We start from the raw sequence: 209,646 nt of genomic DNA on the forward strand, positions 1-209,646 counted from the left end.
ATGTCTTTGTCTTTGCCCCAGGCTAAGCCAAGCCAAGGACCGGGTCACAGGGAAAGGCCCTGAACTAGCTCTCCGTCTTGAGATGAAAGCTTCACGTAAGTGTCCTGCTGATCTGAGACCAGACGGATGCTGCAAATTAGAGAAGCAGAGTTCAACATGGATAGGTTAATAGTGCACCAAGGATGTTGACAGCTAGGTTTAAATAGGTGTTTGATGGGCCAGTGGTCAAAAAAAGCTGGCATTACTTGATATTGTAAATTTCAAGAAGCTTCTTGGACTTTCTTCAGCCTCATTAATCAGAAACAGGTTCTTTCTCTGTTCACTAAATCCTACTCAACAGGTTTATGTGTCTTTGGTCAGGTTCTGGACAGTATCATAAGTCAGACTGCTGGGTGGCAGCCTCTCTCTGACTTGACCCTTTCCTTGACCTTTCCCTAATGTGATAAACATTTCCAATCAACGGAGGAAACAGGGAGGAAGGGGCCAGGGAAGTGAACGTGACCTCCTGGACGGCTTCAAACGGCCACTGATTCTCTGTTTACACCTAATCCTCACCTCGTTCTTCTGATCGGTCAAGCTCAGGCAGAAGTAGAGGGAGGTCAATTAGTTCAGTTGTGACAGAGTTACAAATGTATCCATCTTAACAATGTTTTTTCGCAAACTGCAAAAATCATATAAACTGGCTTGACCCACTTTATTTACTAATATAACTCAACTTATTTTTGAGATACATTTTTCTACTCACTGCAGTGGAGCTTTCACTTCTGTATATGTAAACATGACAAGCCGTAAATACCTGTAAAGCATCTAAAACTCTTAGATTATTAAGCTACTTTAAAGGTTACAAGTCACAATTCCATTTTCTACTTTAGAACTGAAACTAAGAATTATTTTTTAGAACTGAAACTAAGAATTATTTTCAACCAGTTCATTATCAACTTTCAGCTATTATTGTTTCAGTTAATTAGATTCTAATTTTGTAAATTAAAAATAATTAACACACATGCACATGCCATTATATTTTCAAGGACATTTTTGCAACTGAATTTCTTTTTAAATCAATTATAGCTGTTTTATGTTACCCTCCATCTAATAACTAAGAAAAAATGTATATGCATCTAAAGTCTTGTTCTGCAACAATGTGTTTGCATTTAATATTACGTGTTATCTATCATTTAAGAATGATAAACTAACTCGATGACTCAAACACATGGGGGATGATCTGTTGATGTCAGTTTGTTCATCTTGTTTCTCAGTCATGAGAGTATTTGAATATCAAGCCACTGAAGACATGGCATGGAGAGCTGGTTTGAGTAAATAAAGCATGTGTGTTACATAATAACGGTTCCCAGACCTGAAGACTCTGCACTGGCTTAATTTCAGAACTTTAGCTCTGCACAAACATGTCAGGGCACACAGACACACAAATACACATACACACTCAGGACACTATTTATTTGGTCACATCTGCAGATAAATCTTTACAGCTTTGTGCATAAATGCAAACAGTACATATCCACCACGTCACATTCTCTCCACAAAGTGCAGAGGGTTGGAAAGGGATCTCGTGTTTCAAATGAATGACTTAGTGTAACAAGAGGCATAAGAGAAGGAAAGAGTACATGATCTGAAGCCATGGTCCTTGAAACATGTTCTCCTTTTTGCCTTTTTTCTAATAGAGGAAGTGCAAAAAAAATCTAACATCACAACCAACAATAAAGCACTGCCGGTCTACTTCCTTTTTTCACCAGTCTCTATTCTCTCACTGAGCTAGTTGGCTTTGCAAAACAATATCTTTGAAAGACCATTTGTGAGTTTAGCAGTCCCACATGTAACTCTATCTGTGACAGTTCATGCTGCATTACTTTACCTCTAGAGTACCTCCACCCACCAGACTCAATTCACCTTCTCTCAGTATCACCATGCGCTCCCCAACTGACGAACACATATACAGTAACTCTGCATGCACCCTGTAGGAATTCACGGCTGGATGTAACAAAATATATGTCAGAGCTCTCATTTTACTGAGGCCTTTCACTGCTTCTTCTTACAGTTTAGGACTTGATCAAACAAGACGGGACAAGAAAAGGGGGCTGGCATTTAAGTGTATGTGAGGTAGGGGAAGTCAAAGTGTGTCTCTGGGGATAAGAAGGGATGGGGGAATGTATCTATATCTCTGATCCCCCTCTTGCCCCTTGGGGAGCAGGCAGGGCTGCAGCTCAGACCAAGTGGGGCTCAGGTTTTTGTCAAATGGCATCAATCTCTCTTGTCTGTCAGCCCTATAATTCCCGAACCCTGACCCTGCCCCAACCTCTCGTGGCCTGGATTGCAAGCCTTCATGGATGGCAATTGGTTGTCAGTGAGCTCCAAATGACAGACTGTGGAGACAGTAATCTGGCCTGTGATGCTGCTGTGTCTCAGCAGGATGAAGCTCCTATGGCTTTGAAACTATTGAATGCAAACTTATATTGGGTCCTTTTTACTCTCCCTTTTGTCTTCTATGATTTTATCCATTACCTCTGTTCTTTTACACCTTTGCTGATAACAACATATTCTCTTTAACTGTCTAATATCACTTGGTCCTATCAGTCCATTTCCCCTCCCACTCTCTTCAAAGTACAAAGTGTCTCCATCCATCTCTCTTCTAACTGTCCGTCAGTGTGTTACCTCTGGAGTGAAGGATGGTGGTGTCATTGAACAAAGAGGCTCACTTGTTGTCTACACATGCACAGTGTCTGGTGTAAGAGCTTAGAGCCTGCATCCTGGAGTCTGGACTACGTGTGTGTGTCTGTGTGTGGGTGCGTGTGTGTGTGTGTGTGTGTGTGTGTGTGTGTGTGTGACTGTGTGAGTGTGTGTGTTTGAGAGGGAGGTGAATAAAGATATGGTGGGAGCACTGAGAGAAACTGTAGCAAGAACATGACAAACCACTTGTGGCATGGTTGTCTCATTGCATCTCCCTGAACTATTAATCCTTGCACGGCCCTGCTTGACTGCTACCTGTTCTCAAAAACTCCACGAACAGCTGAGGTCAACAATTCAGGAGCATCCTTCTTTCCCTGCACTGCTTGATTCATCTGTTTCTTCCAGGCATTAGATATTGGGTGTTAGCATGGAGACAGTGACATTTTTTTCTGAGCAGGGGGTATGAGGGCAACCAGAAGGCAGGGAGGGGTTACTGGGATGAAGGATGGGAGATGTTGAGGTATTCCAGCTTTAGTGCTCTGCAAGCTACTTTACTTTATCTTTGTCACTGTGCCTAACCTTCTCGCCATCTCCCTCCATCACTCACTGTCCATTGTCCATCAGCGTCCTGCAGGTTCCTGATTAAAGACAATACCTCTTTAATGTCCCCTTCCACTATCAACCCCCCTCTTACGCTCTCTTCCCCTTTTACTCCATCTTCTTCTGTCTGCTCTTTTATATCTTCTCCCCTCTCGTGTGAGGCGGCCTGGCTCACTTCCATCAGCTTGTCTTTGGAATCCGCTGAGCTGAGCCTCGGTATGCACCCGGCATGCTCAAACGAAATGCTTTTCCATTCGTCTTCATTTCTTTTCTCTCTTTATCCCCCCTTGGATTTGAGAAATTTTGTCTTGAACATTAGTTTCCCATGAAACAGGTGGAAAGTTATGATGGTCATGTAACCACCACTGACTGAACGAAAAAAGGAGAAGAAACTAGCTTTATTGTCTTTTTGCTTTTTATCCACAGCTCTTCTGTTGTTCAGTAAATTTTCAACTAGAATCCTAAGTCAGCTCTTTGCGTGTGTTTGCCATTAAACTCAGGACAATCCACCTGGTTAACCCAGCTTTTTGTCCCTGTCGGCCAATGATCTGTGAGATGCAGCTGACATCGGCGCCACTATAGCACTTAGCGAAAGACTCAAATCAAAGGCAGAGGGAACCTGTATGATGGAAGTTTTTGCACACAAACAACTTTCTGAAGCAGGAGGCCTTACCCTTATGCAGGGACCCTCAACCATCATCAAATCATCAGTGGCAGCTTTGATGCTTCATTCACTTGATAGCCCATTGTTGTAGCTCCCCATTCAACAGCACCTGGGCAGGCCGGTGCAGTTCAATCTTTCTGCTGTGTTATCTAAATAAATGCGTGACCCTATTCAGAAGATTGGAGTTTGAGGGTGAGTTGAGAGACTGAGTTAAAGAGAGCAATGAAGTGAACTGAGATGTACTCACTCTAAAAGAGATGGGGGTAGTGCAGAGTGAGAGAGAGACTTGAGACAAAGACAAAAACTAAAGCTATTATTAGGTTGCAATAGGAAGGCCAGTTTGGCAGTACTGTTAAATGCACAATCATGGTTGCAACATTTTAATGGAACTTTTTAATAAATGTCATTGAAACCACACAGTGCCCAGTTTTTGTTGCCGTTTTAGACCATTTTAGTAGTGCAATGCAACAAAGATGGACACAGATTTGCAGAGACCTACATACTGTCAGTTTCTAACATGAACAGATAGAAATGGGAAATGCTGACTTGACTGTATTGTAGTACTTATGGAGCACTTCACAGCTGAACAGGGCAGCCGTGGGCAGCAGCGGGCAAGACACACTGGCACCATCATCATGAGAGCAGCCAAGCCCGGTCTTGTCAGCTGTGTGAATGTAGCCTCAGACACCAGCCAGTGTGTCCCCTGGGTGCCTCCTCACCTCTGTGGCCATGGCTAGGGTAGGGGATGTGGGGGGACAGAGTTCTCGTTCATCACCTCAATGTGGGGATGGGATCAGTGCCCAGAGTGGCCGTGCCCAGCCAAGTCAATCCCTAGCCGAGCCACAGCACTGGGCAGAGCAACTAGGTTGCTCTGGACCCACTGGCTACTGTAAAACTGACAGAAAATGACTCTTCATGAGCTAAACCCTCATAAATAAACACATGGTGGTCTATGAAAAGTTTTGTATTTCTTCACAAAACACACATGTGCCTGTGCATGTCCATGGGTACACATTACATGGCAGCATCCTTAAATTTGTTTTGGTCTGGAAAATTGCTGTTTGGAAATGATAACAACAATGATGGAGGCTTTGCTATTTGCCCTCATGTTGGTTTTTCTGAAAATAAATTATGAGTGTAAGACGTGGAGAGCAGGACAGACAAGGATGGTGGTTCAACCTGGGGTCTTTGATACACCGTTGTTCCGCTCACCACCCTCTCTTCTCTGTGTAGCCCTGCGGTTTGGCTTTGGCTCCACGACCCTCTTCATAGCCCTGTCGTCCAGGTCTACTACCGCAAGTGCACTGCTTTAGCACATGTCAATATTAGTGTAGGATTATTTCTAGAAGTCCGTAAGGTTAAAATCTCTTAAGAGATTACAGAGCTGACACAAAATAATGAGGAAGAATCTGAGGAACTGTGGAAGAACCATTAATGAATATTTATTATTTGCATAACAAACACAGGTGATTTAACTCAGCCATACTGTGGGCAGCTAAATTTGGGTAAAGCCACATGGTGTCCTGGGTAACCTCAGCCCAGAATAGCCTGCAATGAAGACAGAAGTCACAGTAGAGTCTTTGGCCCCATTGCTAACAGATGAGGATGGGAGGGATAAAAACATGGTGAATAGAAGTTAAGTCCTTCCACCCAGGGATGAGCCTCAATAAAAGGCCTCACGTCTGGGTCAGCAGTAGGAGACAGATGGAATTTGGCCCTTCTTTTCTGGACAGAATGAACTGGAAAGCCTGTGCGCTGACTGGGTGGTCAGGTCCCTCACATGTGCATCTAAGCAAAACGATTTTACTCATTCTCTTCTTGCCAGTTAATGGAGAGCGACGGACATGAATAGGGATATAAAAATATGGTGTGTTTAAAAGGACGAAACCGGGATCACTGAATGATTCCCAGGTGGGATGCCCTCCTGGCAGCCCACATCCTTGAGCAAGAGTTTCTGATTGTTTTGAAGCAATCAGCCATTAGTCACACACGTCTTAAATATGGTTGCATTGCAGCCGTGTTGTCTTTGGGGATATGAGCTCTTTTGTTTTTACTTGACTAGATGAAGCTACTCACCCCTTCGAGAGCTGAGCTGAATTGCAATAGATTAGACTGGGGTCTACCAAAGTAATAAAGGTTGAAATAAGTCCCTTTGGCCAAAGAATTACTTCAGCCCAAAGATATGTGATCCCCTTACAGTGTTCATGTAGTTCTTAAAGAATTTTTTTTTTCTTTCTTTACCTGCAGTGAATGGGGATTTCCCTTTCAGCTTGAGAGGATGTGTGTGTGTGTGTGTGTGTGTGTGTGTGTGTGTGTGTGTGTGTGTGTGTGTGTGTGTGTGTGTGTGTGTGTGTGTGTGTGTGTGTGTGTGTGTGTGTCAGCGGTGAACATAAATTAGGGCTCTACAGTGCTCTAGATTTAAGTGTACTGTATGGTTTAACTCAATTTTCCTGTTCAAATCTGCTGGATTCAAGCACACATTGCTTTTAGCTACTGTTACTTTAAGCTCCCTCATCAACTTCAACCATTTGACCATTTTTTTCAACAATTTATGTTTCTTTTTTCTTACATATTTATTGCTCTTCCATAGTTAATGATTTCAACTAGTTTATCTATTAGCTATATGTTTACATAACCATTAGCTAGTTAACTAATTCAATCATCTCTAACACAACAGCACAGGTGTTACAGATGACTGAATCTGTGGACACACATCACATTCACATTTCTGCAAGTTTTTTTTAGCTATACAAGTAGCCTAGTTTGTGGATGATTAAGCACAGATAAGAGTAGTTTTTCACAGGTTTGGGATTTGTTGATGTCTAAATATCCCTGTTATGGTTACCTGTTTGTACTCTTTGTACCTTCAAGTTTGTCTTGGAAATATATAACGCACAGATTATACAGTCTGATCCTTTGAAGTCTTGGCTGGGGATATCAAAGGGTTGAAATCGCTGTTGAGGCGCTTTGTTTGTCAAGCTAATAAATGAATGAAGCAATTCAAGAAAGCTTTTCCAGGTAAGGCCTCGCAGGTAAAGAATCTATCACTGCAGGGCTCTGAAAGTTTAAAAGTTCAAGTGACACATGACACCTGAACTAAGTGACCTGCAAAGCCACTGTTTTATGTGGTGGTATAATGGCAGATCTAGTCTTATTACCATACACAGATCTGTTGTCAAATCCAATGAAGTTACAGCATGTGTCCATTACAAACGAATGGCATGCACTTTTTTCTGTAGCAAAGGGTGTGTAACATGCCAACATGCTGCTCATAGCTCATTTAGCTCATTTATATGAGTAGACTAATAATTTAAGTCATCATTATGTCTGTGTCTGCCAACAGGTGAAGATGAGTCACCTGGAAAACTAGACTGAGTCATTTTTATGTGTTTCAGTTTTTGTGAAAGCATGGATGTGTGTAGTGTCATTAAAAGACTCTGGTTGCCATACTCTCCCTTTCCTCTACTTGTCTGCTGCTCAAGGGAAGAGTGGAAAGTCCATAAGCTAGAGTTGGAAACTACAACCACAACCAGCCAATGTACAGGACACTTATTCATAGACTTTTACATGCACACACACACACACACACACACACACACACACACACACACACACACACACACACACACACACACATACACATACTTGGGGTGGGGAACAAGAGCAGTGGCAGTAGCAGTAAATTGGTACAGGCATCTGTCAGAAGCCCCATGAGTCACCCACTGGAAAACGTACAGCTCTCCAAAGCCAGAGTAGATATCCATCAAAAGTGATTGCGGCCGGTGCGTGCTCCTGCAAAAACACAGTTAGATATATACACACAATTATGTCCATGTACACACAAGCACGTGCTTACTCGCACACATACTAAATACAAGCACACACACACACACATATACACACAGTGGAGATTTTTGTGGTGTTGATGGTAGGGCAGTGGCGGGATAACGAGTGGTATGTTGTCCGGAGAAGAGACAGCGAGGCTGAGGGAGCCATGTGAAACCACTGTAGAAGCTTTTAAATGCAGCCAACTTTACTTGTGAGGTCACCTGATAACATAAACACCAACTCAAGAATCAGCCTCAAATCAATCTTCTATTCTTTGAAGCTTTGTGTGAGTCGGAGCCACTAATTGAGAGGCCAGGCAACGCCACCTGTTGAAACTGTGGGTGTGGAGGATGGTGTAGACTAACGCAAATAGATACAATTGATCAAAAAGATTGCTGCTCATGTAATCCACAACAAAAAAGAGCCAGAGATCTCTGTAATATGTTCCTGCCAAAAAGCAAACGAACACTATGAGAGCTGGTAGAACTGGGTTTAACATGATCATCAAACCTGCTTCCTGAGAGAATCTTTCATTTCCTTTCTACTCAGCAGTCCTCATTCCTCTAAACTGCATATCAGATCTCGCACATTGTTCCTATGTATTGCACACATGCTACAAACATTACACTTGCGCCCGAATTATGTGGGTCATGAGGGAACATGAGGAGAGGCCCATGTAAAGTTGTTCTTCGAAGGATCTAAATAGCTCAGTATGATAGTGTCAGTGATTTTTTTCAACATGCAATAAATCAGACTCCTGTTGTTCTTACCACACATCCCACTGTGTGTAAGCATGGTTTTGATATGCAGTATATAATAGAATTATAATCAAAAAAATACAAATATAACAAAGGTCCAAAAAAGCTCTTTTTGTTTTCAAGATTTAGGTATTAAAGGTACTAAACCTTGTATCAATGGCTTTCAACTTGTCCCTTTGGGGGTTGCCACAGCGGAATGTATTCTACATGTTGATTTTGCCTTCTGAGTTGTTACACGGGATGCCCTCCCTGCCCTCCTTTTTCCAGGCTTGGGACTGGCATCAGGTGGCTGGGCCACACCTGGTGGGGTGGGATTTGAACCTGTGGCCTTCTGCATTGCAACCCAATGCTCTACCACTGACCCACCAGGTCCCCACCAGGGTTTAGTCATTGTACTACAGTAACAAATTTGCAGAATAATATTTCAAAAGCAAATCATAATATTAAGATTTTGTAATTGCAATGCTTGAGTGCAATGCTTGCTATTAGAATTCATTATAGGCTGATGTTAGTCAGTTCTCTAACCCATTTCTCTGACTTGCCCCTTTAAAGTTCTGCTCACCTTAAAGAGGGTGCAACTGCTGTGAATAGCTCTGTGTAGTGTTGTGTGGTCAACCAGAGTGGCACTGCTCAGATTCCTGAAACATCAGACATTCTGGTAATGGTGAGGCCAGCGGCTGCAGTCTGCACCTCACACATGCTCCTCCAGGTCATCAGGTCAGATTCTGTGATAATCTGGTCCACATAGTTGCATGGCATGCATACATTTGTCAAGCCAGAGAGTTTGAAGTTGTGTGCATATCTGTGCACTTGTGTTTTTATTTTTTTACACCAGTTGCAGTAGGCCATCAGAAAACATCACTGTCATCTATCTGGGAAAAGAGAGAGAGAAGAGATGAAACAGAGAACAGAGGGTTTCTCACAAAATATTTGTTTCAAGCTTTTACACACTGGGAAAGAAGGGAATAATACACAGCACACACAGCAGCACAGTCAGCTCTTTCAGCAACAGGGGAAAGAAAAAAAAATCAAAGAGCTCAGAGGTGAGGAGAAGGAGGGATGGGATGAAAGATACAGACAGCAGAGGAGATAAGGTTCTGTACGTTATACAAAAAGGCTTTACTTTTCACTCCTCCTCTACTACTTTCCACCAGTGTGATGCAAAACATGCATCAACATGAATTAAGCTAGAAGCTGCTTTTTTCTTTCTCTCTCTTACATTTGCCAGCTATGTTCCTCCCAGAAAAAAACACAAAAGCTGATATGGAAGAAATATCAAACAGGAAATATGGTCCACTGTTGCACGACCTCACAAACACACACACAAATATATAAAGAGCCCCTTCTCCAGTTGTTGGGAAGGAATGCTTCTCCTATGGCAGTTGGGATGATTGATAAGGTGAAAACGGGACTAGCGTCATTATAGAGTTTACAGTCTGTGTCAGCATACTGTAGATACACTGGTGCATTCGAATGCAATATGTGAGTTACATGCAGTACATATGTGTGTGTGTCCCACTAGACTTTGTGTATGTGCCTGTCTGGTTGCACGTGTAAATTCCTTGTGCACATACATGTGTGTTAATATTGCTTTACAGCGATGGAGACACCAGGACACTTGGCACCACTCTGACGTGACCCCAACACTAGACCCCGCAGTGACAGTCTGACATCAAAGATGAGGCACAGAAGAGAACATCGACAGGGAGCAAGAAAACTGAATCTGAAAAATGAAACACGTCAGCATGCACATGTACAGCATACTTGTACATAAAGTCATTTTTACAGTCCATTAGATTATAGACATTTGCTCTTCACAAAGCTGACCTCTTTGAACCTTGACAGCTTTCACAGACAGGAGGGAACAGCTAGAGACAACTTCAGGCACTTGTGTAACAAACTACAAGAAGAAACATGATATCTATGTGCATTTCCCCTTTGGGAACTGTCCAATGTTGAGGCATTTCGATGCTTTTGCTCTCGCTGGCTGCTATACGCATCTATGTAGTGCTTCTCCAAAGTAGAGTCTTTCTTTCGTTTTTTTTTTTTCTCAAAGAGGTGTTTGTTGGCAGAGTTGAATTAGGGCTTGCATACACTTCAATAGGTTTGGGATTTTGGCACGGAGCCACAGGGCTCATCTAGCAATGGCATTTAACGCCCTCTACATGAGAGTAAGACTTCTATTCAGATGTTATCTGTCCAACCAGGCCCATGAAAATGTTTGAGTTGCTGTAAATATAAAGAAAGTACTGGCTCACATTATCAGTTTTTAATGTTTAATATATGGAAAATTCTGCATTATCATTGGCATCCTACTACATGAACAGGCCCATAAGGCTATGTGATGTGGACGTGGGGCAGTAGAGTTGGGTATTTGATGCATGCCCTGCTGTGTTGCCCTCCCTCTTTCTTTTACATCTACAATTGCTCTATTCAGCCCTGTTATTTTTGATCCCATGGGTGGCACATTAAAGCCAACTACCACCAGTTGAATAGATGGTAGTTAGAGAGCAAAGAATTATGACTCAGGTACATCCCAGCAACAAAAACACCTGATGAGAGCCTGTTGTTTTGTCTGACCTTGACGAGAGAGCTATTAACAAAAGGGGTTTTAAAACTGGGATATCCCCAATTCAGCTCCAGCTGTTGAATTTGATTTCATGACATCTTTTGTTGTCCCATGTTTCCTGGCTGCATCTTATAGATATTTGGAAATTGCTACCTTGGTGATTACGAGAAACAGCTAACCTTGATCTTGCACCGTACAAAATAGTTCCGCAACCTGGCCAATATATATATATATTATACAATGTTAAACGGTTAAAATCCTGTGTAATTCTGTAATTCCTGTGTTTCCTATCACAGTCACATAGAAACCTTCAAAGTGGAAGAATTTGATAGAAGAATGGAGAATTTCTTGGCGTGTCTTCCTGCCAAAATGTTTGACATGGTGTAGCTCAGTGGTATGCTCACTTCTCTCCTCATGCCTCACATGTTGGCCAGCATCCATTAAGCTTTAAAGATAAAGACTCTTATGCTATAACTTCCTCTGATCCTGTCATGTTTAGTTTTCCAGTCAGCTCCCAACTTCCTCAGACACCCTCCATCAAAGGGAAGCATGGAAACTGAATCAATCAGCTGCTCTTCCTCGAGGTTTCCTTCTGTTTGTGGAGGAACTTGGAGGAGGATCCCAGTGAAGCCAGTCAAGCCTCCACAAACACTCCTGCTGTATAGTCAACTAGTCAGAGAGGAGCTCCCACAATCAGATATAGCTTTTATATGTTTACACATGGGTAGATAAAAATTGTTTGGCAGACTTAGTGGGCTGTATGTATAGAGAAATATGTGTGCAGTCGACCATAAGAAAAAAAGTGTTATTATATTAATTAGTAATTATATTCAGGTGTAGCCAAAATAATTTAGTTAGTGGTGTCAACTGTGACACCAAAATATTCCACTTGTTATTAGGCTAATGCAGTTTCCCAAAGCAAAAGGTTTTGTTCAAAGGGTTTGTCCAACCAACGATTTAAAATCTCAGCTTTTGGTTTAATATTAGGGAAGACTAAGCAAATGGTGGTTGATAAACTAATCATTCAATGGACTAATGTTTTCAGCTTTTCTTTTTTGGGTAATGACCTACTAAAAAAGTGGTTATTATTGTTCTACCACACAGTAGTGATGTGTCTTTCAGATCAATAAGTGTAGGCGTGTGAAAGTGCTATTATATTATTATATGGCTGGAGAAACAGGGTCACTGTTTTTCTCTCTGTGAGTCAACTTCCTTCACAGACGCTGTAATGGGAGCAACGTACTTTCTGACATATACAAAATCACACGACCTTCTTTCAGTTACACCTTGACACATGGATCAAAGCACACATTATGTTATGACTGGTTATCTACCGCCATCTGTAGGTCATAGAGGATTAGTTATCCGCCGTTTTTTTTTATCTTGCACACACACACACAAGACCAACCAGACTTTGCACAATTATATTACTCCTCTTTTGCTTCTGCACCGGTGTAAATAGCACAGAAGACACTGTCTGTGAATGGCTACAAAGTGTGTCTTTTCCTTTTTTTGTCTGTCAATTTTTTGCACGAAGAAGAGAGACACAGCATTCATGCTCAGTCTTCTTGGCCACCACTCCCAGCCTGAATAGTTACCAGCTTCACAGCAAGATTTAACTTTTCCTAAAACATTTACTACGCAGATTGGAAAGTTTTAAATAAACCAAACATGAATACAAACTCAGCCTTTCCTATAAAACAAGGATTTCTCTGAGAACGTAAAAGCCAACACTTTCTCTTTTGTGTGTTTCGTCAGTTTCATATGCCTACACTTATGTTTTCCCACTGAATAATTTTGGATTTGTTTTTGGTGCTAACAACAGGAGGGAGGGAATGACAAGAGAGAGAGAGGAGAAAAGGTCAGGGCATGAATGGGCCTCTAAAAACTTTGTTCCTCTGCACTGGTATTATTAAATCTTTTTTGTGCTGTCATAAAGTATATTTTCATTTTGGTGGACTTACTTCATTTATTAACCTTTCATAAATACCGTGTTACATTCAGGCTGTTCATGAAGAAAACTGGGATCTCTTACTCGCTTACGCTCTCATTTTCTCTCCTATATCTCCTTCCATCTTGCCATTTTTTCTTCCTTCTATGTGTCAAAAAGAAGCTTAATAAAACCATCCCTCAATAGGGCTCATTGCCAGCAGCTTGACAGACTGAAGGATTTTTCATTGTTTGGAAGTGGGCATGGTGTGAACCAAAGTAAAGGCCAAAGAGTTATTGTGTTATTAATATTTGAACTTAATATTTAAGCCTAAACAAAATATTTTTCCTGTAACACTTTAAAAATCTGAATATTCATTTATACATGACTTGCCAACCTATTGTGTCTAGGAATTGCAGTGTCAGTTTGACATAATTCTTAGCAACTGTTGGTTGACATTTAGCTTTGTGCTGGCATTTATTATACCAATGAAACTAAATGACTTTGCTCTAGTGCCATAATGGTTTTGAGATTTGTATTTTCCTATTAAATATGTCAATATCTATTTAACTGGACTTGGACTGCTGTGAAGTTGGGTACATTTTTGCCCCAATTTAATGATGATGACTTAAAGGATGAAGCTGGGGATATTCTAGTTTTTTGTTATTGTCAACAAATTCCACAAAAGATTACGAACAATGAATTGTGTGCACTCATTTTAACATTTGTGAATAGTGAACCTGAGTTTAGCTTATTTTACTGTGCTATTGACCTCCACTATTGTTTAAAAGCACATCAGCAAGCCACACTGTTCCTCATGAAATATGTGACCATAGTATTAAAAAAAGGTCCAATAGCTAAGAATAGCCATCACGTTTAGAAGAATTTAAAATATATTGGATCCACATAAAAAGGTTTGAAAGCAAAAATAATAGGTTGGTTTATATATGTTTCCAAATATAACATTTCATTTGAAGATAAGCAAAATAAGACAGACAAAGTCACAGCCTTTAAAATATTCTTAGTTTTTTCAGTAGTTAAAAGTTGTTGCATGGTTTATCCTCGCAGATCCAGAGCTTGTGAAGGATGATACAAGAAGCACAGTGCCAGAAACAACAGGTTCTATACATAGAAAACTGCCAGAACACTACCAAAGATGCAAAAAGGATATTTAGATGCCCGAAGGACTGATTTATTTCTAGTGTAGTAAGTGACACAGTAAAACATTGTGAATAAAATTCAACGTATTGCTCAGAGCAGCACAAACCCGGTCAGTCAAGAGAAGTATGTATGAGCAAACAGAAGAGGAGAAGCACGTGCTAAGTGTGTGCTACATGAACTCATCAATCACGGTAAATTTACTGAAAATATCTTATTGGCAAATTCTCACCAGATCACTTTAGGACAATTGTTTCCGACATCTAAACAGCCTCTTTGATGTTTTGTTAGTGTGTGTGTGGGGAGTTTTTCTTAATTGCTAACATATGTTTAATCAAACTTTGATTATCTTGATCACCCTCATCAACACAAGTTCCCAGCTGATAGAAGTTACTTGCAAAATAAAGAATCCCTAATATACATTCACTAGCCCTGATATTTGGTACATCTTTCCAATCTCTCCAATCCAATACAGCAGCTCTGCCATTAATTCTACTAATAATGTTATTTCTTCCCAGTTTTTAAGTTGAAATTGTCAGAAAGGTGATAATTCTACTCTCTGTTTATTAGTGAGGTCAGGAGTTGTACTTGAGTGCATTATAAGGTGGTTCTAAAGTTTTGCCAACTCATTAAATTTTAATAGGTTAGGCAAAACATGGTGGAATTTCTTTTCTTCTTTTCTTCTAAGAAGTAAATTACATGCTTTATGAATGTATGCTAAATTTGACCCTAGTGTCAAATAAAGTAAACACATCGCAGTCAATCATCCCTGTTTCCATAGCTGGGATGAGGGAGGTCTTCTCAGCTGTACCTGTATTTCCCTCACTGCTCTTTGTCACACTCTCTTGAGGCCAGCTACAAATTAAAATTCCTCCTCTACAGATTTAGTGAAATCAGTGGGTCAAAAAAAAAAAGTTCTGGCTGGATAAGGCCCGGATAGGGTGGTTGTAGATCATCACATCAGATGATAGTAAGGTGGGTGCTGAGCCACCAAAAGACAGGAAGACAAGGATCTAATTTTATGCTCTCTCTAACTCTGTAAAGCTCTTCTGTGAGCTTCAATTGGCAGTAAATCAGGCTGTAAAAGTAAGTATGAAATAGTAAATAGTCTGGAATGTGAGCTGATTTCCTGCCAAACATACAATTTGTAGTGTCTGAACCTTGTTAGCGAAATAATCTAGTGCTAATCCACTCCATTTATTTTCTCAGCAGTACAGGGATTTTGTTGGGTGGTGTGGTGGCTGTAAGCCACAAATGCAGTGATGCTGGTGGAGTGAGAGTGAACATACCAGGTATCAGAGAAGGATGTGGATGTTGTTCACAATACCTGGTGGCAAATGAGGCACAGCATCCCCAGTCTGACTTTGACTTAAGTGCAGAGGTATGACTGCATCTCTGGTGTAACATGGAATGAGCAAATGTTAAACCAGCAGCTTCTCACACCATAAAATCTCACAGCCAAGAACGAAACACAGGCACAGGAGTGTTGATGTAGCGATTTTGATTGTATTATACTTGTTAACTACCTATCATAAATAAATAAATATTACAAAGAGTATTTGGAAAAGAAAGGAAACGTTTGTTTGTTGCATGATGTTGAGGCAAGTACTGGTGGCAGGATGTAGTGTTGAAGAGGAAAAGAAAGACTGATGCGGGGAGGAGGGAGGAGATGGAAGAAGACCTGGAAGGAAGAAGAAGTTTCCTACAATTTCACAAAGTTGTGAGACAGTCTCTGCTCCATCAACATTTGTAAGTGTGTGTGCAAACGTATGTAAGACCTTGTCAGTGTGTCATATGCTGACTTTTCCATTGAGCGAACCACAGGCTGTCAGCAGAGCAACTCTCAGCTCATACAGTCATGCCCTGTCAGATTTATTGGCAGGAAGAGGTGTTGATTTCATGTAGAAAGGTAAAGGGTGGCTAAGGATCAATCTACAGTATATGATTTATGGTTTATTTTTTTCAATATATCACACCTAACATAAATGTTTTGCAAACTGTAAAAGGCAGACAGGTTGTTGACAGACAAAAAAAATCAGTACAGAAAAATTTGCTATCTACATTACTTTTTTATTGACATGAAATGTGACTTAAATAATTTTATAATGCTGATGCTGACCTTTGTGTTTCTACACTACACTTAATAACTGTCAGATTAGACTTGCATGCCTGCTGTTATGAGAGGAAACAATACACATGGACCTTCAATGGGTTTTATATGCCCCATGATGAATAATTTTAGATAGACTGTTAGGGAGAAAGGCCTCATTCTGCTTTTTCGACTGGTTGCTAAGGAGTAGTTTGTTGAACACTATAAAAATAAGCAGTGTTTTGCAGTCTGGATCCAGGGACAAGGCAGAGGAGTGGGGAGGTGGACTGGCAGGCAGGATGTGGGTTTTTCTCAGTAGGAGAGGGATTTCCCCCCCGTGCTGTCGTCTTTGAATGGAGCTGAATGGAGAAACTGCAGGAACACTGTGGTGCCACTTTGTTCGGTAAGAGGCTCCACTACCATCCATCACACAACATCTGCACCTTTTATGGTCTGAAACGGAGGATTGGTGAGGACAAGGGAGAGAAAGAAAGAAAGAAAGAAGACCAGTGAAGACTCACCTTTCCTCTGTTTTTCATCTTTCTCAAATGTATCCTGTGTATACAACTGGTAGTGTTTGGTTACCAGGTAACAACCACTGTTACTCTAACAGGAAGAAATGGTACCTTCCCCATAATCAAGATCTCAGCTGGAGTCTCCTAAATCACACCGATCCCATCACTTTCTGGAAGCATCATTCCATACATGCCTCACTCTTACACTGGCATCCTCTGCTGTGTTTATTTAGAACGGATCCAAGGTCTCTGAGATGCTGCCAGACCACTTGGCTCATTTGGATTTATACAAGCTAAGTTAATCCAGATGCTTTACACTGGGCTGAGGCCTGTCTTTCCTCCAGTTACCTTGCCCAACATCACTACCACCACAGCTTTTCTTGGCCAGAGGCTGAGTTTAACCACTGCTAGAACACTGACAAGCGCCATACATTGCTACATGCACTGTGAAGACAACAAAGACATATTATTGACAACAAAAATGGAAGAGAGAAGTCACAGAAAGTGAAAGGTCATGACAACTAAGCTTAAGAACATAAAACAAGAAGAAGTTTGTCCTAAACATTCACTTATGATAGTTACATTCTGCACATGCATGTTCAGTATCTCGTGTTAAGAATGGAATTTTAGCAGCAAAATTTTGTGGTGCTAAGCGAAATCCTGCAGTTCACATAATACAGTAAACGGGTTTATGGGTTTATGTGTGCATCCATATCTCTTTATGTAGAGTGTTTGTGTGACCTTACATAAGTAGTATGGTGTGGTTTTTCATAGTCAACTCCACAAAAAGAGAAATAACAAGTGGTTTAACTAGATAAGAATCAGCATTAAAGCCAGGTTTCATTTCTTACTGCTTACAGTAGCTCTTATTGAATCTTATTTCTATTGCGTTTATGGGCAGAGGAAGTGGATGTACATCCCACAAAGACAAACATGTACGGATAGGTTAATTTATTGTCTATTCATTCTCACTTTAGTTAAGGTGACCACTAATCTGTTTGGCTGTTTTTTCTGATGTTTGAGAAACAACCTGTCAACAGGAAAATCTCCCTGACCGCTCAGCATGACTACTGATATGTACACACCTGGGAAAGGAGGTAAAATGTGGTAAGCAAGTGGTGAATAGAAGATTTGTTGTACCGAGGTGAGCAGGGCACACCTGGGTGGTTGGTGTAGAGTCAGGTCCTGTTTAAGGTCTGACTGGCTGTCTGTATTAAGGGACCTTGAGTTGAAGGAACACTTGTTTGGATGGTTCGGGGATGGTTTGTTGTTCCATAGAAACTGGGTGTCACCCCTGGGTCATGGAAAGGTCCGGTTAGCTGGGGTTAGAGTTGAAGGCAGGTGAAAATGGACACTCATTTGCAGCCAAAATTGAAGTGAGTTGCCAGTATACTGGGTTAACCGCATCTATGGCATAATACAATAACATACAAACAAGTACAACCATTTATATTGCTTATTATTGGAATAGTGTCAAACACTCGTTCAAACCTCGTTTGAGGTATTTATACCATGCAGTTTTATTTTGCAGCATTGTTGATCTGTTGGCTTATTGAAAGGTACTTGTAATATTTTGCCTGCCTTTGTTTACTTTAAGTGGTATTGTACAAAATTCTATAAAGAGCTTAAGGCTCACGTGTAGTATTTCTTAACTCTGCAATGCAGATTTTTTGAGCCACACAGTGGACAAATGCTGCAGATTTTATTTCTGGTAACCACAACCTGAGCTTCAATGTATGCCCTAGCTAGTCTGGTGTTGGTCCCTGTCAGGTAGCATTTAATAAATTATCATGGCCTTTTTCCTTAAACTGGTTTCTGCGGGAGATTCAGGGTGTTCACAGATATGTGACAGGTGAAATGTTACAGACACAAACACATGTTATTTGTTGCGTGTTTAGTGTGTTTAAAGAACATGTTTTATGTTTATAATGTGATTATCATTGGTTGTAATCATGACATGTTTTTATATGCAATGTAATGAATGATGTTACGCTGATTTATGACTAATACATGTTGAGCACTTCAATAGACTGTCTGTGTGGGTTGGATACTAAATACTGTCAACAAAATTGACTATTTTCCTAAAGTCATGTCTGTTCATATCCTTAATCATTGAAACTTCCATATTCAAATGTTAACGTGCCTACTGTGGATAAAAGAAAAATGTCTGTTCAGCAGACATGGACTTCTACCACACCCTAGTGTTCACAGTGAGAAAGGCACAAAAAAATAACGACTGCGTTTGTCATGTGAGCATTTTGATTCGATACAATGGTATATAAAGTATATAGGAAGTTATTGTTTATAAAATACTGTACATATACTGATTAGCCACAACATAAACCACCTGGTGGTTTTAATGGGAGGCTGTGGTACATGGCTGCAGAACATAATGCAGTGTCTCCAGGATTGGACTGACCTTTTTGTAATTGTTGCAACCTACAATACTTGATTTTTTTTAAAAGGTTGTGATGTCTGTGTCTATGTTTTATGATGTTTTAAATTGGAAGATTGTATAGAATTTATAGGGGATTGGTTGAATTAATTGTTACGATTGCAATGTTGCGAATTCGTACCGATTTTGGGTTTATTATGTAAGATATCCATGGACCATCATCTTAAGTATATATTTGGCCTAATTTTGAATATATCACATAGATAATCACTGCTACAAATGTCATAATAAGCAATAAATGAAAATACGTGCTGTGTGAAAATGTCAATAAAATAACATTACAATACTCTCGTTTTGAGGGCAAAAAAATAAATATTAAATGTTGGAACTGAAAAATGTGATTGTTTTTTTTAAACAATTATGCTCATTTGAAATTTGACACTAGCAACTAGTTTTATAAAAGTTGGGACACGGACAAAAAAAGGACTAGATTTTTTTTAAATTCTTAAAAAACTACACTTGGGGAGCATTACAAAAATAACTGCAGTATGTTAGTCACATTGAACTACACTGGCAGTGGTGCAGAGATATCCGCTTCTGAAAGCAGATTCAGTAAAACTGTAATGAGAAATATTTGTATCATGCAATTAGTCTCTATGCAGATTTGACATCTGAAAGTTACAGTAAAATCAGGGGTATAGCTTGTAATCACTACACATGTGACCTACATGTAAACATAAAGTATGTACTTTTCGTTATTCTGGTCTTTTAAAAACAGCACTACTGTATATGACAGAAACCTTAAAGGGGCATAACAAACTAGGTTTCTGTTAAAATGTTCATATACATTCATTTTTATTTTGACACTCTTGTACTTGCTTGCTCTCACCGTCTCCATGATTCCAGGGAGGGGCATGATTCCACTGACCATGCCCCTCCTCACGTGCAACTTATTTCCTGTTTCTCCGTATAGTTTTATGGGGCTTCTGTGTAACTTTCTCATCAGCAATGGTTTCATTCAGAGTGAATAGATTGATTTGTGTAATCAAATATAAATTGTAATACATTTTGAGTAGGTTGAACTTAATTATCAGTAGTGTTTAAGCTACTGGTGCCACAATCCTGTTTCCTGTTTAGTTTGTCCCTGTTTCCCCACCTTCACTTCCTGTTTCCAGCTATTATTTTGTAACCCATCAGCCCTACTTACTGTCTTTGAACCTCATCAGTCACTTTGTCACTCATCATCAGCCCTGTCAGTTCCCTCCCAGTTTGTTGGTACATGCTCCTGGTCAGCAAGCCTCTGTATCATGTTCCAGTATTTGACTTCTGTTCCTCTGTTCTGCCAGCCTCCGTCAGCCTCCGTTTTATGTTCAGTTAGCCTGTTTTTCCCTGGTCGTTTACCTTTGCACTAGTGTCTCGGTTTTTTTCCCCTCTCCTCCGTTCCTCTGTTTTGTCCGATCCCTGTGTGTGCACACTCTTTAGTTTTTGTCCAGATTCTTCTTGTTTGTTTTGTTTGAACACCCATTCTGGTTTAATGTATCTTGTTTCCCTGTTTTCCTGGCACAGTTGCAGTTTATCTTCTTTACAGTTCGGGTTTAGTCTTTTGCCTTTTCTGTGTCTAATTTCCTGTCCTTCTTGTGGAGCAAATTTCAGCTGTTTTCACCCTACTAATCCCTACAATAAAACCCTCTTAACATTAAAACCTCCTTTAGCTGTGTCTTCACTTGAATGATAAGAACTTAAATGATAATACCCAACCTGTGACAACTGGGTGTGGTAAACTTTATCTTTATTTAAATTTTATGATGTTGAGTGTAAATTTTAAAGTAGTTTGGCTATTAGTAGAAATTATCCACTTACTTTACATATCTTCAAAGACTTACTTTTATACACTTACTTTATTACACTGTCGAATTTACACTGCTGTACATTATTTTATGTTAATTCTTGTATGTTACTGTCGTTATGCCCCTGGTCTAGGGGAAACGAGACATAACGTGATGTGCTCCACCACTTTTTCCATTCCCAAGCAAAAACCAGACTAAGTGACTAACCAGACTAACCAGTAACAATTTTATTTGCTTTGGATGTGAGCAGTGCCCGAAACAACAAACAAAAACTCTAGCACCATCACTGTCTTACCTAAGCAAACCAAACAAATACAAACACAAATGAAAGGTTGTCTAACCTGAACTCCTTACCCAAAACAGGAAAATTAGTAAAATAAAAGGGCTTCTCACTCCTATTGTGGCTACCTGGTGCTCAATATGTACATTGAGTTATATTTATAATTATTTATAGAAAAAACAAAGTCGAGTCCAAACAGAATGCTGGGTTAGTTGGGAGTGGCAACGGTGGACCGGCTGGGGCTGCTGACATCCTGGTGTATATGGAGGAATACGCTCCATCCTGTCCAATCAGGTGGCGACAATCAGTTCAAAAGGCCCAATGCGTGACGACCACCTGTGGCTTAACCCCCCTCACACACACCCACACAAAACACACTCACACAAAACACAGAGGAGGGGGAGAAAAACGCAACATAACAATAATAACACACATAATAACTCAGGTCATAACAATGTATTACAACACAAATGCGTAACTCATCAAATTAGTTTTTTTTTTTTTTTTTGTCCTCACAGCTTATACCGTGATTTCAAGGTCACCACACATTTGTCTTTGTTTCTGTAATGTTTTCCACATTTGGATCTTGCTGAACTTGTTTTTTGTGCAGAGAGGAAGTAACTTTGTTGAGGGGTGGGACAGCATAAAAGAAAAAACTCAAAGTACACTGCGCAACAGAGGAGTGGTTTGTTAGTTGAAGAGGAAGAGAGAAAAGGTAAGTACATTTACTAACAGTTATATTCTGCTGATACGCTAAATTAATTAGATCTAAATGCTTGCTAACGTGTGTTGAGTTTCTTAAGTTTTTGTTTGATATATGTTACTTGGATTCATTCCGTCTTGGATGTGAAGCCAGCGAGGTATGCGTCTTAGGTTTGCATCCTGCTTATCCAGTTTCATAAAATGATTTCATAAAAAATCTCTGTCCTGCCAAATCCTTGTTTCCCTCAATATTTCTGGCTGTTGTGTAAGAGTTTTATTGATTCAATAAAGATGTGGATGAAACTGTTGGTATGATCATATGATTTTTTTTTTTTTTACCCAAAATAACAAAATTACATAGTTTTCTTTTGAACATCACTGTTTTTAAACTGGAGAATGGTAGGCATATTGCTGTTTTGTTTGACCTTTGTTGTATTATTTAAAATATTTGGTTCAATTAAAAACCAAATACAAAGATTTTTATTTCTTAAAATGTTTTTCCATTTCTTACTTTTGTCAATTTCAAGTGCTTTCATTAGATACTGATTTAGAGAGAATAATTACATTTGCATATAAATAATTATTTTTTGTTCTCCATATAGTTGCTGTATTTGGACATGGATGATTTTGTTTGTAACAAATTAACTGAATGGGACCTCAGCGATTGGATAGAAAGATTTAAATGTAAAGTATTTTCATGTTTCTTTGGATGGGCACAGATGTTATAATATTGATGTGATCTACCAACATTGAGACATGTAAAACCTCTACTAAACATAAAAACCTATGCTTTATACTATAATAATAGAATAATATTTAATTTTTGTGATGAATAAATCTCAGCATAAGTTATAACACTAGTCATAACACTATGATCAAGATTAAAAAGTAAAATGCATATATTTTTGTATGAGTTATTAACTTATTATTGTTTTGTTTGCAGATCAAGGCATTGACAAGGAAAGTTTTGAATGTCTTAAAGATCAAGATATCGATCAGTTGATCGCAAAAGTGGGACCAAGGGCCAAATTTAGGAAGAGACTGAAGGCTTTAGAGGTAATGTCCCAACAATAAAGACACTGTGCACAAGTAATGTATAGTATTTGGTGTCACAGACAGTCCCTCCAGGAATTTGAGATGTTGCCATTGCAACAATTTATTAATCTCCTTTTCAAACATTCTGTGCAACCTTCCAATTTCAAACGTATAAACATTGCAACATGCAGCCCAATTTATTTTTAGAAAAGCTGTTCAGGTCCCACAAATCACAAAAAGTAACTTTGACAATAATTTTGAACACTTTTAAAGTTGTGAAAAAGTTAGAATCCCCTTACATTCATATGTCAAAAAAAGTAACACAAACTATTTATTTCAAGAACAATCAGCTGGAAATGTTCTTTTATTGTCAGAACTAACAAAAATGGTGAAGCTGTGTATAAAAGTAAAGTTATGGTAAAATTAGGAAAATTAGATCAGTGCAAAAGTGCATCTTAAAAAGACTGTCAACACTTAATGCTTGATACTGTAAGGGGCACCAGTTGCGTTAAATTAGTCCAGAAATAGGAGGGAGATTGACAAACTCTTTAAAGAAGTGGAAAACTAGGAAAGGTGTGCTTGGAACCTTAGTTGAAAGGTATGTAGGAATCCAAAACACACAGTGCAAGACCTATCAAAGTCCTGTTTGGCAAATAAATGTCTACACCCCCACAGTCAAGTCTAGTTTGCACATGTCTGGATTGTTTTAAAGAAAGGAACCTCTGTTTATGCACAATATGTTAGGTAATAAAATATATTTAGACAAATTCATCCTTGACTGAAGAATAAACCCCTTTATGGTCTCAACCCGCCCAATGATTTTTTTTTCATAAAAATATAAAAGGTATATTGTTATGAATTGTAAAAACTGTGTATTTAAGGACAAAGCCAAGGAAAATATAATGTAATCAAATTCTGTCTTCAGACTCACATGTGCATGTTCATTCCTCAGGTTTTGCCATCCACCATTTACATAGGGGATAAAGGTGAGATACCCAGTGTTGTATCAATTACATGTATGTTTTGTAAAAAAGTATGTGAAATATCAAAGGCACGTGGAACTTATTTCAAAGAATACTATATTTTTTAATAAATCTAATAAGGAAAGAGAAAGTTGGACTCTCAGGAGGAGTGTACAAACATCCAGTCACCAACAAAGAAATGGTGTGGCTCTACACCTGGATCAAACACAGGTACAGCAGCAAAATATACAGAATGCTGGATAATTATTACACTGGTCCATGGTTCTACTGAATAATCCTCTTTATTCACTTTGACTAAAGAATCCATACTGTCTTATGTGAAAAACATCATGAGAAACACCTATGAGAAACTACACCATGGAGACGAGACAATGTTCAACGCTTTCCTCAAGTAAGTGTTAAAGCTCACATTATATTCCTTTTAACAATTTTAATGGTCTCCTAAATCTAATTTTCCAGCTGAAATAGAAATCATGTTTTCTGGGAGGTCTGAAAGTCAGTATTTATATGCAAATATGCTGAGGCCTCTACGCCCCTATTTTCGCAGCCTCTGTAAAGTCTGAATCATGATACAGGAACTTAGATTACAGAATAACGGGGCAGGGGGCAGCAATGGCTCAGTTGGTAGAGTGGCCGCCTACCGACCATACGGTCAGCATCCTAGCCATGGAATTGGCACTATGAACAGGAGCTGCTGTAACAAACAAATGGGAGTAAAATGGGAGAGGAAGGGTTGTACTGATCTGTAACAAATATGTCCAAAATACTCAATATTTAAACTCTTTTTACCACAGGAGTAAAATCAGTGACTTAGAGACAAACAAGAGAGAGTTTGTTGGTGTCTTTGGTAAAACTGGGGCTGGAAAGAGCTCTTTGATAAATGCCATCATTGGAGAGAAGGATCTTCTTCCATCTGGAAGTATCAGTGCCTGTACCACAGTGATGATTAAAGTGGAGGCAAATATGCTCAACCTAAAGTATGAGGCAGAGATTGAGTTCATTACAAAAGAGGTAAAATGAAATGAATATGTTTATGATTACTTGAAACAAGTTTAAAAGTTATGGTGCAGTTCCTGTTGCTTGTTTATATTAAAACAGTGTTGGTTTCATTTTTAGGAGTGGAAAGATGAGTTGTGGTACTTTTTTCATATTCTTGGGGATAAAGCAGATGAGGAAAGATATGAGGATTGTTATGACACTGTTGAAAGGCTATCAGCAGTGTATGGAGAGGAGTGGAAAAACAAATCCCCTGAAAACCTCATGGACAACAAATATTTCAGAAAAATTCCAGAATTTCTCTGCTACAGGAGGAAGATTTTGACATGTGAATCAGTAAGTAAGACTAAACACATGTATCATCAACAGCAAACATTCTCACAGATGATATGAATTTGGAATTACTCAGGTTTAAATGCATTGCAGCCATTGCAATTTCATTTAACACAACAGTAATATAGGTAAAATTAAAGGTGATGTAAAATGTTGCTTTTGAGCACTGTAACAGCTTTGACAGATTACATTGTATTGGAACAGGTCTTAGAAACGTCCTAAACATGGACATACACACAGACGCAGACAAAGTTTCTGGTCTTGTATTAAAGGTCAAAGCTTATTAGTTCAAATATAATATAAGTATTTTTTTTTTTTTATCTCAGTTGCCAGCATTAGCTTACACTATAGGCTAGTTAGACCTTTGCTGTCCACCAAGGATTAACACTTATTTTGAAAAACATTTGAATGTACATGTAAATCACAGTGCCTTGTATTGTCCTTATTTTTCTTGTTTATTGCAGGCCAAGGAACTATCTGCTAAACTTGCCAAATACACAGGAAGTGACTCAAAAGAGGCAGAAGGAAGGAGGTGGTATTGGCCACTAGTCAAGTGTGTGACTGTCAGAGTGCCTTGTAATAGTCTTCTCCAGCATGTCACACTTGTGGACCTTCCTGGAAATGGGGACCGTAACAAGAGCAGAGATACAATGTGGAAAGGGGTAATTTATTAACATGCACTGCTGTTTATTGTGTATTTTTACTGTATTTTTACCTGAAAAACTTTAAAACTGTGTTATCGCACATTATTGATTAGAAATAATCTTTAATAAACTTACTGTTATGCCCATTCAGATTGTTGAAAGTTGCTCTACTGTGTGGGTTGTGACTGAAATGAATCGAGCAGCATCAGACAAAGAATCCTGGAAGATCCTGGAAAGTGCCAGTAGCCTCATGGGAAACGGTGGCGAGTGTCAACACATCCACTTTATCTGCACCAAGTCTGATCTTGTTGCAGATTCAGATGATGAGTAAGTGTTTTCAGATGCAAAAATCACATAGAAAAACATTTAAAATAGACACAGATGTGTGTGATGGCTGAGGGCTCATGTTACCTTAATATTAGCCCAAGTTGCACTTTTTTCTGTTATTTCAAGTATGACACTGTGTATCCTCCTGCAAACACATTTCCACAACTGCAAAACCCCCTTCCTCATATGTCTTACACACTTTCTTAATAAGACACCTGGGGAAAGTGAACAGTTTTGGCTATATTTCAAATAACAAAAGGTGGAGATGTGAGACACATGTACTGTGTGGGGTGTAAAAGCAAGTGCATGCATTTGTGTAGAAGCAGAGGACCTAAATGCTAATCTGTATACACTTTTTGTACAGTTTTTAAGGAGTTTGGCAGGTAGGTTGTTTCAAACACTTTGGTGAACTTACATTACTTTTACTTCTATCTGTTCTGATTTTGCACTTGTTGCTGAAGATGGTTCTATGACTATAATATTTGGTATTAATGAAACACCTACACTCCCCTACAAAAGTATTAGAACAGTGAGGTCAGTTCCTTCATTTTTGCTGTGGACAGTGAAGGTAATGTCATGTTTTAGGCTTGCATGGATTTTTCTGGGATGGGATCATTAATCTTTATTGAAGATGTAACACATGATGGCAGCAGCAAAAAGAATTCAAAAGTCTACAGAAACATTTTGTCCGCCAGTTTAAAGAAAGAAGTAACCAAACTGATTGCAAGTGAAGGGTTATTCACTTTAATCTATTTTAAGACTCTGTTCCAATTCCTTTGCTAACAGAAAAATGAATGGGTTCAAACAAAACCTGGTATCTAAGTTACGTATCAGATCCAGATGTAAATAAATGGAAATAAAAGCTGAAATAATTTATTGTCTCATATTTGTCTTTTGATTTCAAACACAAAGGTTTTCAGTATAGAGCAAAAATAAATAAAGTGATTAAAATCATTCTTATGTTAAGTAGCTAATGAAAACTAGGTTTTTAAGGAAATTCCTCAATGACTGCTTTTAATTTTAAAACACAACTAAGTACAGTAAAATAAGTTTGTGCTTTCTCTATGTTCTGTCTTGTAGTCCAGCAGCTGCTCGTACGCTCATCTTTAAAACAAACATGAAAGCCAAGGAGGAAGTGAACAAACAGTTCAACAATCGCAACAGAACTACGGTGAGTTGTACAGTATAGACCCACAGAAATTTGAATGTCAAAATGGTTTACAACTGTAGGTTTACCTAAAAATTTAACCACGTTTTTAGAAACATTTCAGCGATGACTGTTTCAGAGTCTTCACAGTGAGCTCCAAAGAGTTTCTAAAACCAAAACGTCTAAATCCAGATGACACAGGTAAGTGGAGTCTCCATACAAGAGAAAACATTTCAAATACACACTTTGATTTCTTTACCTTTACAAATTTAATCACACTTTGAGTGATGACTAATTGGATCATCATATTCAAGTATATCTGAATATCCTACAATACATATATGTATTGTAATAAACTAAAATACTAACTGCTAATGTGTATTTACAGAAATACCCAAACTTCAGGAATTTTTGCAAAATCTCAATGACAGTTACTCAAAGACATTAAACTATGTGTCTGGAGCTTATGAGATTCTCTCTGTGATCCAATGGGCCAGGATTACAGAAGTGGTAATATTTGTTTTTGTTTGTCTAGATTGATATTTGTAAAAGTAATATTCATAACTAATTTCGTTAAGAAAGAACATTTATGTTTAGTGAGAATATAACAATAATAATAATAATAATAAAAAATTCTAAGGGCATTTATCTGATGGTGTCTGCTCATGGACATGAGCACAACAGCACCGCTGCTTAAAAATATCCTAAGGGAAACACTGGGGTAAATAAGTGCAGTAATTAAATGTGATCATATTTAGGAATATAAAATTTAAGTATGAAAGAGAACCCACTCAAAAAGTGTTAAAAACCCACTCAAGAAGTGAAACAGACAAACAGACAAAAGTGGTGATTCAAATGAAAAATGACGAGCACATTGTCATCATTAGCATCAGTAAAGTTTGTAGACAGTGCAAAACAATATTATTCATAATATTTCAGTTCTGATTAGCACTAGTGCACTAATTTTGAAGTTTATTAACCATTGAATTAACAAATTAGTTATTTGGTGGCAGCAGCAGTTTATCAAGGCAGTCAGGCTGCAGAAGGACAGAGATATAAAGATCTTTCCTTCGTAGGCTACAGTGCAGGTGGTAAACTGGAAATGTCAAGAAACCAGCTAAAGTCAACTTGAAATAAATGTAAATATATTACTACTATTACTATTATCTGTAATTACTACAGTTACTGTACTGTACTGATTGTACTGGTAAACACAGGATTGAGACAAACTTACGTCCTGGTAGGTTTGTCTCAAAACAAGCTAATTTATTGTATTGAAGGATTTTATTCACAGAGCCAATGAATTGTTAAACACACACAAAAAAGTAAACATGTAAAATTGTACCTACTTTATAATAATTCTAAGGTCTTTTGTCTGGTGGTGCCTGCTCATGTACATGAGCACAAATCCAGTCAATTAGTGTTTGTATTTTTACTGCTTTAAATGCTAAATGTTTTGTTTTTGATTTCAGCCCAGCAACAAAAGAGAGGTGTGCACAGACCTTGAAGAAAAAATAGTGCTGAGACTTGAGAAAGTGAGAAAATCCATGGAAGAGTCTTACTCTGCTTTTGAAAAATGTCTTAATGAGGGGGTTGAAAAATCTAAAACTTCATGTGAAGCAAATATAAACAACATCTTACATGTATGTATTTTAATAACATTAAACTTAAAACTAAATTTGCACTATAATTATATCTTAAATGTAATAAAGATATTTTTTGTCTTTTTTGTCTCAGACAAAATCAGGTCGTGGTTTTCACAGAACACTGACATGTGTGGTCGAGAATGGAGGTGTCTACAAACCGAAAAAAGGGAAACAAATAAACTTCAATCTGACGTTATCTTCATGCCTGACCGAAAGCATTGATGAGGAATTCAGGAAGACCTTCCCGTAAGAAATTACTTATTCAGGACACACAGCCCTATGTTGGTCCATTTAATAGAGTATTGAGAACATAAACATTACTGTATAACTGCCTGAATGTACTGTTATGGAAAATGATATTTACAAGTTATTTCACTGTCAGTGCTGCCTATAAAACATTAAACATCTCAACTTGTTAACATTTCAGAAATGAAGGAAAATGTGGACCATTCAATGGAGTCATCAGTATGTTTTCACTTAACACAGAGAAGCTAATTGAAAAGTACAAACATCTTGAACTGCAGCTGACATTTCTGCAGACAGAGGTAGATGAGAGGAGTACAAACATGTTCATTATGACACAACTGTTGATATCGTAAACTGAAAAATCACGTCAGCCAGTGTTGACAGAGAAAATATGATCCTTAATTCATGTAAAAGTTATGTTTATGTTGATCTACTCTTTGTTTTCTCTCTCTAAGCAAGAAACAATGAAAACAAATCTTAACAAAATCATCCGGGAGCGCAAGAAAGAAATCTACATGAGTCTGATCGAGACAATTGAGGAAACCATGCAAGAGTGCTATCAAAGTACTAAAAAAAACCCTGACATATACAAGCCGTCACTATAACATGTCATGTTCCTATAAATATTGTTAAGTAATTTTTTAAAAATCTTTTTAAATATTTTTTTAATATTTTACTTTATTATTATAGAAGCAGCAAAATTTACAGGAACAGAGATGCTGAAAAACATGAGGGACACTATTGAGGTGTATGTACGTGAGGTGAAGAACGTCATGTTTGAGAAGGCTAAAGAAGTTATGTTGCACCACCTGATGGAGTTGATGGTTTGTGAAAGTTCATAGTATGAATTACAATTACAGTGTAATAAAATATGCTGCATGTCATTTACATGAAAGCATATGTAGCCATTGGGCTTTTTATCAGCCAAATATGAGATGATGATGAATGATTTTGATGATGAAATAGGAGGAAATCCTGAAGAAACTGGCGGACACCCTGAATGAAGCAATCAAGCTGTCTCTCAAGACAGAGGGTTACTCAGTCCCAGGTATAAAAAAGATAGAATAACAAAATAATTTTTATTGATCACTGAGCAATTTGCTGATATATTTCAATTTCAAACCAGCAAATGTCAAAAATTAGGAATGAACTGAATAAGCTTTATGTTGTTTGCTTTTTTCTTTTAGATTTTTCAAAAGAGTTTGAGCTGATAAAGCAGTACTACCATGCACTGAAGGGATATGCATCTGACCTCGGACGAAGATCAGTTAGTCCTCCACCTGACTTTTAACTGAGGCTGATTGCTACCTCTAACCACTCGACCTTATTTCCTGATGCTATTCTTTTTTTTTTTTCTCAAGGTCCAATTTCTTCCTACAGTAGATAAAAATTACCTGGATATCTACCTGGATAATGTGTATCTACATAATGTTTTAATTAATTATGCAAATTGTGAAACAAGCCTTGAAATCATACCTGTGCATGACCTGTACACAGTTACAGGGTAGTTGTGATGATCCAATCCTAGAATTTAAATTGATTTTATGAATATGCATTTGTTTGTTTGTTTGTTTTTAGAACTGATTTGCCCTCAGTTTTATTGCTTAATTTTATTGTCGTCTTTTTACTTATTTTGTAGTAAATAATTGTTCACTTGACTGTAAAGTTTGCAATCAAGTCTTGGTCAATTTCTATGTTGGGCTCCAACAATCTAGACAGGGGTTTAACAGTAATGTATGCCATAACACATCATTTGCGTACCCAAGTAAAATTTAATATTAATTTGCAGTTTTTTAGGTAATTCGAGAACTTAGGATCCAGATGGTCTGGGAGTAAAAACTCCTTAAGTCTTTCAGTTTTGGGCGTGGCTACAGAGGCACCTGGCTGACCACAGCACTCAGTCCAATGTCGGGGTGAGTCTAGACATCTGGCTGTTTTCAAAGAGCTCCTCCCTTCGCCAAGAATTATTTTTCAACCTGTTTTTTGTTCTTTCTATGTTTTTTTTTTTTTTTACATTTTCAACCCACAGTGACTGCATTTACAACACAAACAGGTTACTTAGAGAAACCAGCTTTCTTGGGTCATCGGTAAAAGGTGTTTACATGCACATCTGATCTTACCTCCACCGCAGACTTATTTTTGTCGCAGTTGCCGTTTTTTGGCTCTAGTTTTTTTTAGAATTACTTCCTGCTCCTGGCTTTTATTTTGTTAATCCCTCTTCACCACTTCCCATTTAGTTTCTTAGCTTCTTGTTGACCCTGATTGTTTCCACCTGTGGCCCCTTGTATTTATACCCAGCTCTCCCCACCATTCGCTGCCAGATCATCTCGCCTTCCTCCTCTGAGAACATTCCTGTTGTATTCTATGCTTTTGGACATTCCCCTTCCATCCCTTACCTGATCCTTGTGTTTGGACTCACATTTTGGTCTGAGGTTTGCTTTGTTTAGTTCAGTGTTTAGGTTTTGGCGTTTGTTATCCAGCTTGTTTGGCCCTGGATTTATGTTTAAGTATTCTTTTTTTCCCTTCAGTCTGCCAGTGCTTTATACTCAGTTTGTTCGTGTCTGCTTCCCCTTAGTTTCTGAGTTAGTTCCCGTGCTTCCCCGACCGACACAGTTACTTAGTTTATCTTTTCCCTCCAGAGTGTTTTGGTTCATGTTCTGTTTTACTTTATTTTGTTATCACTTCATGTATTATTCCTGCCCTCCTTAAGGAGGGATTTGTATTTTTGGTAATAAATCCACTTTTCTCATACTTCAAACTTCCCTTTGCCATCTCCTCCTTATGGGTCCTACTACAATTTAATATACCATTATTTTATATGCAATATGCAATAATTTATATTATATAATTTTTATTATAATTTCTATTATATACTTGTATGCAATATGCAATAATTTACAAATCTCATAAACTTATATTTTATTCAGAATAAAACATAGATGACATATCAAAATGTTTAAACTGAGAAAATGTATCTTTTTAAGGGAAAAATAAGTTAATTTAAATTTTCATGGCATCAACACATCTCAAAAAAGTTGGGACAAGGCCATGTTTACCACTGTGTGGCATCCCCTCTTCTTTTTATAACAGTGCTAACGTCTGGGGACTAAGGAGACAAGTTGCTCAAGTTTAGAAATAGGAATGTTGTCCCATTCTTGTCTAATACAGGCTTCTAATTGCTCGACTGTCTTAGGTCTCCTTTGTTGCATCTTCCTCTTTATGATGCGCCAAATGTTTTCTGTGGGTGAAAGATCTGGACTGCAGGCTGGCCATTTCAATACCCGGATCCTTCTTCTACGCAGCCATGATGTTGTAATTGATGCAGTATGTGGTCTGGCATTGTCATATTGGAAAATGCAAGGTCTTCCATGAAATTGACGGCATTTGGATGGGAGCATATGTTGTTCTAGAACTTAGATATACCTTTCAGCATTAATGGTGCCTTTCCAGATGTCTAAACTGCCCATGCCACATGCACTCATGAAACCCCATGCCACCAGAGATGCAGGCTTCTGAACTGAGCGCTGATAACAACTTGGGTTAACAACTTGACATGGCGTCCCAGTTTTCCAAAAAGAACTTCAAATTCTTATTCGTCTGACCACAGAACAGTTTGCCACTTTTCCACAGTCCATTTTAAATGAGCCTTGGCCCAGAGAAAACACCTTGCTTCTGGATAACGTTTGGATATGGCTTCTTTTTTGACCTATAGAGTTTTAGCCGGCAACGGCAAATGGCACGGTGGATTGTGTTCACCGACAATGTTTTCTGGAAGTATTCCTGAGCCCATGTTGTGATTTCCATTACAGTAGCATTCGTGCTTGTGATGCATTGCCGTCTAAGGGCCCGAAGATCACGGGCGTCCAATATGGTTTTCCTGACTTCACCCTTACGCACAGAGATTGTTCCAGATTCTTGGAATCTTTGGATGATATTATGCACTGTTGATGATGATAACTTCAAACTCTTTGCAATTTTTCTCTGAGAAACTCGTTTCTGATATTGCTCCACTATTTTTCGCCACAGCATTGCCCATCTTGACTTCTAAGAGACACTGCCACTCTGAGGGGCTCTTTTTATTCCCAGTCATGTTGCCAATTGACCTAATAAGGTGCAAATTGGTCCTCCAGCAGTTCCTTATATGCATATTTAACTTTTTCGGCCTCTTATTGCTACCTGTCCCACCTTTTTTGGAATGTGTAGCTCTCATAAAATCCAAAATGAGCCACTATTTGGCAAGGCATTTCAAAATGTCTCACTTTCAACATTAGATATGTTATCTATATTCTATTTTGAATAAAATAAAAGTTTATGAGATTTGTAAATTATTGCATTCCTTTTTTATTCACAATTTGTACAGAGCCAACTTTTTTGGAATCGAGTTTGTATATGCTATATCTATATTTTTGTTATCCTTCATTTTCACCAGCTGGGTTTCCTTGTTTCATTTGACCTGTTGGTTTACACTGACTCATGTGCTACTTGCAAGGGAGTGACCGTCAGGCCCTCTTAGAGATGTGTCCAACTGGTAGTGTCATTGCAAACTTTGCACAAGGTCAGTTCTGTACATAGTTTAACTTTTGTCAGCCCTTAAACGCCCCCTACGGGGCTGGCCCCCGAACAGCTGCCTAGCCTGCCTATTGGCAGAAGTGCCTCTGTATATACAATATATGACATTTTGACAGACTCATGCTTCCTTCCTCTCAACATGATGTCCTCTGTCTTTTTTCAGATTCTCCACTTTTTCTGACCACACTCCTCCTCATCTGTTACTTGTTTACTGCTTCCCCCATAATATTCATATGCATTCAATATGCATTCACTCATTGCCAGATTGTTTCTGCATTTTTCATGGTCATAACCATCTTTATGTTACCGTATCATTACTAAATTTCTACTGCCTATATTAGTAACAGTGTACAAATGAATCTCAAATTCTAAACTTGCTTTTTGTGCAGAGAGGAGGTAACTTTGTTGAGGGGTGGGACAGCATAAAAGAAGGATCTCAAAGTGCATTGCGCACAACAGAGCATTGGTTTGTTAGTTGAAGAGGAACAAAGAGAATGTAAGTTCTTTCCTTTTAAATTGATATATTTTCAATCCACTCTGTATAGTGTTACCTTTCATTTTTCTTTTGTGACTAAAAGATTTTAGTGTAGAACAAAGTATTGGTGGTATAACTTTAGTTACTGATGCTTTCACGTTTGAAAGACTTAACAGTTACATAATATTCCAAAAAATAATCCTCTTCATTTATGCTTAATTCCTAACTCCCTTTGTAGTCCAGTCAGCAATTTGAAGCCTTACTGGTGGTGATAACTTTACTTAATTTTCCCTATCCTTTTCATCAAACCAACTTGAGAGCTATACAAATTAAACACAGACAAAACAATAAATTAAAACCATATTGGACCGTTAAATACGACGTAGATTTACGATAAGCTAACATAAAGACAAATTAGCAACTTAATCAACACAGAAATGTAAATGTCTTACAAAATTATATAAAACCAACCTTGTTACCACTTTTAACTGGAGCTAAACACAAAATTATAATATCTGTTACCGTCTCTTTAATGTCTTTAGTCTTGTTTTATTTCCGTTTGTTACCTTTTACCGTCTTCTACCGTTGTTAAGTTTCGTTATTGTTATGTGTTGGCTGTCCTTTCAAAATAAAACACATCCGTCTTACAGGAAGGTATAAAAATAAAAACCACAAAGCAAATTACAAATGCTTAAATTAAGCACATTTGCAGGAGAAAAACAACATTCTAAGGAGGTTTTACACTTTTATTAAGACTGGGTCTACAGCAGACAACAGGGACATAAATGTGAAAAAAGAAAGCAATCACTTTGACATTATAAAGACTGCATTTGTGTATTCTTTCCCAAAGGACTGCATGCTGAATACGTATGTGATTCATTCAAATACAGATGTGGATGAAACTGTTAGTATCCTTATTTAGGGAAAAAAATGAAATTTCTCTGAAATTACTTGAAACTGACAAAACATGATGAGAAAAAAAGATCTAAGAATTTAAATCTGAATTTGCTTTAAAATGTTTACTCTACTGATTATTTTAAATAATAGAGCAAATGATATATATATTTTTTATTTATTTTTTTGTCCTTTTGGCTTATCTCGTGAGTTCAGGGTCGCCACAGAGGAACATTGTCCGCATGTAGATTTGGCAGTTTTTACGCCAGATGCCCTTCCTGACGCAACCCTCCCCAATTTCTACTGGGCTTGGACCGGCACTGCACAGCTGGGGAGGGGAATGGTCTGTTAGGGGTTCATAGTCTTGCCCAGAGACACTTCGACATATAGCCAAATTAAATTGACCCATATTTATTAGATTACAACTTATTGTATTATAGCTATAGTTCATATTGCTTTATATATTTGGCATTGACTGTCTGTGGCATCGACCACTGTGTACCATCGTACACAGTACGAGTGGTACACAGTACACAGTAGAAACGAGATAATGTTCCTCCAGAACCATGGTGCTACAGAACAACACAAGCTATGTAAAGTGCATCAAGTGCAACCTAGTGCAAACAGTGCAGATAAAAACAGTACAGACAGACAACAGAAGATAACACAGGACAGGACACAATTTCAAGTTTCACAATTTCAAGTTATTTTAGGAAATATATATATATATAATAATATAGGTTCTTTTTTGTGAAAAGCTGCTAATGATTTTGTCCACGTCTGTATGTGATATAACCACACAATGCCTGCAATAGATACTGATTTAAAGAGAATACCATGTAGTAAAAATGCTTGGATGGGGCATTATTAAGTTATTTGATTACTTGTTGAACATTACTGTAAATTTGTTTTGGTATATTTCTAGTGAAGTGAAATGTCAAATAAAAATCATTGAGTAGATATTGATTAAAATGTTTTTTTTTTTCATCACTCAGTTGCTGTTTTCGGACATGGATGATTTTGTTTGCAACAAATTAACTGAATGGGGTCTCACTGACTGGATAGTAAAATTTAAAGGTAAAGTATTGTTATGCTTCTTTGGCAGCCACTGATGTTAGACAAGTGAGATGTGATCTACTGAAAAATCTAAAACATCTACTAAACATAACAATATTTGACTTTATTCTTAAGTAAAATAACAAACAATTACTACTCAGATCAAGATAAACAAATAAAATACAAAAATCTGTATAAATTCTGCACATAAAGTACTAATAGCACTGTATTAAAATGATCAGCTCTGCATATCTGTTTATATTCTTATAAAGATCCATTTCAAATTATAACTTACTTTAGTAAGATTTTTTTAACTCAATATTGTTTTGATTTCAGATCAAGGCATTGACAAAGAAAGCTTTGAATGTCTTGAGGGTCAAGAAATCAATGATTTGATCCCAATAGTGGGGCCGAGGGCAAAATTTAAGAAGAGACTGAAGGCTTTAAAGGTAATGTTCTGCACCAGATGTGCACAAGTTCTGTATTTTAATGTTTATACAGTACATGGTATTATATGTACAAGGGCATGACATACATGACAGAATATCATGTCTTATTATTGACAATGCCATTTACTGGAATTTTGATACCTTCAACACTTTTATGTTTTCAATGATTGCTCAAAAGTTTACAGTTTTACACAGATTAATTTATTCTGCAGCGTCAACAGCGGCATGAAGAAACAGCTGATTCTGCTCAGGTAACGATGATAATGAATTTCACAGGCTTGTAACAATAGCACTATTTATTTGTGTGCATATATTTAAGGATAAACGCTTTTATGGTCTCCACCTCCCCTTTTTATATAAAAACATGAAAAGTAGAAGGCTGTATAGGAAATGTAAAGCTGTGAGTTAAATGACAAAACCAAGGTAAATATAATGTGATCGCACTTTGTCTTAATACTCAAATATGCATGTTCATCCCCAGGTTTTGCCATCCACCAGTGACATAGGTGATAAAGGTGAGATACAATATTATATTAATTGCATGTATTTAGTGTTAGTGATTATGTAAGATATGGAAGGCACATGCAATTTCTATCACAGAAGGTGCTTTTTTATTTTAAAAAAATAAGGAAAAAGAAAGTTGGACCATCTGGGTGAGTGCAGCAACATCCAGTCACCACCAAGGAAACAACAACGAGCCTCTATATCAAGACCACACAAAGGTATAACAGATACAAATACAGTTTCTAGATTAAAATTTAAACCCAATTTATTTAATTTAGTGGTTATGGTCCCTGCTGAGTAGTTCTTTATTTTTACTCTGACAGAGCAAATCATACTGTCTGATGTGAAAACCATCATGAAATGCACATATGAGAGACTCCATCTTGAAGATGAAACAAAGCTCAATGCTTTCCTCAAGTAAGTGTTATGTTTTCTATCATCCATACATAGGTTTGGATCCACTCCTGACCAGGGAATGGTTTCAAATCTTACACTTATCAGTGAGCTAAATTAGTCTAATACAAACAATACAAAATACTGTACTGAGTTATTTTAAGTCTACACAGTTCACAGTTTGCCCCAGTCTACACTGTCATTGACCTTACTCTTCAGTACAACTCAACTTTGTACTTGATATTGTCTTGCCCACTTTCTCTACCTTCAATGCTTCCTACTAAAGTCTTTACTACAACCCAATCACATGGTTTCAGGTCATGTATTTTCCCTTCTGCTGGTTTGGCCAGATCTGCTTTAACCAACTTGTAAAGTTGGTTAGTGCTATGTCAGGGGAAATTTGTTGGGCTTTCTATTTAAATTTGAAGAGTCTTACTTGTAGTCTTTATTTTATTATGTAAACTGCCTTGAAAGGATTTAGTTGTGAATGAACCCTATATAAATACAGTTACTTTTATTAAATACATTTGACGTCTAGAAACCTGTTACTATATGCACAATAAAAGTTTGTGTAAAACAAGTACTTTATTAAAACACCAGTTGAACAAGCATAAACTTGTAGTAAACAAGTAATGTCACCTTTATCCACAGCCTCCCATCCACTATATAAGTTAACTAAATAATAACTACTATGAATACAATACCACAAAGGTGACTGAATGTACTCTTAACCATTCAGCCTAATTTGCCACATAGTATCTTATAACTGAGCAGGTTCTGCACTGTCTGCCTGAGACAGCAGCTGTGAACCAGCCCTCTCCCTCTATCAGCTGTACCTGCCCAGCAGTGAAAGTGTGTACACTTTCATATTTGCTTGTTTAATGCAAGTCGCCATTGCAATATTGAACAATGTTAGTGCACATCACTGATTTTCCTCACAATGTGCAGAACTGCAGTCTCCAGTGGGTGCAAAAACTGAGGTATGTGTTGCATAAACAGTGCAAAATGTATTAACTAATAGTTGCAGCTGCTGGAGGACAGAAGGAAATCTGATTCCGTTTGTAAAGATAGATTGTTTTGTAAATACTCACAAATATATTTAGGGTAGACTCAATATTTAAATTCTTTTTGCCACAGGAGTACAATAAGTGATTTGGACACAGACAAGAGAGAGCTCGTTGGCGTCTTTGGTAAAACTGGGGCTGGAAAGAGCTTTTTGATAAATGCCATCATTGAAGAGAAGGACCTTCTGCCATCTGGAAGTATCAGTGCCTGTACCACAGTCATGATTAAAGTGGAGGCAAATATGCTCAACCTAAAGTATGAGGCAGAGATTGAGTTCATTACAAAAGAGGTAAAATAACCTGAATATGTTTATATTTACTTTAGACTAGATGAAAAGTTATGCTATAGTTGATCAACTTATGCTGATTTACTTTACATTCACACTTTAAATGCAAAAAAGTTGAAGATAAATTTTCTTTTCATTTTTAGGAGTGGAAAGATGAGTTGTGGTACTTGTATCATATTCTTGGGGATAAAGCAGATGAGGAAAGAGATGAGGATTATTGTGACACTGTTGAAAAGCTATCAGCAGTGTATGGAGAGGAGTGGAAAAACAAATCCCCTGAAAACCTCATGGACATCAAATATTTCAGAGAAATTCCAGAGTTTCTCTGTTACAGGAGGAAGATTTTGACATGTGAATCAGTAAGTTAGACTAAACACATGTATCATCAACAGCAAACATTCTGACATGTGTAATTATTCATTTTGATGTAGCTGTTGCAGTTTGGTTTAGTTTATCGGTAACTTCAGAAATGTAAAACTAAAGTTCAGATATAAAATGACAACTTGTCGCAGTTGTGCACGGTTTGACAGATTACATTCTATCGAACATTCATAGTAATTTCTTCAAGGCAACGGGCTTTGACACAGACAAAAGGTCAATTTTATCAAACAAAATTATTGCTAAGTAACTAAAATATTAAATTAAATATAAACAGTAATAATTTTATCTCAGTTTCCAGCATTTCTTCCTTGCAGGCCAGCAAGACATGTACTGTTCACCAAGGATCAACACTATAAAATTACAGTGTCTTGTGTTGTACTTGCATTTAATTTGCAGGCCAAGGAATTATCGGCAAAATTTGTGAAATACACAAGAAGTGACTCAAAAGAGGCAGAAGTAAGGAGGTGGTATTGGCCACTAGTCAAGTGTGTGACTGTCAGAGTGCCTTGTAATAGTCTTCTCCAGCATGTCACACTTGTGGACCTTCCTGGAAATGGGGACCGTAACAAGAGCAGAGATACAATGTGGAAAGGGGTAATTTATTAACATGCACTGCTGTTCATCGTGTATTGTTACTGTATATTTACCTGAAAACTGTAAAACTGTGTTATCACACGTCATTAATTATAACTAATTTTTAATAAACTTACTGTTATGCCCATTCAGATTGTTGGAAATTGCTCCACTGTGTGGATTGTTACTGAAATTAATCGAGCAGCAGCAGAGAGAGAACCCTGGGAGATCTTGGAAAGTGCCAGTAGCCTCATGGGAAACGGTGGCGAGTGTCAACACATCCACTTTATATGCACCAAGTCTGATCTTATTGAAGATTCAGATGATGAGTAAGTGTTTTGAGATGCAAAAATTACATAGAAAAACATTACAATTAGACCCAGATGTGTGTGATGGCTTAGGGCTCATGTTACCTTAATATTAGCCCAAGTTGCACTTTTTTCTGTTATTTCAAGTATGACACTGTGCATCCTCCTGCAAACACAGTTTCCACAACTGCAAAACCCCCTTCATTATATGTCCTGCACACTTTGTTAATAGGACACCTGGGGAAAGTGAACAGGTTCAGCTAAATTTCAAATAACAATAGGCAGAGATGTGAGACACATGTACTGTGTTGGTTGTAAACAATAGATGCATGCAAATTGTAAGTTCTAATAGGAACAATTGGAAGTCATTTATTCTAGTTTGGCCCTTTATCAATGCTATCATCAGTTTCAGCAGAACTGATGTACAGCTCCTTGGAGTCGATCTCTAACATTAGACTGAGGATTCTTTCAAAATAATACCTTTTGATGTCCTTGTTAATTACTTTATTGAATTGCAGCACTTAAATCAAATCTATATTTGGTGTGACCACCCTTTGCCATAAGTGCGCAGATTGACATGTACACTTCCACACTGTCTTCTGTCTGTCTGTAGGATGGGGGCATAGATTATTTTCCTATTGCTATTGCTAGTTCTATGACTGGTGGTGCATTTAGGGTAATGTCTTTGGCATTAATGAGACATGCTGGTGTGTTTTTAAAGAATTACTGTAAAAGTGCCTAAAACCTTTGCAGAAACCATTGTGCTTTCTCTATGTTCTGTCTTGTAGTCCAGCAACTGCTCGTGCTCTCTTATTTAAAAGAAACATGAAAGCCAAGGAAGAAGTGAGCAAACAGTTCAACAATCTAAACAGGATTAAGGTGAGTTGTACAGTATAGACCAACAGAAAATTGTTAAATTGATTTACAACTGGAGGTTTTAGTTCAAATCTAACCTCCTTTTTCAGAAACATTTCAGTGATGACTGTTTCAGAGTCTTCACAGTGAGCTCCAAAGAGTTTCTAAAACCAAAACGTCTCAATCCAGATGACACAGGTAAGTGGAGTCTCCATACAAGAGAAAACCTTTCAAATACACACTGTGATTTGTTTACCTTTACAACTTTAACAACACTTTGACGGGGATGACTATCAGATCATGATATTTAAGTATGTATTGTAGGTAGACTAAAGTACAAACTGCATTTATTTTTACAGAAATACCCAAACTTCAGGAGTTTCTGCAAAATCTCAATGACTGTCACTCAGAGACATTAAACTATGTTTCTAGAGCTCATGGGATTCTCTCTCTGATTCAGGGGGCCAGGAGTACAGAAGTGGTAAGATCAAGTAATATTTGTTTTTCTTTCTCTTGATTGTCATTGATATTTGTAAAAGTAGCATTCATAGCAAACAATGTAAACACTAAAACATAGAAATCTCATATAACTGACTAAATTTGTGTTAAGTATATATAAGTAAGTATATTGGTTTCTTCATAATTGCTGCAGTGTTTCACCTATATTCATAAACAAAGCTGCCCTAAAACATCATGATCTAATAATATTGATGACAAAATGCATCATAAACATCACAACTTTATACACTGTATCTCTAATCAAACTCTGAAATAGCATTGACGCACTAAAACTGGGCCCTGCTGTCAGTGTGTTGTATAAATACTAGGAATGCTTGCTTGTAGAACATTACATCTTCACTTTAGGAGCTCTGGATCTCATTAACACTGTGTAAATTTGGATTCGTCACCCACTCTTTGTGCCACGCAGGACAATGAAACACAAACAGCAGGCCTGCTGCTCTCACAGAGGACAGATCAGTGGACAGATACATCAAAACAGAACATTGTGTCATTTCAAATGAAAAAGCACAACCCCAATGTAGTAGTCATGTTACTATATTCATTTAAAGACTCATCGGCATCAGTAAAGTTTATGGACAGTGCAAAACATCTGTCATATTAATATTATATCAGTTTTAAACAGCTGATTAAATGTAATTAAATATGGACTAAATTTTGATAGACATATAAAGGTGTTCCCTTAAATAGAAGTAGCCTACAGTGCGAGTGATAATCTGAAATGGCAAGAAACCTGCTATAGTTAAGTTATTCTACCTGAAATATTCCACATAATACTACATTTGTAATTACTACAGCTACTGTACTGTGCTGACTACACTAGCAAGCACAGTATTGAGACAAACCTACCAGGACCAAAGTGGTGTTCATTTGCTGGCTGTGTTAGGTTGGACCCTGAGTCAAACTCATTTATTGCATTAAAGGATTTGATTCACATAGTCACTGAATTGAACACACAACAAAGCAAACTTGTAAAATCGTACCTACTTTATAATAATTCTAAGGGCATTTGTCAGGCTGGAGTGCAAAGCGGGATCAAATCCCAGCCCATACACCAGGTGTGTCCCTGAGTGAGACACTCAGCACTAGCTCCTTGGATGTTCATACTCAGGAATAAAGTAATTTCATAGTATGTATGTAAGTATGAAAGAAAACCCCTCAAGTTGTGTTTTTACTTTTAATGCTGAAAGTTTTGTTATTGATTTCAGCCTGGCAACAAAAAAGATGCATCAACAGACCTTGAAGAAAAAATAAGACAAGAACTTAAGAAAGTGAGAGAATCAATGGAAGAAACTTACTCTGCTTTTGAAAAATGCCTTAATGAGGGGGTTGACAAATCTAAAACTTCATGTGACGCAAATATGAAACCCATCTTACATCCTGTATGTATTTAAATAACAATAACATTAAAACTAAAATTCCACCTAATATAAATATATCTTAAATGTTATAAAGATGTTGTTTAAAATGTTGTTTTTGTCTCAGATAAGAAAATCAGGTCGCGGTTATCACAAAATACTGACATGTGTGGTTGAGAATGGAGGTGTCTACAAACGTAAAAAAGGGAAACCACTAAACCTCAACCTGACATTATCTTCATGCCTGACTGAAAGCATTGATGAGGAATTCAGGAAGACCTTCCCGTAAGAAATTACTTATTCAGGACAAACAGCCCTATGTTGGTCCATTTTATAGAGTATTGAGAACATAAACATTACTGTATAACTGCCTGAATGTACTGTTATGGAAAATGATATTTACAAGTTATTTCACTGTCAGTGCTGCCTATAAAACATGAAACATCTCAACTTGTTAACATTTCAGAAATGAAGGAAAATGTGGACCATTCAATGGAGTCATCAGTATGTTTTCACTTAACACAGAAAAGCTGATTGAAAAGTACAAACATCTTGAACTGCAGCTGACATTTCTGCAGACAGAGGTAGATGAGAGGAGTACAAACATGTTCATTGTCACACAACTGTTGATATTGTCATAAACTGAAAAATCAGGTCAGCAAGTGTTGACAGAGAAAATATGAACCTTAATTCATGTAAAATATGTTGATCTACACTGTTTTCTCTCTAGGAAGAAAAGATTAAGACAAAACTCAACAAAATCATCCGGGACCGTAAGAAAAAAATCTACACGAGTCTGATTGAGACAATTGAGGAAACCATGCAAGAGTGCTATAAAAGTACTAAAGAAAACCCTGACATATACAAGCTGTCACTATAACATGTCACACTTTCAGTACAATCATCATAATTGTTAAGTAAATGTAGTTGTGATAACATTATACAGTTTTTATTTATTATTATAGAAGCAGTAGAATTTAGAGGACCAGACAAGCTGAAGAACATGAGGGACACTATTGAGCTGCACGTACATGATTTGAAGAACGTAATGTTTGAGAAGGCTAAAGATGTTATGTTGAACCACCTGATGAAGTTGATGGTTTGTGAAATTTCATAATATGAGATACAATTAAAGTGTAGGGAAATGCTGCAGGTCGTTCACATGACAGCACATGTAGTCATTAAGTTTATTTTGATGCTGAAACAGGAGAAAATCCTGGAGACACTGGAGAAGACCCTGAACCAAGCATTGGAGATTTCACTCAAGACAGATGGTTACCCAGTCCCAGGTGTAGAAAACATACAATATCACAATGAAAGCATTTATATACATAAATCACTGAAAATATTGTAAATTATATTCTCAAAATAAATAAATCAATAAACTTCAGTAACTGGTAATGAATGTATTTTAAAAAATAAGCTTCATTTTTTTCTTTAGTTTTTTCTAAAAAGCTTGAACTGGTGAAGCAGTACTACAAAGAACTGAAGCCAGACGAATAAATGTCAATGATGGGGTAAAACACATGTTGAATATGGTCAAGATCTTTTCAAAACACCTCAGTTATGAGACAGTGTTTCTAATTGTACTGATCCCGAGCACGTACACAGAAATATTTAGTTAATGTCATGTTTTAAATTAAGAATTGAAAATGTTGGATTCTGATTTTGACTGGTCACAATGTCTTGTTGACATTACAGGTTTGTTCAGCGCAGAGAACCAGCAGAATCCTGATTTGCCACAGACCATCTCTGCAGAGCACAAGACCTGTGGATTTAGTCTCAGTCACTTTTTGGTTTTATATGTTTTGCATGTAGAAGATTTTATATGTTTAGAGTTTTGATCTGAAACGCTTCAGCAGTTCTAACTATTGTGGCAGGCATATTTAGTTTTGTGCAGTCATCATAACAAATTGAAATTGAATTTATAAATTTGGAAAGACTACCAATATCTTCTTAATCTGAATGGAGACTTTCTCACATGAAAAAATATATAAACACTTAATAAAACAACAACTCCAAGAGCCACCATAATGTTCCTCCTGTCCAAAAGTGTCTAATAAGGCTTTTTGAATAAAAGGTAAAACATCTTGTCTGAACAGCAACTTTTGGGATAACGATGATGTGGATGACTACGAATCTTCACATTTAGAGATATAACAGTTTTTTCTCCTTGATGAATATATTTACAGTACAATGATTCTATTTTCTGAGTTTAGCAAAGGTTTATTAGGAAAGAAGCACCACAGTATTTGTTGTTTTATGGCAGTGCATTTATGAATTTTTTATGATATTTCTAAAATTATTTTAAAAACCATGTATCCTTACCTTACTCACCCAGCCTGTTCACTGCAGTTACTAACTTCAGTTAAACACCCAAATGTGGGAATGAGCATAAATGCATTTTAGATTTTACATCATTTATCTGTTTTGTCATTTCTATCTAGTTTTTAGTTAGCTTTGAAGGAAGACATATGCTTTCATTTTGATTTTAATCTTTATACTGAATTTAGTCTTAATGATTTTTGTGAACATTTTAGTTAGCTTTAATAACCTTGTTCTCAATAAAGTTTACTAACTGTATGAGTGAAGGTGTTTAATTTCTATATTACTTAAGTTATTAAACCTAACCCACATGTTAGCTGCCCTATAAGTTCTCCCTGCATAAGTTTTTATTGTCAAATTCAAATAAAACTTTTTCCAACCTGTGTTTTTTTTTTTTTTTTTCAATTCTTCTGATGATTTTAAGACAAAATATGTCTTAAAAGGTGCTGGAAATGCTCACAATCAGCTGTCTTTTTGCATATTTCTGCTGATTTTGTTTGTTACATTTGTCTGTGTGTGCAGTGAGTTGGCATCTAGTTTTGTTTCCCTCACCTCAGGCTCCCAGGCTCACCCTTTAACGCCGTGTATGGTTTAGCTCAGAGCGTTCCTTACAGCCCACGCTGCAGTGAGGTAGACTGAAGCTCAGTAAAACCCCCAGCGCTTAATAGAAGGGTGCAGAGCCACATCTACAGTCACTGAGGTGAGTTCCACCTTTATCTGTATTTTAGTGGGCCGTGGTGTTTTGTGCTTGACTTTCTCTGCTCAGCCAAACAACACTAGTAGTAAGTATTTCTGTTCCTGACATCAGAGCTACAGCAGATAATGTTAGCCGACCTGATAATATTGTCATAAACTGAAAAATCAGGTCCGCAAGTGTTCACAGAGAAAATATCTATATTTTCTCTTTAGGAAGAAAAGATTAAGAAAAAACTCAACAAAATCATCAGGGACCATAAATGATGGAGACAATTGACAATTGCATCACCTGATGAAGTTGATGTTTTGTGAAATTTCATAATATGAAAAACAATTATAGTGTAGTAAAATGTTCTGCATGTCCTTTACAGTACATTATATGTAGTCATTACGCTTATTATCAGACAAAAATAAGCAGCTGTCTGAACACACAGTTATACTGTTTTAGTAAATGTTAAGCTCAATATTTGACTGTGTGACTGATAAGTGATAATGCATGATTTTGATGTTGAAACAGGAGAAAATCCTGACGACACTGGACAACACCCTGAATGAAGCAATCAAACTGTAACTCAGGATAGATGATTCCTCTCTCCCAGGTATAGAGAAAATAGAATGTCAAAAGAATTTATTTTGATCTGAGAGTTGCAGATATATTTACATTTTAAACCGGCAAGTTTCAATGATTACAAATGAACTTATTTTTACTAAGAAACTTTTGGTTGTTTGCTTTTTGCTTTTAGGTTTTTCAAAAGAGCTTAAGCTGATAAAGCAGTACTACTGTAAACTGATAGGAGAGGTATCTGCCACCACATCGACCCAACTTTTAACCTGGGCTAGACATTGTTAACTTTTTCTGAGAATTAGACTTTAACAGTGTTTCTTGGTCTATTTGGTCCCCTAACCACTTGACCACCACTTGACCTTTTTTCCTAACCCTATTCTTCTTTTTCTTAAGGTCAGTGGCCTGTACTTTACTTCTTCAAATTTCTAAAGTCTCGTTCCCAACATTCAGGCTGGTAGCTGTCACAGCAGCACATGGTTCTTTGTCCTCTGCCTCCAAACCTTTGAATTACTGTTTTGTATATTGGTTGTTGGACCTAGAGTCATTTCTTTTGTATTAATTGTATATTTTGTAAAAAGCTTAGTTATTGCCTTTTTGTATTGTAAATTGGTAATGTAAATAACATTAAAGTTGTAGGGGTGAACTGCCATTATTTTTAATAGTGTTTTCTTTAGATTTTTTTATAGAGAGTTATGTTTATTAAACATGTTTTTGTTTATTTGTTTTGCCTTATGGATTAGTTAGCGTTCTTTGGGAAATACATTTGTGTGTTTGTTGCTTTGGCCTAGGTTTACCCTGAGTTATATTTCTTCATTTTTCTGTCACCTTTTCACTTATTTTTGTGAGGGCAGTGACTTAAAACAGGCCAGGGCCCCAACAAATATTGTTTATTTGACCCCATTGTAACTTAAGTTCTTATTCTACACTGTTCTTTTGGCTTACTTGATTTTCTAGTTTACCTTATTTTGAAAAATCTGCACTTCAGTCTTCTGTAAGTGTTGTTACCGATGTTCGCCACAAGAGGGAGACACCCTTTAGCGAGCGTTTCTGTCGGGAGTGTACTAGTGATGGGAAGTTCGGCTCTTTTCAGAGAGCCGGCTCTTTTGGCTCAGCTCCCAAAGAAGAGCCAGCTCTTTCGACTCCTGAACGGTTCTTAATTTAGGATTTTTTATAGGCCTTTATTTTACCATAACTTTGCAAAAACTCATGGTTTGTTTGTTGTTGAAAACCCTTTCATGTGCAGTGTTTTTATGAGAATCCTTATAATTGCCTAATTTTGTGCATTTATTCTGTTACAAAACCATTCTTTTGTTTAATATTTTAATCAAACATTTTATTGCACAAATTAACAACAAAACAGCAAATAAATCCACAGAGCACAGTTGCTCACACAGCACACCACTTTGTCCTCTACTTGACATTCTTACTAGCTCCTCTGCCAGGTTTTTCTGCAGTCTCTGTCTGTGAACTCAAAGCAGTCCAGAAGGCAAGATGTCATCTTGTAATTTTCAGTGAAATGGCAAGTGACAGCCATGAAAGAGCATGTGGTTCTGGAGGTCCAGCAGTCAGTTGTCAGGCAAACTGTTGGAGCTTTTTTCACCCTTTCTTGCCATAATGCGCGTTCTGTGTCATATAGTTTAGGTATTGTTTGGGACAATGTTCTTCTACTGGGTAGATTGTATGTGGGATTTAAAGTTTGACAAAACTTTTAAAACCTCTGTTTTCCACAATGGAAAAGGGTTGGAAATCAGTAGCTATCATTTTAGCCAATTTCCAGCTCCCAGTTTTTTTTCCTTTCGCTGCTTACCTCAGTGCTCAGCCTGAGCTCTGCTTAAGGCAGAACTTTGTTTTGATTGGTCAGCAATGGCATCGCAGCCAATCAGATGTGAGGATATGGGATCATACCACTATGTAAAAACAGAGTCGGGTGCCGAGAAGTGGAGCGATGCTCCACTGCAAGTTAACTGTATGTCAGATAGCGGTGAGGTGAGTGTGTACTGTTGGCGTAATTGAAACTATGAGTGACACCCAAAAGAGAAGCAGCATCTGGCTCCAGTTTAAAGATAATGGAAACAGCAAAGCAGAGTGTGTTCACTGCAAGATGAAAATTACTTTAAGACCAGGTTCCACCACAAACCTGCATACAGGCAACTCCAACACACAACCATGTAGCGCTGAGACAGACACGAGACAGAATTGTGCTAACAACAGTGTACTGCTTTGTTTGTAATTTTGGAGGTAAGCTCACGTGGTATGAAATACAGGATGCATGTGTCATAAAGTTGAGGGTTATGAGTGAAGTGGGAAAGTTGGCTGTTTGCTCCCATTCAGTCTGTGTTGGCACGAGTTAGTTGTTAGCCATGACAATGCAGCAGTTAAGCTAACTTGGCCATTAGTATTAGGACTCTGTGGCGGTACATTTGATTGAGACATGTCTAAATTGCCTTGCATGTAACTGTAAAGATTTCAGGTGTAAGGACTGATGTTGCAGCAGTGCTGTTTCATTATTGGTGCCTGTGATGGCCACAGCCTCGGACACACCCTAAGTTTGTTTGGTAATGTTTTCACTTACCTTTTTCCTTAAGTTTAGTTTCTTGTTATTAAGTTTAAGTTGTATTAATTTAATTTCTCTTTTTCTTGAGTTATCATTTTGCTGGTCCGGGCTCGTTGGCCATCCAGATAAAAGATTGGATTGAGGCCTTTGTCAACTTTAAATACTTCCTACTGGGCCTGGATTGTACCAAGTACCCCGTTTGATGCAGGGAGGGGAAAATATGGGGAACATGTTTCTTTAGACGTTATAGGTTATTAAATGCTCTTTGGTTCATTATTTTGTTATTGCTTTTTCATATTTGAGTAATGGGATGATGTTGGTAAACTGTTTGTCTGGAGTTTGTTTATAATTTGTCCAGTTATAGTTATGTCTACCCTTTGTGTGTCATATTGGTTTGGCCAGCCAGTATATATGTTGCCCCTTGTGTGTCACTCAGGTTAGGTCTGTTTTGTCTCTCTTGTGATTAGAACTTATGTTGTAATTTCAGTTTGATAGTTTAAGTTCAGCTATCTTTTGTTGACCTCTTTTAGGGCCCACATTTTGTTAATTGAAATTTCTTTGTATATGTTACATTTGGGTAAATAAAACACATTTTCTTTTGTAACGTTACTCCTGTGTCCTGTGTCTACCTGCTCGATCCCTGACATTTGGTGGCAGTGGTGGGATCATTCAGTAGAGGACACAGGAGTTTTTTTCTTTGCCCTTCAATTTTTTCCCCTTTTGTTAATTATTTGGAATGAAGCCTCGAAAAGGAGGACAGACAGATGGAAGAGGTGCCCAAAATCAGCAGGCTGGTTTAGAGGGACCAATTAATGACATGGAGGAGGAAGCTTCTGGAGGGGCTAAGACTGAGGGTGAAGGTAAAGAGCCTAACATTTCGGCTCTGTATGCAATCCTTCAGACCCTCATGGGGCAGCAAGAAGCACGTGAGGCTCAAAATAAAGTGGAAGCTGCAAGGCAGGAACAACGCTATAAAGCATTACAACATCAGTTCCAATTGTTGCAGCTTTAGGTGCAGGTCCGCACAACACCTGTCCCTGACTCTCCTCCAGCAGAGCCTGGTCATCAGATTCTGATTAATCCAATCTAAACAATAAGTTGCGTTCTAAAATAACTCCCTCTTTGGAAGTGAATACTCTGCCACAGTTTCCACCAGGTCAGTCCCAGTTGCAATATGTACCCAGATTACAAAAGCTTTCAGATGATTATGATATTGAATATTTTCTTGTTACATTTGAGCGTATTGCTGCAGCATGTCGTTGGCCTAAAGCTGACTGGGTTTTCCATCTGATACCCCTGCTGACTGGTAAGGCTAGAGGTGCTTATGTAAACATGGATCTGGAGGATGCACAGGATTATGACCATGTAAAATCAGCTATTCTAACAAAGTAGGATATAAATATTGAAACCTATAGACAAAGATTTCGCTCAATGGAGGTGAATCTGGATGAAAGCCCAAGAGAGCTATATGTAAGGCTTAAGGAATTGTATGTGAAGTGGATCCAGCCAAAAGGTAAAACCACACAAGAAATAGGTGAATTAATCATTCTTGAACAATACTTGAGAATGGTGTCTCCTGAGTTACAGGTGTGGCTTAAAGAGCATAGCCCAGAAACAGCGGCTGAGGCAGCTGCATTAGCTGATGTGTTTGTGGCTGCTCGTAAGAAAAATCAGCCCTGGAGTTACACCGCCTGGAAAACAACAAAGGACAGTCGGAAGCCGACAGCCCCCCAGCACCATCACAGACAAGTCACCAGTGTGGGTAAGTCTCCCACAAGGGAGACTGAGCCAGTAAAGTTATTTTCAAAACCTTATGGCAAATTGCCAGTCTGTTATCTCTGTGGGCAAGAGGGCCATACTAAACCAGTCTGTCCAAAAAACCCTGTTAAGCTAACTCAGATGTGCTTGGTACCTCGATATACTGTTGAATCTAGAACTGATGGTAGCCAAAAAATGAGACTGACAACAGTTGAAGTTAATGGACAAGCTGTTGAGGCTTTAATTGATACTGGCAGTGATCAGAGTTTGGTGCATAGTAAAATGCTACCACCTAACACATTTGCTGTGTGCATGGCGACGAAAATCCTTATCCTACAGCAGATGTGTATTTAAAGATGCATGGAGAGGTCTACCTTCTGAATGTCGGACTTGTACAGAATTTACCATTTTCTGTGGTATTAGGTCGTGATCTGCCAGTACTCTTGGATTTGTTATACTTAAACCAAAAATGCTGTGTGGCTATGACTAGAGCTCAATCTAAAAAGTCAGATCAGCTGCTAGAAACACTTAGTGCCTTGCCCTTCTTTGATGCTGACCTGGAGGCGGCATCCGGGAAGTCTCGGAAGTCACACAGAGAGAGGAGGCAGGAAAAGTTCCAACGTACAGTTGTTAAACCAGCAGTTGATCCTGTGCCTGAGGTACAGATAGACTTTAAGATTCCTACCAACATTACTAGCTTGCAACAAAATGATCCAGCTTTGAGCCCACTATTGCAGAAGGCAAAAGAGAGGAAGAAAGGTACTGTGGCTGACTGCAATCTAGAGGAGGAATTCTATTTACATGATGGTGTGCTTTATCGTCAGCAGGGAGCAGCCAGCTAGTTGTCCCCCAGGCGGTTCGGGAGGGTGTTCTTACTCTGGGTCATTCTGTTCCCTGGGCTGGCCACTTGGGAAAGCACAAAACCACAGCACGTATTAAACGACAATTTTATTGGCCTGGTATGCGTACTGATGTTGCTCAATTTTGTAAGAGTTGCCCTCAGTGCCAGATGACTTCATCCAACACCCCCTCCAGAGCTCCTCTTCAGCCTCTTCCAATCATCTCTACCCCTTTTGAACGCTTGGGCATGGACATTGTTGGTCCAGTGGAGAGAAGTAAAGCTGGAAATCGCTACATGCTTGTGATCACTGACTATGCTACCAAATATCCAGAAGTCTTCCCCTTAAAGTCAGTCAAAGCAAAGGCTGTTGCTTTCTGTCTGGTGCAGTTTTTTTCTAGAGTAGGATTTCCCTGTGATTGTCAGTTAATTAACTGACCAAGGCACTAACTTTATGTCTACTCTGCTCAAACAGGTTTATCAGCTGCTTGGTATTAGGAGCTTGCGAACAATCCCTTACCATCCTCAAACAGATGGTTTGACGGAATGGTTTAATCAGACCCTTAAACAGATGCTGTGCAAATTTGTCAATGATACTGGATCTGACTGGGATCAGTGGCTGCCGTATCTACTCTTTGCATACCGGGAAGTTCCCCAAACCTCCACTGGCTTTTCCCCCTTTGAACTTATGTATGGTCACGAAGTTAGGTCACCTGGTGAACCTAGAAAAGAGAGAGTGAAAGTCAACAAAATGAAGGAGAGAACAGGAAAAGAGCCCTGATGATGAGGATGACTGGAAAGCCATCATCAGACCACAACGAAGGAGTGATGAAGAGGTCAAAGGTTATTTGAGGGCAGAAGCACCTGAGTTCTATCCACACACCACAGTAGCAGAAACGGAGGATTTGACTCCCGAGGACAATAGGGAACAACCACCAGAGGAGGAGGAAAACAGAACACCAGAAGAGAACATTGAAACGCTGAACATGGAGTGTGAATACAAGTCCTCTGGATCTGCACCCAGTAGCCAAGAAGATACTGACCTATCACCGGTCAGACAGAAAATGTATCCTTTGAGAAAGAGAAAAGCCAGTTTTAGCACCAGGTATTTTGGTGACAGGAACTTTCCCATCAGTCTCTGTCACCTAATTTCCACCTGGTCCATCCTTATCTTTATCTTTAACCAGCTAACCATCCTTTTCCTCTGCCACACTGTCAAGTTCCTCTGTCTAGTCATCACACCAGCCTCAGCCTCATTCTGGCTGCCTGTCTTCGCTCCTGTTACCTGGACCTGCCTGTCTGCAAGCTTTTTAATTAGGCTTTTTAATTCACAGGATCCGACCCGCTTACAAATTTACCAGATCCTCCCCCCAAACATTACAGATAGATCCTCACGTACAACAGTGCTAGAGTCATCAATAAGGCCCCAATCACTCTTAGACAGCTTTTTAACCATAGATCTCGCTGAGCTAACCTCAATTATTACCTCATCTAAACTAACAAATGGTTATTTGTCAATGTCAGTTGTAACAACAAAGTGCCTACAGTGATCTTAAGCAGTCCTCTAAACATGACAAACCCTGTGACTCTTTGTCTTCTTTGTGAGGTCTTTAATAAGCCCTTCTTGTTTGCCTGTTTGCTAATTATCTGCCATATGACTAAATTTACTCTTCCCCCACAATAGTCAGCTTTTCAGGGAACTGGCAGATGCTTTGTTTTTAGTGGGCATATAATTTTATATGTAAATGAGCTGAGGCCTCCCCCCGCCTATTTTCGCCGCCTCTTTAAAGTCTGAATCATTATACAGAAACTTAGATAACAGAATAACAGGGGGCAGTGGGCAGCAGTGGCTCACTTGACAGAGTTGCTGCCTACCGACCATAAGGTCGGACGCTCGTGAATGTTAGCACAGCACTATGTAGAGCCCGGCAGGCATTGTAGCAGTTCATCCTGATTTTAACCAGTCCTTTTGTATTTGAATCATTTTAGAAAAAGGCCAATCTTCCGCCTGACCAGTCAGAGTTTGATAAACAGGTCTGCTGTCTGCAAGATGAGCAGCTCCACGGTCCCAGTCATTAATACTATTGAATAGTAATGCCCATCAAAGCTCAGCGACAAGTAAATTTGCTCTCGAAGTGTTAATTTAACACGATTTTGCTTTAGGCCAATGGTTTCCCCAGCATCCTAGCCATGCAATTTGCACTGTGAATAGACTCTGCTCAAAGTGGGGGAGGGACGTTTCTACTGATATGTCACAAATATGTATAAAGAGCTCTTTGATAAATGCCGTCATTGGAGAGAAGGATCTTCTGCCCCATGGAAGCATCAGTGCCTGTACCACAGTCATGATTAAAGTGGAGGCAAATACGCACAACCTAATGTTTGAGGCAGAGATTGAGTTTGTTACAAAAGAGGTTAAATGAAATGAATATGTTTATGATTACTTGAAACAAGTTGAAAAGTTATGGTGCAGTTGCTGTTGCTGGTTTACATTCTTGTATTATATTCTTGGGCATAGAGCAGCAGGGGAAAAAGATGATGATTAACTTGACACTGTTGAAAAGCTGTCAGCAGTGTTTGAAGAGGACTGGAAGGACAAATCCCCTGAAAACCTCATGGACAACAAATATTTCAGAGAAATCCCAGAATTTCTCTGTTACAGAAGGAAGATTTTGACATGTGAATCAGTAAGTAAGATTAAACAGTTCTCACATGCATCATCAACAGCAAACATTCTGACAGATGATATGAATTTGGAATTACTCAGGTTTAAATGCATTGCAGCCATTGCAGTTTGGTTTAACAGAATAGTAATTTAACAAAATTAAAATAAAAAGTGATAAATGTTGCTTTTGAGCACTGTAACAGCTTTGACAGATTACACAGTATTGAAACAGGTCTTAGAAACGTCCTAAACATGGACATACACACATGTTGTATTAAAAGTCAACGCTTATTAGTTCAAATTTAAAATAAGTATTTTTTTTTTATCTTCCACTAGGCCAGTTAGACCTTTGCTGTCCACCAAGGATCAAAACTTATTTTGAAAAACACTTGAATGTACATGTAAATCAAAGTGCCTTGTAATATACTTTGATTTTATTGTTTATTGCAGACTAAACAACTAAAAAAATTCTCAAATACACAAGAAGTGACTTGGCCACTAGTCAAGTGTGTGACTGTCAGAGTGCCTTGTAATAGTCTTCTCCAGCATGTCATACTTGTGGACCTTCCTGGAAATGGGGACGGTAACAAGAGCAAAGATACAATGTAACTCTTTTTGTTGTTCTTCATTTTCACCAGCTGGGTTTCTTTGTTTCATTTAACCTGTTGGTTTACACCGAATCATGTCCTACTTGCAAGGGAGTGACCGTCAGGCCCTCTTAGAGATGTGTCCGACTGGTAGTGTCAGTGCTGTACATAGTTTAACTTTTGTCAGCCCTTAAACGCCCCCTACGGGGCTGGGACCCCAAACAGCTGCCTAGCCTGCCTATTGGCAGAAGTGCCTCTGTATATACAATATGACATTTTGACAGACTCATGCTTCCTTCCTCTCAACATGATGTTTTTCAGATGCCGCAGTTTTTCTGACCATACTCCTCCTCATCTGTTAATTGTTTACTGCTTCCCCCATAATATTTATACCCCCCTCCTGCATTCACTCATTGCCAGATTGTTTCTGCATTTTTCATGGTCATAACCATCTTTATGTTACCGTATCATTACTAAATTTCTACTGCCTATATTAGTAACAGTTTACAAATGAATCTCATGAAATTAGTAACAGTGCTATATCTGTGATTCTGCACTGCATTTCTGTTTTTGCATTGATCTTGCTGAACTTGCTTTTTGTGCAGAGAGGAGGTAACTTTGTTGAGGGGTGGGACAGCATAAAAGAAGGATGTCAAAGTGCATTGCACAACAGAGCAGTGGTTTGTTAGTTGAAGAGGAACAAAGAAAATGTAAGTTCTTTCCTTTTAAATTGATATATTTTCAATCCACTCTGTATAGTGTTACCTTTCATTTTTCTTTTGTGACTAAAAGATTTTAGTGTAGAACAAAGTAGTGGTGGTACAACTTTAGTTACTGATGCTTTCACGTTTGAAAGACTTAACAGTTACATAATATTCCAAAAAATAATCCTCTTCATTTATGCTTAATTCCTAACTCGCTTTGTAGCGTCCTTTGGAGCTAAATACAAAATGATACTATCTGTTACCGTCTCCTTAATGTCTTTAGTCTTGTTTTATTTCCATTTGTTACCTTTTACCGTCTTCTACCGTTGTTAAGTTTCGTTATTATTATGTGTTGGCTGTCCTTTCAAAATAAAACACATCCTTCTTACAGAAGGTTATAAAAATAAAAACCATAAAGCAAATTACAAATGCTTGAACTAGGCACATTTGCAGGAAAAAAAAAACATTCTAAGGAGGTTTTATATTTTTACCAAGACTGGGGCATTATTAAGTCATTTATTCAGGTTGTTGTACATTACTGTGAATTTGTTTTGATATATTTCCAGTGAAGTGAACTGTCAAATAAAAGTCATTGAGTAGATATTTATTTAAATGTTTTTTTTTTCATCACTCAGTTGCTGTTTTCGGACATGGATGATTTTGTTTGCAACAAATTGACTGAATGGGGTCTCAGTGATTGGATTGTAAAATTTAAAGGTAAAGTATTGTCATGCTTCTTTGGCAGCCACTGATGTTAGACAAGTGGGATGTAATCTTCTGAAAAATTTAAAACCTCTAATAAACATAAAAATATTTTACTTTATTCTTAAGTAAAATAACACGCAATTAATACTGAGATCAAGATGAACTAATAAAATACAAAATTCTGTATAAATTCTGCACATAAATGGCTAATAGCACTGCTCTTAAAATGATCAGCTTTGCATATCTGTTTCTATTCTTATAAAGATCCATTTAAAATGATAAGATTTTTTTAACTCAATATTGTTTTGATTGCAGATCAAGATATTGACAAAGAAAGCTTTGAATGTCTTGAGGATCAAGAAATCAGTGATTTGATCCCAATAGTGGGGCCGAGGGCAAAATTTAAGAAGAGACTGAAGGCTTTAAAGGTAATGTTCTGCACCAGATGTGCACAAGTTCTGTATTTTAATGTTGATACAGTACAACTGTACCATCTGTATAATGGCACCCAAACATGACAGAATATAATGTCTTATTATTTACAATGGTGTTTACTAGAATTTTGATACCTTAAACACTTTTATGTTTTCAATGATTGCTCAAAAGTTTACAGTCATAAAGATACTTTAATTTATTCTGCAGCATGAAGAAACAGCTGATTCTGCTCAGGTAAATATGATAATGAATTTCACAGGCCTGTAACAATAGCACTATTTATTTGTGTGCATGTATTTACGGATAAACGCTTTTATGGTCTCCACCTCCCTTTTTTATATATAAACATGAAAAGTAGAAGCCTGTATAGGAAATGTAAAGCTGTGAGTTTAATGACAACACCAAGGTGAATATAATGTGATCGCACTTTGTCTTAACAAATATGCATGTTCATCCCCAGGTTTTGCCATCCACCAGTGACATAGGTGATAAAGCGGATATACAAGGTATTGTATTAATTGCACGTATTTAGTGTTAGTGATTATGTAAGATATGGAAGGCACATGCAACTTCTATCACAGAAGGTGTTTTTTAATTTAAAAAAATAAGGAAAGTCGGACCATCTGGGTGAGTGCAGCAACATCCAGTCACCACCAAGGAAACAACAACGAGCCTCTATATCAAGACCACACAAAGGTATAACAGAAACAAATACAGTTTCTAGATTAAAATTTAAACCCAATTTATTTAATTTAGTGGTTATGGTCCCTGCTGAGTAGTTCTTTATTTTTACTCTGACAGAGCAAATCATACTGTCTGATGTGAAAACCATCATGAAATGCACATATGAGAGACTCCATCTTGAAGATGAAACAAAGCTCAATGCTTTCCTCAAGTAAGTGTGATGTTTTTTTATAATCCGTCCATAGGTTTGGATCCGCTCCTGACCAAGGGATGGTTTCACCAAGACATCTTAGACTTGCCAGTCAGTGTGTAACACAAGTGTCACATAAACAGTACAAAATTTATTAACTAATAGTTTCTGAAACAGTCGCTGGAGGACAGAAAGAAAATCGGATTCAGTTTGTAAAGATGGTTTTTGTAAATACTCACAAATATATTTAGGGTAGACTCAATATTTAAATTCTTTTTGCCACAGGAGTACAATAAGTGATTTGGAAACAGACAAGAGAGAGCTGGTCGGCGTCTTTGGTAAAACTGGGGCTGGAAAAAGCTCTTTGATAAACGCCATCATTGAAGAGAAGGACCTTCTTCCATCTGCAAGTATCAGTGCGTGTTCCACGGTCATGATTAAGGTGGAGGCAAATATGCTCAACCTAAAGTATGAGGCTGAGATTGAGTTCATTACAAAAGAGGTAAAATAACCTGAAAGTGTGTATGTTTACTTAAACCTACAAAAAGTTATGTTGTAGTTGATCAACTAATGCTGATTTACTTTACATTCACACTTTAAATGTAAAAAAGTTGAAGATAAATTTTCTTTTCATTTTTAGGAGTGGAAAGATGAGTTGTGGTACTTGTTTCATATTCTTGGGGTTAAAGCAGATGAGGAAAGAGATGGGGATTATTGTGACACTGTTGAAAAGCTGTCAGCATTGTATGGAGAGGAGTGGAAGAACAAAGCCCCTGAAAACCTCATGGACATCAAATATTTCAGAGAAATCCCAGAGTTTCTCTGTTACAGGAGGAAGATTTTGACATGTGAAACAGTAAGTAAGACTAAACACATGTATCATCAACAGCAAACATTCTGACAGGTTATAAGATTACATTGTATTGAACATTCATAGTAATGTCTTTGAGGTAATGGGCATAGACACAGACAAAAGGTCCATTCTCATGTTAAAAATTATTGCTAACTAAAAGATTAAAATAAATATAAATAGTAATTATTTTATCTCAGTTAACAGCATTTCTTCCTGGCAGGCCAGCAAGACCTGTACTGTTCACCATGGATCAACACTTGCTTTAAATATAATTTCTAATGTACATATAAATATAATTAAAGTGCCTTGTGCTGTACTTTCATTTAATTGTTTGTTGCAGGCCAAGGAATTATCGGCAAAATTTGTGAAATACGCAAGAAGTGACTCAAAAGAGGCAGAAGGAAGGAGGTGGTATTGGCCACTAGTCAAGTGTGTGACTGTCAGAGTGCCTTGTAATAGTCTTCTCCAGCATGTCACACTTGTGGACCTTCCTGGAAATGGGGACCGTAACAAGAGCAGAGATACAATGTGGAAAGGGGTAATTTATTAACATACACTGCTGTTCATCGTGTATTGTTACTGCATTTTAACTGAAAACTGTAAAACAATGTCATCACAAAGCATTAATATTTAATTATTCATATTTAATTTACTGTTATGCCCATTCAGATTGTTGGACGATGCTCTACTGTCTGGATTGTGACTGAAATTAATCGAGCTGCAGCAGAGAAAGAATCCTGGGAGATCCTGGAAAGTGCCAGTAGCCTCATGGGAAATGGTGGCGAGTGTCAACACATCCACTTTATCTGCACTAAGTCTGATCTTGTTGCAGATTTAGATGATGAGTAAGATTTTTCAAATGCAAAAATCACATATAAAAACATTTAAAATAGACACAGATGTGTGTTGTGGCTGAGGGCTCATGTTACCATACTATTAGCACAGGTTGTACTTGTAAAATTGTACTGTTATTTTAAGTATGACACTGTACTTCCTGTCTGGGGTGTAAAAGACAGGTCACTGCAAACTGTGTGTTCTAATAGGAAAAATTGGAAGCATTCACTAACAGTAGACAGAATTCTTTCAAAGTAATACCTTTATTGTCTTTGTTTATGACTTTATTTGAAGTGCAGTAAAAGAAAAAACCCTAAATGAAATCTTTTTTTAGTGTGATCACCCTTTGTCTTAAGCGTACAGATACGACACTTCCATGCAGTTTTTAAGAAATTTGACAGGTTGTTCCAAACACCTTGCTGAACTTACCACTGTACCCTAAAAGTCTTCTGTCTGTCTGTAGGATGGGGGCATACCATCCATTGCAAGATTATTTTCCTATTGCTAGTTCTATGACTGGTGGTGCATTTAGGGTTAATGTCTTTGGCATTAATGAGACAATTGGGTGTGTTTTTAAAGAATTACTTTAAAAGTGCCTAAAACCTTTGCACAGTCCTTTATATAAAAACTCCCAGTAATCGTAATAGAAAGGCTTACATGTAAATTCCTCAAAATAACTTTAATAAAATAACTTTGTGCTTTCTCCATGTAGTTCAGCAGCTGCTTGTGCTCTCTTATTTAAAAGCAACATGAAAGCCAAGGACGAAGTGAGCAAACAGTTCAACAATCTAAACAGGATTAAGGTGAGTTTTACAGTATAGACCCACAGAGAACTGTTAAATTGGTTTACAACTGGAGGTTTTACTTCAAATCTAACCTCCTTTTTCAGAAACATTTCAGTGATGACTGTTTCAGAGTCTTCACAGTGAGCTCCAAAGAGTTTCTAAAACCAAAACATCTAAATCCAGATGACACAGGTAAGTGGAGTCTCCATATGAGAGACTCTCCTTTTGGCTTATCTCGTGAGTTCGGGGTCGCCACAGCGGATCATTGTCCGCATGTTGATTTGGCACAGTTTTTACGCCGGATGCCCTTCCTGACACAACCCTCCCCAATTTCTACCGGGCTTGGACCGGCACTGCATCGCTGGGGAGGGGGGCGATGGGCTGTTAGGGGTTCAGTGTCTTGCCCAGAGACACTTCGACATATAGCCAGGGCCGGGGATCGAACCACTCACCCTGTGGTCCGTAAGCAACTGCCTTTACCTGAGCTATAGCCGCCCACTGAGCTATAGCCGCCCACTGAGCTATAGCCGCCCACCTAGCTATAGCCGCCCACTGAGCTATAGCCGCCCGGAGTCTCCATATGAGAGAAAACCTTTCAAATACACGCTTTGATTTGTTTACCTTTACAACTTTAACAACACTTTGACGTGGATGACTATCAGATCATGCTATTTAATATATATTTATTTTTATTTTTTTTACAGAAATACCCAAACTTCAGGAGTTTCTGCAAAATCTCAATGACTGTCACTCAGAGACATTAAACTATGTTTCTAGAGCTCATGGGATTCTCTCTCTGATTCAGGGAGCCAGGAGTACAGAAGTGGTAAGATCAAGTAATATTTGTTTTTTGTTTCTCTTGATTGTCATTGATATTCATAAAACTAATATTCATAACATATAACGTATGAAATACCACTGAACACTAAAACATAGAAATGTCATATGACTGACTTTTAAAATTTGTGTGAATTATATATAAGTAAGAATATTGTTTTTTTTTAATAAATGCTGCAGTGTTTCACCTATATTCATATACAGAGCTGTGGTAAAAATACATTTAAAAAAATTTTTTTTTCTCTTTCGGCTTATCCCGCGAGTTCAGGTTTTAATAATATTGATGACAAAATGTATCAAACATCACAACTTAATACACTGTATCTCTAATCAAACTCTGAAATAGCATTGATGCACTAAAACTGGGCCCTGCTGTCAGTGTGCTGTATAAATACTAGGAATGCTTGCTTGTAGAACATTACATCTTCACTTTAAGAGCTCTGGATCTCATTAACACTGTCCAGATTTTGATTCGTCGCCCACTCTTTGTGCCATGCAGGACTATGAAACACAAACAGCAGGCCTGCTGCTCTCACAGAGGACAGATACATCAAAACAGAACAGTGTGACATTTCAAATGAAAAAGCACAACCCCAATGTAGTAGTTATGTTACTATATTCATTTAAGGAGTCATCTGCATCAGTAAAGTTTATGGACAGTGCAAAACATCTGTCAAATTAATATTATATCAGTTTTAAACAGCTGATTAAATGTAATTCAATATGGACTAAATTTTGATAGACATATAAAGGTGTTCCCTTGAATAGAAGTAGCCTACAGTGCATTTGAATAATCTGAAATGGCAAGAAACCTGCTATAGTTAAGTTATTCTACCTGAAATATTCCACATAATACTACATTTGTAATTACTACAGCTACTGTACTGTGCTGACTGCACTAGCAAGCACAGTATTTAGACAAACCTACCAGGACCAAAGTGGTGTTCATTTGCTGGCTGTGTTAGGTTGGACCCTGAGTCAAACTCATTTATTGCATTAAAGGATTTGATTCACATAGTCACTGAACTAAACTTGTAAAATCGTACGTAATTCTGAGGGCATTTGTCTGGCTGGTCTGCAGAGGGCAGTGGGATCAAATCCCAGGCCATACACCAGGTGTGTCCCTGAGTGAGACACTCAGCACTAGCTCCCCAGGTGCCCCCCTGTGGCTGCCCACTTCTCCCCCCGAGAGGATGTGTGAAAGCAAAGAAAGAATTTCATTGTAACATGTATGTGCAGTATGAATATGACAATACAGTATGATTCTATTCTTCTATTAAAGTGTTCATACTCAGGAATAAAGGAATTTCATAGTATGTATATAAGTATGAAAGAAAACCCCTCAAGTTTTGTTTTTACTTTTAATGCTGAAAGTTTCGTTTTTGATTTCAGCCTGGGAACAAAAAAGATGCATCAACAGACCTTGAAGAAAAAATAAGGCAAGAACTTGAGAAAGTGAGAGAATCAATGGAAGCAACTTACTCTGCTTTTGAAAAATGCCTTAATGAGGGGGTTGAAAAAGCTAAAACTTCATGTGAAGCAAATATGAAGAAGATCTTACATGTATGTATTTTAACAACATTAAACTTAAAACTAAATTTGCACTATAATTATATCTTAAATGTAATAAAGATATTTTTTGTCTGTTTTGTCTCAGACAAAATCAGGTTGTGGTCATCACAAAACACTGACATGTGTGGTTGAGAATGGAGGTGTCTACAAACCGAAAAAAGGGAAACAAATAAACCTCAATCTGACCTTATCTTCATGCCTGACCGAAAGCATTGATGAGGAATTCAGGAAGACCTTCCCGTAAGAAATCACTTATTCAGGACACACAGCCCTATGTTGGTCCATTTTATGGAGTATTGAGAACATAAACATTACTGTATAACTGCCTGAATGTACTGTTATGGAAAATGATATTTACAAGTTATTTCACTGTCAGTGCTGCCTATTAAACATGAAACATGTCAACTTGTTAACTTGTTTTCAGAAATGAAGGAAAATGTGGACCAGTCAATGGAGTCATCAGTATGTTTTCACTTAACACAGAAAAGCTGATTGAAAAGTACAAACATCTTGAACTGCAGCTGACATTTCTGCAGACAGAGGTAGATGAGAGGAGTACAAACATGTTCATTATGACAATATCAACAGTTGTGTGATAAACTGAAAAATCAGGTCAGCAAGTGTTGACCGAGAAAATATGACCCTTAATTCATGTAAAAGTTATATTTATGTTGATCTACTCTTTGTTTTCTCTATAAGGAAGAAACAATGAAAACAAATCTCAACAAAATCATCCGGGAGCGTAAGAAAAAAATCTACACGAGTCTGATTGAGACAATTGAGGAAACCATGCAAGAGTGCTATCAAAGTACTAAAGAAAACCCTGACATATACAAGCTGTCACTATAACATGTCACACTTGCAGTACAATCATCTTAATTTTTAAGTAAATGTATTTTTGATTAAAAAAAGTTTTTTATTATTATAGAAGCAGCAGCATTTAGAGGACCAGACAAGCTGAAGAACATGAGGGACACTATTGAGCTGAACATACGTGATTTGAAGAACATCATGTTTGAGAAGGCTAAAGATGTTATGTTGCACCACCTGATGAAGTTGATGGTTTGTGAAATTTCATAATATGAGATACAATTATAGTGTAGTGAAATATGCTGCAGGTCGTTCACATGACAGCACATGTAGTCATTAAGTTTATTTTGATGCTGAAACAGGAGACAATCCTGGAGACAATGGAGAAGACCCTGAACCAAGCATTGGAGATTTCACTCAAGACAGATGGTTACCCAGTCCCAGGTATAGAAAACATACAATATCACAATAAAAGCATTTATATACATAAATCACTGACAATTCTGTAAATATATTCTCTAAATAAATAAATCAATAAACTTCAGTAACTGGTATTTAATGTATTCTAAACAATAAGCTTTATTTCTTTCTTTAGTGTTTTCAAAGGAGCTTGATCTGGTGAAGCAGTACTACAAAGAACTGAAGCCAGACGAATAAATGTCACTGATGGGGTAAAACACATGTTGAATATGGTGAAGATCTTTTCAAAACACCTCAATTATGAGACAGTGTTTCTAATTGTAGTGATCCATAGCATGTACACAGAAATATTTAGTTAATGTCATGTTTTAAATTAACAATTGAAAATATTGGATTCTGAATTTGACTGGTCACAATGTCTTGTTGACATTACAGGTTTGTTCAGCGCAGAGAACCAGCAGAATCCAGAATTTGCCACAAACCATCTCTGCAGAGCACAAGACCTGTGGATTTAGTCTCAGTCACTTTGTGGTTTTACATTTTTTGCATGTAGAAGATTTTATATGTTTAAAGTTTTTTGTTATTGTTTTTAAAGATACAAAATTCCAAAGATGCTGTTGAGTTGCAGCTCGACTGTCTTTAAGCCGTTTTCATCTGAAACACTTTCTAACTATTGTGGCAGCCATATTTACTTTTGTGCAGTCATCATAACAAATTGAAATTGAATTTATAAATTGGGAAAGACTTCCAATATCTTCTTAATCTGAATGGAGACTTTCTCACATGAAAAAAAAAAAAAAAAACTTAATAAAACAACAACTCTAAGAACCACCATAATGTTCCTCCTGTCCAAAAGTGTCTAATAAGGCTTTTTGAATAAAAGGTAAAACATCTTGTCTGAACAGCAACTTTTGGAATAACGATGATGTGGATGACTACGAATCTTCACATAGGAATGTTTGTATGTGGCATACTGAGGGCTAATTATGTCTGTAAAAGAGCGAAGCAGCCATGGCAAGAAACCAAAACCCAAACAAAGTCTAAGACTTGAATTGTGACAGGTTTTTATAAAATTTTAAATCAGTTTTAACACCAGGTATTTTGGTGACAGGAACTTTCCCATCAGTCTCTGTCACCTAATTTCCACCTGGTCCATCTTTATCTTTATCTTTACCATCACCACTTTGTATAAAGTTGTAAATAGTATTGAATCTGTAGGGTTGAACTGCCATTTTCTTTCGACTGTTTTCTCTTGTTTTCTCATTAGGGAGTTAATGTAATTTATCTTTGTATGTTGCACCCCTACCCACTAGACAGGGGCGTAACAGACATTTTTCCACTTCCTTAGTCAACTGTTAATAGATCTTGGAAGAACTGAAAACAGAACTCATTGTGATGAATCATCTCAGTTTAATACATGCCGGCATGAAGAAAAACACATGGATGTTGGTGTCTTCTCACTTGTATCTCTCAAACCCCTTCTATTTATACTCAAACCTAAGAAAGGAACCACCCTCACAGAACATGAATGAAGAGACCAGGTGCACACAGTTGACAGTCATTGTTTGACAGTCTTGTTTGCCTGTTTGCTAATGATCTAACCATATGACTAAATTTACGCTTATCTGGCTTATAAAATTTCAGCATCGGTAACTAGATTTATTTCACTCAACTAGTTTTTTGTAAATACCACTGAATTATTCTGCCTATAAAAGGGGGAAAAGAAACAACCAAAAATTAACAAATTGTTATTGACTGTCTGCAAAATGATTATTTTAAGCATTGGTATTAATCCAGAATTATTTATACGTAACTAATAATTAAGGATTAGTTCAGAAAATTAGTTTAAAAATAGAATCTATGCTTCTGTTTAATATTCTGTGCTTAACTGAAAAAAAAAACAGTCTGGAGACAGAATGAGCTGGAACTGAGTGGTGGACACATACAGAACTGCGGGGACACATACAGACAAAAGACAGAAACAAATTTCATATTAGTTATTTCATTATTAGGCGTAAATGTCTTATTAAGTAGTAGCTGTTTCTTGCCTTTATAGCCATGATTTTGCTGTTATTTGTCTTATTTTTTATTTTTTTATTTAAAAAGTCAAAGTTCCTGGTTACTGTCATGTGTGTTACTTCCAGACTGTCAGTGACTAGAAATTTGTAATAGATGGTGGGAACAGTCCTGAGATATCAACTGTCCACTCTGACAGTCTTCAAGTGTGTCCTCAGATATATAGATGTGTCTTTAATTGAATGCATTTCTCATAAATAACTTATTCATCTACAGGTAATATTTTGTGTTGTTGAATAGGTATGTAATCATTAAGACTAATAAATAGGTTTCTGAACATATAACAACATAAAATCTTTAAAAAAATAAATAAATAAAAATTCTGAAAGAGTCTGAAAGGGAGGTGAAATACTGTAATGGCCCATACATGTTCAGAGAATATGAGATCAAGGTGGTCTGAGTCATTCAGAAGTTTCACGACAAAGAGGGGGTGTGGTTTGAGCTGAAAGGTTCTTTTGTAAGGCAGTGTAGGAAAAGAACAGACGGCTTGTTGCTATGCTGGTCTCTATAAACTGTAGTTTCCACAACAGACTCACATGAATTCAACATGTTGACTTTGTTGAATATATGTTTGACTTTGCTTGGAAGATTTTGAAATGGGAAGAAAAATATTTTTTTTGGAGAAATAGCGTGGGGGTATAATTTTATAATAATACATTCTTGCCCCTTTGGACCGTACCAACAGAACATAAAACGTGTCCACAAAGTGACAATGTGCATGTTTCTAAGAGTTAAACATTAGTATTAACACATTTTGAAAAGCTATATCATGTATGATTATGTATAGGAGTTGATTGGTACAGTAGAACAAAACCAAATGTTTGCTTTCTCCTGCAAGATTTCATTTGGTTAATATAGACTAATTCTTCCGGCTTCAGGAGCAGCTAACCATCCCCCACAGTTACAGTCTGTTGTGCTGCATGCACAGCAAGGTGTATCACCGGTTGGTCATGTGACATGACGTCATGACATCTGTAAACCCAAGACTTAGGAACTAACGTACCTTTGGTTAACTCTGCTGGATGTGGTGAACAAATTGTCACTTTCATTTTCAATAATGTGTTTAACATTTTAGAGGCTGTGTTAGACTACTTGTTAGTAGTCATTGTAAACTTAATTACTGTTAATATTTAGATTTATAGATTTGCTTTAGTCGAATTACATTGGGTTTAATTTTTAAACACTAATTTGCATCCATATTTCCTACTCCAATACATCTTCATTATTGTTATTTATGCAATTGTATCTTGAATGTTTACACTGATTGTAAAACTGTTCAAAAGCAAAAATCATCAAATCACTAATAAGAATTTATCATTTGAGTTTCTTCGGTATATTTCCAGATTTGAATTGATCTTGCTGACCCTGCTCTTCAGGCAGGGAGGAGGTTCCACTGTTAAGAGGTGGAGACATTATAAAAGGAGTTCAGAATAAAATCCGCACCTGAGGGCTCACATATTTGAGCTCAAAAGGAACGGAGAAAATGTAAGTATATTAACTTCAAGGCATTATATTCACAACTAAGCGGAATAGAGAGACATTCTACTAAAATAACACAATAACAAGTTAAGCTGCTGCAATTCTGTTACTATTATGTATTATTAATTAAATTAGCTTTATAGATTAAACTATGATGATACTTTGAAACCAACATTGAAGTGTGTGTATGTGTGTGGAGGGGGGAAGAAATATTTATTCATTCTCTATAATTTTATAATCATAATACATTCTTGCCCCTGTGGACCGTACCAGCAGCGCAGCAAACTAACTGCTCTGCTGTCAGTGATGTAATTATTGCTAATGCTCGTGCTAATTATTGTGTACAGATCAAAGTTTATGAACAACATCACCTCCACAGTTTGCTTTGTCTCTCCCATCTCATCACATACAGTAAATTCATACCATTTTTTTCAACACAGTAACAAATGGATTGTGAAACAATTTAGTCTATTAATTAAGATTATTAGGCCTAAATGTCTTATTAAGTAGTTCCTGTTCCTTGTCTTTATAGCCACGGTTTTGCTATTTTGTATCTTTTTGTCTTTGTAATTTAAAAAGTCCAAGTTCCTGGTTGCCCTCTTATTTGTTTTGGCAAAAGAACATGCAAGGTGTGTCTATCCCCAGAACATCCAGTCCTTCTCAACCAGTAATTATTTGTTTTGTCTACAGTTTACTTCCAGACTGTAGGAACAGGAGGAACAACTAACAAAACGCTCACTACAGAAGGTAAGAGGAAATAAAAAACAATTTGGACAAGAAAAATAACTAACAAAAACACAGAGACTAACTCACTCTAATTAATAGCTAATTAACAAGTACATTAATTAATTAACTAATTAACAAGACTGAGAAGGTTCTAAAGTGGTGGAAACCGAAGGAGAATAGGGAAACAGGGCACATAGGGAGACACACTAGCAACAAACAATGGGAATGAAAGTCCTTATAAAACATGAAGGATGATGTGAATCAGGTGTGTTGACCAGTGCCAGCTGAGATCAAATCAATTGCAGGTTGTTCATTGTGTGACACTACTTTGTACATTTACATGTTCTGCAAATTAATTTTAAAAAGTCACAGAATGAAAGAATGTAAAAGAGGACAATTAATTTGTTCTACCATAAAAAGAGTGAAGACATTTCCTTAACTGTCCCAACTGAACTAGGCTCTTTCAGCAATTAATGAAATGAAATCCAGCAATTAAGTTTCTGCTGTTAGTAGGCATAACTCACTCCCAGAGGCAACAACATAAATCAGAGAAAACAGAGTAACAAGCATAGAATGATAGATTTAATGCTTGACTGATTCACTTTTAATGATTCATTGTTATTAATGTGTGGAGTCTTACCCACCTACCTGCAGTCAATATAACACACTGTAAATACACTGTGATGGTATTTTGTTTCAGCAGTTGGTTATATACATGTATGTAAATTCTACTGGTTTTCATTTTCACTAAAGCATTTTATTAAATTATTTATTGTAAATATCAAGCTGTAATGGTCTATTGAAACATGACTGTTTACCTTTCAGCTCCTGTTTTTGTGTATCTCCTGTCGTACTTTGGTGCTTGACCTGTATTTGTCCTGTATTTGAGTCACTAGAATCTCCTGTGACAAAGTCATCTTTGAACAATTTGCTATTTTCTGATCTCCACATCTGTGTTTTTATTGAATAAGTATGAAAAATATAGCAGTGTGTTAAAGCCTGTAGAGCTCTGATAAAAAATTACTGTCTTAAGATCGAAATATCGTTGTTCATCCTTAGGATCAGCCCTCAACCAGTGACACAAGTGATAAAGGTGAGATATACAGTATCATTTTCATTACATCTAGTGTTAATTGATGTATTCCATGTAACATTTGAATTTCATAGGTTTTAATATGGAAGAGGTGAAAGGCACATAATGCTTCTTGATTTTTTAAAAAACATCCAATAAGGAAAGAGAAAGTCGGACCTTCAAGACGAATGCAGCAAATGGCAAACACCAGCAAGGAAGCGACAATGTACCTTAGTACCAGGATCATATGCAGGTATTTATATGAATTAATAACATGGCAATTATACAACATGGCTATTATAGGATTAAAAATTGTATTCAATAAATTTCTGTTGTATAGTCTCTATATACACAGAACGTACTTTTATTGTGGCTGCTCAGTGTCTTAAAATATTATCACCTCCAACAGTCAACAGCATATATATGTTATTTACATACATTTTAAGTTTAGATTCAATAGTTTATGATTCCTGGTGAATATTCTTTATGTTTACTCACAGAAGAAATCAAACTGTTTGGTATGAGAGACATCATAAAAGATGTCTATAAAAGACTCGATTTTGAAGATAACACAAAGCTCAATGCTTTTCTAAAGTTAGTTTTACATTTTTCATATTCCATGTTCTTTTCTCCATGTTTCATGGGCCTGGTTCCATTACTGTCCAGGACCAAAGTTGAAGAAATTCTTATATCCTGTAAGTATTTGAACAATTACATTTAGACAGATTTTGCATGTAATGTAATTAGGCCCTAAAAATGATATATATGTATTTCTTTGCCTTAGAATAAGTCAAAATGCTACGGATTTTACGGAACACTAAAGAGTACAGTTGAAAAACGTGGCACCCACAAACCAAAAACGGGGAAACAAATAAACCTCAACATGAAGTTATCTTCAGTCCTAACTGACAGCATTAATGAGGAATTCAGGAAGACCTTCCCGTAAGAAATTACTCAATGAGCATGCAAAGTTCTTTGTTAGACTATTTATTAACTGTGCAGTGGAAATCACATATGCTGCATTTTACAGTAAAATTACTTTATTACAACACAATCTTTTCAGTGCTGCCTGTGAAAAATTTCAAATTGGTAATGTTTCAGCAATGGAGGGAAACATGGACCATTCAATGGAGTCATCAGCATGTTTTCACTTGACACAGAGAAGCTGATTCAGCAGTACAATGATGTCGAACTGCAGCTGCCATTTCTCAACACAGAGGTGAGGATGAAAATCGTCCCGTACATATTAATTATCATAGTATAAAGTTAAGTAATTGTTTGAATTATTTGTATTATCTTTAGCACCTAAAACATTGCAAAGTATAATACTGTAAACTCAATTCTAATCAATGCCAGACAAAAAAAATACTGTTGAATTTATGTTTGTTCTCTCTCTAAGGAAAAAAAATTAAGGCAAAACTCAACAAAATCATCCAGGAGCGTAAGAAAGATATGTACAACAGTCTGATGGAAACAATTGAGAAAACCATGCAAGAGGGCTATAAAAGTACAAAAGAATAACCTCATATATACAAGCTGTCACAACAATATTTCACATTTACATTAAGTGTGACAACAATTTTCTGTTTTTTGTAGAAGCAGCAAAATTTAAAGGACAAAAAATGCTGCACAACATGAGGGACACTCTTCAGAAGCACTTATTTGTTTCAAAGAATGTCATGTTTGAGTGCACTAAACATCTTATGTTGCAGCGCCTGAATGGATTAAAGGTTTGTCCCATTTTATAACATGATATATAATCATGTAAGAAAACATACAGTATTGTGCTACATATTCATTTACATGATGGCTTTGCATGTTTTTAAATTGAATTTGCATTATGAATGTTACTTTGCTGCCAAAATCCATTCAGTCTCTGTCACAAATGCCACTATTGTTATTAAGTGTCTAAGATATATACAAAACTAATACACACATATGTAGTCATTTACCCTTTTGTCAGCCCATTCTGAGGCTCTCTCTCTGTTAATATAAAATTTAGTTCATTTTGATAATATTTATGTTGAGTAGGGATGATGATTATGATGATGATGATGGTGATGATGACTATAATTTTGTTGCTGAACAGGAGGAAATCCTGAAGACACTGGACAACACCCTGAAGGAAGCAGTCGATCTGTCACTCAAGACAGATGATTACTCAATCCCAGGTAATCATATAGTATCATACACATAGATTACAGAGAAGTCTGAAGATATATTATTAAAATTATTAATCCAGCAAATGGTTTATGTATATGTGTAAGTATATTTTAAACTATAAGCTTTACTTCATTTTGTTTTCTTTTTTATATTTTTCAAAAGAGCTTGAACTGGTGAAGCAGTGCTACAAAGAACAGAAGGGCAGCCCAGATGAATAAATGACCCTAATTGGATGAAACATGCATCTTTAAAGATATCTATTCAATGTTTTTAAATGTCTTAGTTATGAATATTTATTATATATATTATATAAAATAAAATATTTTATTTAATGTAATGATCCAACTCAAGCACTTAAATTGATACTGCAGAGGTTTGCTTTGTTTTCTTGACAATACTCAAACAAAGCTAAGGAATTGTTGATGTAGCAGCCCGGGTTTCTGTCACCATTCATGATTCAACAACCCAAAATCGCTGTATAACTCTTTGGTTGACATATAAAATCAGCCCTGTTGTTTTATAATAGAATAGAATATTTTTACCATTTGTTTTTACTGTTTTTTTCCTTGCTCAATATGTTTTTATGTGTTTTTGTCAGATTTTTTATTTTTTTTTAGTTGTAGGCCACAAACATCAAGTGTTTTTCTATAGAAGAAAAATTAAACTGCTAAAAAAAAAGTCTGTGGATTATGCTGTTTTGTCTTTCAAACCTTTCAGTGCTTCAAGTTTACCATATAGATATCACAAAAGCCCAACACACAAAACTGCAATTCCGTATGTGCATCCAGGCGTGTCAGTCAGCATTCTCTTTACAGTGGATGTTTTGTAAGAGGGTTGCGGTAGTTTCATGGGAAAACAAAACCACCTTAAGAAAGATTAAAGGAAACAGCCACAACAAGCCTGTAAATATTTTTACATCAGATAAAAAGGCAATTTGTCCACTTACTGGTTAATTTACTTTTAGTTTTTTATTTTAGGGACAATATTTCACATATTTGTAAATGTGTCAGCATGAACCCAAAAGCTAATTTTCAACTGTTGTCCCATGGTCAGATGTTACACAGCCAAAAAAATAAAAACACAACGTGAAAAATATAGAAAGCAGACAGCTAACACAAAACAATATACAACAACTGATCAACTGATGAACTATGGTTAAAAACAACATAAAGTCACATTATGCAACCTTAGTAAAAACAACTTAAAACTTTTTAATTAGGCTTTTTAATTCACCAGATCTGACCCGCTTACAAATTTACCAGATCCTCCCCCCAAACATTACAGATAGATCCTCACGTACAACAGTGCTAGAGTCATCAATAAGGCCCCAATCACTCTTAGACAGTCTTTTAACCATAGATCTCGCTGAGCTAACCTCAATTATTACCTCATCCAAACTAACAAATGGTTATCTGTCAATGTCAGTTGTAACAACAAAGTGCCTACAGTGATCTTAAGCAGTCCTCTAAACATGACAAACCCTGTGACTCTTTGTCTTCTTTGTGAGGTCTTTAATAAGCCCTTCTTGTTTGCCTGTTTGCTAATTATCTAAATTTACTCTTCCCCCACAATAGTCAGCTTTTCAGGGAACTGGCAGATGCTTTGTTTTTAGTGGGCATGTAATTGTATATGTAAATGAGCTGAGGCCTCCCCCCACCTATTTTCGCCGCCTCTTTAAAGTCTGAATCATTATACAGAAACTTAGATAACAGAATAACAGGGGGCAGTGGGCAGCAGTGGCTCACTTGACAGAGTTGCTGCCTACCGACCATAAGGTCGGACGCTCGTGAATGTTAGCACAGCACTATGTAGAGCCCGGCAGGCATTGTAGCAGTTCATCCTGATTTTAACCAGTCCTTTTGTATTTGAATCATTTTAGAAAAAGGCCAATCTTCCGCCTGACCAGTCAGAGTTTGATAAACAGGTCTGCTGTCTGCAAGATGAGCAGCTCCACGGTCCCAGTCATTAATACTATTGAATAGTAATGCCCATCAAAGCTCAGCGACAAGTAAATTTGCTCTCGAAGTGTTAATTTAACACGATTTTGCTTTAGGCCAATGGTTTCCCCAGCATCCTAGCCATGCAATTTGCACTGTGAATAGACTCTGCTCAAAGTGGGGGAGGGACGTTTCTACTGATATGTCACAAATATGTATAAAGAGCTCTTTGATAAATGCCGTCATTGGAGAGAAGGATCTTCTGCCCCATGGAAGCATCAGTGCCTGTACCACAGTCATGATTAAAGTGGAGGCAAATACGCACAACCTAATGTTTGAGGCAGAGATTGAGTTTGTTACAAAAGAGGTTAAATGAAATGAATATGTTTATGATTACTTGAAACAAGTTGAAAAGTTATGGTGCAGTTGCTGTTGCTGGTTTACATTCTTGTATTATATTCTTGGGCATAGAGCAGCAGGGGAAAAAGATGATGATTAACTTGACACTGTTGAAAAGCTGTCAGCAGTGTTTGAAGAGGACTGGAAGGACAAATCCCCTGAAAACCTCATGGACAACAAATATTTCAGAGAAATCCCAGAATTTCTCTGTTACAGAAGGAAGATTTTGACATGTGAATCAGTAAGTAAGATTAAACAGTTCTCACATGCATCATCAACAGCAAACATTCTGACAGATGATATGAATTTGGAATTACTCAGGTTTAAATGCATTGCAGCCATTGCAGTTTGGTTTAACACAATAGTAATTTAACAAAATTAAAATAAAAAGTGATAAATGTTGCTTTTGAGCACTGTAACAGCTTTGACAGATTACACAGTATTGAAACAGGTCTTAGAAACGTCCTAAACATGGACATACACACATGTTGTATTAAAAGTCAACGCTTATTAGTTCAAATTTAAAATAAGTATTTTTTTTTTATCTTCCACTAGGCCAGTTAGACCTTTGCTGTCCACCAAGGATCAAAACTTATTTTGAAAAACACTTGAATGTACATGTAAATCAAAGTGCCTTGTAATATACTTTGATTTTATTGTTTATTGCAGACTAAACAACTAAAAAAATTCTCAAATACACAAAAATTGACTTGGCCACTAGTCAAGTGTGTGACTGTCAGAGTGCCTTGTAATAGTCTTCTCCAGCATGTCATACTTGTGGAGCTTCCTGGAAATGGGGACGGTAACAAGAGCAAAGATACAATGTAACTCTTTTTGTTGTTCTTCATTTTCACCAGCTGGGTTTCTTTGTTTCATTTAACCTGTTGGTTTACACCGAATCATGTCCTACTTGCAAGGGAGTGACCGTCAGGCCCTCTTAGAGATGTGTCCGACTGGTAGTGTCAGTGCTGTACATAGTTTAACTTTTGTCAGCCCTTAAACGCCCCCTACGGGGCTGGGACCCCAAACAGCTGCCTAGCCTGCATATTGGCAGAAGTGCCTCTGTATATACAATATGACATTTTGACAGACTCATGCTTCCTTCCTCCCAACATGATGTCCTCTGTCTTTTTTCAGATTCTGCACTTGTCCTGACCACATCCCTCCTCATCTGTTACTGGTTTACTGCTTCCCCCATAGTATTTATACCCCCCTCCTGCATTCACTCATTGCCAGATTGTTTCTGCATTTTTCATGGTCATAACCATCTTTATGTTACCGTATCATTACTAAATTTCTACTGCCTATATTAGTAACAGTTTACAAATGAATCTCATGAAATTAGTAACAGTGCTATATCTGTGATTCTGCACTGCATTTCTGTTTTTGCATTGATCTTGCTGAACTTGCTTTTTGTGCAGAGAGGAGGTAACTTTGTTGAGGGGTGGGACAGCATAAAAGAAGGATGTCAAAGTGCATTGCACAACAGAGCAGTGGTTTGTTAGTTGAAGAGGAACAAAGAAAATGTAAGTTCTTTCCTTTTAAATTGATATATTTTCAATCCACTCTGTATAGTGTTACCTTTCATTTTTCTTTTGTGACTAAAAGATTTTAGTGTAGAACAAAGTAGTGGTGGTACAACTTTAGTTACTGATGCTTTCACGTTTGAAAGACTTAACAGTTACATAATATTCCAAAAAATAATCCTCTTCATTTATGCTTAATTCCTAACTCGCTTTGTAGCGTCCTTTGGAGCTAAATACAAAATGATACTATCTGTTACCGTCTCCTTAATGTCTTTAGTCTTGTTTTATTTCCATTTGTTACCTTTTACCGTCTTCTACCGTTGTTAAGTTTCGTTATTATTATGTGTTGGCTGTCCTTTCAAAATAAAACACATCCTTCTTACAGAAGGTTATAAAAATAAAAACCATAAAGCAAATTACAAATGCTTGAACTAGGCACATTTGCAGGAAAAAAAAAACATTCTAAGGAGGTTTTATATTTTTACCAAGACTGGGGCATTATTAAGTCATTTATTCAGGTTGTTGTACATTACTGTGAATTTGTTTTGATATATTTCCAGTGAAGTGAACTGTCAAATAAAAGTCATTGAGTAGATATTTATTTAAATGTTTTTTTTTTCATCACTCAGTTGCTGTTTTCGGACATGGATGATTTTGTTTGCAACAAATTGACTGAATGGGGTCTCAGTGATTGGATTGTAAAATTTAAAGGTAAAGTATTGTCGTGCTTCTTTGGCAGCCACTGATGTTAGACAAGTGGGATGTAATCTTCTGAAAATTTTAAAACCTCTAATAAACATAAAAATATTTTACTTTATTCTTAAGTAAAATAACACGCAATTAATACTGAGATCAAGATGAACTAATAAAATACAAAATTCTGTATAAATTCTGCACATAAATGGCTAATAGCACTGTCTTAAAATGATCAGCTTTGCATATCTGTTTCTATTCTTATAAAGATCCATTTAAAATGATAAGATTTTTTAAACTCAATATTGTTTTGATTGCAGATCAAGCTATTGACAAAGAAAGCTTTGAATGTCTTGAGGATCAAGAAATCAGTGATTTGATCCCAATAGTGGGGCCGAGGGCAAAATTTAAGAAGAGACTGAAGGCTTTAAAGGTAATGTTCTGCACCAGATGTGCACAAATTCTGTATTTTAATGTTGATACAGTACAACTGTACCATCTGTATAATGGCACCCAAACATGACAGAATATAATGTCTTATTATTTACAATGGTGTTTACTAGAATTTTGATACCTTAAACACTTTTATGTTTTCAATGATTGCTCAAAAGTTTACAGTCTTAAAGATACTTTAATTTATTCTGCAGCATGAAGAAACAGCTGATTCTGCTCAGGTAAATATGATAATGAATTTCACAGGCCTGTAACAATAGCACTATTTATTTGTGTGCATGTATTTACGGATAAACGCTTTTATGGTCTCCACCTCCCTTTTTTATATATAAACATGAAAAGTAGAAGCCTGTATAGGAAATGTAAAGCTGTGAGTTTAATGACAACACCAAGGTGAATATAATGTGATCGCACTTTGTCTTAACAAATATGAATGTTCATCCCCAGGTTTTGCCATCCACCAGTGACATAGGTGATAAAGCGGATATACAAGGTATTGTATTAATTGCACGTCTTTACTGTTAGTAATTTTGTAAGATATGGAAGGCACATGCAACTTCTTTCACACAAGGTGCTTTTTTAACAAAAAAAAAATAAGGAAAGAGAAAGTTGGACCATCTGGGTGAGTGCAGCAACATCCAGTCACCACCAAGGAAACAACAACAAGCCTCTATAACAAGACGACACAAAGGTATAACAGCAAAAAATACAGTATTCTAGATTAAAATTTAAATACAATTTATTTAATTTAGTGGCTATAGTTCCTGCTAAGTAGTTCTTTACCTTTACTCTAACAGAGCAAATCATACTGTCTGATGTGAAAACCATCATGAGATACACCTATGAGAGACTCCATCTTGAAGATGACACGAAGCTCAATGCTTTCCTCAAGTAAGTGTGATGTTTTTTTATAATCCATCCATAGGTTTGGATCCGCTCCTGACCAGGGGATGGTTTCACCAAGACATCTTAGACTTGCCAGTCAGTGTGTACACAAGTGTCACATAAACAGTACAAAATGTATTAACTAATAGTTTCTGAAACAGTCGCTGGAGGACATAAAGAAAATCGGATTCAGTTTGTAAAGATAGTTTTTGTAAATACTCACAAATATATTTAGGGTAGACTCAATATTTAAATTCTTTTTGCCACAGGAGTACAATAAGTGATTTGGAAACAGACAAGAGAGAGCTGGTCGGCATCTTTGGTAAAACTGGGGCTGGAAAAAGCTCTTTGATAAACGCCATCATTGAAGAGAAGGACCTTCTTCCATCTGGAAGTATCAGTGCGTGTTCCACGGTCATGATTAAGGTGGAGGCAAATATGCTCAACCTAAAGTATGAGGCTGAGATTGAGTTCATTACAAAAGAGGTAAAATAACCTGAAAGTGTGTATGTTTACTTAAACCTACAAAAAGTTATGTTGTAGTTGATCAACTAATGCTGATTTACTTTACATTCACACTTTAAATGTAAAAAAGTTGAATATAAATTTTCTTTTCATTTTTAGGAGTGGAAAGATGAGTTGTGGTACTTGTTTTATATTCTTGGGGCTAAAGCAGATGAGGAAAGAGATGGGGATTATTGTGACACTGTTGAAAAGCTGTCAGCATTGTATGGAGAGGAGTGGAAGAACAAAGCCCCTGAAAACCTCATGGACATCAAATATTTCAGAGAAATTCCAGAGTTTCTCTGTTACAGGAGGAAGATTTTGACATGTGAAACAGTAAGTAAGACTAAACACATGTATCATCAACAGCAAACATTCTGACAGGTTATAAGATTACATTGTATTGAACATTCATAGTAATGTCTTTGAGGTAATGGGCATAGACACAGACAAAAGGTCCATTCTCATGTTAAAAATTATTGCTAACTAAAAGATTAAAATAAATATAAATAGTAATTATTTTATCTCAGTTAACAGCATTTCTTCCTGGCAGGCCAGCAAGACCTGTACTGTTCACCATGGATCAACACTTGCTTTAAATATCATTTCTAATGTACATATAAATATAATTAAAGTGCCTTGTGCTGTACTTTCATTTAATTGTTTATTGCAGGCCAAGGAATTATCGGCAAAATTTGTGAAATACACAAGAAGTGACTCAAAAGAGGCAGAAGGAAGGAGGTGGTATTGGCCACTAGTCAAGTGTGTGACTGTCAGAGTGCCTTGTAATAGTCTTCTCCAGCATGTCACACTTGTGGACTTTCCTGGAAATGGGGACCGTAACAAGAGCAGAGATACAATGTGGAAAGGGGTAATTTATTAACATGCACTGCTGTTTATTGTGTATTCTAACTGCATTTTAACTGAAAACTGTAAAACAATGTCATCACAAAGCATTAATATTTAATTATTCATATTTAATTTACTGTTATGCCCATTCAGATTGTTGGACGATGCTCTACTGTCTGGATTGTGACTGAAATTAATCGAGCTGCAGCAGAGAAAGAATCCTGGGAGATCCTGGAAAGTGCCAGTAGCCTCATGGGAAATGGTGGCGAGTGTCAACACATCCACTTTATCTGCACTAAGTCTGATCTTGTTGCAGATTTAGATGATGAGTAAGATTTTTCAAATGCAAAAATCACATAGAAAAGCATTTAAAATAGACACAGATGTGTGTTGTGGCTGAGGGCTCATGTTACCATACTATTAGCACAGGTTGTACTTGTAAAATTGTACTGTTATTTTAAGTATGACACTGTACTTCCTGTCTGGGGTGTAAAAGACAGGTCACTGCAAACTGTGTGTTCTAATAGGAAAAATTGGAAGCATTCACTAACAGTAGACAGAATTCTTTCAAAGTAATACCTTTATTGTCTTTGTTTATGACTTTATTTGAAGTGCAGTAAAAGAAAAAACCCTAAATGAAATCTTTTTTTAGTGTGATCACCCTTTGTCTTAAGCGTACAGATACGACACTTCCATGCAGTTTTTAAGAAATTTGACAGGTTGTTCCAAACACCTTGCTGAACTTACCACTGTACCCTAAAAGTCTTCTGTCTGTCTGTAGGATGGGGGCATACCATCCATTGCAAGATTATTTTCCTATTGCTAGTTCTATGACTGGTGGTGCATTTAGGGTTAATGTCTTTGGCATTAATGAGACAATTGGGTGTGTTTTTAAAGAATTACTTTAAAAGTGCCTAAAACCTTTGCACAGTCCTTTATCTAAAAACTCCCAGTAATCGTAATAGAAAGGCTTACATGTAAATTCCTCAAAATAACTTTAATAAAATAACTTTTTGCTTTCTCTATGTAGTTCAGCAGCTGCTTGTGCTCTCTTATTTAAAAGCAACATGAAAGCCAAGGACGAAGTGAGCAAACAGTTCAACAATCTAAACAGGATTAAGGTGAGTTTTACGGCAAAGACTCACAGAGAACTGTTAAATTGGTTTACAACTAGAGGTTTTACTTCAAATCTAACCTCCTTTTTCAGAAACATTTCAGTGATGACTGTTTCAGAGTCTTCACAGTGAGCTCCAAAGAGTTTCTAAAACCAAAACGTCTAAATCCAGATGACACAGGTAAGTGGAGTCTCCATATAAGAGAAAACCTTTCAAATACACGCTTTGATTTGTTTACCTTTACAACTTTAACAACACTTTGACGTGGATGACTATCAGATCATGCTATTTAATATATATTTATTTTTATTTTTTTTACAGAAATACCCAAACTTCAGGAGTTTCTGCAAAATCTCAATGACTGTCACTCAGAGACATTAAACTATGTTTCTAGAGCTCATGGGATTCTCTCTCTGATTCAGGGAGCCAGGAGTACAGAAGTGGTAAGATCAAGTAATATTTGTTTTTTGTTTCTCTTGATTGTCATTGATATTCATAAAACTAATATTCATAACATATAACGTATGAAATACCACTGAACACTAAAACATAGAAATGTCATATGACTGACTTTTAAAATTTGTGTGAATTATATATAAGTAAGAATATTGTTTTTTTTTAATAAATGCTGCAGTGTTTCACCTATATTCATATACAGAGCTGTGGTAAAAATACATTTAAAAAATTTTTTTTTTCTCTTTCGGCTTATCCCGCGAGTTCAGGTTTTAATAATATTGATGACAAAATGTATCAAACATCACAACTTAATACACTGTATCTCTAATCAAACTCTGAAATAGCATTGATGCACTAAAACTGGGCCCTGCTGTCAGTGTGCTGTATAAATACTAGGAATGCTTGCTTGTAGAACATTACATCTTCACTTTAAGAGCTCTGGATCTCATTAACACTGTCCAGATTTTGATTCGTCGCCCACTCTTTGTGCCATGCAGGACTATGAGACACAAACAGCAGGCCTGCTGCTCTCACAGAGGACAGATACATCAAAACAGAACAGTGTGACATTTCAAATGAAAAAGCACAACCCCAATGTAGTAGTTATGTTACTATATTCATTTAAGGAGTCATCTGCATCAGTAAAGTTTATGGACAGTGCAAAACATCTGTCAAATTAATATTATATCAGTTTTAAACAGCTGATTAAATGTAATTCAATATGGACTAAATTTTGATAGACATATAAAGGTGTTCCCTTGAATAGAAGTAGCCTACAGTGCATTTGAATAATCTGAAATGGCAAGAAACCTGCTATAGTTAAGTTATTCTACCTGAAATATTCCACATAATACTACATTTGTAATTACTACAGCTACTGTACTGTGCTGACTGCACTAGCAAGCACAGTATTTAGACAAACCTACCAGGACCAAAGTGGTGTTCATTTGCTGGCTGTGTTAGGTTGGACCCTGAGTCAAACTCATTTATTGCATTAAAGGATTTGATTCACATAGTCACTGAACTAAACTTGTAAAATCGTACGTAATTCTGAGGGCATTTGTCTGGCTGGTCTGCAGAGGGCAGTGGGATCAAATCCCAGGCCATACACCAGGTGTGTCCCTGAGTGAGACACTCAGCACTAGCTCCCCAGGTGCCCCCCTGTGGCTGCCCACTTCTCCCCCCGAGAGGATGTGTGAAAGCAAAGAAAGAATTTCATTGTAACATGTATGTGCAGTATGAATATGACAATACAGTATGATTCTATTCTTCTATTAAAGTGTTCATACTCAGGAATAAAGGAATTTCATAGTATGTATATAAGTATGAAAGAAAACCCCTCAAGTTTTGTTTTTACTTTTAATGCTGAAAGTTTCGTTTTTGATTTCAGCCTGGGAACAAAAAAGATGCATCAACAGACCTTGAAGAAAAAATAAGGCAAGAACTTGAGAAAGTGAGAGAATCAATGGAAGCAACTTACTCTGCTTTTGAAAAATGCCTTAATGAGGGGGTTGAAAAAGCTAAAACTTCATGTGAAGCAAATATGAAGAAGATCTTACATGTATGTATTTTAACAACATTAAACTTAAAACTAAATTTGCACTATAATTATATCTTAAATGTAATAAAGATATTTTTTGTCTGTTTTGTCTCAGACAAAATCAGGTTGTGGTCATCACAAAACACTGACATGTGTGGTTGAGAATGGAGGTGTCTACAAACCGAAAAAAGGGAAACAAATAAACCTCAATCTGACCTTATCTTCATGCCTGACCGAAAGCATTGATGAGGAATTCAGGAAGACCTTCCCGTAAGAAATCACTTATTCAGGACACACAGCCCTATGTTGGTCCATTTTATGGAGTATTGAGAACATAAACATTACTGTATAACTGCCTGAATGTACTGTTATGGAAAATGATATTTACAAGTTATTTCACTGTCAGTGCTGCCTATTAAACATGAAACATGTCAACTTGTTAACTTGTTTTCAGAAATGAAGGAAAATGTGGACCAGTCAATGGAGTCATCAGTATGTTTTCACTTAACACAGAAAAGCTGATTGAAAAGTACAAACATCTTGAACTGCAGCTGACATTTCTGCACACAGAGGTGGATGAGAGTACAAACATGTTCATTATGACAATATCAACAGTTGTGTGATAAACTGAAAAATCAGGTCAGCAAGTGTTGACCGAGAAAATATGACCCTTAATTCATGTAAAAGTTATATTTATGTTGATCTACTCTTTGTTTTCTCTATAAGGAAGAAACAATGAAAACAAATCTCAACAAAATCATCCGGGAGCGTAAGAAAAAAATCTACACGAGTCTGATTGAGACAATTGAGGAAACCATGCAAGAATGCTATCAAAGTACTAAAGAAAACCCTGACATATACAAGCTGTCACTATAACATGTCACACTTTCAGTACAATCATCTTAATTTTTAAGTAAATGTATTTTTGATTAAAAAAAGTTTTTTATTATTATAGAAGCAGCAGCATTTAGAGGACCAGACAAGCTGAAGAACATGAGGGACACTATTGAGCTGAACATACGTGATTTGAAGAACATCATGTTTGAGAAGGCTAAAGATGTTATGTTGCACCACCTGATGAAGTTGATGGTTTGTGAAATTTCATAATATGAGATACAATTATAGTGTAGTGAAATATGCTGCAGGTCGTTCACATGACAGCACATGTAGTCATTAAGTTTATTTTGATGCTGAAACAGGAGACAATCCTGGAGACAATGGAGAAGACCCTGAACCAAGCATTGGAGATTTCACTCAAGACAGATGGTTACCCAGTCCCAGGTATAGAAAACATACAAGATCACAATAAAAGCATTTATATACATAAATCACTGACAATTCTGTAAATATATTCTCAAAATAAATAAATCAATAAACTTCAGTAACTGGTAATGAATTTATTCTAAACAATAAGCTTTATTTTTTTCTTTAGTGTTTTCAAAGGAGCTTGAACTGGTGAAGCAGTACTACAAAGAACTGAAGCCAGACGAATAAATGTCACTGATGGGGTAAAACACATGTTGAATATGGTGAAGATCTTTTCAAAACACCTCAATTATGAGACAGTGTTTCTAATTGTAGTGATCCATAGCATGTACACAGAAATATTTAGTTAATGTGATGTTTTAAATTAACAATTGAAAATTTTGGATTTTGAATTTGACTTGTCACAATGTCTTGTTGACATTACAGGTTTGTTCAGCGCAGAGAACCAGCAGAATCCAGAATTTGCCACAAACCATCTCTGCAGAGCACAAGACCTGTGGATTTAGTCTCAGTCACTTTGTGGTTTTACATTCTTTGCATGTAGAAGATTTTATATGTTTAAAGTTTTTTGTTATTGTTTTTAAAGATACAAAATTCCAAAGATGCTGTTGAGTTGCAGCTCGACTGTCTTTAAGCCGTTTTCATCTGAAACACTTTCTAACTATTGTGGCAGCCATATTTACTTTTGTGCAGTCATCATAACAAATTGAAATTGAATTTATAAATTGGGAAAGACTTCCAATATCTTCTTAATCTGAATGGAGACTTTCTCACATGAAAAAAATATATAAAACTTAATAAAACAACAAATCTAAGAACCACCATAATGACAATGACAAAAGTGTCTAATAAGGCTTTTTGAATGAAAGGTAAAACATCTTGTCTGAACAGCAACTTTTGGAATAACGATGATGTGGATGACTACAAATCTTCACATAGGAATGTTTGTATGTGGCATACTGAGGGCTAATTATGTCTGTAAAAGAGCGAAGCAGCCATGGCAAGAAACCAAAACCCAAACAAAGTCTAAGACTTGAATTGTGACAAGTTTTTATAAAATTTAAGATCAGTTTTAACACCAGGTATTTTGGTGACAGGAACTTTCCCATCAGTCTCTGTCACCTAATTTCCACCTGGTCCATCTTTATCTTTATCTTTACCATCACCACTTTGTATAAAGTTGTAAATAGTATTGAATCTGCAGGGTTGAACTGCCATTTTCTTTCGACTGTTTTCTCTTGTTTTCACATTAGGGAGTTAATGTAATTTATCTTTGTATGTTGCACCCCTACCCACTAGACAGGGGCGTAACAGACATTTTTCCACTTCCTTAGTCAACTATTACTAGATCTTGGAAGAACTGAAAACAGAACTCATTGTGATGAACCATCTCAGTTTAATACATGCCGGCATGAAGAAAAACACATGGATGTTGGTGTCTTCTCACTTGTATCTCTCAAACCCCTTCTATTTATACTCAAACCTAAGAAAGGAACCACCCTCACAGAACATGAATGAAGAGACCAGGTGCACACAGTTGACAGTCATTGTTTGACAGTCTTGTTTACCTGTTTGCTAATGATCTAACCATATGACTAAATTTACTCTGTGCTTATCTGGCTTATAAAATTTCAGCATCGGTAACTAGATTTAATTCACTCAACTAGTTTTTTGTAAATACCACTGAATTATTCTGCCTATAAAAGGGGGAAAAGAAACAACCAAAAATTAACAAATTGTTATTGACTGTCTGCAAAATGATTATTTTAAGCATTGGTATTAATCCAGAATTATTTATACGTAACTAATAATTAAGGATTAGTTCAGAAAATTAGTTTAAAAATAGAATCTATGCTTCTGTTTAATATTCTGTGCTTAACTGAAAAAAAACAGTCTGGAGACAGAATGAGCTGGAACTGAGTGGTGGGAAGCCTCAGCTGGCGGGGAGAACTGCGGGGACACATACAGACAAAAGACAGAAACAAATTTCATATTAGTTATTTCATTATTAGGCGTAAATGTCTTATTAAGTAGTAGCTGTTTCTTGCCTTTATAGCCATGATTTTGCTGTTATTTGTCTTATTTTTTATTTTTTTATTTAAAAAGTCAAAGTTCCTGGTTACTGTCATGTGTGTTACTTCCAGACTGTCAGTGACTAGAAATTTGTAATAGATGGTGGGAACACTCCTGAGATATCAACTGTCCACTCTGACAGTCTTCAAGTGTGTCCTCAGATTTATAGATGTGTCTTTGATTGAATGCATTTCTCATAAATAACTTATTCATCTACAGGTAATATTTTGTGTTGTTGAATAGGTATGTAATCATTAAGACTAATAAATAGGTTTCTGAACATATAACAACATAAAATCTTTAAAAAAATAAATAAATAAAAATTCTGAAAGAGTCTGAAAGGGAGGTGAAATACTGTAATGGCCCATACATGTTCAGAGAATATGAGATCAAGGTGGTCTGAGTCATTCAGAAGTTTCACGACAAAGAGGGGGTGTGGTTTGAGCTGAAAGGTTCTTTTGTAAGGCAGTGTAGGAAAAGAACAGACGGCTTGTTGCTATGCTGGTCTCTATAAACTGTAGTTTCCACAACAGACTCACATGAATTCAACATGTTGACTTTGTTGAATATATGTTTGACTTTGCTTGGAAGATTTTGAAATGGGAAGAAAAATATTTTTTTTGGAGAAATAGCGTGGGGGTATAATTTTATAATAATACATTCTTGCCCCTGTGGACCGTACCAACAGAACATAAAACGTGTCCACAAAGTGGCAATGTGCATGTTTCTAAGAGTTAAACATTAGTATTAACACATTTTGAAAAGCTATATCATGTATGATTATGTATAGGAGTTGATTGGTACAGTAGAACAAAACCAAATGTTTGCTTTCTCCTGCAAGATTTCATTTGGTTAATATAGACTAATTCTTCCGGCTTCAGGAGCAGCTAACCATCCCCCACAGTTACAGTCTGTTGTGCTGCATGCACAGCAAGGTGTATCACCGGTTGGTCATGTGACATGACGTCATGACATCTGTAAACCCAAGACTTAGGAACTAACGTACCTTTGGTTAACTCTGCTGGATGTGGTGAACAAATTGTCACTTTCATTTTCAATAATGTGTTTAACATTTTAGAGGCTGTGTTAGACTACTTGTTAGTAGTCATTGTAAACTTAATTACTGTTAATATTTAGATTTATAGATTTGCTTTAGTCGAATTACATTGGGTTTAATTTTTAAACACTAATTTGCATCCATATTTCCTACTCCAATACATCTTCATTATTGTTATTTATGCAATTGTATCTTGAATGTTTACACTGATTGTAAAACTGTTCAAAAGCAAAAATCATCAAATCACTAATAAGAATTTATCATTTGAGTTTCTTCGGTATATTTCCAGATTTGAATTGATCTTGCTGACCCTGCTCTTCAGGCAGGGAGGAGGTTCCACTGTTAAGAGGTGGAGACATTATAAAAGGAGTTCAGAATAAAATCCGCACCTGAGGGCTCACATATTTGAGCTCAAAAGGAACGGAGAAAATGTAAGTATATTAACTTCAAGGCATTATATTCACAACTAAGCGGAATAGAGAGACATTCTACTAAAATAACACAATAACAAGTTAAGCTGCTGCAATTCTGTTACTATTATGTATTATTAATTAAATTAGCTTTATAGATTAAACTATGATGATACTTTGAAACCAACATTGAAGTGTGTGTATGTGTGTGGAGGGGGGAAGAAATATTTATTCATTCTCTATAATTTTATAATCATAATACATTCTTGCCCCTGTGGACCGTACCAGCAGCGCAGCAAACTAACTGCTCTGCTGTCAGTGATGTAATTATTGCTAATGCTCGTGCTAATTATTGTGTACAGATCAAAGTTTATGAACAACATCACCTCCACAGTTTGCTTTGTCTCTCCCATCTCATCACATACAGTAAATTCATACCATTTTTTTCAACACAGTAAGAAATGGATTGTGAAACAATTTAGTCTATTAATTAAGATTATTAGGCCTAAATGTCTTATTAAGTAGTTCCCGTTCCTTGTCTTTATAGCCATGGTTTTTCTATTTTGTATCTTTTTGTTTTTGTAAAAAGTCCAAGTTCCTGGTTGCCCTCTTATTTGTTTTGGCAAAAGAACATGCAAGGTGTGTCTATCCCCAGAACATCCAGTCCTTCTCAACCAGTAATTATTTGTTTTGTCTACAGTTTACTTCCAGACTGTAGGAACAGGAGGAACAACTAACAAAACGCTAACTACAGAAGGTAAGAGGAAATAAAAAACAATTTGGACAAGAAAAATAACTAACAAAAACACAGAGACTAACTCACTCTAATTAATAGCTAATTAACAAGTACATTAATTAATTAACTAATTAACAAGACTGAGAAGGTTCTAAAGTGGTGGAAACCGAAGGAGAATAGGGAAACAGGGCACATAGGGAGACACACTAGCAACAAACAATGGGAATGAAAGTCCTTATAAAACATGAAGGATGATGTGAATCAGGTGTGTTGACCAGTGCCAGCTGAGATCAAATCAATTGCAGGTTGTTCATTGTGTGACACTACTTTGTACATTTACATGTTCTGCAAATTAATTTTAAAAAGTCACAGAATGAAAGAATGTAAAAGAGGACAATTAATTTGTTCTACCATAAAAAGAGTGAAGACATTTCCTTAACTGTCCCAACTGAACTAGGCTCTTTCAGCAATTAATGAAATGAAATCCAGCAATTAAGTTTCTGCTGTTAGTAGGCATAACTCACTCCCAGAGGCAACAACATAAATCAGAGAAAACAGAGTAACAAGCATAGAATGATAGATTTAATGCTTGACTGATTCACTTTTAATGATTCATTGTTATTAATGTGTGGAGTCTTACCCACCTACCTGCAGTCAATATAACACACTGTAAATACACTGTGATGGTATTTTGTTTCAGCAGTTGGTTATATACATGTATGTAAATTCTACTGGTTTTCATTTTCACTAAAGCATTTTATTAAATTATTTATTGTAAATATCAAGCTGTAATGGTCTATTGAAACATGACTGTTTACCTTTCAGCTCCTGTTTTTGGACATGGATGATTTTGTTCGTAAAAAATTAACTGATTGGAACTTCTGCAACTGGATAGAAAGATTTGAGGGTAAAGTAAATTCTCTCGCTCTTTGTTGTGCACAGGTGATATACAATACCGACGTGACCTGCCAACAGCAAAACATTTAAACATCTACTAATACAGACATATAAATGCTGGAAAAGTGAATTAACTTACTTTGGCATGACTAAGATACCACTGAATATTTTTCATTACAGAAGAAGGCATTGACAGGGAAAGTCTCGAATGCCTTGGAGATAAAGAAATCGATGACTTGTTCCCTAAATTAGGACCAAGGGCAAAATTCAAGAAGAGGCTAAAGTTGTTAAAGGTAATGTTCTGCACTGCAAAGATACTGCAAACAAATATTTGGGGTGATAAAGTGTATATATTAGGCTTTAGCACAACCTAAAGATGTACAAGAACATGAGCATTTGGTAAAAGCTTTAATGTCAAACATGAAAGATTATAATGGCCGATTTTCAATAATGCCAATAAATTATTTTGTCTCTAGGGAGAACAGAGCACAACATATCAGGAAACAGAGGATTTTTCTTCTCATGTAAGTTATGAATGATAACAATTTTCAAATTACCAGCTTTGAACCTGATGCGGGACGGGTGTAATGCTCTAGCAAGCAGGAGTCAAGACATGTCGAGACTGGAACAATAATTATACTTTTATTAACAAGAATTCTTGGTATACAATAGTTTCTCAGCAACGAATGCCGGGAAGAACAGAAGAACAAAAGGAACTTATAATAAGAACTATTAATACTAAGAAAAGTACACTATAAACAAAATCACTCTCAAGGAGGGAGCTAATCTGTAACACCTAACTTACAACAACAGGAAACCAGTGCAAAGATCTGAAGGGTGGTGTGACATTAGTCCTTTTTGGCTGACTAAAAATGAGGTGTGCTGCTGCATTTTGGATCATCTCCAGGGGTTTGATTGTGAATACCCATGACCCCATCAACAGGGCATTGCAGCAATTGAAAATAAATATGATCAGCGCCTTCTGCACCATTTCCTGCATATTCAGAGGAGATCTGAATAGATCTGGGATCTGCTGAAATCACATTAAAATCTTTGAGAAGTAGAAGGGGGGTTAGGTGAAGTACAAGAAGTTAGAAATAAAGTGTCTTAAAGTGTCCTGCTCGGTGAACTTGCACAGGTAGACTCGCTGGTCTTCACACAATGAGAGCTGACGCTCCAGCCAAATAGGTGTCTTAATACAGTCTTTGGTCTTAATTGGCTACAGCTAAGATTTGCCCGCTTGTTGAAACCAAACTATTTTGCTTGCCTTTGTTAGACCTAAAGTGTGTCAAATGTTGACGGTGATTACAAAGCTGAAGCTACCAACCACAATAGACCAAATATCCACTTCACCAGAAAAGCAAAATGTTCTACCTACATCTCTTAACACTATTAAAAACAGACTAATTCAGCAGACTCCAGAGAAATGACAGAAACCCAGCTACCTCTGAAATCAACAAACATTTCAAACAGCACTTGTTCAGTGTATCTCCTGTCGTACTTTGGTGCTTGACCTGTATTTGTCCTGTATTCGAGGCACTAAAATCTGTGAATAAGTATGAAAAATATAGCAGTGTGTTAAAGCCTGTAGAGCTCTGATAAAAAATTACTGTCTTAAGATCGAAATATCGTTGTTCATCCTTAGGATCAGCCCTCAACCAGTGACACAAGTGATAAAGGTGAGATATACAGTATCATTTTCATTACATCTAGTGTTAATTGATGTATTCCATTAGTAACATTTGACTTTCATAAGTTTTAATATGTAAGAGGTGAAAGGCACATATTGCTTCTTGATTTTTAAAAAACATCCAATAAGGAAAGAGAAAGTCGGACCTTCAAGACGAATGCAGCAAATGGCAAACATCAGCAAGGAAGCGACAATGTACCTTAGTACCAGGATCATATGCAGGTATTTATATGAATTAATAACATGGCAATTATACAACATGGCTATTATAGGATTAAAAATTGTATTCAATAAATTTCTGTTGTATAGTCTCTATATACACAGAACGTACTTTTATTGTGGCTGCTCAGTGTCTTAAAATATTATCACCTCCAACAGTCAACAGCATATATATGTTATTTACATACATTTTAAGTTTAGATTCAATAGATTATAATTCCTGGTGACTATTCTTTCTGTTTACTCACAGAAGACATCAAACTGTCTGGTATGAGAGACATCATGAAATGTGTCTATAAAAGACTCGATTTTCAAGATAACACAAAGCTCCAAGCTTTTCTAAAGTAAGTTTTAAATTTTTTATATTCCATGTTCTTTGTTTAATGGGCCTGGTTCCATTACTGTCCAGGACCACTATCATCCAGAGGTTTACCCTGGTCTGTAGTGTTGAGTCAGTCCTAATTTAGCCTTTAAATTAGTGGTTATTTATTTAGATTTTACAAAATGTAGCTGTAGGGACAGTTCTGTTGTCTACCAGATTGCTCTGGGTCAGCTCTCTCTGTTTGGCTGTTGAGTTCAAACAGAATCAAGAACTACACCTTTAATTTGCAGCATTAGATTGGTAGATTTCAATTTTTGACACCTAAGCAATATGTGTCCACTGTCTACTTTCCTTTTAGCTCTGTTTTGGTCTCTGCCAACTCTCAAAAATGAACTTTAGCTCTTTAGCTGCTATATTTCCCAATTCTCCAGCTACACTAGTTACTCTGCTTGTATGGCATTTTGTCCTGCTCTCAAACAGCAAATTTATTAGAGCTCATGCTATGAAATTAGCTGCATACTGTGACTGCATTAGAGGGGAGACAGAAAAGTGTAAACAATGAGATGATAAATGGTATAAACGTCTTATGTGTGGCTTTATTACTATGAGTAGCATGTATGCATCTTTAAGGGCACTGTTAATGCAAACATTTTCATTGTTCCTAAGTTGTGCTTCAGCAAGCTCTTTATTAATAGGTGGCTTCTTGATTTTGACACATTTATTTCAGCATTTGTATATTTTCCAAATAAATTGTTAAACTCTTTGCACAACAGAAATAAAATAAGTGATTTGGAGACAGAGGAGAGAGAGATGGTTGGTGTTTTTGGTAGAAGTGGGGCTGGAAAGAGCTCTTTGATCAATGCCGTCATTGGAGAGAAGGATCTTCTGCCCAATGGAAACATCAGCGCCTGTACCACCGTTATGATTAAAGTGGAGGCTACACCCAACTTGAAGTATGAGGCAGAGATTGAGTTCATTACCAAAGAGGTAAAATAACCTGAATATGTGTTTGTTTACTTGAAATTAGTTGAGAAGTCATTATATTGTGGTTAACTTTACATGCAAGCTTCATTTAAATAAATTCCACTTTTTTGTCTCTTAGGAGTGGAAAGATGAGATGTGGCCATTGTATAATATTGTTAGGGACAATGAAGATCAGGAAGAGGAAGATGGCAAAAATGATCATGAAATTAATGAAAAGCGCTCAGCCTTGTATGGAGAAGAATGCAAAAACATATCTTTTGAAAATCTCCTGGACAACAAATGTTTCAGAGAAATTCCAGAATTTCTCAGAGGCAAGCCGAAGTTTCTCAAAAGTGAAACTGTAAGATTAAAAGAAATTATATGTCTCACTTTGTAAAAAGCTTTCTGGCATTTACTGTTTAATTTCAATGGTGCTTTTGACAGTTTGTCACATTTTACTGTTGACTAAAAACTTGAATTAAACAATCTGTTCCAAATATATATGAAGGACTTATATAAATATTGTATCTCAGTTAGCAACATATCACTGCAAGATTAGCATGACCCATGATAAACCGCAAATATCAAACCAGTTTTGATAAAAACTTTGAATGTTTACATAATTAAAATCTTGTATTGCTTTGCTTCATTGTTATTATGTATTGCAGGCTAAAGAACTATCTGCACAGATTGTCAAATATACAAGAAGGGACCCTGAAGATGGACAGTATGAAGGAGTAAAGCAGTGGTATTGGCCACTAGTGAAGTGTGTGACAGTCAAGGTGCCTAGAAATCCTTTTCTGCAGCATGTCACACTTGTGGACCTTCCTGGGAATGGGGACTTTGACAAGAGCAGAGACGAAATGTGGAAAGGGGTAATTTATTTACATGCAATGTTGTTTATTATTATAATTATATTTTAACTGTAACTATACTTTTTATAATTGCTGTTACATCTCTTCAGCTTGTCAGACGCTGCTCTACCGTGTGGATTGTGACTGAAATTAATCGAGCAGCAACAGAGAAAGAATCCTGGGAGATCTTGGAAAGTGCCAGTAGCTTCATGGGAAATGGGGGCGAGTGTCAGCAGATTCACTTCATCTGCACAAAGTCTGATCATTTTGAAGAGTCAGACAATCAGTAAGTGATTTCACTGCATTTCACTGAATTAAAGCTAGTAAGAAATGCATATTGTTGATAACTGAGTAATATTTAAAAAATAATGTGGGTTAGGACAGCTTACACAATAATTATTACACTTTTTAATATAGGGTTCATATGACATATTTTTCATTTATTCTGAGACAAGGCTGTGTTTAAAACATGTTGGATTGTTGGGTTTTATTGCTGAAAATACTGTACTTTTCTTATACAGTAGTTCAGCAGCTGCCATCAATGCTCTCATTCTTAAAAGAAACATGCAAGCCAAGAAGCAAGTGAGGAACAACTTCAACAAAAATACAAAAATAAAGGTGAGTTATATAGACTGATAGAAAATCAAAGACATCAGTTTAGAGCCGGATTTTAAGAAAGCTACTTTTTTCCAGAAACATTTCAATGAGGAGTGTTTCAAAGTGTTCACAGTAAGTTCCACAGAGTTTTGGAAAGAAAAACATCTAGAGCCACATGACACAGGTGGGTGAAGTCTCCATACTTACAGCATTTTCACTAATAGTATAAATTTAAAAAGTTTTACTAATTTTATCATGAGATTTAAGTTTATAATGTAATTTTGAAATTTTTACAAACATTTTTTCTTCTTTTTGAAGAAATACCTGAACTGCGGGAATTTCTGCAAAATCTCAATGACTGTCACTCTGAGACTTTAAACTATGTATCTAGAGCTCACGGGATTCTCTCTTTGATTCAAGGAGCTAGGAGTACGGACGTGGTGAGTACAACTACTAATACCACATTGCATCACATGTGCTTGAATGTCGAGGAGGCAGCATAATTGCAGTATAAAAAGTGGTCAGACTCAAGAATATTAGATATTGGCCAAGATTTTTAGTTTAATTGCTTAAATACTTAATGTTATGTTTTTAATTTCAGGCTGAAAACAAAAGAGCTTTAAACTCATACATTCAACAAAAAATAAGCTGTGAACTTGAAAAGGTTAAAGAATCCATGGAAGAGACCTACTCTGCTTTTGAAAAATGCCTTACTGAAGGGGTAGAAAAATCTAAAACTTTATGTGAAGCAAAGTTGAAGAAATTCTTATATCCTGTAAGTATTTGAACAATTACATTTAGACAGATTTTGCATGTAATATAATTAGGCCCTAAAAATGATATATATGTATTTCTTTGCCTTAGAATAAGTCAAAACGCTACGGATTTTACGGAACACTGAAGAGTACAGTTGAAAAACTGGGCACCCACAAACAAAAAACGGGGAAACAAATAAACCTCAACATGAAGTTATCTTCATTCCTAACTGACAGCATTAATGAGGAATTCAGGAAGACCTTCCCGTAAGAAATTACTCAATGAGCATGCAAAGCTCTTTGTTAGACTATTTATTAACTGTGCAGTGCAAATCACGTATGCTGCAGTTTACAGTAAAATAACTTTATTACAACACAATCTTTTCAGTGCTGCCTGTGAAAAATTTCAAATTGGTAATGTTTCAGCAATGGAGGGAAACATGGACCATTCAATGGAGTCATCAGCATATTTTCACTTGACACAGAGAAGCTGATTCAGCAGTACAATGATGTCGAACTGCAGCTGACATTTCTCAACACAGAGGTGAGGATGAAAATTGTCCCATACATATTAATTATCATAGTATAAAGTTAAGTAATTGTTTGAATTATTTGTATTATCTTTAGCACCTAAAACATTGCAAAGTATAATACTGTAAATTCAATTATAATCAATGCCAGACAAAAAAAATACTGTTGAATTTATGTTTGTTCTCTCTCTAAGGAAGAAAAAATTAAGGCAAAACTCAACAAAATCATCCGGGAGCGTAAGAAAGATATGTACAACAGTCTGATGGAAACAATTGAGAAAACCATGCAAGAGGGCTATAAAAGTACAAAAGAATAACCTGATATATACAAGCTGTCGCTACAATATTTCACATTAAGTGTGACAAAAATTTTCTGTCTTTTGTAGAAGCAGCAAAATTTAAAGGAGAAAAAATGCTGCAAAACATGAGGGACACTCTTCAGAAGCACTTATTTGTTTCAAAGAATGTCATGTTTGAGGACGCTAAAAAGCTTATGTTGCAGCGCCTGAATGGATTAAAGGTTTGTCCCATTTTATAACATGATATATAATCATGTAAGAAAACATACAGTATTGTGCTACATATTAATTTACATGATGGCTTTGCATGTTTTTGAATTTCCATTATGAATATTACCTTTGCTGCCAAAATCCATTCAGTCACAAATGCCACTATTGTTATTAAGTGGCTAAGATATATACAAAACTAATACACACATATGTAGTCATTTACCCTTTTGTCAGCCCATTCTGAGGCTCTCTCTCTCTATTAATATACAATTTAGTTAATTTTGATAATATTTGTGTTGAGTAGGGATGATGATTATGATGATGATGATGGTGATGATGACAATAATTTTGGTGCTGAACAGGAGGAAATCCTGAACACACTGGACAACACCCTGAAGGAAGCAGTCGATCTGTCACTCAAGACAGATGATTACTCAATCCCAGGTAAACATATAGTATCATACACATAGATTACAGAGAATTCTGAAGATATATTATTAAAATTATTAATCCAGCAAATGGTTTATGTATATGTGTAAGTATATTTTAAACTATAAGCTTTACTTCATTTTGTTTTCTTTTTTAGATTTTTCAAAAGAGCTTGAACTGGTGAAGCAGTACTACAAGGAACTGAAGGGCAGCCAAGATGAATAAAGGACCCTTATTGGATGAAACATGCATATTTAAAGATATCTATTCAATGTTTTTAAATTTCTTGGTTATGAATATGTATTATATATATATTATATAAAATAAAATGATTTACTTAATGTAATGATCCAACTCAAACACTTAAATTGATACTGCAGAGGTTTGCTTTGTTTTCTTGACAATACTCAAACAAAGCTAAGGAATTGTTGATGTAGCAGCCCGGGTTTCTGTCACCATTCATGATTCAACAACCCAAAATCGCTGTATAACTCTTTGGTTTAAAATCAGCCCTGTTGTTTTATAATAGAATAGAATATTTTTACCATTTGTTTTTACTGTTTTTTCCTTGCTCAATATGTTTTCATGTGTTTTTGTCAGATTTTTTTTTTTTTTAGTTGTAGGCCACAAACATCAAGTGTTTTTCTATAGAAGAAAAATAAACTGCTAAAAACGAAAGTCTGTGGATTATGCTGTTTTGTCTTTCAAACCTTTCAGTGCTTCAAGTTTACCATATAGATGTCACAAAAGCCCAACACACAAAACTGCAATTCCGTATGTGCATCCAGGCGTGTCAGTCAGCATTCTCTTTACAGTGGATGTTTTGTAAGAGGGTTGCAGTAGTTTCATGGGAAAACAAAACCAACTTAAGAAAGATTAAAGGAAACAGCCACAACCAGCCTGTAAATATTTTTACATCAGATAAAAAGGCAATTTGTCCACTTACTGGTTAATTTACTTTTAGTTTTTTATTTTAGGGACAATATTTCTCATATTTGTAAATGTGTCAGCATGAACCCAAAAGCTAATTTTCAACTGTTGTCCCATGGTCAGATGTTACACAGCCAAAAAAATAAAAACACAAGGTTAGAAATATAGAAAGCAGACAGCTAACACAAAACAATATATAACAACTGATCAACTGATGAACTATAGTTAAAAACAACATAAAGTCACATTATGCAACCTTAGTAAAAATAGGGAAGACAAATATCAAAATAGAGTCTTACAGCCAGGACAGGGACATGTCTTTTACATGGACATTAGCTTGTCAGCTGTCAGATCTGACAGTTAGAGCGGTCACATCAACTTTTAAAATTAATAAAAACTCCCTTGATGCAAACAGAGTTAGCTTGGCCCTGTGCAGTGTACTGTAGGTTGTGCCATGTGCAGGACAAACAATCACACATTTTGCAGTCAATGCCTCACACAACTAAAGTGGTGTTAAACTAATAAAAACATAAATAGGAATTCTCTATTTAGTTTTTGCGAATAGACCCCTCTATATCTTACACACTGCACCTAAGAGTAACTTGCCAAAGGCTGCTCCCAATATTCAAAAACTGCTCATGAAAGTGAAACTTTCAGTTTGTCATATGTAAAGCATCTACCAAATGAAGAAATGCAAATGTACAGGTAAATGTAAATGCAAATACTTTATTCAAAAACATTATACATCATACATCACCTGAATGTCACATTTTTAATATGAAATACGACGATGATGTTGTAAACATACACTATTGCACAAAAATCAGAGCAAAAAGCTGTAAGCGTATTCTCAAAAACCTGTTGTTTCATGGGGTTGTTTCATGGGTTTGGTGGTAATCATAAGGGAGTCTTAATGAGTCCATATGAGTGAGATTTAGTGAGTCCATGGAAGCAATGGGCAGACTTGTGAGGGGAGCTTTATAATATTGAATGGACATGTTCTGGTTTGCTGAGCACTAAGGGTCACTTATGGCCTGTTGTAGAAACCAAGAGCTTTTATAGTCTAATTACTCTGATCTCTGTGTTGTGTTTCCTTAATTGTTATTAGCAGTTAGTATTAGTGAAAAAGAATTGTTTCAGCATGGTAATGACAGTTGTTTTAATTCTTTTCCGTCCCTCGACGCAAGCCCATACAATTAAAAAAAGAGTAGCTCCTTGCATACAAAACAGAAAAATGTTTTTTCAACCTTCTGCTACACCCACATGTACATAAACCAAAGATGAACAACGTTCAGGTCACTGTTATCCCTCAGGCAATAAAGACAGATGATCACATAAATATGAGATGGGACTGGCCTTTCATCTATAATGCCCAGAGATAGTCTGCATTCACCTTGGATCTGTCAGAGGCCATTGTGCAAGATGATGCGGCTTCATCAGGTGTGTGCACTCTGGGTGTGGGATACTGGGGGTCCACATGCTCTGGTCCAGCCAACCCCAACTGACTGCAGCTACAATGAGAGTGCGGTTCCATCTTTCTACCAGAGATCAGATAAGTCTTCATGCCTGAGGAGACAGACATACAGAGAAAAACAGTGTAAATGTCAGTGAAAAATCTTGTTCTTTTTTGCACTTGCATCTCATGAAACTGAAACATTTCTTCCAATAGCACTTAGATTTTTGCTTTCCTATTTATTAACTGTGCAGTGCAAATCACGTATGCTGCATTTTACAGTAAAATTACTTTATTACAACACAATCTTTTCAGTGCTGCCTTTGAAAAATTTCAAATTGGTAATGTTTCAGCAATGGAGGGAAACATGGACCATTCAATGGAGTCATCAGCATGTTTTCACTTGACACAGAGAAGCTGATTCAGCAGTACAATGATGTCGAACTGCAGCTGACATTTCTCAACACAGAGGTGGGGATGAAAATTGTCCCATACATATTAATTATCATAGTATAAAGTTAAGTAATTGTTTGAATTATTTGTATTATCTTTAGCACCTAAAACATTGCAAAGTATAATACTGTAAACTCAATTCTAATCAATGCCAGACAAAAAAAATACTGTTGAATTTATGTTTGTTCTCTCTCTAAGGAAGAAAAAATTAAGGCAAAACTCAACAAAATCATCCGGGAGCGTAAGAAAGATATGTACAAACGTCTGATGGAAACAATTGAGAAAACCATGCAAGAGGGCTATAAAAGTACAAAAGAATAACCTGATATATACAAGCTGTCACTACAATATTTCACATTTACATTAAGTGTGACAACAATTTTCTGTTTTTTGTAGAAGCAGCAAAATTTAAAGGACAAAAAATGCTGCAAAACATGAGGGACACTCTTCAGAAGCACTTATTTGTTTCAAAGAATGTCATGTTTGAGTGCACTAAAAATCTTATGTTGCAGCGCCTGAATGGATTAAAGGTTTTTCCCATTTTATAACATGATATATAATCATGTAAGAAAACATACAGTATTGTGCTACATATTCATTTACATGAGGGCTTTGCATGTTTTTGAATTGAATTTCCATTATGAATATTACCTTTGCTGCCAAAATCCATTCAGTCAAAAATGCCACCATTGTTATTAAGTGGCTAAGATATATACAAAACTAATACACACATATGTAGTCATTTACCCTTTTGTCAGCCCATTCTGAGGCTCTCTCTCTCTGTTAATATACAATTTAACACCCTGAAGGAAGCAATTGAGCTGTCACTCAAGACAGATGATTACTCAATCCCAGGTAAACATATAGTATCATACACATAGATTACAGAGAATTCTGAAGATATATTATTAAAATTATTAATCCAGCAAATGGTTTATGTATATGTGTAAGTATATTTTAAACTATAAGCTTTACTTCATTTTGTTTTCTTTTTTAGATTTTTCAAAAGAGCTTGAACTGGTGAAGCAGTGCTACAAAGAACTGAAGGGCAGCCAAGATGAATAAATGACCCTAATTGGATGAAACATGCATCTTTAAAGATATTTATTCAATGTTTTTAAATGTCTTAGTTATGAATATTTATTATATATATTATATAAAATAAAATATTTTACTTAATGTAATGATCCAACTCAAGCACTTAAATTGATACTGCAGAGGTTTGCTTTGTTTTCTTGACAATACTCAAACAAAGCTAAGGAATTGTTGATGTAGCAGCCCGGGTTTCTGTCACCATTCATGATTCAACAACCCAAAATCGCTGTATAACTCTTTGGTTGACATATAAAATCAGCCCTGTTGTTTTATAATAGAATAGAATATTTTTACCATTTGTTTTTACTGTTTTTTCCTTGCTCAATATGTTTTCATGTGTTTTTGTCAGATTTTTTTTTTTTTTTTTAGTTGTAGGCCACAAACATCAAGTGTTTTTCTATAGAAGAAAAATTAAACTGCAAAAAAAAGTCTGTGGATTATGCTGTTTTGTCTTTCAAACCTTTCAGTGCTTCAAGTTTACCATATAGATATCACAAAAGCCCAACACACAAAACTGCAATTCCGTATGTGCATCCAGGCGTGTCAGTCAGCATTCTCTTTACAGTGGATGTTTTGTAAGAGGGTTGCGGTAGTTTCATGGGAAAACAAAACCAACTTAAGAAAGATTAAAGGAAACAGCCACAACCAGCCTGTAAATATTTTTACATCAGATAAAAAGGCAATTTGTCCACTTACTGGTTAATTTACTTTTAGTATTTTATTTTAGGGACAATATTTCACATATTTGTAAATGTGTCAGCATGAACCCAAAAGCTAATTTTCAACTGTTGTCCCATGGTCAGATGTTACACAGCCAAAAAAATACAACGTGAGAAATATAGAAAGCAGACAGCTAACACAAAACAATATACAACAACTGATCAACTGATGAACTATAGTTAAAAACAACATAAAGTCACATTATGCAACCTTAGTAAAAACAGGGAAGACACAATATCAAATAGACATAGAGGCAAGAAAGAACAAGGCAGCACTGACTAGGTGTGACTGCAGGTCTGGTTTTGTCATGTTTGTATAAATGTTGGACCTAAGTGCAAAACAGTGAGTGAGGAAATGACAGAAGTGAGAGACATGCATCATCTGCACCACGCTCTGCCTTGTAGGCAAACTGAAGTGTCTCCAATTTGTCTAGCAGCATATTTGTCAGCTGCTGACACACCACTCTTTCCATAGACTTGCAGAGCACCAACTTCAAAGCAACTGGTCCATAGTCCTGGACGTCCTTAGCAGGTGTCTTCTTAGGGATTGGAATTATTCTGGATTCCTTACACTGTTTTCCTACACAGTTGAAATCCAGAAGATGCTGAAAGAGCCTGGTAAGAACCCTCACCCAGCTGGGTGGGGAACAGGGCAGACTATGAGCACAAACTAAACCACAGTCCAAAATGGCCAATTTACAACAAGAACATGAACAAGTCCATACAAACAAGGGGAACTGGACCCTGGCAGAGATGTAAATCTAGGTCTTGAGGAGTTTCACTATTGACAAGGATCTGTCAAGAAATGAATGTAACCAGCAGGCTAATTGACATGGGAATGCAGAACAGGTGAGTGTGGGGAGAGACCCACACTCAAGTCTCTCCTCTCTCTACCCAAGAGAGAGGATGGGTATGTTTGTATGTGACAGACTGAGGGCTGAGTATGTCTGTAAAATAGCGAGGGCGGAGAAGGCAAGAAACTAAAACAAAGTCCAAGACTTGAATTGTGACAGGTTTTTATGAAATATCAGTCTTTGTCACCTAATTTCCACCTGGTCCATCTTTATGATTAACCAGCTAACCACCCTTTTCCTCTGCCACACCGTCAAGTTTATCTGTCTAGTCATCTCACCAGCCTCAGCCTTATTCTGGTTACCTGTCTTTGGTCCTGTTACGTGGACCTGCCTGTCTGAAAGCTTTTTATTGAGGTTTAATATTATTGTCAAAAATATGAATGATAGTGTAAAGTGCTTTGGGTACCAGTAAGGTAGAAAACTACTATATACTGAAAGTGCAGCCCAGTCTGAAGCTTTCTGAACACACTGCTTTTAATTATATTTGTGGTAATCTATGACATTTACCCAGAAATAAGTTTTTTAATGTGATGATCCAAATCAAGCACTTAAAGTGATAGGATTTTGTTTAGTTGTCATGACTCAGACAAAGCTCAGTAATAGTTGATGTTGCAGCCTGGGTGTTTTTCAGAAAGCTAATTTAGCCAGAAAGATAATTTTCAACTGTTGTCCCATGGTCAGATGTTACACAGCCAAAAAAATAAAAACACAACAGGTGAGAAATATACAAAGCAGACAGCTAAGAAACAACAATATACAACAAATAATCAACAGATATATGTATATAACTATAGTTAAAAACAACATAAAGTCATGGAGGCCACCTGAAGAGTAGCTGAAGCTCAGAGGAATGTGATAATGACAGCTTTTAATGAGTAAGTCAGAATATCAGAACAAAGGTTCACAAATTAGCAAAAAGTCTTACTAGAAGGGAGGACAATACCAACTTAAACCAAGAACAATGAACATAATAGGAGGAACTTGGGAGACAAAACACGACCAAAACAGAGAACTAAACATGAGCAGAGATAAAAGTCAGAAAAAATAAAAACTTAAAAACACACAACATGTAAGAAACATACAGACAGCTAATGCACAACAAACATTAATGGGATTGTACTACAAAAAGTGGATGTGACCGCTCTAACTGTCAGATCTGACAGCTGACGAGCTACTATCAATGTAAAAGACATGTCCCTGTACTCTGTGGTTGGTCATGTGACATGACGTCATGACATCTGTTAACCCAAGACTTAGGAACTAACGTACCTTTGGTTAACTCTGCTGGTTGTGGTGAACAAATTGTCACTTTCATTTTCAATAATGTGTTTAACATTTTAGAGGCTGTGTTAAACTACTTGTTAGTAGACATTTTCTGATCTCCACATCTGTGTTTTTATTGAATAAGTATGAAAAATATAGCAGTGTGTTAAAGCCTGTAGAGCTCTGATAAAAAATTACTGTCTTAAGATCCAAATATCGTTGTTCATCCTTAGGATCAGCCCTCAACCAGTGACACAAGTGATAAAGGTGAGATATACAGTATCATTTTCATTCCATCTAGTGTTAATTGATGTATTCCATTAGTAACATTTGAATTTCATAAGTTTTAATATGTAAGAGGTGAAAGGCACATATTGCACACATCTTGATTTTTAAAAAACATCCAATAAGGAAAGAGAAAGTTGGACCTTCAAGACGAATGCAGCAAATGGCAAACACCAGCAAGGAAGCGACAATGTACCTTAGTACCAGGATCATATGCTGGTATTTATATGAATTAATAACATGGCAATTATACAACATGGCTATTATTGGATAAAAAAATTGTATTCAATAAATTTCTGTTGTATAGTCTCTATATACACAGAACGTACTTTTATTGTGGCTGCTCAGTTTCTTAAAATATTATCACCTCCAACAGTCAACAGCATATATATGTTATTTACATACATTTTAAGTTTAGATTCAATAGTTTATGATTCCTGGTGAATATTCTTTATGTTTACTCACAGATGAAATCAAACTGTCTGGTATGAGAGACATCATGAAATGTGTCTATAAAAGACTCGATTTTCAAGATAACACAAAGCTCAATGCTTTTCTAAAGTAAGTTTTACATTTTTCATATTCCATGTTCTTTGTTTCATGGGCCTGGTTCCATTACTGTCCAGGACCACTATCATCCAGAGGTTTACCCTGGTCTGTAGTGTTGAGTCAGTCCTAATTTAGCCTTTAAATTAGTGGTTATTTATTTAGATTTTACAAAATGTAGCTGTAGGGACAGTTCTGTTGTCTACCAGATTGCTCTGGGTCAGCTCTCTCTGTTTGGCTGTTGAGTTCAAACAGAATCAAGAACTACACCTTTAATTTGCAGCATTAGATTGGTAGATTTCAATTTTTGACACCTAAGCAATATGTGTCCACTGTCTACTTTCCTTTTAGCTCTGTTTTGGTCTCTGTATAAACGTCTTATGTGTGGCTTTATTACTATGAGTAGCATGTATGAATCTTTAAGGGCACTGTTAATGCAAACATTTTCATTGTTCCTAAGTTGTGCTTCAGCAAGCTCTTTATTAATAGGTGGCTTCTTGATTTTGACACATTTATTTCAGCATTTGTATATTTTCCAAATAAATTGTTAAAGTCTTTGCACAACAGAAATAAAATAAGTGATTTGGAGACAGAGGAGAGAGAGATGGTTGGTGTCTTCGGTAGAAGTGGGGCTGGAAAGAGCTCTTTGATCAATGCCGTCATTAGAGAGAAGGATCTTCTGCCCAATGGAAACATCAGCGCCTGTACCACCGTGATGATTAAAGTGGAGGCTACACCCAACTTGAAGTATGAGGCAGAGATTGAGTTCATTACCAAAGAGGTAAAATAACCTGAATATGTGTTTGTTTACTTGAAATTAGTTGAGAAGTCATTATATTGTGGTTAACTTTACATGCAAGCTTCATTTAAATAAATTCCACTTTTTTTGTCTCTTAGGAGTGGAAAGATGAGATGTGGCCATTGTATAATATTGTTAGGGACAATGAATGAATTACAGACCAATATCTAATCTCCCCTTTATTTCTAAAATAATTGAAAAAGTAGTCGCAAAACAATTATGTGATCACCTTCATAGGAATAATTTGTATGAAGACTTTCAGTCAGGATTTAGAGTTCATCATAGTACAGAAACAGCACTGGTAAAAGTCACCAACGATCTTCTCATGGCCTCAGATACTGGACTCATCTCTATACTTGTTCTGTTAGATCTTAGTGCTGCATTTGATACCATTGATCATAACATTTTATTACAGAGACTGGAACATGAAAATGGAATTACAGGAACTGCACTAGGTTGGTTTAAATCTTATCTATCTGATAGATTTCAATTTGTTCATGTTAATGATGAATCCTCCATGCACACAAAGGTTAGCTATGGAGTTCCACAAGGCTCTGTGTTAGGACCAATACTTTTTACTTTATATATGTCTCCTTTAGGCAACATTATTAGAAAACACTCCATAAATTTCCAATGTTATGCTGATGATACCCAGCTATATTTATCTATGGAACCAGATGAAAATAATCAGTTAATAAAGCTTCAAGCATGCCTACAAGACATCAAGGTCTGGATGTCCCACAATTTTTTACTTTTAAACTCAGACAAAACTGAAGTCATAGTATTTGGGCCCAAAAATCTCAGAGATATGATGTCCAACCATATTGTCACACTAGATGGCATAAGTCTGGCCTCCAGTACTACTGCAAGGAACCTTGGAGTTATTTTTGATCAGGATCTATCCTTTAACTCACATATAAAACAAATCTCTAGAACAGCCTTCTTCCACCTACGGAACATTGCCAAAATTAGGAGCATCCTGTCTCAAAGTGATGCCGAAAAACTGGTCCATGCATTTGTTACCTCTAGGTTGGACTACTGTAATTCCCTACTTTCAGGATGCCCCAGTAACTCCCTAAAGAGCCTGCAATTAATCCAAAATGCTGCAGCAAGAGTGCTGACTGGAACTAGCAAGAGAGATCATATTTCACCTTCACTAGCTTCTCTCCATTGGCTTCCCATTAAATGTAGAATAGAATTTAAAACCCTGCTTCTTACATATAAAGCTCTGAATGGTCAGGCTCTATCATATTTAGAAGACCTCATAGCACCATATCATCCCAGTAGACCACTTCGCTCTCAGAATGCAGGCCTACTTGTGGTTCCCAGAATTTCCAAAAGTAGAATGGGAGGTAGAGCCTTTAGCTATCAAGCTCCTCTCCTGTGGAACCAGCTCCCAGTTCAGATTCGGGAAGCAGACACCCTCTCTACTTTTAAGTCTAGGCTTAAAACCTTCCTTTTTAATAAAGCATATAGTTAGTTATAGTTATGCTGCCATAGGCTTAGACTGCTGGGGGACCCACCCCCCAATGCACTGAGCTCCTTTCCTCCTCTTGACCATCTCTCCTCTCCTCTCATCCAGCAATTGTCACCACTGTATGTCATTAACTCTGTGTGTTCTCTCCCGTAGTTGTCTTTGTCCTCCTCTGTCCCCCTCTCTCTGTCCCTTTCTGCAGGTGTCCCCCGGCTTTGAAGCTGTGTGTCTTCCAGCGTGAAGCTACTGATCCTACCAATCTGCCAGATGTTTTGTTGTTGCTTTTGTTGCTCTGTTCTTTTCTCTCTCCCCTTTCCACTCACCCCAACCGGTCGAGGCAGATGGCCATCCACCCTGAGCCTGGTTCTGCTGGAGGTTTCTTCCGTTAAAGGGAGTTTTTCCTCTCCACTGTTGCCTATGGCTTCCTCCAGGGGGAATTGTTGGGTTCTCTTTATATATCTTTATAATCTTGACTTTATTCTGTAAAGTGCCCTGAGATGACTTTGTTGTGAATTGGCGCTATATAAATAAAGTTGAATTGAATTGAAATTGAATGAAGATCAGGAAGAGGAAGATGGCAAAAATGATCATGAAATTAATGAAAAGCGCTCAGCCTTGTATGGAGAAGAATGCAAAAACATATCTTTTGAAAATCTCCTGGACAACAAATGTTTCAGAGAAATTCCAGAATTTCTCAGAGGCAAGCCGAAGTTTCTCAAAAGTGAAACTGTAAGATTAAAAGAAATTATATGTCTCACTTTGTAAAAAGCTTTCTGGCATTTACTGTTTAATTTCAATGGTGCTTTTGACAGTTTGTCACATTTTACTGTTTTACAGACTAAAAACTTGAATTAAACAATCTGTTCCAAATATATATGAAGGACTTATATATATATATATATATACTTATATATAAATATTGTATCTCAGTTAGCAACATATCACTGCAAGATTAGCATGACCCATGATAAACCGCAAATATCAAACCAGTTTTGATAAAAACTTTGAATGTTTACATAATTAAAATCTTGTATTGCTTTGCTTCATTGTTATTATGTGTTGCAGGCTAAAGAACTATCTGCACAGATTGTCAAATATACAAGAAGGGACCCTGAAGATGGACAGTATGAAGGAGTAAAGCAGTGGTATTGGCCACTAGTGAAGTGTGTGACAGTCAAGGTGCCTAGAAATCCTTTTCTGCAGCATGTCACACTTGTGGACCTTCCTGGGAATGGGGACTTTGACAAGAGCAGAGACGAAATGTGGAAAGGGGTAATTTATTTACATGCAATGTTGTTTATTATTATAATTATATTTTAACTGTAACTATACTTTTTATAATTGCTGTTACATCTCTTCAGCTTGTCAGACGCTGCTCTACCGTGTGGATTGTGACTGAAATTAATCGAGCAGCAACAGAGAAAGAATCCTGGGAGATCTTGGAAAGTGCCAGTAGCTTCATGGGAAATGGGGGCGAGTGTCAGCAGATTCACTTCATCTGCACAAAGTCTGATCATTTTGAAGAGTCAGACAATCAGTAAGTGATTTCACTGCATTTCACTGAATTAAAGCTAGTAAGAAATGCATATTGTTGATAACTGAGTAATATTTAAAAAATAATGTGGGTTAGGACAGCTTATACAATAATTATTACACTTTTTAATATAGGGTTCATATGACATATTTTTCATTGATTCTGAGACAAGGCTGTGTTTAAAACATGTTGGATTGTTGGGTTTTATTGCTGAAAATACTGTACTTTTCTTATACAGTAGTTCAGCAGCTGCCATCAATGCTCTCATTCTTAAAAGAAACATGCAAGCCAAGAAGCAAGTGAGGAACAACTTCAACAAAAATACAAAAATAAAGGTGAGTTATATAGACTGATAGAAAATCAAAGACATCAGTTTAGAGCCGGATTTTAAGAAAGCTACTTTTTTCCAGAAACATTTCAATGAGGAGTGTTTCAAAGTGTTCACAGTAAGTTCCACAGAGTTTTGGAAAGAAAAACATCTAGAGCCACATGACACAGGTGGGTGAAGTCTCCATACTTACAGCATTTTCACTAATAGTATAAATTTAAAAAGTTTTACTAATTTTATCATGAGATTTAAGTTTATAATGTAATTTTGAAATATGTACAAACTTTTTTCTTCTTTTTGAAGAAATACCTGAACTGCGGGAATTTCTGCAAAATCTCAATGACTGTCACTCTGAGACTTTAAACTATGTACCTAGAGCTCACGGGATTCTCTCTTTGATTCAAGGAGCTAGGAGTACGGACGTGGTGAGTACAACTACTAATACCACATTCTTATATTGAATTATTTTAATTACAATTATTATTCACAGATATCAATGTTCACATGTGCTTGAATGTCGAGGAGGCAGCATAATTGCAGTATAAAAAGTAGTCAGACTCACGAATATTAGAATGTCACACTGTTTTAAAAGAGAACCCACTTGCCCAAGATTTTAAGTTTAATTGCTTTAAATACTTAATGTTATGTTTTTAATTTCAGGCTGAAAACAAAAGAGCTGTAAGCTCAGACCTAGAACAATAAATAAGCTGTGAACTTGAAAAGGTTAAAGAATCCATGGAAGAGACCTACTCTGCTTTTGAAAAATGCCTTAGTGAAGGGGTAGAAAAATCTAAAACTTTATGTGAAGCAAAGTTGAAGAAATTCTTATATCCTGTAAGTATTTGAACAATTACATTTAGACAGATTTTGCATGTAATATAATTAGGCCCTAAAAATGATATATATGTATTTCTTTGCCTTAGAATAAGTCAAAACGCTACGGATTTTACGGAACACTGAAAAGTACAGTTGAAAAACGTGGCACCTACAAACAAAAAACGGGGAAACAAATAAACCTCAACATGAAGTTATCTTCATTCCTAACTGACAGCATTAATGAGGAATTCAGGAAGACCTTCCCGTAAGAAATTACTCAATGAGGATGCAAAGCTCTTTGTTAGACTATTTATTAACTGTGCAGTGCAAATCACGTATGCTGCATTTTACAGTAAAATAACTTTATTACAACACAATCTTTTCAGTGCTGCCTGTGAAAAATTTCAAATTGGTAATGTTTCAGCAATGGAGGGAAACATGGACCATTCAATGGAGTCATCAGCATGTTTTCACTTGACACAGAGACAGTGATTCAGCAGTACAATGATGTCGAACTGCAGCTGACATTTCTCAACACAGAGTTGAGGATGAAAATTGTCCCGTACATATTAATTATAATAGTATAAAGTTAAGTAATTGTTTGAATTATTTGTATTATCTTTAGCACCTAAAACATTGCAAAGTATAATACTGTAAACTCAATTCTAATCAATGCCAGACAAAAAAAATACTGTTGAATTTATGTTTTTTCTCTCTCTAAGGAAGAAAAAATTAAGGCAAAGCTCAACAAAATCATCCGGGAGCGTAAGAAAGATATGTACAACAGTCTGATGGAAACAATTGAGAAAACCATGCAAGAGGGCTATAAAAGTACAAAAGAATAACCTGATATATACAAGCTGTCGCTACAATATTTCACATTAAGTGTGACAAAAATTTTCTGTCTTTTGTAGAAGCAGCAAAATTTAAAGGAGAAAAAATGCTGCAAAACATGAGGGACACTCTTCAGAAGCACTTATTTGTTTCAAAGAATGTCATGTTTGAGGACGCTAAAAAGCTTATGTTGCAGCGCCTGAATGGATTAAAGGTTTGTCCCATTTTATAACATGATATATAATCATGTAAGAAAACATACAGTATTGTGCTACATATTAATTTACATGATGGCTTTGCATGTTTTTGAATTTCCATTATGAATATTACCTTTGCTGCCAAAATCCATTCAGTCACAAATGCCACTATTGTTATTAAGTGGCTAAGATATATACAAAACTAATACACACATATGTAGTCATTTACCCTTTTGTCAGCCCATTCTGAGGCTCTCTCTCTATTAATATACAATTTAGTTCATTTTGATAATATTTGTGTTGAGTAGGGAAGATGATTATGATGATGGTAATGATGACAATAATTTTGGTGCTGAACAGGAGGAAATCCTGAACACACTGGACAACACCCTGAAGGAAGCAGTCGATCTGTCACTCAAGACAGATGATTACTCAATCCCAGGTAATCATATAGTATCATACACATAGATTACAGAGAAGTCTGAAGATATATTATTAAAATTATTAATCCAGCAAATGGTTTATGTATATGTGTAAGTATATTTTAAACTATAAGCTATACTTTTGTTTTCTTTTTTATATTTTTCAAAAGAGCTTGAACTGGTGAACCAGTACTACAAAGAACTGAAGGGCAGCCCAGATGAATAAATGACCCTAATTGGATGAAACATGCATATTTAAAGATATCTATTCAATGTTTTTAAATGTCTTAGTTATGAATATTTATTATTTATATATTATATAAAATACAATATTTTACTTAATGTAATGATCCAACTCAAACACTTAAATTGATACTGCAGAGGTTTGCTTTGTTTTCTTGACAATACTCAAACAAAGCTAAGGAATTGTTGATGTAGCAGCCCGGGTTTCTGTCACCATTCATGATTCAACAACCCATAATCGCTGTATAAGTCTTTGGTTGACATATAAAATCAGCCCTGTTGTTTTATAATAGAATAGAATATATTTACCATTTGTTTTTACTGTTTTTTCCTTGCTCAATATGTTTTTATGTGTTTTTGTCAGATTTTTTTGTTTTTGTTTTTAGTTGTAGGCCACAAACATCAAGTGTTTTTCTATAGAAGAAAAATTAAACTGCTAAAAAACAAGTCTGTGGATTATGCTGTTTTGTCTTTCAAACCTTTCAATTCAATTCAATTCAATTCAATTCAATTCAATTCAACTTTATTTATATAGCGCCAATTTACAACAAAGTCATCTCAAGGCACTTTACAGAATAAAGTCCAGACTACACAAGTATGTAGAAGCAACCCAACAAATCCCCCTTGAGCAAGCCATAGGCAACAGTGGAGAGGAAAAACTCCCTTTAATGGGAGAAACCTCCAGCAGAACCAGGCTCAGGGTGGGCGGCCATCTGCCTTGACCTGCCTTTCAGTGCTTCAAGTTTACCATATAGATATCACAAAAGCCCAACACACAAAACTGCAATTCCGTATGTGCATCCAGGCGTGTCAGTCAGCATTCTCTTTACAGTGGATGTTTTGTAAGAGGGTTGCGGTAGTTTCATGGGAAAACAAAACCACCTTAAGAAAGATTAAAGGAAACAGCCACAACCAGCCTGTAAATATTTTTACATCAGATAAAAAGTCCACTTACTGGTTAATTTACTTTTAGTTTTTTATTTTAGGGACAATATTTCACATATTTGTAAATGTGTCAGCATGAACCCAAAAGCTAATTTTCAACTGTTGTCCCATGGTCAGATGTTACACAGCCAAAAAAATAAAAACACAACGTGAGAAATATAGAAAGCAGACAGCTAACACAAAACAATATACAACAACTGATCAACTGATGAACTATAGTTAAAAACAACATAAAGTCACATTATGCAACCTTAGTAAAAACAGGGAAGACAAATATCAAAATAGAGTCTTACAGCCAGGACAGGGACATGTCTTTTACATGGACAATAGCTTGTCAGCTGTCAGATCTGACAGTTAGAGCGGTCACATCAACTTTTAAAATTAATAAAAACTCCCTTGATGCAAACAGAGTTAGCTTGGCCCTGTGCAGTGTACTGTAGGTTGTGCCATGTGCAGGACAAACAGTCACACATTTTGCAGTCAATGCCTCACTCAACTAAAGTGGTGTTAAACTAATAAAAACATAAATAGGAATTCTCTATTTAGTTTTTGCGAATAGACCCCTCTATATCTTACACACTGCACTTAAGAGTAACTTGCCAAAGGCTGCTCCCAATATTCAAAAACTGCTCATGAAAGTGAAACTTTCAGTTTGTCATATGTAAAGCATCTACCAAATGAAGAAATGCAAATGTACAGGTAAATGTAAATGCAAATACTTTATTCAAAAACATTATACATCATACATCACCTGAATGTCACATTTTTAATATGAAATACGACGATGATGTTGTAAACATACACTATTGCACAAAAATCAGAGCAAAAAGCTGTAAGCGTATTCTCAAAAACCTGTTGTTTCATAGGGTTGTTTCATGGGTTTGGTGGTAATCATAAGGGAGTCTTAATGAGTCCATATGAGTGAGATTTAGTGAGTCCATGGAAGCAATGGGCAGACTTGTGAGGGGAGCTTTATAATATTGAATGGACATGTTCTGGTTTGCTGAGCACTAAGGGTCACTTATGGCCTGTTGTAGAAACCAAGAGCTTTTATAGTCTAATTACTCTGATCTCTGTGTTGTGTTTCCTTAATTGTTATTAGCAGTTAGTATTAGTGAAAAAGAATTGTTTCAGCATGGTAATGACAGTTGTTTTAATTCTTTTCCGTCCCTCGACGCAAGCCCATACAATTAAAAAAAGAGTAGCTCCTTGCATACAAAACAGAAAAATGTTTTTTCAACCTTCTGCTACACCCACATGTACATAAGCCAAAGATGAACAACGTTCAGGTCACTGTTATCCCTCAGGCAATAAAGACAGATGATCACATAAATATGGGATGGGACTGGCCTTTCATCTATAATGCCCAGAGATAGTCTGCATTCACCTTGGATCTGTCAGAGGCCATTGTGCAAGATGATGCGGCTTCATCAGGTGTGTGGACTCTGGGTGTGGGATACTGGGGGTCCACATGCTCTGGTCCAGCCAACCCCAACTGACTGCAGCTACAATGAGAGTGCGGTTCCATCTTTCTACCAGAGATCAGATAAGTCTTCATGCCTGAGGAGACAGACATACAGAGAAAAACAGTGTAAATGTCAGTGAAAAATCTTGTTCTTTTTTGCACTTGCATCTCATGAAATTGAAACATTTCTTCCAATAGCACTTAGATTTTTGCTTTCCTTGTACCTCACTTGTAAGTTGCTTTGGATAAAAGTGTCTGCTGAATTACTAAATGTAAAACTACAGAATTGTGTGAGTCACAATGCATTATTTATTCATATTTAGAGTCACAACTATTGGGTCAAATTTTGCAAATAAAACCCTCTAAACTGAAGACAGCAACAAACTGACAAGTCAGGTAGGTGACAAGTTATCAGCTACAGGCTGCCTTATTCATAAATTCCTACGTTCAGTAAGTGTTGCTGTATCGATTTCAGACATAAAAAGAGAAACATGGATCATGTTTAAAGAGGAGAATCCATGATTATCAATTTCACAGATTAATGCACGTTACGTCTTATGGTCAGGCAGCAAGCATCAGGGAATCTCTTCAAACCACAAGTCCACTGAGGGGGCCTTACCTGAGAGGTTACAAGAGTTCGCATGTCTGCAGATGTGTGCCTGTATTTGGCTGTTATAGGACTACAGTTGGGTGCATTCCCTTATTTTAGTATGGCAAAAGAAAAAATCCAAAATTGATTTCTATCAACATGATTAATACAAATTCAGTACAAATGTTCTTTCATCAAAATTAAAAGTTTCTTCGTGGTCTTGGCATCATGGATGTGTAGCCAACAAATCAGGAGTAAGTGCATTATGAAATATGGACAAAAATCACCAAGGAATGTTTTCACCACTGTGTTCCTTCAATTCCCAGAAGAATTAAGAACGTTCTGAAGTCAAAATTGGGTCCAACCCTGTACTAGCAAGGTGTACCTACTAAAGTGGCCAGTGAGTGTATATAAGAGGATGTTTCACACTTCTCACACTTCTTTTTATCACATCTCTGACAGAAGACACTGTAACATTGATAAGTATATGTACATTGTGAAAGTAATCAATGTTGATGAACCCAACACAAACCCAAAAGTGAGACAATACATATACAGATGTGATTCAAACAGAGACAGTCTGCTTACAAGAGGAAAGTGAGTCAATCTGTTCACTAAACAAGGACAGATGCCATGATCATCTATTGTATGTCTGTATGACATGGTTAAAAGGGGTCCCTTGTACAGCCTGAATGAAAGTTTTTGCAATGTATTTTTGGGACGTCTTCTGAACCTTCTGATGTATAGTAAATCCTTGTACATTAAGACTGTTTATGTACTTATAGTTATATCTTCAAAAAATCAAAGACAAAACTGAAAGAAAAGCTTGGGTGTTTTGAATAAATGTCAACCATTGAAAGTCACCTGCAAAAAAAAGGCATAAAAAACGTTTCTTTTAGGAGAAAAACTAAATTTACATCAATTCAGCTCACTGAAACCCCCCTGGTGGTGAGGTCCTAGCCTGCAGCCTATGTAACCTACATGTCTAAGGTATCCCTGTGGACATCCAGAAATCCAGAATCCAGAAAGGTACACGATGAAATGGCTTCGTCTATTTGGACATCTTGTAAACAAAATCAACCATCCTTTGGACGAGCTTTATAACCTTTTGTCATCCACTGATCTTCTATAGTGCTCTTGCACTTGCACTAGAACCGATTGCTATGTATATGTAAAATTACAAAAGCATCAACAGTGTACAGTATGTAGATTTAAATAAATAATGGTGTAAATGTAGAACTGTAGAAATGTGAACTAAAACCACTAGAAGGTACAATTATGTTTACGCCACTGGGTGTGGTGAACTACACTTTCATTTTCATTTAACTGATGGGTGTAATAATTAAATAATAATAACAATAAAATAGCAGGTTTTTTTTCTCACTTATAGCCACTTATTTGTCTTAAAAGACATGACAAACATGTTTTTTAAGATTTATTTTGTTGACTTGCTTTGAGGTTGGCTATATTTTACACGGTACATATTGTACAGTTCCTCTCCTCTTATGGTCATTTATCTGATGGTGCCATTGTTGTACATCTACTGTACATCTTAGTAACAATGTAAAGATGAACAGTTAAAAATGTGCATTGCATATTTTATGCAATGTTTTTCTACACTGGACTTCATCTTGTCAAACCTGCTCTTTAGACAGGAAGGGTGGTGTGTTATTGAGAGGTGGAGACAACATAAAAGAAGGCATCCAAACTAGGTTAAGTACCAGAGGCTACTTTGTTTGGTGGAGAATATCAGAGGAAATGTAAGTACACTAATTTAAAACCTTATATTTACAACTATATATATTTTAAAATATATTTATAACTATATCACTGTGACTCTCAAACGGTAAGATGATATATATTAGGCTGATGTGCTATTTGTCACTATTTTGTACTGATAAACAAATCAGTCATAGTTGAGATTTATTAAGTAAAGCTCAAACTGAAAACAGTGTCAATTTACTCAATATCTGCCAATAGTTGGCTACATATTTTGCTGGCTTCAAGTATAATTCTAATGTATCTGTAAAACTTAACCCATATTTCCATTTTGGCAAAAATTGACATTTTTAGCTTGGGTGGAGGTAGTAGGTATTCAAGGAGTTAATTTTTAATATGATGTTGCATTCAATTTAACTAAATTTGTCAGGCACGCAATATTATGTGTTATGAGCATGTGGTAATAAGGCCTGGTGGCTCAGTGGTAGAACATTGAGTTGGGATGCAGAAGGCCATGGGTTCAAATCCTACCCCACCCGATGTGGCTGTCAGAGGGGCATCCGGTGTAAAAACTCATGCAAAAATTCAACATCTGTGGCAACCCCTGAAGAGACAACCTAAAGCTGTTGAACATGTAGTAATGAGGTTGCTGTTGATGAAGGCATCAATGTCTATAATCTATTTCTCCCTTACAATAACTTAAAACTGAGAAAAGAGCAGCTAAAATAAAATAATAGTCTCTGTGAATGGACTGGAAAATGGATAAGGAGGGTTCATGTTTATCCAGAAAATATTAATTACATTTAAAAACAACCACAGTATGTTTTCTGTACCATGAAGTAGAACAGTATGAAGTATTTAGTAATAATATTACTAAGCTAATGAGGTAAATGCATAATATTAAAGTGTTACTATGAAAAGTAATAGATACTGCCTTTGTTAGGTATGATGCAGACTTTTCACAGCATGGCAAAACTTCCCGTTCTCAAATGGGGGTTGATTGACATTTTGGTCATCAAATATGAAACGGATGATGAAATTGTAAGGTAGTGGTCAAAGCGAGACATAGGACTTTAAATAAAAACAATAAAGCTCCCTTTAATTTGTGTGGAGCTTCTTAATTTAATTTCTATGATGGAATTTTCATTGTTTCATCTTTGTATTTGGTATTTGTCTTGCAATTCATTTTTTGGCCTGTCAATTTGTCCATTTGTTTTTATTCATTATATTTTTGTTTATTATTTGCTACTGGTTTATCATTATTATATACAAATGTGTTTTATTTATTTATTTATTACTTTATTATGTAAAGTGCCTTGAGATGACTTTGTTGTGAATTGGGACTATATAAACAAAGTGAATTTGATTGAATAGCATCCAAAATATATCATTATTTCAACCTTTCAGCTGCTGTTCTTGGACATGGATGACTTTGTTCGTAAAAAATTAACTGAATGGGATCTCAGCGATTGGATACAAAGATTTAAAGGTAAAGTGTTACTATGCTTATTTGGTGGGCACAGTGTTATACTGAACACACTAACACATCCAAACATAAAACAAAACAAATGAAAAACATAGAAACTAGGTATGCATTAATTTCTTGGCCAGACATCTGTGTGGAATGATGATTTAAGTTGCCTTTTAAAACCATTATTTTGGTTTACAAAAATAATCTTCAGTTTTTTCCATTTATCGCTGAGACTGTGGTGGACTATAAAAAAAGAAATTCTACATAAAATTTGTACTGTACAATTTTATGCCATTTAAATTCATTGGCACCTTTGGGTAAGTACGTAAATGAAACCCAAAAGAAACTCCCCAGAATATGCTTCTTGGGCTGTTCAGCAGTTCCACACCCTCTATCACCATTTTTGCTCATTTTTAAGCCACACATGTAGTATCACTTGCCAACAGCCAGAGTTCACGGTTCCCCCTAGTGATGAACTCATGTCTCTCCCAACTTGTGCTCTCTTGAATTAGGCAGACCAAATGTAACATTGGCCTGTTGCTGCCCCCTACTGCATATCCTATTTTAGATCTAAACTTTTAGATTTGATTTGTTTACATCCAGTTTACCAAAGCAAATTTATGTTATGTTATTTAAATGAAAGATGAATTGATTAATGATTTAAATGGCTGGTTCAATTATCTCAAATATTGGCAACATAGCGAGGTTCTGGAATAGAAGAGAAAAGGTCACAATCAAAATGAAATGCAGAATCAAAGCAAACAGAAATATGCAGAATGTATTTATTAAATCTATTATTTAATAGTCAATTTAAGGAACTATAGGTGTACAGCTCTCAAATTAGGTACCATCACAGATACAATCAAAGATTATATTAAAGGTTCAAATAAAATTGTATGAATAAAGTTGTATCCACACAAAGATAGTGTGACAGGGAGCTGAAATATCAATTTTCCTGCCTATAAAGGGTTAAAATTAAGAACCAAAAAAAATAATAAATTGTTATCGACTGTCTGCAAAATGATTATTTTAAACATTGGTATTGATCCAGAATTATTGGTACATAACTAATAATTAAGGGTTACTTCAGAAAATAGTTTAAAAATAGAAGCTATGCTTGGAGCATTCTGTGCTTAACGGAAACAAACAGTCTACTATGGGCAGCCAGATACATTCAAAAGAGGGACAAGGACAAAGTTGTGGAAAAGCATATGTCTGGAAATTAGTTTAGAAGGATTTCAAAGGATTTGTCCAACCCCAAGCAGCACAGTGAAGTCTATAATAAAATAAAAAGATGTTTGGTTCTACCAGGTCAGGCCACCACTCAAAACTAGTGAGAGAGAAACTAGTCAGAGACATTATCAAGAATTCAGTGAAAAGTAAAGGAGTTACAGGACTTAGGTACAAGACTTAATAATAAAAAAATACCTTTTCTGAAAAAGAGCATATCTAATATGCTATGGCAAATATGGCAAACTATGGCAAAGAGCGCCTGGAAGATTCTGATGCCAAAAGGGAAAACGTGGTTCCAAAAAGATTTAATGCAGGTGGTGAATTATTGTATGTATCTGTGCCCACACTTACAGTATTTAATTACATCTGCAGATATTTTAAAATCATTCTAATTTCTGCATGTTGTTTGTTGTATGTTGTCTAATTACAGATGGATGCATTGACGAGAAACGTTTTTACTATCTCAATAACTCTGACATTAAAGAGTTGATTCCAACGGTGGGACCAAGGGCACAATTTAGAGAGCACCATAGGCAGTTAAAGGTAATGTTCTGCACTCTGAAAATACTCCACACATATTGTATTTGTTCAAAGTTTTTACCTGGACCTACTAAATATAATCCAATAGTAACTTAGATACTTAGGTTTAAAAAAAAAATTAACTTTACTTAATAAAAGCACTTCGTACTAGTTTTTTCAAATAAGACGTAATTGCAGGGTGAAAAAAACCCTTTACCCATTGTTTTCGAGTGAAGCTAACTTAAAACAATCAAGTACAGAAGTACAAATGAATATACAGTTTGACATTACATTACAGTTGTTAATTACAGTTAATTGACAAAAGTATAAATACTATAAATACTATATTACCTTAGTAGTATAGTATATAATATACAAATTAACGTACAGGTTTTCTGTAGTACATGAAATTAATATACAATTTATATATATATATATATATATACATATACATATATATATATATATATATATATATATATATATATATATATATATATATATATATATATATATATATATATATATATATATATATATATATATATATATATATATAAAAAGTAAAATTCAAGATGTTTATCACAGTAATATCAATTATATTTCAATGTCTGCTCTAAATTTCACATGGGAATCCACAGCATTTTCATCAAAAACCAAAAGAACCAGCTGCCTCTGTTCAGGTACGTAATGATTCTCTGATCCAACTGCTGTTTGATTGAATAAACTTACAAATTAATATACACAAGACGTTTTCTGTAGTACATTGAACTAATCTATATAATATACAAGTAAAATTCAAGATATTTATCACAGTAATATCAATTATATATCAATGTCTGCTCTAAATTTCACATGGCACAGCATTTTCATTTGAAGCCAAAAGAACCAGCTGCCTCTGTTCAGGTACGTAATGATTCTCTGACCCAACTGCTGTTTGATTGAATAAACTTACTAATAATTATACACAAGAGGTTTTCTGTAGTACATGCAATTAATTTATATAATATATAAGTAACATTCAAGATATTTATCATAGTAATATCAATTATAATTCAATGTCTGCTGTAAATTTCACATGGCACAGCATTTTCATTTGAAGCCAAAAGAACCAGCTGCCTCTGTTCAGGTATGTAATGATTCTCTGATCCAACTGCTGTTTGATTGAATAAACTTACAAATTAATATACAAAAGAAGTTTTCTGTAGTACATGCAATTATTTTATATAATATATAGGTAACATTCAAGATATTTATCACAGTAATATGAATTATATTTCAATGTCTGCTCTAAATTTCACATAAGATTCCACAGCATTTTCATCTGAAGCCAAAAGAACCACCTGCCTCTGTTCAGGTATGTAATGATTCTCTGATCAAACATCTTTTAGATTGTCAAATTTAAAAATTAACTAACAGAAGAGGATTTCTGTAGTACATACAATTAATATATACATTATATTAAAACATTCAAGATATTTCTTACTGTAATATCAATATATATCAGTGCCTGCTATAAATTTTATGGCATTGCTCACAGCAGCAGATGCTTTTGCTCAGGTGAGTGGAAGTGACTATTTTGACAAAGATTTTTTATGAACACACTTAAATAATAAGAATTCAGAAGTTTGATATAGCACGGGGGTTCTTAATACTGGTCCTCTTTTCCCATTTTTTTTATCAACGTTGCACTACCCACAGTTTATTACCTGTAGCTGTGTTAAGTCAATCAGAAGCTGTAAGATACCATTTCACCCTACTTCATCCTCATCTAAGTTGGTATCTTCCAGCATCCCATTGACTAACACACGACGCATTTCTCATACAGAGTACGCCAAGTTCAGACTTCAGAACTTGGGAGTTCGGACTTGGCAAGTTTGAACCTGAAGTCCGGACTCTGAGGACGGTAGAATTACTCACAAATGGTGCAGCAGCAGCTTAGCTAAGCACTAAGAATCACACTTAAACACAGGTGTACAGTAATTGATGCGCAGTGAGAAAATAATAGAAAGTTTTACAAAAACAGACTTTTTCAGAAAAGGCCAAACCAACTAGTGATTGTGATAAAGACTAAACATGTAGGCTATATGTAGGCCTATGTTTTAGAAACAATGCAAATTAGGGTGAGTGTATTGTCAATTTCTTTGCATGTTTCCTGGCTCTAGATTTGCAAAGGCTGTAATCTGCTCTTATTCTGTTTGGTGACTGCTCCAAACCAGGCTACACACAAAAGAAAATGGATAAGCAGTTACTATGGTTGATCTGGTTCAATATTTCTAATGTGATGAACCATTGAAAACGTAGACTTCCAACAGGTGGTCTTCTGCCCTGTGGTTGTCCATAAAGGCATTGCCGTTGGTCCCTGACCACACATATATTGTTGTTTCACTGTGGAAATAAATTTTGCTATTTTTAAAAAACACATATAGTCACATAGATATACTCATTAGTGCATAAGAACAATAACAGGAGGAAGGGGAAACATCTTTGCTTATTTACTATATGCAAGATGTAACCGTCTCCATCCTCACCTGCTGTGTCCTGTTGGTCATGAATCTGGTAATCGTATCATATTTAGGCAGTTTGTGGCTCAGATTAGCTCTGACAAAGTACCAAGGTACTATGAGAACTGAGTCCATGTTTTTGTTCTAAGCTTGTTATATGGTCAGCTATGATGGCCTGAGATGGGATGTAAACACCACCCAGTAAGAAAGGAGGAAAAGTCTCATTTTGAATAAAATGGTTTATAGTTTATTTTTAAAGATTATATTTACAGAATCTGTCCTGTTCAGTTTTGTCCTGTTCAGACAGAGCAGCTTGTCAATTTGTTAGGTAGGAAGTATAGATTGGTCGTCTACAAAAGGTGTAGTCCACCTGAGTGCTTCTACCTCCGCTCTTCTATGTCACCCTATGTTCTTGCCTCTTGTGGAAGAAAATGTTCCCTACAGCCATTTCCATCCTCTTTGCAAGGTCTACCACCATCTGTCCTTCTGCGTTCCTGTCCTGAAGACCAAACCTGCCCATCACATTCTCATCACCTCTGTTCCCTTCACCTAAATGTCCATTGAAATCTGCACCAATCACCACTCTCTCACCTCTGGAGATGCTCTGCATCACTTCATCTAACTCACTCCAGTATTTCTCCTTCTCTTCTAACTCACATCCTACCTGTGGGGCATAACCACTAACAACAATCAACATCACGCCTTCAATTTCCAGTTTCAGACTCATCAACCTGTATGGTACTCTTTACACCTCTAGAACATTCCTCACAAACTCCTGTTTCAGGATAACTACTACTCCATTTCTCCTCCTATCTGACCAATAGTAGAACAACTCGAACCCTGCTCCTAAGCTTCTAGCCTTCCTACCTTTCCACCTGGTCTCCTGGACACAGAGTATATCCACCTTCCATCCTCTGCATCATGACAATCAACTCTCTATCCTTCCCTGTAATAGTCCCAACATTCAAAGTCCCTAGTGTCAGTCCTACATTCTTAGCTTTCCTCTTCTCTCTCAGCCTACGAAGACACCTTCCTCCTCTCCTTCTTCGACCAACAGTAGTCCAATTTCCCCCGGTACCCTGTAGGTCAACAGCACCGGTGGTGGTCGTTGTTAACTCAAGCCCCGACCGAACCGGTATGGAGGTCATTGTCATGATTCGCATTTTTAATTTGGCATATGTTTTATGTGGGATGCCCTTCCTTACGTTGTGAAAGTATTTTTGACAAAAGAGCTGAAGGCTCATCTATGATAGAATTAGCACAAACAAGAACATTTCAGTTTGTGGATTGTGTACTTTTTCTTGAAGATCGCCATTAGACGACAAAGTTCGTGTTTGTGTAATTTTTAATGGTATAACATTTCACTTTCATCTTCAGGTTCAGCCTTCCACCAGCTACACAGGTAATGAAAGTGATATGCACAATGAACACTATCTAATGAACCTGTGTCATTTTTAGAATAACAATGTAAAGACAATAAGCGGCATGACTTTCTGTTGAACTCATTAGGAAAGAGAAAGCTGAATCCTGAAGGGGAGTCAAGTTATTCAAAACCACCAACTTGTAAAAGACAATGTAACACTTCATCACAGACTAATTCAGGTATTTTAACTGTTCATTATTAAAATTAACAAATAGATAGATAGATAGATAGATAGATAGATAGATAGATAGATAGATAGATAGATAGATAGATAGATAGATCATGATTATGTTAGTGAGTTTGCATTTAAAAAAGGCTTGTTGTCATTATTAATATAAAGTGGTCAATGAATCGCTCAGTTCTCACTTTGGCTGGCTATTTTTTATTATAACAAAATTTTAAACTCATTTAATTGTCAGCAGGCATAAACCTTTTGGGATGGATTCAGGATGGCACAAGCAGCATGTGCTGCTTCATATGCTGCATTTAAATGGAATAGAAACACGTCCATCCAGAAAAAACTAGCACCATCCTTGTCTTTTGGAGGGCACCCACTGATGCATTGAAAATTCTGACTTAGTTTGTACTTTTTTCTTACAGATATAATGTTTGAAGTGAAGAAAATAATGAAAGAGATTGATGAAAGACTAGGAAAGCAAGGCGACACACCATTTAATGCGTTCTTGAGGTAAGTATAACACAAGTAAATATTCCATATTCTAATCTTGCATGACGCAGGTTCTGCTCATGACCAGCCATTTTTCAGTTTGAGACAATATAATTTCATATTATAGTATATCAAATCATATATTATGATTATGTCATAGTATATCATCATGTGACACTATTTGCCCGCTCAAACTAAAATTGACTTGATCATTTTTCAATAGTAAGCATCAGGTATTCATGATAAATTTTGAATAATTCATACATTAAGTCCTGAGTTAGGCCTTAGACATTAATATGATTTGTACCTTTATTTTATTCAAATGAACCAATACTGATTTAATCAAAGTTACTTAGTCTAAATATAAGGTTATGCAACCTAGTTCTAATCCTAAAAAAAACAAGGAACAGTTCTTAATAAAATTGTTGATTAATAATATATGTATATATATATTTTTTTTTAAACATTTAGATTTTTTTATCTACAGGTATGTAAACAATACTGAATTCAGAAAAAGTGAATGAAATTAGTGAATAAAAAAAGACAGACTGCATTGTGTCTTTGATAATACTTTTATTTAAAATTTAAATATGTTTACCCATTTACTTAATTCATTAATATTTATACTCTTGTAAAACAGGGCGAAAATCAATGATTTGGAGACAGATAAGAGGGAGCTGGTTGGTGTCTTCGGTAAAACTGGAGCTGGAAAGAGCTCTCTGATAAATGCCATCATTAGAGAGGAAAATCTTTTGCCTTCTGGGACTGGTAGTGCATGTACCTCTGTCATGATTAAAGTGGAGGCTAGCAATCAGTACGAGGCACACGTTGAGTTCATTACAGAAGAGGTAGGATGTTCAAAATGTTCATTTATATTTAGCTAAGAACTGTTATGTTAACATTATAATGTGGAAATACTGTTAGTTCACTATGTTAATGCTAGTTTTTATGTAGTATTTGTTATTAATTTAATTGCTGCTCTACCATATCCTTTCTTTTGAGATGTAAAGTTTAACTGCATGTGTCAGCTGCACATAAAGCAAAGACAGACTGCCACACATTAGGCAGACCTTTTGTGGATAATTTTATCTCTTTTTAGAAAAGGCCTTTGACAGTCTTAGAAACTGTCCTCCCATCACAGAGATCATTCTTTATTACTTTACTACACCTAGATAAGTCTGTTCCCCTTCAACATATATCCTCTAACAACATTTAATTACTCGTCTCCTTCTAACCTGACTGCTGAGAAAGTCCTGCAATATTGAATAACTGATCCTCAAAACAACTGTACATTTCAGAAGGAAGTTTCTGTAATAGCCTAATGATATTGCAATAGTTATATAATAGTTATATAATGATTAGGCACCTAAATTTCCTTCCTACACCTCCTCTATAAATTATTTAGTTATTCCAATCTCTTTACAATCATAAATCAAGTCACCTGCCCATGATAGACTTCACCACCAATTTGAAAATGTAATCTGGTCCTTACACAAATCCCTGTCCTCCCACAGTCCAAAGGCATGCATGTTAATGTAGCTGAATTAGTGACTCTAAATTGCCCAGGGGTGTGAATGTTTGTCTGCCTAGACTAGTGACCCGCTTAGGGTGTACTCACAGGATAAGCAGTTACACGTAATGGATGGATGGACATATTGATCCCTTTCTGAGTAAAACACTTCATTAGTCAACTTTCTGCAGTCTTGACTCAGGACATGACTTGTTTTTAACTATGTAGTGACAGGAAACACTGCTTTCTGGCTTTATTTTGTGTGTGTGCTTGTCTGTTTGCATCACAGTGGAGTGACAGCATAGAGGGTAAGAAAGGGAAAAAAAAGGTGGAAAGTCCACAGGGGAAAGTGACTTATTTAGCTGCTTGTTTCTGTCTTCTGTCTCCAGCCTTTTGTTACTTAGATGAACAGCTGGACAAAGCCAATTAAAAACCTAGTTACACAAAATTCTTACATCATTTGAATATTTCACCATCAGGTTTACCGCACGAGTTACAGTCCTTGTGATTGTGATCTATTGGCCAACAGGCCAGCTGGGTAACTTCTGTGATTAACTCAACATGCTGCTGTCCCACCTCCCTGTAAATAGCACTTGTCTCATCATTTTGGAAAACATGAACATCCACCTAGACAAAGTTCTGATCAGATCGTTGATCTGAAACTGATCACGGCTTCCCTAACCCACAAAGTTGGCAACTACCTGGAGCTCTGTCTCACCCTAAAATTAAGCATTTCTGCCTGTCTCTCCGAAATCTCTGCTTGGATGAGTTAGAGACATCTTCAGCTCAACCTCTCCAAGTCCAGAAGTTCTTTTTTTCCCAGCCAGACCTTCGAAACAACACATCAACATTGGATCTGCAGTGACTGTCCCCACTAAGTCGGCCAGAAATCTAGGGGTCATCATCGACTCATTTGCTGAAAAAATATATATTTCGAGTTTCTATTTTTAAAAATGAACCTGATGATCTTCACGCTTTGTGCATACAAACTAGCAACCACCTCAACTCTCGCCACACACATAAATAGGAATAAATTAAAATAATTCTTCAGTTCTCCTAAATTTTCCAAGAGATATTTGATTGAATAAATACAATTATGGGCAGCACTGTAATGGAGTAGTTAGCAGTGGTGCTTCAAAGAAATTCCCAGTTTGACTCTATCTGCTGGCTGCAGCCTTTCTGTGTAAAGTTTGCATTTTCTCCCCTTGTGTGAGTTTCCTCCTCGTACTTCAGTTTCTGCCACAGTCCAAAGACATGCATGTTAGTTTAAGTGCTGACTCTAAATTGCCTGAAGGTGTGAATGTGAGTATGAATGGTTGTCTGCCCGTGTATGGCTCTCTTTGTTGACCCTGAGATAGAGTAGACCTGTCCAGTTTACATTTTTTTTAAGTTGAGGCATAGTTTAAATATTTTAAGTGGCCTTATGTTAAAAATAATACAATAAAACTGAGCCCCTATTTTGACTGTATGGTTGATAGACAGCCAACTCTCCTTAGACATATGTCAAAGGGTCCCTGGGCAAGACACTAAACCCCCAAACCACCTAACTATCTGAATCTCTGAGATCCCAATTGAAAGAGATAACGTATTTAAATAAAGGTGACAAGTCGCACTTGTTTTATTTAGTCAAATGTATTTAATGTTTTATGTTTTTTTTTTATTTATGTTTTTATGCCATTAGGAGTGGAAAGAAGAGCTATGGACTTTTGATAATTTTCTAAAGGATAGCTCAAGTCAAAGAATTTATGATGATGATGATGATGATGACAATGATGATAGAGAGGAATATCGTGAAAAGTTGTCTGCAGTATATGGGGAAGAATGGAAACAGAAATCACCTGAAGAGCTCATGGACAAGAAATATTTTAAAGAAATTCCAGAATTTTTCATACGTAAGAAAAAGATTGTGCCATGTGAATCAGTAAGTGAAACATTAAAAAAACCTTACACGCAGTATCAATTAGAAGAGTTAATACAAACCAATGTATTTGTCTAAAAGCATTAAGTTAGTAATTATTGAGTGTTTTTAATGTACAGTTCTGGTCAATTTTACAAACTCATGTTAGATAGGAATGTTATTTCTTACAGACAGCAGAGTTCAGTTTGTTTGTTTAGATAAATGTGTTCAACAACTCTAAGACTAAAAGGAGAATATTTATTTTCTCTTTATTGCAGGCTGCAGACCTGTCTAAAAAAATAATTAAATATACAAGGAGTGAATCAGAAGAGGGATCAGGTAAAATATTAAAGAGATGTTATTGGCCCCTGGTAAAGTGTGTGACTGTCAGGGTCCCCTGCAGTGATCTTCTCCAACATGTGACACTTGTGGACCTTCCTGGAAATGGAGACTGTAACAAAAGCAGAGATACAATGTGGAAAGAGGTAACATACTCACTGCTATTAACTTTGTATTACTGCATTATCTGGACATTTTCAGGTTGTACCAAATCACTGATAATTATTCATAACTGGTCTCTCGTAACACCTTTTTAGCTAGTTACATGTTGCTCTACGGTGTGGATTGTGACTGATATGAATCGAGCAGTATCAGAGAAAGAACCCTGGGAGATCTTGAAAACCGCCTGCAGCCTCATGGGAAATGGTGGCGAGTGTCAGAAGATTCACTTTATTTGCACCAAGTCTGATCTTACTGAGGTTTCAACTGCAAGGTAATGTACACCTGAAGATTGCAAAATTGCATAATTAAATATAATGTACAATGTCAGCACATGTTGGCTTAAAATACAAATACTGTAAATTAAAATTGATTTTCAAATGTAATGTGTGTGTGTTTGAGATAGAGCATGTCCATGTGACTGATTTTAGCAAATTGTTGTGAAAGAGTTGTAAACAAAGGCAAATTTTATACATTAAATAATGAAAACTAAAGGGCTAACATAAATTTCATCATGAGAGGAGGACACGAAAAAACACTGCAGGTAACAAAAATATTGAACACGAATGGTAAACATAAACTACAAATCAAAATGAACCCTAGGATAAATGGCTAAGGAAACAAAAACAGAAACAGACCAAACCAAACCTCAGACTGGGAACAGAGCAAGAGATCAAAAAACAAGAATCAGGAATCCGAAATAATTGGAGTGCTAATTCAGCACACACACAAGTGTTCATGGTATGTTCTTTCACAACTGAATGCACCAACCAGAAATAACCCTTATTTGGCCATATTAGCTCTTCTCGAGGGATTCTTAAGTATCTAAAACACAGTGACATACTATATTAAATCTCTCCAGCTTGTTCTGGGTCTACTCCAAGGTCTCCTACCAGCTAGGTGTGGCTGGAAGACGCCTAATAGGAGGTGCCCTGGAGGCACTCTTATAGTATACATGAACCATACCCTATCTGTAAGGCTGAGCTTGGCCACCCTACAGAGGAAACTGATTTTGGCCACTTTGGATTCGTGATCTTAATCTTTCGGTCATTACCCAGAGCTTATGACCATAGATGAAGGTTGGTACACCTTAACAACATCCGGTACAATGCGTGCATTACTGCTGAAGCTGCACCAATCTGCCTTTCAGTCTCACACGTCATTTTACCCTCAGTTGTGAACCTCAAGCCAATTAAACTCCTTCACTTGAGTTAGTGACACAGTCCCAGCCTGAAGAAGATAATCCACTATTTTCAAGCAGAAAACCATGGCCTTAGACTTGGAGGTGCTGGCTTGCATCCCAGCTGCTTCACACTGGGCTGCAAACTATCCTTGTGCATGCTGAAAATCATGGTCTGAAGCCATATCTGAGGTCCCCAAACCAGACACTCTCTTTACCAAGTTGTGCCTTCAAATCATGGCCCTGGCACCGCATATTCCCACAATAACTTCAATTTAATTCCTCTGAGGGACATGATAAGAAACCTTTCTCCAAGTCCAGAAAAGATGGCTCTGGTCTTACTTATCTGTATCTTGGCAGGTGCAGTGTTTTAACTCTCACAGACTCTCCACTGGTGTACCACAGGGTTCAGTTCTTGGTACTCTTCTTTTTCTTATCTAAAGTACATCCCTGGGTTCTATCATCCACTCATATGGCTTTTCATATCATTGCTGTGCTGACAACATGCACCTGGATGACTCCACTCTCATAATGCATTTCTGCTTGTCTCGCTGACATCTCTGCTTGGATGTGAAAATCTTCGACTCATCCTGTGACTACCACATTCCCCTGTTGATAAGGCTACCAGCATGCATAATGAAGCCTCTCCAGATGATCCAACATGCAGCAGCATGTCTCATTTTTGTTTAGGCAAAAACGCTAGTTACACAACTGTTCAGATCTTTGCACTGGCTTCCAATAAGGGCCCCCCAGGTTCAGAACTCTGTCTCTTGTATCAACAGCATCTCTGGACTACAGTTTTAAAGCACCTTTGTATTTATGTAAAAATATTTGAAAATTTTTTGCATGCTTGATTTGTTAACATAATGTCATTTTATTAAGCTATTCAATTCCAGTGATGACCTATAAGGACATTTTTTGTCTCTTTGTTTATTTTTTTCTCTTTTAATCATCCACCATACATCAGAGAAAATATATAAATAAGTGAATGGTTCTGATAAATAAAATTATTTTAGTTTAGTTATTTTTTCTTTTTTTATTTTGTATGCCAATCATTGGTTTGACATTTCAATTCAAAGACTAAGTAATGTCAATTTTTACTTTTCAGCCGTTCAGCAAAAGAAGTACGTGAGCTCAGAATAAAGAAAAACAAAGAAACCAAGGATAAAGTGTGGAAAAGATTCAAGCAGCTACACAAGATTAAGGTGCATTTCAAAAACTACATTGAAATCTGACACTAAGTGTCTGGAAGAGTTTGTTAGTCAATTGTTTTCTAATTCCAGGAACATTTCAGTGACAGCTGTTTGAAAGTGTTCACAGTGAGCGCCAAAGAGTTTGTAGAAGACAAATGTGCAAAGCCAGAAAATGGTAGGCAAAGATGCCACACATGAGCCCTTTGTAGAAAATGTTTGGCTTACTTACCTACAAATAACGTTTTTCCACACTTTACTAAACATTTTGGGAAATGAAATTAGTATCTCAACAACAGCAACATAAGAATGTTTGTTGGTATTATTGTTGGTATTATTATTAATAATAATAATAATTTATTCATGTATTTATTTATTTTCAGAAATATCCAAACTTCAGGAATTTTTGCAAAATCTCAATGACCGTCACTCAGAGACATTAAACTATGTATCTGGTGCTTATGGGATTCTCTCTTTGATTCAAGGAGTCAGATGTAGGGATGTGGTAAGATCCAGATAATCTCATTTTCTAAATGTATTAAATTAAACATACAGTGGAATTGCATCAATTTTTTTAGCTTTAGTAAAGCTACATATTTTTGATATTGTTTACCCACAGGCAGAGATAGAGGGGAGAGAAGAAAGTCTGCCCATTTGTACATTCCAACCACTCAATGTAAGCAAAATTTGTGATACTATGACCACAATTTCCAGTACAATTTCAAATAGCTTGTTGTGATGGTTAAGGTCAACTTGCTGTCACAAATTTGACTTAATGTAGGATAAATTATGAAAAATAAATTTTTATTTAAAAAAAACATATTATATAAATGGTAAATGGTCTGCACTTTTCTACCTATTGGCACTCAAAGTGCTTTGCACTGCTTCTTATTTACCCATTCACACTCACACTCACACACACATTCACACACCTATTGGGGAGCTGCAGTGCAGCTGGCCAACCGTCACCAGGAGCAACTAAGTTGGGGTTCAATGTGTTGCTCAAGGTCACTTCGACACATGACCAGATGCCCCGGAGATTGAACCAACAACTGCAGGATTGGTGGACAACTGCTCTACCTTCCTGCACCACAATCGCTCTATAACATTGTATAACATAATATAAATTACAGAATTTAGAAGACTTAGGTAAAGGCTATTTTATATATTAAAACCATTTAAACTTGTCCAATTTTATTTGCAAATTCCTCATTCATTTAAATTCTAAGTAACATTTGCCTTTAGTCTGTTGTATTTCATCAGCAACCTTTCATGACAAACATAATATTTCTTGTCAGTGATCACTGCGATGTTACCCCCATGCAATGATAAATAGGTCTGTGACTTTTGTACAACAATGTGTTTGTGTTGTGGATAGTAAACAATGAGTACGAATGATGTTTTTTTTTAAAATCTCAATCAAGTGGGAAATATAGTTCTGCATTTTACCTTGCGTTTTCTTTGATTTCAGGCTGCCAAAAAGTTTGAGCTGTGTCAGCTGCGCAGAGAACTTGAAGAAATAATAATCTGTGAAATTAACAAAGTTGAAAATTCCATGCTCAAGGCTTATAATGCCTTTGAAAAATGCCTTAGTTTGGGTGTTACACAATCAATAGGTTCATGTCTAGGACTTTTGAAATCTGTCTTATATCCTGTAAGTACTGCCATTTATAATTGTTCAATTATAAACATCAAAGCAACTAACTTTTGACTTAAACTAATTTTTTCTTTTTTTTTCAGCGAGGGGTAAAAGGTAGGGCTTTTCACAGAACACTGAAGTGTGTAGTTGAGAAAAGTGGCACCCACAAACCTAAAAATAAGAGCCAGATAAACATCAATCTAAAGCTATCTTCAAGACTGACTGAAAGTATCAATGAAGAATTCAGGAAGACCTTCCCGTAAGAAGATATTTCTTTAGTCAAAAAAAAATCCCAAACATTTGTTTTACAAACTGAAGAGTGAGCAAACTGTACATTAAATTTTTTTTAACTTAATGCAACAAAATACATATATAAAAGTTACTTTCCTGAAATACAAACTTGTCAAAGCCATCTGTACTAAACATTTTGTCATGTTTCAGAAATGAAGGAAGATGTAAACCATTCAATGGAGTCATCAGTAGGCTTTCACTTGATATAGAGAGGTTTATAAAGAAGTACAAAGATGCCAAACTGCAGTTAACATATCTGATGACAGAGGTATTTATTAAACACGCATTCACACACAGACACATAATAGGTATTAACGCAAGCTGTAATGGGAGAAAATGTTTAGGTTTCATGACACACAAATGCAAGAGTGACCAAAGGTGAGGAAAAGAGGGAAAAAATATTTTATATACAGTGGCACCAGAAAGTATTTATACACTTTCTGTTTTTGCACACTTCTGATTGTAGATCTTGTCATTGTAAATATAAATTAACATTACATTTTGCCCATTAATCTACAAAATGACTGGGAAAACATGGTTCTTTGCTGTGCCACCCATAATGTGGTTCATCTCACTTAAATTCTTATGGAAACATGACTAGAATTTGACTGAATTACACCTGATTGGACATAGTTTAGAAAGACATCTGTTTCAACAGTTGATAACACTGGATAAAATCAATACAATAAAGTTGGGGCAGGGCATAATACATGGCAAGGCTTAATAACTTTAACAATGCTCTGTGTTCCTCAATAATTGCAAAATGGAATCAATTTGTATAAAAGCTCATGGTGAAAACAAGACTAAACTGTCACAGACAGAAACTAGGCTAAAATATATCTAGTTTTTGTTGACTAAAATAGACAAAAAGTTACAAACCTCATACAACTATAATTTTACTAAAACTATTTTACATTTATATCACAAGACTAAAGCTAAATCAAAATTAGGTGCCAGGTTGTTAATGTAACCAAGTAGATTTAACTTTTTCTTTTTCTCTTTTTTCTACTATCAAGTACTGTGCTACAATTTAAATAGTCTCTATTAAATAGTAAAATAAAAAAAGTAAAAAAGTCAAATAAGCCTCTATAAACTATGTCCTAGAATTGTGCTATAGTTCAATGCTTAGCGTTTTATTTATACTTGACAAGTGCACTGAGGGAGATTAATGGATGTGAAGTTATAGTTGTAGTGTTTATGCTGCGGTTTTTTCATAGTCTGCATTCTGTCAGAGAGTGGGGCAGCTCCCCCGGTCAGGGAGAGTGGAGACAGAGCCCAGCTTGGCTGAGACATTCGGGTTGACAACCTCTGTTTATTACTGTGCAGGAAAAACAGTAATGTCAGCTGTACCTGTGGTCTCCATCCACTGTCGATATATATGTGCACAAAAAAGTTTGAAAAAACACACTGAATTTTGTTGGTTTTATTCAATGAAGTGGTTGTAAATGAATCACAAAACACACAAAAATGAACAATTCATTATTAAGCATAGAAAAGCTTAGAATAATGGTCAAATCAAACTTGCATGTTGCAGTCTATTCATTCCCATTTCCTCTGGGCAACGACTGATTAGGAAAAACTTCATTTTGCAGCTAGATAATTACCACAAGCATTCTTCAGGCTGTGTAAGATTTATCTAGAGAAAAAAAAATAAAAGCTGCTGGAATACTCTCTGTGATGGCTGATCACCAGATCTGAACCGGTTCAAATGTTGAAGAATCTAGACTGAAGAATTTGGGAATACTGCCCAACACAGCAGACGTACAGGAAATGCTGCCGAAGGCCTGGGAAATCAAAGTTTTTCTGTTGAAAGTAAAATATAACATCTAACTTTGATTTCACCATTACTTGAGCTCAAATATGCGTAAAGATGAATAGATTTCAGTGTTTTGTGTTTTGTAATGCATTCGCATTTGATTGAATAAAACCAACAAAAGATAACAGAATTAGGTGTGTTAGTGTTTCCAAACTTTTTCTTGCCAGCGAGATTGTTACTAAATCAATAATTGCTATGAATACACTAAAACAATAGCTTCCTGTATTTTACACTAACTATTTAGTCTAAGTTGTAACATAACAGAAACTAAACAGTTCTGGTGGACTCTATAGAAGCCTCCACAGTAAACTAACCCCCTTCCCTCCGCCAGCTGTTCCTGTCAAGCAATTGAACACATTAGACAGAAAGGAAAAAAATAATTTGATATAAAATAAATAATAATATGATATAAAATAATGTATTATTTAAAAATAAATAAATAAATAAAATGAAAAATAATAATAAAATAAAAAATAAAGTGATAGTGACTTATTTCTATTTTCTTCATTCCTTTTGATCTTCACCCAGTGATTAATGGCAGTGACTCTATGTGACTTTACTGTTGCAGAAATTAATCTGTCAGTTTATTAGGTATACCAGTAGTACCATTTGTTTACTCCTGTATTGATAAGAGTATTATCAATATCCTGTCCCTTACAGTATGCCTTGTGGCATAAAAAACATAAAATGTATTCATTTATTTTTTCTAATGTGTTGATCTATTCTTCATTCACTTTGTCTAAGGAAAAAAAAATTAAGACAAAACTCAACCAAACCATCCGGGAGCGTAAGAAAAGAATCTACAGCAGTTTGATGGAGAAAATCGAGAAAACCATGCAAAAGTGCTATACAGGTACAAAAGAATACGATACATGTAATCTTTCAATTTTGCAATGCACATTTACATTCTTTGTTTTGTTTTTTTGGATACAGTTTAACTTTAAAGTTAATCTATAAAGAGTCTATCACAATTACACATCTCTAGGCACAACATTAATTTAACAATTTTCTGTTTTACTGTAGAAGCTGCACAATGTCAGGGAAAAGACATGCTGAAGAAGATGAGGGAAACTATTGAAAATCATGTAAATAATTCAAAGAATGTCATGTTTGAGGAGGCTAAAAAGGTTATGTTGGACAACCTGGGGAAGTTGATGGTTTGTCACATTTTGTATTATGATATACAATTATGTCATGAAACACATGCAGATAATGTAAATGATGGCATTGCTTGCTTTTTTAAGGAAAATGCATCATCATGAAGGCTACTTTAGCAAAAAACAAATTGAATGCAGGCTCTGTCATAGATATGTAACCATTGTTATTAATTTGAACCATACACCATATAAAACATATAAAAGCATATGTAGCTATGAAACTCTTTATTAACCACACATGAGTAGCTTTCTGAAAGCAATGTTAAATAATATGATTCCATTAATCTTGAATACATTATTTTGTCGTGAATGATAAGTAATGACAATAAAGATGACTAATTTTGGTGCTCAAATAGGAGGAAATAGTAAAGACACTGGAGAGCACCCTGAAAGAAGCAATCACGCTGTCCCTCAGAACAGATGGTTATTCAGTCCCAGGTACAGAGAACATACAGTTTCTTAATAAAGACATTTAAATACATTCAGAATTTTGTAAATATTTTATTGAAATAATTAAAGGACTAAATTTAACTGTTTAATAATAATAATTTATGGTTTTTAACATTAAAGTTTATTTATTTAGCTGTTGTTGTTATTTTCTTTAGATTTTTCAAAGGAGTTTGAAATTGTGAAGCAGTACTACACAGCACTGACACCAGATTGAAAAAAGTCACCTTTCAGGTAAAATGGATGTTCAATATATACATATTGTTCTTAAAAGGCCCTTAATTCTGTCACATGATATGTACACACAAATACTTGTCAGGCATTGAAATACAATGTTAGATTTAGATTTTGTTTGGTCACAATAGATAGAATGTGAATGAAGATGCCTGGATGTCCTGTCCAATATCATTCAGCATAAAAATTCACCATTTACCTCTCTTCTGGATTTTAGGTTTGCTTAGAAAAGAGAACCAGCAGAATCCTGATTTCCCACAGAACATCCCTACAGAGCATGAGACCTCTGGCTTTAGTCTCAAATTTATATACTTTTGTTTTTAATTACTATAGTTTTGCTTTATTATGTGAATTTACATTGTGTGACTTACATGTTGAGATATATCGTATTTTTTGTTTGTTGTTGATTGATGATAAACCATGCCAAAGTACAGTGGCAGCTGTAAATAGTTTATTCCTCATCTAAAAGTGGCAGGTCTATTTGTTCTGTGAAGTCATAGGGAAGCAGACACTTTGATGGTCATCTGTAAGCTGTTGTCCCACTTGGGACTTATGTTGTTCATTAGAGTCACACGAGTTAAAGTGTTAACTACTTGTTAACTTCCTTAGGAGTGACAAAGAAACTGTAAATGTCTAATAAATGATGTAGTAGGCCACCTCAAGTGCTCCCATGGTGCTACATTAAATCAAATTTACAGACAGGCTTAATTTAGATAAACTGACCACATCTTTTAGTATTAATGGGTGCTTTCTCCCTTGAAATGATTGAAGAATCAATAAAGAATCAAGAAAGAATCAATAAAGCAGCAGTGCTTGGAAGACAATTTTAAAAGCTTTCAATTCGCTGCTATTTGAACACTAACAAAAGGTTACTCAAAATCTCTATATGAGAACTTTTATCTTTCATAGTACCTGCCATAGTTCCAAGCACTGTTAAGATGCCTTATCAAGCTTTTAGGATGAGAGGTGAAACATCTCGTCTTCTAAACAGCCACATTTGGAATAACCGTGGTGACCTGGATGACTAAGAATCTTCACAGATGTTCAATGATAAAACAATTGTTTCTCATTGATAAATATTTTTTTGTCAATGACTTTATTTTTTGACTTTATTGGTGGTTGGTTGGATTATGAGTATAACTGTTTTTATTATTATTATTATTATTATACGGTAGGGCATTTATGAAATAATGTTACCTTTGAAAATGTTTTAAAAGCCATGTGTGTCCTTACAAACCTCACTCATAGAGCCTTCTGTGGTTACTAATTGCAGTTAAATATCCAAATTTAGAAATGAAAGTACAAGCATTTTGGATTGTTTCAGAAAGCGTCAGCCTAAAAGCAGTGAGAGATCCTTTACCCATGGCTGCAATACATTGGGATTGGTTGCGTAGTGTGTTGTAATATTTACTAACAAAGAAAATGTGAGATCTCTTTAGTACTGTATTTCAAACTCATAAGCCAGCTGTGGATTTACAATTGTGCACTGTTCAGCAATACATCTGGACCGAGGCATTACTTTTTACTAGTTCAGTCTCTTCAAGGAGAGGGTGAAAAATACTGCCAGTCACTGAATGCATGGAGATATACTGCAGATGCTTGTTGGGTTTGCTGTGCTCAAATGGCACAGAGACTGACAAGGGCCGAGCTACACAAATACACTACACTACGCAAATTAACAATTCACCCAGCATCCCTAACTTTGAGGGACATGGGGACTAACTTGGTTTAACAGCCTCTCTTTTTGTCCAGAATTGGAGTGACAACTCAAACTCCCAGTTTTATCTCCTCCAGGCATTTTTGTTTGAACTCTTTTTGTCATTTTTATTTAGTTACATACAAGACATATTAATTTAAGCTTTATTTTAGTGTTTATAGTGAATTGATTTTTAATTATAGTTTAAACATTTTCATATCAGTTTTTGATTCAGATGGCTGTAATAACCTTGTGCCAAGTGTTGTTTTATTTTTACATTATTTATGCTAAAACTGGACCTACATGTAAAAGTTGCCTTATAAGTTCTCCCTAACATAAGTTTTGATTGTCAGATAAAGATAAAACATGTTCCAACCTGGTTTTTGTCAAATTCTTCTTATTTAAAACTCTGGTAAGGACTTTACATTACAGGAACAATACATTTTTAGTAATATACTCTAATTTAGTCCTGGTATAACACAATAAACTGTACATCCTGGTAATTTCCCATGCTAAATTCATTGTATTCAACATGTTTTTCTGCATAAGTAATATTTTACTGTTGAGTATTTTTACATCTTGATTGTATTTTTGCATAGGGGTCTGAATACTTAGGTGTGTCTGATACAAGATGATCACACAATTCAATTAAATTTGGAGATTTAACTCTACTCCACTTTTATTCACCCATTCAAAATATGTTTGTTAATCATTCATTGTGTCATTGATATATTTATTAAAATGTAGATACATAAGAGAATCACTTAATTATCTTATCATTATAACTACAAATACTAACCATAAAAAGTACAAAACCCATTTCCAGAAAAGGAAAAAAAAAAAAAAAACAATAATTTGAAATTTGATAACAGCAAGATGTTAAAAAAAATAGTCATTAATGTCAGGACAAGGAATCTAAAACACTGGGAAAGTTGTGAAATGCTGACAAGCACTCAGTGATATGATAGTTTACAAAATGTTATTTATTTATGTATTTATTTATTTATTTAATTGTTTTCACTGTTTATTACTGTGAAAAATTGCACTGGCAAAAAATTGCAAATAACTTGGGGCATTTATATTCTACATATTGTGAAGAGAGTCAGAAATCTCTGAGGGCAATGGACAAGACCAAAAACCATGACTAACCAACTCAAGCAGCAGTACATTAAAGTCTTTTGAAATTGAGACAGCGTGACAGCACAACATTCATATATCGTAAATTTAAAATAAAACTGTGCAAAGGGCTCAAAATAGATACAGGGTCAAAACAACCCATACACTCTCTCAGGCTGGTTATTCAGTTGTGCTGGTAGTTTTAAAATGTTTTTTTAAAAGTCCAAGGCATCTTAACTTCCTGTTACTGATCTTGATTGAGCTGATAGTGTCTCTGTGCCAACATAAATAAATGTTGTTGTTTTTTGTTTCAGCACACACTGAATTGATCAACACACAGTAATGTGCGACATTCCAAAGTGCAGATCTGATAAAAAAGTAAGCCAGGTCTCTTGCAGCTCTTATAGATGTCTCCTGTTTTGGAGACATTTATAAGAGCTTCCTCTTTTGGCCATATACTGTAACTACAAAGGCGTCTGCCTGACCTCAGCAGTCTAAACAGTCCAAAGTTGGGGTGAGTCTAGACTGCTGACAGCTTCCATAGAGCTCTTTCCTTTGCTACAAGGTATGTTCCAACTTCTTTTGTTTTTGTTAAACCTACAAAGTCTGTAAATTTGCTCCCTCCTCATTTCCAAGGAAAAAAAAGGGCATTGGACGTTCTGTATCTCCCCTACATCTTAAGGATGAAAACGTATTGGGTGAAAGCGAAACTAAAATGTTTCAAATGAAACCATGTGATATTTAATCATTTGTAGGAGCTGATTTGTACAGTAGAACACAACAATGTGTGTCCTGGGGCTTCTGTAAACTTTTCTCATCAGTAAAAAAGGTTTCATTCAGGACGATTATGTGGATTTGTGTATTCAAATAAAAATTTTAATACATTCAACTGACGTTATCTGCCATGTTTGAGCCACTGGGTGTGGTGAATTTTATTTTCACTTTCATTTTTCATGTTGGTTGTATGTTGCTGTATTTTCCTACTTGGATTGATCTTGCTGAAGTTGCTTTTGGGACAGAGGAGAAAACTTTGTTGAAGAGTGGGGACGGCATAAAAGTAGGATCTTTCAAAACAGCGGTGTCATTTCTCAGTTGAAGAGGAACAGACAGAACGTAAGTACAAGAACACAACAAAAGTACTGCTGAGACCCTAGAATGAACAGAAATGAAAGCTTGCTATACTTTTTCACTATTTTTGATATTAACCTATTAAGTCTTACTACAGATATGTTAAATGACGCAGTAAATTTGATACTTCAATACTAATGAAACTTTGAAATCAACACAGAACTAAAACCCCCTCACCTAAAAATCTGAGTGTAAGTTTAGGAATCAATATCAGGAGGAACTTTTGTGTCATGTGCATAGAGCTACAGGTAAACGTGCAGAGGGAAGTGCATGATGAAAACAATCAGTTAAATATAACAGATTCACAAAGAAGTGCTCTGGCTATGTGTCAAAGTCTCTCTGACCAAGACACTGAAACCCCAACAGCCCATTCCAATCCCCAGCCGTGCCATGCCGGTCCAAGCCTGGACCTGCATAAAAACTGTGCCAAATCAACATGCAGAAAATTATCTGCTGTGGCAACCCTGAACTCACGGGATAAGCACGAAAGAAAAAAAAACAAAGAACTGTAGAGATGCAGCTTGTCCATGTATGTTTTACAATACCAATTTAAACCTGCTCTGCAACTTTGCTTTGACAGACTACAGTCACCAAGTACAAAAGTCTCCCAACTGAAATTTGCTTTTGTAGTTCATGTTCAATTGTATCAAAATCCATGCTTCATTTCTGACCAACTTTAAAAAGTCTGAGCCAAAGGGAGGAGAAAAAAGACTTTCTCTGAATTAACTCAAAACTTGGAATTTACTATGACCTGGACAGATTTGTTAAAAAAATATCATAAGTTGATTATTAACCTTGATGGATATTACTATAAACAGTTTTATGGAACCCAGAAAAATGCACGACAACAGGAGTTGAAAGGCAGTATAGGGTTTATTGAATATAAATGTAGTAGAGAGAGAGAGAGAGAGAGAGAGGCAATTTTATTTAATTTAGCCAGTAGTTAATAGTTTTAGCCAGTCTAAATTGGAGAAGAGTAGTAACTCAACTGTTTGGTTTAGCCTTGCATTATTTAAAATATTCAGCTGAATCAGAAATTAAAAGCAAAGTCTGCTTTTATTTTTTTATTTTTTAAAAATTATTTTCTGTCATTTAAATATTAAATATTAAATCCATTGTAACTGTCACATTTTGTTCGTAAAAAATTAAATGACATTGACACGGTTTGTTTCCTATCATTACAAAATATTCTATGAGTAAAAGTGCACAAAAGTTAATGCAGAAATTTGTTCTTTTTCAAATGGAAATATCAAAAACAATTGAAATGTTAATGTTTTTCTAGCAGCTAAGAAAATAGTCATATTGGCACTTACCATAGTTTAGGCAAGCACAGCAAATTTTTATGATAAAATTATTACTATTATTATATTTTATAGCTGCCCATAAATGAACAGCATTGTCAATAAAGTATAGTTTCAGACCAACTGACCACTTTTTAGATAAGTTTACCTTAGTAAAACCTATACTGTATCAGCGTAAAACAAGTATTAATGATTCATAATGATTTATAATTGATTTAAACAATAAAATATTAGAATTTATGTTTCCCATACATAATTGTAGTGGAACTCCATGACGACGTGTGACTTTGTCCGGGATAAATTAACTGAATGGGATCTTTGTGAGCTGATTCAAAGATTTGAAGGTAAAGTTTGTACAAATACACTATATTGGTTAAGGATACTATTAATAAAAATAAAATGCAACACAACAGCAACCCAACCCAAACATTTTAAAAATGTGCTTATTTATTCAGTTAAACACAGAACATTCAATTTGACTATTTTTTTACTTTAGATGAAGACATTGACAAGGAAACTTTCCTACGTCTTGAGGAGTCAGGAAGCATCAATATCTTAATTCCTACAATTGGACCAAGAGTGAAATTCAGAAAGAGACTCAGAGAATACTTACAGGTAATGTACTCTGCTTTGTCTATATACAGGTTTGTTTCCTATCATTACAGAATATTCTGTGAGTAAAAGTGCACAAATGGACATCCAGTAAACAAATGCCAATCTTAATGCAGAAATTAGGTTTTTTTTTCAAACTGAAATAACAAAATCAACGGAAATATTAATGTTTTTATAGCAGCTCAGAAAATAGTCATATTAGCACTGACCATAGTTTAGGCAAGCACAGCAAATTGTTATGATAAAATTATTATTATTATTAAATTATTATTATTATTAAATTATCAAAGGTAGATTTTATAGCTGCCCATAAATGAAAAGCAATGTCAATAAGGAATAGTTTCAGACCAACTGACCACTTTTTAGATAAGTTTACCATAGTAAAACATATACTTTATCAGTGTATAACAAGTTTTTTTTCCATAATCATCTATAATTGATTTAAACAATAAAACATTATAATTTATGTTTCCCATACATAATTGTAGTGGAACTCCATGAAGACGTGTGACTTTGTCCGGGGTAAATTAACTGAATGGGATCTTTGTGAGGTGATTCAAAAATTTGAAGGTAAAGTTTGTACAAATACACTATATTGGTTAAGGATACTATTAATAAAAATAAATTGCAACACAACAGCAACCCAACCCAAACATTTTAAAAATGTGCTTATTTATTCAGTTAAACACAGAACATTTAATTTGACTATTTTTTTACTTTAGATGAAGACATTGACAAAGAAACTTTCCTACATCTTGAGGAGTCAGGAAGCATCAATATCTTAATTCCTAAAATTGGACCAAGAGTGAAATTTAAAAAGAGACTCAGAGAATACTTACAGGTAATATGCTACTGCATTTCATAAAGTATAGTTTGTAATGAATTCCAGTCAACTACCACTTTAATGTAACTTTAAAATGAACTTTGAATGCAACAGTTAAAACAATCAAAATGTATTTTGTGTTAATTTTAACACAAAAAGTACATTTTAATGTACTCCACTGTAGGCCCAGAGAATAAGGCAGGCTGACATCGCTGAAATGGACATTGACACAAATCCAGTGCAAGAGGACAGCCCTGAAGCGGTTAGCAATCTTATGTTGTTCAACTACAATTAGGGCTGCTTACAGGTGGATTTATTACCTGTTGACACAGACAGGCAGGGGCATAGTACTGCAACCAATCTTTATCTTATTAAACTTTCCTAAATAATTATTACCTAAAGCAGTTAGAGGTTTTTGCACATCTACATCTTGTGCACTCAAGGCTTTGATAACTCACTTTAGGATACTGCAGAATGAACGTTCCAATAACAGTATATTTCTTTCACACAGGAACCAACACTTTTTCCTTGGCCACCATTCTCATGGGAGTGTACACCAACATCTGACATAGACAGTGGCAGTGAGATGGTAAGAAGTTATACTGTGTAGCCCGATTCAGACCAAACTTTTTTTCTTTTTTGGAATTGGGGTGACTTGACCATTTCCTGCACCAGTGAGTGATTTCCATTCCAGGACCCCTTATCACCCCATGTATGCCACCTCTCTGGCTCCTGTCATCTGTTCACACAGTTTCCCTTGTCCTTGTAATTGCTATGTTAATCACGCATAATTCTTCCTGTCTTTTTGCTTAATGACTCCTCTGTCTCAGCACGCCTCTCTGCCTGTTTCTCCGTTTGAATGAAATAAAGGCTTTTCACAGATTGTCCCCAGAATAATCCGGGTAATCAACTGAGCTTAACTAACGACATTTCCTCCATGCTCTCTGCAACATCAGACAGACTTGATCGTGCCTTTCTAAATACGTTACCCTACTTCTTCAACTACCCACCACATTTTTACCTTTGCCTTGCTGAATGTCCATGTCTATTAATACAGAATGTCTATTAATACAGAATAATAACAATACAGAACCATAAGCTCACGTTGCCTAAAATGTTGTTCTGAACAAAGAATTAAATTCCCACAAGCACAATGAGGAAAATGTCATTTTACACTCCAGCAGTAATTTTAGGACCATCCAAATAGAGTTTTTCCACATTTCTTCAAATCACAGTTTTATGCATAGGATGGTAATATTGTTTTTCTTTCTAGACAGAGGAACTAATTTATCCTGGTGCAACGGTAACTCGAGGACAAGGCATGCTGGGTGTTATACTCTTCATTTTGCGTCACTGTCTAACTGCCGCTGGAACGAGTGACTTAATGGCCCTACTGAATTATCTCATCCCTAACCTGGCCCCTGCATTGAAGTATCTGTCTGATAAGGTTCCTGGCTTATCTATTGTGTTTTACTGTGAGCACTGTCAAAAGTACATAGGAAAAAATCCTGACGATGGTTCCTGTTTTCATTGTCAAGCAGAGTTCAACAAAGCAAGTAATATGCAAAGTGGACACTTCTTTTTATCTGCATCTCTGAAGGATCTTCTAAAAGACACCCTTAAGAACCCCAGCACAAAGTTGCTATCCAAAACAGTCAACTATGGACCTGATATTAAAGATGTAATGGATGGCAGGATGTACCAGAATTTGCTAAGACAGGGTACATTGGCTGCAGATGACCTAACGCTGTCACTGAATTGTGATGGTGTACCAGTTTTTAACTCAGCCACATACTCTATTTGGCCCCTTCAGTTTACTATCAATGAACTTCCTTACATGCAAAGAAAGGAAAATGTGATAGTTGCAGGACTTTGGTTTGGCCCAGAAAAACCTAACATGAACACATTTCTCAAGCCATTTGTAGATGAATGCTGTGATTTAGCCTGTCATCCATTTCAGTGGAGAGACAGCAGTGGCTCACTTCACTCCTCCAAAGTCTTTGTTTTGGTTTGTTCCTCTGATGCTGTTGCACGGCCACTCCTCAGGAATTGCAAACAATTCAATGGGGAATATGGTTGCGACTGGTGTTTACACCCTGGCACCATGGTCAGAAAGGGCAATGGATTTATGAGATGCTATCAATATGATGAAACAAAGCAAATACCAAGGTCAAATGAAATGTTTAGGGAAAATGCAGAACAGGCTCAAATATTATCCACCCCCAAAAATGGAGTAAAAGGGTTATCCTTGCTTTGCATGCTTCCCTTGTTTGACATTGCTTTGGGGTTTGTACCTGAGTACATGCACTCAGTTCTACTTGGTGTGTCCAAACAAGTGATGTCTCTGTGGATGGATCCAGTCAACTGTATGAAACCTTGGTATGTAGGTCACAAGATTTCAGAAATGGACTCCTGTCTTCTCCAGCTGAAGCCACCATCAGAAATAACCAGACCTCCACGGTCATTAAAGTGTTGGGAGCAGTGGAAGGCATGGGAGTGGCAAGCATTCCTTTTATTGTATGCTATTAGAGTCCTGCCAGGTATCATGAATCCTGTGTTCCTGGAACATTACTTTTACTTGTCATTTAGCATTCACATTCTTCTACAAGAATCACTAATCCAACAGGACATTGAGCTAGCCCATTTATATCTAGTACGCTTTGTGAAAGACATGGAAGTACATTATGGTAAAGAAAATGTGTCTTTCAACTGTCATCAGTTAATCCACTTAACTGAAAGTGTGCAGAACTGGGGGCCACTCTGGGCCACATCAGCCTTCAGTTTTGAGAGAAACAATGGAAACTTAAGATCTCTCCTTGGCAACATAAAGAATAACTCTCAACACATTTACCAGAAGTTACTTGATTGGCAGCACATACCCAGACACTTCAGTTCGTCGGTTTTTAACCGGCATTCAGATTTTAACGAGTTATTAGCCAAGCTCTCACCAGTAAATGATGGCAGTGTCCCTAACAGGCCCTTTGGAAAATCATGGCATTTAGACCTTACGGAATCCATGAAACAAGTAATAGAGGAACGTCTAAATCGACCTCTTCTCGTAAGGTCATTAGAAGCTTTTGAAAGCTTCATAAATGGAGACGTTGTTTATCATTCTAAAAAGACAGACAAAACTGACTGTGTTGTTAAACTCAAAAGTGGCTGCTGTGGAGAAATACAGATGATTTTACTTTTTAGAGAAAACTGTGTTTGTACATCCAACTGCTCATGCCAGGCCATCCCAGTTATTGTATTCCAACTGTACAACATCCAGCCTGGTACAATGTTCTGTGACGTAAATCTGAATAGTACTTTTAAAAGAGTTGAAAGAACAGATCAACATAAAGCTTTTTTCTTCAGTGACATCAGGTGTAAATGTATGTCTATGGATGGCTGTCTTGTGTCTCTACCAAACACTTATGAAAGATATTAGAGGCACTGCGCAGCTAAAGCACTAGCAAAGCTCAAAATTGTACACACAATTGTACACACTGCACATAGGCACTACAATTTGTGTTCTATCAGGTGTGAACCTAACTAAGACCACATTGTGGCTTTAATATATGTTTAGGTTTCATTCCTAATTGTGAGAACAACATTTTTTTCACTTTAGGGATTTCTCATCTAAGAATGGCAAGTTGATTTGATTTTGATTTACTTTATTTAGCGAGTTGAGGGTTTTTGTTATGATGTGGTCTCTTGTAATCTTGATACTCTTTTACTATTAAAGCCTGTTTTTGCATTTAGTGATTGTGTATTATAATACAGTTGATGGCTGATTTAATTACTAACTTTAATCTAGTGTTAAAAACCAGGCATTGTATATATTGCTCTAGGTGATACTTGGAATTTTTGGTCAAACAGAATCTGAGGGGGCTTCTGATGTATTTCATGCACCATGTAAAATAATAGGTCTTGTTGGAAATTACCTGGCATATACTTTCTACACTTTTTCAAAGCTACTTTGAAAAAAATGCAATATCTGTAGTGTAATTATATATTTAAATAACTACACAGTTAACCTGCATTATACTGTTACCAAACAAACTACAGACTTTTTGTATTTATTGAAGAACATATTTTCTCATATTAAAATGTGTTGCAACTATCTGTTGAGAATTACATGTTGATAAGGCAATGCCACATGATTGGTTTTTAATTACATTAACAATAGCTATTACACAGATTGGTGCAAATAAAAGTGCTTTTGTCATTGCAATGTGTTCCCTGCTGGACATTTAAAACACCATAATTACAGTTTCCTCTGGTTAAAATGTGGTAGTAAAAAGCTTTTTGGTTGCTTCTCGGCCAGGTGTAGTCAACCTTGGACTTGTGGTGGTTACAGTAGTAATTATTCACAGTCCCGTTTCTCATCAAAAACTGCTAAAATGTTTTCTATACATCAGAGTCTGAAAAACTCAAACAAGATCAAAATTTATTGAGGTCATAGAAAACAGTTTAAATAAATAAATTAAAAAAGCAATGGTAATGCTATTGACAAAGTAAGAAGTAAACGTGGCACTGAATAACTAAGTGGACCAGTTAACATGTAAATCACAATGTTCAGATTATATAATATTCTGGTATTCAAAGGCTAAAGGGAAATGAGGGAGATGCTTGGGGAACTTGCCATGCATTTTATATGGACTTTTGCTAGTTTCTACAGGAAACCCTATACTAAGTGCTTGCTATGCATCCTGTATGTGAAGCTACATTAGAATAACAGAGTTCCAGTGTGTAAACAATTACAATTAGATTTCATCAGGCATTCATTTTAGCCAAATACAGAAACCCAGCGAAGTGTCTTAAAGTACTGTAAACCCAGCACCCTTAAATAAAGAAAGCACAATTAGGTTTTTAAGCCCTTTAACAAAAAAATAAAAAATTGAATAAAATAAAAAAATACAATTTGTGATCTAAACAGTTTAAATCATCTGCGTTCCCATGGCACAAACATTACATGACTTTCAGCAAGAAACTGGTCTCTGCAATAAGCACACAACGGCTAAATATATGCATGCTAAAACATTGAAGAGGCATAGTTCTTAGGCACAGAGACTGTTTTGACTTAATGTCTGATATTCTGAAGATACTTCAGTGATTAGATTTGTCTTCAAAGAAACCTGCTTGGTCGTTAAATGATCCATCTACACATTTACACCAACTTGTGTATAATAATCAGCTGTTACCACAACAATAAACTACAACAGTTAAAATAATGGCATTGTAATAGTGTATACAATCATTTTAATCTCTGAAGGTAGATTAAAGACAGTTGTCCTGTTAGCAGCGCTAAGTGGTGTTTGTAAGTGGTGCAAAGTTTGTGTTACAAGACTAAAAATTCAAGTTCATAGGTCGGGGTATGTTGAGACACATGTTAACCAAGAGAGTGCTGCTTCTTCAGGTTGTCTGAGCGCCTCACTCTCTCCTCTGGGGTCTTTCTGTACCAGCTCCTAGAAAAGACCAGGCACTGTCATGCTGGAAAGACTTCAAAGGCATCAATTACCACTAAAACACACACATTTAGCTAACCCGTTGCCTTTAGTATGAAGTGATTTAAAGGGTTGCAATTTAGGTTCATTATTTAAGCAGCTAGCAGAGAAAAAAACTTGACTAAAGTGCCATTTTGTAGTTTTTGCATTACGATCCGGCAACATAAACAGAAATTAAATTCTAATACACAGCCACTGTTGTAAGCAGTGGCACTGGAACCAGGACAGGAGCAACAAACTAGCTTTACAAAAAGTTAAACAGTTAAGTATGAGCTTACCCCTGGCGGTTCAGATGGCCTAGAACAGGAGAATTAGGGCCTTGGCTTGGCTTCAGAACTCTGGGAAAGAAAAAAATAATAATCATAATAACACGAACACAAGAAAACACAGTATAACACGTAACCAGAACAAAAAAATGTAATAAATGTGAAATGAAATTCCACTGTCGAGTTTGCCACCTGTTGGTAGTCGGGCTCTTTGGCTTCTGCTGCACCTTCCTAGCCTGTGCTGGAGATTCACCAACCCTGAAGTAATTACAAAATAAAAACAAAGTTGATCATTATACCCTATTAAAACATTAAAATATATTTCTCTTTCCCATCTTACTTCTTCTTCCTATCCAGAGACCTCTGTGTAGCAGAAGACAGAACCACTTTTTCTTTGGGGCACTTGGCCTTCTCCTGCAGGTTTTACACAATCAAAAAGAATATAGTTTATGATAGTAGTGACATAAGACAATGCAAGTTTGCATTCCTGTTTTTCAAATGAATTGGCATCATTCTTCTGCTGCTTTGGCTAAGAACTAAAGTGCGGACAGGATTTGTAATTTTCAGAGATGCACAGTTTTGCTACATACTATATATCAGAACTTTCTTTTCAGGTTTCACTTATAAATAAAATACAAAAATCTCATCTTCTTCTGATAAGTATCATTATGTGATTCATTACTAGCCTATATTTTCATGTTACCATGTCTCGTAGCTTCCTTTCTGCACGGAGCTCCCTGTTCTGCTGCAGCAATGCTAATCGATCCCCGAGAGCCATTCCAAAGAAGATGTCATGGATGTCATAAAGAGCTGCACGTAACTGAGAGACAAAACATATTCATATACAACAAAAAAGGTTGGACTTCTGCCATTGATAGACAGTAACTACACATTTATACCTGGGCTCTAACTCTCTCTTGCAGAGAGAGATCTTGTGCTGAATAGTTGCATTTCTTCTTCGGAGCCTCAATCTGGAAGGAATGAATAAACTCCTGTGTATCCTAAGGAACCAAATACACAGAACACATTTTTAAACAGTGTTCCCAAACACTAACATGATAATAATTTATCAAATAACTCTTTGATTTTGCATGTGAGACCTTACCACAATGGTCTGGCGCAGTTGTTTAACCTTCTCTGTTTTTAGAAGTCTGCGTGTGAGGAAGCCTCGAGTGATGGCGCTAATTCGACACAGTGCTCTCTGCTGCTCTGCTGTCAGAACCTGGAAATCATAGTAAGGATCAATGAGATGGTTCCAGAATTAAAGATCAATGTACTGTATGAACACACACACTCTTGTCATCTAGGGCATACCCACCAGACTGAGCCTTGCTCGTGGTTTGCTAGCTGCCCAAGTGGGCCCCCACAGATAAATGGAAGGCTGGACAGAGGGTGAAGACACACTGGAACTAACAGGACTGGGAAACCCTGGAAATAGAATAAAGAGATACTTTTAATGTAAATATACAACAGGTAGAAGAATCAGTCTTTTTGTCATTTTGTATAATGTTGTGAAATTCCTACAAAATAAAACTTTATCTTGTTTAAATATTTCGATAAGGAGTTACTTAAATATTATTGCCCAGTTTTGATTGCGAATTTAGCTCACATAAAGATAGATAGGTCCACGTTTTTAAAAAGTACATGAAGAAAAAAAGGGAAGTTACAAGAGAAAAACCTCTAGCACAATTTCTCCAGACTGATGCTAATCCATTTCAGAGCATGCAGTCTTTTGCCACCACAGAGTAATGTGAGCAGGGTGAAGTAATACCTCTACTGTGTCCAGATGATCGCCCAGGTGGCGTGTGGGCCGGGCTTATTCCGGGGCGGGAGGGGCTAACAAGAGGGCAGCTCCACTCATCCCCACTCAGAGACCACACACACCCTTGCTCCTTCAGTCTTCTCTCTGTCTCCTCTAGTTCCTAAAACACAGAAAACATTATCCGATTTTCTCTGGAGATCATGGAAAAGAGAATATAGTCACACTACAACAAAACAACAAAATTATTCCATTAGCTTCGTTTGGTTTTTTCTTGACTATACATAATTTACTACCTGAACACTCAACAAAGGTACTGTGATTCTATGGACTGACCAGGCTGAGGCGCTGTTGCTCTTTCTCCTGTTCAGCCAGCAGCAGCGACATCTGCAAAGCATGCTCCTCCTCCAGACGCCTTTGCATGTCCTCCAGAGCCTGTGCTCTTCTCTGGGTCTCCTCTGCTGATGTGCACAAACATAAGTAAAACCACTTATCTTTAACCTTCAAACAGTTTAATCCTTTTCCCTAACACTCCCTGCCACACAATATTTAAACTCAAACAGCAGATGGAGAAATTGTGATCTTAGTGGAATTGATACAATTTAAGGTAGTAGATACAGTAATTACAAAGTGCAATATTATTAAAGTGACTCGCCTGTCTTGCTTGTCTGTGTCTCCGTTGGATTTCTGAGAACAGTTGGTGTGACCCTTCCATTATTTGGGCTCCGAGGTTCATCAGGCCCCATCATGACTGTGACCTGAGCCAAGTCAGGACTCACATGGGGCCTCGGCAGAGATGGTGAGGGATTCTCTACTTCAAACGACTGATTTAAGGGGGCAGCCAGGGTCCGTCGATTAGGAGCCGACCATGTCACTCCTGCCAAGAAACGAGGGACTCTTTCCTGGCTGCGGTCTATGTGCTCAACTCCAGTCTGGTGGATATGCAGCTGGCTGTCCAGAGTGTTGCAACGCCGGCGAAATCCTGCAGCCAGATGGTCATGGTGCCCCATTGCGCTGGACACTGAGTCACTAACAGGGCTACAGGCCTCCTTCACTGGAGAGTTACCGCAATGACTGGACCGACAGTTGCCACTACTAATACTAGCCCCACTGTCAATTCCCATTGAGCCCCAGTAATCAGAGGACTTTGAGGCTCCTGTGAGGGCCTCTCCCCAGTCTGACATACTAGCACCTTCCCCTGACCTTCCTGGGCTTCTGGGGATAAGGTCTGCTGGGCCAATGGGAAACGAAATATGGATGTTGCCTGTAGAAACTGGGCGTGGTCTGCGTCTCCGTTGATGGGGACCTTTGCTGGACTGTGGACTGGGGAGATGACCATAATGATCAGGTAGACTAGGTGAGAGGCAGCCAGACTGTTGGTTTATGGGATCATACAGAGTGTGAAGCTGAATTTTGTTCTGAGGGGGACCAACAGGGCTATGTTGCAGACTAAATCCAAACTCAATATTATTGTTCCCCATCGGACTACAGCTCTTATTCTCCTTGTCAGAGACATCCTCTGGTGGAGGAGTCCGGGAGACTGTATGGACAACTTTTGACCCCTGCTGACTCTGCTCTCTCTTGACATACTCTCTTGATCTCTTAAGAAGGCTGTCCAAACTAATGTCCTCTTCCTCTTCCGCTTCCTCTCCACTCATTTCTTCATCCTCTGCGTTCCCTCCCTTCACTGCCTCGTGGCCATTGGGAGTAGGGATCTCATAGCATGGAGGGGCAGGGCAATCATTTGTATGAAGCTCAAGTCCAGAGTCTCTGGGAAGTCCAGGCGAGTCAGTGACCAGGGTGTAGCTGGTGACTGACGCAGATTTAGAAACTGGCAGTTTGTCAGCCTCTTCTATCTGTACTATATGCACCTGTGAAGATATAACAAATAATGGTGATAAATTACCAAAAAACTGTATAATCAAAACCAACATTACAGAAATGCCAGCTTATGACCTTTTGGTTTAAAACAATTCATTCAACTGTCAAAGCAGTTTGCATGCTATTTCTACACATTATCAGCTTAAAATATTCTAGTCAAATACTTGATTTTTAGAAAGATTTTAAAAAATGAGATAAATCTCAAATGTTCACTTTCTGAAAGAACATGCATCTTTTTTGTTTTGATCATGGTATAAAAAGAGAGATGAAATGTATTCGTAGACCATACATTTCATAAGCAAAGCAGATCTTCAACTGGGCAGCATTCCTTTGGATTTTGAGTTGAAGAAACAAGGACATCACTGGGTAAAAATAGCACAGCCTCCCAGACTAAGTGTTGAGTCAGGAAACTTGTCGGCAAATTTCACTAGAGATTTAATTACAAACTGTAATTAAGTTATTGAGCTACATCTTTAGACTGACACACAGACCTATTTGATATCAGACTATTTTTATTAAGCAGGTTTGCGTAATACATATACATATATACATATAAAGTAGCATAGAGTTTTTTCATTCATTAGCAAAATCTGTAGTGTATATAGCTTTCGTAGACTTTAAATGTGGCTTTCTGCCTGCTTTTTTAATAGAACTGACTGACTTTGCTTCTTCATTTCCCCTGCTGCTGACTATGACCATCTTGTGCTACTGACCTGAGCTTGATCCAGTAGGTTCTGAACTTGGGCCAGAGGCTTGCTCCTCTGCTGCTTCTGTCTGTCCACCTCCAGCTGGACTGCCCTCTGCCTGTGGTCTCGCATCTCACTGCGCTGCTCAGCACTCAACTGGAAAAAGGAAAATGCATGTCAAAAAAAACTATATTGCTATGATTGAAACTATTTCACTGCTTCACAGACATAAACAATATTTTCACACATGAGAAAAGATAGGTCAAGAGCTCTTTAGGATACAATTTTCTGTTCATACTGATTGCATTATTACCTTTATTTCACCATATTTTTGTCTTTATTTGGTGGCTTTATTTGAGTGAGAAAGACATTGTGAACATTCTCCTCTCCTAGGCCTACCTATTTCTGAAAACACATTTTATTAGCAGTCAGCAGCAGTTGGATTCCCCTGACTAACAGCAACTAGCCTTGATGTTCTTCATCATCAATTATTTCCCCTCTTCTTCTGCTGCTAACTGCTAAACTAACTAGAACTAGTCAGACTATGGGTTTCAGCAATATATATTATATATTATATATAATATATTTATAATAATTCTACTTTTAATTGTCACCTTTAAATGAATCTCTGTCAGAGTGTATCTCTTTTTATGTTGTTTTATGCACAATGTGCATATCATAACAGCTTTGCTTCTTTATTACTGTAACTGAAACGTGCACAATGTTTTCTGTTACTATGCAGCGCACAGATACAAAAGCACAGCCACAGCAGGAGAGTGACAGATATACTGATTTTCTTGGGAATCCAAGAATTCCCCGTTAAACAGCACAACCAACTTTATGGCACCAGATTACTTTGCTCTGAATATCACAACACTTGCACCACAAAACACCCATGGCTTCTGTCTGCTTTTGATGAAGAAACTTTAATTGGGTTAGCTACATCTTGTGTTGTCCCTCTAGGTTCATTTCTGATGTTTATTTCTTCCTCACCAGAGGTGAAAGCACGGCTCTTCCATGGAAGCGGATGATAGAGCAAGCCTTCAGGGAACTATGTGGCTCACATGTCCTCTTCTTGAATTTCCCCTCCTCCTGCAGTATGGACAGACTCCGCAGGCAGAACTCCTCATAGCTTTCCATCTCTGGACACCCATACAACCACAGTCTGAATGGGATACATACACCATGTAGCCTCCTCACCAGCTGTTGAATTAAATAGAATATATGGAATCAGACATGTGATCTTAGACTGCATTGGGTGTGGATCACTACGGGCAACCATCTATGATCACAAGTGGACGAGCAGGACAAAAGAGGGTCTGTCTACCCTTAGTGGTTATGTCACACTCATCACATTCCTGCCATTCCGTTGTCGCAGCCTGACTTTCATTTTCGCGTGTCACTGAAGTAGATGGAATCGTCTGTCAGGTCAATACAGGCTCTAGTTTTGAAACGTCCATCGTACTGACCCTTCGCAGCTCACAGGTAATGGCACACTGGGCGTTAGCCTGTACGCATAATCTAAATATTAAATGAATAAAAGCTGCTTTGTGACGGGTAGTTTTTAAAAGCGACCATCCATCCATCAGGTTTAACTAATTCGCCCTTGTGCCGTGCGGTGCTGACAGAATAAGGTTATTCCAGTGGTCTTGCCTGGACGTAATTACAGCAGCTACTCGCAAATGATTCATTACAGCCCTTAAAAGTACAGTGAAGGTAGAAGCTTGATGCCGGTGGGTTTGAATGTATAATCTAAAAGAAACCACTCAGTTTAACGGCATCATTTGAAGGTTAAATATCGATTTAGGTTAGATGTACCATGGCAACAGAATGGTAATTGATAAACCAGCACCTATACTCGTTGTCATTTTCTTACCTTCAAAATGGAGAAACGGTATATCTCCGAACGACAAATGTCGCAGGGGAGCAATAAAGTGACTAGTATAACAATAACATTGTGCTTATTTCAATCTCGAGTTTCCCACATGGATGTACGTTGGCTACCATCATCACTTAGAACTCTTCCGGGCTTCAACAGCGCCTCCTAGCAACAGCACGCAGGGCACGTTCCAACACTGTGCACGCAACCTGTTTACGTCGCCTTCCGGGAAGATTCGACTCATTTACTATTAAATTCACGTGCCCATAATAATTGTTTCTAGAATGTTCTATATGACAGAAAATTCTGTTCGAGGTGACCTCGCACGGCGGGAAGGGGTTAGTGAGGAGACTTTCGAAGACGCTAAAAGATTAAAAGGAGAGTAAAATTGGACGAGTCTGCATAACAGACATGTATCAGTGCCACAATCAGACTTTAGAATTTGTTTAATTTTAGAAACAGATCCCAGAGTAAATGCCATTTTTAAAGAAATAACCAAACATTGTAGTATTATTCCATTTGCCCATAGGTCCCTAGTATATCAGAGGTACTTTATATCAGACTGTTGTAGGGTTGGGCAGCTTACACAAATTTGTTGTGGTTTGTTCATTGGACCTCAAATCGCAGTGTAATCAACAAAGGGAAAATATGTCAGAGAAGATTCCTATAGGCTAGTTATATATTATATAAGTAAATTATTTTATCTGTAATTTATGCCTGATTTAATCTACTGTGAATGGTGGAACATTCACAGTAATGATATCCTATTCTTTATTAATATTATTCTGAAATCTGTCTTTCATACGTTTTTCTGGCGACTAATTACTTCTACACATACTTTCAGCTCGAAACCCAAATTTCAAAATGTTCAGTTTATAAATGACATTATTGCTTGGATAAGATAAGGCTTTTTAATACCTTTTATATTTTGTAAGAGTTATATATGTTTACTTTTTGTTTTAATTAGGGCTAAGATGACATATTCCATGACATCACATAAATGACATTGTTTTCAAGGCTAAGTGTCTTTGCCAAACCAGTATATAAATAAGACATTTCGTTTTGGCTGTTTCAGCAAAAGCAAAACTTTCACCTATTTCAGCAAAAACAGTTCAGCTTTTTTCAGCTTGGAAAAGTCTTTCAGCGCTGAAAAATTCACATTTTCTTTTTTGGAAATGCTTTTTCAAGTTATAAAATACATTTCTGTGGCACTGAACTAATTTGTTACCTTAGTCTGCTGGCAGGTGAGGCTCATAACATCACATTTGTCTGTCCCAGGACTATAAAGATTTTAAATAAAAAATATTTTTTTATCTTTCAGTGATTTATTATAGTGGCAACATGTTATTACACATTTGGTAGAAAGCAAAATGAAGTTACAGTTTTTACAACTCATCTCTTGAGTGCGCAGGTGCACCTGAATGTATAGGTTGAGCAATGCGGACATTTCCCTTGTTGTCCCGAAGCAAAGCATCAATCACACTTTTTGTAAAGGTGGTTTTGGAATCCTGTTACAGAAGTTAAATAATGTTAGTTCTCATTTTGTCTAATTAGAGATTCTAATGTATATACTTTTAAAGTTCTCAGAATACTCAGAGCCTACCTTAAAAGATTGGCGTTTCACCCCTACACATGCTGTAGACTGCTCATAACACATGACTATTTCCAAATGCTTTGGTTCTCTATTCACCAAAGCTTCACGAAACTGCTCATGGTGAGAATCTGGGTGGGCAATAAACACTAAATGAGTTGATAAACTGTAAAAATGTAATTACTGTGCAAATTTATTGTTATTTTATCCAGATCTTACCCAGCAAGTGCATACAGGACGATCTCATTTTGTCCATAGAGACGTGGTCTTGTTGGTAAGACAGCAGTTTCTTACAAACACCTCCACTGATGAGGTTCTCAACCACTTTTTGTCTGCTGTCCGATGGGACCTCTTTCATTGCTTTCTCAATCTCTGAAGGAAAGATTGCATACATTTTGATTCACTCTATGTTGTATTTCTTAAACAAATACAAAGTCACTTTAGTAACATTTGCCACTGGGTTATAAAAACCACAATAATTTGCAAGTCAAACCAAGTGTTACTCAAGTTATAGCTTTGTGTATATTATTTTACACTGCTGCTACTTGGGCAAGTGGCATACATACCTTGTGCTGCTGCTAGACAACTCTCACAGTAGGTGTCTGGTCAAAATAAATCAGTAAAGAGACGAGAGCCATGATTCAACAGTCAACAAACAAACTACAAATATTATCCTGATTAATGAAGGTGGATTTCAATTTTACAATTACTTACAGCGTTCTGTGTCTTTAGGCTGCACAGGAAGAAGGTGGCACACACACATCACAAAAATGAAAAGTTTCATAGTCTGTGTTTGTAGACCAACAAACATGCACACTGTGAACCCACAGCTCTCTACTAGGCCAGAGAAAATGCTAAGTGCAATGAACTAGATCATATTACAAGATCATACTTTCAAGATCATATTCCACATTCTTAAAATGTGGTCACATGATTTCAGGGACAAAGGGCTCACATCACCATCAGTCCACAAACTGACAGGTGTCCGGTTTTTCAGGTTTTCTCTGTCTAAAGAGCTTATTCACAGGCTGATTTGTTGTTGTCATTTGAGCAGGGGTCTCAAAGCACTTTGAACTTCATTTACACATGTTGCTACTGTACTTTTGAATTCAGACATACTCAACATATGGTATATGACATATAATTGCAATACATAATTTTTTTATATAACATGAAAAAACACAAGCACACTTAAAAAAATACAGCCTTGTAAAGTGTGTGATGGGAAACATAAGTATAAATTAGAAAAATGTAAAGGATCTCAACAAACTTCCATAATAAAAACAATGTGAACAGTTTCTTTGTTCCTTTCTTTATATACAGCACATACAGCTTTATCAACCTTTTTCTTGGTACTTATTAGTCCTAAACAATTAACCAGCAAGTAGTTAACCAGTAAGGAATTGTTGGCTTTGAACAATCCCTGAAGCACCATAAAACTAGCCAGCACAAGTCCACATTTTTGTTCAGGTATACAGTCCCTTGTGATAGGAAGGAAATGTCTCCTGATAAGCACAGCTGAGGGGATTTTTTTAATTTCTTTTTTTTGTGGTACCACTTTTCACCACTTTTAACTTTTTCAAAAATGAGCACCAAGAGTAAAAATGTTAAAAATTTGTGAAATCATCCATGAATCCCGGTTCAATATTTTGTGTAGAATTTTGGAGTGTGTAAATTTGCCCAATCTAAAAAAATATTTATTATGCATTAAACAGCATTCTGTCACTGAAGTGCTTTCTTTGTTTGAACTTCATCAACTATTACTTTTTATAACGCATTATTATTTTTGCAAAAGAAAAAACGTATGATGATGATGATGATGATGATGATTATTATTATTATTACTGTTATTCTTAAATGGAGTTGTAGTCGTAGTAGTGGTTTTTAGATTTAGTTAAATTCAATGAATTCTTGTTGTTTTGGTAAAAGGCCACTAAGCGGGGCTGTTTTATTTCGTAAGCCAGTTTCACGGCGTTTTAACAGGTTCCATATTTGGTCATTTTTACCATATAAGGACTGACACATGTGACTCGAGGGTCGAAACGGAAAATATGACCGTAATGACCGGGAAAGGCGAACGTTAGGCAGAGTTTTTTTTTATGGGAGTAACGTAAATTTAAACGTGGAAATGCTCATCATCTTTTAGAGACTGGACTAAACTATGTAAGAGATAAACTACGGACGGTTACCCGCGTTTACCCTTAGCAACGGACAATCAGAATCAACATGTGAGTATCGAACATCTGCATGTCAATTAATTTCACATGTGCTTTCCTGATCCTGAACTGTCATGGAGCTAACGCTACAACTTCTCCTTACTTAGGTTTGCTAAATGTCTGCTTAGCTAGCTAACCGTTGTCCAGTGTGGCACTATTTTTGGAACATGTGTTTGGTCTTTCTCGGCTTTTTGAGCGGTTGGAGTCAAGTCCTATCTGCAGAGAATTTACACTAAAGCTTAAGACATAAAGAAACGGACTTGCGCTTTTGTTTTCGAACTTGTTAATGGTAAAATTGCGACAGAAGCGCTATGGAGTATCTGAGCAAACCACGTTCACCAACATTGAATAGGCTTATTATATTTACTTGCAAACAATCATATTTTTACACGCCATGCCTGCTGTGGCAATTTCATAACTCAACGCGTTCATGCGAAGCCGCTGTGCGCTTCCGTTTTCATAAAAACCCTAGAGACATTCGCATTTCATAGGTTATTTGGATTTCTTCAGTTTGCATTAGGGTGTGTGTTGAACTGTGACCTCTCTCATACATTTGCCGTAGAAATGTCTTGCATGGTACTGACTCCACTCATGCGTGAGGGTTTCTTTCTAAATGGAAAAAGTATGACCGAGATGTCTATTTTTGCTGAAACGGTGTGGAAGCAATCTTGTTCTTTATCATTAAGCACAGGAGTCGTCCACTTTGTGCCCGCTGTTGACGTCCAAAGGTCGCAGCGAGATTGCACGCGAAGTCCGTCCAAGTGACGTTTGCAGACTGCTGCCCAGCAGATGGCGCATCAGCCAATACCGCAAACCAGCCAATATAGAAACGGCTCTCTTAGTTTAATTGTAAAATTCAGATCAATTATTTTTATGTCCTCCTTTCAGATGGTTAACTGAAGAGAGGACTGTTTGTGGATAGGATTCAGGGACTAGCTTCTCTATGGACTCAAATCCCCAAACATTGTGTCGAAAATGAGTTCTACACTATTCTGTTGTTCAGCCTGCATAACCTCTACTTAACATTTATGTTACTATTTTTTATATCAGATATCCTATGCAGCAAGATATTTGTAACTACCCATTTTCTCTCACAATAACCTTTGTATTATTCTGTGAAGTGGGACTTTTTTTCTTGAGTATTTTTTACTCGCTAAATGAGGGTCTCTAAGTGGGAATATTTTTTATCTTAATTCGAACGTTGCATTTGGCAAAATTATTGTCCTGTGGGTCAGTATCTTTCGCTTACAGTCAAATATTATTTATTCACAAGACACATTTTGAAGTAATACAATAACTCAAAATAAACTATTTCAATTATTTTTTTAAAAGTAGAAACTCTCCAAGGAACTCTTGAGCAATATAACTAGCAAATTATTTACTGTTATTTCCTAATCAATACTTTTCTCTGCAGTTCACACGTCTTTTGTGTTGACTCTGAACTGGAGGAACACTGTAATAACGTTTTTCAATTTTATTAGTGCAACGTCAAATTCCACTTCTTAATGTTTGCAGTAACAAAACTACAGCAGTGTTGCAACAATAAAAAATTTTCCAACCTTTGCTCTGGCTGCAGTCTAAGATTCAGTTGTATTGTTGCAGCACAAACAAGACAGATCCGTGGTTAGTGGAAAGAACTATGAAGCAAACTCCTTTTTTTCCTTTCTAATTTAATACATTCGGAATTAATACACAGTTTAATCTTACAGGTGTTTAAATAGCATGTAGATGCTAATCTAAGGAAGTTTTAATAGAAATTATATTTTTTTAAAACAATAGGAGAATTTAATTGACTGTAGATATTTATAGACATTACTTTTGAGGTTCAGAGGCATTTAGACCGTAAATTTTAGATCGTGTGTATGTCCCATGGTGACGTAATATAGCACTGACATGCCAACTTGTTGGCATGGTAACTGAGATTAGGGGAAAGGGTTTAGGGAACTGGGACGAAAGCGAAGTTACTAGTTAGTCAAATGCTATTACTTATTATTATTATTATTATTATTATTATTATTATTAATCAGAATATTATTATTAATCAGAATATTAGTAGTAATAGCAAATCATAGTAGTGTTCTGGTGGCAGATGTGGTCAACAGCTGTAACCCCCCCCCCCCCTCTCTCTCCTAGAGTTCAATGTCAGCTTTGACGATAGTGAGATTGCCCCCAGTGCACGGAGCAGCAGCAGACCGGTACATGCCTCTGCACCAGTCCTGCTCTCCTCCAATAGATTCAAAGTGAGCGCCCTGGCCCACAATAGAGTGGGAGTGGGAGGATCAGCTCGACAGCGATCCTTCTGGCTTTGTTACGCCCGGGAAGCCATTTTGGAAATCTGCTTGTTGTGCACTAGCGTAACACTCACCAGCTACTGGCAAACTTTCGTATTTTTCTACATGAAAAACAAGGCTTGGAGTGTGTGGGTGCGCACTGATTAATAACCTTTTGGGTTTTCGCACATCGGGACGCCGGCGGAAGTCTGCGCATCTTCCGTCATTGAAATGTGTGGATCTTGTCCCTTTGGATTACGCTCTTAAACAATAATAACATATATGGACTCTACCCACGCGGGCAAGTTGACATACTACTGTTAACCTCATTGCAGTTATAATTTTCAGTTGTGGATGTGTAATTTCTTTTTATTAGAATTTATTTTGTACTTGCGGAGCTCCTTTATCCACAACTGTATGACACCAATTTTCGGGCCTTATTTACTAGGCTTATTTTTACAGATTCGTGACACTGACGGACATTTGATGTGTTGTATATTATTATTATTATATTATTATTGCTCAGTGGCTCCGTGCACTGACTTAAAAATGGTAAATACAGCCGGGTGATAAGAATTAGAAAATGTGCGTCGTTGAACAAGTTTTCATGAGTGACGCTGTCGTCTAAATACGCGGTATCTAAATTTAACCATGGCCAGGGTAGAATCATATGTCATTTGGCCTGTCTCTGTGTGCAGTTATTACTAAATTGAATAGCCAATGTTTATCAGAATTCACCAGTCTGAAACACTGTTTTGACAGTAGGCGGACTAGTCGCAGCCTGTCTGTCGCAGGTGGTTTGCGTAAAGTAAGAGAGACAGGTGGGGTGAAGTACAGGACTGTGGGAAAGGTGTCACTGTGCCGCATGGTTAGACTGTAGGTGTGTGTGGTGTTTAGAATGCTGTCGTGGTATGTTATTGTTCAGCCTGTCTCCTAAATTATGAGCTCATAACTAGATGGTTCTGTAACCCAGTAAGAGAAAAGCTGCAGACCTTGAATTGCTCTGTATTGAGGACACAGTCAGGCTAGAGTTCATCATGTTGATGGTCAGTGTCTGTTGTCATTTTGCACTGATCAGCCACAGCATTAGGTACACCTCTGTAGTCTATTGCAATTCAATGCAGCAGCTCTGACATGAATTCTACTTTTACAAGGTTAAATTTTAACTCAGTTTAAACTGTCAGAAAGGTGATAATTCTGCTGGGTGTTTATTAATGAGTTTAAAGTGGGTGGTGGAGTCAAACTGCTGTGTATTGTAAGAATAAGTTGTTCTAATGTTTTCTAAGGTTGGCCAAAACATTTGAACCACCTCTTCCTATAATGCACTCCAGTATGACTCCACCACCCACTATAAACTCATTAATAAACACTGTAGAATTATCACCTTTCTGACAGTTTAAACGATAAACTGAGAAAATGTAACCTTGTAAAAGTAGAATCAATGGCAGAACCACTGTGCCGGTTTGCATTAAATTGCACTGGTGTACTCAGTGTTATGGCTGATCAGTGTAGAGTGGCTCCATTGAGACTTGCATCACAAATCATACCAGTCAACAAGTCAAACAATAATAATCTTGGCAGGACTTAAGGACTTAATGGCTTTTGGATATTTGTTTCCATTTATTCCTCTTTTTAGCTTCAGGACTTGGATGCAGATTTAAAAGATGATTAAGATTATGGCATGAGATTTTGGTGGTTGATTTTAGGAAAAGCCATCTGTTTCTTGTTCCGCTACACCTTTGCAGCTGTTTTGAATTGCAGAGTAGAAGTTGGAGTAGGAGTTCCTTCTTTTGCTCATATGTGAGGAAGTTTTAGTAGTGTGCAGGTTCACAGCTTACATGCTATACATTGGGGCAGAAATGCAAAATCAAGCTATGAGATGAAGTTAAGTGCATTCCCTTTATTTTTAGATTTAGTTCACTATAAGTTCACTTTTGCAAGCTACCTAATTTTAGGTTTTAGTATACATGCAGTTGAATATCTTTAGGTTCACCTAGTTTTAAGAAATCAGTCTAATACTAAAGTCTTCTAACAAACTTTGTCTCCATGACGATGAAAGTGTTAGAGAGTTTTGATATGTTAATTGTATTGCATAAAATAAGGTATTTACCTTATTATTGACAATTGTCTGAATAAAAGAATAGATACCACAGTCTAGTCAGCACTTCACAAAATATAATGACTAAAAAGTTGAATGAATAGCTTTCTAAACTAGTTTAAATAAAATGGTGTAGGTGTACCTAATAAAGCGATGACTAAGTGTATAATGGAAATATATTTGTACAGCCTGATCACGTAAAGCAGGTTTCACTGAAAAGCTCAACCCTCAGGCAAGTGGTTTCCCGCCCCTTGCCTAAAACTCAGCCCCACCCTTAGCTGTTGTACTCGGTTTCATAATACTGCCTCTTCTGTGTGTGGAGCTTGTCCAAGCAGTTGAAGGAGTAGCTGTCCTGGTGAGGGGTCTGCTTAATTCAAATCAGAGAGAGGAGCGTCACCCTCTGTGTCCTGTGTCTGCCAGCCCTTCCTGTCAGTTGTCGCCTGTTTGCTGTGCAGGGGAGAAAAGACCAGTCATTCATTACAGCTTCACTGGCGTCTGTTACCTCCGTCATCAACAAGCCAGAGCCACCATGCAGGAAGAGGTCAGCAAACTCACGTCCACAGTAGCATTGTTGTGTTCTGGAGGAAGGGAATGTCCTGCTGTTCTCATTAGGGCCTGCAGTCACGGAATAGCAGTAACTTTAGGTTGTGTTTTCTTGGAGAGCAGCCTAGTGAATAGCATTAGAAATGATGTGGGAAGAGCGAATTTACCTGTGCTGTAGTGTATAAGTTCGATTTGTAAATGTGGTTCTGAATTTAGTTTTTAAAATACAGTTGGACAGTGGTAGAACCTGAGCTCATTAGCAGAACTAATTTGTCCGCAAGAGGCAAGCTGAACAAGGCAGTGCATGCATTTCTGGGAGTGTGAATAGAAGTTAGTTTGTTTGTTATTCCTCCCTCAACTGTGTCAGCTCTGGTTTAAACGGTCTCATCGTTTGCATCCTTACTCATGCAGCCCAAACAAAGAAGAATGACCATGGATTTTTCACAACTGCACACATATACACCACCACTGTGTGCTCCAGAGAACACCGGCTATACCTACTCCCTCAGGTGAGACCTCAGTGCTGTGCTGTGGCATGCTGCCTGCAGCACCAAAGAGTCAGGGCTATGGCATTTTGTTTAGGCCCTGCCTGTCATTTGTGACTCCAGGCAGCTCCGATAATTAACTGAGTATGAAGCAAAGTTGTATTTCAGAATACATTGCTAATATAATAGCTGGAAGTTTACTCCACGCAATATGATAAACCTGTGTATGCTGCCAAATTTTCCCAAAGGCTATTTGACATTTGGTTTTCATTCTCCTGCTTAAAGACAAAGCCTTAAAAAGCAAGTACTCAACTGTGTTTTTAGGATATTCGGGGAAAAATGTGGCATTGGTTTTGATGACTCAGCCGAATGGTTTAGCTAGTATTTATGTACTGTGCTTGTTTAGAGGGCAGTTAGTGAAGCTTGCTCCCTAGAATTTCTCTCTTTTATTATATTGAATCAATGTGTCTTACCAAATCTTTGCTCTTTTGCATTTTGTGACATGGTAAATGCATGTGCAACGTTTCTTAGGTTCCCAGTCATTACAGCTCACGCTCTACTGTAGGTATAGTTGACGCTTCACCAGGAAGGTCTGTGTATGTGGGGGATTGTTGTTGTCTCCTCTGCTGTCATTGTTAATGTGGGCAGGTCTCAGAACAGAGAAATACATTTGGGTGGTATGATCTAAAAATGAAATATTACCTTCTTCACCAGGCGCTGAACTCTTTCTGACTTAAGAGAACATTTAGGTATATTGCATGACTTTTGACAGAAGAGGCCACTTATCATTTTCGTGAAAGCATGAAATGTCTTTAAAAAAGTTTGAACAAAGACCTCCCATTTGGTTTACAGCTGTGTCTTGCAGAAATGCAGAGCACATTGTGAAAACTGCAGACCTGCTAACTACAGCACATCTTGCTGTTTCCGATCCAGCTAAACTAGTTGAGGCTGCAGTCTTTAAGTAATTATCTGTAGCAATATGTGACAGTTACATTAGCTGCCTTCTATTTTTAATGTGTCAGCAGCTCTTGTAGAGTATTTAAATAGGTTGTGGGAATGGCATTGATGCAAAATGAGAATTTGCCTGTTGGGTATTTTCCTGGGGATATAAAATAACCGTTAAAATAGTGGATATTGGAGTTGATGTGTCAGATCATAAATGGTAGAATAATCATCCAAATTACAACTTGCTATTCTCACAACCTTAAGTCATCCTTGTGATATACTAAGTGCATTCCAGCTATGTGAAATCTAGTATTAGTAATTAGTCATATGAATTTCCTTGTGGATTGAGGCAAAATGAGATGAATGTACAAAAGCCTGCTGGAATTTGCCAGGTGGACTGTTCAGTAAGGCTAATCGTTCTCCTTTGAGTTGTCAGCTGAGAAGCTATTAATGAACCTCACAGTCACAACCATAGACCTGATCCGAGGATTAGACTAATTGTTTGTGCTTCTTGATTAGCTAGTTGAGAGCTCTGTGTTTTAACAAACAGTAAATCTAAGTTTGCTGTAGGCAGTTACATGTCCTCGCCTCAGCTTAATATATCAGTACTGTATGTATGCATGGGCGACACTTAATACAAAAGAGCAGTGTAGAGACAGACAGAGTCAGGTGACAGAAACCGTTGGCCCAACAGTTGTCAAGATTCAAGAGGAGCGACATGTTTTGTATGGTCCAAGAGGGGGGAAAATAGTGAATCAGCCAGAGCCAATCATGTTTTGTTTCTATGCGCATTCAGCTCTTTGGAACCTCCCACAGACCAGGGAGAGACCACTGCAATGTGGACCACCAACCTAGCTTTAAATGAATTTATTAATACTGTAAATACAGTGTGGGACACAAAGAACTAGAGGTTTTTTTTGCTCCCACTTCCTCATAGCTGTTCTTTCCTTTAGTGGACAGATTCCGTGACTAACATTGTTCATTAAGACCAACAAAGTCAAAGTTAACATCAAGACATATTTTTTTGCAATATGACATTGGTAAGCCTTGTCTCTTGGAAAAAATGTCATATTAGAAAAAAACATGTCTTGATGTTAACTTTGAATTTATTGGTCTTAAATGATAGAGATAATTCAAGCAGCCACTGGTTCTGGTTCTAAAATTTTAGGGTTCAGTTATTTCATAGGCTTCACATTTTTTTCTTGCATTTTTTTAATCAAACGTTTTAGATAGAATTGAAGTCCTAAAAATAGGCTCTAAGACACTGGAAAGTTTATTTGGCTAAGTGATTATTGAATCGATCATTTGCTGATGTGGGCCTATTGTTTTTAGTAAAGCTAATTAGATGAAGCATTCTATTAACATGAAGAAAACACATAAATTCCTTATTGAAAAGTGTAGCGATAAGTGTTGAAACAAATTGATGCCCTCCAGTTCATTTTGCAGTATTTTGTACATTTATCAGCCCCTCCAGGAATTATTGACTGTGTGATTTCAACCAATCACAACCAATTCATACACACTTCATATTTTGTAACAGAAGTGAGTCAGTGGGGCTGTTGGGAGTTTTTTCCTACTAGATAGAGCTGAACTGTGATGGTAGTAAGCAGCAGGTGTTACCTAATAATTTAGGTTTATGATGAGATAACAGCAGAAAACTTACAAAGTCAAAATCATTAACCTACAGTAACCTGTAGTTTTAGTGACACTAAAAAATGTTTATTACTGACTTATGAAAGAATATGGGAAATGTTGTTTGCGCCTTCACATTTATGCATGAGTCGAGTTCTGCGGGACATGGTTCAGTGATGAGGCCAAGCTGTCTTTATCTAGGTACCCTGATTCCCAGTTGGCCAGATGTTTATGTTTTCACAGTTGCTTTGACATCCGGTGGGCTGTGTATGTTTTAGGACATCCCCTACTAATCAAGTGCCAAGCAAATGACAGAAGCTGGATTTTAAAGGCAGTCTGTGCTGTAGTTTGTGAGGGTAAATGAAAAAAAATAATAAGATAAAGGCATCTCCTTGAAAGTATAAGGCATATGCTGAGATACTGTACATGTCGGCAGTGTTTCTGTTGCTATATTAAGCAGGCTTGTGTTCGTTTGTTACAGCATCTGTCAGTTGGTTGTGGTCAATGTCCACTCTCTGCCACTGATCAGTCTCTCTCATGCTAGGGAGCTGTTTAGATTAATCTCCATGGCAACGACAGTCACATGAAATAGCACTTTCTATAGTACCATAGCATAGATAGTGGGGAAAAAAATGCTGTCTGTAGGAGGGAAAATGAGGTTGGCTGGATTGATCCTAATCAGTTGTGCCAAATCCTACCCAGAAGTAGTCAGATGGAAATTTAAGGGTTCTTTGCTTGGTCCCAGAGTTGTGGTTTTTAAACTCTGGTAAATACAGGCCTCAGCACCCTAGGGGAAAGAAGATGTTCTTCACTCTGTAGCGTTTCTGAGGAAACAAGAAGGCAGTGTGTGCCGAATTTGTGCTCTGATTTAGCGTTTTCCCTACTGGTTTCCTGAGACTGTCAGAGCTGAATTTTAGGAAAAACATTAAACACAGTATAATTTCAGTAATCACAGCATGGTCCCACAGAATCATTGAAGAGATTTGAATAAATAACTTGGAATGGAATGATAACAAAGCACTCAATGCTTTACTGCCAAATCCAGCATCCCTAGTCCCCCAAATTATTTGTTGCTGGCCCTGATCCCATAAGTATTTGTATTTAATTTTATGAGAAGGCAGTTTTGCAGTCACTGGAAGGAAATGGTCTGATCGAACCAATGACAAACTGAGCTACAGCTGCCCCTACACCTGTATTTTAATCTTTTACAGAGTAGGGCAAGAACCTCCCCTTTTCCTATGTCATGCAGTATTTACTAACAAATTAAAAAAAAAATATATCGTTATTTAAAGATTTGTTTTAAACACCCCCTTTTAAAAATGTGTGTGTGTGTGTGTAAGTGTATAGGCATTTTGCAAGCTTTTGACAAAACTCTTGTTACCACACTTGTGGTTTTGAAACTCAGATTTACAACCCATGTGGTTTTTATTATCATTCTCTGATCTCACCATCCTACATGTTCGTAGCATTTTTCTGCTTACAGTGAAGCATAATATTGTGCTAAATAAAGGAAAGGCAAAGCAGAAGCTACTGAAACGTACTGCATTACTATCTGATCCGATTCTTTGTGCTGTGCCTTGTAAGAAAGCTGGCTGTGCTCACTGTGTGTGGGAAGACAATCAAAGTTCTAGTGTTATGTAAAAAGAGATTCCAGGAAGCAGAAAGTCAGGATGGAAGTGTATTCTCCCTGTGTACACTGAGTCTGTCTCTTCATCTGAGTCTTCTCTGCGCACAAAAAAGCACAGTGTCCATCTCTATTTATATCACTGATGTAGGCTGGGGGAGCCATCTGGGAGAGAGACTCACAGATCAATTTGGATAACCAGAACAACTGAAGAGTTTGCAGACTAATTAAACATTGTTTACAGTTTCTGGTGAGACAGACTGGGAACTGAAAAGCCACTAGTTTTAAACATTGTTTTAGTTTCATAAAGCTTTGTTTTACCAACACCAAACGTAGATGCATACTTATTTTGATTGGGGATTGGTAGCTTGGTTGTACCTGAGTTGTCAGGTAGATCAGATGTTGACATAAATACCTGTACCTGGCTATAGTCTGCAGAGACAAGTGTCTCCATTCTCACCACACCCTGCCCTGTACAGGACTTCCGTCACAAAGGAATTCAGCCAGTGACATTACAAATGAGTGAATCATTGTGTTCTAGCTCAACATGCTGATAGTTGTACTGTATTTGTGTGTGTGTCATGTATCTGTGTGCTTGTATACACTCAGAGGCTTGCCATAGTAAAGTGTTTTTTGTTTTTTCTCTCAGGATGTAACTTTTTTAAGCTACCTGTGTTGTTCCCCACAGCAATATGTTGCTGACTATGAGGTCTTTCAATTAGATGCTGTATTATCTTGTAGTGCACCTACTATTGGCTTGACCCACTGGATTAACTGGACTTTTTGGCTCACTGGAAGGCATTTGCTCTCACTTTGCAAACAAGCAACAACAAACTCTGCACTGCACATACATTTTCTAAGCCAACCAACACATGATGGATGTTTTGGTTCACCTGTGTTTAAGAGCACCCTGTTTTGTCACTCCTGCCCTTCTATGTTCTTGAAAGTGACTTCACTGCACCGATCTTTTCAATCCTTACATGGCTTCTGATTCTGTTATTGGCAGTGTGTTGGTGTTTCTTCTGGCACTATTAAGAGAGACATGGTCAACAGTTGCTTTATATGTCAATTTTAATTAATACTCTATATAAATTAAATTAGCAAGAGTTGGCATTACTGTCGCTGCTGGAAAATGCTTAAGTTCGATGATAGAATTTATGCTTCTGCTGCATGTTTACATTTCTACTTTCTTTCGACTGCTTAGCAGTATGATGCTTAGCAGTAGAATGTAGCTAGGGTCAGTTCATCAGTCCCACCGTATGAAGGGGGAAAAGTCCTGCCTTGCCTTGTTGTACTGTATGTTCAGAGAATAGCCACTTGGAGCAAGAGGCAGGACATGTCCAAAGGCACATAAGTGGCTTTCAGTTGTAGTGTGTAATCCTGTGGGATTACAGCCAGAGGGGTGGTTATAGAACAACATGCTCAGTGAATGTAGAAATGCATACATGTATCTACATATACAGCAGCTGTTGTCTATCAATTGTCCTATGTACAACACTGTCTGAACAATATGCTCTGCTGTACAAGATGGACACTAACTCAGAACCAAACAATTTGTTTAAAGTATCTAGCAGGAAGTTTATTCCCTGTCCTGCAGTGAGAGATAAAGCGTATTGCCCCACCCCTTCATCCATCCTCCTCTGCATGAGTTATTGTGTGTCTGACCTAGTTGAATCATGTGCAGGCGTGTAGACAACCAGATTACGCTGTTTTTGCAGGCTAAGTTGTTTGTAGTTTATGGTTGTATTATAATTTGACATAATTTACTAGTGTTTTTGGCTATAAGCAAACACGAATATATCTTAAAAAGAGGTACTAAATACAATATATGCAAAATATTACCTGCTCAGAGAAGTAGAGAACTTTCATTGTAGGTTTATTGTGTTTATACTAGTAAAGCAATATTATAGAAATACTTTTCAATATGGTTCCTGTGAATTTTGCAAATGCTGCCTTGTAAATGCCATTCATTGCTGGCTTACTCTGGCAGGTGGGTGTGGCTCTGTGAGTCACAGCTGCACAGCGCTGGATAAAATAAAACTTGTACAGGGTGTTTCCACTCAAGGTTGGCTTTAGATTGCAGTGAGTATAGTGGATTAGTTTATTCTTGTTTGTAGACTTTATAATGTTTTTTTTTTTATATATATATAATGTTTGACTTTCAGAGAATCTTTGCCCACTCTTTTAGTTTGTTTTTTCAGTGCCTTATGAGTGAGTCACTTCCTGTTGGGCTCATGCCAATTATTTGGTACATCAGCACCATGGCTCTCTCAAAGCACTTTCTGCCTGTGTTTTTTATGTTTTTACTACTATGGTCTTGACTTGCTGAAGATGACACACATAAGGATTTTTTTTTTTTTGTAGGAATACAGAGCATTATATCTCTATTTAAAATTGGGTTGATGTTGAAAGTTGCATGAGGCCTCATTGTCTCCAGATGTATTTCTTTGCAGCAGAAATAAAAAAAAAAACTCCCCACCTGTGTCATGCAATACCTTGTTTTGTTCTAACTTTTCTGCTCTTTCTGCTCAACTCTTCTCTACTGTCTCTCAGCTCCAGCTACTCAACAGCAGCATTAGAGTTTGAGAAAGAGCACCATATTGCTCCTGTGTACGAGTCACCCAGGATGTCACGCCGTAGCCTGCGTTTGCAGACCAGTGCTGGTTACTATGGCAGTGAGAGCCTGGCAGATCATTCCCAGAACCACGGCAGCAACTACACCAGCACCAGAAGAGAAACACGGTGAGACTAGCAGTGTAATGCTCATATGTTGGCTCACTAAATGGTATTGTTAAATGTCTGTGTTTTCATCTGTTTGTCGGTGGACATGAGTCTGTTTGTCTTTCTTATGGTTACAACATACCTGTCATACTCCTGTTCATGCAACAAAACTCACTACTCTACCTTTTTGTCTCTTCCAGAACACTGCGGAGCAAAAAGCAGCAGTCGAATCTTAGCTCCCTGTCATTATCTCTGAGCCAAGCTCCCACACCAAGGAAAACACTGTCCTTCTCAGCTGTTAGTACCCCAATTAACAGTGACAATTTGCAGGAGAGCAACACAGCATCTGATGGCTCTTTGCACACCTCTATCCTGGACCAGTCCCACCTGAGACAACGCACCATCACCACAACTACAACCACCACATCTACATCTGTGGATGGACAGTGGGGTCAGTTGTTAAAAATCTAGCTTTAATTAAAAGTAAACTGCCACAGAAATGCAGAATGCTAAATTCAGATTCCCAGGATCTTTTACTTTTAATTCCACCTTTCAACCTTTTGTTATTCTTTTAGTTGCGTACATTGTCTGACTTCTTCAGAGTCTCCTGGACTATAAAGTTTTGTTGAGTTATCATTTGCAATCCTGAATATATAGCTTTAAGTCACAGTTATTAACTGGTTCTGAATAACTAGCAATACTGTTTTCTTTTTTTTTTTTTTTTTTCATTTTGGCTTATCTCGTATGTTCAGGGTCGCCACAATGGATTGCTCGCCATTTAAATTTGGCACATTTTTATTCCGGATAAACTTTCTGACGCAACCCTTCCCAATGTCTACTATGGTTGGGACCAGTACTTGGCACAGTAATGTTTATTGTCTTGCCCAGGGACACTTTGACATGAGCCTCCAGCCCTATGGTTGGCGGACTGCCACTCTACCTACTGAGCCACTGCAACCCCTTAATTACTAACAATACTGTAATTCTTGGAAACTTAAGAAAAACCATAGGATAAAATTAAACTGATGATCTTCAGGTGAGTTTAGGAACCGCAAAGGCAAAATGTAAAATTCAGCACAATATATTTTATAATCATAAGTGAAAATTATAACTGTTTCAAACATAATAAAAATACTGTAGAAGCAAAGCAGTAACACAGAATTAGCCATTTTAGTTATAACCTTTATGGTCAATATTGCAAAATTTGAAGCATAAAAAATACATTATTTTGTGTTTTCAATAGTGTATTCAATTAATACACTTAGATCTACAGTTTTACATGCTACCACATTAATGATAATCCAATGTTATACCGTATAATGCAATACTGACAGCCCATTTTGCTTACATAGTGAGTGCTTTTATATTTCCAGTAAGTACTTATTTACCTTTTACTTTAGTAAGATTTGTAAATGCAAGATTTTTACTTCTAACAGTATTTTAATATTGTAGTGTCTACTTTTATCTAATTAAATTAACTTAATATTTTCTTCCACTACTGTAGCTACAGTATTTACTGTACCTTTCAAGTGAAGCATTTGCAGACTTGCACAGCAATGTCTTTGTCTATATAACAGTGTCCTTTTGTGTTTTTTAATTATTAACTCTCATTCATCTGTGTTGTCTTTTTAGGTAGAGGCTCCATCACTGATTACAGTTCAGGTGTTAATGGTGATGCCAGTACATCAAAGTCCCACACCTCACCTGCCAATGGCTATATCTGCCATGACTGCTCTTTACATTCTCAGAAGATGGACTCCTTTGTTACACGGTCTTCATCATCATCATGTCAGGCTGTACAAGCTTCCACAGACAACCTCTCCTTGTCATCTTCACCATTTACAAGTATATACTCCAGAGACAGGAATCAGCGGAACAAGACAGGTGAGAAGAAGTTGAGTTCGAGTGAAATGTTACATTTGAAATGCAGCCTGCTGTTCTTCCTCACATTTGTTGAAATTATTGAATCTAGATATTGAATGACAAGTATGTCCATCTTAATTAATTTGTGATAATGGGAATGTAAATGGAAGTGGTATCTCTTTCCAGGTGTCCTGGTGTCAATGTCTAATACGTGTATGCACTACAGCAAAAGAGCCCTGGCCCCCATAGTGTCTTTAGTCACTCTGCTCTTCAACAATGTGCTCTGGCTTGGTTCTAGGGCAAAGATCACTCTAGGAAAAGGTATACAGCACAAAGTATATTGCTCCTCATTGCTTAACCACTTTTTTTTTCCTTCTGTATTTGCAATAGTATTTTTATCTGAATGACTTACAATCATCTATGTGACCTTAAAGGAAAAATGGATATTGGGTTAACCTCTCTTTGAATCTCATACTGAGAAGGCCTCTCACCACCTCTATAATATTTCTAACTTAGTGTTGGTCTGACTCATTTAACATGTAGCCTCTTGTTACCTTTCATCACATGGAAATTATAATGTTTTTTTTTTTTTATTCTCTCAGGGTATTTTCATTTTCACCTACTTCTCTTTCTCATCTGTTCCCATAGTTATTTAAAATAATTTACACTGTTTCTCTAGCCATGACTAAAGTGCAAGACTAACATTAAGCGTACGGGCGGGTCTGTCACCAGGTGTCCTTGCATCATTTTTGGATTCGATGAGAAAAGCAGTGTCCTCCAGTTTGTCCCAACTGTGGCTGTTTAAGCAAAGCGCTCTCCACAAGATGATGGGCGAAAAAGCTAATACCTATGAAGGACAAGGTACCAGCTGCTACAGCAAAGGTCAAGGGTGCAGCTGCTCCCCTATTAATAAACGTTATTACATCTTTCTCCTTCTAAAGCTCTTACATTTGTTTTTATTTTTTATTTTTGAGAAACATCTTCATATTGTAATGAATAAGTAGTCTTTAAAAAATGAGATTGGCAGACGAATATCTCCCTGTTTGGGTCCAAGTATCTTATAAACGGAAACCATTGTTGGGTTAGTATGGACAAAGTTATCACAGGATAAGTTGCATTTTGATCGTGTGAACCATTCACATGATGCTGCAAGAAGAATTTGTGCACTTATGTAACCATTTAAGCAGAACTAGAAAGACTCCCCGACTCTTTCCTCATTGATAACTCTGCAGTTTTCAAACTACTGTAACTGGTATGTTTGACAATAGTTTCCGTTTGCACAAGGTCAATTTTTTATTCCCAGTGTACTGCTGTTTTAAGCTTTCTCTTTTACAGCTACTGAAGAACATTACTAACTCTTAAGGCATGGTTTTCTCCACATATCACTGTTCTTATTTCTAGCAGTCGTCACCTATTACTGTCACTTCCAGTAGCTGTTCTGATGCATCTCTGCATTTCCTCTACCATCACTTCAATATTATCTTCTACAAATTTATCATCCTCTCCATAACAGTTTGTTCATGCAATGTGTGTGTGTGTGTGTGTGTTACTGTATGTAAATAAATGCTTTGTATGTCGCAGCTCACTCAAGTTTCTGTGGAAGCATGAATGTGAAGGATCTGGTGACTGAAGATGCATCACATCTCAAACTCAATGGCTCCCTCTGTAAGCACACACACACACACACAGACACACTCTTTCTGTCTATAGTCAGTATGTTGCCTTGTGGTAGCTTTGATTGAAAGAGTTAATACTATGCATAACCTCTGCCTGGCTCGGCAAGCAGAGGTTATGTGAACTGTTTAAACTAGTCAGCAGCCTTTGGCAATCATGACCCTTTTAATTCAACATGTACCTTTTTCAATAGGCCGCTTTGACACCTAAAGTAACATTAATCCCCATTTTGGGTTAATGAGGTGCATACTTTGTTGCAGACATACAGTAACAGGAACCAAAAGTGGTTTTAACAGTGGACTGTTCTCCAAGTTAAAAATAAAAAACACTAAGAACGAATGCAATGAAATAACGACAGTAAACAGTCAGAAACACAGCACCAGCTGAATTAATCAGCTTTATTGGACTTTTATTTAAATTTTCATTCTGAAGTCCAGCAGTTCCCAAAAAATGTGTGTCTTATTTTGGAGTCCAGTACTAAATTGTTAAAGTGAAGAAACAGAACAATAAAAATGAAGGCACAGTTGTGGAATGACAGCAGGGGTGAGAGTTTTTCATCAAGCTTTGCATGGTGTGCCATCACAAATAAGTTTACATATGTGTGTTTACATACAAGATCCTCACTTTTATTCATTGTATACCTCCTAATTTGTTTGTATTTTTTATTAGTATTTTCTATGTTCTGCTTTGATCATTTGCATATAATTTTCATAACTTCATATGTTTTAGTATGTTTATAAATCTATTCACACATCCTTTGTTTTTGTGTTTTTTCTGTTTGACTGCTATCCATAATTTTTCACATGAACAGGTGATGACTGTAAAGGGAAGCAGTATTCTGAGAAACACACCCTCCTCCTTACACAGTCCTCCAGGTCTCAGCGCCTGGTGGGGGCACTGTGGCGCCTCCTAGCTTATACAGGTTAACCAGCACTTCTCTTAACGTTGTTGACAGAATAGGTTTAGCAAAGATAAGTTTATAACTCAACTACTCCTGCTGCAATTAATTACTTAAAGCTTTATTATTCTTTTTTTTTTCTCCATTTTGTATTCCAGGTTACTGCCTCCTGCAGCCTGGCTACTGTGTGGTAGGAGCAGGCAAAGCTGTAGGTTCAGGGGTCAGCACAGTGGCTCAGAAGCTGGTCTCACTGATCTGGATGCTCCTGACAGCTCCAGGTTACCTGCACTTTTTTCATCCTATTTTTCTTTCTAATCTTCTTAGACATCATGGTCTGACTGTGGTCTTCTCGTACTGTTTTTTAATTCATTTTTTCAATCTGCTCAGTTAAGGCAGGCAGAGGGCTTTTGTGGTTTCTTGCAACAGGATGGTACCAGCTTGTGTGTCTCATGTCCCTCCTCAATGTCTTCTTTCTGACACGGTAAGGGACTTTTTTTTGTTGTTGTTGTTGCCTTGTATAAAAGAGCAAGTCTGACACAGTTTCAGAAACTTGCTGCTGATGTAATCAATATGGCTATTAAAAAATTGTGTCACGTAACAATTTAATGGAGGATCACTCGAAATGATGAACATCCATAGAATAATCACTATATCACTTTTCTCAGTTTTAAGAAGCTGTGCAGAGAGGTTCAGCTCAGCTGTTGAGCCCACAACATTTTTTCATTCAATTCTGAAAACCTTTTCAATGCACAACACCAAACAGGAGAAACTAGCCGCTAAAAACAGTGGTGCATTTGGCACCTAATGAACCGGGCGTTTGCCTCAGAAGTAGATAGAGACCAAAATAGTACACTTTAAGCTTTTAGTGATCAAATGGACAGACCCATAATTTAAAATGAATGATGATGGCTTAGTGACTGCTAAATGTGTACACATGTTTGTTTGCTTCAAAATTCATCACTGTTGTTTTGTGTTGGTTGTGTACCAACTGCCTTTAAATCAGTAATGGTATGTTTATTTTTTTTTCTGCATTAAGATTTTATAACTGCACTTGTGTCTGTTTTTACTGAGTTTGTTTTTTAAGAAGTTTAAATTAATATTGCAAACAAATTTGTTCATTGATACCTTCAGCAAAAGCAAATTTTAAGGGCTTTTACAGAGATCTTCATGTGGTAAATAAAAAGTTATGTGCTAACAGTATTCATTCACTGAGATCCTTGAATTAAGAGCATGTACACCTGTGAGTTGTGTGCTAATTTGACCTGTATGTGGCTGTTTCAGATGCCTTCCCAAACTCTGGAAGCTCCTGCTGCTTCTTTTGCCCCTTTTGCTCCTCTTTGGTGAGTCTGAGAGAACGCTCAGCATGCTCTGACTTTATCACAGGTGTAACCCATTTAGTGAATACACACTGACAGTGAAGCTGTGGATGCTATAACCAGCACACATCCCCAGAGTATGGTGCAAATCTAGTACCAGATTGAGGTCAGTCATTTCAGGGCTTCTGAAAAGTTCTTTCTAGTGGGTTACGTCACTTCACTGTGTGAGGAAAAAGAACCCACTACAAAGATGTTAAACGATAAGAGTTTTTCTTTTTTTTTTTTTTTTTTCATTTCAAAATATTTCACATATTTTGCACACATGTCCCTTTGATTGATTTTTATTTTTTCAATCTTTTAGTTACTTTAAGGTGGGGTACTACATTTTTAATAGTGTACAGTATAACTATATTACATATAAATGCTACAGTAAACTTTGGCTTTACTGTTCATTGAAAGTGACTATTTTAGGTATTTTGATATATCACATTATACACAATGTACACATACACGCTTACCCACAATTCAGTCTGTTTGGTATCTACAATCTTCACTCGAATTTATAAAACTTCTCTAAAGGATTTAATCCATTCAATAATACATCATGAACTTGTTTTGATTGACTTGCCAGCAGGCACCAGCAGTTTAACCTCCACTGTCTATCATCCCATTCAGCTTTATGGCTGTGGGGTCCGTCCACCACTGCATTGCTTGCATACCTCCCAGCCATAAACCTAACAGAGTGGCGTCCTACATCTCCTTTCACCCTCTTGGCCAAGTTGGTGCCAACTTCTGCTCCAGTACTTGTCTCCGTCCCTGCATCTAAGGCTCCATTGGAGGAGACCCCAGCCACCCCAGTATCACAGGCACCGGTAAGTAAGGTAACATAGTAAGCACCATTAAAACAATATTTTAATCCACTGAGAGAATGTGAGCTTTAATCACAACATATGGTTATGAAATTCTTCTCTCTTTTTTTTTTTTTTCTTTACCCCACTTTCTTTTTTCACATTCTCAGTCAATCCTTCCACCATTGGCGGGTTCTACTGTGGACTTGGAGCGCCTTGAACGTTTGGAGCGACAATTAGCCTTGCTGTTGGAGCGAGTCCAGCAAGGTGACCAGAAGCAAGAACAGCGTCATGGAGACATACTGGGTCTCTACAGCAACTTGAGGGAGCAGCTCCACACTCAGACGGACAGGGAGAGCCTGGGACTGTGGGTGTCATCCCTGCTGGAGCAGAGGCTCAGTTTGCTGCGAGGAGAGCTGGAGCAGGAGAATACACACAGAACACAGGTCAATACATGATGATAAAGACACGTTGTTTTTGAAAGTTTAGGTTTCGAGTTACAAAAATTATGTTTTTAATTTGTTGACAGAGTGCAGAGGAGCATAAAAAGCAGCAAGAAAGTCAGGCAGCAAGGCTGGCTGACTTTGAATTACAGCTCAACACACTAGCTGTCAAAACAGAGGTACTGTACATACAATAAATGTTTTAATTGTGTGTGCAAATATCTTATGGCTAATGGGCAAAAAAGATTTTTTTCTTCGAGTGACAATAACGTCTTGTGTTTATTTTTTAGATTATGTAAGTGAAAGGTTCACTTATTTGTTTTGTGTCTTCAGTAATGTTTATCCATGACATATGTTGCAGGAGGTGCAGGAGAAGCAGCAGCAGTATGAGCTCCAAATGGAAAAACAAAAAAAAGAGGTTGTCACTTCAGTACCAGACACACCTCCTGTCAGGTACAAATACCATGACACAGAAACAAACCTTCACATTTGCATTTTATGGGATCTAATGTGCTAATCACATTTTAATGAACAATTTCCTCAAAATTATAACAGCTCACATGTCATTTTCTCTTTCACCCAGTGTTGGTGTTAAGCAGGAGGACCATGATGCTCTGCTGGTTGAGGTGCAGAGACTAGAGGTGGAGTTGGGTAAAATCAGACAGGATCTGCAGGGTGTTGTCGGGTGTAAGGGCAAGTGTGAGCAGCTGAACACACTGCAGGACACAGTAAGTACCACTCCTGCAATATGAACTGGTGTGACAATATCTCCAGGTTGCATAAAATGTCTTTCATTTCTTTTTATTACATTTGTGTATTTCTTATTCCCAGATATCCATTCAGGTGTCCTCTCAAGTGCGTAAAGAGTTGCAGGCTCTGTTCTTTGGCAGTGCTGGGGCAGAAGAACAGGGGGAGGTGCCTGAGTCTCTGATTGCCTGGCTATCCCATCGCTACGTCACCACACCTGACCTGCAGGCTGCACTGGCCTCCTTGGAGCTGAGCATCCTGAGAAACGTGTCCCTGCAGCTTGAGGTTAACCGAGCCCAGACCCTTGGTGAGGCTGAATCTCAAGCCAAGACCATTGTTAATACAGTGACTGGAACTGTGCAGCACACTGCTGCTGGGGAGGGGCTAACAGAAGAGGTAACATACTCTTAGATTTCCATCTTAATCTCACAAAATAAGATGAGTGTTAGTTTATTAACTCTTCTCTCTGCAACCTCTCTATCCCAGCAAGTGAAGCTGATCGTCCAGAACGCTTTGAAACTCTACTCCCAGGATCGGACGGGTCTGGTGGACTATGCCCTGGAGTCTGGAGGTAAGATAGCAACAACATATAGAATCATCGTCTGTCCATACTGGGCCCTTTACAAAAGCCAGTAGTTAACCTTCTAATGGGCCAAAAGGATTAAAAACCTAGCAAGCACGCAGTTGTTTGTGGTCATGTATGTCTGCTGCGTAATAAGAGAGTGGGCATTAGCCAGGCTCAAGAACGGCAGTGTATTGGTGGCAAAAGCTCAGGTCCCACCAGCAGGCCCTGTAGTGAGAGCTCCGTTGACCTATGTGGTGATTCCGTTTACAAGGATCCTTTTTAATTCACGCCATGGAACTTAGTGCATTGCATTACAGTCTATCCTATACATTTCCAAAGCGGAGTTTAACACACAAACTAGCTGATTTGAAACTACATTCTGCGTTAATAATTATTTAATTGACTTAAACTCATTAATGGCAGAATAAAGCTTTCTGGATTTCCTCCGTTTGTGTTCAGGTGGCAGCATCCTCAGCACCCGCTGCTCAGAGACATATGAGACAAAAACAGCTCTCATGAGTCTGTTTGGTCTGCCACTGTGGTACTTCTCCCAGTCGCCACGTGTTGTCATTCAGGTGAGCCTCCCCAGGAGATCTCCAAGAGACATTTCTGATACTACATACTCTACAGCTGTTAAGTTACGATGTTGGGTGAGGAAACTAAGTTGCATGTTTTTGCTACGAATAATAACTAAACTAATTTTGCCATTTCTCCTCTTACTCCCCTCCCCAGCCTGATGTATACCCAGGTAACTGCTGGGCATTCAAAGGCTCCCAGGGCTATCTGGTGATTCGTCTATCCATGAGGATTCTGCCCACATCCTTCGGTGTGGAGCACATCCCTAAGGCCTTGTCCCCTACTGGAAATGTCACCAGCGCTCCACGCAACTTTACTGTTTTTGTAAGGGACCTCCTGACTTTGACACTATCCAATGCAAGCATCAGTGATTAATAGTAGTTGTTTTCTCTTGTGCTTGCTTATGTACAGGGTTTAGATGATGAGTACCAAGAAGAAGGGAAGCTGCTGGGACACTACACTTATCAGGAAGATGGGGAGTCACTACAAACCTTCCCTGTTATGGTAACTGTAGAGGCACTTCCCAACCTATGTGAAATAAAAATGACTTGAAATAATTACTATGCGTTGCTAAATACGTTGGTGAGTATGCGCTGACGTATTCACCTCTTCTATTCCAGGAGCAGAATGACAAGACCTTCCAGATCATTGAAGTGCGGGTGCTGTCTAACTGGGGTCACCCAGAGTACACCTGCCTGTATCGCTTCAGAGTCCACGGAGATCCCAGACCTCAGTGAACCAACTACTAACCTAAATGCTCATATACAACATATCACCCTATCTGTACATAGCCCTACCAACTTTGTATCAATGGAGGGAACTCTGTGGTACTTTTCGGATGTTCTTTAATGGAAGACACAGAAGATGTAGTTTGTTTAAGGAATGTGCGTGAATGGATTCATGAGCAAGTGTTTTGTAATATTGAAGGGATTAGAGGAAAGTCTGTTTTAAGGATCGCAGAAGAGGAACTGAACCACGAAAGAAGCTAAAAAGTCCCTGTTTCCTGTTTCTAAAATGCCTCTTGCACTGAATTGGCCCATGATAGGCTCCACTGAATGAATAAATCCATCCCTTCTTTGACAACTGTCTCTTCTAGAAGAAGGTGAACACTTCAAATGAGGGCTGACAGATCATCTCTACTATTTCTTCACACACTGTATCTCAGTCTGAATTGTTTTTTGTTCTTAACCATCTATATTTGAATTCATTTTCCTTCACAGTCTGCAGTACTGTTTTCAGGATCAAAGCCACTGCACCATTGCCTGTGACAGTGTCTGGGCATCTCACTTCCCATAGACTCTGCAATGACTCTAACTGAGCTGTTGGAGCAGCCTGGAGGACACAAGTACACGCTCAATGGTTGTATACGGGACATGTAAGGCTCAATACACTGACGTGGCATCATGCATCCACATAGCCATAAGTTTGATTTTAATTCTAGTTTTTCCTGGAACTGAACATGCTGCCTATGGACAAGTTGCTAAATGTTTTCACAAGATTGTGGCTTCATGCAAGTTGTCCCGTAACTACACAGCAACACTATGTAACCACTCGCCCAACTCGTGTTCCGAGTATTAGGAGGCTTTTCACTATGTAAATTGGAAAAAATATGTGTATGACTATGGACAGACTTCAGGATTAATGCTAGCATGTGACTTTCCCTGAACCATACTCTAACTTTCACATGCCTCATGAATTTACTAGAGTGTGTATTCTCAGATGGTTTGAGTCCTGTGCCTGGATCTCAAATGTACAAATTGATGTTAAAAGCTAAATGATGTAACTACTCCTATAGATGAGGTAATTTTTCTTTTGTTTTCATCAAGAGGAAACTGTTTGTTCCTCTAGCTCAGTCATATACGTCCCCCTCACATGGGCTCACACTATTCCGAAACCCTGATGGAATGTAATCTGTATATTTCATTGTTGATAATTGCTCCTTCGTAAGATCTGGTTTTATCAGTGTTGCTTTATCATCCTGTTATTATTTTATTACTATTATTTCTTCTGTTATCCATAGTGTTTTTTTGTTGTTTCTTATTGGGGTTGTTTATAGTATCAGAGAGTGCACTGCAGCAGCTTGTTGGAGAAATGCGTGTATGACACAGGTCTTCACAATTTGTAAAAAAAAATCGGGATGTATGTAGACACCATATGGTTGCAAATGGAGGAAGTCTAAAATGGTATGTATAAAACTTTTTTGTTCACAATTTTATTTATTAACAAGTCAATTAGTAACTGTAAGATATGGGTTACAGCAATGTATATTTTGTCAAAAGCTCCTTCAGTGCATTTTTGAACCATCTTTTTTATTTTTAAGATAAATGGCTATTTTTGTTCAGTCATGAGATGACTTAACTGCTTTGGAATATATTCCAATAAAGACTTTAATTTTGATGAACTTCTGTTGAATATATTTTATCAAACCCAAAAGCATATTAATCCTCTTTCCAAATATGTTTCAAATACTTTAATAGATTTGTAGAGAAAACAAAAGTTCAAAGTTCTTTTTTTTCCATTTCTGAATTTCTTAAAAGGGTATTTTTTTATATTTTAAAATGCAACATACATTTAATGTTAGATAAGGCAAACACCTCATCTTAGATTTAGGTCTGTTGTGGAAACTGGAGTTTCCTAAACTTGTCCATTAGTTTTAAATGGCAAAATCAAATACTTTAATGTGGAAGGCACAATGTAACTTAATCCTTAATTTGAAATGTTTATAATATGTAAGGTATTTGTCTGTTTTCTTTGGTACAGTTGTATCCAGTGTTTAGGCAGCCCTGGGTAAATTCTAAATTATATTCATGTTATTGTCAAAGCTGTTCTTAAATGGAAAAAGAAGCAGCATTTCTTGAAAATAACACCTTGTGGAATTGTTCTACTTTGTGTGGACATCAAAACACGAGAAACAATGCAGCGATGGAAGGGAAAATGTATTCCATTTCAAGTTGACAAATACCAGGCATTTAGAATCTATTGAAAACTGCTACATAATGTTTATGTTAGACGGTCTAAACCAAAATTTCCAGAAAGGATAGGTCTTAACTGCCAGCAAAAGTCGTTATATTTGTCAGATGGTTGTATTGTACATGCCACAAATAACCCTCCCGTATTAACTGCATTAAGATTGAAAGTATAAAGGAGGGGGGAATATGTCCTACGGTGTGGTGCAGACTCTAATACCAAAGATTGAAGGATCTGTGTTTTATTTTTATATCTTGTATTGTTTGAGTTATCCTCACAGTTTTTGGAGAGGAATATATCTGCTGCCCTCTGGTGGCCAGCACGGGAACTACGGCACAAGAGGAGCAGCGCACTAGTGATTATTTACTTACAATAAAAAACCCAGAAAATTTATTAAGCTGAACTTGTAAAACTTGCAACCTTGTTTATTGTAACCATGTATATAAACCGTGATATTAGCACGCTGCAAAGATCGACACGATGAGCATCAAGTTGTTTGAGAACTATTGCACTGTTCGGGTGTGTTCTTTGCTTTGTTCATGTATCAAGATGCGCGTGAATCAGCCATAACTTATTAGTAAAGTTTCTTGGTTATTTCTTGGTGCCATTTGTCCAAACTTGTGTTTACACCGGAAGGCATTGGTAACCAGCGCCTGCTTGGCAACCAGAGAGTCCTTAGCAACCACCGGAGGAAAAAAACAAACACAATAATGTCAAAGCTAGTCGGTGCCAAAAAACCGCTGTGGCAACAAGTGTGTGAAGGTAAGGTGATAATCGCACTGTTTGGTTAAACGTTTGAGAGTCGATCTAACTAAAACTGATACTTGTTACACGCTGTTTGTGTAGAGTATGAAGCCGAGCAGCCCAGTCCTCCCAGTGCCGTGTGGACAGACGGCAGCCCAGTGAGCACCCAGTTCTCCCAGTACAGCGCCAGCACACACTCCGCAGTCTTTTCTGGACTCTCCTCAACCAAGGTCAGCTCTACAAATCTGTCCCATCAATCTGCGTCATTTCCCTCCAGCATGCTCTGAACAGTGTCGGGTCTCTGTAGATGGTTGTGGCTGATGATCCAGAATCTGAGCCCTCTTTCGCTGGCTACACCGTCTTAGGAAAAGCTCCTCCTCCAGGCCACAAGCACCCGTCAACGTCTAAAGCTACACCACCACACCACCAACGTAAGATTAATAAATCTTCAAGCGGCCTTGGGCCAAAGAATCTGACGTCATTGACCCCAACTATACTCTACAGTTTTTTTCTTTGTTTACGTTTCAACATCCAGAAACTGTGCAAAATGTGGCGCTATGGAGTAAAGATGATTAGCTGATACTGTAATGGTGAATCTTTCTGTAAATATGTTTGTCATCCTCCTGTGTTTTTCAGATCCTATCACACTGCTCTTGGAGAAAAGAGTGTTTCCTGTGCTGCTGCCTGGACTGGAGGCTCTGCTGAACGAAGCTCAAAAACAAGACTGTTTCCAGGTCTGATTTTGAAGTCCAGCTATAACAAACTGGCAGTGTTGGAAGGATCACACATTCATTTAAAAGCTGAATGTGTGTGATAGAAACTTTAAAATATGCTGAATAGTGGAATATAACTCATGTACTTCACATTAATTTGAGGCATTTGTAAATTTAAATCAAATTTACAAGTGCTATAACTATCTCCAGATTTTCTAATGTGCACATTACAGTACATCCATGTTCAGCTACTGTGATTAAGTAGTTTTGAAGGGATTTATCTTCACATAAGTCCAACCTGTAACAGCAGTAAAATGCGTAAACATCACATAGATCACAGTAAATAATATGCTGCATATAAGTGTAAGTGTGTGTGTGTGTGTGTGTGTGTGTGTGTGTGTTATATAAGTGTATGCTTCATGGCACTGTCTGCTTTCTTTTGTTTTGCAGAGGAGAAAAACAGCATTTAACCCATGTGACTTTCTAACTGAGTGGCTATACAAGTAAGATCCTAAACACACACACACACACACACACACACACACACACGCCGTATTTTCACTCTATTGGGTCGAGGTAGGAGAAAAATCATAATGTCTCAATATGACAAAGGTCATATTGTAAGTGCTGTGTGTGGGGCAAATATGATTGTGTATCATTAGTTTTCATTTCCTCTCCCACTCTTCATTTGTCCTCAGCCACAACCCCTGCAGGCAAGGACAGGTCCCACTGATTTTCCATGATATCCCCTTCGTCAGGGACTGGCTCAGCATGCAGTGAGTGTCTCCTCAACCTGTCTCCTATCTCACAATCACACTGCAGCTGTGAACCTTTGCTTGTCCAGAAAAATGTGTTTTATCTGAAAATTGTCTTTGATGTTTTGTAGTTATTTGCTCAGCAGGCTCAATCTCCAGTGCCTAAAATATAAAACCCATTATAGTGAAGATAACACACAAACATGCACATTTACAATTACACGCTGTGTTTCTTTTAGGTCTGTTTTTTCCCCTGTCACATTTTGATCTCTTTCTTCCTCTGTAAATCCTCAGTCCCAGGCCTGCCATCCCTCTGTATCTGCGCTTGAGTGAGGATCAGGCTACTCTGCTTATTCAGGCATTCTGGAGGGGATACAAGGTATGCTAGACATGACCAGAAGCAAAATAGTGTGACATTCATTCTTTTAAATTCACTTGAAAGGGTCTGAAAAGAAAAACACATAAAGTCAAAAAGTGTAAGAAAATCTGAGAGTTTTCAAATTAAAAACCAGCACAAATTCTAAATGTTCCTGATTCCTGGGTAGCTACTGCATTTTAATATTTCTGAAGCCGTTCCTTCTTATGCTACTCAGGCAGGCCAACTCTAATTATTACTTTCACTAAACTTTTCACATTGATTTAAGAGTTTATAGCGTGGGGGGGAAGTAGGATTTTGAAGTCAGAAGCATGAAGGAACCCTGCAATTTCCTCACATACCACAATGAGCATTTGGCTGTGTGTGTGTGAAGATACAATAGGCCCCATTTTGCGTATGCATTGGCCCAGAGTGTGATGTTTTTGCATAATCCCATCCAGCTAAAAAAGCCCCTCTTCTACAGTCACTGCAATTTCATTCAGCAGCTTGATTATGTCGTCAGTGAAGCCCGGCTTTAATTCCTTCCTGCTTGGGCTCTGTGGTCTGGAGTGCTCAGTACTGTGATATAAATAGACATACGCAGACACTTCCAGAGGCAAACAACAATTTTCTCCACAGTCACGCAAACACACACACACGCAGATAAATCCAGTCTTTAGTCTTGTACAAATACAAGTAGGGGTCATGCTTAGTTATTTTTTGCTCATCGAATTCAGCTTCAAGCCTTGTTGCCCAAACCATTGACAGAAAAGGATTCTAGGTGTACTGTCATGCATAGTTTCATCCTGTTTGAATGATTTGAAAATATGCTTTGACATGCAGTTGAATTAGTGAATGTGTGCATGGAAAGTTGTTCTGACAGCGTACGCTTGCGTCCAGGTTTGGAAGACTTGCACATCAGTCGGTGGACAACACTTCCTTTTTTTTATTTATTTATTTTTTATATAACAACACAAAATCTAATTGGACTCTGCTCACATGAGGTGGCAGCAGTGAGCCAGCTGTCTGTCAATCCCCACTAAGAGAGGTTCAGTAGGGCCACTGACAGCACTGCAGCCCTGCACCCCAAGGGATTTAGAGGAAGAGAAAGACAGAGAGAGAGAATGGGAGGATAATTCTGAAAGGACGAAGCTCAGGCTATCTTTAGAACATTTTAGGATGGATGGATGATTAAAGGAAGGAAATAGGCAAGATATTGTTGCAATGTGGCTTCAGATTAGGAATGGTAGGATGGAGAGAAATGCAGCCTTTGCGACATCTATAATTGGCGAGAATGTGGAGGGAGATGGAGGATGAGGTGTCTGAGAAGCAAAAAGAGGCTACGAACGCAGCACAACCAAGGTCTGAAGTGGAGTGTTGGCTCCTAACAGACATACAGGATCATGACTTATTCAGTATATACATGGTGGGGATATTTCGGGGTAGGGTCTGAGCTAAAGACCTGCCAGGCGTAGACTGGCTGCTGTTAAACTCGTTTTTATAACTGAAAACCAAGTTCACAGCACAGTGGCCAAGACAGCAGAGATAACAAGATCCCCACACAGATAAAACATCATTTATCTGTGTAGCTATTAGCATGAGAATATGCTTGCAAACAGCACGTTATAATCCTTATATCATTTGTTGTCTCAGTATAAGTTATGATGGTTCACACTTCTCCCATCGAGCTGAACAATAACAAGCTATATTTCACCATAATCTTAGTGGGATTTTGAAATGCTTGAGAATATTTATATTATGAGGGTTTATAAAAGCATAATAGGATTATGTGATTTTGCTGTTGAAATATACTAAAAGAAACATTTCAGTCAATGATGAAAATCCATTTTCTGTGGTCTTTGCAATACAGCACTAAGCATTACAGCACTATGTTAAAAAAGAGATTTCACTCTAATGCTTCACCACAATCCTTGTAACATTGATCCAAAATGCACACTTTTATCTAACCTTCATCAATTTAGTCTGTTCCCCTTAACCACCCTCCCCCCAAACACACACACACACACACACAGACAGACACAAACTCTTTGTTTCCCCCTCACTCTTACACTCTCGGCTGTTATATAACCTGCCTGACGCAGCACTGACTGCAGAGGATGAATGTGTGTGTGTCTGTGTGTGTGTATAAGACAGACTAACTGACTGAGGGCCAGGAAGCTGGGAAGAAGAGTATTTGTAAATTGGAGTTTTATCCCTTCATTATTAATGTCTTTCATCCAAACATTTTAAGGGCTACAGATGAGCAAACGTGGAGATGGGACACAGAGACTCATACACACTCACACCTTTGACCGAGAAAAATGTAATTGTCTAATGTGTCACCCTGATACAACTATAAAGAGCTGCCCGGTCTAAACATATGACATAATAGTCTTTTCACTGTGTGCCCAACTCTAATCCATTCATCCATGCCTGTTACTGTTATGTGCACACACACAGACACACACACACACACACACACACACACACACACACACACAGACATGCACTCTTTACTCACTAATACGTATCAGGCTCTCTCAGGTCCAGTCAGCTGAGTTACAGTATAATAAATAGGAATTACAATCAGGCTGTCAATACTAGGGAGTTGTGGTCAATTAGTCGAGGAGGCTTTTATTTTCATCATTTCCTTTGCATTCATTTGCTGATTTTTATTAGGTGTTCATACATTGTGGTTGGCCACATTTTTGCATTTTACTTTAGGGCAAACAATGAGAAGATCAATACCACTGACAAATACACAAAGCTACAGCCTGGTAGCAGGTAGCTACAACTGTACCTCGGTACAAAAATTGAAGTGTAACAATGCTAGCTCACACTTTTATTGGGGGAGATGCTGGACACTTTGTTGTTTGGGAGGATTCGATAGGTCAAAGATCAGCGGCTTTATGTTTGTCCCTTCAGGGGTCGCCACAGCAAAACGTGTTCTGCAAATTGAGTTTTTCACGCCGGACTAAAAGAAACATGCCCTTCCTACCGCAACCCGGGTTCGGGACCAGCACCAAAGTAGCTGTTGATGGCTGGGCGGGGCCACGGCTGGAGGGGTGGGATTCAATCCTGCACCCTTCTGCATACCAACCTGATTCTTTATCCATTACCCCTGGGAGGGCCATTCCAAACAATGAGCGCAGTTCACCACACTATTGGTTTTACACTTTTGTTGTTGTACAAATAATAATTAATAATTAATTATTAATTAATAAGTGAGCTTTAGAGGTGCTGGTAGGTAGATTTTGTTAATTCGGGCATAAATTCTGAGGTTTTTGTGCTAAGCTAACAGACAGCTGGTTTTAGGTTTAAAATTACAGTTCAGACATCGGAGTGCGAGTTTATATTTCCCAGAATGTCAAGATAATCGCACCTGCATGATTAATAAGATCAATTTTTTCTTATGTTTCTGTGTAATGCAAAAAATAAATGACAAACAACACAATTTTTAAATAACAATTTGTTATAAACATAACAAATTTTTTTAAAAATCACCCTATTACAGTCTCCACATGTCTTAGGGAGGTCTTCTAAGCCCAAGCAGGATTAGCAGACCCAGTTATTGTATAAGTAGGGCACTGTGGACACTAAGTGGTAGTGCACTTGACATGAACTAAGAGCACGTACACACACACACACACACACACACACACACACACACACACACACACACACACACACACACACACACACTTAGACTCATAGTGCTGCATAGTCAACAGCTAAAGTGGGTCTGTGATTCCAACTGAATGATCTGATGGCAGCAATCAATGAATGGTTTAAATTGAGGTCTTATGCCAAGTCACGTGCAGTGACATGAAAGCATGTCACAGACATACAGTACATCCACCGGCTCTGGATTCTGCTTTGTCCTCACTTTTTCATCCTGCCCCACAAAGAGAAAGAGAACTCTTCCTAAAGTGAACACCCTGTAAAAGTAGCCCTGCTATTTCTGCATTTGTATTTGTATTTTAGACTTTATTTACCTATACAAAGGACGGCAGATTCACTATGCAACCATGTGTATGGGTCTACAGAGGCGTGAATGACATCACAGGTTAGCCTCGATGGATCAACAAAAAGATGATGAATGGTTGGGTGGGTGAGTCTGAAGGGTGGCTAGAACAGACTGTGGCGGCTGTGTCTTTATACAGCTTGTCAGTATGGCTGGTGGTGATTGCAGCCAGTCCCTCCGAACAGAGGCCACTGTGCTGTGTGGGACTGTGAGTGGAGCGGAGTCTCACAGGCAACTTTGCACATAAAGGAAGCCAGATTGAAAGGTTGTGGGATTGAAGTTTGTGTGAGAGAGAGGGTAAAGACGGCGTACTGTGTCACTGTGTAGCTGTGGCTGTGCTGAGTGTAGGGCTTCTGCTTTTGCAACTGGTTTTGTTGGTTCATTGGGGTCTAAATCAGGGTCATATTATACACAAAGTCTTAGACAAGTTTCTGGAAAGTCAAAATAATATCTCACACTTGCTAATCAGTTGTGCTTAAATTGCTCATGCACACACACTCAACTTAGCTCTTTGTCTCCTGCTTTACACATGAACTGTCAGCATCATGTAGAAAGCTTCACAATGTGAGCTCTACAAGAACTGGGAAAAACTTATTTGTCTTCATGTGTGAAACACATTTGGCACAGAAAACATCATCACATGGGTCCACGTCCACCAAATATTCAACATTTAAGATTTCAGTACTTGACAACAACAGCATCAGAACATAAGGTTTGGAAATTTCTGTAGGACATCAATGTAAACTAAACTGACAGAGTAAAAGTGGCCTCACATATGCAAATAGACAAACACAAGCAACGGTGACCAAATGCCCTAGACTCCAGCACCACCCCCACACTGACCCTCATTTCCATGTCTATAGTTTGATCCCATCAGCAGAGGGGCTGTTGCAGCACTGTGACATGCTGTGAATTAACTATTGGGCCCACAAGTCTTACCCATTTCTTAACTAAGCTTATATAACAGGCCCACTTTCATACCCACTGCTAGTAGCAACACTGTTGTCACCACAGAAGCAGGCACTCGGGAGAAAGTTGAGGTTGAATGGAGAAGTAGGAGCAGCAGGAAAATAACACCGGAGAGAAGAGATGTGGGATAGAATACAGAATAGAGAAGTGAATGGAGAGGGATGAAACACCAATGTGCTGGAGAATGAGGAGAGAAAAAGGTGCTGGTGTGAGAGACTGTATCTGAGGTTGAGTGTAAGGAGAGGGAGAGGACCAAAGGTTTTAAATTTTAAAAGCAGAGAAAAAGTAGAGGAAAAGCAGAGAAAAAGCAGGAAAACGGAGTACAAAAGGAAGGAAAAGGGGAACACCTTAGTGATATGAGAAGAAGCTAAAGGAATCGAGAGTGGGCTCTATTAATCTAAAACCTCAAGTCCGTTTAGTATTGTCACAGGAAAGCCAACAGCCCAAACACAAGCAAACAACTACAGGGGTTTCTTCCAAGAACAAAATCATAACTCTTGCTAAATGCAGACAGGAGGGGGAAAATATTGTAAAAATTACTAACTTTACAAACATAAAAATGTGTAAATACTAAATGTTATTTGTAGGGCACCTCTGAAATTAAATATACAAGGTTCTTTACTCAGGAAAAGTAAACAAAACCAGACACCAGCAAAAAGATTAAAAGCCCATTCAACTTTAGTTTTAAATTAAAGCAGAGGTTATGAAACGTCTAATTGCATGTTTGTTTCATAACGTTAGTAATAGTGTTATCAATTTAGCACATAACATGAACACAAAAAGTGATGAAGTTACAGAATTAAGTATTATCAACTGGACAGATGTAGTATTACCTAACAACCGCATGATATAAAGGCAATGTTTCCATCCCCAACAAATGAGCCACTTTCACTGTTTAACCATTGTACAATTCATTAAAAAAAAGACGTATTAACTAAAACACATAATATGCCCCATTGCGCCACTTTAGGTAATAATGGTGGCTCACTACTATTAGCTTGCAACTTAATTAAGTTATTGATGATGTGAATTTATTCACTCATTGCCTCTGCGTGTGTGTGTGTGTGTGCACATGCCTGTGTCTGTGTGTATGTGTGTGTTATAGATTAGGGCACGCCCAGATGTGCAGGAGCTGCGTCAGTGGCAGAAAGAACTGAGAGAGCAACACGACATAGCTAAAACTGTCAAGCAGTTTTGGGTCCAACAAGAGAGCAGAGGTGAGATCAGTCACACATGGTATGGCTGCATGACAGGCCTCAGGCTTGATGGCAACACAACACCATTGATCTTGAATGTTCTCCTGTGGGTAACAGCAACAGCTGATAGGCAGGATGTCAGCACACATTAATGTCACCAACACTGGAGCTAAAATGCATAGGTGTCAACGCATGCAGTGCTATTCACACTCACACACACAATACAGTCCGATCCAAAAGTATCGGTATGGCAAGGCTATTTTATTTGTTTTTGCTGAACACTGAAGATTCATCAACATTTTTGTTGAATAAGATGGATGAGCGATGAAGATTCAGAATTTTATCTTTTAATTGACAGTATTTGCACCTAGATGCATTAAACGAAGACTTAGAAAAGAAATAACAATCATATTTTTATCTCTATTGCCATAAAGTATTTAAATTAGTTAAACTTATTGATAAATGTACTGAGAAATAAAGAAATATCACATGATAGCTGTGATAAGTTTAAAGTGGAGCCTCTTACCCTCTTCTTATCTGTAGTAAATAATACAAAAATAGAAAAAATCTTGTTTGCAATAGCTGCTTTGAGCCTGTGACTCACTGATGTCACCAAACTGTATGTCTCCTACAGTTCTTGTTTGTTTTGTGGGCTTTCTGCCTTCAGTCTCCTCTTCAGCAGTGAAATGCTTGTTCGACTGGGTTAATTCCATTTACTTTTTCTACCTGATAAAGTCGTTTGTTGAGTTTGCAGCATGTTTTAGATTAATGTCTGGATAATAAGAGACACCTGCCAGTCTCATGTTCCAATGCCTTTGGTTTTTGTTTACCTATCTAGGTGTGAATGCCATCAAATGACAGCTGAAGATCTAAACTGTGTCTCATATCCATCTTTTGATCCTAGTCCCAAGTATCTTCAGTGTACAGCAAAAACAAAGAATCACTGCACAGTTACTGTGTTCATCCCAACAAGGCTTTGACGTTAGAGCAGAGATGAGGAATCTTAGAGCAGTGACTCAGAGAGAGAATGAGGGTAGTGAAAGAGAAAGAGAGGCAAGAGAGTAGGAGATAGAGAATATTGTAAGTAAGGAGGAAAAGAGGGTTCAAGGTGTAAGTGTGTGTGTGTGTGTGAGAGAGAGAGACAGATATAGAGCAGAAGATGGGGCTGGAGATATCTACATGTGAAGAAAAGATGAAAGACGAGGAGATGCAGACAAAAAAAGAGACCGATGACAGAGAAAACTTGCGTGAAGGACAGCGGCTAAAGATACAGACCCACATCCAGTCTGTCTGACTTGCATTAGAGCTAGTGACATAAAGGATAGTGACAAAACCTTGTCCTTGAACAAAGAAACACACAGTGTCACACATGCTGTATTCCTGTGAGTACTGTGCAGTGTACACAGATAGTTGGCTCAACTATACCTGCTGAACAGCAACATGTTAAACAAGACAAACAGATTTAGTCTGTCTGATATGGCTGACATGATGGTGTGTTTTGTCTTTCACAAACAATGAGCAAAACCATTATGAATGCAGGTTGTTTCCACAATGACACATTCCACAGAACAAAAGCTTTTTACTGCAGCCGTGGCAGGTCGACGAACATTCGTCCAGTGGGATGTCACAGCCACAACGTGCTGCTAGCTGCTGCTATTGCTCCTGCACCGCTTCTGCTGAGCGGACATTCTAGCAAGGGGGATTGGGGAGTGTTTTCCCAGACTGCTCCTGAATGGAAGCTGTTTTTTGACATCTTCAACAGAATGTGAGATTGATGAGTATGGGGGAGAACCAGAAATGTGTGGAGAAGTGGGGGGAAATGGGGGGAGAAGATGTGTGCTGAAGTTGCAGTTTGTCCGCTGGTTTTGGTTATAGTTGTTTTCAGTGTTGCTCTCTCACACTGACGGAGAAACAAACCAAGTTTGTGACAGAGGTAGAGAGAGAAGGGATTAGAGCAACAGAGAGGGAGTATTCAGGGGAGCACCCTCCCTACTGTATACGCTTAAGGCAAACCAGCAACAGCTGCACTCATTCCATTTGACCCGAGGAGACCAGCATGCGATACCTCTTCGCCATTTCACGTTTCACAGTTTGAAATCAGAATTAGTCAGAGATGGAGAGAAAAACAATGAGGCAAATAGCAAAGAAACTCACAGAGCAAACACACACACTGATACTCAAGGTTAAAAGGTCACGGCTCATTGGACAGGTGCAGCTCTCAGCAGCTCATGAATAATGTTGAATAATGTTGAACAATATTGATGATGAGTGAGAGTACTTATGTCAACATGATCCATACATTCAGGTTGTTGTCAATATTCTCATGAAATAAGAAACGTATATAAACATGTCAGTTCCCATATTTGACAAGATGCACTGTAAATGTCTTTATTTTTATTTTAGAGGCCACAGAAAAAGTTCTGCCAGTAATATTTCGGATTTATATTTTAGATGAAACACAAAGTGTAAGGGGCTGTATAGCTGCAGATGATGAAAGTGCAGATGCTTGCAAAAAAAAAACATAAACCAAAAATAAAGGTATTAGCACTTTCAGAAAATGCACTTACATCCACACTTTTAGTTATTAGAGTGGAAATAATGAAAAAGACTTTTCAGTGGCATCACTCACGGGCAGTTGTTGGCTCTACTGTGGCATAAATGCTGTAGCAGTCTATTCATCACAGATTAACATCCATAATGTCCATTGCCTTTTATTGGCAGGCAACAAAAGGCCACCACAAAAGCTGTTAGCTGTCACAGGGAGCAAGTGTCAGTAATTGGCTGAATCATGGTTTGTTAAACAGGTTCACAGTTTTATCAACTCAGGCCTTTCTGAATGTTTCATATTAACTACCATTAGGAGAATAGCACAGATGTACTTAGATTTAATTGCTGGAAAACACAGGAATTTACAAAGGCTTTTGATAAGATAATCTCTTAAAAGAGTCTGTGGTATTTTTTACTGCAAAATGTTTGCTAGAAGCAAAATTGTGCAAAATACAGACTCTTGTCTTTTGGGCATGTTATGTTGAATGTGTGAGGATCTGGGAGCTTTAATGGAAGACTTCTTTGCCCTGTTTGAAGATGCTAAACTGTTGTGTCAGTAGAGTGCCAAATGTTGCATTGTTGAGCTGAACCCTCTAAATTTCTAAATGAGGATAATGTATTATGATTTATTTAAAAAAGAAATCAACAGTGGGCCTTCTCACATTAAGAATGCAGGTCTTGTTTATCTTCAGTGGGCTCAGCCATGACGGATCATCCAGAAAGCCCCCAGCCTGTCGATTCAGATGTGTCCATCCAGGTGGTTCCCCCCACACCGCAGACCAGCACAGTCTACACCCCCACCATACAGATGACACCTGAAGCTGGTCAGTGGCTGACCCCCAGCATGGAAGAATTGGCCTCCACATCAGTGACTAATGTGCTGATTGTGGCTGAGCCTGGACCCTGACATTATTAGGAACTCTCAGCCTGAGCTAGACCGCTTGGTTCTGTTAAATGAAATCATTACCGGTCCGTGCACAGTTTTGCTGGTTTTAAAAGACCATTAAACTATGTTAGGTTGATGTCAAACTGACCAAATTGATCAGTCAAACAAGCCATAAAAAAAATGCCCTTAACCAATTTGATACGGCCAGGCAGGAATTTATTGTCCGAGATCTGTGTCTAATTAGTGAATTGCTTTTATTGCTTTTTTGATGAATAACTTCCCTTCACAATTCTCAACCCAACAATTGGGCACCAGTAAAGTTTGCATATTATATTGGGGGGAATGAAAACATCTTGTAAAAGACCAAATACTTCCTTTTAGCTGAGGCCTCACTGGAAAATAACCTGTCATTTCCTTTTTCCTTACCGCCAGGATCGTTGCACAAAAGAGGTTATAGCATGTCCATTTAAGCCAGGAACTGAGGCCAGTGTGAAAGGTGCATCAGCATACAGAAAGACTCCTATATCCTGTTTGGCTGCAGAGGAAATTATCTTAGAAGAACGGAAGGAAAAAGTATTTAAAAAAAATACTGAGATCATTGCATTACTATTGCTATTACTATAACTATTTACAGTGCACCAAAAAAAAAAAAATCCAATATGCTTATTAGAACTAACTATTTTACAAGCATTAATAAGCCTGTTGTATATCGGCTGATGCCAAATACTAGTTCATCTACTGTATATGTAAATTATGGAAACTCTGCTAAACTTCAAAGGTGAAAGAAACATGAAGTCTGTAAAAAGGTTTACTTAGCCCATTGGGTAAGGCAGTCATCCACGGACAACAGGGTCCGTGGTTCGTTTTCCGGTTCCTCCTAGCTATGTGTCAAAGTGTCCTTGAGCAAGACACTAAAAACCCAAGTTGCTCCCGGTGGGCCAGGTAAGCGGCTTGCATGACAGCCACCGCCACTGGCGTGTGAGAGTGTGTGAATGAGATGCAACATTGTAAAGCTCTTTGGATAAAATTACCAATAAATGAACTTTTTCCCTGTATACATTTATGCTAGGAAAATGCTTTTATTTGCGTGTCCGGCACCTTCACCCCAGCTGTTTTTGCTGCAGCAATCAAATCTCTTAAATGTCAGACATGGAAAGTCTGTGAAATGTGATTGGGCAAAAAGTACTTTGGCTTAAAAGGCTGCGTGCTGACCAACAGAGTCAGTTCTTTTTTTTGTCCTAAATGCCAACTTAAAACACTGTGCTGGTGTCTTTTCATGACGGTGTGTCTATTGAAGTGAATGAAGTGCACTCTTGGCATATTTTCATTACCCCTTGAACCTGATGTATTTGAGAGGATACTTCTGGTTTCCCAAAGCAGCGAGGTGGCGGTCTTGTGACAAATGGCTTTCTTGACCATCCCAGTCACTGATGCACACTGCCTCACAGTGAGGCATGAGGAGGGTCATGTATCTCCCTTTGCAGGTATGTGGATGTCTGGGAGACAGCTGTCGCTGGGTATGGTGATAAAACAGCCCATTTCATTCTGGGGACATCTGATAGTGCAGCCAGCTCCATAGAGTCTGGCAGCACTAGGCTCAGCTGAAACTGGATCACACAGCAGCAGGAGGCAGTGGGCACCAGGCTGTTACAGCAAAGCCAGATAACAACTGGTCCTGGACTGTGATTCCAGGCTGAAGGTGGAAGTGTAGAATACAACTGTGAGTGAAACTGAGACATTATAGGTCTGTATAGGCGAGTTTTACATTATATAGTTAGAAGTTATTCTAACACCATGCTCTTGAATAAGTTAGTTTAGGCATTAATTAAAGTCAGGTGACAACATTTTGAGATGCATGTCTGAAGTATATGAATTGCTGACATAGTCTAAAAACAGCCCAGTAGAATTGTTACATGACAATTAAGATTTTAAGGGAACATAGTTTAAAGATAATAACCTGTCATTGAACCAAGAAAACCAACAACCTGTTTAAAGAAATACACATTTTTGTTTTGTTATTGAAAGTTAGATATTCAGTTATATGTGCAGTTTACAATATAGGAAGCCAACACATGCAGCTGCTTACATGTAGCCGATAGCAGAAAGGCTGGAAATGGAGAAAAAGGCTAGCGTCACTGCCTATATGTGACAAAGCTTGCTAATACACCGTCAAACATCTAGACTGTTTCTTGGCTGGGACTTAACAACTTGCTGGAGTCTCCTCTGGTTGCATTCATAGAAACAGTCCGGCACATAAGCCCCACATAATACATGAACATATTGTTAGAGTTTGCTTTTTGTACAAATTAAATAGAGATGGGCCATGGTAATTAGTGAAGACTAGAGATACAAATGTTGTTATCTTTGGACTGATCCAGACTTGCTGTTTTCCTTGTTTTCCAGTATTTGTGCTAAACTAACCTGTGTAAAGTATCTTTATATCCATTTGTCAGGAAAGTGTTATTGATCCTCTCATCTAACTCATCACAACAACTGGGCTGGGCTATTATTGGGACATTTCACAATACCCTTGTATTTCTATCTAGGGAAGAAAAACACTACACCAAATTAAAAGTTACCTACAAACATGACACGTTTATTGAACCTTTTTTCCTGAATCAATTACAGAAATGAGAGTTAACAGTTTTTTCTTTTTCTAATCCGGGGAATCAACTTCTATACATAGGCATGCTGCGTCACTGCACAGTCACAGCTGTGAAAACCAATATCACCGCTGTCAGCTGCCCCACTGGGACAGTCTGAAGGCAAGACAAATCAGGAGGGGACAGGCAAAGACGTGTCAAACCCAGGGAGGATGGGCGTTTCCATGAGCTGCCCAGGGATGACAAACTGAACATTTACTGTAGAAGTTTTGTGCAAATTTCACCACAGTCTATTTGATTTTAAACACAGAGACAATATCAGTCAGAAGATATTCTTTTTTTTAACCTCCTGTCTTCAAGCTAACTATTATTAGGTCCGGTGATCCAATAAAAGTTGATCCAGTTTCTTTTGGGGGTACATTTCCCCCTGACTTAAATCTCTTTGCTTGTCAAGAACCACCTCTGTTTTGTGTTTAAGAAAGCACAGACATTAAGTGTGTCATCTGATATACACTGAAATTATGATTGCTGTCACATGACTTTTACATAAATAGTTAGTATTCAAAAGTACGTCTGAGAAAGGTCTTACATGTAGAAATGGTGGTAAGCATGCACAGATAGGTAGTCGACAAGTGCAAAATCTACGAAGTCACACATTATTATTATTATTTTTTTTTTTTTTGCACGTCACATTGAGTGAAAACATGACAAGAATTGAAATGTCCCACCCTAGCTCCATAGCTTTGTCTCATTACTGCTGATCATCTAAAACCCTGAGGACAGATTCCTTGGTGGGCTACAACTCATGGATTCAGGGTCTAGGCTATTTTGGACCAGGGTTAGTCCAAAAAGAGCCCGACATAGCTGGACAAGCTCTCTTTGGGTACAGAGTTGGCCTGCTAGCACCCTTCCTATTTTAGACTAGCCAGTGGGTGAGACATAAACATACACCAGCAGTGAAGTGTTGACCCGTAATCTTTTTATAGTCGATGGTTATTGTAAGACCAGGGTCCACCAGAGTCATTATCGGTGGGCTTGAAGTTAATTTGTTTATCCCTCTCTGCTCTGTTTTGGTAATTATACCTACGGTTTCTCAAAATAAGTCTTTGTTTACTGCATGAAGTGCCAGAAAGGATTCACAGCCGCTGTCATTTTCCTGAAAAAAAAATTAAAATAACTATGTTCCCATAACTAATGTATCCCATAACTTTTGTAGCAAAGAGTGGACCACTTTGTTAACTGAGAGCCTTGTGCAGGAGGTACAAATAATGCAAACCCCTGTAAATTCCTTGAACATTAGACTAGAAAAAAAGCATATCTAGTGGTTGCAAGTATTTTCAAAATGCTCGTTTAAAAAATAAGACACCAGCAAAAGAAGAATAAAAGCATAATGTAACAACAAGCATGTGTATGACCACAAAGCAAGTAAAAAAAAAAACCCTCCCTAGATAAGAACTGTTGTAGTCAGTTTTCAAGGTGGTCACATGATGCTGGTGTCTAAACTCATCCTACAGTTAAAATTAAAAAAGTAAACAAGCAAGCAAAGCTTTACAGCACTACTATGTACACAGCTTTCTCAGGTGAGAGCTGGTGTTATGATGAAGGGACACGGAGACTCCAGTGAAACAAGACTCCTTGGCACAGAGGACTTGAGCTATGGCCAACCAAAGAGAGACAGGAGGAGGATATGGAGGAGGGAGAGAGAGACACTTTGCCAGATAAAGACGACAACCACACAGAGCAGAGCAGCACAGCCACCCCCACATAGCACACAAACACACACAGACAGACAGACCGGGCAGCCATTTTCTCCCACAGATCCGAGGATCGTCACATGGACTCCACTCGGACCATCTCTTGCTATCTCCTTCCTCACTCTTTCCAACCCCCCTTCCTCCTTTCTCCATTTGATCTCCCACTTTCTACTTTGCACCGTAAATCTGATCTTCTCAAGGCTCTAGGATGTCTCTAAACACCAGCCACAGCTCTATATATAGTCCAAAAGTTTCAGTACCGCATCCGCATCACTGTTGTTCCTGTAGCTCTGTGCCACACCGAGTAGTTGTGTGCAGGAATATTTAGCACCAGAAAGCCACCTTGACTCTGACTTTTCCCCTTGAACGCCTGACATGCATAAAAATCACAACACTCACATACGCACACATAAACACAGAAAGAGGAACTAAAAACAGGAGGAACTGTTTTATTCTCCAACCATTTCCTCGCTCCGTTTCCTTCTGATATGAAGTGGCAGTTTGTCCTGGTTGGTTCAAACCGCCAGTGGCCAACAGAGATGTGGGAGAGAAGTACAGCAGCCTGACCTAGATACATGAACCAGTGCCTCCCCACCGATGAATGGCGTCCTCTTCATCCAATCCGAATCCACTCCACTCTGTTGTTTATCTAGCAGCAGTTCATTGGCATCTTATAAACCTTCTGCTCAGGTCCCTCAGGCTACTTTAGTTGTGTGTGCGGTCAATGGGAACTTATTTTTCAACCGCAGTTCGGGGATTCACAGTTTGTTTTTGCAAAGTGTCCATGCAGATCAGAGGATGAGGCAAAGTGAGAAGGGTTAAGTGTTATATATACAGAGAAATGTTGACTTTAAACAGAGATAGAGAGGGAGGGAAGAAGCTGGGGATAACAGTCCAGTGTGGGGAGGTTTGTTGGAGTGGTAGAGTTCATTTGTAGGGATCACACACACACTTTTTCCTCTAATATACTGCACACACACACCCACAGAGGCTGGATGCTTTCTTAAGAGGGCGCTGCTTGAGCTGCATAGTTGCCCATGTGCCCTCTCTTCACCTATGCTGTGGATGGATGGAGGACGGAGCCAAATGCTTCCACTTGAGCGCCAGCATTGCGAAGAGCAGCAGAAAAGACACCCTGACTGACAGGAAGAGAGCTTTAAAGCAGGAAAAAGAAAAGCAATAGATTTCACAGTTTTCAGGGATGCTTACAGTGCTGTAGTCTCAGGGGAATCTCAGGGGAAAATCAAACAAAAAGAAAAAGAATACTGCATGTTGTTATTTTCAGATCTGAGTCAGCGTGTTTTGTTTTGCTACGTGCTGGCCACACTTTGAAACCCTTCGATACAGGTTTGTGGACTGGAAGAGCTTTAGCTTTGTCCTCCATTCCATACCATATTTTCTGTCTCACACACACTCATACAGTAGTTAACAGTAGTTGATTGGCACACGGTCAGTGTTAAAGTCTGTACACAGAGTCAAAGGGCCTTGTTGGCGTTCGTGATTTAAGTTCAATCCAACCAGGTGGCCCCCTCATCCCGGACCCACCCATCCTCACCCTCTCTATCCTCTTCTTCTCTTCATTTTCTACCTCATATCCTCTTTCCAATCATCCCCCTCACCACAGCTGCCTTCCTGTGTAGGTTGGAGGGGCAGAGGGCACCTGTGGAAGGAAAAATCAAGTCTGTAAAATGATCTATCTTTGTAGTGTCACATACTGTGTTCACACATGCACTTCTACACACATGCACACGCTAGCTTTCAAAGATTGTATTTAGGTGTGTCAGCCAAACCCTAACCCCTTCCCTCACTATTAAAGTTTTGGTTTTATTTACTTTGGACTTTCAAGTAGGTTTCTAACTTTCAAAGATTTCTAGGTGAACAATGGAGAAGCAACATTTATGTGTGGCAATCCACAAAGCTGGACAAGATCTCCAGAAACACTTCCCCTGCCATCTTAAAACACAAACTGTCATCCTCAGGCACGCGCGTGTGTGTTTGTTTGTGTTGTACCTGATGCGGTTTCACTTTTCGTTTTATAATCACTTGTTGGATGATAAAATTGACTTGACTCTCATGTCTCTATGCTGAATATGAAGTTACAGCCAGTAGCTTAGTAACTTAGCTCAGTGCAAGACAAGGAACAGGAGCAAACAGTGAACCTGGCTCAGTCTAATAGTAACAAATGACAATGAATAACATATTGTGCTGGTAGGCAGGAAAACAAAACCAGGCATCACCACTGCTGGGACGCTGATTTGGTTTAACCGTTTAACAGTGCCTGGCTGTTGCCCCTGCTTTCAGTCTTTGTGCTACGCTAATCTAACTGCTGACATTAGTAATGCTTACACATGTATTTACTCTAGCCCTGTTTAGTTAGTTGTGTGTCTTTTAAACCTATCAACCCTTCGCTATCTACAGTTTAATTTTCTGAGCTTTAATCTTCAAAGTCTCAGTTTTTAAAAACAGATTTTCTTATCTGATATCTTTAATATCTTATGCAAATCCCTTCCCTTTCAACGTGCTATAGAAATAAGCTCACCTTTTTTTCACACAGGTGCACAGCAAAACTGTTTGTGCAAGCTAATGATATTTTATGCAGAGCAGCTTAGGAAGTCTCTACAGTCCCTATGCCGAGCTACGATCTCGGCTTGCTGGAATAGTGACTACAAATGATCTTTTAGTCACTGTAGAGTGTTGCTTCAGCACTTTAGCCTCCACTGGTGTATGTGGTGGTGTGTTGCACTGTTGTGTGGCAAAGTTAATTCATAACACAGTGGCTGGAAAGCGGTCACCTGTGCCAGCCAGAGCACCCATTCATTGTGTATAATGAAGGGCGTGACAGGCCGGCAGACAGTCGCATCACTCAGTGGACAGATAGCACTGCAGTTTATTCACACACACAGGAGCACGTGGAAGCCTGACCACACTCACCTGAACACAAATCACTGTCAGATGAGTGACTATCTGTGACAAACCTATCCATGCTTGTGCACACATACAAAACACATATGAACGTGCGCACACAAACCCATAATGCACGCACACACTCACACCTCTCTCTCATTCTTGTGCAATGATGTACGGTCTGGAACGCACAAATGTGCATGCAGTCTTGTCGGAGCGGTTGAATGAGAGAGCGGCGTGTAAGCGGCGTGTACCTGTGACTGGGCAGATGTACTCACCGCTCCCCCGTTCAGGATCATGGTCATCTCAGTGGGCTGGTAGACATTGCTGCGGAAAGGAGCACTGGGCCTGGCACCGGGGTTAGTGTTATGTTGCCCAGCACCACTACTGCTCCTTAAGCCTGGCAGGACATACACAGAAAGATACAGAGGCGGACAGAGATTACTTACCGTCACCTACCACATCACTTTCTCTCTTTAAGACACCCAAACACTTGCTGCATAATCCTGCACCATTGCTATTTCTTCTAGTGCCTATTTGTAGCAACTTGCAAACATTTGTTATTAATCACTATGGCCTATATTCCTCGTCCAGCCTGTGCACATCCAGTACTGTGCCTGTCCGCTATAAAGTTTTGTATGGTACAGTACCTGCAGCATTCTCATCTGTGTATCCATAGCCCTGGTTCTCTACAAACTGCCTGTGAGAGAGAGGGATGTCTTCATCAAAGCTGGTCTCCCTCATCCGTGTCGAGTTCTGGGAGGTGTCAAAGTAATCTGGGGCAGTGGGCTGTGGCGGAGGTCTTAGGCAGATGTGGGATTCAGGGATGGCATGGAAGATCAGCAGCAGCCAGCCCTGAGCCACTAAGGCGATGGCCAGTGCCGGGTCATTCCAGTCTGGATACCTCCCCAGCCAGGCATTGCCGTACAGATAGAAGCCCACCCAGGCCACCCACAGCAGCAGCGACAGCAGGCAGGTCACCAGCAGCCAGATGGCACTGCAGCGCCACTGACGCGTCCTCCCACACAGGGCCAAAGAGGCGGCAGTCAGCGCAGCGAGTAGAAGAGCTAACACATAGCTACAGGCTAGTGAGAAGTCCAGAGGCAGGTACTGACAGGCAGCTCTTCCCTCCCTGAGCACGGTCAGAAGCAGCCACTCAGCGGCAATGATGCCCTGCACAGCACTCAAACCCAGAGCCAGGCCAGTCAGGGCGCAGCCACCAGGGCTCCGACGCTCCCGGCCCAGTCTGCGCAGACGGACACCTTGCACCAGCAAACAGGAAAAGCAGATGGCAAAAAGGAGACCCCACAAGGCCCTGCGGAGCAGACATAATGACTCGTCCTGCTCGATCAGGTAAGCAAAGCTCAGGCCAAACAAGCCAAGGATACCGAGGAGCAGAAGGAGGATGGGTCCCACACCGCTGCGCTTCTCGGCCTCACTGATGTGGCGTAAACGGCACAGTAGAACTAGTGATAGCAAGATGGCGGCCAGCACCCCACCAGCAGCCACTGATTCCACAGCCACACCCCATATGGAGTCCAGGTCACAGAGGAGGGTGTAGGGACGCACAAGACCCCATCCACAGCCTCTTGGGAGAGCGTCAGAGTCACCAGAGTCCTGACTGCTGGCGCGATGAGCAACAGTCAGCAGGAGCAGGAGGAGCACGGGGAGGAATGCCATCTCTGAGAGGTCAACAGAACAGAGGACAGAGAAGGAGGTGATAGGGAGAACAGGGGGCAGGGAGGGAACAAAATGCAGAAAGTCAAAGAAATGGAGGCAAGAGAGGGAGAGAAAGTGAAAAAGAGTGAGTCATTCTGGTAATAAATGTTTGTAAGGCTACAGCGCTGAGCAGTCATTCCCACAATAATCATCCGCCTGCAATTGACAATAGAGACAATTGGCCATTGCTGTGTTTTAGAGAGGAAACAAAGGCCAGTAGTTCATGCAGGGTGCATGACTGAGGCTTTTCCGAACACACAAAACCCACACACACATCCTGATTTACCCATAGTAGCCCATAGCACCGCCTGTTTAAACGTTTCAATGCTTGAATGTTTCATTATGTTGCATGCCTGAAAACCCAGAAACACCCAGGTCAGCTACCTTCAGTTCACTTACAAAGAGGGAAGGTCCGAAGCACCTACAAAGCACCTACAGATTTTTCTAAAGAGAGTTTCCGGTGTATCATTTGTTCTGTCTTGTTCAGTGAACCAGCTGCCAGAGCACTGACAGGAAAGCTGCAGCATCATGCATATTTTTATAAAAAAAAAAAAAGAGGGAGAAAGGCACTACAGCAGCGAGTACAAGCAGTTTGACTCACTATCAGGCATCTAAGGGCATCTAGCAAGTCGAGAGACAATGCATAATACACGGCAGACAAATACACAGCGCTTCAAGCACAAATAAAAATGTGTACTTTTGAGAGAAGTGTCCCAGTGAAAAAAATGATAGCACTGTACTGTCTCAGTCTACCTTTTTCTTTATTCGTCTCAACTGTCAGACAGCCGCACACATACAAGTACACATTTTTTCCCTTTCGTTGAGGTCTTTGCTGGGATGATCAGTGCTGTCACTGCACCTGACAAGCCGTGTGTTTTATGACAGGTTGATCTGTATTTGAAGACACACACACACACACACACACACACACACACACACACACACACACACACACACACACACACACACACACACACACAGAAAAACACATCTTCTTGCCAGATTACTGTCAAGTGTCTCTCCACTACATCACTAAGCTTTCTGAAATTCTTTCCAAGCTGGCTCATGCATTAAACAATCCGTTAACACACGCACGCATACTGATCCATCCACTTTACGCGTGAAGCCACACTTGTTTATTTCAAAGGACCTCAGTCTTGCTGTAGTCCAGACGTAAAGAAAAAATCTCCTGATGTCCACAAATGGACTGTTCCTCAATCTCTAGCTTTACATTTTCTCTCCATGCCAGTAAGTCAGCGAGAGTTACACAGCCAGGCCATCAGAAGAGTGTTAGCTTTAAACACACACCAGCCAGCTCTACAGGTCACACACAGTCCTTCCAGCATGGAGCTTATTAAATGGGGCAAACAGCTAGAAGGAGACAGACCTAGACACAGTGATTTATTTTATCACCAGGGAAAAAAAAAAGGACAGACGTGGGAGGAAGTCTAGTGGCTCTGCAGAAAGGGATAGTGATACTAGGACCTACAGAGAATTATCTGCAGCTGTTGCTTTATGGAGCTTTACAGAGTTTAAACTCAGTGTTGAGCAGTTTTCAGCTCAACAAATATCTACATACGAAAGAATGAAATACACAGTTGGAAATTACTAATTTAGTGCTGCATTTGGCAGCTAATGGGCCAAATATCTCCCTCAGGAATAGGTAGAGACCAAACACAGTGCTAAAAGAGAGCAAATATTGGATTTCATTCACATTATGATTAGTGTGAAATCATACTAATTATATTGTTCTGTAAATGCTGGATGTGTAAATATGTAACTGATTAGTCACAACATTTCAAGCATACAGTATTTATTTAAAGGGTGCTAAAATGTTTGGTTCACAACTTCTCGCTGTTAAGTTATTGCTGTTGCTGAACTCAGACAAGCCTCTTTTGCACAGGAAGGGCTATACAGTATTTTCCTGTGTAAAACACAGTATTTATATAGGCTCCCATCCAAGAAGACCACATTCATTAAGAGATTGGCGACTACCAATATGGCATCTAAGGCAGTTTAAAACCAAGGTGCTCTCAATCTCATGTATACACATACACTACTCATCTCTATAAGCTTTGATGTGTCTGTCTTCACAACCGTCAAAGGAAACATTTTCCAGGTAGCAACTTGCGAAGTATCACTGTTTATTTCCTCAAGATCCCAGAGAGTGAAACAGTGGATGCATGTGTGCATATTAATCTGTGTACGGTTTGTGCATAATCATGTTCTTTGGACTTCTTTTATGTATCCTTCAGGGATTTACACCCACCAAAATTCTTCTTCACGCCTCCTCATTTCTAAAATTCTTCACTCTCTAATTTCCTGCTGTTATTTCATCCTGTTGTTTGCTGTCATCTCCTTCCCTCCTTGATGCAGCAGTGCAAAGCCAGTGGTTATTATTGGTCTACATTAACATCAATCAGTACTTACAGAGGGATGAGTCACCAAAACACACATAAAATTACTGTGCTGGAGCTTCATGCACAGACTGAAAACACCTTACACTACCATGCAGTCCTGCATAGATGGCACAAAAACAGATGTGTACACTCCTGACAAACTCAAGCTTACTCCTAACACCATGTTGTTGTTCATCTTTAAAGGACTGAAACAAAAACACAAAAGAGAGGATTCACTCATCCTCAACAAGCGAAGCCGAGGGCTCCTCCTCTGTCCTTTTTATTCTTTTTTTTTGTCTTTCTTCACCACCTTCATTGTCACTAATGACAGAGCCTGTAAAACCACACAGCTGAGAGATGTGCACACTTTCAAAAGGAAACAGCAGCAAGCTACTGGGGCTTGTGTCCTGCACATTAGTGACTTGTTCACTCACTCACCCTGTCACTCCCACTTGTACAGATGGTTGCCCTGGCTGCTTTTTGAGTGTGACATGGCAGACTACTGAACTGAAAGCTGAAGGATGCACACAGAGGGCTTTCAGTGGCCACACACATGCAGTTAGCCAGACATGCAAGTGCAAAATCACACACGCTCATGTAAACATACAGGACATACTGTAGATAACACACACCTACAGCACACTTGCCACATACTTGAGTCCTTTTCCTTATTTCTCATTATAATGAGTCATGTGAAAATAGAAAGACAGAGAGAGAGAAAAAGAGAGAGAGTGGCCAGGCCTTCCGTTTTGAGCAGCACAGAGGAGGCTGGCGTCATCTCATCTACCCCTGACTTCATCCCTCCCATCTTTCTAGACATGTTTCTCCCTCTGTCACTCAGATCCATGCAGCCATTTCTGTCCTTCCTCCATTTGAAATCCTCTATTTTGTCAGATTTCAATGCCATCTCTTCTCCAGAGCTGCTGAGCGGTCTCATCTCTCTGCTACATTTGAAGATGTGCTGTGAAAGATGCACTTTGCACATCTTCTATCCCCACATTTTCTTCCTATCACTCTCTTGATCCCAAACACCCTTTTCCTTCCACATTGGCTTCTCCTTCTTCCTCTCTTGTGCCCCTTCCTTTTCCACTCTCACCCCCACCTCCTTCCCTCCCACCCGCTTGCGTTTATTCTTCTTTTGTATCTTATGTAACTGGAAAAGGATCTAGATCCTGCCAGATCTGCTGCATGGCTGCTGTTTCTCAGCCATCATCTACCTCAGTGCCAAGCAGTGTGCCGGCTCTCAGAGGTCCATCTTAGGTTTGTATTCTGCACATAGTGGGTTTGCATGCATTCATGCTGCACGTGTCACTGCTATACACACACACACACACACACGCACACACACATGCTGGCACAATGCCCATGTGTCCTGGCTCTCTTTACATGCAAATATAACATTAAGTTCGTTTGCATGTATTATGCATGTGTGCATGGGGGCATCACATTCTCGCACACAGCTGAAGAGAAATACAGGCATGAAAGTGCAAACGTGCAGCACTGCAGTCCTTCAGATCTGCTCCAAGCTGAATATAGAATGGATGGGGAAATTTATCGAGCCATCCTGTACAATTACACCCTCCTATAATTATCAGACATAGCACATAACCAGATGCTGCCAATTACTGTGGTGATAATTGGGAGGATTATTGCATTTTGACGACTCACTTCAAAACTGTCTATTTTTTTTTTTTGTCCTACAAATTTCAATTAGAGTACTGGGACAATAATGGAGAAAATGTGTTAGTGAGCAGATGTATGGTTGAGAACACATTCATCCAGCTGTTGGGGAGCAGGTCATTTGTAGGTTTTGTGGAGGCATCTGCTTGCTGATGACGCCATTTGTGACCCCCGGCTCATCCGCTGTTTTCTGCACTAACTGACCTTTACTTTACTGACAGTGAATAAATTGATGTTTTACATAAGTAGCTAGGATTACATAATTGTTTAGATTTTAGTCATAAATCGACCCAGTATGTTGAGAAGTTCTGTCTGACTGTATGAGATTTACTTTGGCTTTAAGTAAGTGTGGTCCAAAACAACCGAGGAGGTTCACAGAGGTCTGTCTTAGCTGAGATATTCGATATGCTACAAAAATATGTCTTTCTTCTTCTCTGATTCCTGTTTTTCTTTGACCAGCTGGATGAAAGGCAAATCTTTCTTGCCTCCATTTTATGCACATTTCTGACTCCAGCAAACTTTTAAAGTCCCATCCCCTTCACAAGTTGAATGATTGATCAATCCTTCTGTGCATGTACACTAAAAAAGAAAACCTATCTCTGATCCAAAACATGCCACAGCTTTTTATGCTCTGATAAAGTTAATGCAGGAACAGCCTTTGCTGTCCATTCATGCTGTCGTTTGCTTGATGGATTTAGCTGTCAGCCAGATCTATTTTTCTTGAGTAAATGCAGAGTAATGCATTCTGCTCATCACTGGAAAGCTATGTAATTCTCTTTTTCAAATAAAATAACAAAGACATGGATTCCATCATCTGATCTGCTTGACTTTGCCACTGGTTTGTACGAATCTGTAGCATAACCCGTCATCTTCAGCTTGTACTGATGGATTATAATTTGGGAAAGAGAGGATAAGGAAGAATAAAGATATGGGGGGAATGCAGTTGATGTCAATGTACATGGTAGTTGTGCTAAAATATTAAAATTGAGTTAGTGACGAGATGTTTTAGAAAGAAGAAGGCCTCTAAGTCAGCAGGGAAAAGAAGGGGAAAACTGCGGGGGGAAAAAAAGATGGCTCCCGTGTGTCCTCATGAAGAAACTGACAGTGGAAGTATTTTCCCCAGTCTCTTCAGACATCCCGGCCATCCTAATTAGGCCTCATTACCATGTGGCTGGGCTCACAGCAAGACCATATGCTAATTGACTTGGCAATTAATAGTGCCAGTGTTTAATCTCAGCCCTTACACCCCTTTCCTTACTCCCTTTCTCTGTCTAACAAATATTGAGCTGGTTGCTATGATATGACTCCATTCCCAAACCAAAAAGGCACAATAAAAACCTCCAATATCATGTGTTCTGCATCCATGTGATATCAATAAGCATATTTTGGGATGAGATCTGGAGTGGGATAAATAGGCAAATTGATCAAAGGAGCCCACTGAGATCAGATTTGGTTAAAGTGTGTGATAGTGATCAGAGGTGCAGAAACAAGGAGCAGCCGGATGATGGGAGGAAAAATTGGAACGAGCCTTGTGCCTGGAGCGTGTGTGTGTGTGTGTGTGTGTGTGTGTGTGTGTGTGTGTGTGTGTGTGTGTGTGTGTGTGAGAGAGGGGAGGAGGGGTGAGAGCATGATCACATGCACATATGAAAGGAGATGCTGGGAAGTTCCCTTGTATGTAAAATGTGCTCTCTTACATGTGTAAAGCTGTCTCTAACACACACACACAATCATCCAAACAAGGTACATATGGCATCAGCCCTGAGGACATACTGTAGCATCCTCTTTTCCCAAGAGGACGCTAACTAACTCATGAAGGCACACTCTGAGCATAAACTGCTCCACTCTGCTGAATATTGATTAATGATGGAAAACAGAACACTCCAAAATAGGCCCGGGAGCTTTCTGAGTACACAAATACTGCACTGACAGTGGCTTCAGGATCATGTATTATCCATCTACTGACTAACACAAAAACAGTCAATACCTGACATATATTTATATAAAACATCCTCTCTTCTAATTGGACTCAAATAGACATTTAAGTGCATAATCTTGTCAATTTTTACGACCATTCCAGGGTCATGCCTCTGGCCAGTGTGGGAAGGACATGTCTCCTAAAGGGGACATCCTTGGTTTTAGCTGACCTAAGGAGCACCGTAAAGCAAACACACATTTACAGAATGCTGTTTTCCCTGGGGGTCCCTGGGGGATTCCAGAAGAGTGTGTTTGTTTGAGGGGGCAGCAGTAAGACCATTGTTATTGGTGTGTGTGTGTGTGTGTGTGTGTGTGTGTGTGTGTGGGCGCGCGCGCGCGCGCAAAAGACTTAAAGAGATCCAAAAATAAAGAATGGCATCTAACCCCTAAACTAACGGGGACATTGATTGACACTCCTAAAATGCCCCAGTGTGTTGTGGGATAAAAATGGAGGCGCAGCTATGAAGACACCAGGGTTTCAACCTTGTGAGAAAAAACGCCAATCAGTCTATACATTTCACAAAAATGATGTGCCCCATGGACACCGTTTTAGTTAAACCTAACAATGGTTTGGTCAAATGCCCCTTGAGGTCAAGGCCACGTGTGCCAAACCCCGTGCGTAAATGTAGGCTATGTTTCTGCAACATATCTACATTGTGCCGTGTACACACGTATGCATTTGGTGCATCGACGTCGCCTTTCTCCCAGGGCTGTCAGTGCTGCAACTTCCACCTCCGTGGTGATAAGCCCTGAAACAGCTTTCTTACAACACAGAGATGCAGTCAAATAGACCAATATTCACTGTGGGTTCTTGAGTCTACCCCCTGAACGCATATCATGCTCCCACGTCCACAAAGATGTAACACACCAACCCCCCTACTCATTCTCATCAATCAATGGTCTACAAGGCGAGCAGCACGTACCTTAATCAACGTAAACAAATCCGATCGAGAACGAAGGCAGACGCACAGTTGTCAGGTATGATGGGAGACAGAATGGAAAATGTCACATTTCGGAATGAGCTCCGCTCACTGTGTTTGCGTATTCTCTTTCCATCCACATGGACCTGTACACGACCACACCAACTGATTCGTCCTGCTCCACTTTAAAAACCCGGTTGTTCAGTTCCTGTCCGTTATCCTCAGAAGCAGAATGGGCATGGATGCCGAGTCCTGACAAGTCCAAACGGGAGCGACAAAAAAACAGGGTGTCAGGATTAGATTCTTTATCGTTTCCCCTCAAATCCTTTGTTTAGCGTTGCGCACTTTTGACTTTCACTCTGCACCATTCGTCAAAAATACATAATGCACACAATAAACCGCAATCCTGAAATGTGCAGAAACGGTGCCCTCAAACCAGCCGGAACCCAGTTTCCATATTACACTGCTTATGCAGCTGAATGTCCGTGCTGACGCTCACTGTTCCCCGCTGCACATCTCCCGACTGAATGCATCACCAAAAGTGCGCTCCGCAAAGCGTGCGTAAAGATAATCCCTCTCCGTACACACACACACGCACACGCAGATGCAGAGAGAGAAATGACAGCGGTTCTGAAGAGCCACGGTATTCACCGGCTCCGGCTTCCCTCCCTTCACCAGTTAAACGATGAACGAATTGGCGCCTGACTGGGGAGCACCTTAGTAAATCCTTCCTGGACGCACAGCGTCTCTCTCTTACACACGGACACACGCACGCACTTCTTAAACCTACTGTTTAAATGTCACTGTCATAATATGTTCCCTATACATTTTGTTTCTGCTTACTTCTACTTTGCAATACTGTTTTCAACCAGTTCTGTTCACCAAGTCAAAGAACAGATACCCATTTGCCACGTTAAACTCGTTCCTGATTGAATCTTTCAGAATAAGCTTTTACAATATGCTTGCGGGTTCCAACATAAATCTGACCATCACATTTTGAATATGTTGCTATAATAAATAAAAAAAAAATAAAAATTGAAAAAGGAGCTAAAATGCATGCGGCTTGGATTTATTTTTTTAATGTAGCATTTTTAGCCAACCTAAAGGGACTTTGTAATTTGCTTTTCATTCGCTCTATAAAGCAAACGCAC

At 37.6% G+C, this 209,646-nt stretch overlaps 12 protein-coding genes across 47 annotated transcripts; 10 read left to right on the forward strand and 2 right to left on the reverse strand.

Annotated features, from left to right (window-relative positions):
* Positions 1-21,928: 21,928 nt before the first annotated feature.
* LOC137099328 (nuclear GTPase SLIP-GC-like) lies at positions 21,929-32,132 on the forward strand. 2 transcript variants are annotated; one of them, XM_067476033.1, is made up of 21 exons: positions 21,929-22,030; positions 22,620-22,701; positions 22,961-23,073; positions 24,005-24,038; positions 24,156-24,245; positions 24,336-24,426; positions 24,830-25,046; positions 25,152-25,367; positions 25,829-26,026; positions 26,160-26,335; positions 27,416-27,506; positions 27,596-27,683; positions 27,871-27,992; positions 28,955-29,125; positions 29,220-29,374; positions 29,556-29,673; positions 29,830-29,938; positions 30,065-30,198; positions 30,341-30,422; positions 30,562-30,641; positions 31,164-32,132. In XM_067476033.1, the coding sequence occupies exons 2-21, from the start codon at positions 22,635-22,637 to the stop codon at positions 31,173-31,175; spliced, it is 2,364 nt and encodes a 787-aa protein (XP_067332134.1). In that variant the 5' UTR covers positions 21,929-22,030; positions 22,620-22,634; the 3' UTR covers positions 31,176-32,132. The 2 variants fall into 2 exon arrangements, with proteins under 2 accessions (XP_067332134.1, XP_067332132.1); XM_067476031.1 differs by having other exon boundaries at positions 30,562-32,132.
* Positions 31,150-45,767, forward strand: LOC137099326 (nuclear GTPase SLIP-GC-like). Of its 5 annotated transcripts, XM_067476029.1 has the most exons (23): positions 31,150-31,287; positions 34,333-34,439; positions 36,308-36,389; positions 36,705-36,817; positions 37,030-37,068; positions 37,299-37,332; positions 37,447-37,539; positions 37,645-37,738; positions 38,852-39,068; positions 39,209-39,424; positions 39,843-40,040; positions 40,173-40,348; positions 41,116-41,206; positions 41,293-41,380; positions 41,542-41,663; positions 42,910-43,083; positions 43,187-43,344; positions 43,526-43,643; positions 43,790-43,898; positions 44,025-44,158; positions 44,267-44,348; positions 44,501-44,576; positions 44,761-44,900. In XM_067476029.1, the coding sequence occupies exons 3-22, from the start codon at positions 36,323-36,325 to the stop codon at positions 44,560-44,562; spliced, it is 2,385 nt and encodes a 794-aa protein (XP_067332130.1). In that variant the 5' UTR covers positions 31,150-31,287; positions 34,333-34,439; positions 36,308-36,322; the 3' UTR covers positions 44,563-44,576; positions 44,761-44,900. The 5 variants fall into 5 exon arrangements, 4 of the variants coding, with proteins under 4 accessions (XP_067332130.1, XP_067332128.1, XP_067332131.1 ...); XM_067476027.1 differs by lacking the exon at positions 44,501-44,576 and having other exon boundaries at positions 44,761-45,767; XR_010910739.1 differs by lacking the exons at positions 44,501-44,576; positions 44,761-44,900 and having other exon boundaries at positions 44,006-44,158.
* A 9,888-nt stretch (positions 45,768-55,655) lies between these two features.
* LOC137099329 (nuclear GTPase SLIP-GC-like) lies at positions 55,656-70,449 on the forward strand. 2 transcript variants are annotated; one of them, XR_010910740.1, is made up of 28 exons: positions 55,656-55,757; positions 56,387-56,468; positions 56,772-56,884; positions 57,099-57,125; positions 57,352-57,397; positions 57,501-57,587; positions 57,693-57,786; positions 58,051-58,267; positions 58,406-58,621; positions 58,959-59,156; positions 59,288-59,463; positions 60,165-60,255; positions 60,342-60,429; positions 60,942-61,063; positions 62,467-62,637; positions 62,732-62,886; positions 63,071-63,188; positions 63,346-63,454; positions 63,575-63,708; positions 63,819-63,900; positions 64,052-64,148; positions 64,312-67,437; positions 68,122-68,178; positions 69,217-69,250; positions 69,390-69,482; positions 69,896-69,924; positions 70,014-70,171; positions 70,331-70,449. XR_010910740.1 is itself a non-coding variant. In XM_067476034.1 (22 exons), the coding sequence occupies exons 2-21, from the start codon at positions 56,402-56,404 to the stop codon at positions 64,111-64,113; spliced, it is 2,373 nt and encodes a 790-aa protein (XP_067332135.1). In that variant the 5' UTR covers positions 55,656-55,757; positions 56,387-56,401; the 3' UTR covers positions 64,114-64,127; positions 64,312-65,312. The 2 variants fall into 2 exon arrangements, 1 of the variants encoding a protein (XP_067332135.1); XM_067476034.1 differs by lacking the exons at positions 68,122-68,178; positions 69,217-69,250; positions 69,390-69,482; ... (1 more) ...; positions 70,014-70,171; positions 70,331-70,449 and having other exon boundaries at positions 64,052-64,127; positions 64,312-65,312.
* Positions 70,450-75,147: 4,698 nt separating this feature from the next.
* LOC137099331 (nuclear GTPase SLIP-GC-like) lies at positions 75,148-83,619 on the forward strand. Of its 3 annotated transcripts, none has more exons than XM_067476039.1 (22): positions 75,150-75,254; positions 75,884-75,965; positions 76,268-76,380; positions 76,595-76,621; positions 76,848-76,893; positions 76,999-77,091; positions 77,198-77,291; positions 77,555-77,771; positions 77,910-78,125; positions 78,463-78,660; positions 78,792-78,967; positions 79,669-79,759; positions 79,846-79,933; positions 80,075-80,196; positions 81,600-81,770; positions 81,865-82,019; positions 82,204-82,321; positions 82,476-82,584; positions 82,705-82,838; positions 82,949-83,030; positions 83,182-83,278; positions 83,442-83,619. In XM_067476039.1, the coding sequence occupies exons 2-21, from the start codon at positions 75,899-75,901 to the stop codon at positions 83,241-83,243; spliced, it is 2,379 nt and encodes a 792-aa protein (XP_067332140.1). In that variant the 5' UTR covers positions 75,150-75,254; positions 75,884-75,898; the 3' UTR covers positions 83,244-83,278; positions 83,442-83,619. The 3 variants fall into 3 exon arrangements, with proteins under 3 accessions (XP_067332141.1, XP_067332140.1, XP_067332139.1); XM_067476038.1 differs by having other exon boundaries at positions 83,182-83,257; XM_067476040.1 differs by lacking the exons at positions 82,705-82,838; positions 82,949-83,030; positions 83,182-83,278; positions 83,442-83,619 and having other exon boundaries at positions 75,148-75,254; positions 82,204-82,388.
* Positions 83,620-83,773: 154 nt separating this feature from the next.
* On the forward strand, positions 83,774-99,369 carry LOC137099330 (nuclear GTPase SLIP-GC-like). Of its 4 annotated transcripts, XM_067476035.1 has the most exons (22): positions 83,774-86,576; positions 87,256-87,312; positions 88,117-88,198; positions 88,369-88,481; positions 88,665-88,712; positions 89,834-89,867; positions 90,008-90,100; positions 90,348-90,441; positions 91,193-91,406; positions 91,522-91,743; positions 92,051-92,257; positions 92,347-92,522; positions 92,758-92,854; positions 92,930-93,017; positions 93,152-93,273; positions 93,435-93,608; positions 93,698-93,855; positions 94,015-94,132; positions 94,313-94,421; positions 94,505-94,638; positions 94,990-95,071; positions 95,214-95,734. In XM_067476035.1, exons 3-22 carry the CDS (start codon positions 88,132-88,134, stop codon positions 95,279-95,281), a joined length of 2,418 nt encoding a protein of 805 aa, XP_067332136.1. In that variant the 5' UTR covers positions 83,774-86,576; positions 87,256-87,312; positions 88,117-88,131; the 3' UTR covers positions 95,282-95,734. The 4 variants fall into 4 exon arrangements, 3 of the variants coding, with proteins under 3 accessions (XP_067332136.1, XP_067332137.1, XP_067332138.1); XR_010910741.1 differs by lacking the exons at positions 94,015-94,132; positions 94,313-94,421; positions 94,505-94,638; positions 94,990-95,071; positions 95,214-95,734 and adding exons at positions 97,793-97,910; positions 98,091-98,199; positions 98,289-98,747; positions 98,890-99,369; XM_067476036.1 differs by lacking the exons at positions 94,015-94,132; positions 94,313-94,421; positions 94,505-94,638; positions 94,990-95,071; positions 95,214-95,734 and adding exons at positions 97,793-97,910; positions 98,091-98,330.
* A 3,169-nt stretch (positions 99,370-102,538) lies between these two features.
* LOC137100094 (nuclear GTPase SLIP-GC-like) lies at positions 102,539-108,248 on the forward strand. The gene is given in 12 exon segments (XM_067477724.1): positions 102,539-102,669; positions 103,222-103,435; positions 103,552-103,577; positions 105,476-105,656; positions 105,993-106,199; positions 106,289-106,464; positions 106,700-106,796; positions 106,872-106,959; positions 107,093-107,214; positions 107,450-107,623; positions 107,713-107,870; positions 108,030-108,248. Coding segments are annotated over 12 exon segments (1,737 nt in total). The 3' UTR covers positions 108,193-108,248.
* A 5,719-nt stretch (positions 108,249-113,967) lies between these two features.
* Positions 113,968-134,351, forward strand: LOC137099956 (nuclear GTPase SLIP-GC-like). 3 transcript variants are annotated; one of them, XM_067477438.1, is made up of 26 exons: positions 113,968-114,060; positions 115,427-115,508; positions 117,154-117,266; positions 117,884-117,925; positions 118,107-118,148; positions 118,330-118,371; positions 118,549-118,599; positions 121,124-121,148; positions 121,256-121,348; positions 121,770-121,857; positions 122,477-122,684; positions 125,028-125,267; positions 125,522-125,728; positions 125,840-126,015; positions 128,030-128,126; positions 128,205-128,289; positions 128,495-128,616; positions 128,731-128,787; positions 129,583-129,765; positions 129,852-130,009; positions 130,192-130,309; positions 132,602-132,710; positions 132,881-133,014; positions 133,371-133,452; positions 133,620-133,695; positions 133,913-134,351. In XM_067477438.1, the coding sequence occupies exons 2-25, from the start codon at positions 115,442-115,444 to the stop codon at positions 133,676-133,678; spliced, it is 2,598 nt and encodes an 865-aa protein (XP_067333539.1). In that variant the 5' UTR covers positions 113,968-114,060; positions 115,427-115,441; the 3' UTR covers positions 133,679-133,695; positions 133,913-134,351. The 3 variants fall into 3 exon arrangements, with proteins under 3 accessions (XP_067333539.1, XP_067333541.1, XP_067333540.1); XM_067477440.1 differs by lacking the exon at positions 118,330-118,371; XM_067477439.1 differs by lacking the exon at positions 118,107-118,148.
* A 2,590-nt stretch (positions 134,352-136,941) lies between these two features.
* On the forward strand, positions 136,942-146,972 carry LOC137099955 (uncharacterized). Of its 5 annotated transcripts, none has more exons than XM_067477437.1 (9): positions 136,942-137,072; positions 137,512-137,620; positions 139,199-139,280; positions 139,433-139,551; positions 140,037-140,118; positions 140,271-140,389; positions 140,556-140,633; positions 140,883-140,960; positions 146,842-146,972. In XM_067477437.1, exons 3-9 carry the CDS (start codon positions 139,208-139,210, stop codon positions 146,884-146,886), a joined length of 594 nt encoding a protein of 197 aa, XP_067333538.1. In that variant the 5' UTR covers positions 136,942-137,072; positions 137,512-137,620; positions 139,199-139,207; the 3' UTR covers positions 146,887-146,972. The 5 variants fall into 5 exon arrangements, with proteins under 5 accessions (XP_067333538.1, XP_067333533.1, XP_067333535.1 ...); XM_067477432.1 differs by lacking the exon at positions 146,842-146,972 and adding an exon at positions 141,645-144,415; XM_067477434.1 differs by lacking the exons at positions 139,199-139,280; positions 146,842-146,972 and adding an exon at positions 141,645-144,415.
* Positions 144,787-154,799, reverse strand: LOC137099957 (centriolar coiled-coil protein of 110 kDa-like). Of its 4 annotated transcripts, none has more exons than XM_067477442.1 (18): positions 154,637-154,799; positions 154,489-154,524; positions 154,142-154,294; positions 153,935-154,053; positions 153,560-153,839; positions 151,446-151,655; positions 150,480-150,608; positions 148,541-149,756; positions 148,222-148,343; positions 147,898-148,048; positions 147,445-147,554; positions 147,232-147,348; positions 147,026-147,127; positions 146,830-146,946; positions 146,467-146,540; positions 146,319-146,384; positions 146,139-146,198; positions 144,787-145,821 (listed from the first exon to the last, which is right to left on the reverse strand). In XM_067477442.1, the coding sequence occupies exons 5-18, from the start codon at positions 153,584-153,586 to the stop codon at positions 145,746-145,748; spliced, it is 2,577 nt and encodes an 858-aa protein (XP_067333543.1). In that variant the 5' UTR covers positions 153,587-153,839; positions 153,935-154,053; positions 154,142-154,294; positions 154,489-154,524; positions 154,637-154,799; the 3' UTR covers positions 144,787-145,745. The 4 variants fall into 4 exon arrangements, with proteins under 4 accessions (XP_067333543.1, XP_067333542.1, XP_067333544.1 ...); XM_067477441.1 differs by having other exon boundaries at positions 148,222-148,346; XM_067477443.1 differs by lacking the exons at positions 153,560-153,839; positions 153,935-154,053 and having other exon boundaries at positions 148,222-148,346.
* Positions 154,800-155,984: 1,185 nt separating this feature from the next.
* Positions 155,985-179,360, forward strand: sun1b (Sad1 and UNC84 domain containing 1b). 14 transcript variants are annotated; one of them, XR_010910884.1, is made up of 24 exons: positions 159,908-161,047; positions 161,461-161,558; positions 168,289-168,477; positions 168,657-168,907; positions 170,089-170,340; positions 170,506-170,640; positions 171,052-171,201; positions 171,901-171,984; positions 172,805-172,915; positions 173,050-173,169; positions 173,279-173,372; positions 174,173-174,231; positions 174,883-175,079; positions 175,226-175,501; positions 175,585-175,677; positions 175,860-175,951; positions 176,082-176,226; positions 176,330-176,641; positions 176,732-176,816; positions 177,270-177,385; positions 177,543-177,710; positions 177,798-177,890; positions 178,007-178,488; positions 178,607-179,360. XR_010910884.1 is itself a non-coding variant. In XM_067478124.1 (23 exons), the coding sequence occupies exons 2-23, from the start codon at positions 161,476-161,478 to the stop codon at positions 178,121-178,123; spliced, it is 3,222 nt and encodes a 1,073-aa protein (XP_067334225.1). In that variant the 5' UTR covers positions 158,431-158,709; positions 161,461-161,475; the 3' UTR covers positions 178,124-179,360. The 14 variants fall into 14 exon arrangements, 13 of the variants coding, with proteins under 13 accessions (XP_067334230.1, XP_067334225.1, XP_067334232.1 ...); XM_067478124.1 differs by lacking the exon at positions 159,908-161,047 and adding an exon at positions 158,431-158,709 and having other exon boundaries at positions 178,007-179,360; XM_067478122.1 differs by having other exon boundaries at positions 178,007-179,360.
* Positions 179,361-179,938: 578 nt separating this feature from the next.
* iqck (IQ motif containing K) lies at positions 179,939-193,597 on the forward strand. 2 transcript variants are annotated; one of them, XM_067478140.1, is made up of 9 exons: positions 179,939-181,115; positions 181,200-181,327; positions 181,405-181,528; positions 181,734-181,831; positions 182,261-182,313; positions 182,509-182,586; positions 182,860-182,944; positions 189,019-189,130; positions 192,325-193,597. In XM_067478140.1, exons 1-9 carry the CDS (start codon positions 181,064-181,066, stop codon positions 192,561-192,563), a joined length of 969 nt encoding a protein of 322 aa, XP_067334241.1. In that variant the 5' UTR covers positions 179,939-181,063; the 3' UTR covers positions 192,564-193,597. The 2 variants fall into 2 exon arrangements, with proteins under 2 accessions (XP_067334241.1, XP_067334242.1); XM_067478141.1 differs by having other exon boundaries at positions 192,349-193,597.
* Positions 193,598-195,110: 1,513 nt separating this feature from the next.
* gprc5ba (G protein-coupled receptor, class C, group 5, member Ba) lies at positions 195,111-209,364 on the reverse strand. Of its 2 annotated transcripts, none has more exons than XM_067478138.1 (4): positions 208,499-209,364; positions 200,454-201,485; positions 200,058-200,203; positions 195,111-198,559 (listed from the first exon to the last, which is right to left on the reverse strand). In XM_067478138.1, the coding sequence occupies exons 2-4, from the start codon at positions 201,481-201,483 to the stop codon at positions 198,515-198,517; spliced, it is 1,221 nt and encodes a 406-aa protein (XP_067334239.1). In that variant the 5' UTR covers positions 201,484-201,485; positions 208,499-209,364; the 3' UTR covers positions 195,111-198,514. The 2 variants fall into 2 exon arrangements, with proteins under 2 accessions (XP_067334239.1, XP_067334240.1); XM_067478139.1 differs by having other exon boundaries at positions 200,082-200,203; positions 208,499-209,362.
* Positions 209,365-209,646: the final 282 nt, after the last annotated feature.

This window comes from Channa argus, chromosome 15, assembly GCF_033026475.1.
Source record: "Channa argus isolate prfri chromosome 15, Channa argus male v1.0, whole genome shotgun sequence".
NCBI classification, from domain to species: domain Eukaryota; kingdom Metazoa; phylum Chordata; class Actinopteri; order Anabantiformes; family Channidae; genus Channa; species Channa argus.

Coding starts and splice junctions, on each gene's coding strand:
- LOC137099328 (XM_067476031.1), top strand. CDS start 22,635: ATGGATGATTTTGTTTGTAACAAATTAACTGAATGGGACCTCAGCGAT. Junction 24,039..24,155: donor CATTTACATAGGGGATAAAG/GTGAGATACCCA, acceptor AAATCTAATAAG/GAAAGAGAAAGTTGGACTCT. Junction 29,939..30,064: donor CATGCAAGAGTGCTATCAAA/GTACTAAAAAAA, acceptor TTATTATTATAG/AAGCAGCAAAATTTACAGGA.
- LOC137099326 (XM_067476027.1), top strand. CDS start 36,323: ATGGATGATTTTGTTTGCAACAAATTAACTGAATGGGGTCTCACTGAC. Junction 37,069..37,298: donor AAACAGCTGATTCTGCTCAG/GTAACGATGATA, acceptor GTTCATCCCCAG/GTTTTGCCATCCACCAGTGA. Junction 37,739..38,851: donor AAGCTCAATGCTTTCCTCAA/GTAAGTGTTATG, acceptor TTTTTGCCACAG/GAGTACAATAAGTGATTTGG.
- LOC137099329 (XM_067476034.1), top strand. CDS start 56,402: ATGGATGATTTTGTTTGCAACAAATTGACTGAATGGGGTCTCAGTGAT. Junction 56,885..57,098: donor AGAGACTGAAGGCTTTAAAG/GTAATGTTCTGC, acceptor TTTATTCTGCAG/CATGAAGAAACAGCTGATTC. Junction 59,464..60,164: donor GTTGCAGATTTAGATGATGA/GTAAGATTTTTC, acceptor TTCTCCATGTAG/TTCAGCAGCTGCTTGTGCTC.
- LOC137099331 (XM_067476039.1), top strand. CDS start 75,899: ATGGATGATTTTGTTTGCAACAAATTGACTGAATGGGGTCTCAGTGAT. Junction 78,968..79,668: donor GTTGCAGATTTAGATGATGA/GTAAGATTTTTC, acceptor TTCTCTATGTAG/TTCAGCAGCTGCTTGTGCTC. Junction 82,585..82,704: donor CATGCAAGAATGCTATCAAA/GTACTAAAGAAA, acceptor TTATTATTATAG/AAGCAGCAGCATTTAGAGGA.
- LOC137099330 (XM_067476035.1), top strand. CDS start 88,132: ATGGATGATTTTGTTCGTAAAAAATTAACTGATTGGAACTTCTGCAAC. Junction 90,101..90,347: donor AGTACCAGGATCATATGCAG/GTATTTATATGA, acceptor GTTTACTCACAG/AAGACATCAAACTGTCTGGT. Junction 90,442..91,192: donor AAGCTCCAAGCTTTTCTAAA/GTAAGTTTTAAA, acceptor TTTGCACAACAG/AAATAAAATAAGTGATTTGG.
- LOC137099956 (XM_067477438.1), top strand. CDS start 115,442: ATGGATGACTTTGTTCGTAAAAAATTAACTGAATGGGATCTCAGCGAT. Junction 117,926..118,106: donor AACCAGCTGCCTCTGTTCAG/GTACGTAATGAT, acceptor CACATGGCACAG/CATTTTCATTTGAAGCCAAA. Junction 133,453..133,619: donor AGATGGTTATTCAGTCCCAG/GTACAGAGAACA, acceptor TATTTTCTTTAG/ATTTTTCAAAGGAGTTTGAA.
- LOC137099955 (XM_067477432.1), top strand. CDS start 139,208: ATGACGACGTGTGACTTTGTCCGGGATAAATTAACTGAATGGGATCTT. Junction 140,119..140,270: donor GGTGATTCAAAAATTTGAAG/GTAAAGTTTGTA, acceptor TTTTTACTTTAG/ATGAAGACATTGACAAAGAA. Junction 140,390..140,555: donor GACTCAGAGAATACTTACAG/GTAATATGCTAC, acceptor ACTCCACTGTAG/GCCCAGAGAATAAGGCAGGC.
- LOC137099957 (XM_067477441.1), bottom strand. CDS start 153,586: ATGAGCCTCACCTGCCAGCAGACTAAG. Junction 151,656..153,559: donor TCACCTGCCAGCAGACTAAG/GTAACAAATTAG, acceptor TTAATTCAACAG/CTGGTGAGGAGGCTACATGG. Junction 147,349..147,444: donor CACGAGCAAGGCTCAGTCTG/GTGGGTATGCCC, acceptor TATGATTTCCAG/GTTCTGACAGCAGAGCAGCA.
- sun1b (XM_067478122.1), top strand. Junction 161,559..168,288: donor GGCTATACCTACTCCCTCAG/GTGAGACCTCAG, acceptor ACTGTCTCTCAG/CTCCAGCTACTCAACAGCAG. Junction 176,817..177,269: donor CTATGCCCTGGAGTCTGGAG/GTAAGATAGCAA, acceptor GTTTGTGTTCAG/GTGGCAGCATCCTCAGCACC.
- iqck (XM_067478140.1), top strand. CDS start 181,064: ATGTCAAAGCTAGTCGGTGCCAAAAAACCGCTGTGGCAACAAGTGTGT. Junction 182,587..182,859: donor AGGGACTGGCTCAGCATGCA/GTGAGTGTCTCC, acceptor GTAAATCCTCAG/TCCCAGGCCTGCCATCCCTC. Junction 182,945..189,018: donor CATTCTGGAGGGGATACAAG/GTATGCTAGACA, acceptor TGTGTGTTATAG/ATTAGGGCACGCCCAGATGT.
- gprc5ba (XM_067478138.1), bottom strand. CDS start 201,483: ATGGCATTCCTCCCCGTGCTCCTCCTGCTCCTGCTGACTGTTGCTCAT. Junction 200,204..200,453: donor CACAGATGAGAATGCTGCAG/GTACTGTACCAT, acceptor ATGTCCTGCCAG/GCTTAAGGAGCAGTAGTGGT. Junction 198,560..200,057: donor GTACATCTGCCCAGTCACAG/GTACACGCCGCT, acceptor TTCCTTCCACAG/GTGCCCTCTGCCCCTCCAAC.